General features: G+C 43.1%; 3 protein-coding genes and 1 pseudogene across 5 annotated transcripts; 1 reads left to right on the top strand and 3 right to left on the bottom strand.

The window, feature by feature from the left end:
• Positions 1–1679: 1679 nt before the first annotated feature.
• Positions 1680–45707, bottom strand: LOC147902609 (pyruvate kinase 1, cytosolic-like). 2 transcript variants are annotated; one of them, XR_015540889.1, is made up of 17 exons: positions 45216–45501; positions 44964–45060; positions 42154–42251; positions 22980–23135; positions 22669–22746; positions 22320–22451; positions 22044–22124; positions 19816–19887; positions 15487–15576; positions 15173–15317; positions 14925–15013; positions 14066–14161; positions 13771–13838; positions 7866–7965; positions 2424–2483; positions 1939–2240; positions 1680–1874 (listed from the first exon to the last, which is right to left on the bottom strand). XR_015540889.1 is itself a non-coding variant. In XM_087373648.1 (17 exons), exons 2-17 carry the CDS (start codon positions 45282–45284, stop codon positions 2088–2090), a joined length of 1584 nt encoding a protein of 527 aa, XP_087229774.1. In that variant the 5' UTR covers positions 45285–45407; positions 45543–45707; the 3' UTR covers positions 1680–2087. The 2 variants fall into 2 exon arrangements, 1 of the variants encoding a protein (XP_087229774.1); XM_087373648.1 differs by adding an exon at positions 45543–45707 and having other exon boundaries at positions 1680–2240; positions 45216–45407.
• Positions 45708–82150: 36443 nt separating this feature from the next.
• Positions 82151–187188, bottom strand: CPSF160 (cleavage and polyadenylation specificity factor 160). Of its 2 annotated transcripts, none has more exons than XM_087373650.1 (27): positions 186785–187188; positions 176272–176418; positions 175976–176129; positions 174417–174552; positions 169240–169385; positions 169005–169100; positions 168868–168920; positions 168607–168738; positions 167809–167860; positions 167053–167181; positions 166750–166887; positions 166420–166548; positions 162731–162808; positions 150037–150180; positions 148700–148794; positions 132158–132360; positions 104218–104984; positions 103515–103595; positions 103315–103377; positions 103081–103158; positions 102575–102793; positions 102345–102476; positions 102078–102251; positions 101732–101917; positions 82798–83159; positions 82368–82705; positions 82151–82335 (listed from the first exon to the last, which is right to left on the bottom strand). In XM_087373650.1, the coding sequence occupies exons 1-26, from the start codon at positions 187162–187164 to the stop codon at positions 82591–82593; spliced, it is 4389 nt and encodes a 1462-aa protein (XP_087229776.1). In that variant the 5' UTR covers positions 187165–187188; the 3' UTR covers positions 82151–82335; positions 82368–82590. The 2 variants fall into 2 exon arrangements, with proteins under 2 accessions (XP_087229776.1, XP_087229775.1); XM_087373649.1 differs by having other exon boundaries at positions 166420–166551.
• Positions 120246–121645, top strand: LOC147902611 (uncharacterized; annotated as a pseudogene).
• Positions 187189–286058: 98870 nt separating the features above from the next.
• LOC147902612 (tropinone reductase homolog At2g29330-like) lies at positions 286059–287463 on the bottom strand. Its single transcript, XM_087373659.1, has 5 exons — positions 287337–287463; positions 287015–287222; positions 286684–286906; positions 286484–286590; positions 286059–286378 (listed from the first exon to the last, which is right to left on the bottom strand). The coding sequence occupies exons 1-5, from the start codon at positions 287426–287428 to the stop codon at positions 286205–286207; spliced, it is 804 nt and encodes a 267-aa protein (XP_087229785.1). The 5' UTR covers positions 287429–287463; the 3' UTR covers positions 286059–286204.
• Positions 287464–288358: the final 895 nt, after the last annotated feature.

Consider the following 288358-nt stretch of genomic DNA (forward strand, 5'->3'; position numbering starts at 1 on the left):
AAGCTCAACAAAAGTTTGGCTAGTGGACAATCAACATCTACATTGCAATTGCTTCAAAAATGTTGTTCAAAACTCCTATCAATTCACACAAGGAAATTCTAACAAATATTTATGGGTTCATATTTATCAATACCCTTTATCAAAAAGAACAATGATCAAAACTTAATAAGTGACCACATAATTCACCATAGACATCCTTAATCCATACCTTCTAAAAGAGCAAACACAAAGATTTTCCTTTGTCTAAGAGAGAAGTCAGAGAAATCACCTTGTAGCTAGAAGGATGGACCATGTCATATAAACCACTCGTTTGGGTAAAGGTTAGATTCAAAACCACCTATTAATTAAAGGGAGGCCACGTGTCTTAAAGAATAGCTTAGGAGAAGGATGCATGCCTTTTGGACCTCCAAAGTCTTTTCTTGATTGTGCTATAATTTTTAAATGGTAAATAAAACCACTAGGTAACAAAAATGTAAAAAACTTGGCTATAGTTTGCATTTGAGATTAGTGTTCTCATTGTATGACATGATAGCTTGTAGATTACATCTTTGAAAAAGGTTAATAAAGACTGATGATCCTTGGACGTAGAAAATAAAAAATGTAATAGCCTTTATTATGAAATTATTGAGACTTATGAAAAGTTAAACTTCAAGCATAGTAAAACGGTTGAGTGTGTTTGACTATGCCATTTATTTGCTGATCTTCATCTCTCATTGGAGGGTCCTTCTCCCATTCTCACTAATAGTCAGAGTGCTGTAGCAGTGGCTAAGAATCCAGTCTATTTGACTGCGCCATGGTTGAGTGTGTTTGACTACACCATTTATTTGTTGATCTTCATCTCTGATTGGAGGGTCCTTCTCCCATTCACTGATAGTCAGAGTGTTGTAGCAGTGGCCAAGAATCCAGTTTCATGCTCGCACGAAGCACACCGAGGTTCACTATCACTATGTCAGAGAGAGGTTGCATGCAAGGGAGATCAATATGATCTATGTGTCAACACATGACAATGTTGCAGACATCTTCACCAAAGCACTTTCACGTGATAAGTTTGAGGCATTTCGCAATGCCCTGAACTTATCTCCTTTTGGTGATTGATCATTTCCTTGTACATCATCACATTGGCACTCCAAGGGGGTGTTAGAATTATTGCCATATTCTAGCAATGACCAATGTAATGTCGATAAGTGGATTAGGGGCACTTTTCCCTCATTAGAGGTTTTTTCCCCTAACTATAATTAGTGGTTAGGATAAAGTTTTGTCTTTTAGACAAAACCTCATCTTTGTATGTTGTTTCTATCTTATTCTATCACACATTTTGCATTGCTCTCACTCTGTTCAGCTCTCTTTCTTCCTTCAAAGGTACCTTCATAGGAAATGGGGACTTCAGTGTACTCAAATTCCATAATTGGCATAAGACACTATAGGGAGCTCATGCAAATTAAATTTCCTTACTATAGGTTTTATACATACATCTCTCTCTCTCTCTCTCTCTCTCTCTCTCTCTCTCGTGTGTGTGTGAGAGAGAGAGAGAGAGAACCGAAACCATGGTTTTGATCTATGAAAAGAAAGAGAAAAATAGATGAAAGCTTAGTAATTAAATATCAACACATCAAAAATATCTACAAGAAACATTAGGAACAACAAATCGCAAACAAACACCGCAGGATGAGATATGTTCATACTAAAAAAGACAGCTTTAGATTGTTACAAATTAAGATACATATCAATCAAGATTCCCCTTATGCTTTGAGAAGAAATGTATCTGTAGGCAGCCTATGCTGGTGCATCACAATTACAAAGATGGAGAAGTCTACTAATATTGCTTGGCATGAGGGACATCTGTTTCCATGTGCTAATTCTCACAATATTAGGGTCTCACAATATTAGGACGCTTCTCTCCAGGCAATTAAATGCTTTGTTTCCTATCAATATTAGGACGCTTCTCTCGAGGCAATAAAACTGCCTTATGACATTGCCGAACGTAAATATTTAAGTAAAAGTGATACAGCACGCCCTTAGGGACCTTGGGGAAAAACTGTATTTTCTACTACAGGGAAAGATATGCAAAAATCAGAGTCTTTAGAATGCTACTCTTCCAGCTCAATGATTTTCACCACAGAAGAGTCCCCCACTTTTTGGCAGACTACAATACGATCATGAGGTTTGATGATTCCAGCAGCTTTTCCGTGATCCATTGCCACTTTCAAGACAGATTCATTAGTGGCATTTGTTGTCTCTGCCTGTAAAGATCCCATGTAACATACAAAATCAGAATGCTTTTGTGGTTGAAGGAATGCACAAGAATACAATGACAATACCACAATTCAGGGCTACAAGTGCACAAAACCCTACTCAAAATTATCATTTGCCAGCCTAACCTAGCAGTAAAGATCATGATCTTGGAGACATAATTCCGCACTTACCGGATGCCGTGGATCAGCCAACATTGGAAATATCCCTCTGATAACCAGACATTGCCTCGCCTGCAAGACAACAAAAATACAATGAGAACACTTCCAGTTATTTCAATGGCCACCACAATAAAAACATCAAAACCATTCAATGTTGAAACAATAACCTCAGCATACATTTTTTCATACTCAGAGATTGTTATCTTCCCTGTAAAAAACCTTTTGACTTTTGTATTTTTACAAAACACCTAAGAATCTCCACAAATGCCAAACTCACTCGATTAGCAATACTGACAAAGCAAGTCTCAAATTGGAGTCGCTTTGAAATGATTATTCTCATCATCATTAATCGACCCACACTAGAAAATGAATAAAATTGCAGGGGCCTTGCTACAAACCCACATTACTGCGCACATTAAGAAAGTGTCTTCTGTAACAGGCCCCTAGACTATGCTGTCGGTGATAGGTATTAGGAAATTTTAGTCCTTTTACACAGGTGTGATGCTCGATGCACATCCATACAAGTGGCCATAGAGCACCTCTGCCTCAGTTGGTAGAAAATGTGGGGTCTGACTCCCATAGTTTCACCCTTAAGAAAGAAGTTTCAAATAAGCCATAATCTAAAGGACAGTTTTACCAACTGAAGGCTCCAAATGCCTCTACCATGAAAAATGCGCAAAGAGAAACATACCCTTGGTCTTCATCTTTCATGTTGCTTGCTGTTAAAACAAACCAGTTATCTCCCAATGGTACCCCCATCAGCACGCCTATGCAAATCTCAGCCAATGCTCCTGTTAGTACAGGTCATCACTCATACACCACTTGTGAATGACCACTCCCATCCTCTTCCCTCTCAGTGAGCACAGCCTCGTACTCAGCATCATCTAAGCAACATGAGCTGTCCTTCACTCTCACAAAGGACATTTGAATCATTCAACCACTGCTCTACTCAATATCAGATGTGAACGATGTCACTTCCTGGTTTACATATCTGATCTCAAGGCTGCACGGGATTACAATTAAGGTTACCTCCTTTGCTTTCTGATTAACTGCCTCTTCTTTTTGGATTGATCCTCCAATTTCTTTGATGTGCCTTTTTCTTCTTGCAATCTTTCACAAAATGTCTGGAAATGAAAATTTGATCAAGCACATACAGTTCCTTTAACCCCCCCCAAAAATAACAGTGAAAAAAAAAGAGAGAGGTCAAACAGGATCTCAATGAAAATCATGGAGTTGACATATCCAATGCAATTCAATGCATCAGCCACCACAATTGTGCCATCCATAGTTGGATATCTTTGCATACATAATTTCACGTCGAAGACTAGTCAGCGCTTTCGTCAAGTGATCTTAATGTTAGATTAAGTCTACTACACATCAGAATATCATCGAGAAATATGATGATAATTTTCCCGGATATGGACAAAAGACATCGTTCATCATCTGTTAGAAAGTAGCAAGCGCATTAGTGAGTCCGATGGTTTTCGGTGCGCGCACCTAAAGATAAGGTGGAATTCAAAGCATTGAGGATGTTTTGGAACACTTTGAATCAGTAGGTGCACCCCTTCTTCTGCACCTAGCATTTTTTTAAACCTACCTTCACAAATGGGCTGATTTTGCTTCCGGTGGTGCCGGTCTTTGTGCAGATTCATCAATAGACAATGAACCAGCCAGATCGAGAAACCACCAAAATAATATATTTCCGTTCAAAGCTATGGACACAATACAAAAGAGATAGATCCAGAGTCCCACCAATGGTGTGGTCCTCTGATCTTACCACAAGGGACTCCTATCTGCTGGCTATCTCTAGACTCGTGCTCGCATGCTCCACCTCGAGCGTCTCTAGACTTTTTGTCTAGAGTGGTTCTCTCTACCTTATTGCCTGTAGATCAGCTTAGGTAGGCAGCCCTTCAAGCTTAGTCTGCAGCTCTTCCTGCTCTCATGGTCCTCCAGGAATAGGCTCCTAGAATGGGTCTTCTGCTGCTCCTTGCTGCTTGTGTTTTGCAGCTTCAGAGAATGATTTGTGATGGCTGAATGGCCCCCTTTTATAGGCCAAGGGCCTGCTCCAAAAAACCGACCAGTCAGCATCATTCTGGCCGACCAGTCTGCTGCTGGTCCAGGCTTTAAGGGCTCTCAAACTGGGGCCTTTTGGCCCACACTTCTAGGGCTTTGGCTCTTTAATCAAGGCAAGGTCCCAGCCCTATATAAGGCATGCCACTGCCCACTAGCAGCCCCGCTTTGCTGCTCCACCTGGCCTCCATGTGGCCGACCACGTTGCTGATCTGCCCCGCCCTACTGTGCCATCTTCTCTTGCCAAATAGCCGGCCACGGAGGCGCCTCCAGCCTGCTTATGCCACCACGTGTGTGCCTCTTTTGCAGGCCCATGACCTGCCCTTTGCCGGCGCCTTTTGGCCTGCCATGATGCTGCTCTGTCAGCCTGCTGTATGCTGCTCACATGGCAGCTTGTTTGCTGCCCATGTGGCAGCCCCTTTGGTTGTCTTGACCTTGTGAGGTGCTGCCCATGTGGTGGCAGCCCCCTCTCTCCTTTTCTGTGGGGTACTGCCCTACACCCCGTGTTAGCAATGTATAGAAAATTCAGCAAGAAGGAATTGGTGAAGCCAGCACAAACACGGTTTGCTTACATGTTTATCATGTTAGCAAACTTGTTGGATAAGAGGGTATACAATGGATTGCGCTGCATGGTTGTCAGTGATGAGTATTGCAAGAAGAAGGTGTCACGCACTGTGAAAGCACAACAGGTGTCTTCTATTATATTGGGTGCTTCATTTTGGCAAGATGTGACACTCATTGTAGCTTTGTGCACCTATTTTGAAGATCCTTCGCCTGGCTAATAGGGAAGGGGCTACCATGGTACTTGTATATGAACTCACTGATCGGATGGTCGAGAAGATGGCAACTATTGATGGGATTGAATCCTCAAAGCTGGCTGATGTTAGAGCCTTGTGTGTTGACAGGTGGAATATGATGCATTCTCCATTGCATGTGGCAGCGTTTGTTCTCCATCCTATTTGGAGAGAGAAAAACCCAGATAGTGACAAGGAGGTGCACGATGGGTGGATGGATGCCATAGAGCGGTACACCGAGTATGATGTTGATAGCCAAAGCACCTTATGTGATGAGTTGGATATTTACAAATCCATGTCAGGCACATTTGCTCGTGCAATTGCAAAGGATGAAAAGAGAATGTACCAAGGGATGAAATGGTGGGAGACATTTGGGATTCACACACCAAATTTGCAGCGGTTAGCTCTTCGAGTGCTCTCGCAAGGCACATGTGCTTCTCCTTGTGAGAGGAATTGGATCACATTCTCTCTTATCCATACTAAAAGAAGAAATAGGCTGCTTCCAAAGAATACCGAGAAATTAGTATACATCCATACTAATTTGCGTCTCATTTCCAAAATCAAGGAAAGGGGATTTGAGAAGATAGAAGTAACCCTAGAAATGATCAACAAGGAGAAGGATGATGATAGGCTACTAGCGAGGCAAGCAGATACAGAGGGAGAAGACATTGCAGCCCCTATTGTTACACTTACAGGAACGATGGATGTTGTTGCAGCTTCAAGCAGCTCTAGTCTTTTGGAGTTCCATGGCGAGGCAGATGAGGATGATAGTGATGAGGAGGAGGAGGAGGATGAGGAGGGTGCAAGCATTGATGCAAATGATGATGAGGATGAGGATGGGGATGAGCAAGAGGATGAGGATGAAGATGCAGCTTGAGGCTCGAGCCTCATTGGTTGTGAATTGTCATGCATGCTTTATTTTCGGGCTGTGGCACACTAGCAGCCTTTTCTTTATGATGTTTTGCCTTTCATGTTTTGGTGTAGTTACTAGTACCTACTTCCTTTGATCATGATGTTTTGGTGCAGTATTAATTATTGATCTATGATCTATGATTCCATCATTTGATGGTGGACACTATGTATGATCATGATGTATCAAAATCTAGAATCCAGATGACTACGGTCTCTGGAGGCTGGAGTCTTTCATAAATGATGAATCACGATTCACGACTCATGACTCATGAGTGATGACTTTAAAATTAATACAAGTTTCAAGTTTCAGTTTAATACCTCTATGTCAATTTAATAAGTACAATAATCAATGATCAATCTATTATTTTCTGAGATTTTTTGGGTAAAACTAGGGTCGTGAATGTTTCAACCCCAAGGGCTGAACCATACTCCAATCATACTTCCGTACTCGTATGACGTATGCGTATGGTAAGCCTATCTATGTCGTGGCTTCCCTACTCCATCCCTTCTTTAAGAGCCCTGAGATATTTGCACCTTCAGGAACCGACAAGTACATTGTCTGCATGTACTCAAAGCAAGACCGGTTAGTTTTGGACACGGAGTTGCCAAACTACATGAATAATTTCGGTCCCTCTTTTCGTTGTGTCAGCTCTAGGAGACTGGAGGCATGTATGTAACCGACATCCTGGTGGAAGGCATGGATATTCTACTCCTTGCCTCAAGCAATGGCATTGAGAGTGCTCTCACAGGTAATTATCGTTGTAACTTTGTTGAATGATGACTGATTTTAAATTATAGTCTCTATCCTCTAGAAGATTCATTATTCGCATGGATGTAAAATGTTATGCTACATGCATAACAGGATTGCTCGGCTAGAGGTACAAACAGAACCTAATATCTTTAATCAAAGAAGTTACACATTATCTTTTCAAGATAGCTACCTTGGCAAGATTGATGACCCAAGGTCAGTTGGAGAGACTTAAAAACAAAGGGGTTTGAGGACTAAGAGGCATCTCTCTTTTCTTTGATGTCCCTATTTATAGAGTTCCTTTCTTGGGATGTACCAGCACCCTAGACCCAAAAGAGTGAGGGCCTTCCTTGAAAGGAGCATCCAGATATCTAGATGGCTGACCTAAATTATTAAAAAGGCATAAAATAATATTTTAAAGACCCATCTCTACCATACGAGCTTATGTGCCTCCATCAATTAAGAGAAACAGTTATGTATGCCCAACTGGAGCAACCTTTCTTAGAGATAAACTAAAGAACTTTGATTGCTACATGTGCATCTAAATGGATCTCCTTGTTTTATTACATAATCAGAGTTTATATAGGGTTACAGTTGTCAAGTGATTTATTTTACCAAGCCAGGGCTGTTGAATAATTGCAGTTTCACTTCAGTTGACATCTGCATCAAAAATAGCAGATTTTCAACCCTCTAACACACACGTACATGCACCAAGCGTGCATGCACGTTCACACAAGCCACACACCCCCACACATAGCACACAAGATCAGCAGCACAAGATTCCAATCAGGATATTTATACGCCAAACTTCCCAAACTAGGACAATTTTGCTTTTTTTTTTTTAAGTAAAACTAGGATAATAAGATTCGATGTCTTGATAAATTGAAAATTACAGTAACTTAAAAAATGTCAGATGTTGTTATGACTTACTTGAAAAGCACCAGTAAAACTCCAACGAAGTTGATTTGTAGTTAGCCTTGGGATGACAACAGATAACACTGGCATTGTTGGCCTATATTTTGCTATCAGCCTGGTTCAAAAAAATCATTGCAAACAAAAGTCCGTGGGATCAACATACTGTAGCAAAAACCTCAGAACAAAGTAGTAAGAACTACAACTTGGTAGACTAAAAAACAAGTGATACAAAGGGAAAAAAGAACAGGGCGAAAATGGAACAGTCCAAGCCTCTTTTCTCTGCAGTTGCCACATAAATTGTCCAATCATCTGAAAACTCTGGTTTCAGAACTAGCCTTCACACTTCACTTACCATTGTTACAACAAAAATTCTTGCCTCGTCTAGAATTGTAGTACCAATCAACGATGGTGGCAAAGGACATAGACCTCAAATCTTTGTTGAGTTTTTTATAAAGCGAGAATCTGACATCAAAAATGTCATTTTCGTTCATTATTGAATGGTGAGTTTCAAGAGTCCAAAAATTAAACATAGCTCACTACTGAAACATACACCAGCTGTGGGGTAGCTAAACCCAAATCAGGGTGATAACCAAGACCCATCTCTAAACCTCCTAACCTGCAGAATCACCAAGCATCAGTGAGGACCCTTTAGAGAGCTGGCGAACTCTCCAACCAGGCCGTGTCCTCAATCGCAACCGTTCTGGCTCATACCACAAGAGTCCACCAACCTAGATGTTCAGCTAGATTAGGCACAGGCCTTTCTTTAGGCCCCAATATCTCAAGGAAACAATCCACCCAAATGGCACCAGGAAACCCAGCAATAAAAACCATGGAAATACTTTCCCATCGATTTATGAGTGCAATGAGCCCCCTTATTGCAATTTTGTCATAGTGACTTGGAATTGCTGACATTCTCAAATATAACTTTTGATATCAGTCTGCATCTTTGGCCATTAAAAATCCAGCTTTAACCAAAGTCAAGGATGTCTTACATAAGGAATCATGACACTTAAAAATGACAGCTTAACCATCTGATGAACAGCTCGCACACAGAGTTTGCCTGTTTGGAATAAAAGACCATTCGGAATAGAATACTGATCTAGGATTTCTTTCCTCTTTGGCTTGAACCACCTAATGGCATGCCCCACCCTATAGACCTCAAGCCTCAACAGTTGATTCCATTAAACAAAATCAAATATTCATTTAAGAGAGAAAGACAAAGTATTGCATGTACGTCATCTGCAACTAATGTAAAGCCAAAAAATCATGTCTCACAACCTACAAGAAAACTCTACATCCTTCATTCGTTTTTCTACTAATCCCTCACGCCTCCTGTCAGCTAGGTAAATGTAGTATGAAGCTTATTCTCGCACACTTCTTGATTCTCAATATTATTGAGTAATACGTTCAACAGCACTGAAATAATGGTGGACAAAAAAGTTGGCATTTCAATGCTGGACAAATAAACTGACAAGTGTTACATCACCATATACCTAGATGAATCCAGGAACATTCCCAAACTCAACCTCTAAAAACACAACATAGTACACTTTCAATATCACGAGAGTCACTCATAAGATTGAAAACCATAAACTCCATCACACATAGCAGGGACTAGCTACTATGACATCCCCACTTACGTCATCAGCACCCAACAGTGGGTGTAGACCATAGTATAAAAGTATGCTCTCACACATACAAATCCACACACCCACACATACTTGAGCATCCATTTATACAAAGTCTTCGTACTGAGTTTCTATCGGCACTCCGGAGGTGAAGGGCAAGCTCAGCCATGATGAAGGCTAGCACTAAAGGAGAAGGCTAATCAAAAAGTAGTCCAAATCTCTTCATTCAAGCTACAACTGCTTGTGAAGTCTAAACGATTTCATTTTAGTCTCTCCCAAACGAGCATCTAAATATAAATCTAGCTAGTAGGGCAACGCACCATTTAAGATAGAAAGAATTATCGCAATACCAGCATTCATATATATAGAGCAAGCGATAGTACACAGGGGGGTTGGGGGGGGGAGAAGAAGAACTTAGTAAGCAACGCTATGCTTATATTCTCATCAGTACCAAAGCATAGTGCCATCTGGGTTTTGAAAGATTCCAGAAACTCTTCGGTAAACCCATTGCTTACTAAGCTTTGAAATCGCAACCAAACAACAAAAACTTTGAAAGTGAAAAGGAAGAAACAAGCAGAAAACTAGAAGAAATGCAGAGAGAGAGAGAGAGAGAGAGAGAGAGAGAGAGAGAGAATTTTATATATATATATATACCTTTGTAAGACTAGAATAAGTCCAATCATACAAATTTAGAATTTTTGTTGTTCTAAAGATCAAAAATCTACAAAGAAAATAAAGGAGAAAATGAAAGAGAAGAAAAAACAGATAAAAAAAAACTTTTATGAAAAACAAAAGGAAGACATACTTAGCAAGCAAAGCAACACTTATGTCGTCATCAGTGCCCAAGCATAAGCAGCTATACTCTAATACCATGCTCTACAATCACCACTGACAACATACAGCGCTGCCATTTACATCACAATTATCTGCGAGTGTCCAACTAAAGAAAGATAGGCACCACCATTCAAACCTTCTATCTCATATTATACTATATTTAGATCCAACATGAACCCCCCATGTCCTAACCCTGAAATTTTTTAACTTGTAGAAGAAGCTGAAAGAAACAATGAGTAATTAGCTAACACAAGAAACAACTATTGAAATCAAAAAACGATTAAATAAAAAAAGGCAACTATGCACACAATAAACATGGCATAAAGAAAATCATTTCAATGAGAAAATCTTAAAAATTTTGGAAACCATGCAAAAGGGTTAGCTGATTCAAAATAGAGCCAGCTTTGTCACCATCCATCATGCTGAATCTTTGATCGATTGCCACTGCCCTCAGCCATCAACAATCAATCTAGAAAAGTGTACTCTAAGATGTATCTTGCCTAGATTGTTGCACTAAACATCTGAACTCCATGAAGAAAAACAGGGTATCATTCTACCAGCTCCTCTTGCCCTCCCTTGCGGTGCAAATTGTTGAAGAGACACTATAACAAGCACTCCTTGAGTGCACAAGGATGCCTTGCTTAACATAGCAATGCATTATCTGGATCTAAAATAGTAGGTCATGATAAAGCACTCTTTCTAGAATTCACTATGTGACATTTCGAAACAAATCTAAACGTGGAATCAAAAGCTTGTTGAAAATTAAACATGAATTTGGGGTCTTAGGACCTATTCCCACTACGAGTAAGGTTATGTTAGTGATCTTAACATAACTGATTCAGTTAAATTAAAGTTAACCTTAACAAGGGAATTGCATTCCCATTGGTAACCCATTATGTTATGCACTAAGTGGTCCTAACAAAAACATTCAGGGTATTTTTCATACAAAATGGTTTATCTTATCAATCCAAAGTCCGTCCTTTAAATTTAAGGTCACAATGGATTCTTCTTTTCAAGGCCTTTCAAACGAATCTTGCTTAAAGTCGCATTCCCACTGCTCACCCGTAAGTTAGCCATTAAATTTTTACATTCCAACTTCTTTCTCTTCATAAAAGTCCTTAAAGTACCTATTTTGAAGGGTCAAATTTACAAGGATTTTTTAGGGGCCGTTAGGAGATTTAACTTAACTAGAGACTCTAAATGCCGATGGGAATGCACAATTATGTGAACATGCTGTTAAGAGCCTTAACTAGTGCTCCCTAACTAGTCGTGGGAATAGGCCCTTATGCTTTCAATTTTAGCATACCAGAGCCTCAAAAAATCATGGATATAGCATTTATGCATCCTTCTTATCTATACACTTCCACCTTCAAAGTAGAAGCTTAGTTATTTGATCACATGCCAGAGTTGACACCAAAAATAGTGGAGAGGACAAGGAGGCATGGTATGAGCTCGCATTAACCTGCAGTCTCTTTAAGGATATTGCTCATGATAGAGACTGACCATTATTGCTCTCCCACAAGTTACACCCCCGCACAGCAGACAGGACAGCTTAAAATAGCAGTGACAAATCGCAACTCCTATAACAAACAGACTAAGGTCCGACTGTCTGCTTATATTCAAAAGTAGGTATTAGAAACAAGAGATCACCCTCCCTCTTTCAATCTACAGTAATACGAGACAGCCACAATGCTTGTACGGGGTTGCTTGCAGGAACGCACTTGCAACAAATTGCTTCCTCAAACATAATCATTCCACTCTAGATTTGCAGGAACGCACTCGCAGCAAATCGATTCCACAACAATCGTTCTGTTGCCCGCGGGGGGGGGGGGGGGGGGGGGGGGGTCATTCCGCTTGCTTGCTTCTTACTGGAGTGGTCACTCAAAAGCGGGACAAGATTCCATCCATTTTAGAAACAATTGCCCCATCTACCCAGAGAAACGTCAAATCAATGATAAAGGCAAATGAAACAATTGCCCCATCTACCCAGAGAAACGTCAAATCAATGATAAAGCACTCTTTCTAGAATTCACTATGTGACATTTCGAAACAAATCTAAACGTGGAATCAAAAGCTTGTTGAAAATTAAACATGAATTTGGGGTCTTAAGGACCTATTCCCACTACGAGTAAGGTTATGTTAGTGATCTTAACATAACTGATTCAGTTAAATTAAAGTTAACCTTAACAAGGGAATTGCATTCCCATTGGTAACCCATTATGTTATGCACTAAGTGGTCCTAACAAAAACATTCAGGGTATTTTTCATACAAAATGGTTTATCTTATCAATCCAAAGTCCGTCCTTTAAATTTAAGGTCACAATGGATTCTTCTTTTCAAGGCCTTTCAAACGAATCTTGCTTAAAGTCGCATTCCCACTGCTCACCCGTAAGTTAGCCATTAAATTTTTACATTCCAACTTCTTTCTCTTCATAAAAGTCCTTAAAGTACCTATTTTGAAGGGTCAAATTTACAAGGATTTTTTAGGGGCCGTTAGGAGATTTAACTTAACTAGAGACTCTAAATGCCGATGGGAATGCACAATTATGTGAACATGCTGTTAAGAGCCTTAACTAGTGCTCCCTAACTAGTCGTGGGAATAGGCCCTTATGCTTTCAATTTTAGCATACCAGAGCCTCAAAAAATCATGGATATAGCATTTATGCATCCTTCTTATCTATACACTTCCACCTTCAAAGTAGAAGCTTAGTTATTTGATCACATGCCAGAGTTGACACCAAAAATAGTGGAGAGGACAAGGAGGCATGGTATGAGCTCGCATTAACCTGCAGTCTCTTTAAGGATATTGCTCATGATAGAGACTGACCATTATTGCTCTCCCACAAGTTACACCCCCGCACAGCAGACAGGACAGCTTAAAATAGCAGTGACAAATCACAACTCCTATAACAAACAGACTAAGGTCCGACTGTCTGCTTATATTCAAAAGTAGGTATTAGAAACAAGAGATCACCCTCCCTCTTTCAATCTACAGTAATACGAGACAGCCACAATGCTTGTACGGGGTTGCTTGCAGGAACGCACTTGCAACAAATTGCTTCCTCAAACATAATCATTCCACTCTAGATTTGCAGGAACGCACTCGCAGCAAATCGATTCCACAACAATCGTTCTGTTGCCCGCGGGGGGGGGGGGGGGGGGGGGTCATTCCGCTTGCTTGCTTCTTACTGGAGTGGTCACTCAAAAGCGGGACAAGATTCCATCCATTTTAGAAACAATTGCCCCATCTACCCAGAGAAACGTCAAATCAATGATAAAGGCAAATGAAAAGATACTAAGCAGTAAGATCCCCTATGTGGATTTGACTATACAGCAACGAAGAAAAATACCTGGAGGATGGGACCCAGATGCGTAAAAATATCAGCATCGATAAATGAAACGTTTTCTAAGACTAGGCAATATCATGTTGGCACAGGCATGGGCAGGCATGACCATACCGTGCAGCTCGTCCAGAAGATGTGAACACTACAATTACTGAGGCTTTTACTTTGATAGCTGCTCGAACCTATACAAGGACACACAGAATCAAAATTATATCAAGACCCCACAATGGATCAATACAAATTAACACGTTTTTTATTCCCTTCTAAAAAAATGAAAACAGCAAAGCACTGATTCCTTGTTTTCTTTCTCTTTGATTATGTCACCTTTTACTAAGGATAAAATCAGATGCTCTCGTCAGCACACCTGTGCTGAGACAATCTACAAACATTACTCACAAACAGTACTTACTGCAGAAGATGCTATTGATTCGAGATGTGACATCGGCTCACCCACATATTTGACTGTCTTCTTAAAATATACTGATTGATTGTAAACCTTCTCTGCCTGCGAAAACCCACATTAAGCATTATCAATGCAAGCAGGAAAATCTACAACATACGCTGTTGCATTGACCTTTAACTATTTCAGAAGAGTAAAAAGTATATGAAGGATAAAGCCAATATTGCATGTACTTCACTAGAGAAAAACCAGAAGACAATCGGAATGGCCTAAAGAATTGTGCAATGGCATACACTACAATGTACAGAAGATAAAGTTTGGAAACACATGCAGCACAATATCTCTGCCCAGCCCTTCCATTCCAGCATACATATCACTGTGAACCCCGACATAAAGGTGTCAAATTCCACAGGAGGTACCAAAATATGCTCTCTAAACCCAGCATGCCAAAGAGACTCCAATAGTAAAGCACATGTATGGCCACCCAGAAGATTATTTATTCATTGTTTCACATATTTAAAGTATAAGAGGCCCGTGAAAGTATAACAAACAGTCTTCAGAAGTATGGCACATATATGGCCAGCCAAACAATTATTTATTCATTGTTTCACATAAAAGGCCAATGAAAGTACAATTATGCAACATTTTGTCAGGGTATTACACCGTTGTTCAATCAACGATTCAGAAATCAACAACCTCCCCAATTATGACAGCATGGTCCTTCGTTAGTAACCATGCTCCATGATAACAAATATCACCCAAGCACTTTGGATTCACAAACAAGCCAAGCTATGAATGCAAGATTTTCAGTATGATTTAAAATTGCACGCTTATTCCTTAAAAGCTGAGCCCATCCAGCCCTTGTTACCTCTGCACAGATTTTCCCAACAGTAGAGATGGTTTCCACAGGGTAGAGACCACGAAGTGTCTCTGCTCCTAAAAGGATAGCATCGGTACCTGAAAGCACCAAGTACAACCATTACAAAAGACGACATGAAAAAATGGAGTTCATCAAAGCATAACCATGAAAGGAAGCACACTGAAGATGTCCAGTTAGTAAACAAGGGGTGCATGCCCTGCATGGTGATAATCATAGGGGACAGATAAAGTTATCACCATCAAGCACAGCATTTGCCACATCTGTTGCTTCTGCACGGGTGGGACGGGGGGTGTCAGTCATGCTGTCAACCACTCGAGTGATGACGGCAGGTTTGCCAGCCATGTTACACTTGTGCACAGCTGCCTTTTGGAACAAAAAGACCTACAGCAGAGGACGCAAACTTGGTAATTTGTAAAGCACAAAGGCTCTATTGCCACTGGAACAACCAAGTGAATTAAAGATGAACCAGAAACCAAAAAAAAAATCAAATTTGTATACATTTTCATATACCCATAACATTGAAATTTTTGAAAGATAAAGAGTCAATCACCTTTTCAGGAGGAAGATCAATGCCCAAATTTCCACGGGACAGGATGATGCCATCTGCTTCTTGTAAGATCTCATCAAAGTGCTTGAGGCCCTGTGATAATCAGAAAAGAAGTAAAACCTCAGCTCAATCATGCTGATTCTTTCTTCGAAACTGAAAAATCCTTGCATATACTATGTACAGCACTTTCCTCCTAAGATGAAAAGATTCACATATATCCTAATTCCATGGAAACATTCTCAACTTTTTCATGTCTCCCCCTGCTCCCCCAAAATAACCCTGCTTTCTGGGAAAGAAATACCACAAGGTGAACATGCCAATTTTTCCTCACACCTCATCCAATTCTTTAGAATTATGGTATCAACTGTCAATTCAAGATTTCAATGTGGCCTCTCACAGTACATCATCTCCCCCAAGTGGACTGGTGTGTGATGTCCTACAAATCCTCAATCCATTCCACAAATTCTGCCCTTATTACACAAATATATCAGTGATCACATGTAGTATCAAAGTAAGAAGGCAGAACTGCCACCAAGATTATATTGCAGTTCTTCATTCAGGAAGCAGTCCAAGGATTGCCTCTCTTTTCAGACTAGTCATTCCATGGTATCCCATCCCTTGTGAATGGGTAGGATGGTGTTGGTAGTCCAAGAGGTCAAAAAGCCTTTGCAAACCGCCTCATTAAACGGCCTGGCAAAGATTGGAGCTGTCATGAAAAGAGAAATTACTAATCCGTGATTAGTGGACATTAAAACATTAATATATATTATACACCAATAGTGTAACATGTATTTGTATTTATGATGGACACCGACCGATTTGTTACGGTGGTGGATCATCTGAGTAGATAGGACTAGTCGAGCTGGAGCCGCTGCTTCAGACAGCATCAAATTTGGACATGTGACACTTATTCTATTAATAAAAATGTGCACACGTGTGTCTAGGTCCTAGGGGCAATAGGAAGGGAAGGGTGCATTAAGGTGCATTGAATGGTAGATGCATGGGTCATAGGATAAGCGTAGGTGTAAATGGGAAGATTGAACTTGAGTGATCTCAAGGGATATTAATGAAAGGGTATCACCCTTTCATTGTGACTCTCACGTAGCATTCTCTCTTCACCTTGTATTCATCCGCCATCTGTCACACACCTTGCATGTAGGTCGAAATAGAAACAAGTACTCTCACGAGAGCGCTCTTCCCAATTGGAGGGCCAATTGGCATTCAATTCTGCATGCATTGCACACATTTGCATTCTCGAGAAGTCTGTTTCTTCACATTTGGTATCAGAGAAGCGACGATCCACTACCGAGACGGAAAGAGAAGGAGAAGAAGTGAGCACGAGGGATGACAACAACAAACGCAGTGTGCACAGAGGAGAGCCGCTTGAGAAGGCGGTGTACAGAAGAAAGGTCGCATGTGTGGAGAGGCGGGCGGAAGGAAGGGCGCGGGACACACCCGCACGGAGGTCTGCAGATTCACATGAGACATAGCACTAGACGAAGATGTGAACGGAGTCCTGCAAATCTCCACACATACCAGCCTTGGGCCGACCCTTGTGCGAAACCCGTGATCTGCTGAATCTCCTTTCACGAAAGCAAGGGGTTGCAATAAAACTTTACATGCTTCTTGCAGACCTTGAAATTTCGGTCCATGAATCCTGAAATTTGGAACCCTGAGGCAAGGGGTTTCTCTGATTTGTTTGGTCTTTGGACAAGGAACGGGGTGACTCCCCCCTGTGCAAATAGACCCTTAAACCGTGAGGAAAAGAGACCCCCCCCCCCCCCCAATTCTCCCCAACGGAAAGTCGGATCGGAACAAGAGGGGGTGGTCCACCCACCAAGTACCCCCGCTATAACAGTATCTAGAGCTCCAATCCACTCAAAACAAGTAGCCCAAACGGTGTGTACCAGTTTACAGCATAAAAGCAAGGAAGAAAGACTAAAAAAGAAGGAAGAAGAGGTCGTTTAAAGTGGTTTTTTGACACAAGTGAAGCGGGAGTCGGATAAGTACCACCAGCTCTACAACACTTGACTTTTGCTGTAAAATAAACCCCTTTTTTGAAATTACAGCAAGTCATTTTCTCTCTTGTATTACTAAAAGGAAAGAATGGAAGGGAAAGGGATATTTAATAATGAACTTGTCCTTTTTCCTCCACTACCAGAAGGAGATAGGGAGAGAACACCATCACCTCCTCTTGAAGAGGATAATGTAGATGAGAGTTACACACATATTGAGTATGATAACCCATGTATAGAATTACCTTCATCTCTCCTTCAAAAATCTCTTGATAGGGAGTTTTCCTTTAGAAATGAAGGGAGAAACGAGTCCATCCAAAAGCAACGCGCTGAGTTTACGCCTTAACTCAAAATCCCATACACAAGGATTATAATCCAAGGGTGAGAGGGAGAGAGGAGTCTCCCATTGATAAGATGGTTTCTCAGCTTGGCCATATGATAGAACAGTCCATTATGACCAAATTTGGGACTAATAGATGGGAGTCCGTTTCAAGTTTGCCCTTTTGACGAGGACATTTTGTCTTGCTTTGGCATCTCTAAACTTGACGATGAGCAGCTTCTCATGTGCCCTCTGCTCGTCCTATCCTATACGTAATTGGTGAGCGAATTCACAACACTAAGAACTCCCAATCAAGATCCTCGAGGCATCAATAATCTCTGTAGAAGTTAAGTTTTACCAAATGTTGGCGAGGTGCTAGCCACGTCTTTCATGAGCGGAATTGTTTCAAAAATGTATTTTCAATAATATTTCTCTTATTATGGATCATTTTGGAAAATGGATATAATGCGAGGCTATCAATTAAGTGTCACATGGAGAGACATTGAGAGGGTATGGATAGAGGTTGGCACAAAGAAATCAAAATATGAATATATTGCCAAGCCATATGGTTGGTATTGTGGGTGATTCCATGTTAACAGTGAACACTATGTTGCTAGTGAGACTGGTGTTATTGCAACTCAACGCATTTGATGACTGTGTATTTTGATGTTTGTAAATCAAGCATGCTTGTGCTGGGATCGATTGGCATAAATATTCATCAATTGATTATTACTAACACAACTAGCAACTTGAGTACAAATGATGAGTTGGATACTACATGGTTGATAAAGCCAATGGGCCAATATTGTAAAAATTGTGGACAAGGGATACCTCTAGATGTAGTATTATTCGCTCCTTTGGCTTTTCAATAAAAGATTATAAATCCTCTAGATGGGAAGCATGAGCCACAATCTAGAGGGGCCAAATTGGACCCGATGTCACGTCGCATCACCTCTCTCTTCTGAGTTTTTTTCCCTTTCTTTTGCTCATGATTTCTTGTTCTTAATTTTTAAGATAGGGTCTAAATTTTTGTTTTGGTTTCAGGATGGACAAGGCATCAAGGCTATACTTCTTGAATCCCTCCAACTGTGGACAAGGGCTACTTCTAGATGTACTATTATTGGCTCTTTTGGCTATTCAATAAAAGATTATAAATACTCTAGATGGGAAGCTAGAGCCACCATCTAGAGCATCACCTCTCTCTTTTGTAAATAAATCGTAGCGGAGCACACACACACACACACACACACACCCCTTTATTGCCGACTGCAAATATCATAAGGGTCTCACGGTATACACGTGGTACTAATGGCATTTATGCAAACTTCTTCCCTATCACAAAGACCAATTTGGTTTATGGATGCCAAACGGAACTGCAAGTCCTCCAAAGGGTCCCTATTGCATCAATGGTCTCCCAGTGTACCAAGTTTTTTCGCTAAGATTCATAATTTAATGCAATGCATTTATATGAAGAGAAATGGTGGTCTTAACAGGCTTTAGAAGCTTTCTCACGGGTTGTTTAAAAATATTTTCATCTACAAGTTCCATTTTCTCAAATTTTATGCATGCAGAACAAAGAAATAGCTTGGATTTTGCGAATAGCTAAACTCGTCAGAAAACCAGAACAGACATGCATATTTTGCGTGTAATCCATAGGGGTACGTCTCCCTCTCATATAGAAGGCTTTGCTGTTTGCTGTAGCTAGTGGTCCACCCCAAGCTTAAACCCATGGCCCGAAATCGAGTTGCACACGTGATGGGCTCAACTGTCAAAATAGCACAAAGCCATGATACCATGCATTGGCTGCAGTTTTAGGGTGATATTTTTGCTCGCTGAGTCAATTCCTTGCATCGTACAGACTCAAGCCGTAGCCTCTGCCTTGTGCTTCCTCGACATGTTGTTTTAGCTAGCTCCCAATCATATGTTCTTTTTTTGCGTTCATCATCATTAACAACACGTCCATTTTTCCTTTCAAAATTAAATAAACCAACAGCATACCTCGACATTCTCAATTTTTGCAAAGATTTGTGTCTGATGCAAATCCCCAAACTTTGAGAGGTGAGCCCGAGCCTAAAAGCCCATACACAGAAGCATATATCAGAATTTCTGAATCCATCCTCAAAATTAGCTTTGACATAGAACTATAAAACATAATTTCCTCAGAATTTATGAATCCATAAAACTATTGACATCAAGCTAATAACAAAGCTTTGAGAATCCAACACATCATCTACACTTAGAATCCAACAGATAATCTAAACGTAGTACCACTATCTATTTTGGAGGAAAGGCCAATCCATATGAAAAATGAACACAAGCTTCCATCTAGCCAAATGTGAAGTACATGTTAAGAGAGAAAGCATGAATAAAAAGCATTGCAAGCTTTATATAGTAAAAATGAATCATTTAAAGACATTACCAATGAGAACCATTAAAATCTTTCAAGACATAAGAAACACCACAAGGTCAATTACTAAAACTAGATTTGTGCATGCCTTCATCCTTAACTCATTTGCTGAGACAGAGAAAGTACTAAGCTGCAAAAATACATCTCTCTCCACAATACATGCCACCGGCAACTACAGGATAAATTAAAGGACTTGTTATTTAACTCGATGGCTGGTGGCAAATTGAGGAACTGCATGCCATACATGTAGCACTGACACAATGTGCCCAATCAGAATGCCTTAACACATATGCATGGATGAATATGAACATTGAATTGGCTGGCCTAGAGTTTTAGTCGTGCTGAGTGCATGCCTACATCACACATGGCAAAGTCACCTAAGCTAGACCAACGATATGGTGACACAATCAGAATGCCTTAACACACATGCATGGATGAATATGAACATTGAATTGGCTGGCCTAGAGTTTGACTCGTGCTGAGTGCATGCCTACATTACACATGGCAAAGTCAACTAAGCTAGACCAACGATATGGTGCCATGTCGCACCTCCATCCATGGTGGGCGCACCTTGTGGCCCTTTGAAATCACTAACGACATAAAGTGATATTGGTCTAGCCTAGAAATCTGAGGCCAAGGTGAATAAAATCAACTAAATCCATAACTCATCACTCAGTTTTCCAACATGGATGAGGAAAGGACCCGCAAAATGTTCCTTATACAAGGTTGGGCAGGCTGTCACATACTGCATCACTCACTTTTCCAATATGGATGAGGAAAGGACCTGACAAATGCCCCTTAAAGGGTTGGAGAGGCAGTTTAGCAAAAGGTCAATTACTAAAACTAGATTTGCACATGCCTTCATCCTTAACTCATTTGCTGAGACAGAGAAAGTACTAAGCTGCAAAACTACATGTCTCTCCACAATACAAGCCACCGGCAACTAGAGGATAAATTAAAGGACTTGTTATTTAACTCGATGGCTGGTGGCGAATTGAGGAACTGCGTGCCATACATGTAGCACTGACACAATGTGCCCAATCAGAATGCCTTAACACACATGCATGGATGAATATGAACATAAAATTGACTGGCCTAGAGTTTGAGTCATGCTGAGTGCATACCTACATCACACATGGCAAAGTCACATAAGCTAGACCAACGATATGGTGCCATGTGGGATCCACCACATCCATCCATGGTGGGCACACCTGTGGCCCTTTAAAATCATCTAACGACATAAAGTCATATTGATCTAGCCTAGAAATCTGAGGTCAAGGTGAATAAAATGAACTAAATCCATAACTCATCACTCAGTTTTCCAACATGGATGAGGAAAGGACCTGCAAAATGTTCCTTATACAAGGTTGGGCAGGCTGTCGCATACTGCGTCACTCAATTTTCCAATATGGATGAGGAGAGGACCTGACAAATGCCCCTTAAAGGGTTGAAGAGGCAGTCTCCCCCCCCCCCCCCCCTTTTTAAGTGGATCCAGGAGCAGGCTGACCTGCCCTCCTAGCCCTCACATTTGCTAGCCACATGACCAAGTCCGCTAATAGATGGGCCTATAAAGTCTGTCCAATGCTAGCAATCTTAAGCACTTCTAAGCTGCCCAAAAAAAAAAAAAAAACACTAGATACACTTCAAACAAACTCTCAACTATTATATTGCTTTTCGAAAGTTTTTCATATTGCAAATAATCAGACCTACCGGAAAAGTACAAGAGAATGAGTACACATGGAATAGCAATTGACTACCCAGTAACACTTTCATGTCACCAAAATTTGAGTAGTTTCAAATCAATGTCAATATAACTCACCGCTCTGACGTCTTCTGCATGCCGTGTATAAGACAGAGAAACAAAATCAATGCTGTTTCGTACTCCCCAAGTTGCAATAACCTTATCACAACAAATTTTAAAGTAAAATAAAAATAAGAAGAGTTCCCGAAATGTTAGTAAGGAATACACTATTTACCTAATTTACATTAATGAAAATCATCTAGGTTCAAGTTTAGATAACTGAAAAGCATATCATAGGAAATTAATGAAAATTGAAAATTTCAGATGAGATAGAAGCAAAAACTTGGGGATTACCTCTTTATCTGTTTCAGTCAAAGTAGGAAGCTCGATACGAACTTGTGAGGCATGTGCAGTAAAAAGGGAACCTGCAAGGGTAGCGCTGTTTTTCACATAGCAAACAACATCCTTGTCTTTGGTTTCCACCACCTGTCCACATGACCTCCCATGGAATACTGTTAGGTGAAATAGGAACCATGCTTACAAAATTAGAAATTCAACTACTGCTTTGGCATTGAAAAGCATTAGAAGCATAGTCCCCATTCCATGAAGACTGTGCTGAAAATTGGAACCTGTCATTAAAATCATGATAATTCTTCACAATGCCATAACAGAGGTGTGTGTTGTCAAAGGAGAGATATACAACCTCCAGCCAGACTGAAGTTGTCTCACTCCCAGTGAAAAGATACTGCCCTACAAATATGGTATCTCCAGGTTTTACAGCCTGCAAACAGAATGACCAAACGAAGTAAGACTCAGCCAAGGACTCTATAAGAGGAAGCTACAAAACCAAGCAGGAATGAGTGACAATGGCCAAGAATTATTGAAGGAAAATAAATGACTCTACCATCAAAAAATTTTATAACATGAAAAGTGATAATAAAGAGTACGAATCAGAAAACCATGAAAGAAAGAATATGCAGACTCATAGATTTCCATCTATGCTGATAATGCTACCTTAGCAATGTCTGCATAGTTGATAGGCAGGATTTCAGATGATGCTTCTTTTGTTGTGTCTGGAGTTATAGTAACCATTGCATCAGCTTCAAGAGCGATGGGCTTCTCACTTTTATTAAATACTTGAAGCTCTGGTCCAACTGTGTCTAGCATGACCTGTACCAAGGATAATATTTCACATCAAGAAATAATATACTGCGTTACAACGAGGCACCAACAAACTAAGCACTGATATGTTATTCTCAACTATACCACAGTAGACATCTACACCTCTCTCTCTCTCTCTCTCTCTCTCTCTCTCTCTCTCTCTCTCTCTTTGCACTTCATGGCCACACGATACAATCGGACTCTTGGGACCATGTCCTTCTCGAGATACACTGCCTTCACACACGGGAGGTGGAACAGGGCCGTCTTATTCACATTCTGAGCCAGGACATATCCCAGCTCCGAAGGAGATGGCAGCCATGGTATATGAGCGTCTACGTAGTGTTGCGAGGTGGTCCTGGGCATCTCTGAAGCGAATGATGTGAGGCTGATCTCGTTTGTGGTCTCGCCCAATGCGCCAAGCCCCCTCTACCCTGTTATCCTGAACCCCAAGAGGGGAGGTCACGAAGTTCGATTGAGTCACATCATTCGCTTTAGAGACGCCCAAGACCGCCTCACAACACTACGTAGACGCTCAGCCTTAGGTGCACACCTAGAGATCCAGTTAGATGAGGATCTTACACCCTCCAGGTGGAGGAGAGGCGTATTCTTCTACAGCAGCGGGATGTTACCTGGAATGAGGGGAAGTGGGCTGCGGGCAGTAGTTCGAGAGGGGCGACTCTTGACAGGTCCCTGACGAGCATCTGGGGGCCCCCCAGCATAGGGGGGCGGGGTCTATAAGACAAAAAGTACCAAGACCCTGCCTTAAGGTGTTTGGAACTGCAATGGCACTTTATGGTCAGATCCAGGAAATTTCTCAGAATCCTACACAGGTCGACAGATAGCTTTTTATAGAGAGACACATCAGAGTCCAGAGCGACCTCTGCCTACAGTTAGTGGATATATATACATGGGAGACAGCATATCTAGATGAGACTCAAGAGACAGGAGGAGTTCGAGGATTGGGAGGAGCAGCAGTACTATACCAATCATCATCCATTGGGAGGATCACCCTTGAGAGACGAGATGCACATGCTAGGTTGGTATCAATTCGGATCCGACGACCGCCACATGAGAATCTCTTCATTGCAGTCTGCTACTCCCCCTCCAAGACTTCGCACTTTGCCAGAGACCTGCGTGAGGAGGCTGAGACATCACCATATGCAGCACTCTACTCGGATAGATTTTTCGAGCCGCGGGGAAGTTCTCCAAGTCGTGGACTTCAACTCGAGGACCACACACACCAGGTATCTCTTCTGGATTTTCATGACGAGTCTTTTTTTTTTACCAGATGTTGATATAGACGAGGCTGGGATGTCTTGAGTATCCACGGACAGATGGGCACCAGTCACATCTTATGGGCATGCACTATTAGACATGGGTAGGATACCAGCCCTCCTCAAGTGGGTTCACATGTTTCCCACATGGAGGGGGCTCCAATGTAGTTGACTATCTCATGGGATCTCTTGCATTCATTTCACATGTCACTGACTTTTCCGTCTCACCACCACCCGCAGGAGCAGACCAAAACTATCTGTTCTTTAGTATATCCACACCGTTATCCAGCTCACACTTCGACACCACCTACATGCATCGCCTACAATGACATACACTTCAATCACAAACTAAAACCCGCCTACTCCGCACGCCTCTAAGACATGCTTAGAGACATTGACCACCTGCTGCTACTACAGGATCGAGCCACCCTGATCACGCTCTCTCCACGAGGCTGCTCTACACACTTTTCCATACACCATCCGATCCACACGCCCTCCATGTCTCGGCTCGGTACCCTGCAATAGCTGGTACGATGATGAGTGTAAAGCTTTACGCCGACAACTCCGACTCGAAACCAAGCATCACCTTCCAAGCAAGGTTAAGATGATACGCGTGTTCCGCCGTCTGGTTCGCCGGAAGCAGCAGTCCCATCTCCTCTCACAGACACCCAAATCTGGCATTCTTATGCGTGCGCACTCTATGATGTCCCTAACCAGCCTACACCTGACCTCACACACACCATGCCCCACTTCATGCACACTATTCACGGTGGTAGGTGGGGTGAAGCTTCATAGCGGCCAAGCAAAAGATCATGAGGGCCTCTACACTGAATCCATTGCTTATGGGATAAATGCCCTATCCTCGATCTTAGCGAAGCTCTTCAATGAAGCAGTTTTCACAGGCTTTCCACACATGCGGACCCTTAACACCATCACTCCCATACATAAGGCACGAGATACCATGAACCCACAAAACTACATGAACATTATGATTGGACATGTCATGTCCAAGATCTACGCCTTAGTACTCGACACAAAGGTTAGCCTAATTGCAAAGCATCGAGGATTCAGAGCAGGGGGCAGGTAGATCACGGGACTATGAAGCATATCATTACTCTCAGGGCTGTTATCGAAGAAGCCAAGGCACAAAGACAGAGGGTCCATTGCTGCTTTGTGGATTTCCACAAGGCTTTTGACACAGTGCCAAGAGCCCGACTTGGGTACGATCACGAGATCACTTGGGTACTTATGGCCCTTTATGAGAGGGTATCAGGCTAGGTTCGGACGGGTGAAAGATGGACAATGGAGATTATGAGCATTAAACACAGTTGTCCACTTTCACCAACCTTGTGCCATGGTTGGCTCTCGACTCCTCCATGAGGTTGGCAGCAGAGGGAGACGAGCAATGCTCGTATGCACGGACTCAGATGGTTTGTGAGACTAATAGGATACCTCCTTCTCAGTACAATTTAGATGTCCCTCCGGTACTCCCACCCACCATCCCGATCGGGCCACACACCAACCACGTCATTCGAGAGGATCTCCTGCAGCTACACACCTTTAGGACCTGGTTGGAGCCGAGGGAGCTTCCAGTGAAGCTGAGTTTCTACAGAGATTACTGTCTTCATATTTCGGAGGAGGGATTCATCACACCACCGAGGTATAGCGAGCTTTATATGCCTCACTCACTACGGATCTCCATCGGACAGTTTTGAGTATCATCACACCGCCTCCGCATAGAGAGCGGCAGAGCAGAGGGGATCCCTAGGGAGCATCGCATATGCATATCGTGCGATTGTCAGGAGGTTTAGTCGGAGGAGCATTTTATTTTCAAGTGCCCAGTGTACTACGAGATCCGAGGTCGCTACCACTGTCTCTTCAGAGACAGCTCCGGACTCCTTTCCGAATTTCTCGCCTACCCAGATTAGAGATGCCTCACGGCCTTCAGTCACGAGGGGGTCCGACACAGAGAGTACTTACTCAGGCGAAGGGGCTTGGCTACACCATCAGACACCTCTCAGAGCAGGATCACAGAGTTCTTCCCATCGAGTGACATTGATCGTCCAGTCTCTAGCCGCAAACGTGACAGAGACCCCCACCTGACGATCGCAGCACGACACACGAGACATCGAGGGGACAGATCACTCTAGGGGACCTCCCGTCATTGTTTAGACCCGAGATACGTCCCACGGGAGTCACAATGGCTCTAGTCTTACGTCGAGCCTCCTCCAAGAGACTGAGACGCACAGGACCCCTTGATGGATGCCAGCGTCCCATCACCAACTATGCACCAGCTAGGGCGACATGACATACGGTGGATTCCGTTCCACTCCAGTCTTTTTTCTTTTCATTGTCATACCCAGATGTATTTGATTATGTATGATCAGACATAGGATTCAGCACGGATGATGATGCTCGTTTTAGTAGCTCCACCCTTACTCTAATTTGTATCAGGTTTTCTTTCAGTCTCATAGACCCATCGGTCTTCCGAAGACTCTAATAAAATTTCTTTCTTTCTTTCTTTCTTTTCTTTTTGACTGACCTATTTCTCAATAAAACATCTTTTTAATTCATCTCATGGTCGCGCAACAGTTTCTAATATTGCATGTAAACGAATTTTAACCTCTCTCTCTCTCTCTCTCTCTCTCTAGATCTAACAAGGGTTACATATTAACCTGGGCATAATAGTAATTATGCCAAGATGGTTAACCCTCGAAGGCTAAGGGTTGTTTATCTACCCCCTTAAGAGCTAGGCTGCATGTATCCAAAACAAGTACTTGATCTAGGGATACGCAACTAGTCTATTTGGTGGTTGGAAAGTAATAAGCAAGTGGCTTGGGACACTCTCTCACTAACTATGCTCATCCAAACTACTGAGTGTAGAAGCGTGGAATGCTCACTAGAGGGGGAAGGGGGGGGGGGGGGGGGAGAGAGAGAGAGAGAGAGAGAGAGAGAGAGAGGGAGGGAGGGAGGGAGGGATTATTAACGTCTTCACAAGGCCAAAGGGTCTAGGAGACTGAAGGAAAACCAAATACGATAAAATGGGCCACTAAAGTAGGCATCCACAACCAAGGCTGATGGATGAAATGAGAATATCAATCGAGGGATATACTATACTTTTGAGTACACAAGGTAGTTTTGGTATGCATATCATACCGAATTTTCCTAACGATACAATACGGCACGTTCGTATTGTACAGAGGTGCATGGGGAAAACCCTTCGGCTAGAGGGGGTGTGGGTGCATAAATTAGATGCAGTTCAAATGTGTCCTCCTTCCCTTAAATGTATACTTTATGAAACGAACCCTTTGCCGCTTTAAATTTGTTTATGTACACTTGCCACCTCCTATCTCAAGGCTGATTGCTGCCCCTTCCTACAACCAACACAGCCTCCTTGGATTCCCGTGGTTCACACACCTCCATAGAATGTAGAGTATAGACTCATTGCTCTAGTGAGTTCTATCATCTCGATCTAGTAATTGGTTTCAACTTTGAGCTTTTAGTTTCAAGTTGAATCTATGTGTATTTATATACCTAGATGAATCCAGGAAGATTCCCAAACTCATCCTCTAAAAACACAACATAGTGCAATTTCAATCTCACGATAGTCACTCATAAGATTGAAAACCATAAACTCCATCACGCATAGCAAGGACTAGCTACTATGACATCCCCACTAACGTCATCAGCGCCCAACAGTGGGGGTAGACCATAGTATAAAAATATGCTCTCACACATACAAATCCACACCCACACATGTATTATTTAGTCCCATGTATGATGTATGTACACCAATAGTCAACTATGATAAAATATGCTTGATTGTTAATTGTGATCTCTCTCTCTCTCTATGATCGTTGAACTCTGATGGATGCAAGGGTCCTCTTGGTCACACCTCTGCAGTCACAAGAATTGGTCTTTGTTGTGAAGAACCAAATTCCTCGAGAATGTGAATGTGTGCAATGCATGCAAAATTTGAATGCCAATTGGCCCTCCAATAAGGGAGGGCCAATTGGCCCTCCAATGGGGGAGGAGTGCCCTCGTGAGAGTACTCGTTTCTCTTTTTCGACCTACATGCAAAGTGGGAGAGAAATGGCGGATGAATGCAAGGTGAATAGAGAGAATGCTATGAGAGAATCACAATGAAAGGGTGATACCCTTTCATTAATGTCCCCTGAGATCACTCAAGTTCCATCTTTCCATTTACACCTACCTTATCCTATGACCCATGCATCTACCATTCAATGCACCTTTCCCTTCCTATTGCCCCTAGGACCTAGACACGTGTGTGCATATCTTTATTAGTAAAATAAGTATCACATGTCCAAATTTGATGCCGTCTGAAGCAACGGCTCCAGCTCGACTAGTCCTATTTACTCAGATGATCCACCGCCATAATAAATCGGTCAGTGTCCATCATAAATACAAATACATATTACACCATTGGCGTATAACATATAATAATGTTTTAATGTCTACTAATCACGAATTAGTGATTTCTCTTGTCATGCCATCAATGTCACTAGGTCTCGAGGAGGAAAGTCGATACGCGAGAAAAGTCAACACACGTCACTAATAAAGATCGGCCAAGAAAGCTCTAATTGGTCCAAACTTGCTCTTGAATAGACGATTATGCCATCCATGGAATTAGACAGAGAGAGACTATACTAGAGACGAGAGAGAGAGAGAGAGAGAGAGAGTTTCTTAAAGTCTTCGGAAGACCGATGGATCTATGAGACTGTGAAAATCCTAGTACAAACGAGCTGTGAGGGTGGAGCTACTAAACAAGCATCCACACCAATGCAAAATGCAAAAAATGCAAAATGGTGGTACTAAGTACTAAGTACAACATAGTCATGTCAGTGGTCAACTACATATCAATCTCATCATCATCATCATCATCATCAAGGTGGATAAGGCAATGGAGGCATGAACGCGGCGATAGAGTGATGTTTGGCCGCTCACGGGTGTGGCCCTGTGACGTCTCCTGGTCATAACTCTGTGGCTAACAAGGGCTACAGTAACCCCTGTCGGTCGGGGGCTCCGACTCTGAAGAGGGAGGGGATATCCCCAAGTGTAATATGCACATTAACCCTCTATCTTAGCTATCAAGTCGTTGGCTCTGGGTCACGATCATGTCAAGGTCTCGTCTTGTGGGGGTACATGTGACCTAGTAGGAAGAACTCTGTAATGGAGCCCTGAGAGGGATCTGCCAAGGAAGAAGTTTGCTCCTGTCTCCGTGATAGAAGTAGCCCCTCGCACTGCCTGACTGCCTCCTGAATGAAAGCCGCCAAGTATCTCTAGTGCGGATAGGAGAGGAATCGAGACAAAACCCCAAAGCTATCTTTCTTTCTTTCATGAGAGAAAGAGACAAAGAGAGAGAGAGAGAGAGAAAAAGAAAGAAAGAAATTTTATTAGAGTCTTCGGAAGACCAATGGGTCTATGAGACTGAAAGAAAACCCGATACAAATCACAGTAAGGATGGAGCTACTGAAACGAGCATCATCACCCATGCTGAATCCTAAATCTGATCACACATAATCAAATCAAATACATCTGGATGTAACAATGAAAAGAAAATGACTAGAGCAAAGCAGAATCCTCCGTATGTCATGTCGCCCTAGCTGGTGCATAGCCGGTGATGGGACGCTGGTACCCGTCAACGAGTGCTGTACGCCTCAGTCTCTTGGACGAGGCTCAACGCAAGACTATAGCCACCGTGACTCCCGTGGGAGGTATCCCAGGTCTAAACAATGACGAGAGGTCTCCCAGAGTGATCTGTGTGTCCCCTCGATGTCTCGTGTGTCGTGTTGGGATCGTCGGGTCGGGATCTCTATCACGTCTGCGGCTAGAGACTGGACGATCAATGTCACTCGATGGGAAGAACTCTGTGATCCTGCTCTAAGAGGTGTCTGATGATGTGACCAAGCCCCGTCGCCTAAATAAGTACTCTCTGTGTCGGACCCCCTCGTGAATGAAGGCCGCAAGGCATCTCTCATCTAGGTCAAGGAATCTGAAAAGGAGCCCGGAGCTGTCTCTGAAGAGGCAATGGTAGCGACCTCAGATCTCGTAGTACACTGGACACCTGAAAATAAAATGCTGCTCCGACTCGACCTCCTGACAGTCGCACAATATGCATAAGCGATGCTCCCTAGGAATCCCCTCTGCTCTGCCACTCTCTATGTGGAGGCGGTGTGATGATACCCGAAATTGTCCGATGGAGATCCGTAGTGAGTGAGGCATATGAAACTCAGTGTACCCCGATAGTGTGATGAATCCCTCCTCCGAAATACGAAGACAGTAATCTCTATAGAAACTCAGCTTCATTGGAAGCTCACTCGGCTCCAACCAGGTCCTAAAGGTGTGTAGCTGCAGGAGATCCTCACGAATGACCAAGTTGGTATGTAGCCCGATCGGGATGGTGGGTGGGAGTACCGGAGGGACATCTAAACTATACTGAAAAGGAGGTATCCTATCGATATGGAACCCTAGTGTCACAAACCATCTGTGAGTCTGTGCATACCAGCATCGCTCGTCTCCCTCTGCTGCCAACCTCATGGAGGAATCGAGAGCCAACCATGGCAACCTCTGTCTCCCTGATGTGCAGTCCCCATATGATCTAACCCGGTGTAGATATATAATGGTCTGAAAGGCTGCATCTAGCTGGAGTGGAGAAGCGCCAAACTCAGCCTGAATGATGTGATGTGGTACAGACGGTTTCCCCCCGATCATCCGTGAGAGCATGAGGATCTGCAGGCGTTCCACCCGTGTCCACTCTATCTCTGACATGTCAAGCCCCCAACAAGGACTGCCATACATATCGGCTGGTCGGACCAAGGAGTCGAAGAGAAGAGCCTTGGTCCGAGGGTCCTAGAAGTAGGAGTGGAAGCATTGTCTCTCTAGCCGAGCCAGTGCGATGTATCCCCTGCTCAGTCTAGCCTGCATCGCTGGTCTCATCGTGAAGATCGGGCCGAAGAAGATGACCCCCAAGTAAGTGTATGAGGATACGATCTCAACTGGTGACCCACCGAAAGTAAAAGTAAACTGCTTCCGTTGCATGTTTGCTCGAGAGGTGTTAAAGATCATGACCTTGGTCTTGCCAAGGTTGACCTCCAAATCATGGGATAAACAAAAAGCTTGCAATGCATCCAGGTGTCGCTGGAGCCCCTCGGGTGTGGACGACAAGAGTGCCACGTCATCTGCATAAAGAAGAATCCTGATGATGATCCTAGCAAGTGAGCAACCGGTCCCTCCGAACGTCCCCATGAAAGTCTCAAGCTCATTGATGTAGAGGCCAAACAGGGTCCGTGATAAGGGACAACCCTGTTTGACTCCTATGGTACGCAACATCTCATCTATCCAACCTGCACATGTCCGAACTCGGCCTGAGACTCTCTCATACAGTGCCATGACTGCCCAGATGATCTCCTGATCAAATCCCAGTGTCTGTAGGCGTGCGGTGAGACGAGCTCGAGTTACTGTGTCAAAGGCTTTGCGAAAATCCACAAAGCAGCAATATACCTCTCCTTCTTTGATCTGGCCTCCTCAATGACACTCATGAGTGTGAGTATGTGATCCATAGTCCCATGGTCTCGCCTGAAACCGGCCTGACCCTCTGCTCTGAGCCCTCTCATCTCTGCGAACAGGCTGATCGACCCATGCAATACAGCTACATAGATCTTGGACATCACATGTCCAATCATGATAGTCCTGTAGTTACTCGGGTCCATGGGATCCCCTGCCTTGTGGATGGGGGTGATGGTGTTGAGTATCCAGATGCGGGGAAAGCCAAGGCAAACAGCGTCATTGAATAGCTTTGCTAGAATCGGGGCTAATGTGTCGATCCCATATGCGATAAACTCAGTGCATAGCCCCTTGTGATCCTTAGCTCGGCCATTGTGCAGTTTCAATGTCGCATCCTTGGCTCCCCCTCTGGTGAACGTCGTGCAAGTGGTGGGACGACGTGTGTATGAGATCTGGAGTGGGCTGGTGTGGGACATCATAAAGATGGTGTGCATACGTGTGCCAGACTCTCGTGTCGATGAGGGGTGATTGAGACCTACGCTCAAGGAATCTCCGCCAAAAATCCTGAGTAGTTGCTGTACAAGATGTGCAGCAGCTCCTCCTCATTTCAACGAAGAAATGCCTGCTTCTTCCGACGTATGAGACGTCAATACTTGCATACCGTGTCTGGTGTGTTCGGGAGGTGACATTCGCTTTCAAGTCGACCTACGCTCAAGGAATCTCCGCCAAAAATCCTGAGTAGTTGCTGTACAAGATGTGCAGCAGCTCCTCCTCATTTCAACGAAGAAATGCCTGCTTCTTCCGACGTATGAGACGTCAATACTTGCATACCGTGTCTGGTGTGTTCGGGAGGTGACATTCGCTTTCAAGTCGGAGTTGTCGGTGATAAGCCTTGCACTCCGCATCGTACCAATTGTGGCAGGGTACAGAACCAAGAGGTGGTGGTCTAGTGGACCGTTTGGTGTGGGGAAAGATTTAGAGGGCTGCCTCGTGGAGTGTGCGACTAATCAGCACAGCACGGTCCTCTATGAGTGGTATGTGATCGATGTAGGTTAGGAGTCTATTTAGGTGTGTAGAGTAGGCCGGTGAGAGGCTGTGATCAAAGTGTATGTCGTGGTAGGTGTCATGCTTCCTATGTGGTGTGTGGTGTGGCTAAGCGTGGGGTGGCGATAGTGAAGAATAGGTATGTGTGATAAGCTCCTGGAGGGAGAGGTGCTACGGTGAAGTCGGTGATACATGAAGTGAAGGTAGGGGATCCCATGATGTAATCTACTACACTAGTGCCCCCCCCCCCCCCCCGGTGTAGAGAGAGAGAGAGAGAGAGAGAGAGAGAGAGAGAGAGAGATCTGTTGTCTTTCTTATTGAAGACAGGATATCTAAGTCTCCACTGAAGGGCTATTCTAAAGCTATGAGACTATCCATGGTTGAGGCTATGCTATAGAGGCTATGGGAGAACTATCTCCATGGGAGAAGGGCTCCTATAGAGGCTACGGGGTCTGTTGTTGAAGATACTAATGCAACTGTTACTGCTGAAGCTACATGCGCTCCTTGGACTACTACCAGGCTATCTAGAGCTGTTGCATCAACTGTAGCTGCTGCTGGAGGTGCCTCTATTGATGCTACTGCTAGAGGCGGAAGTGGAGCCACAATGGGAGATATTGCTGCATGAGGGGAGGGGATGCTTTTATAGGCCAAAAGAGTTGATGTCAGCCCACTGAAATTATTACAGAATGACACAATCTGTGTCAATCGACTTGCGACTGAGGCTCCCTGCTATCTGCTAGACGTACCATGTAACCATGCCGACCTGTTAGGTTGACATGGCTGCTGTTATATGCTCATGAACCTGTCAGCAGATGGCTTGCACTGTGAGCGTCGATTTTTATCTGTGTGCTCCATATGCTCTGTGCCCGGGATGCAAGCAGAGGTGGAGGAGGGAAGAGAGAGATTGACACACACACAAAACCAAACCACAAAAGCTCCATTCGATTCACTCAAAAAAACATGTACACGCTGTGTCTCCACATACATCCCCGCCGCCCCCCCCCCCCCCCCCAACAACAAGAGCTCTCTCTCTCTCTCTCTAGAGAAATCCCCTCTATCAACACCCAAACCTCTCGACACTTCCCTCTTTATACTCGTTTACACTTGACCCTTACTTTAGAAACTCAAGCACTCTATTCCCCCCCACAGGATCACGTCTCACACAAAGAAAATCGGGTAAATCTCTCTCCCTGACTCCAATTTCTGTGATTTCAGAGTTATCCCCGAGCTCTCGGGATCCCCCATCTTGCTCTGGACTCCATAGCGAAGTGGGGTTACATGGCTTAACATTGTCTCCCAAGCATGTGCTCATTCTTGGCATGGCTCGACATTGTCTCCAAAGCATGTTCTCATTCTTGGCAGCCAGGAGGGGGAAATGTCATATGTAAAAATTAGTTTCTGCAAATGTGTTACAATCCCTAATTAATCTCTCTTTCTTTCCACCGATTCACAGGTAAGGCAAATTCACAGGCGCTAGCATCGTATTTTGCCTCCCAGCCTATCTCATGGATGGCATGCATACAAAGATACGTAACTTTATTTCCTTCATGCCTATCCACAAGCCCTCAGTTCCCTAGATGGTTCCCTCTGCCACATGTCATCATTCTAGACCTTTAGCTTGGTACACCATTTACCCCTCTCTTGGGGCACAATTAAAACATTTGCCCCTTGGCATTTTTACACATTTAGGTGCACCTAGGCCTGAGCACTCAGAACCACCTAGTCGATGCCAATACACCCTCACCTAGGACCATACACCCTCACCTAGGACCTTGGCAGTTACTTCCCTTGACCATTTTATTTACGCACATAAAATATTACAAAAGTCGGTCATCTGATCTTTCCGAGGTCATGCTATCTCGGCTAGAGCATAACATTCCTTCCCTCTTCAAGCATCAGCGTCCTCGATGATGAAATCTAGGAATACTCTCCGTAACTGGTATACGGATTCCCAGGTAGCTTCTGATAGAGGTAGACCATGCCATGCAACCAACACCGTGGGTATCTTCCGATTGCGCACTTGCATTGTTTCTCGGTCCAAGATTCTTGTTGGTTTGTGTCTTGCATTATCCTCTATCTCCTGAAACAAAACAACACCTTCGATTAGTGAGCCACTTGTATGCAAAAATTTCTTTAAACGAGAAACATGAAACACTGGGTGCACCTTACACCCCGGTGGTAATTCTAATTTATAGGTTACCTTGCCTATTCTTTTTAGAATTAACCATGGCCCATAATATCGAGGTGATAACTTAGCACACTCTCCTGCAGTCAAAGACTTAGAGTGCGAAGGAACTCTGAGAAAAACTTTTTCTCCTTCCTTAAATTCTCTAGTGGATCGGTTTTCATCCGCATACGCCTTAGCTCTATCCATAGCTTGGCGGATGTTAGCTCTCGCAAGTGCTAGCATCTCCCGCATCTGAACCACAAAGTTCACGGCACTAGGCACTTTCTGAGGTATTCCAACTATAGTTGGATTCGCTGGTCTATAACCATAGTTCAGTTCAAATGGACTAAACTCTGTAGAGAAATGTCTTCTATCATTGTAGGTAAACTCCAACAATGGCAACCACTTGTCCCATGTATGTTGCCTCAATGACACATATGCTCTAAGCATATCCTCTAAAATTTGGTTGATTCTTTCTCTCTGACCATGATCCCCACTACTCATTCCCAACTCAGTCCTTAGTGTCTCAAATGCCGCAGTCTAAAAATGACCGGTAATTTGAAATCTCTGTCTGACACTATGGATTTGGGTAATCCATGCAGACGAAATATATGTCTAATAAACAAATCCGTCACTTGCAGGGCACTAACAGACTCTCTAGTTGGAATGAAGTGAGCCATCTTGGTAAGACGATCAATCACCACAAGGATAGAATCATATCCACCTTGTGTCGTAGGCAGCCCTACAATAAAGTCCATGGGATGCGTCAATTTTACGAGCAAAAACCTATGAGCAGGTTTATCCGAGCGTGTTTTTCAAGAGATTTTAAAAAATGTTTTTCTTTAGGAAACATGGTTTTTATACTTTTATTTTCACTAGAACTAGATCCCTTTATCATAAAAATATACAGACTAGTCACTCATTCATTTTTACACAACATAATTTTCTTATTTAGAGACATCCCTTTGTACCCCTGTTATTACCTTAAAAAAGTGTTGATTCCTTTAAGAAACATTCCTCATAATCACTCTCAATGTAATAATACTATGCATATATAATTACTTATTAACACATTTATATCATATGGCAATATCTTTTTAGTGTTTTTATAGCATATTTATGGACATGTTTCTAAAGAAGTTTAAATTACTATAAATAAGTATTAACTTGGGCTTATATATCACTCTCATAAAATACATGTAATATTTAATACTATATATGAAAGATTTTCCAAAATATAACTCCATAGATGTGCTCAAATGGGGTGTTCCGATCAATTTGAGTGGTTGAATGACTATATTTGGACATTGGATATGAAAGTTATGTCACTTTTAAAAGTGCTGTCCAAGGTAGTTTCGCCAGCGAAACTACCTTGGGAGACTTGCTTCAAAGGGGTTTTGTTGGCGAAACTACCTGGATGGCTTGCTTCAATGAGTTTTCTTTGAAGAAACTCTTTCATGAAGATAGGTTGAGAGAGGGTTTTCAATGTCACCCCCTATTAAGTAAAAGTTGTGAGAAGGATCATAAGGGAATTTTCATAGAGAAGTCTACTCTACATGTGGGTTTCTTCAAAAGCCATCCCATTATGCTCTCACCATTCCTACAGATTCACCTAAAGATTTTTGTATAAAATAGACATTGCTATAATACTTTGCATATTTCTAAGTGAAACTATGTTTTCTTCTGATCGATTTTTGCCATATTTATGCATAGTTGGAAGCTTTTTTTTTCCTTCGCTCGGACGCTCGGAAGATTTCGCTCAGAGAATGCTCGTCCCCAAGTCCATGGAAATGCTCTCCCACTTACTTGGTGGTATCTCCAAGGGCTGTAAAAGTCCGGGTAGCTTCACCCGCTCTGCCTTACTTACCTGACACGAAAAACAACGTGTCACATATTCATGAATATGCTTTTTCATCTTTGACCAAAAGAAATCTCGCTTCACGAGATCATATGTCTTCTCGACTCCTGGATGTCCTGCACATGGGCTATCATGGCATTGTCGAATGACTCTCTGCCTGAGATCATTCTGATTAGGTACTACTACCTTGCCATTTCTTTTCAGCATACCATCTCTTATGGCATATCTTGCATAAGTTTGGCCTTTTTAGATGCTAGGTCATCCTTTTCCCCGGGTTTTAACACATGAGCCTTAGGCCATAGGCTCTGGACGAACTCGTCCACCTTTTGAGTTTCTCTAATCTCAGCCATTAGAGCACTCTCTAACAACGTGAAACTCATGTTATGCATAATGCGGGACAATGCATCAGCAACTTTATTATCCTTCCCTCTTCGGTACCGAATCGTCAAATTAAACTCCTGCATGAGTTCTACCCACCTAGCTTGGCGGCCTCTCAAGTCAGGTTGTTTACGAAAATGTTTCAGAGTATCATGATCAACATCCACATAAAACTCTGATCCATACAAATAATGTCGCCATGTTTTCAAAGCATGGACAACAGCATACAACTCTAATTCATGAGTTGGCCAATTTCTTTGAGAGGGAGAAAGCTTCTTTCTTTCAAAGGCTACTGGCCTTTCCTCTTGGAGGAGAACTGCTCCTACCGCAATGCCACTTGCATCGGTTTCCAAGAACAATGGTTTCTGGGGATCAACTATTTTTAACGCCGGTCCTGTGACCACAGCTTGTTTTATGGTGTTAAAACTTTCCTGTTGATTCTGTCCCCATATAAAAGGTACTTTATCTGAGGTCAGATCAGTCAATGGCGATACTATTTCAGAATATCCTTTGATATGCCTTCGATAAAATTGGACAAATCCCAAGAATGATCGCAAAGCGGTCAAACTCTGAGGGATTAGCCAAGTCAGTATCGCAGCCACTTTCTTTGGATCCATTTCTACCCCCTCTGGAGTAATTATGAATCCTAAATATTTAAGTCTAACCATCCACAGTATAGTTTTCTTCTTATTTACATAAAGACTGGCTTTCCTCAAAGTACTGAACACTCTTAAGTGTTCGCGATGCTCAGTAATACTTTTACTGAATACCAGAATATCGTCAATAAAATGTACTACAAACTTTCCGATATACGGACGTAGTAAATCGTTCATAAGCATGACGAATGTAGCTAGAGCATTGCTAAGTCCAAAGGGCATTATCAAAAACTCATAATGACCAAACTTGCTTCTAAAAGCGGTTTTATGCACATCCTCGGCTCTAATACGGATCTAATGGTAGCCACACTTAAGATCTATCTTACTGAAAATTACAGCCCCATGGAATGCATCTAGCAAAGCATCGATCCGAGCATCGGATACATGTGCTTAATAGTGATATTATTCAATGCTCTATAATCTATACAGAGACGAAAAGTATCATCTTTCTTCCTCTTTAATATCACTGGGGAAGCAAAAGGTGAAAAACTGGGTTGAATCTGCCCCAGCTTGAGGTATTCTTCCAGTTGTCTTCGCACCTCAACTTCTTCTGTAAAGCTTAATCTATAGGGAGGTCTATTTATAGGTTCTGTCCCGCGATAAGCTCAATTTAATGCTGAACATACCCATAAGGTAACTCATCCCTAAAACAATCAGAGAACTTCTTCGATATCTCTTTAGCCAACTCGGCCATTTCCCCATCTTGGGTAACCTCAATGCTAGCCGATGCATCATCAATCGACTCTACCGATGCTATACACAGACACAGAAACTCTTTCGGAGTCTTCCGAATTTCCATGGCTGAAATCAATGGTTCTCGAGGTAAATCCTTTTCACCTCGCAAAACATATTCTACCCTGTTCATCTTGAACTAGTAAATATGCTTTTTCCAATCAATGGCTGGATTTTTCCAAAAATGCCAAGCCATGCCTAGGGCTATATCTGCGTGAGCAAGCCTGGTCAACTCAAAGTCCAACTTCTCAACATAGTCTTGTATTCGAAGTTCCAACTGGGTAACCCTTTGGTCCCATACTTCAATTGAACTTCTGTCCGCCATCCTGACCGTATAAGCATAGTCAGACGGACTAGTTTTCAACTTGAGCCTCTTAATAAACTTCGAGTTAATTACCTTGTGCGTTGACGCTGAGTCAAACAACACAATCACATCATGATTGGCTACTTGCCCTTTCATTTCAATTAACTCGGGCTCATCGAAAACCGTATACCCCGTTGCTGCGGACTTTGAAAGGATGTTATCAGGTGCACCGCTTACTAACTTAGTAACAGACACACTTAACAACACAGGTACTAACCTCTGAGAAGGTCCCGCCAATTACATCTGCATATGTTCCGCATTGGGACTCTCTTGCATTTCCACGTCGCATTCAGATATTATCATATTGGCCGTGCGACGGTCTTTGTTTAGTGGACAATCTTTCCACTGATGTCGCTGAAGGCAACCGAAGCACAATCCTTCTTTTCTAGCTTTTTCTTTTTGCTCAGGGGTCAACAAGGACTTTGACCAATCCCGGGCTGCCATTGGAGTTACTTTTCTTTTCACTCCAACGGTGGTACTTGTCTTTGCTTGTCCCTCAACCGGCTTCACCTACTTGGTTTGGCCACTTGGCTACGAGACACTTGTCTTTAAAGTCCATTTCCTCTGAAATCCCCCTTTTCTCGGGTACTCATGCTGAGTCCCTGCCTGCACAAATCCACTAGATCTGCCTCTGGCATCCTCATAGTTCAGGGCTACTGCAATAGATTCATCTAATGTAGTCACATATTTAGCCCGAACTCCCATTTTAATCTTGTCGTTCAATCCATAGATATAGTCTTTTCACTGAACCGACATAGGGAGAGGGTCTGTTATTTTCATAACACATTCCCTGAACTTGTTAGTGTACTCTGCCACCGACAAATTCCTCTGGCGAAGGTTTCTGTAAGCATCCCAAGCTCGGGACTCTTCGTCAGGTGGAAGAAAGTGTTTCTTAAATTCAGCCTTAAACCCTTCCCAGGTGGTAGGAGCAACCTGATCTTTCTGTTGTTTGATCCACCACCTATCCGCTGCCTCAATAAACAGGTGAGTGGTCTCGCGGATTTTCTTTAGATCAGATCTGATTTCACAAATGGCGAAGGCTTCTTCCCACTTGTGTAACCAAACCTCGATCACATCAGAACTGCGCTCGGTCATCCGACCACCGTACTTCTCCGGTCTATAGTTGGCAATATTAGGTACCTTGACCTTTGCACGTTCTGATGAGTGTACACTGGGCTCTGGCTCTACTGGAGCTTTGTCCTTTTCATTTCTAGATGGTCTAGCCGACAAGGCTTGCACCATTTCTCTAATTTCATTTTGACCAATGTTCACTTGAAGCTGCTGGTTCATGATCTGCTGTAAAGCATCTTCTAATACATAAATCCTACCCACCAGAGTAGGTGTTGTGTGATGGGACACTTCTTGTGTATACTACGCTTTAGATTCACCAGGATTTACCCTGGAATCCTATCCCTCTGTCTCCATTCTTTCAAAAGGGAAAATGGTTTTTTTTTCCCACTTCAGATTCCCCTTTGCTGTACAGGAATAATAAACTGCAAATTGAAAATTTGTATATAAGGGAAAAGAACTGCTCCCTGGAAGCTCCACGTAATTCGAGTTCGGACGCCCTTCTTTCAGCCTAGTCTCTGTTTCGAAATCAGTCTCAGCCCACGGGCTAGTTACGTGACCACTAGTGTTGAATCTAGCTCGCCCACGTTCACGACTAAGGTATAAAGACCTGAGCTCTAAAGCTTTTTCCCCCAAGCTAGTAAAATATATTACATCAGCGCCGGTCGTATGCCTAGCTTTGGAATTGAAATTGCAGTGAACTCAAGTGTAACTGCCATTTCCAATAACATAATCAATATGTTTGTGAGCGAGTCTTCCTCCCCTTCACCAAATTCTCATAACCAGACTGAGAGCGTCGAAGCTTGTGCGTCTCGTAACTATGACGTCGATGTAGCCCACGTAACTGAAAGGCTTGTAATAAATCTAGACCTACTTCCCTCTTCAAGTAGCCCTGACGCGAGAAGCCAGGTCCTCACGTCAAGAAGTCCCACGTCTGCGCTCTAAAAAGTTTTGGAGATCACATCGTCGTGACCCACCACAGGACAACGGCAGTTGGTGCAGCTATAGATGCGTGGCCCATCCATGGCGAGATGGAAGAAGAGGCGTCGATAACAAAATATCCGTCCCTTGTTGTTTCTCGTTGCAAGGTCCTTTTCGGGCGCAATATTATCAGGATTTCAATTCTTTCTGTGAGTCCATTCCCATTCTGAGTCCTCTCCGGAACTATCTGGCGTGCTTCGCGTTCGCACCCACAGTCTGTCAAACTGAGATTTGTGGCTTCTATACGACAAATCTTTCTCTTGTCGTGATCCCCTCGTTCAGCCTGCACGCTCTGATACCAAATGTTACAATCCCTGATTAATCTCTCTTTCTTTCCACCGATTCACGGGCAAGGCAAATTCACAGGCGCTGGCGTCGTATTTTGCCTCCCAGCCTATCTCATGGATGGCATGCATACAAAGATACGTAACTTTATTTCCTTCATGCCTATCCACAAGCCCTCAGTTCCCTAGATGGTTCCCTCTGCCACATGTCATCATTCTAGACCTTTAGCTTGGTACACCATTTACCCCTCTCTTGGGGCACAAATTAAAACATTTGCCCCTTGGCATTTTTACACATTTAGGTGCACCTAGGCCTGAGCACTCAGAACCACCTAGTCGATGCCAATACACCCTCACCTAGGACCTTGGCAGTTTCTTCCCTTGACCATTTTATTTACGCACATAAAATATTACAAAAGTCGGTCATCTAAGGGAAAATGCCCACCGATCTTTCCGTGGTCATGCTATCTCGGCTAGAGCATAACAAAATGCTTCTCAAGAAAAGCCACATAAGGATTTAGCTAAGTTGCAAAGTTAGAAGAAGGGTTGAAGTCAACTCTGAACGCAAATAATACAACTAACAAAAACATTGTCCATATGCCAGAAAATGGAAGCAAATTATTTCCAGAACATGTGAATTTCTAAACATACTCAGTGTAAGAGAGAGAGACAAACTTGAAATAGAATGGGCACTTACAGCACACAGCTTTTTGGTATTCTTCACAGCCTTCTTCAAATTCTCTAAGGTGGCTTGGTGATACTCTTCTGATCCCCAGGAGAAATCAAAACGAGCCACTACACAAAAAATCGAACCAAAGTTATTATGATAGCTCAAACCCCACCCCCCTCCTCTCTCTCTATCTCTCTCCCTCCCTCTCTCCCTGTATCTCCTCAACAAGGAAAGCTACACAAACCCTATATGTCAGGCTGAGCAACAAGCAGCAAAAATGTGAAATTCCGCATACAGCGAATGACCAGAAGGGTAGAAGGGGCACATCAAGATAGAAGAAGGAAAAATGTCAGGGAAAATGAGAGGGCCTTTGTGACAGCTTACCTCCAGCAGCACTAGAGGACCATTGACAATGGGCATGGATCATAGAAAGGGGGAAGAAGTAAATAATTCCATTGACGGGACACGACAGACTGTGACAGACACTGTGGATCTTGATGCTGATCTTTTTTAGCCTCAACTGAGTGGGTCTCTTTCCAGCCTAGAGGATGCTACAGAGTGCTAAGTGGGGTGGAATGAAGATAGGCCATGGAAGATGTCCTCAAGAGCCGATCACTGGTGCATGCATCCTCAAATACCACCAGAGACTTTTTTTTGGCAAAGAAAGGAGCTTCTATTAATGCTTGAGAAAAAAGCCCATACAAAATCAGCTGCCAGAATAGGGCTTATGATGGTAAATACAAGAAGGAAAATCTGGCTGTTCCAGTCCAGCCTGCCGGAAATCCAGCAAACTGCATCCGGAACAGGGGCGAACAGCCACATATGCCTGCAGGCCAAGCCTTGCAGAAACGCTTGTACCTCGTGAGCCTGGGTCTCTGCGCTCCCAGCAGGCGCATAGAGTGAAGATGATGTCCTGCCAAATAGCTACCAGTGTGGCTGCCAGTGGAACATATTGCCCTCCCATCATCTGACTGCAACGAGCGACCCAGATGTTCCAGTCAGTGATGCTGGCCACTGTCTCCCACACTGTCCTCCAGTAGCAACACCACCACCGGAGACTTCAGTTCCAAGATGAAAGAATGCATTGCCATGTGCATGGACAGGCTAGATACTCAGCTAGAAATGCAGCATGCCATGAAAAAGGAGAACAATGCCTTGAAACAGACGATGGATGAGCAGGCCTCATGCGGAGCTAGAGATTCAATATCTCTGTCATGGAGTTACAGAAGCCCCCGACTCCTTTGCTTTGGAGCTCTGAAAAGTAAGAATATAGCCCTGAGAAAGAGCTTGAAAGAACTTAAAACCAGACATGGGCTCGAATGAAGGAATCTTGGAAAATAAGACACATATAGCCCTCAGCCCAAAGAGGCAACTACCCATAGTACATGGCTACACTACACATTGGACAGAGACCCACAGACCGTGGAATTTTGGGGATCAGGAGGAGTGGCATTTATTTCCCACTTACGTCTCCAAGCACATGACATCATGGGTACAAATAAGCATGCCTGCTGTACGTGGATCTAACTCAGGAGAACTTCGATTGTGAACATGTATATTGCAGCATGTTACTTTCCCCCCTAGGCATCCGATTATGCCAATGTGTAGCAGAAGAAATGACAGTTCCGTGTCTGCCACACAAAAACTCTTAAGCACATTGTATAGCAGTAATTACAAAGACTTTTAGATGAAGTTTCTAGAAAGGAGATCAGCATGTCCCATCTAGTCTTTGCAAAGCTTATGCCGACACACTCTATGATGTTCTCGACCAACCCAAGCCCAAATTCAGAGGGTGCGCCCCACCAGCTCCACGCTCTACACGATGGCCTGCCTGAAGGAAGCCATTAAGAAGCTGCAAAATGGTAAGGCCAAGAATCAAGAAGGCCACGGTTGGGGGATACTTGCTCCAATTCAAGCCAAGCTCGTCAATGAAGCCTTCAGCAAAGACTTTCCCACTTCTCGGGACCTGGACCACGAACATCATTATACCCATTCTCAACGCAAGAGATCCCATGGACGTAGGCAACTAACAGAACATTATGCTTGGCCACTTGATGGCCAAGATAATATGGTTCAGCTCATGAGATACATATCACTGAGTCTGCTTAGTGCACTGGCATTCGAGCGATTGGTTAGGCAGGTTTCACACACTCAACTACTGCATTGTGAATTTTCGAAAGGCCTTCTAATCGATACCATGGGCTCCTCTCCGAGCCTTAGGTATTGCACACCATGTTATTCAGGTTGGTCATGGCTCTGTGTGAAAGAATCGCACACACTGCACAGGGACTATCAGAGGAGGTGAGCAGCACCATTTGTGTGAAACCTACCCTCTTTGGTCGTAGACACTCTTAGGGCCTGTTTCCCCGCCATGGGGTGCGGTGGCTGTGGCAGCAGATTCCGCCACCGGTGACCAATAGAGTCCACAGAGGCTCTGGTGGTCTGTTTTGGCCATCGGTGGCCATTCACCCAGCAGTCATTGTCAAACTGCTGGGTGCGTGCACCTGCATGGCGCGGAAACAGGCCCTTAGTAGCCGTGATTTGACTCTAGCACAGACTTACGACGTTTACTAATCACGAAATCACGATTATGCATCTTGCCGTAAGAATAGTTCCTTTACTCCAGTCCACTTAGGTAAGAGTAAGCGCCACGTATCCTTCCATAAATCCGAGCTAAGAGAAGAGAACAAAATGAGAAAACGAAAAGAGTACAACGTGTACTCCTTTCACAAAAGACTAGAGACCGCTGACATCTATTTGGCATCGGTTATAAAATAAAATATTTGCCATCGATTTTGGAAAATAATTATGGAGAAAGAAATTTGCAAAGCACCTACCCGACATTCCAGCCTTCAAACAGGCCTCGATTACTTCAACTGAGCGTGATTTGGGCCCAAGAGTTCCAATAATCTTCGTCATTGCAGGAAAAAACGACTGGAGAAACAGCGAAGACAGGTTTCCGTCAAATAAACATGAAAAGCAAAATGAGAAGCCAATTGAAACCCCATATTTCTGCTAAATATGAGCTCAACCTCTCAAGAGGGACAGCGAGACATTAGATAAAGATTAAGATCACCGTAGTTGCTTACAGGCTTGGATGGCTCCAGGATGGAAGCCAGCCGGATGGGCTCCTCTAATAACAGATGCGAGGCCTGCATTTTGACGTAACCGACGAGATCCTCTCAAAAGGGATGGAGAGAACCGGGGGGGCTGTCGCGAGCGCCCTTTCTCGATTGGATCGGATACCTCCTGCTCTCCGATCGGGCGCAGAGACGGCGATTCTGCAGGGACGAAAGCACGGAAAAGTGTGTGAACGAAGTGCTAACGGAAGAAAGGTACAAAATGCAAGCGTGGAAGGAGCAATTGGCGATATGTGAGCAGCGGGAAGGGGAGGAGGAAAAGAGAGAGAGAGAGACCTGGAGGGGGTGGGGGGAGGTGAGGAGCGATGGCGATGGCGATGGCGATGGCGAAGAGGGGGAGACCTAGAAAAGGCGAAGAAGCAGAGGAGGAGGGACCTAAAGTGCAATGCAATGGCTGGCTTGTGAATTGATGATTGAAGAAGAAGAAGAAGGACAAACAACGAGAAACCCGGGGTCCCTTCCTTCCAAGTCCGCTTGTTCCTAGGAACACCCCCCTCCCCCCCCTTTACACACCCTCAAAGGCTCCGGACCCGGGCATCACCGGTCGCGCTTAAACGGACTTCACCCCACGAAGCTGCCCAATAGCCCAACATACCTTTCCATGCCTTTGACAGTCCGTGACGATGATGAAAGAGGGCGGTCGTCTGCCTTTTCCCCTCATAAACATGGCGTGCCGATGCAATTTGACGGCTCGGATCGTGCTGCACGCAACCCCGCCCGCCGCTCGCTATTTTTACGAGAGGGAATGGTGGACCTCCCCTCCCTTTCCCTACGCCTTCCTTGTCTCTTGAGTCTCAAGAGAGAGAGAGAGTCTCGAGTTCAATACATGCCCCCTTCTCTTTCTTTTTTTGTCGTTCGTGCATGATGCGTGGTGAACACAACGAAAATTTGCATGCCCACACATGTCAATGATACTCGATGGGCATGGTTCTCAAGGTCAGATTGACTTGTAACCTACACTATCAACTCTGATTCGATCTTTACCATCCACTCAAAACTCTCTGTATCAAAAGAAGTCTGATTGGAAAAACCAACAGAAACTAACCGGAAAACTAATCCACCCCCGCCTCACAACTCAAGACGGTCGAGAAGGTCCATGCGTCATGCAATCAGGTCGAAATCCATGCAGATTTTGGCTTCTGAACTAACGGGTGTGGGGCGTCTCTATGAGTGAAAATACTTGTTCTTGGCATTCTATGATGATCCCTTGAAAAGCACTTTGCTAGGGGGAAAGATACAAAACTTTATGTATTCTTCTCATTGTATAACAAGAGCATACTTTGTAGATCCACCCACAATAACAGTAAAACCTCTATTATTGCATGCACAAGGTGTGTGCATCCATGTCCACAGGTGTATGTGTGTGTGGGGGAGAAGGAGGAGGAAGGGGAAGGGATGGCAAGTCGTAGTTGTAATCTCAACATCAAGTTAGTTTCCTACATGTGACTTGGCATCCCTCTCAAACTAATGCCTAGCCACATAAGCACCTTATAATAGCTTCCACATAACCTTCCCAAGGATAGCCCACCCATAGCTATTTTCAGAGGACCTATATTCATGTTTGTTAGGTGTGTGGGTTGTGATAAGCAATGTAATAGGTACTTAAAATAACATGCATTCCCATCAATCTTAATGCTTAAATAATGAGAGGAGTTTCCCTAATGGACCAACAAGATAGCTCTAAAGGTGTCAACTAGCCTTTACCAAGCATAATAAGCAATGGACGAATATATGAAGAAAATATCATTTAGAGATTTGATAGTTGCATAATAGAGTGTGCATGCTTTACAATTCAACTAAGTCTTCGATTTCAAAAAACCATAACTTTGATGTATTAGTAAATCCAAAAATGTTCAATATAACAAAATTTGAGATCCCATGCTAAGAGAGACACAGAGAGAGAGAGAGAGAGAGATGATATGATTGTAGTAACGTCCTCATGAGACCCTTTCGGATCTATGGGATAGTGATCACTATCAACAAAAAATAGTGATTGTTTACACCCATTGAAATAAAATAGCATAAATGTGCTATGCAGTGAGTACTTGTTGTGCTAGACCAAGTACTTTGTTGCGATATTCTAAAATTTCCTTTATGTAGTTGCTAACTCTTTGGCTAGCCACTCTAGTAGGGATTTCAGGGAGAGAGAGAGAGTTGGGTATATTCCAAAGACAATGCTATGCTTTAAAAAGCAAAAGTTCAAACGCCACTACTAAAATTTAAGTATTCCATTTTATCCGTCTATTAATGCAAATATTTTATATTTAGAAGATTCTTGACACTATTTGGATGCCCCAAATGTTGATAGATAAAATAATGAATTAACAAGATGTGAAGTGGATGAGAAGGAAGGAGATTCTTAGCTTTTATTGGTGTCTTTTAATGGCTTGATTTGAGGGAGAGGGAGAGGGAGAGGGGGAGAGAGAGAGAGAGAGAGAGAGAGAGAGAGAGAGAGAGAGAGAGGGAGGGAGGGAGGGAGGGAGGGAGAGAGAGAGAGAGAGAGAGAGAGAGTTGGGTATATTCCAAAGACAATGCTCTGCTTTAAAAAGCGAAAGTTCAAGCAGCACTGCTAAAAATTAAGTATTCCATTTTATCTGTCTATTAATGCAAATATTTTATATTTAGAAGATTCTTGACACTATTTGGATGCCCCAAATGTTGATAGATAAAATAAGAATTAACAAGATGTGAAGTGGATGAGAAGGGAGGAGATTCTTGGCTTTTATTAGTGTCTTTTAATGGCTTGCTTTTTTGCACAAAGACGTTTACTTTTTAATCATTACAAGTAAATGGACCCGTCTTCGACGGGCTTCCTCTCTCTCCCAAGCTAGGGGCGAGCCTCAAGGATTCAAGCGAAGCGCCCAAGATGCTATGAGGATGACCTCAATGTCAGGTGAGAGCGATCTAGGAGGAAAAGAGGATAGGGCGAGTCTGAATGCATTGATGAGACTGAGGTCACTCTAATGGCAAGAATCCTAAGGAACCTACCCAACCATCCTACCTCAACTCCCTCACCAAACGCTTTGGAGGTCGGTTCTCTGAGCTCGATGACAAAATGGCCAAGCGACTCTTCGTGGCGGAGTCAGCGCAGAGAGCAAGGGAAACGGTACAAAAGCCCTGGTGTGAGAACGGAAAACCACATGCAGTGGTTTGTAGTTTTGAGTTGCCAAACGTCAAGCCGGAGCTCACTAGACTTGCTTTTCATAGGCAAAATCCCCTCCCTACAGGAGCTCGAAGAACTCATCACCTTCGAGTTCAACATCCCGTCCTTGGGGTACTCGGTTCGCTTTCTAGGTAAGGGTTTCTACCTCCTCCGCATGGCTTCAAAACTTCTTCGCAATGAAGTGGTTGGTTGAGCGGTCAAGTTTGCAGGTGCACTGGTGCTGGTTATCCCATGGAGTCTTGAGTTTAGTATTGATGAGTTTCTATTTCATGAGTGCCCAATCTGGATTGATTTCCCCAACCTCCTGTCGATGCTTGGCGAATCGGTGCAAAGACTGGCGGCAACACTGGGAAGAGTGCTCTTGGTTCCACCTCCCACAAAATCGATGGCATATATGTGGAGAGCTTGGATTCTCTGGGATAAGAGCTAAGAGATAGCGGACTTTGTGCACATCGAGCTCTCCGGGGGAGTACCGTTTGCTCAATAAGTCCATTTCAGGGCATTCTTGGATGCATGCTACATCTGCAAAGAAACAACTCATTTTGCAAGGAACTGTCCCCATCGATCTAAGAATGTCAGACTGGCTAACAAAGCCAAAACAAAGGAGCCCCACACAGACAAAGTTGATGATCCGAAGATTCCTCCAAAGGCTTCGACTCAACAGCAAGAACCACCGGAGAAGGGAGTCACAACCACTCGAACTCATGTGCAGTCCGAGGAGATGGTAGGTCCTCAGGATGTGGATCAGTGGAAGGTGGTTGCACACAAAGGCAAAGCTAAAACCTCCCAGCTCGGCGAGCTCTCCCCCCAATCAAACCCTCCTAACCTAGCCCCCGAGCATAATGATAACCCAAGGTGCCAAGCTACGATGCATGCAAAGGATCAGGGTGGTAAGGCCTGTCCACCCCTTTAGGAGCTTTCAGCTTTAAGACAAACTAAGATCCAGGGCATCCCGGTGCAGACAGAAGAAGACATGCCTGATGTCTACCATAAGAAGCGAACGCTGGATGAGACGGAAGCCGAGCAGCCACAGAAGCGAGACAACCTCTCGACTCCTTGCTCCTTGTAAAAAAAATCAAAGATGCAGCAAGCGCCGCCGGCCAGGGCAAAGAGAACAGATTCCACTTCCTCCGTGATGCATACAAAGCTTTGGCAAACTAGCTCAGCCCGTTCGGGAAGAGGGAGCGATCGGGCGAGACCTATTTCCATTTTGTCTTGGAATGTACAAGGAGTTTGTAGTCCAGACAAAAAAGAAGGCTTGCATCTCGGCAATCAAGAAAGCCAGCCCGGACATTTGTCTCCTCCAGGAACTGAAGCGTGGCCCATAAGACCAATTCAGGTTCGCTCTTAAGAACCTCGGATTTGAACTCCTCATCAACTGTCCAAGAAGGGGTAAGGGTGGATGTGCAATAGCGATTAGCCTGAAGGTGGTGTCTAGAGAATTGTTCCGGCACGATGAAGGATGGTTTATAGCATCAAGGCTACAATTGGAGGATTTCAGCTTCAATATCCTATGTGTTTATGCTCCAAATGATGCAGGTGACAAAGCAAACTGCTAGACCGGGTTAAAAGAAAAGATCTAGGGTGAGAACTAGATTCTTGCGGCGGGGGACTGGAACTTTACCAAATCCTCTCCCATCGGGCTCCCATTTGAGTATTCAGATATTCGTTGATGACCTTCTGGCACTATGTAAAGAGAATGCGGTCTTAATGGCCACCTTGCATGAATGTCTGAGAACGTTCTGTGTAGCTTCTGGTTCAATCTGCAACTGGAACAAATCCTTCGCGATCCGCATGACTAGTAGTGAGCTGCCAGACGCCGGTCAAATGGATAACCAAGGGGGAGGTGATTCATTACTTAGGAGCCCCACTGGGCCTAGGAATCTTGCAACAACATCGCTTTGATTGGTTCAGAGAGAGACTCCTTACCAAGCTCAAAGCTTGTGCTTTGGTGGTAAAACACGTTCTTTTAGCGATGCTAATGTATGTGGCATCTATTTGTCTATTACGTAAATCACAATGGGTAGTAATTGAGAGAGCCTTGAGGTCGTTCTGGGGGGAGGAGGGGGGCACTAAGAAGATGCACTACATCCCCTGGAATGCACTCAAGCTTCCCAAGAGGAGAGGAGGGTTGGAATCCCGGATTCCTTCCTAAAGAATGTGGCCTTGATTAGCAAGTGGATCCTAAAGCTGTTCGTTGGAGGTCTGCTGGGTCGAAATATCACAGTGGTTCATTGAGACTGGGACCAACTACAAAGTGGGAGTCTGGAGGGGCTGACCTGGTACAAAAGCCTTTTTTTGGACTTCAAAATCTCAGTGAGGGCCCCTCACTTCTGCATGAGATGGTGGTTGCTTGGAAGGTGGTAGAGGCCAAATTCACTTGGAAACCTATGGGCGGACTCAGAGGAGATGCTAGGCTGGCCGAGAGCATGTGGTGGAGTAAGGCCTTTGGCATTAATGGAAAATCCCTAGCCTGGTTGGATAATCCCTATACCATAAGCATTTTAAAAAAAGGACTTCGCCATTGGAAACAAATCTGGATCCCAAGTCGGGGCCAATGGTGGTCTCTAGGGGACATAAGCTGTACTCTCGTTCACTATAAAGGGAGATGGCATTGCTACACCGAGTCTTAGGCCTCTGTTTGGACATCTGGCCGCCCAACTGGATTCTGGCGGACCATAGAAGAGTGCTTCACTAGTTCCTGGGTAAGACCCAGTTGAGAAAAGCTTTAGCGAGGCAAATGTATAGAGCCCTCCTGGAAGAGATGGATGCCAAGGTAGACCTCAACTCGAAATGGGGGCTCCGGCACTCCCAGTCTTGGTGGGACAAGCACTTGATGGAGATTTGGAAAGGTTGCTGAGTCGGAAATTTTCCTTCCTCCTGTGGAAGATCCTACTTCACTAGACTCTTGTGTGGGCAAAGCTCACGTGAAGATTTGCGGTGAATCCACACTACCCCCTTTGCAAAATTGCACTTGAATCCTTGCACCACTTATTTAGGAGCTACCCCGTATCACGTCAAGTTTGGAGTGAGCTTGAAAGGGTCGGAGAGATTACAGGGTGCTCTTCCTGTATGGTGGCTGCATGGCACTGGTAAGAGGGGCTACGTGCTATACGATCTGGATATGCTGCAACTAGCTGTCAAACCTAGATGGGGTCGGTGAGTCTCGATGATTCTCCGCCTAGTGACACCCTTCTTAATGGACTCTGTCCTAATCAAAGCTAATAATGATGTGGTGATACTGGTTTGTGTGGAAGACATCAAAGCAACTTTGGTTGGTTGATCGGCCACAGTCTAGTTTTGGTCTCCATTCTACTCTCTGAGCATGGGCCTTGGGCTCAGCCCCCTTGTAGGCCATAGTTTTGTTAAGGATCTTGTAGGGGATTGACCCTTCCCGGTTGCTTTATTTTCCTCTTAATATCAAAGCCGGCTTGTTCTTTAACCCCAAAAAAAAAAACACTTTCTAAAACAAAACCTCTAGTACCCTTAAATTAGATCCCCTTATATTTTGTTCCATAGTCCTTTATTATTTTTTAGTCTAGCAAAACGTGGCACTAAACTCATGAAATCATGTTCCCTTTGTCTATTCCATTACTCATTGCTATTCATACCCGTTTAAGATGAGCTATATGATTTATTCTTAGTTATTCTAAACTAAGGTTGATTGAATCAAAGGCATTGCTTGTAACACTTTCTAAAACAGAGCCTCTAGTACCCTTTAAATTAGATCCCCTTATATTTTGTTCCATAGTCCTTTATCATTTTTGAGTCTAGCAAAATGTAGCACTTAACTCATGAAATGCAGTATGTGTATGGCTCCTTATGCCCCACCACCTAGCCATGCTTCACCCTCAGCAACCCCAAAAGATCTTGGAGAGGATGCTCACAAGGGCCTTTATATTCAAGCCCATGCTAATGCTACATTTGTATAGAGAGCTCGAATGAGTCCTCTTGTCAGTGTCACCAAAGCTTCTATAGGCTTTGCATCAATGGGGAGCCCTTCCCTGTGAGAGGGGCCTCAGAAAGATCCAATGATCAGACTGTTGCCTTTGCCTACCTCTGCAAGGGGTAATCTTGACTAGAGCCCATTTGAAGGAGGAGCTTCTAGGGATCCGCACCTGGGGTGAGACCTCACATTATGGGCTTGTTCAAAAGGGCTCTGCTCTACATCTCCGGACAACGATGCCCACTCGATGCCCAAGGCTCCTAGTGCATGTGGCATCATCATTGTTTGTAATGCAACTTTGGCTCTAATATTCCTTGTGCCATCCTATTTTGCCCATAAGAAGTTACACTCCAAGACCCTGAGCTACCCCATGCACCCCCTTGTGAAATCTCCACTAGAGGCAATGTACTAGGTTGTGGTGACGACCTGGTTGGCCACTAAAGCTCTACTTGCTAGGGATATTTTTGTTAAGTCGCAAAATAGAAACTTTGCAATGAACACTCTCTAAAACCAGGGTGATCTATTGCTCTATTAAAATATCAATATCCACCTAGTAGCCAAAATACCAAAGGTAACCCCCTCAGTCTTGGACCTCCTACACATCCTCTATCCCTGCGAAGAAGCCAATAGATTTGGTCTAGTTCCATCCCAGTCTTGAAGCCTCGCAATGTATAGCCAAGCCCTAAGCATCTCAAGAATCACTCAATAAAGTAAAGATACTTCCTGCAAAGAGATCCCTCCAATCTGATGCTTAAAAAGAAACTAACTGGAGTTAGAAATTTGGCAACAATGACTAATGCACCGACAAATGTCAATGAAGAACTCTAAGTGCTAACAAAAAGCATGCCTAATCTAGGATCCTACAACACATCATTAAAAAACATTAACATAGCATTCTAAGGAATACATTTGAGCACAAGGAAAGGTGAGAGGCTATTGGTGACATGTGTGCAAAGATGCAAAGGGGAGGAGGAAAATTGAGAATGGAGGGATGAAGACTTGGAGAGGAGGCAGAAGGTGGAGGAAGAGGGAGTTGAGGAGGGTTGGTGAGAGTGAAGAGGGCGAGACCTAAAGGGGTATGGAGATGTCTAAGAAATAAAAGAGGCACCTATACTACAATGTAATAGCTTGGTGATGGCAGTGATGATGATGAAGAAGAGGAAGAAGGATAAACAATCAACTTAGATTCAATCTCCACCATCTGTTCAAGACTCTATATCAAGGAAAGTAAGCAAAAACTGACCACCACCATGCAGCTCACCTTGAGAGAGAAGAAGGTCCATGTGTCATGCATTCGGGTTGAAATATAGGAATATTTTGGCTTCCAACCTAATGGAGGTTGGTCATCAAGATCTTTGTGGATTTCTCCTTAGAATACCCTTCCTATGGTCCTCCCCTTACCCCTATAGAGGCTTAGGTCTCTCGAGTTCTCTCAAATTTAAATCTCCACCATCTGATTTTCCCTTCCTTACTAGAAACTTGCACATCCCAAATCACATTATCTTGCTCATGCATTTTTGTCTCGGTGTCTCAATGCTAGCGACTCTACAGTCACTGCAATTAAGGTGGTAAGTTGATTTATTATGACTTTATTCTTGTCTCTTGTAACTTTTGAGATGACTAGCCCTCCTCCCCTTTCCCTACTCCTTCATTCTTCCAACTAGCACCTCTCCTTCCATGCACCTACCATACCACACTGACAAACACCTTTATAGCCAATGGTAGCCCTCCCTAGTCATTGTGCCCACCACATGAATCTTCTAGCAAGTATGCACAAACGGGTACAAAGAGGACTGATATGGACAAGCAAGGGTTCTTGAGTCATTAGTGATGGCACATACACGATGGAGGTGGCCATCAAAACTTAACACATGAGTGAATGGAGATCATGCCCACCATTAGACTATTGCAAGGGTGCTTCAGTCATCAATAATGTGGATACAAATATGCTCTTTTGACAAGTGGAGTACTAATTAATGGAGGCAATAGATGGCTAGAATGGAGAGCATGCCCACCATTAAACTTGCAACAATGTCCCCTGAAGATCAACATGAAAGAGTTTTTGAGTCATGGGTAACGAGATTGCTAATTGACAAAGGCAATGCAGCAAGGGTATCAATCTCCATTCATAGTGGTTGGAACAATCTCCCCCTTCAAGTTTTCACGTGGCTGCACACACAAACTATCATTTTGCTCTTTACCCTCAAAACTGTCATGCATCTAGCCATGCATCAAACCACCCTTTTATAACTCATAGTAGAGCTATTGTTTGAAGAAACACTTCTCAATATGATTGACAATCTACAAACCTCCAATTGATAAAGCATCCTACCTCCCTGGCTAGGGCTCAAGAATGTTTTTGCCTCCAATATAACTTAGTCATGCTAAGGTCCTTAATGAATGGCTGAGTTATATCTTTTAGGTCTTTTGGCTGAACACAATCCCATCAACACAGTTTTTTTTAAATATTTCCTCTCATCTTGAGGGGGGAAAAACCATGGAAGTTGGCCCATACCTTTGCATCTAACTTTTTTAATTAACTAATCGATCTCTTCTTTGATCAATTCACTATTATGATTGCCGCTCTATGAATGAAAATAATTGTTATTGTTGTTCCATGATGATTCCTTGTTCTTGCAACAAGGGGGAGGAAGCAGGAGGGGCACAAGTTGGAGTTGTAATAGGGTTGTAATATCAACATCAAGATAGTTCCTACATGTGACTTGACATCATTTGTTTCCCACTAATGCCTAACCAAGTAAGCCCCTCATAATAGCTTCCACAAGAACAACCTATTTTCAGGGGACCTATATTCATGTTTGTTAGGTGTGGTGTTGTGAGAAGGAATATAATAGGCATTAAAGATAACACGCATTCCAAGCATGCTATAATCATGCAAGGAGTCAGCAAGGAGTTTCCCTAATGGACCAACAAAATAGCTCTAATGGTGTCAACTAGCCTTATGCGATGTATATATTAAGCATGGTAAGACATGGAGTAATATGTGCAAAGAAGATCATCTAGAGATTTGATAGCTGCATAAGAGAGAATACATGCTTTCCAAAATTTAATACTAATGGGCCTTAAATTTCAAAAAACCATAACTCTTCAAGAGATCCTCTTCTTTAATGTATTATAAAATCCCCCCAAAAAAATGAAAACAACAAAATTTGAGAATAGATTGTGCACTCATGCACACACACACACACACATATATATATATATATATATATATATAGAGAGAGAGAGAGAGAGAGAGAGAGAGAGAGAGAGAGAGAGAGAGAGAGAGAGAGAGAGAGGTGGCATGTTCACTTTACGTTTTATGTAATATTCCAAAGGCAATGCTTTGCTTTTAAGAAGTAAAAGTTCAAACCAATCACTAAAAATTATCTATTTTTATTTTATCCCTCTCTCATTAATTGAAGTATTTCAAATTTAGCAAAGCCTTAGTACTATTTTGATGGCCCAAATAAAATAATGAATTGACAAGATGTTCAATACAATGGACAAGAAGGGAGGAGACTCTTAGCTTTTATTGGTGTTTTTAAATGGCTTGCTTTTTGAGACTTTGCATTAAGACATTTACTTTTCAATCATTATGATTTGCTGCCTTGATCAATAGTTGGAAATACGCTACCACACAAGAGGTCCTGCATACACTAGGTAGTGTTGCATACAAAAACCTTGTCATGCCATCCTCAAAACTTGGCTTCCCCCTTTTAAGTCCCACATACTACCCTTGCATACAAGCGTTTGTTTATATAGCACTCCCTCTATGTGATTCCATGTGCATGACACTTGTTGTGCCAGTTGATAGCTTTCCATCTATTAAGGTGCTTCTAGATTAGATCTTGGCTATGCTAGAAAGTCAATATATTCAAAATATTTAATGTTCTTGGAGTCCATGTACCTAACACAAATTACTCCCATGCCATGTATGCATTTTTATAGTTAAATATTGAGTTTAGAAAAACATTGAGTACAATTTCTATTTGAAGTAGCTATTGTTGTTTTTTAGATATGAGCAAAAAAGTAAAACAAAAGTGGATTGACTATAGCTCCATATTCAACCATATGGTGTCAAAGTGACTTAAGTTGAGTCCCATAGAGACAAAGACCATATGGTGTTTAATAGACTTGGGTTGAGTCCCATAAAGATAATGCCTTCACTAGAAACCCTCCTTCTAATGCTATCTATTAGTTTAGTTGGCATTCCTAACTTTGTTAACTTTTAACAATGCATCTCCTTTACTCCTAGTAAATGAGGATGTTAATTGGTCTTCTCTCTTTTCAAAAAACATTCTCTTTACAATGGCCTCCCTACCACAACATAGTTGGTAGCACACCTAGAAATGCTTACAAATAGTAGTTTGACATTATGGATGGTGAGGTAGATTTGGGGCACCTCCTTAGGGCACATCTACTATCCACTACATCTTCAGCTGATATAGTTGTAGAGGACCAAGAGAAGATTGATTACTTATACTAGTGGAGTCAATTGAGGAAATGGAGAACTTGATTAGAGATAAGCAAGATTTTTTCTTTTTTGGTTATTCAATTGAATGGTTGCTTTTAGTAATGTGTGTGGTAACATTAAACTTGATGGCCATAACATGCAAAGAGAAGGGAGAGAGGGAGGGAGAGACTAAGATAGAATTTATTATATATATTACAAAATTTTGCACCATGGCATATTCTAAGTTGGCAAAACTAAATTCCCAAATAATATTGGAAAGGACTCAAATCAAACATTGCAAATGAAGTTTGAAGGTCATTCTTGAATTCTGTAATTTTTTCTTCATTTGTGCCTGCAAGCATCATCCACATTAAAGATGATGACATAAAGGGAACTCTTATTTGTGCTTGATTATTTTGTATCACACCATGACAAAATGAGTCCCCAACCTGGCCAAAAATCCAGTTTTGGAAGACCATGAAACTACTACATGTTAACACAGAGTAGTTTTCAAGTGAAAAGCCATAATGATTGGCTAGGCTAGGAAAACCATTTCAAGGACATCACGTTCAAATGTCCAAGTAGGATGACCCTGCAAAAACCAAGTGGAGCTCACAAATATTAGGTTTGAATGCTTGAAATTTATTGTGTGTTAACATGTATTAGACTTTAAATCTAGAAGCATGTTGGTCATAGATTCTAACTATTGAATGGTATAGATGAGTCCTAATGTGCAAGCAAGATGGCAATAGTTTCATCCAGTTCTACCTTTAAAATGTCCCTCTTGAACTAGCCCCTAACTAGTCTTATTGAAACACCATGAAACTACTGGGTGTTAACATGTACAAAGGGAGTGCTTGAGATGATCCCACACTATCTCTGGGGTTGTACAGTGGCACAGCGGTCAAGATTTTAGCCATAGTTCACAAAGGAGGAAGAGAGACTTCACATGGGGGATGATGGGTCTCGCTTACATAGGGGGGTCATGCTTTCTCCATTGACCCAGTCTCTCCCACATAGGGGAATAGAGGCCAAGAGGTTTCTTGGATTGAGATTGAGGATGCGGTTCCTCCTTCGTGAGCTCGACCAATTGTTTTCATGAAATCCCTCTCTCCAAACAATTGAACCTCTATTACATGTACATCAACAACATGGAAATATGCTACTTTTCATGACACTTCACAATCGATAGCATGCAAAAAGCTATGCAAGGTGGTACGCATGTTAAATCCATGTACAAGAAAATCTAGAGTCACAATTTTCTGAAGCAAAGACAAGGTAAGAAAGACAAGGCAAAGAGAGTTGTTGTGGTACATGCTATGGAATGCAAACCACTTAGTAAGCAAGGCCTTGTGTCTCAAAATTTTAGTGAAGAATGCAATAGTTTCTTTCATTAGCACTGCTGAGAGGTGACAACCCTGAATAGCAAGCGCAATGATGGTACACGTAAAGGACTATGATAGGAAGATCGCCAAACTAACAAGTCAAAAAAAAATGGCCCTAAAAAATGTGAGATCTCTTCATACATATTTATGGCCACACACTTCCTAAAGATTTTTTCAATTGCATTGTTAAAAATATGTCTAAGACTAAGCAAAAAGGAACCTTGCTTCACTACCTTGCGGAAAATTGGTGACCTTCCAAAGGGATTAAACATCAAGACAAGGCTCAATTCTATCCAGCAAAACCCAAATCGATAATTCTATATGCACCACAAACTATTTTGCAATGGTGGTGACCAAAAGATTTGACTATCAAGAGGCCATGATCTCCACATTTCATGATTGCCCACTAAAATAGAACTCGCACATATAAACATGACAAGTGCACATAATTGAAACATTGAGCTTTAAGAGAGAAGGATGACAACACAAACCACTTGACTCCAAATTGGCACCATATGATTTCTCCTTTGAGTTCTCATGTACACGGTCTCCATAGTTCTTCTCCAAATCTGCTGGAAGTGAACCAAAATGAACAGAAGTAAGAAAATGAAAATCAATTTAAAGTGAAGCAAGATGAAGCAAAATCGATTAAAAGTAGGAAACCTCTCCCAAAAGTGGTACTTTAAGTATCCATGGGATCTACAATGGCATCAGCTCCCATAGCTCTCTTGCTCAATTCCATAACTCCTAGATAAGAGAAAGGATAGTCCTCCCCATATTCTCCCTCTGCCCATTTCTCCTCATCTCTACATGTATTTAAAAGCAAACAAATGTTGAGATTTATAAAATTTATACTACTAGCTAGTCACTTTCACAAGGGTGAGAGAGAGAGAGAGAGGTGCAATGCTACCCAAAATAAAATTTGCAACTAAATGCTCTTTGTCGAGTTTCAATTTAAACATTTCTTTAACTTTTTCAAAGGTTGAGATTCATTAAAAAAACCTTTAATTTTATTATGTGACATTAAGATTAACCTATGATCCCAAGTTTGAGACCCAGCGGAATGGGGCTTGGGGCTCTAACTCATTATAGATGAGTCATGTTACTCGTTCTAAGAATTACCACAATTTATCAGGATGATTGATCGATGTACAACAAAGGTTGTTCTTTTGATCCACACTCACACTTTAATCTATCAGATGCCTTTCGTTGTCTCTGGTTTTGTTAAGTATTGTGTTCGCCCTGAAGGAAGTAATAAGGGTTTGTAATTTGCTCATCAACAAAAAGTTTTGTGAGATGCATGATTGAACAGTTACCCGAATAGGGGTGCTATGAGATAAAAAATTCAATTAGGCATTGGGGAGCGGATAGGAGGGTTGTTTGGGGGGGGGGAGTGGTATGTGGGAGGGGGTTCATGCATGTGACACATGGCCATGCATGGCATTGCATATGTAGTGCCATGTGTCACATGCATGGCCCCTCTCTCTGAAGCAGATATTTGCATGTGATATATATTGTGGCCAACCATGTGTGTAGAGTATCTAGAGAGTTCCTAGAGGAGTAAATTCATGTTGGGATTGTAGGAGTTGGCCATCATCAGTTGACTTGGAGGAGTATGATCACTGAGACACCACGCAATGGCTTGGAGGACATTAAATTTTGTTGTGTGGAGGCTTTCATTCATGGAGAAGAGGGTGTTGGGGTAAAGGGCAGTGTGCCCACCCACTTGTACAGTGCCCATGTATACTCATATATATATGATAGAGGAATAAGCTGGAGTAGCTTTTGCTCCACCACTTTTGGTGTCTCCTTATTCCTTTGTGTGTTCTTTGTTTTTAGTCTGGAAATCTGACAGTATTTCAGACAGTAAAAGTGAGCAGAATGCCATTTTCGACAGCAAGTATTTGCAAATCCATAAGGAGTTAGGCTCGGTGCCCAACAGAGGAGTCGGAGAACTTTGGAAGGGCTACGTTTTCTCTGTTGATAGCTCGGTCATCCGAGTTTACAGTACAGAGTTATTTACTATCCAAAATAGGGACAGTTCGTGATCAGTGTGCAGATAGCCATTTTGCAGACTGTATATCTTTTCACCTGTGCAGAATCTGCTGCTGTGTTCAACTAGAGAGTTGTAGATCCTTCAAAAACTACAACTTTGCTGTTGGACACAAGTTGATCCAACTTTTGGATCAAAAGATATTACTGTTTAAAGATAGTGACAGCACAAGTACAATGCCATTTTTCTTTTTGTAGATGTCACAAGGGTACAACGGATGCATGATATTGTCGCTTACTTGGATGCACAAATGATATAGTGGTACATGCCATTTGGATGCCATTTTGGTTGTCAATTGACACATTTTGGATGCATCATTTCTCACATGCTGTGAGAGGTCTCAAGGTTGAGCAGAAAATACAGCCTTGGTAACATTTGTGAGGTGTCTTGATGCTGAGTTCAGTGACATTGATAGTCACTTTGCACTGATTTGGTTGGGCATTGTACTTGCCATTTTGCTGGTGTTGCAGTTGACATACGGGGTGATCTGCTGGATGTATTTTGACCATTTTTTGGGGCTGTTTTTTGCTGGAGCAGATGAGTGTTGTAAAGGGCAGCAAACATACAAGGAAGCTGCTGTTGCTGTTTTTATGACAAAACAATCATTTTCAGGACTAAATATCTCTTTTCTGGTGCGGAATTGCACTTTGTGCTGAACTGGAAAGTTGTAGTTCACAGAACATACTACAACTTTGCTTTTGGAAGCAAGTTGATCCGGTATAAGCTGCAGGAGTTACAGCCTCTGCAAAATCACAAAAAGTTGCAGTCTACTGTCTATTTGTAACCAATGTGCAGGAAGCTATTTTTCAGGTGAGAATATCTGAGAATCCACAAGGATTTGGCTCTTGAGGTCAACTGACAAGTTGTAGATCTTTCTACCAGCTACAACTTTGCTGTTTATAGCATTGGCATCCGGTCTTTCAGTGAAAAGATATCGCTGTTCAAATACAGGGATAGCGTGTTATTTTGCCCAAAGTGGCTGTGAGGTATTGTTGTAGGGATTTCTCTTGCACAACAGTGAATTGGGAACTCACAGTAAATTATATAAAGTGATTGGGATCTCACTTCAGTCCAAGGGCATTATTGGCATTTTGGCAAGTCACTTTGGCACATTTGGCAAGTGGTGAATGCTTGATTTTGTTGCCAAACAATTGCGTGCTTGAGGTGATGCATTGGTGATGCAGTAAATGCCATTTCGATGCATAATGGATTTGCATTGGTGGATGCTGCACTGATGTTTATGGATAGTTGAGCTGGGCTCCTATTGCCATTGGTTGAGCAGGCATTGCTCATTTGGTTCAGTGCATTTCTTACTTGGATTGCCAGGCATTAGTAGGCTGCATATATTCTTGTTTATGCCTCTTTATGGCTGAGTGCTTTTGAGCATTGGATCAGCCAATTTATTTGGAGACCTGATTGGTCTGGACAACACTTATTTTTTGGTCATTTGGGTTGCCTATTGCACTATACTGCTCTTTGGTTGTGACCTATTGTGCCACAGATATGGCATCTACAGCTGGTAGTGCCCTCTTTGATATTGAGAGGTTGGATGGATCAAACTTTCAGTATTGGAAAGAGCAGATTTATGATGTGTTAGTGCAGAAGAGGCAACATAAGCCCATTCCATGCAAAGGTGTCAAGCCTAATAGCATTAAACAAAGTGATTGGGATGACATGGATGAGCAAGCATGCTCTATCATTCAATCATCACTCTCAAAGTCAGTCTACTTGCAGGTACAGGATGGTGTACAGGGTGTAGACTACCATGCATATGAGTTTTATACTCGTATATGCCGGATGTATGACCATGATAGTGTTATGTTACAGCATGATGGGCTGAAATACAGCCTTGATATGCACTCCAAAGGTCGATCAATTGGTAGAAACAGGTCATGTTCAAGGGGGAATTCCAGGAGTAAGTCTAGCTCTCGGACTTGTGTTAAATGTTTCTATTGTGGAAAGTATGGCCACATGAGAAAGTATTGCTGGAAATGGCTGAGAAAATACAACAAGAAGAGCAAGGTTAAGAATGACAGGAAGAAGGAGAAGAAGCATGTTGAGCTTCAAGGCATGGATGCCAGGGTTTCCACTGATAGTAGCAGTGATGAAGGCATTCTTTTGTCTATGTCTGACACCTCCTTCTTGGCCACTGATGTACCCATTCTTGGTGATTGGATGTTAGATCCATGTGGTTCATGTCATATGACCCCTCATAGGTCATGGTTCAATGCATATCAGGAATGCATTGTGGAGAGTGGTTTGATGGGCATTGATCATTCTATGGATGTCTATGGTTATGGGGATATCCACCTTGTTATGCCTAGTGGCTCTATTCTTGTTCTACAGAGGGTTAGACATATACCAAGACTTGCTACGAGCAAGATCAGTACTGGACAGTTGGTTGAGGCAGGTTATCATGTCTCTTTGGGTGATCATGCATGGAAGATTGCTAGAGGCAATCTGGTTATGGCTAGGGGATCACGGGTTGGATTCTCTTATGCATTGCATGTATCAGGTGTCCAGGATAAGATGCTTATGATTAGTAAGCAGCCATCAGCTAGTTTATGGTATGCCAGACTTGGACATATGTCTACTGCAGGAATGGAAGCCCTTACAACATTGAGATACATTCCTGTTATGGATGTCTCTCAAATTTTATGTCATGATTGTGATGATGGTCAGCAGTCAGGATCCTCTTTTGTAAGGAAGACAGTCAGTGAGAGGTATGTTGAGCCATTGCAGTTGGTTCATAGTGCAGTTTATGGGCCTATGCCTACCGTTTCATTGGGTGGCGCCTCTTACTTTGTGACATTTATTGATGCTGCTACAAAGTACATATGGGTATATCCGATTCGGTAGAAGCATGATGTATATGATACATTTCAGCGCTTCTTGGGTAATGCTGAAAATCAGTCAGGAAAGAAGCTATTGAGCTTGATGGCTGATGGTGATGCAGAGTTTACCTCTTCTAGATTTCAGCATCTATGTGATACACTTGGTATCAGGAGGGTGTTGACCACTCCTCCTCTTTCTGCTCATGATGCCTTGGTAGAAGGCATAAATTGGATTCTATTGGACAGGATTGGTAGCATGCTACGATATGCAGGTCTTACCGAATGCTATTGGGTTGAGGCATGTAAGACAGCTGCATACTTGCTTAACAGGTCACCCAGGAGATCTCTGAATGGTAGAGTGCCATTTGACTTCTTGACAGGCAAGGCACCATGTTATGAGCATTTACGTGTGTTTGGCTGTGAGGCTTATGCTCATGGTTCCCAATCGAGGAGGTGTATCTTCCTTGGATACAGTGAGTCCAATAGGGACTACAGGTTATGGGATTCTTCAACTAGAGAGTTGATACGCAGCCATAATGTCTATTTCAGAGAGGATGCTATGTTTGGACAGCCCAGGACTGTGGATAGTAGGAGAGTGGTATTCCAGGAGGGTGTAAGTGCACTGATACCTCCGAATTCTATGCAGGGATAGCCCATATCCCTTGGAGTGGGAGGTTTTTCCCACGGTGAGCAGGTTATAAAGTTGGGACAGCCACGATTACTTCCTGATTTTGGTCAGAGACGGTCAGATGTCTCTAGTATTCCACAGGTTTATACTCCTATGGAGATTGTTGATGCATCTTCTATGGACAGTTATAGTTTACTCCCAGGATGCGGAGTGTCTCTTGCAGATGAGGATGAGGCTATGCATGGTGAGGAGGATACCTTGGCTAATGATGCCCGGTATGATCCATTAGCTGGTTATGCCAGGACAGATGTGGTTTCTACAGTTATTGACTCGGGTCATATTGCGCATGGGCAGGAATCATTGATATGTTTACTTCGTAAGTGCCTCCATGGCCAGAAGCAATCCCCTCGAGCTTGGCTTCATAGGTTTGATACCGTTATGAGAGCTCAGGATGTGATGCGCAGTGAGACAGGTTATGGTCTCAGTATTCAGGAGGTCGCTATCCTTCTGAGGTTACTTGCCATATGGTTCCTTATGGACAGGGATGCTTTGCAGTGGGAGCTGCATGGTCTTGATGACGTTTGTCAGATACTTGGTTGTTTTAGTATGGAGAGGGGGAAGTTATTGAGTACTCCATTGCTTGTATTGGCTCCATACTTGAAACACAGTAGGTTTGACGATCACAGATCAGTTGAGCAGCAAGTTATGGTTGATATGGCAGCCATAGTACTTCATGCATCCATGACTGTGTTGAGACTTGGTTCTCACATGTTTGCCATTGGGGCTACACTTCCAGTTCTTGCTTCCGTTGCAGTGGGAGTTGGTAGCATGATTATGGTAGATTTTGGCAGTAGGGAAGCGGTTGTGGACATCAGGTCCTTATGCTTCCAGGAGCAGCATGCAGGTGATGCAGGTTGGGTAGACCAGTAGAGGTCTATTGTAGGGCATGTGCTTATGGTCACAGGTGGTACAGAGACATTTTCTTTACACAGTGACAGTTCAGGTGCTATGGACTTAGCACAGGAGCACGTGGTGGTGAGAGTTCACTCTCCAAGTGAGATCTGGCATGAGATCTTGGTTGACAGGCATCTACAGCTTGTCATTTTCTATCCTGCAAACCTGATGTCTGCTAGCAGCTTATCCTCTATGCACTTTGCACATTGCAAAGTGCCGATGGGCATAGGATGATGATGTGGTCATCTTGTTTTTCAGCCTATGGCTGATTGTATTATATGTGTACTATACTCCCTTAAAGGCACACTGCCTTTAAGTGGGAGGTTGTTGGGGTAAAGGGCAGTGTGCCCACCCACTTGTACAGTGCGCATGTATACCCATATATATATGATAGAGGAATAAGCTGGAGTAGCTTTTGCTCCACCACTTTTGGTGTCTCCTTATTCCTTTGTGTGTGCTCTCCTCTCCCACAGAGGGTGCATGGCATGAAGGCTAAGAGAAGAGCAAGACTTCATGGATAATTGTATGCGATGGTTGAAGACCAAGAAGATGCGAAGGGAGAAGTTCCGATACCAATTGACATAGATGTATGTGGAACGCGGGAGCTGGGAGGGTGTGTAGTATGTAATAAGCTTGCTTATGAGCTGACGAACAATTTTTTCGTGTTTTAGGATCAAGAAGAAGTGGGACAAGCCTCCAAAGACTGGTTCAAAGAAAAGCCAGGGTCCCAAGGTTCTAGAGCTGAGTGTAACAGTAGTAGGGGGCACGGATATAGATGTCAAGCATTTGCTTCCAAAGATGAAAATTTTTCTAGAAGAAGCATGCATGTTGGGCTTTTGTGGTGTGGAAAGGGGAGGTGCTCTCTATCATTTGCACTTTTAGATGGTGGTAAGGATTAACACGCATAGTATACAAAGTGTGAACATATTGATTAAGAGATGTATCAGGTGGGATGCAGATCGGCCACTAGGTGCTGTGATAATGTGCCGATCACTAAAGTAGAAGAACCTTCATACCTATCAAGGTATGATCAGGTATTGCATGAAGGATCTTGGGTAGCCACATTTCAAGAGCGTGTGCAAAGGTGTCTCCGGTGATGGTATGCAAGCCAGAATCGAGTTATACCTCAAGTATGGGGCAGACGAAATGAAGAACTGCATTTGTCTCACGAGTGTGAATGTATTCGATCGTGTGTTCATGTTTTGGAAGTTTAAGGTGCACTGTAGATACGTTGCGACACTGAGTAAGTGCCTTCTCAAAATGTTGCAAAGTGGGAGCTATTACCACTCAGCCTCATGGGTTATTCCCTATCAAGGGAAGGGAATGGATTGAAGTAGAGCCGAATGCCACAATGGAAGGCTATGGTCTCCCCATACGCGATCACATCTCGTGATGTTAGTAATATTTTCTTCTACAGTGATGCAAGAGTGAGCCGGCCAAGTGTGTTGATACACATATCAAGGGTGTGATTGATGGCAAATCGAGGTATTTCAATGTCGGGTTGAAGAAGAACTCGAATCAGACCCTTGATGAGGATTTGCTACTCTACAGCAAAGGGAGAGCAAAAGTCTTATAAGCTCCCTAGACAAAATTGCGAAGAGTTTTGGATCAACCTAGGAATTCTGTTTTGATAAAGAAAACATTCCTCCAAAGGTAGGTAATGAAGCTGGCAATCTATAACTATGGAAAGCTCCCCACATACTCCCAAGCATCATGCAAGGAAGGAACCTGTGAGTACAATGGACAAAAGCTTATCAATAAGTTCTACCGTTCCAAGGCCACCACCATTCTTGCCTCTCGTTAATGCTTCGTGCAAGGGAATCCATATTTTGTGAGCTAGTTGGTCCAAACGAATGGCTTATCCAAAGCTTTGTCTAGTAGCGAATAACTACCTTTTTGAGCCTTTATGGCTTATAGATAGAGACTCTCTTAGATAATGTTAAGTGAAATGCAAGTCTTTTTGTTTGTAAGAATTTCCAAAATTTCTTCTTGTATTGAAGCTAAATTCAAAGTTGAAGTTGGTAAACATTTAGATTATAAAATTACAATCGCAATGCAAAAAATTGCATATGAAATTGATGAATGGATATGGAGAACACGATTTATTGACCTAATAGGGGCCCCCAGTGATAATTTTTGGCCCTATTAATTAATTAGTTTGGGCATGGTAGAGCGGGATGGCCAATTAATCTAAGCTATGAAAAGAGGTGAAATTAACCTAAGCACAAATTAATCAAATTCTTGGAATTCCATAAGCATCGAAATCTAGAACGTTCCTACCACCTTGAGCGAGTATATGAAGGGGAGGGAGGGGGAGTGAGTATATGAAGGGGAGGGAAGGGGAGGGAGAGTTGAGGAAAGGGGGTAGAGACCAAGAATTGAGGGAGAAAGGGGCAAGGAAGGGATGTCTGAGTGAGGCAGAGGAGAGAAGGGAGAGTCTGCAAAGGGTGGCGGAGGTGGGGAGGAGGATTATGTAACCAAAGGTCTAGCAACAAAAACATCAACCAAGGCCAAAAATTGACTATCATTTTTGTTGCACCATGTGGGCACAGGAGCACCACGGTGCTATGCCACTTACTCTATATAAGGAGCATAAACAATCATTTTCCATCCCCATGAGTCTATAGGGCAAGTACCATAACTCTACCAAAATCTATCCTGAAGTCTCCAAACCCTCTCCTAAACTTCCAAAACACTCTAAAACAACTTTCAATCCTTCCAAAACAGGTACATTGTGCCTATGACTACTTCACATGCAAGCATGACAAGGTGGAGAGATGCAGGCTCACTTATCCAACACTAGAATGTCTTAGAGCACTACATGATCCAACAGTAAAGCCACACATCATCGGGATGGGCATCAAACCCATTATTAAATACTTACCATGCAAAGTGGATCTACAAAGAGTGTGCCAATTGTATCTCACTTCCAGTCTTATAGGACAGTCATCCGAGATCTATATGGAGCTGATTGGATGGAGATCAAGGTGACCTTGAATGTAGTTACCAAGGCCCTAGGTTTTTTGGCCATATATTGTTCTGATGCCTTTACAATGATAGCTCCAAGTTCACGGCTTGTTCACTGATGTCCTACTGATGATGCAAAGCTCAAAATGCAAAGAAATACAAAAATTAGCCAAATCTTAAAAAAACAATAGCATTTTACAGCAATTTGTATTCCATTTCCTCCCTTATCTCTTAATAAAATCCACACTTCATCTACATCTATGTGATTACAATCAATTTATAATGGAAAAAGTTAAGAGCATTATCCTCCCTTGTCTCTCAATAAAATCCACACTTCATCTACATCTATGTGATTACAATCAATTTATAATGGAAAAAGGTAAGAGCATTATCATCTATAATATATTAACTACACTAAGTGGTTATGACCACTCGAAGAATGTCTACCCTTTAATTTCATTTGATGAACATGAACCATTGGATGCAAATGAGTTACATGGTTGGATCATGAGGTGTGTCCATCCTTTGAGTGAAGACGACCATTGTGTCCTCCAAAGAGACATCGTGGTGTTTGTAGACGAATGTATCACCTTCTCAAATTTGAATGGTTGGATAGCTATTCTTCACAACATCTTTCATATCGTTTTTTGTCTGAAAGATATGCACATGCGACCTTGCTTTTCTATGTTGTTGTGAGCACCTCTCTCCATCTTTCGCTTATATTTCTCTCTACATTGATAGTCCTTGTTGAGGCATCTTTCACATCTTTTCACCTGTACCATTTGCTCTCTATGCAAAGCTCCTCGTGTGGCTACCTTGCATCATTGTGCTTGCTTGGTTATAAAACCCTCACATGCATGAGTTCTAGCTCGATGTCCATCCTTAACAACAAGATCACCCTCATGTGATTTCCAAATGTTGGTGCATGCAGCATAGCTTTTCTTGCACTCAATTGATTTTGTTGCCCTTAAATATTCTCAACCAAGGGCTCATTGCAAACATTGCCAAGCTCTAGCTTGTAGTTGGGAACCTATATTTTGACTCTTATACCATGGTTTTCGAGGCAAAACCATGATCGCCATAGCATTGCAAGTTGGACTTCCCAATGATATCCAATGAGAGGCAAGAGACACCGAGGGCCTTCTATGCATTTAGGACTTAGGACCCTATCATCTGCAGTTTGCATCCTCGGGCATATCGAGAGGACCCATTGGAAAGCTCTAGATATGGAAAATAAATGACAATTTCTCTTGCCAAAAGTAGAATCCTTCTTACTCAAGTAATCCTTAGCAAGAGAAAGAAACCATCGTGCACATACATTTCATGCAAACAAATTTGCAAACAAACTCTAAAGCAACTGTTGCATACATGAAGAGAATTCCACCTCCTACATTCTAGGTTTTCTGATTGCTCTAATGGTGGAACAAATGGCTGATATGAAAAGCTCATCATCAAAATCATTGCACGTGGGCTAGCTGCCAAAATATCAGAAGTGGCATTAAGGGATTCTAGAGACTAGAATCCATTCTCAATATACACGAGGAGATGCCTTTAACATAGCAATTGCTAAGACCATCCGCTCGATAAGTAGCAACAAGGCAATTACAATTTTCTAAGTAATATTGAATACTTTAATTTTCAATCATACCAGGAATGAAATTCAAGTTGTCGTCATCATAGCCCATTTTTTGAAGCATGATAAATTTGATGGAATTGGATGGATCTTTGCTATTGCAATTGAGTAGATAAATCCAAATATAACCTAAGGACATGTGTTTCTTTTTGAGTGGATGATACCTAGGTGGGCATTTGCACGTTATATATAATCTTTGGGTATGTACAGAGCCTAAATGACGCTAGACTATGCACTATTGTGTCATAATATACCAAGCAATAGACCAAGAGGAATTTCCATTCCAACTGTATTTTCACAAATTTCCATTCAAGTCCAATGCCACTCCTCTGTGTAACTATAGTTCAAAGTCAAAGGAAGTTGTTTGAGGATTCATTGCATGGCCAAATTCTATTATAGTCTCACAAAGCCCTGATTGATGAGTCCAAGCTATCATCACATTGTGAGAGCATACAAAAGACTTTATTGATGGAATAGGTACCAACAAGTAAATTTGGTTGGTCGGCTCTGTCCTTTTGACTTTTAGGCAAAACATCAATGAGAATCTAGTAATGTAATATGGCAAGGAATCTAACTTCTAGGTTGAACCCATATCCCATTTCGACATAATTATATGCCAGTGACAACACCTCTATTACGAGAATGGGAGACTTGTGACTAGATTGATCATCTTATGTCATCGATTCTAATCCTCATCTTTAAGCTTTCCCTCATTAATCAAAGGTAGTGCTATATAAAATTATCAATGAACAATTCTGTGACAAGTACAGAAGAGAGCAATGATGTGTGGTATGTTGACTCAGGTGCATCAAACCACATGACAGGTCATGCAGAGTGGATGCAGGATGCAAGGAAAATGAAAAGACCAGGATTTGTGGAGACTGGTTATGATACTGCACATCATATTGTGCAGATTGGTAAAATTCCTTTGTCTATGCAGGATGGGAAAAAGAAATACCTGTTTGATGTATTTCATGTCCCAAATATCACCAAGAACCTAGTTTCTATTGGTGAAATGGTTGAGCAAGGCTTGTAAGTCAAATTTAATCCTCACAGATGCTTTGTTGAGGATATGAAAAATAAAGGTCACTTGATAGCAAAAGGGAAGAAGAAGGGTAGGATGTTTACGTTGGATGCGAACATGCCTGAATTGATGCAAAATGTTTGCACATGGGACTGGTGTAGTTGTAAATATTGATATCTGGCATAAACGCATTGGTCATGTTAATGTATAATGACTTAAATTAATGCAGGCCGAAAATATTGTTGCAGGATTGCCTAAGTTTAAGGTTGCAGAAATGCATAAGGTATGTGATGCCTGTCAATTTGGAAAATAGGCAAGGAAACCATTTCCTAGACATGTTCAAGAGAGTAAGAGGCCATTGGAATTAATCCACTCTGATGTGTGGACTACTAAAGTTGCATCTATTAGAGGCTGTCATTATTTTGTCACTTTTATTGATGACTACAGTAGAAAAGTTTGGGTGTATTTTATGAAAAAGAAAAGTGAAGTGTTTGGGCATTTCAAAGCTTTTAAAGCTATGGTTGAGAAAGAAACAAGCTTGCAAATAAAATGCCTAAGGACATATGGAGGGGGAGAGTACCTCTCAAATGAGTTTGCAAGGTTCCTACAGGAGCATGGCATAAAGCAGCAATATTCATGTAGTCATACCCCACAGTAAAATGGACTTGCAGAAAGGAAAACAGGCATATTGGAGAGGTATCTTGTGCCATGCTCAACAAAAAAGACCTACCAAATTATTATTAGGATGAAGCAGCTGCTACAGCAATCTACATAATGAATAGGACTCCCACTGCAGCAATACATGGCATGATGCCAGAGGAGAGGTATACTGGTAGGAAACCAGATATTTCTCATTTGAAAGTTTTTGGTTGCATTGCCTATGTTCATGTGCCAGATGAGTTGAGATCCAAGTTGGATCCAAAAGCTGAGAAGTGCATCTTTATTGGTTATTCTCTGCAACAAAAAGGGTATAGATGCTATAACCCTTCTACTTGTAAGTTTACAGTGAGCAGAGATGTTGTTTTTGATGAGATGAGCAACTGGTGTAAACCAGTAAATGTGATTGATGATGTAGATGCACAAAATGGTAATATTGCACAGAATTCAGAGCAGTAATCACAAAATATTAGTGGACCTGCAGTGTCCTCTAGCAGTGGTTCACATACTTTGCCATGAACAACTAGATTGAGATCAGGAGAATCTCCTCAAAGCAATGCAAATTGTGGTATGCAAGTATCACAAAAGGGAAAAGAGAGAGTAGATCAGCCCATGGTTGATATGAATGTACGTCACTCTTATGTGGATGGTGAATCCAGTGGCTCAGAACAGAGCCTTGATGATGAGTTGGGTATTCCTTCTGTTGTTACACCTAGAGTAAGGAAGACAAGGGATATTTTGAGAGCACCTAGTAGTAAGCCTATTTTGCATAGGTCTACTAGAGTTAAGTATCCTATGGATAGGCTGAAATATGATGGATTTACAGCCATTCACTATGCCTATATGGTCAAAGTGATACAAGAACCAGAACCCACTTCTTTTGAGCAAGCCATGGGAAAAGAAAAATGGGAGAAAGCCATGGATGAAGAAATGGATGCCTTGGAAGAAAATGCTACATGGGAATTGGTGCCTTTGGCTAAAGACAAGAATGCACTTAGTTGCAAGTGGGTTTATAAGGTGAAGCACAATGCAGATGGTTCTATGAGTAGATACAAGGCAAGATTAGTTGTCAAGGGGTATGCACAGACATATGGCATTGATTATGAAGAAACATTCAGTCCGATTGCAAGGATGGCAACTACAAGAGCAGTCATTGCTATGGCTGCATCAAAGGGATGGTCTTTACATCAGATGAATGTAAATAATGCCTTCTTGCATGGTGATTTGCAAGAAGAGGTCTATATGGAGCAGCCACCAGGTTATGTGCATGTTGTTCATCTTGAGTTTGTTTGCAGGTTGAAGCAAGCCTTGTATGGCTTGAAGCAAGCACCTAGAGCATGGTCTGACAAGATAGGATAGTATTTTGTCACTATTGGCTTTCAGATTTCCAAAGCAAATTTCTCACTTTATGTGAGAAAAATAGAGAAGGGCATTATGTTGCTTGTCATTTATGTTGATGATTTGATCATCACAGGTGATAGTGATGAAGATATCCTTCATGTGAAAATGCTATTGAAGCAGAAGTTTGAGATGAAGGATTTGGGAGAGCTGCGTTACTTCTTGGGCATTGAGGTGATTAGATCCACAAGTGGGATATGGCTCTTGCAGAGGCAGTATGGATTGGACATGCTGTCCAAATATGGGATGATAGGCTGTAAGCCTATTTCTGTTCCTTTAGAGTAGAATGTGAAGTTGAGCGTAGATGCAGGTGAGCTTGTAGAAGACCCTACTATGTACAGATGCATAGTAGGAGGTCTGATTTATATGACTATTACCATGACAAATTTGAGCTATGCTATTGGGTTGGTTAGTTTATGCAAGCTCCAAGGAAACTTCATTTGGATGCAACTAGATGCATACTGAGGTATGTGAAGTCCACATTGCAGTATGGACTATTTTATGAGACTGGGGTTCAGATACAGTTGCATGGATACACTAATGCTGATTGGGATGGTAGCATTTTTGATAGATGATTTGCTAGTGGATATTTTTTCTTTTTTGGGAGTGCTGCAGTCACTTGGAACAGCAAGAAATAGGCTATAGTCACCTTGTCGAGCACAGAGGCTGAGTACAGGGGTGCAGCAATGGCTGCATGTGGGGCAGCTTGGTTGCATAAGCTACTTTATGATATGCATCAGTCTACAGATGGGCCAGTTGTCATTTATTATGACAACGTGAGCAGTATACACTTGGCAAATAACCTAGTCTATCATGCTAGAACAAAGCACATTGAGGTGCATTATCACTATGTGCGGGAGAAGGTTCTAGTTGGTTTTATTGATCTAGTTTATGTCAACACGGAGGATCAAGTAGCTGACATATTCATGAAGGCATTGGGCATAGAGAAGCTGCACAAGCTTAGAGACTTGCTTGTTGTGCAGGAATTGGGATTGAGCTCGAGAGGGAGTGTTGAGATATTGAGCTCCACTCGTGATATGCCAAGGTGACCGTTGTGCATTTACGTCACTGACTTGTAGCTGTAGATGCCGTTGGTACACTGCCCATGAATAATAGCTGGATGATAGCTATCTTTATGTACTCTAGTTAGTGGCTCAGTTAGTATGCCACCTAGGTTAGCTGAGTTTGCTTTGAGACCCACATATAGGGTTCATCTATTCCTTTTGTACTAAGAGAGAGAGTTCTTTTGGGGTTTCACAACTAAGAAGAGGGAAACTATTTTCAGTCTCCACCTTTGTGTGTATTCCCCCATTGTGTATATGAGAAAGCTACAAGTGAGACTCCTTACTTCTCTCCCACTCTCTTCACAAATAAAACATTGACACTTTGTGTGTGTTTTCTTATCTTTAACTAGAATAGCCACAATTTGTGAAGTATGATTGATTCTAGACCAAAAACAAGTGCGGGAGGTAGATCTAGGATATTGAGCAGCATCAACTAATCAATGTGTTATTAGGTAGCACATGGCATGTGACCATGCTTCCATGTGGCCCACAGTGGGACCATCCACATGGCACATAGTAGGCTGGGCAAGTGGGCCAAAGTTATCAAGTCCCCACCAAGTCGTGTGTGTGTGTGTGTGTGTGTGTGTGTGTGAAATTTCAATACTAACACAATCTATCCCAATCCATTTAGAACATGTCAGTAAAAGACAAGCAGGAGAAAACTTGAAAGACTCTCTTTAAGAAGGTACATGATTTCCACAGTATATGGCAAGACCAGACATATAAGTATGGTTAATGTACAACCAGATTGCGCAACTTAGCCAAGCTAAGTAATATTAGATTTGACCATCATTGTACAAAGCAGATGATATCAAAGGAGCTCCACTCACTTGTATCCGTCCACACAAAAGTCATGTTAAAACAAGAACCCTTACGATGTGGGACTACAGGCTTCAAATAAAATCTCATAATGTCAGAACATGTATATGAAGTTTTTGTGTACTATTGAAGACATGCTACTCATAGCCATACTCATCCATGGACCATGACATAAAAGTGTCTAAAAACATATAGTAGCACTCGGTACACACCTTTAGCAATAGGTCATGCCCAACCCTAATGACCACCGCCATGCCCAACCCACTGGGAATCAAAAAACATCTCCTGCCCACCTTCAAATAATCAAGTCTAATGTATATTCTCTCTCCTCCAAAGCAAAATAAAAAACTTTATTAAAAGAACCTCTCTCTCTTTCTCTCTAAATCCCTTTAACAATTCCTAGAAAGTAAAACTTAGACATACATATGTATGTATGCTATGTATATGCATGCGCATGTGCACACACACACACACACATGCATGCACATGCTATTAACTAGAAAAGAATTCGAGGCATGATGCTAGATGCGAGGCATGGCGATGCTCGAGGGCCATAGAGGAAAAGGGAACATGAGGGAAGAAGCATTAACATAGGTGGGGAAAAAGGATTAAGAGGGGTGGGAATGAAGAGAGGGACTATGCCACAAGGGGGAAGGGAGAGGGGGAAGAGGAGCATGTACATGATGGGAGGTCGAATGTAGAGATGGAGGCATCAAGGGAAGAGAGCCATGCTTTATTTGAAAGGAAGGATGGGGGGGGGAATCAAAGTACTAGCTAGGTGGTGTTACAAGAATGAGCGTGTCCCATCAAGAAATAGCCCCCTCCTTTTATAGCCAAGAGAGGGGGTCTCTTCCAATAAATGCATCCTCCCACATGCATGGTGTGTGTGGAAGAGTCTCCCATGTGGGCTAGGTGGGTACGCACTCTCAATTGTGTGCGACAACCCTTTGCCTCATTTTTCCACATAAATCAAACCCCATATCCCAAGTCTAAGATACTCCCTTGGTCTCCTTCCAATTTTATAATTCGTTCAAACATCTAGGAGGACAAGTGGAGGGTTGGCACAAGAAGTCTTGCCACCTCATCCTACTTTCCCCATTATTTAACTTGCATTCTTTGACTATCTACACCCCCCCACATGGGCCTATCCTACATGGAGGGAATAATCCAATATAATATCCATCTCCACCTATTTTATATTACTTCTCCCATGGTCCTTGGGCCATGCCTCGCTAAATGCAGGCATGGGGCCACCTAGGTGGAGGGTGGCACATGGAGGAACCATGCCACCTTACCATTTTATAATATAACTACCATGGATTATGTACAACACACCTTATGGGTCCTCTTACGTGGAAGGATGCACATGGTCATGCCCTGCCACCTCAACCCTGGGCCCTATGCACACCATATTTTATTATACTATTGCCACACATACAAGCACACACATATATTTCTGCCTTTTACCTTGGTCAAATTTATCCATAACAGTTCCCCCCCCCCCCAGGCAGGGAATGCACAGCATTTCCATGCCTGGAACCATCACAAACAAACAAGGGCTTGAGATAACGCTTGTTGATCACCTTCTTGCCATATGGCTCATGTAGCTCCTGTACTTGTACAGACCCATTGCTGCGTTCCTTGATGACTTTGTATGGACCGGTCCATAGTGGAAGGATCTTTTTATCGATCTGGTGGTCCAATCTATTATCAAAGCATAGCACAACATCCCCCTCAGCAAAGTGTCTTTCCCAGCCCTTGCGAATCTTAGCATCCATGCAAGCCTTTTGTCGGTCCTTTTGGATATTTGTTTGATGGAGTGCAAGGCATCGGGTTTCATCTAGCTTCTCAAGTTGTACCAACCTGGCCTCTACATGTTTATCTTCTATCATCCTCTGTTCTCGTGCCAACCGGAATCTCTATCTCTAGTGGTAAAATTACCTCAATACCATACACCAATTCAAAAGGAGTATAACTTGTAGGTGTTTTATGGGTGATGTTGTAAGCCCACACAGCTTTGGTGACCTTCTGATCCCATCTGGCTCCTGTTCCCTATGGCCATTTTCCCCATGGTTTTACAAAGGAGGTCATTGGTCCGCTCCGTTTGTCCCATGCATGCTGGATGATAGATGCTAGAAGTGCAGTGATCAATACCCATGCGATCCGTGAGCAACTCCACTGCTTCATTTAAGCTAGCAACTCTTACCAAAGTGGTCCATGCACTTAGTATACTTAGATGTGCCTAGACATGCACTAAGTCGTGGAAGTTATTCATTACCTTCTATATTGTCTAATTTTGCACCTTCTAGCACTCAAGATCTAGTATTAACCTTGCACTATGTAGAGAATATGCACCATTTTTAAGAATGCAATATCCTCAACTTAGTTGCATTGAAGAAGGGTTGGTTTTATCCTATCATGCGAAGTAAAGATTGTTCATAGTGCCACTTTATCATGTAATTTTTTTCAATAGGACTTATCATCAAAAGCTCTTAGTGACTGTGATCAACATGACTGATCAGCTTTATTATAACGACATCATCCAATCCTTTCCAAAGTGTTGTGCTTGCAATCATAGCCTTCACATCTTTTTGCTTTATTTTTCTTATAGTTCAATGGAAGGGCCCTTTCCTAAGGCAAGTAATCTTGTGGCTAAGGTGTCTCTATAATAACATCTTTATTCTCTAGGATGGATAATTCTATGGTATCGAAATGCATACAAAATCTTAAGGCAATAGGACTTTTTAGCGTGTATATAAATGCCAAGAACCCTCTATATGTCCTTATGATTGATCTTGCATTATCCATGACTTTCTTATACAAAGTTATAATTGACTCCTTATATCAATCTTCCAACATAAGATCTAATCTATGCACATTTTATAGATGCTTGTACATTGGTTTCAAAATAGCATCAGTGCGTACTTCTTTGCATCATTGATGATGATGTCACAACTTTTTTTAGTCCCAACTTCTCAATTTTGTTCCCTACCAATCTGCTATTTATCTGCTAGATTTGATCTCATCACTTGTATCAAAGGGCTTGTAAAGGCTTCGCCTTTGATCTTACCACTAGTATCATAGGACTTGTATAAGGCTTCTCCTTTGCAAGACACAATCATGAAACGATGATGGCCGACATTCATCCATCTATAGGATATAACCTTACAATGGGCTGAAGCCAAATCATCAATAATAAATTCTCTCTCGCTTGTTCGTATTCTTATCATCTATCATTATGGTGTGCATGGCACAATAACAAGGCATCTCACCCGATCTTCTAATTGATTGTAATGTTTTATGCCATTAAGGGTTGCAAACAAGAGTCAAACATGATCCAAAATAATATATTGTGTTTTGCTACATCGTCTGCAATTGCATCTGCTACATTAGATTGGCATTTTGGAGTTCAAAAACTTCATTAGAAGGGTTGATACTTCCCCCCTATGCTTCCCTATGATAAGAGTCTACAATTAATGTTTTTTATGAATGCTCTACCACATTAGGTTGATCCTATGTGACCAAAATAGGGATGGTAAAAAAGTTTTTGTTGCAATATATCTGCAATTGCTCCATGACCTCTTGATTGGGGACCCGACAAGCTCATAGGAGTTGGAGTGCACACAGCCACACCTGTCCATGGATACAAAGATTACTGAGATTGAAGCATTGATAAACAAGAAGCAAGCCAAGAAGTACCTCCTGAGTAGTCTAGGCTCCAAGGCCTTTATACCATGCTACCGCTTCTCCTTGGATTTGATATGGCTCTAGAATAAGACGGTTGATGTCTTTGTGATAGCCACAAGATGGCTCGTTCAAGTTAACAAGGGGAAAAAATTGGCTTACGTGCACGTAGTACTCAAACGACTCTGCCACAAAGTGAAGAGGAGACCTTGACCTTGGTGGAGATATTGGCGTCGACATACTTCAGCTGACTCATGAAGGTGTTGTCTAAGTCTCTCTAGAACTCAATTCCAAGACAATAGTGCATAAGTCCAAGATCTTTCATGTCAAACTTTGCAAGATAACTTTTGTTTCAATTTCTTGATGAAGCTATACTTGGTTTCGGTCACAATCGGATCTACGTACAAAAGTGCAATAGTAATGTCTTTCCCTTGAACTTTGTAGTGGAGACAAAGTTCATGTATCCCAGATCAACAAAATACATGTCGATTCTATTGCACCAACTTCTGGGTGCCTGCTTTAAGTTGTAGAGACTTTTCTTGAGATGGAAAACCTAATTCTCCATGTAATAGAGGGTTTATGTTGTATCAATGTTGGTTTCTTCCCAATCAAATGCGTTTTTGCACTATAGACTCTTCATTGAAGCATTCCTCCCTAGCCTCTTAGCATTCCACCTTAGTCTTTTGGCATTGCCCACATTATTTTTTGAACTCCTACTATTAGTGAATTTAGAGGGTCTAGTCTAAGGAACTCTATCTCCACTATTTCTAGGAGAATTCTTATCATTTTAATAAATTTGACCTTCTCAAATGGTATTTTCTATTCACTTCCACGTCCTATTTGAACATTGAAGTATACCATAACCTTCAATTATTGTTTTTTCAGGATCATTATCCCATGAAATGTTGGTCATGACAAGTATGCCCAATGCATGTATCGAATACTTGATGTCACTCTAAATACGACACTTTGATGGCTTGAATGAGTTCATTCCTAGAGGAGATTCTTGGCTGGAGCTATGGTAGAGGATGTATCATAAACGTTTTTGGTATAGCGTATTTGATTGCTTTTGTTCCTAGATTTACTTTGATAGTGGTGCTCCTATTTGCTGGGCATGATCTGTTGCCCTGACATGCCCTGGATTACCTGAAGAATAGCTGGATGTCCATGGATCTGGCAACACAATTCAAGACAATATCTCACATTTTGATGTGGATCTAAGAAAAGTATCAAAGTATCTCAAAACATTTACAAGGTTTAGATAACCTTGGGGGGTCCCCCAATATATGAAGGCCCATCGAAGGTAATGGACGATGAAGTAGAGAAACTTACTCACATTAAGGTGAAGAAGATCAAGAATACAAGAACTGTCTAGCTTGCTTCTACCAAGAAATGAAAGGGATCTCCATCAAATGAAAGAAATGAAAGAAATATCCCTCAAAATTATTTCTACATAGCATACCAATTAGAAAAGGTGCCCATTCTAGTTCCTACCAAACAAAACCCAAGGCATGGTAGTGTGTTGTATGCAGAGGCAGCCAATCTGTTTGATGTCAAATTTAATTATGGAATTCAAGACATCAATTGGGTCTCTCAAAATTTGGTTGACCTCCTCAAACCCGTACGTATTATACCTTGATTATCCTCACATGGGTATAAGCAACTTTCACGAACATGCATGGCTTTTCTCTACACAATACACGTCCTGCAATCCAAGACGATAGCAACAACTACATTGTATGGCAATGAGAGAATTCCTCTTGAATGATGGTGGAAGTAAATAAAGAAATTAGAGGAGGGTCTTCTCGTTTGCCTTATATGAAGGCCAACGGCAATGTCTACACCATTTACAAAAATGTAGAGAAATGTTACATGGGCATGGCCCTTGATAAGAATGAATGCCCAACAATAGGCTCCTCTAAAAGATCGTAGCACAATTGCAAACTAGTAACTACAAAGAAACTCGACGACAACTGAATATACAAAATAGATTTAGTGACAAGCCAATCTACAATCTTTGAACCAAATGGAAAAGACTCTTTCAATAGTCCAAGCAAAATAGAAATAGAAAAAAAGAAAAATCAACTGCAGATTTGACAAAAGCCTTTCTTAGAGGTTGATAATTTCCAAGCTCCAAATCTGAAAAAAGCACCCAAGACTATAAACATCAAGAAGGCAACAAAGGAGCAAAATCGAAAGACTATGATACATACTGGAATGAATGAAAAGAGTGCTCAACAAGGTATAAGAATGCTCACGAAGGAAAGGAGAGAGAAGAAGATAACGATACAAAACATAAGAGCCAAACCAAAAGATGAGATTTATCCAATGAATCACTACAATGCAATCCACATAGACCGCATAGATATCACCTATTTTATAGGCTCCATCATCCACATCTAAATCCTATCCAAGGTCCACATCCACCAATCGCGTTGATGAATGTATAAATCTCAATAAATTGGATTGCCCAATTTAAACCTAAGTATGTAGGCAAGTGTATAAACCTCCATATAGATCAATCATTGAACTGAAGAGTCATAGGCGAATGAATTTGATTACACCAAATATCTTTACTTTTCACATTTTCACTACTGCAAAATAAGATGGCCATAAACTATAAACTCCTCATTGCAAGTTCAATTTCTCTCAAAATCTATCCAAAGAGACTTGTCAATAGGACATTTAGGGCTATTAACATGGATGTCCTAGACAAATCCATCCAACAACTATTTTCATGAGAAAGTGTGTATATGCTAACAAACTAGTCCTTGAAAATTGATCGCATATTAGATTAGCATACCTTGCCCATAATTACCAAGTTAACGAACTCCACTCGCAAAAATCCATTTATGGGTCTTTACAGAAAGAAAACATGGATAATCATTTTTATTCTTCAATAGTATTGCCAAAAAGGATCATCAATTTTTTTTTAAACCCAAAAAAAAAAAGATTTATAACATTCCCAAAAGTAAATCTAGTTTCCATAAATGTAAAATGACATGCTTTAAGAAAATGGTATATTCCATAAATAGGGTCATTCATAACATAAAATTATAAGAATATGGGTCCTTAAAAGGAATCCCATAATGCTGACATACACAAAAAGCAAAGCTCACTTTCTAAACTAGGTGACTTGTTTATAAGAGACTTCATAAATCATCGTTTATAAGAGACTTCATAAATCATCATTTATATATATATGTCAAAAAAGGAGAGTCAAATGTACCTAATTTCTTTCATCCCTAAACCAAGAGAGGCCCTTTTAAATTCTACACTATGAATAATAGAATAGCAAAATGCATCCCTAAACCAAGAGAGGCCCCCTATAGTCTAATTTGTAAACTGCACCTACAAAGGCACGACTTAAATGAGACTTAAAAGTATATCAATTTTCCTTATTCGAAGTTTCAATTAAGGAACATCAAAAACTAGTCTCTTATCATGGCAAGTAACATCAATTATAAGTGTACCTACGTGCATGTAGTGACACCAACTCTAAGTACATATGCACACATTGCATGTCAAGTTACATCAATTATAAGCGTGAGCGCATGCATGCAGTGCATGCTTGTGTTCTTGCAGCATGCACACATACATAGATACATAGTTGGGTTTCGCCAATAAAGATTGGTCATGGAGGAAATCATGATTTATATATATCTAGATGAATCAGAGAAAATGCTCAAACTCATCGTCTAAAAATACAAAATAGTGCAGTTTCAATTTCATGAGTCATTCATAAGGTTGAAAAACTCCATCACGCATAGCAGGGACTAGCTACTATGACATCCCCACTGATGTCATCAGCACCCAACAGTGCATTAAGCCATAGTATAAACATATGCTCTCACACATACAAATCCACACCCCCACACATACTTGAGCATCCATTTATACAAAGTCTTCGTACTGAGTTCCTATCAACACTACGGAGGTGAAGAGCAGACTCAGCCATGATGAAGGCTAGCACTAAAGGAGAAGGCTAATCAAATAGTAGTCCAAAATCTCTTCATTCAAGCTACAACTACTTGTGAAGACTCAACAATTTCATTTGCTCTCCCAAATGAGCATCTAAATCTAGCTGATAGAAAGAATTATAGCAATACCAGCAGCCCGCAACATCTTTGAAAAATGGCCAAGAGAGAACACGAAATCCTGCAAGGCTTCTTAACGATGACACTATCAATATGACCACACATTTTTCTAATGAGAAAGATCAAGAGAATACACCCAAGATTGCAATTCAGAATCTTCAACATGTGGCTCTCACTTAGATGAGGAGCCATCCCCCCTCTCTTTTTCCCTCAAGCCCTTCTCTCTCTCTCTCTCTCTCTCTCTCTCTCTCTTAGCAAGGGTCTTAGTGAACCGTTTGCTTCAGCCCTCAGTGGCTTGTATGAGGTACTTCTTGGATTCGCACTTTCTTGGATTAGCACTTTCTTGGATTCGCACTTTGTCTTATAGGCCCGCGAGGCCTCTTGTAGACGTTAATATATCTTTCTTTCTTTTTCTCTCTCACAAGAAAGAGCAAAATAGTGCCGTAGACATTTCATGACCCACAACCTTTAGGAGAAGCCCAACCTTCAATACAAAACCCTGCAGTCATAAAGCAACTGCTTTGGGTAAGATCACTAGGATCAGAAATGCTATGATTTCAGCTTACAAAAAACTCGTGCCCACAGTGAGGTCGCTGAGATTTGAAAGAATCTGGGACCGGGTGGTTCCAATCTGATGGGCTATGTCAAGTTGTTCTTTCAGTGGTAACATTTCATAGCTGCAAAAATCAAAAAGGAAATTATTAACCTCAAAATGAACACAAGATCTAAGAAGATTAACAGAAGTAAATGATTTTAGCAGCATACTTACTGAAATAGAAGTTCACAATCAACAATATTATCTGGACCAGGTCGATGAGTTTGTCCACTGGATTTGAATTGTCGGAATGATTTAGGGTTTAAACCTGCTACGTGTGCAACAGAATCAACCAATTTCCTCTTAAGAGACTGCAACCGGCGAAACGTCACCTCATCCAAAGGAGCAACACAACCAATGCTCCCATCAAGCGTCCCGAAAAGGAGAGCAAATCTATTTGTGCGAGTTGAACTAGCAGTTGGTAACATCGCTAGCCGAAGAAACTTTGTAACATGCGCACCAATATGAAATTCTGCTCTAGGTAGCAACTTTTGTCCTTTCCAGCTCTCTACACTCTTGGGAGAGTATGAGAATATCTGAAAGAGAAATATACACAGGTTCAATCTCTAACTATTCCATTCCCAAAAAATTATGTGGAATCTGATCAATCTGACAGTAAGCATAACCCCCCAAAAAATAAAATACAGAGGGTTCTTAAGCTCCGACAAAAAAGGGGGGAAAAAAATAAAGAAAAAATAAAATACGTGTGGGTCCCAAGTCCCAAGGAAGCGGTGGATTGAGAAGCTGTCCCATGTACTTCGAAAAACAGAAGATGATGCCACAATCCCACATTCTCACAAGGTCTCACTCAAAACCAGCCACCTAGGGTCATGTGCTTCGAAAACAGAAGATGATGCCACAAAACTCCAAAACTAGCCACCTAGGAGTCAAATCTACACCGACTACATAAAGTATGAGATCTCCAACCGAATTTAAGAACAAAGTCTTCCAACCTACTGGGATGATCCAGACAGTGATCCCACTGAAGAGGAAGTAATGCTAGGCTGCCTTTGCTGGCAGCACTAGCACTGCAGCCCACAGGTACAGCAGCAACCAAGCATTGCAGAAATCAGAATATGACAAAGCAGATCAAAAAAGAAGAGTGACTTTGTGGTCAATGTTCGCCTTTTGTCCGACCTGATCAATGATCATTCCAACCTATATAAGGGGGCTTTCCTCCTATTTTAGAGGATCAGATGGACCAGGCTTTCTCCCACTCCAAGGTTTCGTCATGTCGATAACCTTTTTACTTGCAACGTCAGTTTGGTGGATCTTCGTGTTTTTGTTACTCCATGCATTATTCTTCACATCTCTCTCTCTCTCTCTCTCTCTCTCTCTCTCACTCAGACACACACACACATAGATAGATAGATAGAGAGAGAGAGAGAGAGAACATCTACAAAAGACCGAAGGGTCTACGAGAGTGGCGGAAAAAAAAAACTAATAAAATGAAAGCTTACGGGTGGGGCCACTAAATACTCACCCAAGCCCAAGGCTGATGTCTGAATCCTGATAAGAGAAAATAAATGCATTGCACTATCACTGCAAGAGAAGGAACCTGAGGTGACGATAGAGAGGGGAGATCCTTGGCCAACAGCCACCTTGTCAACTATACATCAATCTGAGTGACGGGACCTGTGTATGTTGGCCGTGGGACCAACTCCACAAGCTGCTGCTGACAGACAGAATAAAGAAGGCTGGCGTCATCAAGGAACAAAATGAATAATGGAATGCTGCAGCTGCTCAGCATGACTAGTCTATCCGAGTCTCTCCCTCCTCATTTGTACTCTCGAAGTGGTAGCTTGTAATCTGAGAAGTGCAACTGTCACTCTAGTCGTCTGTCACGCCACATCAAATAGTTGAAAGCAGATGTCCGCAGTCCTCATGTGAGAGTCCGGTCAATTCTGCCCAGTCATGCTCTCCAGGTCTCTCTTTGTCTCATACCTTGCTGCTCTTGCCTCTGGTCACCAAAGAAAAAAATCCGTGATCGTCCTATGATTAGGCTCTAACATTCCCCCATGTGCTCTCCTCTGCGCTCGCAAGAGATGATCTGTGTTGTTGGGACTCGAGAAGGAAGTTGGCCGCGCATCGTTGATCAAGGTGTGCCAAGAAAGGGCCGAAACAACTCCTGAAGAGGGAATGGCACCGTCCACGGATCTCATAGTGCACAAGGCATCTGAATGCAAATTGCTTCTCTATCTTGGTCTCCTACATATTACATAAAGTGCAGATCCGTCTCTTAAGTGGCATGCCCTTTGCCCGTCCTGTCTAAACCTGTAGCACGTGAAAAGATACTTGAACTTCCCAATCGATCCTCAGTGTATGCGGTAGATGGATCTATGTGTAGCCCGGTGGTTTGGTAAAAACCCCCCTCTGAGATCAATAAGCAGTAGTCTCTATAGAAGCTGAGTTATACCGAAAGCTCCTGAGATGCAAGTCAAGTCCTATATGTGTGGAGATGTTGGTGGTAGCCTGCCCATATAAATTCCCAAGGTCCAAGCCTATCACTCCTCAGATCCCAAGCCGGCTCTAGTGCAATACATAAAGATCAAGGCCAGCCATGGCAATCTGCATCATCCGGATGTCAAGGTGCTAAAGTCGCTGATCATTACATCAAGCTGTAAAAGGGGTAGCTCCAAACTTAGCTAGTACAATATGATGTGGGATGATGGCTTGCTACTAATCATCCAAGCACGAGCCAAAACTTCTAGACATTCTATGTGGGACCAGTTTCTATCTAATAGATCTATACCAAAAGGGATTGCTATACATCCCAGCTAGCGGGACAAGTGAGTCAAAAAGAACAAACTTGGTTATTATTGGGGATAAAGGGCAGTGTGCCCACCCACTTGTATAGGGCCCATGTATACTCATATATATACCAGAGAGGAATAAGCTGGAGTAGCTTTTGCTCCACCATATACGGTGTCTCTTATCCCTTCCTGAGTGCTCCCTCTTCCCCCACAACTGGTATCAAAGCCAAGGAGATCTTGGTGAGAGCATGGTGAGAGCTTGGTGAGTGTGGCCAGCAAGGTCAAAGAGGAGCAGCCCGATGGGAGCTTCAGGAAGAACCGAGAGAACCGGCACGCGCTTGGCTTGCCGAGTCACCATTTGCTCATTGCTATGCTTGTGGTCGACGTTCATGGTGTTGAAGTCATTGAAGGCGTTTGGACACGCCTTGGAGCTGGTCACCGTTGAGTTGGACATTGCTCGCCGGCACTGTGTTAACGGAGTGGTGCTCTGGGATGTGCAACTTGCTGTGTATGGCATCGGTTGACTGAGTCTTTGCCGAAGTAGAAGTTTAGTCGTAGGGATTGTAGGTCATTGCGGAGCCTCTTTGCCTTGCCGTGTCGATGGAGGAGCCAAGAGCTGCTGCGTATATGTTGGAGGAGCAAGAGTTCATCTTGCATGTAGCTTTGGTTAAGAGTCTGATTGCTGGAGGCACTTGTAGGTGGTGAGATTTCATTGTTGGAGCGGTGTGTTATGGCGTGTGGGAAACTGTCTGTGCATATGAAGTGCCTATGGACCATTGCTATAATCCGATGGACTCTGTGAAGCTGTGTGTCTTCGTTCAGTCCATGAAAGAGCCGCTTGCAATGTTGAGGTCGGTTGGCTATTGCATTGCAGAGAGATGGTCGCTCAAGTGTGCTGTTGTCATAGACGATGCCTTGATTGGAGCTATTGTGTAGAGGCATTGTAGGGTCGCTGTTGGCGAAGGCAGGAGGCCTTAGATGGTTGTAGATTCCTTAAGGGCTGCCGGGGTGGGAAAAGTTCTCAGAGTTTATTTCTTTCAAGACATGTCTCCCTCTCAAGAGCAAGTGACTGCATTTTTGACAGCAAGAATTTGCAAATCCATAAGGATTTAGGCTCGGTGCCTAACAGAGGAGTCGAAGAACTTTGGAAGGGCTACGTTTTGTCTATTGACAGCTCGGTCATCCAAGTTTACAGTACAGAGTTATTTACTGTCCAAAATAGGGACAGTTCGATGATCGGTGTGCAGATAGCCATTTTGCAGACTGTATCTCTTTTCACCTGTGCAGAATTTGCCTCTATGTTCAACTAGAGAGTTGTAGATCCTTCAAAACACTACAACTTTGCTGTTGGACGCAAGTTGATCCAACTTTTGGATCAAAAGATATTGATGTTTAAAAACAGTGACAGCACAAGTACAGTGCCATTTTTCTTTTGCATTCCCTTGCATTCTTATGCTGTACAATCGCTCCCGAGCCATTCTCTCCCTCGTCACAGGGCTGGGCCCTCTCTTATCTAGTACACTGGTACGTGCATAACTTCTTGCACGTGTCACGAGGGTACAGCGGATGCATGATATTGCCGCTTATTTGGATGCCTATGCTCAGAAGTTGGATGCACAAATGCTATAGTGGTACATGCCATTTAGATACCATTTTGGTTGTCAATTGACACATTTTGGATGCATCATTCCTCACATGTTGTGAGAGGTCTCAAGGTTGAGCAGAAAATACAGCTTTGGTAGCATTTGTGAGGTGGAATACCTCTTTCTTGTTTGGCACATTCTGTTTGTCACCTCTCAATTGTGCTTTATACCCTGGTTTGATAGTTGTCTTGATGCTGAGTTCAGTGACATTGATAGTCACTTTGCATTGATTTGTTGGGCTGATTTACATCTTTTGGACAACTTTGGTCCTTCAGTTTTATACTGACTTTTCATAGAGGAGACTGCAGCAGTCATTCTGATTGAATGATCATTTGGTTCACCATCTAGTTTTGGTGTTCTATGCATGTCAGCCGTGATTGGGATTTACTTGACTATGGATTTTGATGCATTATGGATTTGCATTGATGGATGCCACACTAATGTTTATGGATAGTTGAGTTGGGCTCCTATTGCCATTGGTTAAGCAGGCATTGCTCATTTGGTTCAGTGCATTGCTTACTTGGATTGCCAGACATTGGTAGGTTACTGGGCTGCAGATATTCTTATTTATGCCTCTTTATGGCTGAGTGCTTTTGAGCCTAGGATTAGCCAGTTTATTTGGAGACTTGATTGGTCTAGACAGCACCATTTTTTTTTTGGTCATTTGGGTTGCCTATTGCACTGTACTGCTCTTTGGTTGTGAGCTATTGTGCCACAGATATGGCATCTACAGCTGGCAGTGCCCTCTTTGATATTGAGAGGTTGGATGGATCGAACTTCTAGTATTGGAAAGAGCAGATTTATCATGTGTTAGTGGAGAAGACGCAACACAAACCCATTAAATGCAAAGGTGTTAAGCCTAATAGCATTGAACAGAGTGATTGGGATGCCATGGATGAGCAAGCACGCTCTATCATTCAGTTATCCCTCTCGAAGTCAGTCTACTTGCGGGTATAGGATGGTGTACAAGGTGTAGACTGCCATGCACATGAGTTCTATACTCGTATATGCCGGATGTATGATCATAATAGTGTTATGTTATAGCATGGTGGGCTGAACTTACAAGTTGTTGATGGGCTGAAATACAGCCATGATATGCACTTCAGAGGCAAATCAACTGGTAGAAATAGGTCATGTTCAAGGGGGAATTCCAAGAGCAAGTCTAGCTCTCGAACTTGTGTTAAATGTCTCTACTGTGGAAAGTATGGCCACGTGAAAAAGTATTGCTGAAACTGGCTGAGAAAATGCAAGAAGAAGAGCAAGGTTAAGAATGACAGGAAGGAGAAGAAGCAGGTTGAGCTTCAGGGCGCAGATGCCAGGGTTTCCACTGACAGTAGCAGTGATGAAGGCACCTTTGACACCTCCTTCTTGGCCACTATCGTACCCATTCTCGATGATTGGATGTTAGATCCATGTGCTTCATGTCATATAACCCCTCATAGGTCATGGTTCAGTGCATATCAGGAATGCATTGTGGGGAGCAATTTAATGGGCAGTGATCATTCTATGGATATCTATGGTTATGGGGATATCCACTTTGTTATGCCTAGTGGCTTTATTCTTGTTCTGCAGAGAGTTAGACATATACAAGGACTTGCTATGAGTAGGATCAATACTGGACAGTTGGTCAGGTTATCGTGTCTCTCTGGGTGATCATGCATGGAAGATTGCTAGAGGCAATCTAGTTATGGCTAGGGGATCACGGGTTGGATTATCCTATGCATTGCATGTATCAGGTGTTCAAGATCAGATGCTTATGATTAGAGGGCAGCCATCAATTAGTTTATGGCATGCTAGACTTGGACATATGTCTGTTGTAGGTATGGAAGCCCTTACAACGTTGTGGTCCTGCACTTTTCTGAGCTCATGGGATCCCTTGCTTTGTGGATTGGGATAGTGTAGGCTTGTTGGGGATATCCTATGGGTTGCATGCATGAGTGTGCCAAATGGTCAGGTCCATGAGGGGGAATGCAAGCTTCCGCTCGATAAACTTCTGCAAAAATTCATTGGAGTTATTGCTAAACAATATATTTAGAAATTCTTCCTCATTCTAGCGGACCTATTCCCTCTTCTTCCGATGGACCAAACAGTGATATTCTCATTTGGTCTTGGCCTCAGACGGAAGATGATGCTTAGTCTCTAATCTAAGCTGACGGCACAAGGCCTTACATTCATTATCGTGCTAGCTATTCCAAGGTACCAATCCTATGGGTGGCAGGCAAGGTTGGATCTATTGGTATACGGAAAGGACTAGAGTGTCGTATCATGAAGGGGGTTGACGAGTGTGGCTCTATCCTCTAGTAGGGGAATATCATCAATGTTAGCAAGCACAGTAGAGAGCTGGGCAGCAGAGACGAGGGCTAGTCTGTGACCTAAAGTGGATCTCCTGATTAGGTGGTGTATGTGGGATAAGATGTTCTCAGTGATGGGTGTGACAAATAAGCTAAAACCAGATAAGGTATGGTCAGCTCCGGATGGGAGTGGGGGTGTAGAGAAGTCTATGATGGGAGCGGCAAAGGCAAGGGACCCCATGAGGTTGTCAACTACACTAGACCCTCCTCCATGTGGGAAGCATGTGACCCCATTGGAGGAGGGCCATTGCTCCAGATCATTGTAGCTGATGAGATCATGATTCTTGCCCAAGGTCTATGAAAGTATGCCCATATGATGTGACAGAGGATCATCAATCTATGCAAACTTGAGATATACTTCCCTCATCTAGATCAGCATCGAACAATAGAATCGAATCGTGTTGAAAATAAAAGCTACTTGTAGCATATGGATATGCCTCTCCCTCCTCTCAAAGCTCCTTGGCAAAGTGTGAGATCTCTCGTGGGAAGTAGCAAACCGCGATGAAAATATCCTATGATGATGTGCTCCTGATTTGGATCCAAATGAATCTGAAATGTGGGTCGCGCCGCTCCACCCTGATTAGTAAGAGATGATCGGTGTAAAAGTACAATGCCGACCAATCCTTGTACTCCTCCCATCTCTTTGGTCACATCCTGAAAGGATGACTCCCACGAGTACCCACAAACTGATGGTAGTGCGCACTATGGACTCTAATGCATCTCTAAGTAGAAGACCATGTCTCATCTCGTATATGACTGCTAGCTCTAACCATAAGGTTCCATCACAATTTCAAAAGGTGTAGGTCAAGAACTTCGCCTTGTGAGTCTCATAGACCTCGCCTTCCTAGGCAAGGGTGTCCACAAGTCCTCGTCTAGGGGCAGTGAGGAGGTCCCTCACGTAGCACTGCCCTCTTTCTCTCCCTATGGGTACCACCTCGCTGTTATATGAGGAATCATCTCTCCTCTACCCGCAGAGGTAGCAAGATTCTCATCCGCATGAACCTATGGATGGTTTTGGCTATCTTCGCACTTGCACAATGCCGCCAATCTAGCCTGGGTATCTCTGAAGCATATCACTAGAGGCACGACTTCCTCATGGCTCAAACAGAGGCCATTGATCTCCAAAAGGAGGTAGATGACCTCAGACAGTAGGTAGAGAGCCCCAAGCATAGTTACCAGGAGAACGGGAACGTTTCGAGAACGGGGGGGTTGGAACGGGAACATTTTGGGAAGGGGGAACGGGGGAACACGAACGGGAACGCCACGTCATATGACATGTCATCAAATCGCATGGAAAGATACCAAAATATGCTAAGAATAACCAGATGTAGCAGCTTTAAGCTTTCCATTTGATCTTTGGACTTTTAAAGACACAAAATCCTTAGAAAATTGAAATTTAGATCAATGTGCATTGTGCAATGTTCAATGTGCAATGTGCATAAACTTTAAAGTTTAAAGCTTTAAGTCAAAAAATTGCAGATCTTAGAAGCTCGAGCATATAATATGCAAGAAAAGGAGGCCTCAATACCAAATAGTAAATACAAAAAAGGACTCGAGACTCTCGAGTCAAGTACATAGGAAAAGAGAGTCAAGCTTGCCGCCTAATGGTCTACAAGAATAGAGGACTCTCCCTCATCCTGTTGAGCCTCATCATCATCCTCGACCTGGGGGTCATCATCCTCATGCTCATCCTCAGGCTCAACCTCAAGGGCATCCTCTGCATCACTATCGGAGTCCTCATGTGGTCCAAGATACGGTTCAAGAGTGCAATCTACCCTGACTTGTTAGGCAAATGCAAGATCATTTGACTTCTGAACCCCAAGCATGTTCCTCTTTTTTGTTGCAATGTTCCCAAAATTACTACTCAACAGACAAAGAGCTACCCCTGGCTGAGTGTACGAATGGCCATACCCTGCAACAATGGAGTATCTGCCCCATAGTCCTCCCACCAATGAACGAAGGAAATCTTGAAGTTGTCTGCATGTGCATCCTCTAATCCAAATAACCCTTTTCCTTGCCTATAAAATGACAGCTCCTCCCGCACCTTCCTCCTATCATCTGCACTTGGGACAAGTCGTCTCAATATCTCCTCCCATCCTTGCACCACCTCCTTAACTGTAGTCTGTTTCTTGCCCCTTCCCTTGAAATTCTAGATCCAAAACAAAGGCTGCATCCTCTAAAGGTGAATGATATTTCGCCCACCAAGAGGTTGCAAGTGCCCTAATCTCCTCCTTCCTCCAAGCATATAAGTCATCAATGCCCTAAATAGTCCCAATCATCCTATCCAACCCTTCATACACCTTCCCAATGCAAGAACTATCCCCATCAATAAGCCTCAACATCAAAATAATAGGCTTTGAAACCCGAAGCAAGAGGCAAACATCATCCCCAAATTTGGCATCCAAGACAATGGTCTCACTCGAAACAACAAGCTGTCTCAATTTAGGTTTCAGCTTAAAAAGATGCCTCAACATGATGAAATTATATGCAAAGCGTGTCTCATAACACTTCAAGAGATTCTTGTTTGGGGATATCTTGCGAAAAACAGCCAAGATGTAGTGGTGGCCAACGATGAAAGAGACAACATGATTACCCATATCAACGACAGGATCCACCCAATCCAACTTACCAATATCCTTCAAAAGATTATTCAGCCCATGTGCCATGCAGGGAGTGAAGGTAAGATGAGGGTACTTCGCTTCAAGAATTATCTCCGCTGCTTTGTTGGCGTTGTCATCATTCGAAACAAACTGGATGACATGTTGTGCCCCTACATACTCAATGGCCTCCATCCAAATGCTAGCCAACCTCTTGGCTAACTTTCCCGCCTCTAAATTATCAATAGCTTTAATGAAAAAGCTAGCCCCTTTGGAGTATCAAATGATGCCCTAAATAGAGCGGCTCCTAGTGTCACTCCATCCATCTCCCATCAATAGGACATTGCATCTCAGCCATGTGTCTTTGATGGGAGCCAAAGCATGCTCTATGGCCGTCTTCTCTATCGCCAAGATCATGGTGCGCAGCGCCTCACATGAGGGGGAAGTGTAAGATGGACCAAATGCTGCAATCTCCTTCACCATATCAATGAAGTAAGGATTGTGGGCCTTCATTGTGGGCACTCCATAAAAGAATCGGCCCACTAAATCTACCTGTGCCCTCGTCCCAGGATGCCATGGGGCCACAAGACTAGCCTGCACGACTCTCGGAGCCCCTGAATTCATAGCCCCTATAGGTGTGGATGAAGCTCTACTCCCGAAGGAGAAGGAGAAATGAAAGAAGCAGGAGTTGCTACACCTGGGGCTGGTGGTGGCACTGGTAGTCAACATTGAGGACCAAGAATGGCAGGTTGCTTGTTTGCCTCCATGTCCAATTTCTCTGCAAGTGCCACAAAACGTGCATGCTCATGATTGTGAACAGCAAGGCAACAATTAATGCCATGATCTCGAACTTTGCATAGATGAGCTCGCACTCGGTGTGCCCCTCCACTTTTTACTTTGTTACAAAAGAAGCAAGGCCACTTGCATGCTCTTGCTCCATTCGAATTGGCGTTGACACAGGATCCACCTCCTTCCACCACTCGGATTTCTGGCCCATGTCAATGCCTCTTGGAGGAGCCATTGAGTGGGTTGAGAGAAGCGGGAGGAAGTGTGAAGAGAGGGGGGAGAGGGGGGGGGGGGGGGAGGGGCGGTTGGTGAGACTTGGAGAGGGCTGAGAACCGAGTATTGAGGAGTGATAGAAGGAGGCTGAAAGGAGTGGAAGGAGAAGGGGCTAAGTGTCTGAGTGGCTGAGTGAAGGGGGTGGAGAAGGGAGTGGGAGGGACGGGGGCTGAGTGGAGAAGGGAGTCGAAGGAGAGGAGGCTGAGTGGAAGGAGAGGGGGCTGAGTGGCTGAGTGAAGGGGGTGGAGAAGGGAGTGGAAGGGGAGGGGGCTGAGTGGAGAAGGTTCAAGGGAGTAGAAGGAGAGGGGGCTGAGTGGAAGGAGAGGGAGTAGAAGGGAGGGGGCTGAGTGGAAGGGGGTGGAGAGTGGAAAAACCCACTCACGATCCCGTCCGCGTTCCTGGTAGGCCCTCCACCTGGGAATGGTGTTCCAATGTTCCAGGAAGACAGAACGCCGTTCCTTGGTAACTATGGCCCCAAGAGGCAGCCCTACAGAGTAAAGGAGCGGATCGTCTTGATGTAGATGGCGATTGAGGAGACCTCAAGGTTCTCAACATCATGGTGCACGGGACCGTTACCAGGGAACAAGAACGCTTCGAAATTTCGAGTGCCAAAATGGAATGTTTTGGGATGGAGGCACATGAACTAGAACACCACATCATTAGTTCAGACGAAAATATACCAATTTTGCAAAGAAAACCACTTTTCGCAGCTCTAATTTCCATTTCAGCTTTAGACTTTTAAAGACACTCTTAGAATACTCAGAACTGAAATGTACATGTTTGCATTGTGTATAAAGCATAGAAATGTAGAATACTATAGATCCGAGAGCATATAATACACAAAGTACAAAAAGAGGAGGCCATGCCTCAGGCTTGAAGGCCTCAATTCAAAATAGGACTCGAGACTCTCGAGTAGAGTACATGGTGTATAGAAAAAAAGAGAGTCATCCCTAATGGTCTAAAGGTGGAATAGCAATGGAGGCCTCTCCTCACCCTGCTGAGCCTCATCATCATGATCTTGGTCCTGGCCCCTAGCTCAGGAGCATCCTCTCTTGCATCACCGTCATAGTCCTTATCTGGTTTAAATCCAAGATATCATTCAGGAGTGCACTCTGCCTTGAACTTGTTAAGCAAACGCAAGTTTGCATTAACAAATACAAGATCATTTGCCTTTTGAACCCCAAGCCTGTTCTTCTTTTTGGAGGCAATGTTTCCGAAATTGCTCCACAACTACTCAATGGGCAAAGAGCTAGCTCCCTGTCTGAGTATACAAATGGCCAGATGCTGCAACAATGGAGCATCTGCCCCATAGTCCTCCCACCAATGAACGTAGGAAATCTTGAACCTACCATTCTGTGCATCTTCCAAACCAAATAACCCTTTTTCTTGCCTAAAATATGACAGATCCTCCCGCACTTTTCTCCTATTATCTGCACTTGAGACAAGTGTTGAGATATCAAGCTCTATCCCCGACATATCTCCTGGATGACTATCATTTATGTCACCGCCTATGTTAGTTGTACTTGTGGTGTAGTTAGACTACCACGTATGTTTTGGTTTGGGTTCACATATGAACCACGTTTTCTAGGTTTTGACATATAGGGTATTTCCCTCTTCTATTGTATCGTTGTTGTGTGCAAAAGTGAAGAAAGGCTTCACCCTCCAACCTTGTGTCCTCTCTCTTTTGTGTGTTGTGAAGAAAGCTGAACTTGAGTCTCCTATCTCTCTCCCTCTTTCTTTACATGGTATCAGAGCCTTGTTCGTGGTAAGGAGCTCAAGAAAGAAAGCCAAGTTTGTGGTGTCCTGGTAAGAGGACCAGTGTTGCTTTCCTACTTCGAGTTTGGGAGCAAATCTTTGCAGGTAGCACAGCCAGAAGTGCAGGAGTGCACTGCTTCAGATTGAGAGGCCCTTCGAGGTGTGGCGAGAGCGCAGTATATGCTGCGGGCGAGGGCGACGCCCTCGGTGACTTTATTTTTTTGATTTGAGGCCGTTTCGGGGCCCGTTTTGAAGGCGGAAGTCCTTCGCAGGCACTCAGAAAAAGGCCCTGTTTTTGCTGTGCGACCACTGTGCGCGGCCAGTCGGTGGAAAGGTGCCACAGAAATTGCATCGTATGCCTGTGTGCAGAGACATTGGGAGTTGCAGATTCATGCCTGTTGTCTGTTGATGCAAAATCGTCACTAGGAGGTGACTGTGTGGTGAAATACCACTTTCGTCAGTGTTGCAGATCTGCCCCTGTGAGGCTCTTTGCAGAAGTTTTGCTATTTGCCCTTCTGAGGCATTTGCTGTGTTTACAGGTTGCTGTTGCAATTCGTGATTTGTAAAATGTCTGAGAATCTGTCTACCATTGTCAGTGAGAAGCTTGACAAGAACAACTTCCAAGCATGGAAGTTCAGGATGACAAACTTCTTTATGGGAAAGGGAGTTTGGGATTACATCAGTGGTGAAACTGCAGAACCAGTTTTGGGTGCTGCTCCCACTCCTGCTGAATTGAAGGCCTTTAAAGAATGGCATGAAAAAGCCAGAAAATGCCTGTATTGGCTGTCCGTTAGCATTTCAGATTCTATGATTGTGCATATACAGGATCTAGAGACGCCTAAGGAGGCATGGGATACATTGGTGAAGCTGTATAGCACAAATACCAAAGCACGAAAGATGCAGCTAAAGCAGGAGTTGCACAATGTGCAAAGGAAAAATATGAATATAAATGAGTATTCCTTGAAGGTAAAAGGCCTTGCAGATTCTCTTGCCTCCATTGGAGCACCTGTTGATGATGAGGACTTAGTGTCCGTGACCTTGAATGGTCTTGGGAAAGATTATGCACAGTTTCGGACATCCATTGGAGTCCGTGAAACATTTCCTGATTTTCAGGAACTTATTGCTCTCTTGCTGAGTGAAGAGCAAAGGAATGGTGGTTCAGCCACCTCAACTTCTCAAGAGACTGCTTTCTACTCGAATACAGGTAGAGGCAGAGGTAGAGGAAGAGGCCGTTTTGGTGGCCGTGCAGGAAATCAGAACCAACAGCAACAACAGGAAAACCAGTCCTATGGAGGAGGACGTGGTAGTTCTAGAGGCAGGGGGAGCCAAAGAGGCCGTGGTTCATGGCAAAGGAACCAGCAAGTAAATAGTAGCACAGAATGCTATTATTGTGGAAAGCCTGGACACAAGGAGAATACATGCTATAAAAAACAGAATGACATCAAAAGTGGGAAGTTGCAGCAAAGCAACTATGCATCATCAAGTGGGCATGGTGACGACAGAAATGAGCACCTTTTTGTGATGCAGCATATGGTTAACTCCATGTCAGGAGATGCTGCAGCTTGCAATGATGTTTGGTATGTTGATTCAGGTGCCTCTAACCACATGACCAGTCATGGTGAGTGGTTTCATGATGTTAGAAATTTGGATAAGCCAGGTTATGTTGAAACAGGGGATGATACTGCGCACCCAATTACGCAGGTTGGTAAAGTGCCATTGGCTATGCAGGATGGCAAAACAAAGTACTTGGCAGATGTACTTCATGTTCCAAAAATCACTAAGAACCTGGTTTCAGTTGGCCAGATGGTTGAGCAAGGTCTGCAGGTTAGATTTAATCCTGATGGATGCTTTGTTGAGGACTTGAAAAATAAGTGCCGCTTGGTTGCAAAAGGCAACAAAAATGGTAGAATGTTCACCTTGGATGTTGATATGCCTGAGGTGAAAGCTGCTATGTTTGCGCATGGGAGAGGTGTCATTGCAGATATTGAGATATGGCACAAGCGCATTGGGCACGTGAATATACAAAGGCTGAAATCTATGCAAACGAAAAACATTGTTGCAGGTTTGCCTAAATTCAGAGTTGAGGGAATGCAAAAGGTATGTGAAGCATGCCAAATGGGTAAGCAGGCCAGACATGCATTTCCTAAAAATGCTAAGGTGAGCAGAAGACCTTTGGAAGTGATCCATTCAGATGTTTGGACAACCAAAGCTGCTTCTATTGGTGGATGCCATTATTATGTGACGTTTATTGATGACTACACAAGGAAGGTGTGGATTTATTTTATGAAGCACAAAAGTGAAGTGTTCAGCCATTTCAAGGCTTTTAAGGCCATGGTTGAAAAAGAGAAAGGTGTGCATATTAAAGTGCTAAGATCTGATGGAGGGGGAGAGTACTTTTCAGAAGAATTTTGTGAATATCTGAAAGAACAGGGAATTCAAAGGAAGTACTCATGCAGGTCTACCCCTCAGCAGAATGGGGTTGCAGAAAGGAAGAACAGGCATATTGCAGAAGTAGGACGGGCGATCCTAAATGAGAAAAACATGCCTGATTATTTTTGGGCTGAAGCAGTAGCAACTGCTGTTTATATTATGAACAGAACCCCCACTGCAGCTGTCCATGGCATGACGCCTGAAGAAATGTATACAGGCCAAAAACCAGATATTTCTCACTTGAAGGTATTTGGTTGCATAGCTTATGTTCATGTTCCTGATGAGAAGAGAACAAAGCTGGATCCAAAGGCAGAAAAATGCATCTTTATTGGATATGCTCAGCACCAGAAAGGGTATCGCTGTTATAACCCTTCCACCCGCAAAATGCAAGTGAGCAGAGATGTTGTTTTTGATGAAATGAGCAGCTGGTATGCACCAACTGTTATGGTAGGAGATGCAGATGCAGGAAATGGGAATGCTGCAATAAATGCAGAGCAGCAATCTCAAGCCTTGAGTGGACCCAGAGAGTCCTCTACTAGTGGATCTAATGCATGGACAGGGAGATTGAGATCTAGTGAATCGTCACATGGTAGTCCTGATAGTGTTGTGCAGGTATCACATAAGGGAAAAGAAAAAGTGGACCATGCTCCAGTATTTGATGTGTCTGCTGGTAGCTCTCATGTTGATGGAGAGTCAAGCGGCTCTGAAATGAGCCTTGATGAGGAACTTGGGATTCCTTCTGTTGTTACACCTGGTGCAAGGAAAAGCAGGCATGATTTAAAGACGCCTGCAACTGATCCAGTTGTACGGAGGTCCACTCGTATTAAGTATCCAGTTGACAGGCTGAGATATGATGGGTATACAGCACATCACTATGCTTATATGGTCAAGGTTCTAGAGGAGCCAGAGCCCACATGTTTTGAGGATGCAGCAGGGCATAAAAATTGGGAAGCAGCTATGGATGAAGAGATGGCTGCCTTGGATGCAAACCACACTTGGGATTTGATGCCTTTGCCTCATGATAAGAAGGCTATTGGCTGCAAGTGGGTTTACAAAGTAAAGCACAATGCTGATGGGTCTGTTAGCAGGTACAAGGCAAGATTGGTTGCCAAAGGTTTTGCACAGACATATGGAATTGACTATGAGGAAACTTTCAGCCCAGTTGCAAGGATGGCAACCGTGAGAGCAGTAATTGCTATGGCTGCTGCAAAGGGATGGTCTTTGTATCAGATGGATGTGAAAAATGCCTTCTTGCATGGTGATTTGCAGGAAGAGGTTTATATGATGCAGCCAGAAGGTTATGAGGATAAGTCACACCCCGATTTTGTATGCAGGTTGCGCAAAGCCTTGTATGGCTTAAAACAGGCGCCGAGGGCATGGTCAGACAAGATAGGGCAATATCTTGTCACTATTGGATTTCAGATTTCCAATTCAGATTTTTCACTTTATGTGAAAAGGACAAACAGAGGGATTGTGCTTATAGTCATCTATGTTGATGACTTGATTATTACAGGTGATAGTGATGCAGACATTAATGAAGTGAAGCTGTTGTTGAAGCAGAAATTTGAGATGAAGGATTTGGGAGAGCTGCGTTACTTCTTGGGCATTGAGGTTATTAGATCCCCGAGTGGGATATGGCTGTTGCAAAGGCAATACGGTTTGGACATGCTGTCCAAATATGGGATGACAGGCTGTAAGCCTATCTCTGTTCCATTGGAGCAGAATGTGAAGCTCAATGCAGAGTCAGGTGAGCTTCTTGAAGATATTACTATGTACAGGCGCATAGTAGGTAGCTTGATTTACATGACTATAACCAGACCAGATTTGAGCTATGCTGTGGGGCTGGTGAGTCAGTTTATGCAGGCACCGAGGAAGCCACATTTGGATGCGGCTAGGCGCATACTGCGGTATGTGAAGTCCACATTGCATTATGGACTGTTTTATGAAGCTGGGTGTGCATTACAGGTACATGGATACACAGATGCTGACTGGGCTGGTAGTGTCTCAGACAGGAGATCTACTAGTGGTTTTATGTTTTCCCTTGGGAGTGGTGCCATCAGTTGGAGCAGCAAGAAGCAGCCAACAGTTGCCTTGTCGAGCACAGAGACAGAGTACAGGGGTGCAGCAATGGCTGCATGTGAGGTAGCTTGGTTACGGAAGCTACTTGCAGATATGGGACAGTCAGTTCATGCAACAGTTGTCATTCATTGTGACAACATTAGCAGCATCATGCTTGCTAATAACCCAGTTTATCATGCTAGAACGAAGCACATTGAGGTGCATTATCACTTTGTGAGAGAGAAGGTTCTAGCTGGTGAGATTGATCTTGTCTATGTCAGCACTGAGGAGCAGGTGGCTGATATTTTTACGAAGGCATTGGGTACCGAGAAGCTTCGCAGATTTAGGAGCTTGCTTGGTGTACGTGAGATGGATTTGAGCTTGAGGGGGAGTGTTGAGATATCAAGCTCTATCCCCGACATATCTCCTGGATGACTATCATTTATGTCACCGCCTATGTTAGTTGTACTTGTGGTGTAGTTAGACTACCACGTATGTTTTGGTTTGGGTTCACATATGAACCACGTTTTCTAGGTTTTGACATATAGGGTATTTCCCTCTTCTATTGTATCGTTGTTGTGTGCAAAAGTGAAGAAAGGCTTCACCCTCCAACCTTGTGTCCTCTCTCTTTTGTGTGTTGTGAAGAAAGCTGAACTTGAGTCTCCTATCTCTCTCCCTCTTTCTTTACAACAAGTCGTCTTAATACTGAAGTGGGAGTCCCTGTATGTGCGTGTGAAGCTATAGTCCCAAAGGAGCTAGAAATAGAAGCAGAAGGAGAAGCTACTGCATGCACTCAACCGTGAGGATCAAGAACCTTTTGCCATGCTGCCTCAGCGTCCAACCTATCTGCAAGTGCCTAAAAACGTGCAGTATCTGAAGCTGGAATATTTGCAGGTCAACAATTAATTTACTTTCAATAAATGATTCTGCACTCGGTTTCAGCATTACAATAGGGACAATGCCACTTGTGTGCTCCTCTTTTTGACTGGTTATAGAGGGGTCCAGGTCTCAACTCCTTCCAAGTTCCACCACTCAGATTTGTGGTCCTGGTCGAGCCCACAAGGAGGAGCCATTGAGAGAATGGGGAGCTGAGAGAACGGGGAGAGAGTGGCCTGAGAGAAGAGGGAGAGAGTGGAGAGAAGGGGGGCTGATAGAGTGGGCTGAAGCCTAGACCTTGAGTGGGCTGATAAGACTCAAAACAAGGGGGAGAGTGGAGAGAGGAGGGTTAAGGGAGTGGACAGACGGGGGCTGAGAGTGTAGAAGGGAGTGTAGAGAAGGGGGCCGAGGGAGTAGAAGGGAGTGGAGAAGGGGAGGCTAAATCAAGGGAGTAGGAGGACCCTAGGCTGAAGCAATGCCTAAGCAATGGAAGGAGGCTGAAGCAAGGGAGAAGATGGAGGGACTCGGGCGGCTGGAGTAGATGGAGGGAGGCTGGAGTAGCAAAGGCCTTGCAATGGAGCAGTGCGGGAGCGGTGCGGGCAGCAGACGCAAGAAAGAATGGCAATGTGCATCCCTTTGGCCTTTTTTGCCAGGCCCAGACCCAAAAAGCCGGGTTTAGGGCTGGAACACCATCGAAAACGCATTCCGGGAACACCGGAACAGCGTTCCCTGGTAACACATCCCCAAGGGACATTCCGGACGCATTCCGGACAATCCCTAGGTCTCTTATTTCTGGAACAGCATTCCAGGCATTCCGGCATCAGGCGGAACGCCATTCCCCTTGTAACTATGAGTAGCCTGCCTACTTCTGCACCTGTCCCGGGCCTGTACAGGGTCTTTCCCTTGTCCATTCTCCACGCCAAACTACCATGTGGCAAGCGTGCCAGTTCCGCCTCCATGCTGGCGCTGATCCAGCCCATTTGCCATGGAATGATGCAAAGACAAGGATCGTGACACGATCATGGTATAGCGACATGTGGGCCTAGGGAGTGTGGGCTAGGATTGCTAATGTCAAAGAAGAGTTGTAGGCACAACAGATGCTTAGAATTAAGCATTAGAGCTCAATGTAGCCTAGGAAGTCAAAGCAATGCTCTCAAGGACCTCTGGGATCCAAGACTGTTCGTCAACATATAAGCGCAGATGGAATATGTCTTTGTATTATGGTGACTTCCTTAAAATTGCTTTGAGCTGAAACCTCATGATCCCATGATGTTTCACTGAACAGAGTCCCCTTGCACTCAATGACAAATACATATCCTTGAGTCGTTCTCTGCATCTTATGATTGCTTCAATCATTGTCTTTAAGCTCAAAAATACAGGTTATCAGTCTCTGTGTGTGCCAATTTAATTTTGTAAAAAAGGTATTTCCAAATTTTGCGTATATAATGTGAAAATGAAAGAGCTCCAAAATGCTAGTCTTTTCTTCAGGCTTCAACATCATGTGACATGTCAAGCATGGCTACAGAATCGACAAGAAGGCATACTCAGTTGCATAAATTTGAAGGCACTTGGGAGGAAAACTCTACCTGCATATTTTTGCGACTATCTGAAACAAGGAGACTCAGAGTACTCCCATCAATCAAAAACTCTGTGGCACAGCAGTCCAAAGCCCCAAAATCCTTTGCCAGCAGGGCTAACTGAGCACCATCCTCTTTCCAGCATAGAAAGTAAATACTCTTATGAATGTCACCAAAAAGTATAAAATTCTTCACCTGTATATTCCAGCGGAGGAAAATGTTTTTGCCCATTGTCAAAAGAGAGGGGTGGTAACGTAGGACTTGTCTTCCATATCTTTAACATTCACTTCATAATTCAAGAAAATGTGTAAAGCAGGCAACAATAAAATGAAAGAGGTTGCTGTCAGTAACGTACAATGTTTAAGCTTACAACATATAGAGGTGCATCAAAGAAAGCTGTCCCAACCAGCTCTGAGCCATTCCAGCTATGAAGAATGATTTTTGGACCTATAGCTACAAGTAAATGACCCTGAAGAGAAGCAATAGCTGAAATTGCTCCTTTCAATTCTTTTGAGTAAATTTCTGCTGCCTGCCAAAATACCACGTTGCTTAGTACCTGACACATATCACAGACCTGCAATATTTTCGCATCTTATCATGTGTAGACAAGTTCTTTGATTACCCATGACTTAGAATCGTTTGGATCCTGCCCAACTGTCACAAGAATGATGCGACCCCTGGCAGGCACATCTTCCCCTTGTACATAAGCTGTCCCTATAGCAAGCAATGTTTGTGTCTGCTCCGTCAATGTGTTCTGAGACAAGAACACCCATAAGGAAATTAGAAAGAGAAAGCACTAAGAGAAAAGAATGAAAATAGAAAGTTTTTGTCCAAGTGCTTATCTGTACTCACCTTAACATTAATAATCCGAACTGTCAACGCATGCTCCGTAATTTGCATAGGTATTACCTCTTTTGTCTCCCATACTACACCTGCTTTAGCTGGCTCAACTATACGCACTTCAAATTCCTCTAGTGTAACTAATTTCTGCCCATCCTCACACTCTAGCTCAGAAATATAAGCAGACCCTTGATCTGCAGATTCTACAATTTGGGCAGCAGGTATCTCAACCTGTCAGACATTAATAAATGCCTCAGTAGAAAATTTCAATATTAGCTAGCATGTCAGACTGTGATAGGCACAGAGCCTACCATGTTGTTGTTTTTTTTTAATGTTCGAAAATATAGTATGATGGGAATACCACCTTCCACAAACAGACATGTACATTTGTGCCTCCTTTTGTAACTTCAAAATTCTAAGCATTCATATAAAAGAAATATTCTTCAAACTAGAACACTGAAATGTTTCTCATTAAATGGTATACTACGAGCATCTTTACTTTTGAGTGAAAAGCTTACTGTCGAGGAAACAATGAGAGCATATAAATTTGCATCAGCATGGTATGTTATCTGGTGAGGAGTTCCTTTCATTGGAATCTGCAACGTTTACACAGCTTTTCTGAGAAAACTAAAAGGCATTCATTCTACTAACAGAAATAACAAATCCATAAGCTGGAGAAATTGTGCAGAGCGCCTTCAATCACACAGAAAACATATATAAAGCAAATCGGTTTTGCATTGTTGAAATCATGCCTTTTGAACTGCCCAGTCATTGTCATAATTTAAAGATGGCAACTGACAGATTTTGAGCAAGCCCTGCAGCCATCAATATGCTTGTGAGCAGGATGCCTAAAAATATAACCACGACTGTCGTTCAATACAAACAAGGCTTGAAAAATAAAACATATCCATTTTCAAAACCTCAAGGCTGGTCATCAACAAATTAAAGTAACCTGGGATGTAACATAAATAAGACCATGGTTGCAGTTGATATTGTGGAGGGGAGTGAATGCAACTACCGATCCATCACAAAGCTGCAAAATATCCACAATGAAGTTTAAAACTTTTGTATGTCAACCAAAAGAACTCTTAAGTTGCATGTCTACTTTTCCCCCAAAGAACTCTTGCAATTAATTAAGATGAACACAGGTTTTACACACCAGCATAAATATACAACCTACCCTCTGAATCCAAGGAGAACTCTTGTCTAACCCTTTGCTCTTTACACCTAATAATTTGTCACACCTCTCAGCCCCGTGCACATGCATGACATTATATCCACGAAAAACATTCATAACCCTTCCCAGTACTTTATGGACTATTCTTCACTGCATGCAATTTTCCACTTGAAATCACAGTTCACAGTGTACTCCACGGGTTTTCACATTCCTTATTCTTCATCATGTAGGTAGCTTTACATACGCCAGCCCTGGCAGTTCTGCTTCTATAGCATTTCACGAGAGTAAATTAAACCCATTACTTCAGGCTTCTCATTCCGCTACCCTTCAATGCCAGATATATATTTGCACCAGTCGATCACGTGCTAGACAATAGAGCTACATTCTAACAAAGTTGTAATAAGCACTGTTGACCGTCCGATGCCCCTCAACAGACTGTAAGCAAACCTACTACTAGGTTTAGAGACTCTGATCATACCTGCGGGTGTACTTGCAATCGTTCTCTGAAATTCATCAGCCATATAGGCCTTGAACCTGTAACAAAAGCACCTCGGAGCCCACCAACATTTCTGAAGGGAACAATACTGGGCCTGAGCATTGCAATTTCTTCTTCTCCTGTGGCCCTATCTAATGGTAATCGAACAAAACGCAGATTCTTCAGTCTGGATATAGCACCAGTTTCAAGCACGTCCACATCCTCACTGACAGAACTGTTATCAGAGCCTTCATATAAGTATGCATGATAGCAAAGAACTGTTCCATCACTCAATATTGCCAGCAGAAATGGTCGACCAAACTTATCACCCCCCTTTTCAAGGCATACTTCTATAACATGCATAGAAACATTTGAATCCTGCTTTGCCTCCTCTGAATTGTGCAATTCTGTCCCTTCCTTTGTTGCTCCATCACTTGTAGGAACTCTTGGCGGAACTCTACAGTCGTATAAAATCTTGTTTCCATGGGTAAAGTCGTTTACAGAAAATACACACATTATATTTGGAAGCTCATATAGTTCCATCCTCCCACTTTCTTTGGATACTACACAGTAAATATCACCCTGGTCTGTATCAGAGCCTTCACTGATCTCTACAGGATCAACAGATGGTGCCAACCATGCATCCGTGCTCGTCCTTCGAAGCCACGGGGAGGGTCCTCTGTCCTGGTATAAGGAACAGGCGGTGATTGGATCTCCTAAGCTCTGAAACATGGGTGGAGCAGAAACAGAGATGCTGCAGGTTGCAGAATCTGCATGTAGCAAAGATATGTAAATTTAACCAAGCATAATATATACAAGCATATCACAAGAGAGACATCAAATAACAAGAAAATCCCCAGCTTTATTGAGTTATTAGCTTACCCTTAAAAAAGCATACCAGAAGTAACCCGAATATTTCAAACCCGATATTAGTTCTATGCCCTATGTATAACTACTGAAAAGCACAATAAAGTTAAAAAATAGTAGATTTATCAATCCTTTGCACTGATGCACAAGAGCAGCTACATTGGATACTTGAATCTATATAGATTGTCTAATATAATAAAGATACTTGAATCTATATAGATTGTCTAATCAGTCTCGACTGTTGTGCCTGTTGAAACTTGAATGCTCTCAGTGACAAACACTTTGATCACATTGATACCTTTAGTGCCTAAAAGTCTACTTTGCTCCAGCTACTATGGAAATACCTGCTCCAAATTCACTGGTCACATCTTCATATGTAATACCAGAACATGCATGGACATCTCCCTTTCATATGCCCCCAAAAAAACATTAGCGTCAAGCTATCATCTTTTTAACCTAAATCTCCTAGTTCACACATAGCAAATCAGACTCAAATAAATCATGACATCTCCTGACAAATAATACCACATCAAAGCACGGCGATAAAGCTCATCTTACATCTCAGATTGGGAGATCAGTAGTTCTAATGACAATCAGAGACTGAAATATATTTGTCCACACAAGATATAATAATGGATAGATAAGGCAGCTCCACATGCAAGGAGTGACTGCCAACCAACAACAGGCAGAGAGGGACAAAGCACAAGATCCCCCTGTTTTGGTCCAATACATAGGATGAGGTAACGGTCAACCTGACCAAGGTATTGCAGGCAAGACAACCTTAGCAAAATTGTAGACATAACCATTACATGCGACTATTTGAATTGATGATGGAAATTTTGTACTTTGGCTACAATACAACAGTTGTGATCATGTTCCTGAGGGGCATACACCATAAAGACCATTCAATAGCGTATAATATGTAATACAGTGGTTCAATTGGGATGCTATGTCAGCATTGATAACTCATGCATATTATTTCTCTGGGTTAGCTACATGTTTAAAGAAGTTTAATCCAGAAGCAATTTTCCTGCACATTAATTATCAGCCCTACCTCCCCTCAGATTTTGATGCCTTTCTCACAAAGCTCCAACCTTTTGATGTTTGTCCAACCCCCTCCCAAAAAAATAATAATAATTTTCCCCAATCACCCCTCCGATCCTTGGGACTACATCCAAGTTCCCCAAAACTAACGCTCACCCTTCCGATCCTTGGGATACATCCAAGTTCACATTGATCCTTCTCCAACGTGGGAAGGGTGTTACATTGGAGCAGTGTGTAGCTTGCTCAATTTCATGCTGAAAGATCTTGTTATGTAGATATTAGGGCTGAGGCAGCACTTTCATTAGCATGAGAGCAGCAGTAAAGGGAACAAGGACATATCTAGATGATGATCTCACACTGTTACAGCGAGAACACCACAAAGAAGGGATGGTTCGCGTATGGCAGCAAGACAAGAACGGAAACCGGCTGTTTACAGAGATGGTAAAGTCACCATAAGGGAGAGGGCAGAAAGGGAGGAAAGGCAAGATAGGGATGCAGGCAGCACATGACGGTGTCGGACGGATAGGATTGTGTCACAAAGCAGAATAAAGATAACTGTATGGAATGTAATGGCACTCTTTGGTCGGATCCAGCAGGCTTTTTCAGAGACATCCATTGATAGAGAGAGCATTTTTTAACAAAGACACACAAGAGTCCAAAGAGAGGGTTGCCTACAGTAACAGGATATACATCAGAATCAGCTTATACAAGGCATTGAGGAGAGATACTGGAGCCCGAGGTTCTGGGGGTGTAGCTGTCCTCTTCAAATCACATCTACGGCCGCTCATATCTGTGATGCATAGAGAGGAACATGCATGACGCATGTGGATCAGACTACAGCCACGGGATACAAGGGCAATCTTTATTGCGGTATGATACTTTCCTCCAGATACATCATCATGTGCCCATGATGTCATTACAGAGGGGCACAGCCCATATGAGTCGATATATGATGACATCACGGAGTTCTCTAGGCAAGGGCCATTAGGTGAGTTCAATGCAAGAATGGGAAACAAAGTCTAGACAAGTTAACTTGCTTGACTTCGAAGACGACCCGCTTAGAGTGCCAGAGATTGACCCAACAGCACTTGGCATAGTGAGACATTCTGAGGGTGCACAAGTCACGGGATAAGGCCGACACCTACTGGAAATGGGAGCAGTGCACGACTTGATCATATATAATGACCTTCTTAGATGGCCGTCATCTGCAAGACCCACTTGCTTTCCACATGGAGGGAGGGCGAGCACAATGGACTATCTGATGGGCTCCCTAGCCTTTGTGATAAAAATACATGACTTCATGGTCCCTCCCCCCCCCCCCACTTGGCACGGACCACTTCTACGTGGCATTTAGCATATCAGCCACCACGTCAATTGCACGACGAGCGAGCCGGTCCCTACCTGTATTCAAATACATTCTAGATGTAGTGAATATGAGCCACTTGTCACGCAAGCTTCCAACCCTCCTGGAAGAGGACGCAGACCTTTCACATGCATCAAATACTTTGGTATCGCCGATCGGTGATCCACGATGCCGCCACCAAGTCCTTCTCCACAACTCGCTCTACAGCCCACTCCCCATTTGGGAAGACACCCAAGAATTCATGGTTTAATGATGAGTGCCAAGAGATGAGATCTCATCTCATGCGCGAGCAAACCTTGGGACATTTTAACGAGGTCGAAGGCACAGCTGATCTACCAACACTTGACACAATGTAAGAGGTGAGCTTTCCTATCACACAAGGTGGATGAGGTGATTCAATCTTTTCGAAGAGGTGACTCCACATTTGCTTTGGGGCTCCTATCTAAAGGGAAATCACCTATCCCCATCACAAATCCTGATGTGTGGCACACCTATGCAACATCCATCTATGATGCACCGTCTCAGACACCATCGGATATGTCTGCCCTTCCCAAACCCACCACTTGCAAACTATTTACAACACAAAATGTGTGAGCTGCTCTACATTGGCTTCACAACATGACGGCTCAAGACCACGAGGGGCTATGAACTGAGCACTTTGCACATGGACAGGAGGTCCTGGCCCCAATCCTAGCAGAGATGTTCAATAATGCTCTCACAGTTTCCCCCCTGCTTGGAGTACCACCACCATTGTGCCGATACACAAAGCAGAAGACCCCATGGATATTGGGTACTACTGCACTCTCATGATTGGTCATACACTGGCCAGGATATATGGGTCATACTAGAGAGAGATCAGCTCCTACACAAAGGCACATGGACCAAGGGCATAGGGGCAGGCTGGTTTTTGGAGACAGCATTCCACCCTTGATCACATCTTCACCTTGCGGGCAATCATCAAGGAGGCGAGGTTGAGATCCAAGAAAGTTTACGCTTGATTTGTAGACTTTCGAAAGGCCTTCAGTATAGTCCCACCATTTCGCATGATCACGCGACTTCAGGAGATGCACATCCCAGGAGACATTATATGGGGTGTGATGAGCCTATATGAGTAAGACATGAAATGGGGAGTGATGAGTGTATGTGTCAGTCAGAGGGAGAGTACGCGCTCCTGAAGGCCTATCAGATTGGATCGAGAGCACGATAGGGCTAAAGCAAGGATGCCTTCTCTCACAAACATTGTTTGGGCTATACACTGATGAGATCACGACCTTCATTGCCGTACGGGAGGTAAGGGGTTGTTGCTGGCCAACCTGATGATACAGATATTGCAATACGTAGATTACATTGTTCTCCTATCCTCCTCAGCTGCAGGCCTACAGAGACACTTAGACGCTCTAGAGGTGTTCTATCGAGAGAGACCTGACAGTCAACCTTAGCAAGACCAAGGTTATGACTTTCAACACCTCACGAGCAGTTCTTTACCGACACCGCTTTACTTGCCGAGGGAAGCCACTGGAGATTGTGCAGTTGTACACTTATCGAGGGGCAGTATTTGTAGGTCCAGTCTTCACCATGACTCCTACAGCGAGGGCGCAACTTACAGGGGGTAGGGAGCTCTGGCTCAACTAGAGAGACTATGCTTTCAAGCACATGTCCAGGACCCCCTGACGAAGGGGTGGCTATTCGACACATTAGTGAGACCGACAGGCATGTACGCAGCACCCTTCTAGGGGGCGACTTGTCAATGACTGAGTGGTGGTGCTTCAAGACATTGCAAGTGACTATGGGGTCCAAGATGATTCAGGGCAAGCCCTCCGTTCCCCACCAGATCATACAGGCAAAGTTCGGCAGGACACCGCTCCAGGTTGATGCCATCTTCTAGACGACCACTTATCTCCACGAAATCTAGGCATTACCTACAGGGAGACTACTGAGATTGGCACTAGAGTCGTCTATAGGACTAGCTTAGAGGAGAGTTAGCATGGCTTGGTATGCACGCATATCTAAATGGTTTCGCAACCTAGATATTCAAATGGATCGTCTTCCCCCCCCCCCCCCCCTTTTCAATACAACTTAGATACCCCTGATCATCCAATCCCACAAGAGGAGATCAATCGTATTGCACGGCTAGACCTGCTCTAGTTTCATACATCACGGACTTAGGGGGGGGACCAAGAGTTTCCCACCAAGATCCGATCCTATCGTGATCACTTCCTAAGATTATCGATAGATGGAGTGATCATCAAACCCCAATACTTGGAGGACCGACGAGTCTTTCATGCTCTAAGGATTGCCATTGGACAAAAATGGTTCTCGTCCCACCAGCTGTAGGGAGAATGATAGGTATACCCAAAGAGCAACGGATATGTAAGCAATGCACCTTAGAGGAGATGGAGACAAAGGAGCACTTTCTGTGTACTTGCCCTATATATTATGAGATCCGAGATCGATACCACTGCCTATTTCAGGAGACACACGGGTTTGGGCCTCTCTCCCGGCTGATTCAATACCAAGACCAGGTTTGTGTTGGCCTCTATTTGATAAAGATGAGACGACAAAGAGAGACTCTATAACAGCGCATCAGAGAGCAGGAGGAGACACTAACACACGAGACGAAGCTAGATCAAGCCCAGCAACATTTATAGACTTTTAGACATTCGAGTCTATCCCTGGACATAGTGGAGTTGAGGAGGAGGAGATAGAGCATATGAGGGCTGAGTGGGTCAGTGGAATGAGACGACAAGGAGGAGAGACATTGCTAGAGATGCAGAGGTGGACCAGAGCACGTATAATGGAGGTTCAATCCATCACAACTGTTTTTGGAGGCGACCGCCTGATCAAAGGAGTCACCATCAATATGGCTCGTCGGATACAAAAGTCGACCACACCCCCCACCAGCGAGAGAGACGACCCGGCAAACACAGATATGAGACATTTTCGCAGCTCGTAGGAGAGCTACCCTTGCAACGGGCTATGTAATTGGACCCTGAGTTTGGAGTACTAGTTTTGTTCTTTAGTTTGGTAGTCAGCATAAGGGCATTAGCGTGCCCTTTGCTTCGGCCCACAATGCATGAGTTATCTTTGATTTTGTACTTTGTCTCATAGGCCGGTGAGGCCTCCAGACAGACAATAATACCTCTCTCTCTCTCTCTCTCTCTCTCTCTCTCTCTCTGCAGAACGGTTGGCAAGACAAGGCAAAACACTTCCTCCTCAGGAGCACACTAATAGGGAAGCGAGACTCATGGGACATGCGAGACTCATGGGACATACACGCGTTTGCAAGTAATGTTCTGGAACTATAGAGGTTTCCCTTGGAATAAGGGAGTTAGCATTAATGCTTTCATACAGGGAGCAGACATAGTTTTTTTGGGAGAAACATGGGAAAGCGAGATATACCAAATCCCAGAAATACCAGGATATGTTGTACACACAGTGTACCAAAAACAAATCGGAAAGAAAGGGCAAGGAGGAGTAGCATGCATGGTCCAAGAACACTTAGCAGGAAAAAATCAGCATGTACATAGCTGATAAATACAAGAGGTTTATGTGGTTGAAACTGGAATTTGGTGAATGCCCCCTCTTCCTTGCAGGATGCTATATACCTCACCATGAATCCCCTTTCTATGCCCGGAATGGAATAGATTCAAGTGAGGCATTTGAATCACTATGCATAGACATTGCAGAACTGAAAGAACTAGGCAAGGTAATAATCATGGGAGACATCAATGCTAGAATTGGACAGCTGCAATTTCAACCTATCATGCATGATGAACTGGACAAAGAAGATGCAATTGAGATAGATGACTTATGGCACAAGACTTAAGAAGATGATACCATCAATGCACAAGTAAGAAAACTCAGATGTATGATGAACGGACTGCACATGCCAGTTCTGAATGGTCTTTCCACGGTCTGACAGGATGACATGTTTCTCCGCTAGCGGGGGACACAATGTCCTAGACTATGCCCTGGCACATGTCAATGCTCTGCATGTCATAGAAACTTTCAAGATAGGAGAGAAATATCCAGAGTCAGACCATCTCCCAATATGGATGACTCTTGGTATCCACACTGAAACAGAAGTGCAGAAATTTGCAGTCAATTCAAGAGGCTTCCAAATAGACCAAGACTAAGCAGAAAGAATATGCCATCACACTGGATGCAAAGCTGAATGCATTGGCAATCACACCTACATGCGAAGCCCTCAGAGAGCGGTCCTTGATAACGCAACACAGGTTTTTGGAGCAATCCCTCAAGACAGGAAAAAAATGCATAAAGGGCTGCCATGTAAGAAATGGTATGATGACGAATGCAAGAGACTCCGCAATGGGATGAAACATATTTCTGATGCAAACCTCCACAGGCACAAGAAGAAGCAATACAATGCCTTCACGAGAAAGAAAAAAAGAAATTACATTCTGGAAAGGGAAAAATCTGATTTGCTCACCTTCATCAAGAATCCCAGAAAGGGGTGGAAACAGGTTAAGAGACAGAAGAAAAAGATGGGAAATATATCAGATAAAGAAATGCTTGAGTATGTTATCAGACTTTATAACCATGCCAATGCAACAGACATGGGAAATGAAGAACTGTCATATGCTTCAGTCAACCCTTTCACTTTTGAGGACATTGAAGCAAGGCTGAAGAAGATGGCAAATGGAAAGGCCCCTGACCACATGCACATGAGTGCTGAACTCTTAAAATGGACACAAGATAGGACACGACACTTGCTATCACACATACTGACAAATGCTCTACATCATGGCTTTCCTCTTGACTGGCAAGAGAATTGGGTTCATCCACTATTCAAAGGGGAAGCAAAAATCAGCACTTGGGCAGAAGAGGCCAAGAAGAGGGCCATTGGACAAGCAGGCTTCCCTAAAGAGCATAGGGCTGCAGATCATCTGGTCACATTAAGAGTACTCATGGATGAAAGCAGAGTCAAAGGAAAAACTCTTCTATGCTGTTTTGTAGATTTTAAGAAAGCATTTGATACAGTCCCAAGAGGTGGCCTATGGAAAAGAATGCAGGACCTCGGAGTTCCCTTCGCACTAAGAGTAGGCATCTCCCGAATCTACGAGAAAGTATCATGCAAACTAAAACAAGAGCATGGATTGTCAGCTGCATTTCAAAGTAATATGGGGGTAAAACAAGGTTGTCCTCTCTCACCTACACTGTTTGGAATCTGCATTGACAAGTTAGAAGAACTCATAAATGAATTCACAGCACAAGAAGGGGTGAAAGGACCCACACTCGGGATATGGGCAATATTGTTGCTTCTATATGCAGATGATGTGGTTCTTTTTGCTTATGACTCAATTCCATGCATCAACTACTACAGACACGTCAGGTCTTTTGCAATAAAAGTGGGCTGCAAGTTAATGTCACCAAAACCAAAATGATGACAGTATGCACCACTCAACTTGAACACCTTCCTGTTATCAGCTTTGCGGGGCAGCCCATTGAATATGTCAACACCTTTAAATATTTACGCATCGACATGCCAACCGACCACACATGGTAGCAATGTGCACAAAGAAGGTTGGATACAAGTTGGGAAAAATACTATCAATTCGAAAATGATCGCAGGCACACTGACTCCTAGAACTGGGAGATCCGGAATATGTTGTTTGATGCATATGTGGTCCAAACAGTGCTCTACGGAGTAGAATTTTGGGAAGGCAGCATCTCTCCATCTACATGGAATGAGATTGAAAAAATGCAGAAAGCATTCCTACGACGACATCTAGGAGTCAAGGCTACTACCCTGTACTCTATGCTCCTTTTGGAAACAAGCAGGAGGCCAATCGAGTTTCATGCATTGATCAAAGTGATGCAATATCTAGTGGACGTGCAACAAATGCCAACAGACAGATTATCACACAAAGCATGGACAGCAAGTATGAAACTTCAAAAAAACCATAAAAGCAAGATCATATGTATAGGATGGGGGACAGACATAAGGAAATGGGTCAGCAAATGGAAAGTGGAACCATACTTAGCTATGCCACCTGAAAAGATCATTCTACAGGTATTCCAATTGTCCTTACTATGCACCCTACATGCTCAATGGCTGACAGCAGCAAGGAAGACCAAGTTAGAATACTACCAAGATCAAATAAATCAATAGATGAAAGGCACCGAGAGAAGAGCATCCCCTTCTTTTGCTAAACGGTCAGAAATGCCAGGAGATTCCAGCTCAGGTTGGAGGCCCTCTAGACCTCCTCATTCGGATACTTTTCAGATTTCTACAGAGATGCAGAAAAACTTTTGGAGGAGACTTTGGAAATCCCTCAGGAATAGGAAAATCACGTTATTCATCTGGCTTACTATTCATGGAGGGATTGCAGTGAACTTGTGGAGATCCAGGTTCGGGGCTGACCCTACATGTCGTCGATGCCACTCAGCGGTTGAGTCAGTGCAGCACTGCCTTTGGGAGTGCACTCAAGCGAGGACGATTTGGAAGGGTGTTGTTAGGATACTTTGCATTTTTCATAGAGCACCCTTCTTCCTGACCTGGGGATCAATTGCTTGGTTGTCACTTACTAGTCCACAGGCTTTCTTCGAGGGACATGACACGGACACACCTTTCTTTGTTCGAGGACACCTTGTGGAGTCATGCTCCCTCCGTGATGTTCCGTTTACTCCATTCAGAGCTCCCCACGCTTCTGTAGACACATTTTGGGAGATTCTGGCTAGTATTACAGCATGGCATATTTGGAGAGCCAGATGTACAGAGGCTTTGGAGGACTCCCATGTTCACCCTTCTCAGACTATGGCCAGTATCTGGGCAAATACTATACACACCTTAATGGGCCTTTGGGCAAACATACAGGGAACCTCCAAGACTGCTACTGCTAGGAGGGTTGCTTTTCTCAGGGTCTAGAAGGTTCTCCTTTCTTCTCTGACTCTCCTTCGGGGATTAGGTGGCGTTTTCAGCCGCCACCTGGGATTTTTGTTTGCTCATTCTGAGCTGGTTTTTCTCATGCTTGACATGATGTACTCCCGCACTTGAGCTTGCTCTGCGGTTTTTATTCAGACTTAATGAAGCACTTTTCTTGCAAAAAATAAATCCTCTATGCTGCTCATCATTCATGAAATCAGATGCCTCTGCTCAGCCATATATCAACACTCCCATCCCTCTTCTCTATCGCAGGAATATTGCCAGATTCCGCACACGGTCACATACCTTGGCCATAGAGAAAGGAGCTTGGCTGAATTTGCCACGACATGCCAGAGTTTGCAGATTTTGTGATTCACGGAAAATCGAGACAGAGGCACATGTAGCCCTACAGTGCCCCAGATATGCACATAGCAGGGATGATTACCAGCAGATACTAGTAGACACCACACAGCTCTCATCAGTTCTCTCCACTGCCTCTCTCGTAGCATTGGGGCCTTTTGACACGTCTTTTTTCGTACCGTCAAGAACTTGAAAACTCTTGACCCCTCCACATCGGAGGAGATTTTTCGTACAGAGGATTAGGTCCCATGAGTCATTTTTGGCCCCCCGAGGAAGATAATAAATTCTACTTCTCTCTCTCTCTCTCTCTCTCTCTCTCTCTCCCTCCCCCGCCATGCTACTCCCCGCTATGCTACCTGCTCTCTCCCCACCATGCTGCTCCCCCACACCTTGCTCCCCTTGCTACTCCCCGCCATGCTCCCCTCCACACTAGCTAGCTGCTCACCCCCCCCGGCCACCTTTGCTCTCCGCCTCCACCCGCCTTGCTCGCTGCTCCTTGCTCACCCCCGTGCCACCCTTGCTGCGTACCTCCACCCCTGCTTCTGTCACACGAGCCTCGCTTGCCTCTCCAAGCGTCTCCAAGCGGTAACGGGCATCGCCGGAAACCTCCAGCCATCGTGGGAGCTTCTCAACCCCACTTCCCTGTGTGACACCTATTGCCGGGGTAACAGGGGCACATGTCTAAAACAATTGAAGAAGAAAAACGGTGGGGCAGCAAGACTTTGAATGTGCTGGTCAGAGGTCTACCTGTAGGTGATAGCCCCATGTCAGATGCCAAAACCCTCTTTGACAAGATGGGAATCAACCTTACTTGTGAATCAGCTTGGAGAGTGGGTAAAGCAGATGCACCAATGAGGCCCTTGGTTGTAAAGTTACGGACAGCCACAGATAGATCCACCCTCATGAGTACACGGGCAACACTGAAGGGGACCAAGATCTATCTAGATGAAGACCTCACACTACTACAACAGGAACATAGAAGGGAAGGAATGGTGCGGGTGATGGATGCAAGACGAGGAAAAAAGGGCAGTTTACAAAGATGGCAAGGTAATCATTCGAGAGAGGGCAGAAAGAGAAGTACGAGATGCAGGAGAAGGGGACAGCACATGACGGTGTCTGAACAATGGGACGAGTATGCAAAACAAGTGAAGATGGCAGTATGGAATTGTAATGGCACCCTTTGGTCCGACCCAAGAGGGTTCTTGGAGACATACAGTAACAGAGATATGGTCTTCTACACCGAGACACACGAGAGCCCAAAGAGAGCTGCCCACCGTGACAGGATACACATGGGATTCTGCCCATAGGAGGGAACTGAGGAGGGATAGTGGGGTACGAGGTTATGGGGGTGTGGCTGTCCTCTTCAAATCAGCTGTTAGGCCAGTTCTTTCCGTGGTTAGGAAAGAGGAACATGCACGGCACATGTGGATTAGAGTTCAGATACCAGAGGCACGGCCGATCTTCATTGCGGTGTGCTACTTTCCTCCGGATACATCATCCCATGCACATGAGGTTGCCACAGAACGGAACAACCCGTATGAGAGTATACATGATGATATCACACAATTCTCTAGACAGGGTGACACCCTCCTCCTTAGTGACTTCAATGCATGCACAGGGGACAACCAAGTGGGACTACTTGACTTTGCATCCGATTCCCTCATAGTTCTAGAGTTAGATGCAGCTGAGCTCAGGATAGTGAGACCGCAGCAGATGCTCCACACGTGACAGGGTATGGGCGGCACCTACTTGTGATGGCAGCAGTATATTATCTCATCATATACAACGGCCTCTTGAGATGGCCATCATCCAGTGGACTCACTTATTTCCCACATGGAGGGGGGACAAGCACAATGGACTACTTGATGGGCTCCCTTGTCTTCGCATCTCCAATTCCGACTTTATAGTACCCCCTCCCCCACTCAGTGCTGATCACTCATACCTGACATTCTGGATTTCCACTGCCAGGCCTTCCTTTCGAGAGGGAGACCTAACTATCAACTGGGGACTCCTATTAGAGGGGAAACGGCCCATTCTCATCACGGACCTGAGATTTGGCATAGATATGCATGCTCTTTATACGATATCCCAGATCAGATGCCACCAAATATGTCCTCTATGCCTAGATCCACTACTTGTCACTTGTTCACTGCGCAGAAAGTAAGGAATGCCCTCCTTCGTTTGCACAGCCGGAGAGCACCAGACCATGAGGGGCTACGTACACAGCACTTTGCACATGGACAGGAGGTCTTGGCCGTGGTTCTAGCGCAGCTATTCAACTATGCAGTATGTCACAGATTCCCACCTACTTGGAGCACTACCACCATTGTACTGACACATAAGGCAAGGGACCCCATGGATACTGGGAACTACCGCACTCTCATGATTGGCCACACTCTGGCTAAGATTTATGGATTGATATCGGAGAGGGCGATCAACAGTTATACAAAGGACCATGGACAATGGGCTCTTGGGCGGGCAGGCAGGCTTCCGGACACAGCATTCCACATTGGATTATATTTTTACCTAAGAGCCATCATCGAGCAGGCAAAGTCGAGATGCCAAAAGGTCTACACTTGTTTCGTGGACTTTCTGAAAGCTTTTAACACTGTCCCTCGCTCTCGCCTGATCAGGCGACTACAGGAGCTACATCTCCAAGAGGTCATGATCTAGGGAGTGATGAGTCTATACAAATCCGTCAGAGGGCGAGTCCGCGCTCTTGGGTGCTATCAGATTGGGTTGAGAGCACCATAGAGTTGAAGCAGGGCTGCCCCCTCTCACCAACTCTCTTCAAACTTTACATTGATAAGATCACATCCTTTGTTGATCGCCTAGGAGGAGATGGCTCCCTACTTGGCTGATTTTATGGTACAGATACTACTTTATGTAGATGACATAGTCCTCATTTCGTCCTCAGCAGAGGGTTTGCAAAAACACTTGGAGGCCTTGGAGATGTTCTACAGAGAGAGGGACCTGAATATCAACCTTGGGAAAACCAAGGTTATGATCTTCAACACATCCCAAGCAGTGCTGCATCAACATTGACGTCACCATAGTTTCACTTGACGTGGGGAGCCAGTGGAGATAGTTCAGTCCTATACATACCTAGGGGCAGCATTCACAGGACCAGGCTTCACAATGACCCATGCCGCCAGAGCACGACTCACACAAGGAAGGAAGCCCTGACCCAATTATAGAGACGGACTTTCCAAGCGCATTTCCAGGATCCACCGACAAAGGGCTGGCAGATGACACTCTCGTGAGACCGATTGCCATGTATGTAGCACCTTTTTGGGGGAGTGACCTTTCAGCTACTGACTGCTACTGACTGGAAAGGATTTGAAAGGCTACAAATGATCATGGCGTCTGGGATGATTCGGAGTAAGCCTTCAGTCCCCCATCAGATCATGCAGGCAGAGTTCGCCATGACACCTCTCCAGGTGGACGCCCTCTTCCAAACAATGACGTTTCTCCACAGAGTTTGGGCCCTACCTCAGTGGAGATTACCGTGACTAGCACTGGAGTCATCCCGACGCCTGGCAGAGAGAGGCTTTGATACAGCGTGGTTTACGTGGGTGTCCAGTTGGTTTGATAGCCACAGTATCCAGATGGATAGGCTCCCCCCCTTTCAATGCATGAATGCACCATCGGAGCTCCTTCCACATGATGAGATTAACCGTATCATACGGTTAGACCTTCTCCAGCTTCACACATCTCAGGCTTGGGGGGGGATTAGGAGTTCCCCACCAAGACCCAGTTCTATCATGACCACTTTCTGAGGATATCGGAGCATGGTCTCCTCATCAAGCCCCAGTACCTCAAGGATAGGAGAGTCTCAAACGCCTTGCGGATTGCTATCAGGCACATACGAGTCTCATCCCACCAGCTGCGGATTGAGGCTGGGAGAGCAGACGGCATACCTAGAGAGCAGCGGATCTGCAGACTATGCACGATGGGGAAGGTCGAGACAGAGGAGCATTTTCTATGTGTTTGTCCAGCCTACTATGAGATCCGAGGGCGATACCACTGTCTCTTTCAAGAGGAGCTCAACTTCGTACCACTCACTCAACTGATACATTTCCCCGACCAGGTTTGCATTGGGCTCTACCTGATTGAGATGCAGACACACAGAGATTCCCTTGTGTGGCAAGCCAGAGATCAGCTACAGTCGATGCCTCAAGACACCGTACGTATACGAGCCACACAAAATGAGATCGTGGGGAGGAGCTCGAGTAGAGGAGAGCACCATGGATCAGCAGTGAGGGCCGTCACCACAATGCATAGTTACCAGTGAACGCCGTTCCCCCATCCGGAACGTGTGGAACCCCGTTCCAGAGAAGAGGGAACCTTGTAACCCCCCGGAACCTGTCTGGAACATTCCAACCAGAGTGTTACCAGGGAACCCCGTGCCAGGGTACCCGAAATCCATTCCAGACCTAAACCCAACGTTCCAAGTTTAGGGTTTCCTCCTCAACCCTGTTTCGCGAACGGTGGCGACCTGTTTTCCACCATTTCGACCTGCAGCCCTCCACCTGCTCTCTCCCTCCTTCAGCAGCCCCAACTCCTCTATCCAGCAGCTCTCCAACTACTCCCTCCCTTCCTCCTTCCATCCAGCTACTCCATCCCTCCATCCTTCTACTCCCTCTCTCCATCCTTCCATCTACTCCCTCCCTCCATCCATCTACTCTTGCTTCAGCCCCCTCCCTTCCCTCAAGCCTCAAGTCTCAATCCCTCACCCTTCCCTCAAGGCTCATTCCCCTTCTCTCCCATTCAGCCTACTCTCTCAGCCCCCTTCTCTCCACCTTTAGCCATCAGCCCACTCTATCAGTCCCCTTCTCTCAATGGCTCCTCTCCATGGCATCAACCAAGACAACAAATCTCCGTGGTGGAAGGAAGTGGAGCCTGGAAGCCTCTACAACAAGTCAAAAGGAGGAGCACGCAAGTGGAGATGCAAATTTTGCCAAGATGAAAAATGTGGAGGCTCCAACCGTGTGCGACATCACTTATTGCGAGTAAAGAGGAGAAACATTAACTGCTGCCCTAGGAATATTTCAGATTCAGAGATGGCACGTTTTGAGGCACTTGCAGACAGATTGGATGCTGAGGCAGCACGGCAGAAGGTTCTTGATCCTCGAGGTCCAGCACCTTCTCCTGCTACTTCCATTTCTAGCTTCTTCTTTGCGAGTACAGCTTCACAGGCAAATGCTCCCACTTCATCAGCCCCCAAACCCGAGAGTTGTGCAGGCTAGCCTTGTGGCATCATGGCATCCTGGGAGGAGTGCATAGGTAGATGCTGCAGTGGCAAATTCTTTTATGGAGCAGATTTACCCACAGCAAAGGCCCGCAATCCTTACTTCATTGATATAATAAAGGAGATTGCAGCCTTTGGACCATCTTACACTCCTCCCTCATGTGAGGCCCTGCGCACCACAATTTTGGCAACAAAGAAGACTGCTATAGAGCAAGCTTTGACTCCCATCAAAGACATATGGGTGAAACGTGGTCACATTGATGGGAGATGGATGGAGTGATACTAGGAGCCACTCTATTCAGGGTATCATTGCATACTCCAGGGGTGCTAGCTTTTTCATTAAAGCTATTGATAGTTCAGAGGAGGGAAAGTCAGCCGAGAGGTTGGCTAGCATTTGGATGGAGTTCATTGAGTATGTGGGGGCAGATAAGGTTATTCAGTTTGTTTCTGAAGGCGAGAACTCCAACGGAGGATTTTGGAAGAGAAGTGCCCTCACCTTACCTTCACTCCTTGCATGGCACATGGGCTGAATAATCTCTTGAAGGATAATGGTAAGTCAGATTGGGTGGATCCTACCATTGATATAGGTGATCATGTTGTATATTTCATCACTCGCCATCACTACATTTTGGCTATTTTTCGTAAGATATCCCCAAAAAAGAATGTCTTTAAGTATTCCGACACATGCTTTGCTTATAATTTCATCATGTTGAAGCGGCTTTTTAAGCTGAAATCTCAATTGAGACAGCTTGTTGTTTCCATTGAGTGGGATGCATGGCGTGAACGGAACTCTGCAGGGGCTCAAAGACTTAAGTCCATTTTCTTGGATGACCTCTTTTGGGATGATGTTCGCCTTTTGCTTCAAGTTACAAAGCCAATTCTTTTGATGTTGAGGCTTGTTGATGGAGATGGTCCTTCTATTGGGAAGGTGTATGAAGAGATGGATACCATGATTGAGACCATTCAAAGTATAGATCCTTTGTATGCTTCGAGAAAGGAGGAGTTGAGGACCTTGGCAACCTCTCAGTGGACAGAATATCATTCACCTTTGGAGGCTGCAGCCTTTGTTTTGGAACCGGAACTTCAAGGTAAGGGGCAAGAAACAGATAAAGAGGTGGTGCAAGGATGGGAGAAGATATGGAGACGACTTGTCTCAAGTCAAGATGACAGGAGAAAAGTGCAGGAGGAGCTGTCATATTATAGGCAAGGAAAAGGGTTGTTTGGTTTTGGAGGATGCACAGAATGACAGGTTCAAGATTTCCTCCGTATATTGGTGGGAGGACTATGAAGCAGATGCTCCATTGTTGCAGGGTTTGGCCACTCATATACTCAGCAAAGGAGCTAGCTCTTCACCCGTTGAGCGGTTGTGGAGCAATTTTGGAAACATTGCATCGAAAAAGAGGAACAGGCTTGGGGTTCAGAAGGAAATGATCTTGTATTTGTTAATGCGAACTTGTGTTTGCTTAACAAGTTCAGGGCAGAGTGCACTCTTGAACCATATCTTGGATTTAAACCTCATGAGGACTCCGACAGTGACGCAGCAGAGGAGGCTCCTGAGCATGAGGATGATGAGGCCCAAGACCAAGATCAGGATGATGAGGCCCAGCAGGGTGAGGGAGAGGGAGAGGCCTCCATTGCTATGCCACCCTCAGACCATTAGGGCTGACTCTTTTTTTTTTTCTATACACCATGTACTTGACTCAAGAATCTGGAGTCCTATTTTGTATTGAGGCCTTCACAGGCCCGAGGCATGACCTCCGTTTCTTGTACTTTGCACATTCTATTATATGCTCTCGGATCTATAATATTCTACAGTCTTCTATGCTTTATTCACATTATTGTAAATGTGTACATTTCAGTTTTGAGTATTCTAAGAGTTCTTTGAATGTCTAAAGCTGAAATGGAAAGTTTAGAGCTGCTATTGTGGGATGGGAATAGGATAGAAATATGTATGGGACCACTTGGGACCACCTTTTCCCATTCCCCATCCTATTTATTCACATGTGCTAAGCCCCTTAGTGAGCCCTTTGCTTCAGCCCACAGTGGCTTGTAGGGGTTACATATATCTTGTATCTTGTCTCATAGACCCACGAGGTCTCATGAAGACATTAATGACGATGTTTGCCTTGGCTTCCCCCGCACTTGGACACTCAACACCATCACCCCCATCCACAAGGCAGGGGATCCCATGGACCCGAGTAACTACAGGACTATCATGATTGGACATGTGATCTCCAAGATCTATGCAGCTGTATTGGATGCGTTGCTCAGTCTGTTTGCAAAGATGAGAGGGCTCATAGCAAAGGGTCAGGCCGGTGTAAGGCGAGACCATGGGACTATGGATCACATACTCACACTCAGGAGTGTCATTGAGGAGGCCAGATCACGGAAGGAGAGGATATATTGCTGCTTTGTGGATTTCCGCAAAGCCTTTGACACAGTAACTCGAGCTCGTCTCATCACACGCCTACAGACACTAGGATTTGATCAGGAGATCATCTGGGCAGTCATGGCACTTTATGAGAGAGTCTCAAGCCGAGTTTGGACAGGCGCAGGTTGGACAGATGAGATCTTGAGTACCATAGGGGTCAAACAGGATTGTCCCTTATCACGGACCCTGTTTGGCCTCTACATCGATGAGCTTGAGACTTTCATGGGGGCTTCCGAAGGACCGGTTGCTCACTTGCCGCGATCATCATCAGAATTCTTCTTTATGCAGATGACATGGCACTCTTGTCATCCACACCCGAGGGGCTCTAGCGACACCTGGATGCACTGCAAGCTTTTTGTTTATCCCATGAATTGGAGGTCAACCTTGGCAAGACCAAGGTCATGATCTTTAACACCTCTCGATCAAACATGCAACGGAAGCAATTCACTTTCGGCGGGTCACCAGTTGAGATCGTATCCTAATACACTTACTTGGAGGTCATCTTCTCCGGCCCGATCTTCACGATGAGACCAGCGATGCAAGCCAGACTGAGTAGGGGATACGCCTCACTGGCTCGCGTAGAGACACAATGCTTCAACTCCCACTTCCAGAACCCTCAGACAAAGGCTCTTCTCTTCGACTCCTTGGTCCGATTAGCCGGTATTTATGGCAGCCCTTGTTGGGGACCTGACATGTCAGAGATAGAGTGGGCATGGGTGGAGCACCTGCAGATCCTCATGCTCTCACGGATGATCCGGGGGAAACCATATGTACCACATCACATCATTCAGGCCGAGTTTGGTGCTTCTCCACTCCAGCTAGATGCAGCCTTTCAAACCATCACATATCTACACCGGGTTAGATCATATGGGGACTGCATATCACGGAGACAAAGGTTGCCATGGTTGGCTCTCGATTCCTCCATGAGATTGGCAGCAGAGGGAGACGAGCGATGCTGGTATGCATGGACTCACAGATGGTTTGTGAGACTAGGGTTTCACATCGATAGGATACCTCCTTTTCAGTACAGTTTAGATTCCCCGCCGGTACTCCCACCCACCATCCCAATCGGGCCACACACCAAACCAGGTCATTCGAGAGGATCTCCTGCAACTACACACCTTTAGGACCTGGTTGGAGCCGAGGGAGCTTCCAGTGAAGCTGAGTTTCTACTGAGATTATTGTCTTCGTATTTCAGAGGAGGGATTCATTACACCACCCGGTACACTGAGCTTCATATGCCTCACTCACTATGGATCTCCATTGGACAGTTTCGAGTATCATCACACCGCCTCCGCATAGAAAGCGGCAGAGCAGAGGGGATCCCTAGGGAGCATTGCATATGCATATTGTGCAACTGTCAGGAGGTTGAGTGGGAGGAGCATTTTATTTTCAGGTGCCCAGTGTACTACGAGATCCGAGGTCGCTACCATTGTCTCTTCAGAGATAGGCTCCGAGCTCCTTTCCAGATTTCCTCGCCTACCCAGATCAAAGATGCCTCATGGCCTTCATTCACGAGGGGGTCCGACACAAAGAGTACTTACTCAGGCAACGGGGCTTGGCCACATCATCAGACACCTCTCAGAGCAGGGTCACAGGGTTCTTCCCATTGAGTGACATTGATCGTCCAATCTCTAGCCGCAGACGTGACAGAGACTCGGACCCGACGACCACAGCACGACACACGAGACATTGAGGAGACACACAAATCACTCTGGGGGACCTCCTGTCATCGGGACACGTCCCACGAGAGTCACGGTGGCTCTGGTCTTGCGTCGAGCCTCATGACATACGGAGGATTCCACTCCGCTCCAGTCTTTTTTTCTTTTCATTGTCACACTCATATGTATTTGATTATGTACGATCAGACTTAGGATTCAGCACGGGTAGCTCCACCCTTACTATGATTTGTATCAGGTTTTCTTTTAGTCTGATAGACCCATCAGTCTTCCGAAGACTAATAAAATCTCTCTCTCTCTCTCTCTCTCTCTCTCTCTGCCTAACAGTTGGGGAAACTGCGATGGCGGATGCCCAAGCATTGATCACTAAGATGGGGTTCAATATTACTAAGATGGGGTTCAATATTACCTTCGAGGGAGCTTGGAGAGCGGGAAAGGATGATGCACCAATGAGACCTATGATAGTGAGATTCCAAACACTAGTAGACAGAGAGGCTACGGACTGAGCACTTTGAACACGGGATGGAAGTCCTGGCTCCATCCCTAGGGCCACTATTCAACCATGTTGTTTGTCACGGATTTCCTGCCGCTTGGAGCACCACCACCATTGTCATGATAAAAAGGTCGAGAGAACCCATGGATACCAGGAATTACTACACGCTCGTGATTGGCCACACACTGGCCAAGATCTACGGATCAATGCCGAGAGAGAGATCAGTAACTTCACAAAGACACACCGGTAGCGGGTCTTAGGGTCAGCCGGGCTCAGGAGATAGCACTCTACTTTGGATCACATCTTCACTCTACAAGCCATCATTGAGGAGGCGAGATCAAGGTTCCAAAAAGTCTACACTTGTTTCGTCGACTTTCAAAAGGCCTTCGACACTGTCCCATGGGCTCGCATGATCACGAGGCTTTAAGAGAGGCAAAACCCTACAGTCATGATATGGGGGGTGATGAGTTTATATGGGCATGATGAGTTTATATGAGACAATCAAAGACAGAGTATGCGCTCCACGAGGTCTATCAGATTGGGTTGAAAGTACGATTGGAGTGAAGCAAAAATGCCCCCTCTCACCGACACTGTTGGACTATATCGATGAGATCACTACCTTCATTGATAGTTTAGGTGGTGAGGGATCATCGCTCACTAACCTAATGGTACAAATACTACTATACGCTGATGACATAGTCCTCATATCCTCCTCTACTGCAAGTCTCCAGAAGCCATAGTTACCAAGGAACGGGAATGTTTCGGGAACGGGGGGGTCGGAACGGGAACGTTTCGGGAAGGGGGAACGTTGGAACAGGAACGGGAACACCACATCATATGACACATCATCAAATCACATGGAAAGATACCAAAGTATGCTAAGCAAAACCAAATGTAGCAGCTTTAAGATTTCCATTTGATCTTTATACTTTTAAAGACGCAAAATCCTTAGAAATCTGAACTATAAATCAATGTAAATTGCAATGTGCAATGTGCATAAACTTTAAAGTTTAAAGCTTTAAGTCATAGAATTGCAGATCATAGAGGCTCGAGCATATAATATGCAAAATACAACAAAATAAGGCCATGCCTCAAGCCTGAACAGAAGGCCTCAATACCAAATAGTAAATACAAAAAAGGACTCCAGACTCTCGAGTCAAGTACATGGTATATAGAAAAATAGAGAGTCAAGCTTGCCACCTAATGGTCTACCGGAACAGAGGACTCTCCCTCATTCTGCTGAGCCTGATCTTCAGCCTCGACCTGGGGGTCATCATCCTCATGCTCCTCCTCAAGCTCAGCCTCAGGAGCACCCTCTGCATCACTGTCGGAGTCCTCATGTGGTCGAAATCCAAGATACACTTCAGGAGTGCAATCTGCCCTGAACTTGTTAAGCAAACGCAAGTTTGCATTGCCAAATAAAATATCATTTGCCTTCTAAACCCCGAGCCTGTTCCTCTTTTTTGTTGCAATGTTCCCAAAATTACTCCACAACCACTAAACGGGTGAAAAGCTAGCCCCCTGGCTGAGTGTACGAATGGCCATACCCTGCAACAATGGAGTATCTGCCCCATAGTCCTCCCAACAACAAACGGACGAAATCTTGAACATGTCTACCTGTGCATCCTCCAATCCAAATAACCCTTTTCCTTGCCTATAAAATGACAGCTCCTCCCACACCTTCCTCCTATCATCTGCACTTGGGACAAGTCATCTCAATATCTGCTCCCATCCTTGCACCACCTCCTTATCTGTTTCTTGCCCCTTCCCTTGAAATTCTGGATCCAAAACAAAGGCTGCAGCCTCTAAAGGTGAATGATATTCCGTCCATCGAGAGGTTGCAAGTGCCCTAATCTCCTCCTATGCTGCAATCTCCTTCACCATATCAATGAAGTAAGGATTGCGGGCCTTCACTGTGGGCACATCTGCTCCATAAAAGAATCGGTCCATTGCTGCATCTACCTGTGCCCTCCTCCCAGGATGCCATGAGGCCACAAGGCTAGCCTGCACGACTCTCGGAGCCCCTGAACTCGCAGCCTTTAAAGGTGTGGATGAAGCTCTACTCCCACAGAAGGAGGCAGAAATGGAAGTAGCAGGAGTTGCTGCACCTGGGGCTGGTGTTGGCACTGGTGGTTGACCTCGAGGATCAAGAATGGCAGGTTGCTTGTTTGCCTCCATGTCCAACTTTTCTACAAGTGCCACAAAACGTGCATGCTCATGATTGGGAACAGCAGGGCAACAATTAATGCCTTTATTTGGAACTTTGCATAGATGAGCTCGCACTCGGTATGCCCCTCCACTTTTACCTTTTTTACAAAAGCGGCAAAGCCACTTGCATACTCCTCCTCCTTTCGAATTGGCGTACTTGGCGACAGGATCCACCTCCTTCCACCCCTCGGATTTTTTGTCCGTGTCAATGCCTCTTGCAACAGTCATTGAGTGGGCTCCAGAGAAGAGGTAGGGAGTGTGGAGAGGGGGGGAATGGGGGGGCTGTTGGTGGAGACTTGGAGAGGGCTGAGCACCAAGTAGTGAGCAATGAGAGAAGGGGGCCGAAGGGAGTGGAAGGAGTAGAAGGGAGTGGAAGGAGAGCGGGCTGAGTGGCTGAGTGGAAGGGGCGGGGGCTGAGTGGAGAAGGGAGTAGAGGGAGAGGATACTAAGTGAAAGGAGAGGGGGCTGAGTGGAAGGATAGGGGGCTGAGTGGCTAAGTGGAAAGGGGTGGAGAAGGGAGTCGAAGGGGAGGGGGCTGAGAGGAGAAGGTTCAAGGGAGTAGAAGGAGAGGGGCTGAGTTGAAGGGAATGGAAGGAGAGGGGGCTGAGTGGAAGGGAGTGGAAGGAGAGGGGGCTGAGTGGAAGGGAGTGGGAGGCGAGGGGGCTGAGTGGAAGGATTGGGAGTAGAAGGGAGTGGGAGGGAGGTTGGAGAGTGCGAAAACCCCCCATCGGCGGCTATATATGTTCCTGCGCAACCCTAAACTGGGAATGCCAAACCCTAGACGTTCTGGCCGTTCCTTGGCCGCGTTCCCTAGCGTTCCCAAAACTGGGAACGTTCCCTGGCATTCTCAGGTGTTCTCAGTAGGCGCTCCACCTAGGAACGGCGTTCCCACATTTCAGGAAGATGGAACGCCGTTTCCTAGTAACTATGCTAGAAGCATCTAGAGGCCCTAGAGGTGTTTTGCAGGGAGAGGGACCTGATAATCAACTTTGGCAAGACGAAGGTTATGATTTTCAACACCTCACTAACAATGCTGCATCGACATAGTTTCACCTACCGAGGTGAGCCCGTAGAGATTATGCAGTCCTACATATACCTTGGAGCAGTTTTCTCAGTATCAGTTTTCAAGATGGTCCACGCAGCCAGAGCACAGCTCACACGTGGCCAGGGAGCTCTAGCTCGACCAGAGTGACAGTGCTTCCAGACACATTTCTAGGCCCCCATACAAAGGGATGGCTCTTTTATATACACGTGAGACCGACAGCCATGTATGCAGAACCCTTTTAGGGAGGTGACCTCTCAGCGATAGACTCGAAGAGATTTGAGAGATTGCAGGTGGTTATGGGTTACCGAATGATCTGGAGTAATCCATCAGCCCCCCATCAAATTATACAAGCAAAGTTCGCCATGACACCTCTCAAGACTGATGCTATCTTTCAAACAGTGACATGTATTCATAGGGTTTGGGCTCTACCTAGCTGGTTATCGCGGAGATTGGCACTATGGTCGTCGCGATGACTTGCAGACAAAAAGGTCAATAAAGCTTGGTATGCATGAGTTTCCAAATGGTTTGATAGCCATGGTGTCCAGATGGATCGACTCCCGCCCTTTCGATACGATTTGGATGCCCCATCCTCCCTGATCCCACGAGATGAGATCAACCATATCATACGGTTAGATCTATTACAACTTTACACAGCACAGACTTTTGGTTGGGAAGGGGGGGGAGGGCAGGGGTTCCCCACCAAGAGGAGAGACTGATCATCAAACTCTCATACCTGGAGAACAAACGCATCTCACATGCACTAAGGATTGCCATTGGACAGATAAGAGTCTCGTCCCATCAGTTGGGGATAGAGGCAAGTAGAGTTGCCGGCATACCGAGAGAGCAACAGATATGCACACTTTGCACACTGGGAGAGGTGGAGACAAAGGAGTACTCTCTATGCATGTGTCCAGCAATTATGAGATTCGAGGGCGGTACCATTGCCTATACCAGGTGAGGCTTGGATTTGGACCTCTCTCATGCCTGATCCATTTCCAGGACCAAGTCTGTGTCGGTCTTTATTTGATGGAGATGCGAAGACAGAGAGAGACTCTTCTAAGACAGATTCAGTCTGTGTCGACAATATTACCTGAGCCAAAGAAAGATGCAGCCAAGCAACATGTCATAGATTTATATGCCTTTGAGTCAGCCCCGGGACACAGCGAAGTGGAGGAGGAGACAAATGATATGTAGGAGAAGAGTGGACTAGTGGGAGGAGAAGGCATGGAGCAACAGAGTAGGGAGTGCTAGACCACGCATCATGGAGGTCCAGGTTATCACAGCCTTTCTTCGAGGTGAGTGCTAGAGTCCAGGGATCACTCTTTGACATGGGGCACCGAATACAGAAATCTCAAAGACTAACCCCCCACCCCCCCCCCCCCACCCCCAGGCTCAAAGTGAGACTACCCGACAAACACAGCTGCAAGATATCCTCAGATCTCATAGGAGAGCCACCATGGCACCTGGATATGCTTTCTGAGTCTCTGATTTCCCAATGTGTACTAGTTCTGAGTTATGTTTTTCTTTGAGATTTCTTAGTACTCTACAGGGGTCTTAGCGAACCCCTTGCTTCAGCCCACAGCGGCTCGTATGGGTCACTTTGAGATTGTACTTTGTCTCACAGGCCCGCGAGGCTTTCCGAAGATATTGATACATCATTCTTTCTCTCTCTCTCTCTCTCTCTCTCTCTCTCTCTCTCCATGCATGGATCAACGCGAAGAGACACAAAGGCTGGCAAAAGCGCGCATGATAGAGGTCCAGCCCGTCGCTGCTCTACTCGGAGGAGACTGTCTGAGCCAAGGTGTCACTCTTGACATGGCCCACCGAATACAAAGATGGCGGCGACAATGCCTTACGCCACAGCCAGATCGGCAGACGCAGATACAAGGCATTTTTGTGTCCCGTCAGAGAGCCACCATGGTGCCCAGATATGTATTTGGAGCACTAGCCTTGCATGGCTGAGTTTTGAGTTTTGAGATTATTTTGTTAGCTTAGCACTCAGCAGGGGCCTTAGTGAGCCCTTTGATGCAGCCCACAGTGGCTCGCATGAGAAATTTTCTTGATTGTACTTTGTCTCATAGGCCCGCGAGGCCTTCCGAAGATGTTAATACAACTCTCTCTCTCTCTCTCTCTCTCTCTCTCTCTCTTCACGTGCTAGTAAGAGCCCAATCATATAATGTAAAGACTCATAGCCTATTGGACCACGAGACTGAGGAAGGGATGGACCTTGGACCAATTCTAGGCATACATAATTTAATTATTGAAACACGTAAAAATGATGCATGAGGATGCCTCCTGATAATGAGTATGAGGTGAACTCAACTTGGATGATTTGGATGAAAAATAATAGCACACATAAGAGAGAAGAAGCCGATGTTGCTTGCAAGCACCCAACTACAGAGGGTCTACCTGGATTAAAATATCCATGGGCAGGTGCCCTTCTATGTTTCTAGCTAGTTGTTATGCTAATATCCTCGAGGAAGATGGCGGATGTGATGACTACAAAAGCTACAGGTGCAGATGCACATATGCTACTAACACATTAACATTGGCATAATAATGAGATGCAAAGTATCATTCTAAACACCGCCGCAGCGCAGTCTCGGGCGTGACCACCTATCATCGTGCAGCCTTTTGCCGTAGCCTTTGCTCATGCAAATCATAGGTTGGCTTGGAGAGACCACCGTGCTAGTTTTTGGCATAAGAATAAGACGTAATCTATCATTTTGAGCATCGGCTTAGCGCAGTCTGTGGCCTAACAACCTGTCATCACCCAGAATTCAAGGTTGTCTTGGAGAGACCACCGCACTGGTTCTTGGAGTTATAGCTCTGTTACGTATTTTTACGTAATACAGGAGGAGTTCTATGACAACCAGTGCGCTAGCAAGTAGAAGGAGATCTTTGACAGCCACCGCCCTAGTTCTTGGAGTTATATATTTGTGTACCAAGGAAAATGTATTTCCTTGTGCAACTAAGCAAAATGCAATTGACGATATGGCCCTTGAGGGATCCCCTTTAGGGGAGATGAAGGAGATGCCAAGCAGCAGGCAGATAGGCACATTTGCAGATTGGCCATGAACAACCCCGAGGAAATTAGCAAAACTTGGCTTCTTTTTGGTATGGTTGGTTGTGCAAGTAGTTGTAGAAAATTTCTAGAAAACATATTTTTTCCCAGCGATATAGATCCCAATTTTGAGATTTAAATTAGGTTGTAATGCAGAAGAGCTACAACTTTTTGTTAAGCATAGCGAACCCCCCAACCTTGCAGTAGCCTTCTCCCCTTCTTTTCATCTGCAAGTTAGAGGATCTATTCCACCCCATCTCTTGAGACTTCCGTGCATCTGTACGGAACTATATGACACCGTTCACCAACTGTGCGGAAAGATCGCACACTGCAAATTGCACTTGTGGTTTGTGCCCATTCCAGGAGGGATTTCCAAAGTGTCTTGATCTGTGTGCAATAGTTTTGGGCTGCATGGAGCCACCTAGGTGTGCATGAAGCCTACAAATACAGCTGCTTGCTGCTTCCTTGCATGTGCTCACTTGTTCCCCTCCTTGGGTTGCCATTAGAGAACTTGCTTTGCAGAGGATTACTCCGAGACTGCTAAATGCACCTTGTGGTGCATGCCAATTCCAGGAGGGGTTTGCAAGGTGCCTTGATCTGTGTGTAATAATTTTGGGCTGCATGGAGCCACCTAGGTCTGCATGAAGCTTGCCCCTTCCTTCCATGTGCTCCCTTGTTCTCCTCCTAGGTCACCTTTAGAGCACTTGCTGCGCACAAGATTACTCCAAGGGGATTGCTTTGATGCCACTTGAATGAGTTAGGGAGAGGAGAGAATACTACTGCTGGATAATTGTCAGAATGAATTGCATACTGAAAACCTCCAGCTAGCAGTTTATCCTAGAATGACACTGGCATGCCATGTGTCCGGTGCTAAATTTATAATGTAATCATAAGCTACAGGACTCTGGGACCTTGACCACTCGGTCTTATTGATGCAAGTAAGCTAGTGCTAAAGACAATCATAATGGATTATAGGTTACAAGGCCAAGTAATAGCATGATTAATATTGAACTGGGTTACAGTAACATCAACACACAGGGTAACCTGATAATAGAAACCATGGACGCATATGTTGCACCTATGAATTCTAGCTCACACACTCATTATGCAGTAAATCATCACCAGATAATGTATATTCATCTTATAATTGTAACACTCTCTTCGTATTCTTGAGTACAGCTTTTTGGTAGAAGATTCGATAGTAGAATATCTTCAATTGTCTCGCCAACCTCATACATGAGCTGTCACTTACCCCCTGTAACAAGCTGGACTGACCCATCTGTCATCTTCAATAAAACATAAGGATCTACAATCGAAGCATAAGCCACACAAACACTCTCTGATTTTGGCGTCACATCTGCTTTCAAACAAGGCGCTTCAATCCGAAGTTCTTGAGTCATGTATGCCCCATCAAGAAGACGTACACCTCGTGAATAAACCTGCACAACACGTCGCCTGCATATGCATGATGAGAACAAATGGGGCATAAGATATCGGCACACAAGCGATGAAACTTATTATTTGTTGTAAAAAAAGCGTAGCTACCAAAAGTGTAAAATATGTCAAAATTAACCACAACCAAGGGAAAAAACAACAAAGCCCATATTTTTCTTAGAACATAAGGAGCGCACAAGAGTGTTGAGTGAAAGCTGAAGAGACATCCACAACTAAACCATGAACAACACTTGTTATTAAGAAAGTGTGACTTGATTATGAAACTCTAGCCTCATATTAAAGCGTGATGGCATCACATGATAAGCTAGATGAGTGTGAAATTGTCAAGGAAAAAAAGATAGAGAGAGTTTCTATCACTTTGATGAATCGAGCACTTGATCAATCGATCACAAAGTCCAGCTCAAAGTACTTCAATGTCCAATCAGAAAAGCACGTATGGTGGTTGAGCTCATTTGAGGTATGTAAACTATCGGCTTCCAAATTAGTCTTTGCTCAAGATGTTGTAAATTTTATATAACATGTCTTGCAAACCTATGGTTTGAAATGAGAGGTGAAGACTGACGACCATGCAATACTTTATTAGGTATTTCATCAAACAGGTATACCATCAATTATAAAGAATCAAGTCCAAGGACGTCATCTGCATGTTCCAGGGAAGGGTGTTTTGCAAATTGAATGGCATATGTTAGGTGATCTGAAGACGCTGAAGTGTATGTTCAATATAAGCAAAAGGGGGTAACTCAAAGTCTCCTTGCTTGTACTGCAACGAACCAGTACATGTCTTAGATTCTAAATGGTGGAAAAGAGCACCTAACAGACATAAAGTAGATAAAAATTTCAAAGCACTTCTTGAGATCCCATTATGCAATGTTCACATTTGTACATTGCATGCATTATGTAGGATCATTGAGAAACTAGTTTTCCTATATATTGGATTTGCACGAAAACTTTGCCTCGAGAGCAAAGATCCATCAAGCTTCACATTGTCATTCAAAATAACCACTCTATAATCCTTTAAGTACCCACCCTAATTCAATAAAGCCTACGTCATCATTTCCTTCAAGTTCCATCAACGAAATGGCTAGAGTATCCCAAAGACGTGTGCTCAATAAAGTATCATGAGAGCATATGTCCATCCTAAATGAGGACATAGTAAACTAAAGGAGTACAAACACAAATATTATTTTACTACCTCAATATTTTTGCATAGACATACCCAAGAGAGCTTTTTTTATAGAAGCATGTGTGAAGATATCAACCACATTTGGTTCAAAATCAAACAACCACATGTAGTATGAAGAAACTATCAATCGTGATCCTTAGTAAGCCCCTCTAAAGGTGGCACTCTTATCATCTCATAAACTCCACATAAACTTCTCGACCTCTTGGGAAAGTACAAGAGGAGACCAATGTCAAGATGAAACGAAATTGAATCGTCTGTCCAAACTCCACATGCACGATGAAAACTCTTTAGGACCCAAAGCATCCATGCCATCTAATGTGGTTTGTCGAAAAAAAGTCCTAGTGTCTAACGTGTTGAATTACTTTCTAAAATCAAGAAAACAATTGTACACCTTTTGGGACGATGCTTGCTTTCCCCTTTGACTATCCACGTAACAATGTGATCTTCTTAGTAGCTATTGCAATGGAAACTTGCATATAATTTAGCCCACAAACTTGTAGATATATATTATCTAGGGGTCGTTCCTCTTCTGGGTATGATATCGGCACGGGTCTCCTTATTATGGTACAGATTTTGTGAAAATAGATGCTTATGTGGAAGAGTTTTGTGTCTCTCGTACTCTCAAACATTTCTAATATGTTCATTATGGCACTCTGTATCACAGATCAATCAATCTACACTCTCCTAGGGTTGTTTGTGAAGTCTACATGGACATCGTTATTCAAGGTAAGCTACAAATATTTTTAAAAGGTTCTCGTCTATATTGAATGCTGTGTACAAAGTCGATAACCTAAGGTTGTGAAAACATTTCCCAAGTCTCAATCCCCAAAAGAAAAAAAAGCACGTAAAGTTCTTACTCTCAATCTCTTGTGAGGTCTCCAAGCGTCTATTACGAGAGGGCTGAAATGTCAAATGTGTCACTAAAACGCATATTAGACTTAGTAGCACCACTAGGATCAAAAGGAAATTCAGCACCCTTCGTGGCTCCAGTGTCTGGAGCTTCTTCTGGCTCACGTGCTCGCTCCATCTCATCATGAGAGGCATCCAGGGAGTCTGTAGCATCTACCAATTCCCCATCGTCATATAGCTCAATGATCATGCTGAGTTTGGGTGCCCCAGTGTTGCGTATCTTGCAAACATCTCAATGCTCAAGGGTCCAATTCTGACTTTCATCCCCAGCATTTGTCTTACCTCCTGGCTTGGCATCTAAAAATCTGTCGGGCTTGGCATATGGCATCTTGTTGCCCAATACAATAGGAAATCTGGGAAATGTGCTGCTATAGACTTCTTATAATGCCAATCAGCCCATTTAGGCGTCTTTTCAGAATCATACGCAGTCCTATGAGTGCTGCCCATTGCATTCTTATCTCTGCTAGCATACTTAGGCTCAAAGACCTCTGCAAGTTGGGTAGCTCGCTCAATGGTCTGAGGGTTATGTGCCCTCACATCTGCAGCCAAAGGAGAGTGCAGTCCTTGTAAAAAACGCAGAAATTTTCCCTTTTCAGATATGTCCAGCACAAACAAGAGAGCCTCCAAAAACACTGCCGATACTCCTGGACCGTTCCAATCTCTGATAAGGCATAGAACTCAGCTAAGTACTGCTCTAATATGAGCGAGGAAACGAAGGTAGTGACCATGAGTTCTTTGAATCCCTTCCATGTGGTTGGATTTTAAGGTGAATTGCTCATATAACGCCACCATGTGTGAGCATAATCCTGCATATGCATGCTAGCGAAAATGATGCGATCCTCATCAAACTTGGGGTAGAAGCGGAAGTAATCTTCCAGCTTCATGAGCCACTCCTCCAGCTCATTAGGTGTGCGAGTGTTCCCTTTGAACTTATGCACTGTGAGCTTGTCTTTTACATCCTTGGCTAGATAGTTCTTGTTACTGTAACCACCAGATGAGTGGGCATCATCACGCTTAAGATTCACATACCAAGGAAAGGACATCTCATCACATATATCCTCGGGCAGGGCTCGGTATGACTGCAAGGAATCTGAAAGCATCTCATCAAGAGTGGCTTGCTGCCCGCCACTTACCCCTTGCTACATAGTAGCACCATCCATTTGCTGCGCGGGCTGCGTGTGGCTGTATGTGCTCACTTGCGGAGCAATAGGGGCATGTATCCCAAACTATGTATGTATGCCAAACACATCCCCCTGATATGATGGCAGGCCAAAAGGCTGAGAAGAGGATTGACCTCTCTCCCAAGCGAATGGGCTGCCCTACAAACTAAAACTGGTTCCCAGCATACTGACTAGTGAAGGCAAAGGAGCAGCAAAAGGGTGTAACCCAATCAAAATAGATTGCTCCATCTACAAAGGTGCAGAGAGCTGTAAACTGTAAGATCGCCTCAGGCCGATAACAGGGTCAGTGTTGTAGAGAATGCGACCTCAATGCCTCAATAATCCCCATACGGGGGAGCAAGCTGCTCAAACTAAGACTAACTAAAGGGCTGAAATCCCCCTAAGCATTGGGCATCTACCCTAAAACTGCCACATGGTGCGAAGAATGCATCCTCGCTGTCCGACTGGTCCCCATGCTGGGGCATAGGATGCACCAAGCTGCTAGCCAATCCGCTAAGAGATCTGCTCACCAATCTGCTACCCCAACTGAAGAAATGTATCATGGATCTTGGAGGATAATGCTTCCAAAAACAATGCATGCGCATCCCGAGACGCAAGAGAGAGAGAGAGAGAGAGAGAGAGAGAGAGGGTGAGTAGTAGGGACATCTATACCGCCAATGGAGCGACCACTATGGAAGGCAAATGCTCATGCTGAGCAACCTCATCACTGTGGTCTCCTCGATCTCTGAACCCGCTGGGCTATGTTCAAAGTGACCCCTCGTCTCGGGCAATCTCCAACGAGGAAAGCTATGTGGAAGGCAAATGCTCATGCTGAGCAACCTCATCACTGTGGTCTCCTCGATCTCTGAACCTGCTGGGCTATGTTCAAAGTGACCCCTCGTCTCGGGCAGTCTCCCCTGAGGAAAGTTGTGATAGGTCCAACCTCAATAGAGTATGCTCTAGTTGCTTTCCGTGCTGCAGGTGGTCTTTGCGCCCTCCCTCAGTGATCCTGGCTGCTCACATACCAGCTAGCTCCTCCTCCACCCTGCTATGTCCTAGAGCTGACTCAAATGCATAAACTTATGTGACAAGTCGTCGTGCCCTATCAGCCTCTATATCCTGTGGTCTGATCGCATCCTGTTGCTCTCTAATCTATCGTACAAGAGTCTCCCTGTGTTGACGCATCTCAAGTAGATGGAGGCCGATGCAAACCTAGTCATGGAAGTGGATCAATCGTGAGAGTGGACTGAATCCTGGTAGAGGCAATGGTATCGTCCCTTGATCTCATAATAAGCTGGGCAGACACAGAGAAAATGCTCCTCTGTCTCAACCACTCCCAATGTGCATGGCATATAGATCCGCTGCTCTCTCTGCATATGCATGTTGCTCTCCCCGTCTCAATCCTCAACTAATGGAAGAAACACGAGAGGCTGAGGAAGAAGGAGGTGAAGGTGGTGGTGGTGGTGGTGGTGGTGGTGGTGGTGGTGGTGGTGATGATGATGATGATGATGATGATGATGATGATAAGGGTATAAGGGAAAGGGTTTAAGTGAGCCAAAACAAGCAAAATTTGGAACGTTATTCTCGAGTGAGGGATGTGTGACCGCCCTCACGTGCTTTCTCTGCCCTCTGCCTTCTAATGCTCGTGCATTCAACATCATCACTCTCATGCTATCCCTCCATTGCCACCATGTCACCAATTATCCCCCCAGGCCCACCCCACCGTCCACCTCATCCTCCCTAGTGCTTGCCACGTTGCAATTCCCTTGCTCCACTTCATCCTCCCCTCCAAGGTAGGTGTCATGTGCCAGTCCAAGGCGCCCCACCCCTCTGCCCCATGTGGCAAGCCAAGGCTTGGTGGGTGACATGGCCCGCCATCGGTGGCCTCAGAGAGCAGGGTCCACGACTATCCTCAATGCATGCGAGACTCCTCTAGCCTCGAGGTACTGGAGTCTGATGATGAATGCCTCCTCCGATACTCTCAGGAAGTGATCACGATAGAACTGGGACTTGGGGGGGAGCTCCTGAACCTCCTCGCCCAAGTCCGAGATGTCTCAAGCTAGAGGAGATCTAACCGTATGATACAGTTCATCTCATCTCACAGGATTGACTCACGGAGTGCGTCCATGCTGTACTAAAAGGGAGGGAGCCTGTCCATCTGAATACCGTGCCTGGCAAACCATATGGATATGCGTGCATACCATGTGTCTGCTCCACTCTCTGCTAGTCATCTGGATGACTCCAAGACCAGTCTTGGTAGTCTCCATCGAGGTAAGTCTCAAACACTATGGATGAATGTCACTGTCTAAAGAATGGCATCAACCTACAGAGGGGTCATGGCAAAATATGTATGTACTATCTCATGTGGAACTAAGGGCTTACTCTGAATCATCCTAAATTCCATAATCACATGTAGCCACTCGAAATTCCTCCACTCTACCCACCTTGGGCACGAACTCTACCTCTAAATCAACGTCTCTGAATCTGCATCTCCTGTAGTTTTCTGATCATACGGGATTGTGGGGCAGTGTCAAAGGCCTTTCGGAAGTCTACAAAGCATGTGTAGACTTTCTGGTAACTAGACCTCGCCTCCTCAATGATAGCCCTCACAGTGAAGATGTGATCTAGAGTAGAGTGCTGCCTCCGAAATCATGTCCTAGTGCCCACTATCCCTTCCTCTGTAATACCGATCCATAAATCTTGGTCAGAGGATTACCAATCATGAGGGTACGGTAATTCCAAGTCTGCATAGGGTCCCCGGCTTTGTGTATTGGCACAATAGCGGTGGTGCTCCAAGCAGGTGGGAAGCCGTGACAAACAGCCTGGTTGAACATCTATGCTAGGACCAGAGCTAAGACCTCCTGCCCATGTGCAAAGTGCTCAGTCCATAGGCCCTCATGATCCTGTGCTTTCCGATTGTGTAGCCGACAGAGTGCAGCCCATACATTCTGTGGGGTAAACAAGTCACAGGTGGTGGGCCTAAGCATAGACGACATGTCCGGTGGTGTCTGCATCTGAAAATCGTAGAGGGAACATGCATACCTATGCCATCCACCTGGGTCAATGATGGATTTAGGTGGCTTCCCCTCCGATAAAAACCCCACCCACTGGTCAGGTCTCGTCCTGGAAAAGATCTAACAATCTCATCCATCATGTGTGTGAGAAAGGCCGGCCTCTTGCGACGTGTCAATTGTCGAAAGATCCTCTGTGCCAGATGACGTCAGATGACCCAAGGCCTGCTTCCATGTGAGGTCGGCTTGCCTTTCCGCACTCGTTATTAGACCAAGGGGTATTGAGGCATCTTCCCATCTTGGACTCGTGTGGATCGGGTCGTGGGAAAGGATCTGGTGGCAACGTTCTGTACCACTGAGACAAGGATGTCCGAGGCACAAGCAAGGTCTGTATCATCACCAAGTAGGTAGAAGTGCCTTGGCTAGGTGACTCTCGTACACTGGGTCGAGGGAATGTCAAAGTGGATCTGGACACATGCAAGCACGAGAGGGGCTATGCCTCTGGCTGGCATAGTAGCATAGATATGGAAGACTAGGTATGAGTGATCAGCTCCGAGTGGGAGGGTTACGACAAAGTCGTGTATCCACGAGACAAAGGCTAGTAGGCCTAGTAGATAGTCCAATGCACTTGACCCACCGCCATGTGGGAAACAAGTGAGTCCTCCAGATGATGGCCATCTCTGAAGGCCATTATAGATAATCAAGTCATGGACTGCCCCTAGCTCAAGTAGATGTCGCCTATATCATGTCACCTACAGGACACCTACAAAGTCTCTCAGTATCCCCAGCTCAACTGCATCTAGCTCCAGGACTAGGTGGGGATCTCTATCATATATGAAGTCAAGCAGGGCCACCTATAAATTTCTTGTCCGTGCATAAAAGTCCCCCAATAGAAAGATGTCTCCCTGTCTGGGAAACTCCATGATGTCATCATGGATCGTCTCATATGGGTCGTGTCCATCTGTAGTAACCTCTCAGGCATAGGATGAAGTGTCTGAAGGAAAGTAGCACACCTCAATACAAATAGGTCAAGGATCCACATCCACATGTGTCGTGCATGCTTCTCTCTCTGTACCACAGATATGAGTGGCTTCATGTGTGATTTGGAAAGAAAAACTACCCCCGTAGAGCCTCATACTCCACTATCTCTCCTAAACAACCTCCTATGAACTGACTCCCATGTGTATCCTATTACTATGGGCAGCCCTCTCTCCGGGCTCTTGTGCATCTCGGTGTAAAACATAATATCTCTATCATTGTATGTCTCTAAGAAACCTCCCGGATCATACCATAATGTGCCATTACAATTCCACACTGCTATTTTCAATCCAATGTGTGCACTCATCCCATGAGCTCGACACCGTCATTATTCTCCCTCTTTCTCCTCTTCCTTATCCTCCTTGTCTCCTCTCTCTCGATGACCTCCTTACCATCCCTATATGCAGCCCATTTCCCTGCTTCTCTTGCTGCCATTACTCATACCATACCTTCCCTTCGGTGCTCCTCTGTCCATAGTCCCATGGTCTCGCCTGAGACCGGCCTAACCCTCTCCTCTGAGCCCTCTCATCTCTGCGAAGAGGCTAACTGACGCATCCAATACAGCTGCATAGATCTTCGACATCACATGTCCAATCATGATAGTCCTGTAGTTACTCGGGTCCATGGGATCAACTGCCTTGTGGATGGGGGTGATGGTGTTGAGTGTCCAAGTGCGGGAGAAGCCAAGGCAAACAACGTCTTTGAATAGCTTTGCTAGGATCGGGGCTAATGTGTTGATCCCATATGCGATAAACTCAGTGCATAGCCCCTTGTGATCCTTAGCTCGGCCATTGTGCAGTTTCAATGTCACGTCCTTGACTCCCCCTCTGGTGAACAACGTGCAAGTGGTGGAGCGATGTGTGTGTGAGATCTGGAGTGGGCTGGTGTGGGACATCATAAAGATGGTGTGCATACGTGTGCCAGACTCTCAAGTCGGTGAGGGGTGATGGATACCTACGCTCAAGGAATCTCTGCCAAAAATCCTTAGAGTTGTTGCTATACAAGATGTTCAGCAACTGCTCCTCATTTCAACGAAGAAATGCTTGCTTCTTCCGACGTACGAGACATCGGTACTCGCGTACCGTGTCCGGTGTGTTCGAGAGGTGACATTTGGTTGGAATTGTCGGCGATAAGCCTTGCACTCCGCATCGTACCAATTGTTGCAGGATACAGAACCAAGAGGTGGTGGTCTAGTCAACCGTGTGGTCTAGTCAACCGTGTGGTGTGGGTAAAGATTTGGAGGGCAGCCTCGTGGAGTGTGCGACTAATCAGGGCAGCACGGTCCTCTATGAGTGGTATATGATCGATGTAGGTTAGGAGTCTATTTAGGCGTCCAAAGTAGGCAGGTGAGAGGTTGTGATCAAAGTGTATGTCATGGTAGGTGTCGTGCTTCCTATGTGGTGTGTGTGGTGTGGCTAAGCGTGGGGTGGCGATAGAGAAGAATATGTATGTGTGATCAGCTCCTGGAGGGAGTGGTGCTACTGTGAAGTCAGTGATACATGAAGTGAAGGTAGGGGATCCCATGATGTAATCTACTACACTAGTGCCCCCCCCCCGTGTGGGAAGCAAGTAAAACCACCTGAGGAGGGCCATAGGTCAAGCCCGTTGTAGATGATGAGATCATGCATCCTGCCCAAATCAAGGAGCGCGTGTCCATATGGTGTAACAGGCCTGTGTCGGTCCAATGAGATCCTAGTCATACCTGCTCCGGTCTAGGTCCATGCCTGGTAGCATGATAGAGTCGTCTCGAAAGTCCAGGAGTGGTGCCTTGCGCGTGCTCGTCTTGGCGTTGAAGTCCCCAACAAGGAGAACTTCCCCTAGGGTTGAAAGGTCTAGGATATCCTGATGTAAGGGTGCATATGGCGATGTCTCACCCTCCTCTCATGCCACTCTGGCGAAGTGGGATGTGTCTAGCGGGAAGTAGCATATTGCTATGAAAAGGTCACGAGTGGCTGTGCGTCGGATCCAGATCCACATGAATCGGGAGTGTGCGTCCTTCCTCTCAATGGAGATGGCTCCAGTGAGGGAAGACCTATACAATACTGCGACCCCGCCTGATCCTAAAACTCCTCCTGTATCCCTCGTCTCATCCCTAAAGGCTAACTCCCATGTGTAGCCACTGATTATCGGTAGTGGACGCTCTAGGCTCTAGTGTGTCTCCGTGTAAAATACTATGTCTCATCCTATATAAGACTCCGAGAAGTTCCCTGAATCTGACCATAAGGTACCATTACAGTTCCAAATGGTGCAGGCTAGGGTCTCGAAAACTTGAGTCTCATAGGCCGTGTCCCCTTAGGGGGTACGGGTGGGAGCCCGACGGGTGCCAGTCAACAACCTACCATCTCGTACCACGGCCCATTTTCCCTCCTTGCGGGCAACATCCCGCTACTGCAAAAGAACTCATCGCTCCTCAATCTGTAGTGGTGTCAAATCCTCGTCCATGGACAGGGTGGGATGCTCTCGTAGAGTGGCTCGACGTCGGAGTGTTGCTAGTCGAGCATGTGAATCTCTGAAGCGAATGACTAAGAGCTGCTCTCGATTGGGGTCTCTCCCAACACACCATGCTCCCTGTATGCCATGGTTGGGGACCCCCATGGTGGTGGTCACAAAGATAATCGCCTCCTCCATTGGCGTCGTAGTGGTGCTAGTGCTGTCTCGTGTGATCCCTCGTATCCGGATGTTGAGGGCCTTCGAAGCCCTCTGCTGTTGCTCATGTATGGCGGCTGAAACGGTTGCCTTTGCGGGCTCTCATTTCGCCACGTCCACCCACCTAGTCGTCTCTACTATAGCCGACTGTATCGTGGCTATTCCTCCATCTCTGTGATGGGGGTCCCTCCAGACGCTACTCTCAGGGTCCCAAGCTCCTGTCGAAGCTGTGTCATGTCGTGTCTGAGCCCCTAGATAAGGGTGCCCCGCTCATGTATAATGCGGGCCTACTCCTGGGTGTATCGGGCCTGCTCCTGGGTGTAATGTGTCAGCTCTACCTGACGGGCCCGGATGCTATGTATCTCAGCCAATAGGGAGTCCCAAGCGTCTGGTGGGGGCCTAAGATATCCTGATCCAGGTGGGAATTGGATCTCAAGAGGGGTTGGAATGAAGGTGGGCTGCTCAAGTTGTACTCAGGGTGGGGATAGCGTGATCTGGGTGGGGGAGTGGTATGTAGGAGTAGCAAGGCCAGACGAGGTGATGAAGGGTGGCTGACTGAGAGGTAGAGGTGATACGAGGGAAAAGTATTGTGGAGCCGTGGCCGATGGGGCTAGTGGTGAGGCTACTGGAGAGGAGACCTGTGATGATGATGCAGGACAGGGGGAGGAGAGAGGTGGCGTACATGATGAGGCGGATGATGGTGGTGAAATATTGATGGTAACCATAAAGGTCGAGGATGTGGTGAGCGGCATGGGCTTCGTGGGCCCCTTTCTTCTGGGCTGTGGTGCAATCCACTGTCAAACCGCTCTGATTGCTGCGTTTGTTGAAGTCCTCCAGACTGAGTTGCTTTTGTGTTTTCCTCTTGTCACCGTTCCCCTTCCCCATCTCCTCGCGTATGTAAATTTGGACCGAAGGGTCTCCCGCCTAGTCCCCTATCCTCATCCCCCTTTGCCATTCATTATGGGGGAGGTAACAGTGGGCAAAGAAGGGATTGCAAGAGGGTGGAGCTGCAAGCGGAGGGGGCAAAACATGAGCACCGAGAGGGCAGGGCAGAGGAGCAGCGAGGGACAGCAAGGGAGCAGGGCGGACGAGGGAGGCGAGGTAGTAGAGCGGGAGGGGCAGAGAGGGAGGGCAGCGCGGTAGGGCGGCGCAAGAGGGGTTGTAGGAGGGCGGAGCAGGACAGAGGGGCAGGGCGGAGGGGAGAGGGTGCAGGGCGGAGGGGCAGGGCAGAGAGGCAAGGGGCAGGGCGGAGAGGTGGAGGGGCAGGGCATAGCGAAGAGGCTACGGGAGAGGCCTATGGGAAGGAGCGGAGAGGCTACGAGAAGGGGCGGAGAGGCTAGCGGGAGGGAGGAGCGGAGAGGCTAGCAGGAGAGAGGGGAGCGGAGAGGCTACGGGAGGGGGCGGAGAGGCTACGAGAGGGGGTGGAGAGGCCTACGGGAGGGAGCGGAGGAGAGGCTACGGGAGAGCTGAGCGGTTGAGCTACGAGGAGGCTGAGCGGCTGAGCGGAAGGAGAGGCTGCAAAATCTAGGAAGGAGATGATGCGGAAGGGGGGGGGGAGAGAGAGAGAGAGAGAGAGAGAGAGAGAGAGAGAGAGAGAGAGAGAAAGTTTATTAAAGTCTTCGCAAGACCAATGGGTCTATGAGACTGTGAAAAACCTCGTACAAACGAGCTGTAGTGGTGGAGCTACTAAACGAGCATCCACACCAATGCAAATTGCAGAATGGTGGTACTAAATCCTAAGTACAACATAATCATGTCGGTGGTCGACTATATATCAATCTCATATGTCGAGGCCTCGTCTCGTGGACCTGAAATGCAGCATCTAGCTATAGTGGCGATGACCCAAACTCAACTTGAATGATCTGGTGAGGAGCGGATGGCTTACCGCGAATCATCTGTGATAACATAAGAGCATGTAGCCGCTCCACCCGTGCCCACTCTGTATCCAATAAGTCTAGCCCCCAACATGGGCTGCTGTATATCCCCGCTGGACGGACCAAGGAGTCAAAGAGCAACCCCTTGGTCCGTGGATCCTGAAAGTGCGAGCGGAAGCACTACCTCTCTAGTCTGGCCAATGAAGCATATTCTCTACCCAAGTGTGCCTGCATCGCAAGTCTCATAGAGAAGATGGATCCGGAAAAAACAACCCCAAGATAAGTATATGATGAAACTATCTCAACAGATGACCCATCAAATCTGAACTACTCCTGGCGCATGACGGCTCAAGATGTATTGAAGATCATAACCTTGGTTTTACCCAGGTTGGCCTTCAAATCATGAGACTCATAAAAGGACTGGAGTGTGTCAAGGTGTCTCTGAAGCCCCTCTGCTGAGAAAGACAAGAGAGCCATGTCATCTGCGTAAAGCAATGTCCGGATCTCTGAAGCCCCTCTGCTGAGAAAGACAAGAGACCCATGTCATCTGCGTAAAGCAATGTCCGGATCAGCGTACTCGTAAGAGAGCAACCTAACCCCCCTGTCTCTACATCACTGTCTCAAGCTCGTCAATGTAGAGGCCAGACAAGGTAGGCGACAATGGACACCCTGTTTGACCCCAATAGTGCTCATGATCTCGTCTATCCACCCAGATCTTGCCCGGACTCTGCCTAAAACTCTCTTGTACAGTAGTGCCATGACAGCCCAAATGATCTCTTGGTCATAACCCAAATCCTATAGGCACCGTATGAGGCGGGCTCTCGGAACCGTGTCAAATGCCTTGCGGAAATCCACAAAGCAACAATAAATCCTCTGCTTCCGTGCCCTCATCTCCTCGATGATACATCTGAGCGTGAGAAAGTAATCCATGGTTCCATGATCCCAGGCATGTCCTGCTACTCTAAGTCCTCGACACTCCGCTAATCTGCTAACCTCGGAATCAAGTACTGATGCATAAATCTTGGACATGACATGTCCAATCATAATGGTCTTGTAGTTCTCCAAACTCATGGGATCCCTTGCCTTGTGGATGGGTGAGATAGTGTTAATGGTCTAGGTGCGTGGAAACCCCAAACAAACAACTTCATTAAAGAGCTTTGCTAAGATCAGGGCTAGGAGGTTAATCCCATATGCAATGAACTCAGTGCATAGTTCCTCCTGATCCTTCGCTCGGCCATTATAATGTTTCATTACGGCATCCTTTAACCCCCCTCCTAGTGAAGAGGGTGCAGGATGTGGGGCGTGGCATATGTGAGAGGTTAGGGACTGGCTGATTTGGGATGTCATAAAGTGTGCGTGCATAGTCATACCAGATTTGAGTGTCAATGAGTGGTGAGGGGGACCGTTCCTCTAGAAATCTCCGCCAAAAGTCCTTAGAGTTGTTACTAAACCAAATGTTCAGTAGCTCCTTCTTGTTCCAGCGAACTAAGTCTAGTTTCTTTTTACGTACCAGTCGACGATACTTGCGTAGCTGGTTCGCTCGGAAAACTGTTAGCTGACGGCGTAAAGCCTCGTGTAATGAGCGGGTGACTAGGGCAGCACGGTCCTCTAATAGGGGTATTAAGTTAATATAAGCGAGAAGTATGTACAGAGGGCCAGAGTAAGTAGGTGAGTGATTGTCATCAAAGCGTATATCATGATAGGTGGAGTAAGAACTCAGTGGGGTCCAAGATACTGTGCGACGGGGAGTGGAAATGCTAAAGAAAAGATAGGTATGATCAGCCCCTCGAGGGAGAGGTGCTACGGTAAAATCAGTGATGTGAGATGTGAAGGCAGGGGATCCCATGATGTAATCAACAACGCTGGAGCCTCCCCCATGTGGAAAGCACGTGAAACCACCTAAGGCGGGCCATCTGTCAAGACCATTATAAATAATGAGATCATGCATCCTGCCGAGGTCTAATAGGGCCTACCCATAAGATGTGATCGGACCTCGTTTGTCAACCGAAACTCGTAGCACACCTGCATCCTCAAGGTCAATGTCTGGTAGTAGAGTGGAATCATCCCTGAAGTCAAGGAGTGGTACCTAATGGGCGCAAACTCTGACATTGAAGTCCCCAACTAGAAGGACTTCTCCACGGCTAGAAAAGTCAATAATGGACTGATAAAGAGCAGCAATTGAAGATGTCTCATCCTCACCTCGAGTGTGTCTAGCAAAGTGGGAGGTCTCAGGGGGGAAGTAGCAAAATGCAACAAACAGATCCCGACTGTCCATGTGCTGAATCCGGATCCAAAGAAACCTGAAATGTGCATCTCTCTAATCTACTGAAATGGTCCCTAAAAGTGTGGATCTGTAAAGGACTGCTACTCCACCTGACCCTCGAACTCCCCCTGTATCCCGCGTCTCATCTCTGTATGCAAACTCCCATGTATACCCGCTGACTACTCGTAGTGGGCGCTCTGAACTCTAATGTGTCTCCGTGTAAAAGACAATGTCGTGACCTATATAGGATTCTGAGAAGTTCCCTGGTTTTGTACTCTTATGTTGAGAGCCTTGCTGGCTCTCTCCTGCTGCTCCATGAGGATAGCCGAAACAGTTACCCTCATGAGCTCCCGTTTGGCCACGTCAACCCATCTGGATGTCTCATCAATAACAAATTGCATGCTCGTAATATGTGCCTCGGCAACCGGGGTACTCCCTGGGACTGTGTGTATGGCTGTGACCTCCTACCGAAGCTACGATATATCCTGTCTGAGTCCCTGAATGAGACCAGCTAGCTCCCGAATGGCGCGAGCCTGTTCCTATCTGATGCGGCTCTACTTTTGGTTGAAGCGGACCTACTCCTGTGCGAAGCGTGTCAGCTCCATCTCACGCTTATGGATACTATGTACCTCCATGAGCAAGGTCTCCCAGGCCTTTGGTGTGTCAGCCCGCTGCTGCAAATGGTTCACAACTTGAGGCCCATGATATAATTCAATTCAGGGAGGGATGGTTGGCATACATTAAATATGATGGGATAACTTTGCTGTCATCCTTCTTCTAGAATCGTGTCAGCTTGCCTCTCCTCTGTGGTTTCCAAGAGGGAGCTTGTCACCTCGCGAGCGCCATCGTCACTCCAATCATCTGTCTCCCCAAGTCGAAGAGTAAGGAGGAGATATTTATGATCCTCATATGTGGATCAACGCGAGGGAAATTCTAGCGTGTAGTGCTCTCTAGATCCCAACTTTGTTGTGTCCCATGTGACCTTCTAACTCTTCTAGCTCGACGAAGTCTATAGGCATCCTCTTGGCTAGACTCCCACGGGTCCTACTAGTCTCGCCTCAACACTCAAAGGAGTCGATCTCTACATCGTTTGACCATGAGTGAGAAGGTTCCTGCGTGCCACTGATCAGGATGAGCAAGAAATCTGAGTGTCATCAAAATCCGCTCCTGAATAGACATAGGTGACATTCACGTATTAGGGCATCTGAATGCAAAGTCCTCTGACTCAAACTCCTGCATGTCACATAAAGGGAAGAGTTCGTCTCTCACATGGGAGGCATTTGCTAGTCCGGTCTCACATGTAGCCGGTGAGAGAGAACACTCAAAACTGCCCAATAGCGATTGCCAATGCATATGGGAGATAGATCGAAGTACAACCAGGGTGGAGCAAATCATGAACCCTGCCCATTACTAGGAGAACACATGAGGTTATTAAAAACACAACATGTAGAGGTATCGTACTTTCCACATGGCATGCACTAAAAGACTGAATTAAAAACCATGCGGTTCATATGTGTGGGTTCTTGAGGGGTTAGACCTCAGCTTATTGTAAATTTGATCATGAGACCTGAGGATACTAGATTAACTCAGCAATGAAGCATTATCTCCATGGCAGACTCATAGCTGCATACTATAAAAGTTATTTTGTCCTCCATAGATGGACAGAGATGGAGCAATCCAACTTTTCTCTCCCAGTCTGCATCTTTTTCAAAAAATAGTAGAACACAGGTATGTGACACAAAGAATAGTATAACACAATTCAAGAAGGATCTAGACCACAAACGCACACTCCAAAAAAAGAAAAACAGAGTGGCCAACAGGTAATGAAGTAACCACAAAATGTGAGGAAAAAGACATTGGCAACTTCCTTTTGACTGTTTATGATCAAGAGTTCTGCAATAGACAAAATCTGGATCTTATTATTTATGTATCTTAAATTAATCACAAGCAAGAAACTGTGCAACGAGTCGAGAGTTTCTATTCATCTATTCTCTCTCAATATAAATTAAACAAAATAACAGCAGCTTTACAAGGACCAAAGAAGACCTGAAGTCCCAATGCAGTCATAACTGGTCACCAAATCTTCAGAAACGTATCTTCAGGCATTCACATATTCAAGGCGTAGCTAGTATGATTTAAAGGTCATGAGTCAGAACCAAACTAGTAATGATCAGTCCTTCAAACCCCAGTCTAAAAGTCTTGGACGTTCTCTAAATTACCAAAGCGTTACCGCCAGTTGAAGAAGGATGTGCTACCTGCTAAACAAGTTCCCCGCCACAATCGTGGCTCCCTCCGTGTAATAATCAACAGTTTCTGTTACCTCTCCAAGGGTCTCCCCTGTCTCCAGAACCTGTAAATGAAATCGCAAAGCTTTCAATTTGCATATATAAATATTTCATTTTATATGCAACCGACAGTACCGTTCCTTCAAACAAAACTTGAGACCACAAGATGATGGTGTGTACCAACACCACAGAAAATTTTGCGATATATGCAAATGCCGACTCGTCAACCACAACAAGAGACTTCAGATCTTGAAGCGTATACCTAGATGAATCCAAGAACATTCCCAAACTCATCCTCTAAAAACACAACATAGTGCAGTTTCAATCTCATGATAGTCACTCACGGAGGTGAAGGGCAGACTCAGCCATGACGAAGGCTATCACTAAAGGAGAAGGCTAATCAAAAAGTAGTCCAAAATCTCTTCATTCGAGGTACAACTGCTTGTGAAGTCTAAATGATTTCATTTTAGTCTCTCCCAAACGAGCATCTAGATCTAGCTGATAGGGCAATGCACCATTTTGAAGCACAGCACTGAAACATGTACAAAGCCATCACAATATTGAATAATCCCTAACCATCATTAGTGCCAAAAACGGCAATGTGGCGAGCAGGCTTTAATAAGTAAACTGAATGAATGTAATGGTATTATGTTACCACAACTAAGCAGGAGTAAGGCAACATACAGCAAATGATAACAGAAAAGCTGAATCGCTTTACAGCTACCTGAAGTAATGCCTCATCAATTGTTGCTCCGGGAACAAAAATTAATCAAGCAGAAAATGAAGCAGCATGAGATGATCGCACGCAGGTGCACATGCAGCGAGGCATGTGCAGCAAGACATGTGCGTGTGTGCGAGCATGTGCCTGTCGAAAAGATTTGCAAATTCTGAAAGAGAAAAGCATTCATTTCAAAATTCATAAAGACAAGTACACAACATCAAAAAGCTTTTTTGATAAAATAGAGGAATTCTACCCCCAATAAGAAGAGGGAAAAGAAGAGCACAAGGCAGTTGTATGGTGGGCAGAAAACCTACAGTAGAGACAGCCATGAAAAATGCCCTGCAACAAAATTTGGGAACTAAAACATTTTAAAAGGGCAAAGGGAAATCAGCTCCAGGAGCTGAAGACAAAACATTCAGGAAACAATCATGCAGAGAGAAGAGACATAAGGCACCCAAACAAGAGAAGAGAAGAAAAGCTACTTAACAAAGAACTAACCCAGTCATTCAAGAATTAAATCAGGACCAAGATGAAACAAATGAACGTCTAACATATATTACCCTCTCCAACAAACTGGGCAACTTACCATCGTCCTAGTTTCTAGACTGATGATGAGATATGCATGAAACTCCTCATCCACATTAAGGGCAGACCCTGCTGTATCTGGTATCTGACTGCGAGAGCCTTTGTAATACACTGTCCAAATTCCCTTGCACCCTGGAAGTTCAACCTGTATAAGTTGTCACAAAGTTGCAAAATGTGCATTAATTTACACTGTTACACCTTCTGCAAAACCTGCTCTAACAACACACCTATCTAGGCAGGAGAGGAACCAGATCATAAAAATCAAACAGCTTGGAGCTTTATCACTTATCTTAGATTGAGCTCTCCACAACATGCTACAAAGCACCTTCTACAGGGGTCACATTGTCTAATTCACAAAACGATGGCTTCATTTAGAGACCTAAGTCTCTTTCAGATCCAGCTGTCGCATCTAGTAAGGATTGCATTGGGTCGCTTTATCATATAGATTGAGGATCAAGACAGATTCTGAGATTAGTCCTCCCAGTCAGAGGATATACCTGATATGTGACTGCCAGAGGAAAGAACTAAGGATCATTGGACCTTCAAATCCTGCCCCTCTCTAAGAGATTATAGAGGACTGCATTTCAGCCACATGTTGCAGATATCCAGTTAGGGATGCTTGGTTTTGAAGATAAAGTAACACAGGGACACTGAAAATGAGGAGGGGAAAGGAGACCAGGAGGGTGTCGCATAGGACAAAACCACCGAGTAAATTCTAGGAACGAGCAGCCCAAACACACCAATACATGAAAACATACTACCTTATCGATGTCTACATATGGCACCTCAGCAATCATATATATGGGCAAGATCAAGCTGTCTGATCATAGAAGTCTCAATCAATGCCCCTAACAGAAGGGTAAATACAAAGGTCCATAGGCTTTGTTGGGTGCGGGGAGAAATGAAACCAAGCTGGCATGCCAGGCGGCAAACAACAAGCTGAGGGAATGAAGTGTACTTGCAAATGGATAATGAAGAAGTACGAGAGTGGCCAATATATGGCCCTAAAGTCAACTAGTCAACTAAGGATTAAAATATCCTAATTGAACTAGGTGTACTAGGACTAAATGTCCTAACTGGCCTACAAGGCCATAAGTGCTAACAAATCCCCCTTGCTGAAGTATCCTTGAAACATCTCGGGTATACCTGGAAACTAGTTACCATATTATGGTTGCACATGTTGGCCCAAGGTTGCTATGTAGCAAGGAGATCAACATCACATAATAAATGGTGCCAAGCGTAAAGCATGCCAAAAAGCCTCTAGCTTTGGTCATGGTAGAGCCTTCGTGAAGAGAGCTACTAAGTTATCCTTCGTGGGAACGTAGGGCAACTATATATCTCCAGCAGCTGGCAGTTGATCTCGGACATAATGATAGTGTATCTCAATGTGTTTCGTACGTGCATGAAACATTGGATTATGTGCAACAGCCAAAGCATTCTGGCTGTCATTGTTCTGGCTGACATGAAGATCTGAAAGTAACTTACGTCGCCAAAAACACTCTACTATAGCTGTGAAGGATACCCTGTACTCAGCTTCACAACTCGAATAGCAATTGTAGGCTGCTTCTTGCCGAACCAAGATATGCATGAAGAGCCAAGCATGAAACAGTAGCCATTGTGGGACACACGTGTGTCATACCAACCTGCCCAATCACCATCCATGAATGCATGCAAGTCTAGTGAAGACTGATCACCATAGAACAAAACAACCCCAAATTATGTGTGGCCTTCAAGTTGCAGAAGACCCGCTTCACTATCTGCCAATGCTGTATGCTCGGCTTGTGCATGTACCTACTTAACTGGGAAATGGGATACTGCAGATCAAGCCTAGCATGGCATGAGTAAATACGGCAGCCCACAGCCTACTAGTAAAGAGTAGCATCAAATGGGGCACTCCCATCCTCAAAGGAGAAACAGAAGCCAGGTTCCAATGAGTAGAAACACACTTATAATACTCGAATTGGAAGTGCTGCAAAAGCTGTCCAATATATTTGGATTGACTCATCATTATGCCACCCTCAACATTAACAAACTAGATGCCAAATAGTAGTATAACCTGCCCATATCTGACATTGCAAAGATCTCTGCAAATCAGCTTTGAAAGCTGTCCAATATATTTGGATTGACTCATCATTATGCCACCCTCAACATTAACAAACTGGATGCCAAATAGTAGTATAATCTGCCCATATCTGACATTGCAAAGATCTCTGCAAATCAGCTTTGAAATCTGCAATTTTCTGTGCATCGCGCCCGGTGATAAGCATGTCATCCACATAGAGAATTTAAATCAGAAAATCTGATTCACTCTTTTGGACATAAAGAGTGGCCTCTGTATAGCTGTTCTGAAATCCAAGGCATAGCAAAAAAAAATGTATCTTGGCATAATGCCCATTGTACCTGCTTCAAACCATAGAGCTCCTTTTTCACGGTGTGTTTGGCTAGTGGGATAAAGCACACCGTGTAATCACTGATCATCTTAGTGCAGGTGGATATGCAAATGTTTCTGCAGCTTGAAGGTGTGGAAGCTGCAGCACAGAATAGCAAGAAAAACCTGCCAGAATAGAAGTGTTAGCTTGGTAGAGGCCCGCTGCCTACTTGACATCCATCTGTTGCAATTATAACCCCATATTGCATGCAATAGAATCAATAAGGCAGGTTGTCTTCATCCTTGTGATTGGTGAAAAAGTTTGCTGAGCATATCCTTTTGCCATGAATGTTGTCTTATACTTATCTACAGTCCCGTCAGCTTTGTGAGTAACTCTTGCAACCAATGACATTCTTTTTCTTGGGTGGTTCCAACAACTCCCAAGCTTCATTTTTCAAAATGCCATCATATTCTTCTTCCATGGCATCAACCCATTCCTTGGATTCTATTCTCTTAGAAGCTGACAAGCTCTTTGACTTATGTCACATAACAACAAAACATGTTTGCAGTCTTTTAGGCTCATGGCCTTGACAAAAAGCTCTCTGCTTCATCCACCAAGTCCTTTCCTCATCTTGGCATGTGTCTCGATGCTGTGGCTTCTTGGTGATGTTGACAATGAGATGCATTATCTAGCTGAGAATTTGCAAAACAAACACAGGTCCACTATAATCCAACAATCTCAGTTGTGGGGGTAATCTTTGTAGGGGATCATCATGTTATAGTCTAAGATTGAAGGGGGTTTACTATACAGTCTTATGTGGCAACAATCTGCATGGCTTTGACGTGGTAGTCCAATGGAGTTGATGAGATTTTTTGAGTTTCGTGACCTCTGCTCACAAAGCATTGAAGCTCGTTTATTTCACCGACAACCTAATGCGGTGTTTTTATGAAGAAAGCTACATGAGAGTCATCTTGGGTGTCTTTTTTTTCGAAGAGTCATCTTGGGTGTTAAGCTCTAGGTCTTTCGACAACAAGTCAGTCGACCTCTCTTGGCTGACAATCTCTCAATAGTCTTTATTGTCACACGTTTTCTGTTGTGGATTGAGAGAGGGAGTGAATGCTTTTGATAGTTTGAATAGTTTATCAAATAGCCAACCGTGGTATCAGAGAGGTCAAGAGGCCTAAGAGATGTGTGAAATTTTTATAAGCCACCTCAGTGTGGGAGGTCTATCAAGGTGCTATTGAGAGCAATAGATATTTGTGAGTCTTCCCCCACAAAATTTAACGAGAAGAAGTTCCCTTCGTGGCAATTGTCTGTGTGTCTTTTGTTTATGGAGACGGGTTTATAGGGAGTTGTATCCAGGTCAGAGAAGAAGCCCAACAACAACTAAGGTTTGGAAAAGATTCAAGTATGGGAGTTGAAGAACGAAAAAGCTATAGGAATGCTAGGGAGAGCTTTGGGTGCTAACTACTTTCATCAAGTGGGCGTATCCAAGACGGTGGCTCAAAATTGGGTCATGATAGAAACAATGTTCGGAGCAAGATGAAGAACTCCAAGATTGTGTTGAAGAAGGAGCTTTCGGTTTGCATATGGGAGAAGAAGACAGCCTGGGTTCACATCTCAACCTCACATGAAATCAATCATGAAGCAATTGCATGATGTCTTGTACATGGTGTTTGGGTGTCTTCTACAACAATTGTTTGCTATATTGTGTTCCGGATCCCCTCCTTAGCTTAAGAAGGGGACGGTGGGGTGATCTTCACAAGGGATCATCATGTTATAGTATAAGGTTGAAGGGGGGTGGCCATGCAGTCTTACATGCCAACAGCCCACATGCTTTCAACGTGGCAGTCCTGAAGAAGTTTCATGAGTTTCGTGATCTATGGGCACAGAGTGGTGAAGCCCATGTATTTCACCAACAGTCTGATGCAATGGTTTCTGGTGAAGAAAGCTTACAGAGTCTTCTTGGGTGTTAAGCTCTAGGTCTTTAGACAGAAGGTCGGTCGGCCTCTCTTGGCTGACAGTCTCTCAGTAGTCAAGTCGTGTGTCTTTGATCTTATGTAATAGGCAGCAAGCCCGGTAGGGATGTTTCTTTTCTTTAATATCAGAAATTCGTCGTGTCATAAACATTCTTTACTGTCATATGTGAGTGAATCTTTTTTTATAGTTCGAATAGTTTATCAAATAGCCGGCATCACTTGGAATATAGCTGTCACCACAATGTAAATATCCTAAGTCAAAGTACAATTGACCATTTATCTAATCATGATTAAAGAGTTTTCATATGTGTTAATTATGGTCAAAGAGTTCTTTTAATGGTCAAAGAATTGACTACGGTCAAAGATACTTGACTCTCATCAAGTAAGTCTGACTTCGGTCGAGGAGACTTGGTTAATTACCAAGAGGGTTAACTACGGTTAACCAGAGAACCACAGAGTTAACTACGGTCAGAGAGTGTTGACTTCGGTCAACGAGACTTGGCATGCACCAAGAGGGTTAACTACGATTAACCAAGATGTGCCAACTTTGGTTGGAGAGTTGTGCCAACTTCGGTTGGAGAGACTTAACTATAATTAAGGTGCCTCGACCCTTGGTCAAAGCCCCTTAATTATGATCAAGAGCATTGACTTCGGTCAACCAAAGAATAATTATATTTTTTTATATTTGTTATGTGTGCACATGTGTTCGTGGGGACGCCCACCGTGACTAGAATTAGTCCACAGTGTGTTATTTGCATGCAAAGCGCTAACAATTAATGGGTACCATGGTGGTGCGCTTTAATTAATTGTTGCAGGTACTCGGAAGAGTGATTTTCCTAAGCGTAATGGAGCCTAACAAGAGTCTAGGAGGCGGTTCGCATGACCAAGTCCTTCGAAGACTCCATAGTTGCCCTTAGTGGCATGTAATTAGGAAAGTAATGTAGAAATTGACAAGTGGCTTGTTGCCAAGAAGGGGAGCCTGAGAGCTCATGTAATAATTATTCACGTTTGGATTTTTGCATGAGCAGCTCTACGTTGAACTGTGTATTCACTTTCTCTCAAGAAATAAAATACCTTCGGGGGGTCCAGCCCGACATGTTGTCCTGGGCCCTTGGTATCAGAGCAAGGCATGAATTGCCTTCTATGGCAATCATGATCAGAGAGAAGACAATTCTTGTGTGACGATGGAAAAATGAGCGAGGTCTTTGCTCATAGCTTGACTGACCATATGCTTGTAGGTTGACGAGAACTAGGAAGAGCTGAAAGGCTCCATTGATTTGGGCCTCAGGTTTCTGTGTAAAGAAATAGCGATAATGGCGATGCATTTGCAGAGGTATTTGTGTAGCGTTAGTAGAGATAACAAACACCTTCACACAGGTGCACATGGTGATAGTGCGACGGATTCGATGGGATTCGTAACGGACGTGAAGCTAATTGGGCCCGGTGCTAGGGATGATCATCACTGACGATTGAAGGGCATTCTACGCTGCTTTTATCTATGCGCCTCATCGGTGTTTCTGTCCGGTTATGCTTCATTAGTCGTAAAGGCTTGATTTGGCGTCACGAGAAGGCAGCTCAGGCCATGAGGCAAAGGGATTGTGGGCTCAAGCACGTAGAGCAAGTAAAGTCTGACCGTCCCGACTCAATGAGCGTTTGTGAGACGTCGCCAGACGAGGAAGGCTGACAGACAGACCTTCACGCAAAGACGCAGAAGGTTCCCACGACGAACGACGCCAACCAGCACCTTAGGCTGACGTGTCATTTGCTGGCATGGCGCACACGTGGTAGAGGTCTTGGCAGGTCAACAGACACGTGGCACACAGGCGACGTGGCGCTGACACATGTGAACTGACGTGCCAATGTACAGCTCAGGTGCTGACATGGTAGTACATGTGGCAGCCAGATCGGATGCTGATGTGGCACTGACACATGGCAGACAGGTGGCTGATGTGGCAGACTTGAGGTTAAGCTAACCTAACCTTGGTTAGTGGACTGGTAAGAGGTCCAGTTAGTTGACCCAACCAGATTAGTCTGGTCACTGTAACCAGACTGTGACCAGTCTAGTAAGTCTAGTTGCAGACTAACCAAACCAGAACCAATCAGTCTGGTTAGAGTAACCAGTAGTTACCCATCTGGTTACTCCCCCCCCCCCCAAAAAAAAAAAAACAATTGCAGAGACTGTTTCTGCTAGCAGTTTTCACCTATCTGAGAGAGTGTTTATTGTCAGAAAAAGCAAAAATCAGAGATTTTCACAAGTAAAGGAATGCATGCCTTTGTGCTCAGGAAAAGTGAATCAGATGCATACTCAGTGCTTTTTGCTAGCCAGAAAAGGGGCAATATAGTTGTTGATGCCTTGGCAACTTTGTGGGTATATGCCTTGAGTTGACAGCCCAGTACTGGCACAGATTGTGAATGCAAGACAGCTCTTGTTGAGGTAATTTTTCTCTTTGAAAAGCAAAGGCAGTGTGCATCAGTTGCATACACAGTGTGTGTGAGAAACTTGCAGATCTCAGACGAGTTGTAAGAAAATGGCTATCCAATGGGATTCACAAGATAGGGATGCACATCCAAGACAGAGAAGTGTGCAGCAAAATCAGCAAGAATTTGAGCAGATGGTACGCACTCGTATGCAAGAGATGGAAAATCTCACAAGGGATCCAAGAGCTCAACATTTGTTTGAAGTAGAAAATATGCCTAATGCAGCTTATGATGTGCCAATGCTAGAGGCACACTCTCGTGTACAGCCAGCGAAAGAGAGATCTCATAGGGGACGGTCTCATAGCAGGAAGAGATCGAGGTATCATCACCGATCTCCCAGTCCTTCACCGTCTACCTCGAGCTCGACTTCTGTATCTTCTTCTTTATCAGATAAACCATCCAGGAAAAGAAGGAAACACAAGGAGTCTAGGAAGAGTAAGTCTTCCAGAGAGACCAAGGAATTCAAAGAGGGAGGTAAATCTGTCAAGTTTATGACCTATAATGGACAATATGGTCATGCAGACAAAGCATTGCAGTTCATCAGGCACTTTGATGCTGCATTCAGTACAGAAAAGTTTTCAAAATCCTCCAAGTTAAGAATGGTCAGTTTGCACTTGACAGCAACAGCTAGTGCATGGTGGAGTGCACAGACCACAGATGGGTCAGCCCCAAAGAGGTGGAAGGACTTCAAGAAAGCCTTCTACCAACAATTTATGCCTAAACAGTTTAGAGATCATGTTCTTCAAGATTGGGACAGTTTGCATATGGATGCAGGAGATACAGTCGGGATGTGTACAACCAAAAGTTTTGGGATGCTTATTTGCAGGTTGCACCTTTCAAAAAGATCTCCAAAGGAACCCAAATGAGAAAGTACAGAGCAGGTCTCAGTCCAAGAATTCAAGCAGTAGTGAATGCTTTGGGAGCAAAGAACATTCAAGACCTTATGCATTCAGCTTCAGTAGCTAGTCTTGTGCCGTTACAAGATCCATCCACAGTACTATTCTTGCATGCAGGACGTGCTGAAAGAAAGAAAACTGATTTTTCAAAATCACAAAAGAAAGAGTATCCCAAGGTTGAAAAGAAAGGGTTTCAGCCTCAAAAGCCGAGGGGTACTCAATTTTCAAAGTCATATAAAGGCAAATCCCCATTCACTCCTGAACAGATAGCTGAATTCCGCAGAGATGGGAAATGCTTTAAGTGTGGGAAGGAGGGGCATATGGCTGCCCAGTGCCCTGAGAAGCCTTCGGGTTCTAAGGAGCAAAAAAAGCCACAAGTACCACCGAGGCCAATGGTGGGAGCAGTCCCAGAAGTTTTGGAGAGTACCTCACACCCAAAGGAAAAAGAGCTTTTGCTATCATGGGGAAAGATAAGAGATCAGCAAGCATTAATCGTATTTGATCCAAGGTCTACAGACAATTTCATATCTGAAGATTTAGCCCTGAGATTAGGGATAAAAACTGAAGAGCTAAGCAAAGCTCTTGATGCTGATCAAATGTTCCAAGGGAATCCACTGCAAGTTACTCCTTTGATTGGAAAGCTTCGTGTCCATGTGCAGAGCTATGTAGATCAGGAGGACTTCTTAATCTCTCCTCTCAAGCAGCATGATGTTGTACTTAGTACACCGTGGTTCCATCAAAAGGAAGTAACGATAGAATACCCTAAGAGGGTGCTGAGTTTTATCCATAGGGGGGAAAACCAGCGTTTAGTTGCCAAGAATAAAGGGGAGACTATCCCCATTGTATCTGATGTTATATGTGGTAAAGCAATAAAGTCTGCAATTTCCGCGTACATGGTTGTTGTAAAAGAAAAAGAGAATGATACGCATGCTGAAATGAATGCTGCACACAAAGATAAAATTCAGTTTCTTGTAAACTTTAAAGATTGCTTTTCCGATGCTTTGCCAAGGGAGTTACCCCCAGAGAGACCAGAGGATCATCACATAGAGTTAATGCCTGGTAGTGAGCCACCAAATAGACCACCTTATAGAGTCAATGCGATTCAGAGAGAGGAAATTATGGCTCAGGTGCAAGACTTGCTGTCCAAAGGGTTGATTCAGCCCAACTCGTCTCCTTTTTAATCACCAATACTTCTAGTACAGAAGAAAGATGGTTCTTTTCGGATGTGCATTGAATAAGATGACCATCAAAAATAGATTTCCGATACCATGCATAGATGATGTGCTCGACCAACTCAGAGGAGCAACAGTTTTCAGCATGATAGACTTAAAGAGTGGATATCATGAAGTCAGGATACAACCGCAAGATGTGCATAAGACAGCTTTTCGCACTACATTCGGGTTGTATGAATACTTAGTGATGCCTTTTGGGTTGACAAATGCTCCGGCCACATTCAATAGAATGATGGATCGCATCTTCCGAAAGTACAAACATTTCACGGGTACTTTCTTTGATGATATCCTAGTCTTTTCAAAGACAGAAAAAGAGCACAGAGAACATCTTGCTTTGGTATTTCAAGAACTTCGAAATCATCAGCTCTTTGCCAATAGCAAGAAAAGTGAATTCTTTTTGGAAGAGATCCATTATCTGGGGCATATAATATCCAAGAATGGGATACAGATGGATCCTGTAAAGATCCGAGCCATTCAAGAATGGCCTGAGCTGAAAACTGTGCATGAAGTCAGTAGTTTTTTTGCTCCTACTATAGGAGATTCATCAGGCATTTTGCTGATATCGCAGCTCCATTACATGACCTTACTAAGAAAAATGCAGCCTTTACATGAGGAATATCACAGAAGAAAGCATTCAATACACTCAAGGAGAAGTTGACTACAGAGCATATTCTTGTAGTCCCGGATCTTTATCAATCTTTTGATGTTAATTGCGATGCTTGTGGAGAGTGTGTTGGGGCTGCATTGCATCAGAATGGTCATGTGGTGGCCTATGAGAGCAAGAGACTCCGGGATGCAGAGAGATATCTGGGAATCTATGAGAAAGAGTTATTGGCTGTAATCCATGCCATCCATACATGGAAGCATTATCTTTTGGGTGCAGATTTTACAATTAAAACAGATCACCAAAGTCTGAGATACTTTTTGACTCAGACAAAGCTTTCCGAGAAGCATATGAAATGGGCAAACATGCTGTCAATGTACCATTTTCAGATTGTCCATAATCCAAGAGTTCGGAACAGAGTGGCAGATGCCTTGTCCCGAAGACCCCAGGTCAACAATGTGACTATTGCTTATCATCAAGACCTGGAAGGCATGAGGGAGCAATATGCTAATGATGCAGATTTTGGCGAGATTTTACAGCAAATGCAAGAGGGGCAGTCCACCAGTCACTATTCCATGAAAGATGGGTATCTAATGAAAGATGACTGCCTATGCATCACCCAGGAGATGAGGAAAAAGATTTTGGAGGAATGCCATGCACCTCCCTATGCTAGACATAGAGGAATTACAGCAACAACTCTAGCACTGGAGAGGAATTTCTTTTGACCAGGAATGCGAAAAGATATACATCAGTTTGTTACTAAATGCCTTACGTGTCAGAAAGTGAAGTATGATAGACGAAAGGCACTTGGCCTACTTATGCCTCTTCCCGTGCCTCACGCACCGTGGGAAAGTATTACAATGGACTTCATTTTTTATTTGCCAAGATCAAAGTCAAGGAATGATGGGATTTGGACCATCATTGATAGATTCAGCAAGCAAGCTCATTTCATTCCGGTTCGCAAAACCATAAAGGCAGATCATATGGCTAAGCTTTTCATGGCACAGATCTTTAAGCACCATGGTATGCCTAAGTCCATTGTTAGTGATCGAGATCCCAGAATGACCAGTCTATTCTGGAGAGCTTTATTTGATAATATGGGAACGAATTTGAATTTTTCTTCTTCTTTCCATCCCCAAACACATGGTCAAAGTGAAGCAACAAATTCTACAGCATTGGATATGCTGAAATGCTACGTGGGTGACCAAGGTTCAGACTGGGAAAAGTACCTACCATTGGTAGAGTTTGCTTATAATAATACTATACACATCTCTACAAGGAAAGCCCCCTTTGAGGTCATTTATGGAAAGGTGATTCTACCACCTATCCTGAGGACCAAGGATGAAATATTTGCAGCTAATCAGTTTGTGAGAGACCTCCAGACAGCTTACAACCAAGTCCGGACAGCAATTGAACGGTCTCAAGACAAGCATAAAAGAGCTGCAGATAAGCATAGGAGACAATTAAATCTCAAGGAAGGGGATTGGGTACTTTTAAAGTTCGAGAAAGCTAGGCTCCGCAAGTTTAAAAGCAAGCAGAAAGTATATGCAAAGTTATCTTCCAAGTATTATGGCCCTTTCAAGGTTACTGAAAGAATAAATGAAGTTGCATACAGGTTGGCATTGCCAGAGCATTGGAGGATTCACAATGCATTCCATGTGAGTCTTCTAAAGAAATTCCAGAGGCCAGAGCCTACAAAGCCAGTATCAGGAGGATCCACCAGAAGTGGATGAGCTGGAGGAGGTCCTTCAACCAGAGTAGATTGTGTACCATACTGTACGCAAAGGCCCTCAAGGCAAGGAGTTTTACAGGTATCTTGTAAAATTCAAGAATTATACGGCATTGGGTGCCAAGTGGATGAATGAAGACATGTTGTCCGATCATCCACAGCCTTTGGATGTTTACAAGGAAGCTTTTCAGTTGAGGTCAACTGAATAGAAGCCAAAGGAATGTCACCACAATGTAAATATCCTAAGTCAAAGTATAATTGACCATTTATCTGATCATGATTAAAGAGTTTTCATATGTGTTAATTATGATCAAAGAATTGACTACGGTCAAAGATACTTGACTCTAGTCAAGTAAGCCTGACTTCAGCCAGGGAGACTTGGTTTATTACTAAGAGGGGTTAACCAGAGAACCACAGAGTTGACTACGGTCACAGAATGTTGACTTCGATCAACGAGACTTGGCATGCGCCAAGAGGGTTAACTACGATTAACCAAGATGTGCCAACTTTGGTTGGAGAGTTGTGCCAACTTCGGTTGGAGAGTTGTGCCAACTTCGGTTGGAGAGACTTAACTATAATTAAGGTGCCTCGACCCTTGGTAAAAGCCCCTTAATTATGATCAAGAGCGTGACTTCGATCAACCAAAGAATAAATATATTTTTTTATATTTGTTATGTGTGCACATGTGTTCAGTGGGGACGCCCACCGTGACTAGAATTAGTCCACAGTGTGTTATTTGCATGCAAAGCGCTAACAATTAATGGGTACCATGTTGGTGCGCTTTAATTAATTGTTGCAGGTACTAGGAAGAGTGATTTTCCTGAGCGCAATGGAGCCTAACAAGAGTCTAGGAGGCGGTTCGCGTGACCAAGTGCTTCGAAGACTCCAGAGTTGCCCTTAGTGGCATGTAGTTAGGAAAGTAATGTAAAAATTGACATGTGGCTTGTTGCTAGAAGGGGAGCCTGAGAGCTCATGTAATAATTATTCACGTTTGGATTTTTGTATGAGCAGCTCTACACTGAACTGTGTATTCACTTTCTCTCGAGAAATAAAATACCTTCAGGGGGGTCCAGCCCGACATGTTGTCTTGGGCCCTAGCTGTCTGTGGAGAGAGGGAGAGAGAGAGAGCGCTTATGAGAGTTTTTGCAGTAGTTTATAAGCGATAGGTTTCAATAGCATAAAATTTGATTTGTACAAGATGAAAAGATAAGAGTTCATATTAAAAAACGTCAGCATATTCATATAAATGCTCAGCTTCAAATAAAGGCTGCTCATCTACTCATGAACAAAGGTGCACAATGAAGCTCTAGCTTATACTGTTAACCCTAAACATTGCACATAAGAAATCAAATCTATAACATGGCTGCTCAAAAAGGTACGCAAATGTTGCTTAATGCTTAACACATACCTCTGTTATAAGATCTGGACGTACAGATTGATGCAATATGGAGAGGCACCCATTCTTTCCATGCCCAGAGCAGCCAACCTGATTAACCCCAACACAAAAGTACTATGAGAAAATGTCGTACAGTACATAATTTTGTGCTTTACTGAACAATTCCTCTGTTCTAGTGTTAGAAAACAGAGATTAAGGATGGATTTCCACAAGCATGACAAGCTAGATGAAAGCTAAAGGTGCTTACAAGTGATGCGACTAGTCACAATGGGTAAAAAATGCTATGTTCATGTGTATTCTAATTTGGGAGTGCCCACCTAAAGAGTAGAAGATATACAGCGAGCACACTGCATTTCCACAACTCTCTCTCATTACAAATCATCTGATCTTATTTTTGAAACATTGAATCATCAATAAGGTTTGGAGTTTCAGATACTAAAACAGGCAGAAGATTCAAGATGCAAAAACCTTCCACCACAAACTCTCCCACGAGCAAGAAAGATGATAAACTAAAACAGGCAGAATTCAAAATGCTGACACTTGAGCCATGCATGCAAATGACGTTGAAACTTGATGAATTACAATTACACAGAAAACCCAAATGACAAACATCACCTTCTTACTTTCCATGGAGGCAAGTAAAAAGGTTCAAGAGACAAACCTCGCAGCACTATTCCTGTCCACTTGAAAGTTGAAACTTTACACATACAGAAGACAAACATCAGCTTCTTCATTTTCATGGAAACATATCACAACATATATTAGGACCAACTCATGTAAAACTGGTATAGGTCCTCTTGAAACCAGCCTTAAAAACGTAAAGGGTGGTAGGATCCACTTAACTACAGCATACACAGTAAATTGACAAATAATTAGGCACCACAGATTAAATCCCAAGGGAGCTAGAGCACTCCTACTCAGATACAAAGACACCGATTGGCCCCAAACGTTGGCGCCCCCTACGGTATTTATTTAACATTCATTTGAAGCCAAGCGGATGATTACAAAGGTCTCTGGGAAGCTGCACCACAAGCAAACCAACGCCCGCGGACTCCCCGTCCAGCCCACCTTGTAATTCCCTGCTCAACTCCAAATTATGAAATGGCATCCAATTACTAGACAACCCTATGTCCTCAGCCAAGCAAGGCATGCAACGAGACTCCAAAAGCATCCACTGTCTGTGCCACCCCTGCAATTGCACAACCAATGCCCAACCAGCCAGACGAGGCTGCATAACTGCAAGACAGCTCGCACACAGCTAGATTCTAGTGCAATCAAACCAAATCGCTATCCCAAAACAGGTCGATATCAACTAAGAGCCTTCCTGGCCACAAACCACTGCATAAATCCACCTTCCCCGTGAGGAATCAATTCCAAACGCAATAATCAGCCAGCAACAAGTCCGGGAACACCAAAAGTAGGCAAAGAGAAGCCTTCCTTTGCCAAGAATCCTCTGAAAACAGGTCACCGGGGCTGGAAAACCCTAAATCCAGCGAGAAACAGTAGATCCAGCCTAGAAACAGCTTAGGAGAGGTCTTCCAAGCCTGGAGAACAGCAAAACCAGCAACAACAGCCCAAAAAGCAAGCAGAAGCTCCTATTCAGCCAAAAACAATTCGCAGCACCTGGTAGCAGCTCTTGAACAGCCCGAAAACAAATCGCAACTCCTGGAACAGCCCCTAATCAACTGCGAATTTCCCAGACAGGCCCCTGCGCAAATTGCGATTTCCTCTGCAGCTCCCTGGCAGCCTCCTAGCAGATTGCGAATTCTCCAAGAAGCTCTTGGTACCTCCTGGCAGTTGGCGATTTCTCCTAGCAAACCGTGGATCCTCCTAGCAGATGGTGATTTTGATCTGGCAGCTCCAACAGGTCACGACTAATGATCTGGCTCCTTCTCGGGCTGTTTCTGGCCTTCTGGATCCAAAAGAAGGCCCCTGTGCTAAAAATAGCAAAATATTTAATTGCACCACTCTTTTGGTCCCCTGTTGCACACTTTGGCCCTAGGAATTAATTGCCTAGTAACTGGGCGCACATTCACAATTCCCAAGGGGCCACTGGGGAATTTTAATTCCCCAAGTCCCGCACACATGGCCGGACCCTCGCGCCCAAGAGGCTCAAGGCAATCACGCGCAAATTACGAGAGTCGCAAATCAAAAGTCCCATAATTTCACGTCCTCATGACACCTCTAGTAGTGATGACGTCTGTGATCATATAGGGGTCAAAAAGCATGATAAACATTGTAATCACATATATATGAAGATTTGAAACCACATAAATCACAATTCATGAAGAGATCTATCATCTCAATAAAGGAAGAGCTAGGGGTGTATAGTCAATGTCACATAGCTTTAAAATTTATCGATATCAGCTTGCTTGAAGTTGCAAAGGGTGAAAAAATCATCTACCTTCTCTTGCCCCTACTCCCCCTCCCCGAAGTGAATTTCTTTGGCAATCGAACACGAGTATTTGACATAATGTGGCAATTTCAAGAGCTTCCAAGCAATTTTATGACAACTACGTTTACTTAATTGTCTTTCCATCCACCGATATGGTGCCCTTCCCTCTTAGCATCAATTTTTTTCTTGAGAAGTGCAATGACCTGGGGCCCAAAACATAGGTGCATACAAAAAGCACTTAAATTGTCTGAAATCATGACCTGACCTACCCCAGGTGCGCAGCAGAAACTAACAACTCCCGGCGCCTTGATCTTGAAAGACTTCTTTCATGTGCTACAGTGCCGGTGCCATGAACAAACACTTGAGCACAACACACACAGAAATAAACGCTTGATTCAATTACACTAGGATACACCAAATCATATCCTTGATTTACACAAGTTTTCAAGGACCTTCACTTAGCTTCAACCTCGCGAGTCGCTGGACTGTATACTAGCACCCAGGCTGCAAGCATGAAGGGTTGGTGAGGTTCCTGCATGCCTCCTCACAGGGCTCCAGTAGGATCCAGTTTGTGCTCTCTCAAAATGACCTTCGACTTGCCTTCACAATTGCTACACGTACTGTGACTACTAATCACGCTGCTCCTGCCTTGTGTGTTTCTGGACATGGACTTGCCGCTGTGTTACGCACCTAAGTCCAGCATTACAGCTACTTTGTCCAGCAGCAACCACACGAGCTCTTTCCTGAATCACTCTATATATCTCAGCCTCACAACTCAGCCAACATTAACAATGAAGCCAATCTTATCCATTGAGCTACCTCTCCTGCCCACCATCAATGCCATGGCAGTGGTGTCAGTTCTTGACCAGTGCCTGGACTCAGTCAGCCTGTTAAATCAACCCTTAAATCAATGCTCTAACTCATCTCTGGGTTGTTAACAGGTTTCCCTATCATCCACATCCCACCCAGGACTCCAAGCAATAATGGATCCTAGTCCAAGTTTCCTATCGGATCCTAGACCCTCCAAATCCCTAACCCGGGCTTCACTAAGATGAACTGTTCAATCACTTGCCTCCTTGTCCTCCCTCATATGGGGCTCACATTTGGGGCAGAGATCTCCAACATTAAACATACGAAGTATATCCAATGGTTCTGCTTACAAGCATAAACAGGCAAAACTGCATGTCATGGCGTACAATGAAACCAGACCTAGTAGACAACCAAGAAGGCAAAAATGCTGACAAAATAGAGCCATTCAAGAGACATAGACAAAAACATGCACAAAAAGACCCAGAAGAAAGATCACCAATTCATAGTTGCTTTGTTTCGCAGCACCGGAAGCGTTCACGTCTGCATTCATTCTCAAGCCATGTGCGAAATCCCTTAGAGGACCAATGTTGACAAACGAGTCTCGCACCAAAAAGTTGAAATTCTTCTGCTGAAGATATAAAAAATGTCCAAACAGAACGCCAATTTGTTAGGAACTGTGATGACCGTACTGTTGGAAGCACGCAGGAAAAAATGAAATAAAACTAGAACATTGATATGACAACAGGGACAGCATTCCTAGCTTGACAGAATATCTACTTGCTTTCCATAATGTATGAACTTCACTTGCATCATGAATTAAAACTACCAGCGAATCTGTATTTGCTGAAGAAGAGTGGTACAGTGATAACTCTTCCATACTGACTCCATCTTGCGAATCGTCCAGCGATGCACGGCGCATTCGCTTAGCTGCAGGAATCGCACTGTCTCCCTCAACATCCCCATACTGGGCAGCCCAAAAAATAGAACAGTGTAAATCTTTTATTGGTGTAAGATGTATCCACAATGGTGATATTACAAGTTCACTAGGGTATGCTTGAAAGCACATCTATCAAAATCAAAAACAAGATAAACAAAGTGAAACAGAGTAATAGAAGACCAGGGAGCAGACCTCTTCCCTTCCAGCCTTTGTGTTCATGGTGGTGGTCCCAGCACCCATACCGCATGTATACTGAACAAACAAGCTGTCCCCGAGACGACTACCCAAGAAGAAGAACATGTCTCCAATCATGGTCATGCACTTCAGAAAACACAACAATCAGTCGACCGTTTCACATGTAATGCATATATCTAGGTGAATCCAGGAACATGCCCAAACTCATCCTTAAAAACACAAAGTTTCAATCTCATGATAGTCACTCATAATTTTGAAAACCATAAACTCCATCATGCATAGCAGGGACTAGCTACTATGACATCTCCACTGACGTCATCAGCGTCTAATAGTGGGTGTAGACCATAGTATAAACATATGCTCTCACACATACAAATCCACACACTTACACATACTTGAGCATCCATTTACACAAAGGTCTTCGTACTGAGTTTCTGTCGGCACTTCAAGGGTGAAGGGCAGACTCAGCTGTGACAAAGGCTAGCACTAAAGGAGAAGGCTAATCAAAACTATAACTTCATTGTGAAAACTATACAATTTCATTTTAGTCTCTCCCAGATGGGCATCTAAGCAAAAAATGCTTAGACAATCTAGCTGATAGGGCAACACATCATTTAAGATAGAATAATCTCTACTAGCAGTACTTTGTAATGAATTATCTCTACTAGCAGTTCATTGAACACTGTTAAGATCCCAGATTCAGACAGTCTTTACGGTAACATCCACATACAGGTCAATTATATGTATACTTACCGAAGTTAACACGGAAGCTCTTGACCTCATTAGTTCCAGCCTTTGTACTGTCCTGTGAAAGTAGGACTGCAACTCTGAGAGATCTAGGAGGGAAAAAGAAAATGAAATTACAGTAACATGTGCCCAATAGCATTAAGAATACACCATGTTGAATGAATGTTGATGAAGAACTAACTTCCACTCTCAAATTTAGAACCATAAGCTTGTACAAATCGTATGTAACCTTGCTTTTGTGAAAAATGTAAAGGGCATTGCAATTAAACCCTTCCATAGCCCAAACTGCATCCCTAGTCTTCTCATTCTCACTCTTGAACAAGCTCAGGTAGTTTTAGACTTTTTCATTTACATGCAGGAAAAAAAAAAGAGTTCAAAGGAAAAGACCAGACCCAACCTTGCCAAATGACAACTATGAAGCAAACCCGTCTAGATTTTCTCAATTTCCACAAATGCAGTAGTGAATATTATTCATTCATGCATCCACATGCTCAATCCAATAACTCCAAGCAAGTTCCTCACAAGCTAATTACTTGACAAACACACCACTACAAACAGATGAAATTGTCATAAATCAGCTCCGCACAACTTGGACATGAAAATGAGGTGATATTCGCATGCTTTCAGATATAGGAAAGGATTCATCAATTTAAATACATTCTTCAGGAATGAAGAAGACATGATATTTGCCATCAATGATCAAGATTATCAGTTTCTGAATGGCATGGAAAGATTGCAGATCTTCCCATCAGGATCTTGCTGAATGTATAAAGTAATCACTGAATATGTGAGAAAAAAACATACCTGCCATCAAATATTAGCGAGAGAAGAAGCAGATTTCCAGTTTTAGTGGAAAATAATGCAACATCATGTGATATCCATGTTGCCCGTGCTGAATCCAGTTCTACAGTGATCTTGGACTTGGGTAGTTCCCCACTGGAAATTTACACAACAGAATTCTTGATTGCTGATAGCAAGCATTTTTAAACTCCACAATGTCAAACTATCTTATAGCCTAGGAGAAACCTAGACCTTTTATCACCCCAAAACGAACAAAAAGCATACCTGCCTTCAGGTGCTGTGGCAAATTCATTCAAACCAAGCGTACAAGAAGCAGACTGCAGAAGGACGGTAACTTTTTGTTAGAACTTGAAACCATACACATGATACAAGACTTCAAAATATAACGCACAAAATCTCACCTGACTATGATAATGGATGCTATTTGCAGCAACAACAATAACTCCGCCAATAGGAGATGGAACTGCAAGCACCATGTATGCATCATACGGAAGGCTCTGCAACAATATGTTCTTATTCAGGATATTGCAAATAGGCAAGTTGGCCAGTAGCCTAAGAGCTTTGAAGATAAGAGAGAAATAAATCACAAGCTGAAAACTTATTAAAGCAGAAATAAATCTCAAGTTGACAACTTACAGAAGCAGACCAAATCAGAGGATGCTGCTTCAAGGTCGTGTTAATGCTTAGAGCAGTGATCATACAAGTGTGCCTCTTTACTGATGCGCGCCCTGCCCAGGTGGGCTCATTCTCATGCAGAACAAGCAAAACTGGTTCAATATAGCCTGTAAACAACGCATCACAAGTTGACAACAAGCTGCTTCTAGCGTGCACACGCTGTCAACACGTGTTTCAAACATGGAAGGTAGACTAAATCTTTCTCTCCTGTCTAATGTTTATATACATTTTCACATTCCCTGTTTCTATATACATATACATACATATACATGTACATATGTATGTATGTATGTATGTATGTATGTACATGTATATGTATATGTATATGTATATGTACATGTATATGTATATGTACATGTATATGTATATACGCATATGTATCTATACCGTATATACCTTCAGCATCACCAATCAAACTTTATTATCAAATTACAACTAAGTCGTCCTTGTAACACGGAACTTTCAGCTAACCTACAGCCATCTGTCATACAGCTTTCCTGAGAAAGCATGATTGCCAGAGGGAAAGACCAATCAATGCCTTCCAATTCTCCTAAATTCTGTGACCTTTCAGAAACCAATAACAGCATGAAGGAAATGCTCAAATTATTGCCTGCCTTATGAATGCAAGAGGTGGTAGGCAGCCGGTTGAGAAACATATTTGTATTTAACATGCAACATTGCTGTGTGAAGCCATCTGCTGAAACACTGGGTTCAGTCTCTCGATTTAAGCAGATTTAATGCATCGTCTTCCTTTCTGTCTCTTCCAATTTAAGTATAATCAAGCTCCACTTGCATACCAATCTCGGATGCATAATCAATGCAAGCTTTCAGGAAGTCTGACCTTTCAAATAGAGCAACAGAAAAAGACAGACTTGAATTATAATGCTGTACTATAGATCAAGGAGCACTAAATAAAGCCCCTTCACAGCCAAACTTCCCACCATGACACCCTATCGTCATTGCAAATAGTGCATCAATATTTCTTTGGATGGTGAGTATGAATTGGAGCACGAAAGGGCAAACATTATGCACTGTCTTGCAAACTTATAGACAACCAGGCAGCTATCAAGAATGCTCTGGATGGTTGAGTGTGAATTGGAACGCGAAAGGGCAACCATTACAGACCTCCTTGCAAAATTAAAAAAAATTAATAGCACCTTGAACCCTCCACAACTTGAAAGACTAGACTTCTTATATAGTCCATGTCCTTTTAAGCCTCCACACAATATCAACTTTGCATAACCCCTGCTTAAGATGACAGTCGACCTTGGCCTTGGAGGTGGAATCTTAACATATTGAACCACCTCCTTAAAAATTAAAGCAGTTGCTAATGTCTGGCTGGACACTGTGTACACTCTTTGCTCAATTTTGGGAGCAGGGGCAAAAAGGTTCCAAGAGAACTCCCAAGCGTCGTGCCGTTTCCATAAGGCCTCACCTGAAGGCACCTTCTATATTCTCACAGATCAAGGAATCGGCAGGTTGTATAGTGCACCATATTGACTGTTAGCACCTGCTCATTGGCTACCTTGGGCAATGAGCTGAAACCGTGAGAGGTAGGCCTCAAACAGCGGGTCTCTTCCTTCTGTTGGCACCCTTGTGGGGAGAGTTGTACGAATCTTTGGTAGCATACTATAACATGTTCCCTTTCTTTCTGTGTGCATGTGTGTTGCGGGGGGGGAGAGGGAAGGGGGGGGGGGGGTTCGCTTGCGGGAAAACAAAACAAAAGCAAGCTAGTTGTGACTATCCTTTCAAGCATCCAGACTTTCTACCAAACCAAGACCTTACTTCTGCAAGCACTCCAACTGCATCCTTCTTGAAAATACACAAGTATAAGCTAGAGTCAACCACAGGCAGAGAGGATGAATGTGAGCATGTGGTGACATCCTCAAGATAGATGGTCTCCCTCTCCAGAGCATCTAAAGGCTATCCTGATTGTTGCTGAAGCTGTGCGCTTTGACTGATAGCCAAGGTGTCACCACAATGTAAATATCCTAAGTCAAAGTATAGTTGACCATTTATTTGATCATAATTAAAGAGTCTTAAATGTGTTAATTATGGTCAAAGAGTTATTTTAATGGTCAAAGGATTGACTACGGTCAAAGATACTTGACTCTAGTCAAGTAAACCTGACTGCAGTCAGAGAGTGTTGACTTCGGTCAACAAGACTTGGCATGCGCCAAGAGGGTTAACCCCGGTTAACCAAGATGTGCCAACTTCGGTTGGAGAGACTTGGCTATAATTAAGGCGCCTTGACCCTTGGTCAAAGCTCTTTAATTATAATCAAGAGTGTTGACTCCGGTCAACCAGAGAATATATATATATATTTATTTGTATATATATTTGTTTAGATGTGCACATGTGTTCAGTGGGGACGCCCACCGTGACTAGAATTAGTCCACGGTGTGTTATTTGCATGGGGAGCAATATGCTCATGATTCTGATTTTGGTGAAATTTTACAGCAAATGCAAGAGGGGCAATCCACCAGTCACTATTCCCTGAAAGATGGGTATTTAATGAAAGATGATTGCCTATGCATCACCCAGGAGATGAGGAAAAAGATTTTGGGGGAATGCCATGCACCTCCCTATGCTGGACATAGAGGAATTACAGCAACAACTCTAGCACTAGAGAGGTATTTCTTTTGGCCAGGAATGCGGAAAGATATACATCAGTTTGTTACTGAATGCCTTACGTGTCAGAAAATGAAGTATGATAGTCGGAAGGCACCTGGCCTACTTATGCATCTTCCCATGCCTCAGGCACCATGGGAAAGTATTACAATGGACTTTATTTTTAATTTGCCGAGATCAAAGTCAGGGAATGATGGGATTTGGACTATCATTGATAGATTCAGCAAGCAAGCTCATTTCATTCCGGTTCGCAAAACCATAAAGGCAGATCATATGGCTAAGCTTTTCATGGCACAAATTTTTAAACATCATGGTATGCCTATGTCCATTGTTAGTGATCGAGATCCCAGAATGACCAGTCTATTCTGGAGAGCTTTATTTGATAACATGGGGACGAATCTGAATTTTTCTTCTTCTTTCCATCCCCAGACAGATGGTCAAAGTGAAGTAGCAAATTCTACAATTTTGGATATGCTGAAATGCTACGTGGGTGACCAAAGTTCAGACTGGGAAAAGTACCTACCGCTAGTAGAGTTTGCTTACAATAATACAGTACATAGCTCTACAGGGAAAGCCCCTTTTGAGGTCATATATGGGAAGGTGATTTTGCCACCTATATTGAGGACCAAAGATGAAATATTTGCATGATCAGTTTGTGAGAGACCTCCATACAGCTTATAGCCAAGTCCGGACAGCAATTGAAAGGTCTCAAGAGAAACATAAAAGAGCTGCAGATAAGCATAGGAGACAGTTAGATCTCAAGGAAGGGGATTCGGTACTTTTGAGGTTTGAAAAAGCTGAGCTCCGCAAGTTTAAAGGCAAACAGAAAGTGTATGCAAAGTTATCTCCCAGATACTATGGCCCTTTCAGGGTTACAGAAACAATAAATGAAGTTGCATACAGATTAGCATTGCCAGAGCATTGGAGGATTCACAATGCATTCCATGTGAGTCTTCTAAAGAAATTTCAGGGACCAGAGCCTATAGAACCAGTATCAGAAGATCCACCAGAAGTGGATGAGCTAGAGGAAGTCCTTCAGCCAGAGCAAATTGTGTACCATGCTGTACGTAAAGGCCCTCAGGGTAAGGAGTTTTACAGGTATCTTGTAAAATTCAAGAATTATACAGCATTAGATGCCAAGTGGATGGACGAAGACATGTTATCCGATCATCCACAGCTTTTGGATGTTTACAAGGAAGCTTTTCAGTTGAGGTCAACTGAATAGAAGCCGAGGGGATGTCACCACAATGTAAATATCCTAAGTCAAAGTATAGTTAACCATTTATTTGATCATAATTAAAGAGTCTTAAATGTGTTAATTATGGTCAAAGAGTTATTTTAATGGTCAAAGGATTGACTACGGTCAAAGATACTTGACTCTAGTCAAGTAAACCTGACTGCGGTCAGAGAGTGTTGACTTCGGTCAACAAGACTTGGCATGCGCCAAGAGAGTTAACCCCGGTTAACCAAGATGTGCCAACTTCGGTTGGAGAGACTTGGCTATAATTAAGGCGCCTTGACCCTTGGTCAAAGCTCTTTCATTATAATCAAGAGTGTTGACTCCGGTCAACCAGAGAATATATATATATTTATTTGTATATATATTTGTTTAGATGTGCACATGTGTTCAGTGGGGACGCCCACCGTGACTAGAATTAGTCCACACTGTGTTATTTGCATGCAAAGCGCTAACAATTAATGGGTACCATGGTGGTGCGCTTTAATTAATTGTTGCAGGTAGGAAGGATTATTTTTCCTAAGCGTAATGGGAGCCTAACAAGCATCTAGGAGGCGGTTCGTGTGACCGAGAGCTTTGAAGACTCCAGAATAGCCCTTAGTGGCATGTAATAGGACTTAGTTTAGATTCTAGACAAGTGGCATGTTGCCAATTTGAATTGAGCTTGAAGCTCTCGTAATAAAGTGGATTATTCACGTTTTGTAACGTGGAGAGGTTTTCCAGACAGCTCTACGCTGAACTTCTGAAACAGATTTTCTCTCATGAATAAAGACCTTCGGGGGGGGTCCAGCCCAACGTTTTGTCATGGGCCCTAGTGCATCTTCAGAGAGAGGGAGTGAGGGAGAGCTTAGGAAAGCATAATTTCTCTCGTTTATGAGTGGTAATGGCTGTCTCTCACCAACGAGTCGGTTCCACAAGGGATCCACAAAGGAATTTCCCAAGCCAAACTTAGTCTAACCAATGGTTGGATTCTAGATGCAACAACGAGTCATGCTTTGCAAGGTAGAGTGTACTGAAAACAATGTGCCACAAGGCAAGGTTGCAATTGGAAGCCCTCCACAAAACTATAGATATAACTGTTTATAACCATTTCATAACGCTTTCGCATTATGAAATCACCAACATGCACAAATTTCCAATACTACTATTCTAATCATTGAAAAGAATCGTGAAACTAGATGGTTAAGTTGAATTCCTTTTAAGAGCACCTATACATATAGGATGAATATGAAAACATATTGAGCATTCTCTTTAAAAGTCTTAAACTTGCCATGCAGGAAAGTAAAATCCTTTATGTGTATCACATCCAACTCTCGCATGCTCACAACATAGGATGACTTCACATGTGCACACAATGTGCCACTAGGTCCGATACCCTCTTCATCCTCTCCAAAACCATAACCTTCCTGCAAAAATCAGCCAAAAATCTATTAACAAACTGGCACTTAGAGGTTCCAAAGGCAAACGCAATAACTTACTCAAAATTGGTGCAGGCATTATCACTTGCTTTATTGAAGTACACGAAGGCGAAGCTCCAATTTTCCGCACTACGGTAGCAAAACCTTGAAAACCAACTTAACCTACGACACCATCATCATCGCCAGAGGTAATGTAGAAGAAAGAGACGCAATAGGGCCGTTATAGGGGGGGGGGGAATACAACCTAGGGAAGAAATGTATGCAATTTGCAAGTGCTAAGCATGCTAGCACTTGGGACTGGTGAGCATCGCAATGAATGGATATAGCAAAACAGGGCAAGTCCTCACATTATTTCAAAATCTTTATTTTATATATAGTAGAAGTCAGTTCCATCCATCCTGAGGGCGATTAACATTGTTTTAGGGTTTTCTCTGCTTTGTACAAACTTGAGTCTGTCAATATGCTCAAGGCTGACATACAAATATGAGAGTCTTTAGCATAGACCAAACCATAAGCATTTTGTTGAATCTGCCAAATGAGACATGGATGTGTATATATACCTAGATGAATCCAGGAACATTTTGTTGAATCTGCCAAATGAGACATGGATGTGTAGGTGATTCATGATCTTGTTGTATTGAGCTATGGTCAATAGCAGCCTCCAGGTTGCTTCAGCTCTTAGTCTCATGGCAGCAGCAGCAATTGTTAGTGCCAAGTTGGAATGTGTACACACACTTGCCAACGTCCATTGTCTTTTCCGGCTCACAATTGAAAAGGAGCATGTTTTGAGAGTTGACGCAGTTGACTCTACATTAACTACCCAAGAGGTAGACGGTTGCTTCCAGGTGTTTACGTCCATGAAAAGACAGAAAACCAAAGAAGAAGATCACATCAGGTGTGTATCTCCCTTTAATTGTAAGTTCTCTAAGGCCATGCCATTGCCTTTCCCTAAGCAATGGCCAACGCTACAGTATATGACTATCAAAAATCAAGGGGCCCGCATGCACATCTCAACTTGGCACAAGTGGCTGCTGTTGCTGTCCTAAATAATCTAAGAGCTAGGGCAGCACTGAGCATCGAGGCTCTTGTTAAGAATGGCAAGTCATGCTTCAAATCCCCTAAATATACAAGAAGATCAACAATCACCTACGCTACCATGGATTCTAAAACCTTTCTCCTTTTTAGTTGCCTGGTTCATTACAATGTCCACCGTTGGAAACCCAAACCAGATACTCGCATCCAAATTGTCATGCCTTAGCATAACAACAAATACAGGTTTTCCAAAAGCAAAGAGAAACCCCAATCATAATTAATGGATGGACCTAAACTATCAATATCAATTTCCAGACTATATACTTGCAAGCTCATACACACTAGTAAGAATGAAAATCATCGAAATATTAAGAATTACCTGAGCAGCTTTTAACATAATCATCTGACAATCATAAACAAGTGCCCCAGCACATCTTCCTTGAGGATCTTCTCGCAATAAAGGACCCTTTGGAAACTTCTCCCGACCTCTCTTTAGATATTGCCAATCAGGGCCCTCAAAATAATGCATGGAGCTAAGAAACGCATTAAAACAGTGTAAGCCTTTTTAAAACCCATTGGATGAGGTTTGCATCTGGCAATTTATCCCTCTATTTTGAATATTTCCTTCAGAACTAGATGTCGATGCAACTGATCTAGAAGTCATGTAGTACTTACCTTGTGCGCAGACTGTGCATTGAATCATCAAACTCTAGAACACTTATTTTTGCTTCACGGAAGGACAGGATGATGGCATCTCTGCGCTTGCGCCCATCGTCCCTCCCATGAGATAAGACCGCCATGCTCTCAATATTTCCATGCAGTCTATACAAAAACAACATGAGCAATTCAACAAAAAAAACAAAACAAAGATGGTTGCATCAAATACAATAGATGTACTACTAGATATAAATCCTATCAGCTTCTAGGTAAAGTGCTATGCTCTTTAGCTTTCCATGCAGTCTCCATGATTTAAAGGATGCAAATCAGCATGACTACAATCAAACCAATTGAAAGCGCTTTCAATTTGTTGCAGCTACACGAGACTCCCTGTTTTTAATATAACAATCATGATACCTAGTTAACCTTGATATCCATGCTAGACCTCCCGCGCCGCATACCAAAGGAAGAATCTTGAACCAATTTGAAACACACAGGTAAAAAGAAGAATCACTCTCAACAAGGACACTCAGATCTGAAATTATAGACAGCAGTAGAACAGCCAAAATAACTCAAGATATATTGCTCAAAACACAAGTCCAAATCTAGCAGATGCCCAAGATGGAATTCGTGAGCACATTAGAATGAATGTGAGAGACACACACTCTCTTTTAGACTTGTACAATGAAAAATAGATGTGCACATTCTTTTGCGCACATATACGTTTATTAAACCGTAAGTACAAGAATATTGTCTTTCATCTAAGCATAAATAAAAGAATTCAAGCATATGTCAAACCATTTCACATGTGTATAAGCATCATGACATACATGCAAGAATTCAAATTCAGTTTACTGTTCTTTATTACAGCAAGGATGGAGGACAAAGATTCTACTATTGCCTCTTCTGCCCCTTCTCTTCCTTCCTCCTCCTCCTCCAGATTCCTCTCATTCACAATCCTGAACTTCGGAGAGTCAGGGAAGCTAGACGAACTACCTGATCTGGAAGATGAAAATCCAGAGCCATCTTGTGGCCCGGAAGTTGTGGAAGCTAACAACGGGGGTGGAGGCAAAACCGGAAGACTTGTTGGACAACAAGGGGAAGATTCTCATTCCAGTGGACGGTGAAGAGCTTGAGAATTGGGAAGAGAGAGATGCCCACTCCCTAGCATTAATCATTGAGACCACGGCGGACTCTGTTCTTCCGCACATCCAGATAGCCGAGACGTTTGTAGAGACGTGGGCTATCTTGAAGGATTTGTATGAAACGAACAATACATCTCGAATTCTGATGCTCCAACACCAACTGTACAATCTCGACATAAATGACTATTGCAAGAAGAGGCCGGGAAAATTTGTTTATGCAATCAGACGAGAAGGCTCTCGTGGCAAGGACAAGCTTGGCAAGGGTAAGTTCAAAGACTCCAAGAACAAAAGCAAGACCGAGGATGCACAGAAAAAGAGGTAGATGAAGTGCTTCTACTGTGAGAAGCTTGGTCATTCTGCTAAAGTGTGCTGCAAGAAGAAGGCGGACCTCAAGAAGAAGGAGTCTAAGTCCAAGGAGGAGCCAAAGACCGAATCGGCAAATGTCACGACCGGCGCTCTCTTCATCGTCACTGAGTACTGCTCCACTTATGCAGTCAGTGAAGGAGAGGAAGGTTGATATGTGGACAGTGGAGCTTCAAAGCACATGTCCAACAAGGAGTAGTTCAAAACCATGGAAGGTACGCATCCCGATTCCAAGGTCACTGTTGGGGATAACCGATCATGCCCTGTGAAGGGTATCAGTAGTATTCCGTTCATTACGACTGCAGGAAACGAGGAGTTAATTTCCGGTGTACTGTATGTACCAAATTTGTGCAAGAGCCTATTGTCTGTTAGTCAGATGGACAAGCACAATATGTCAGTATTATTGGACAACAGCAAGGTCACTATCACATCCAAGGCAAATGGACACGTGGTGGCTCAAGGTGTCAAGGAACATGGGCTATATCGGCTCAACGCTCTATTGGTGCACAAAGACCATGGAAGATCCAGATTATGGCATGAGCGGTTCAGTCATGTCAACTATGGCACTCTCTCCAAGATGCAGAAGACAAAGATGGTGGATGGACTTCCACCGATTGCAAGCAATTATCGTGTCTGCAGGGCTTGCGTGGAAGGCAAGCAACACAGGGACAAGTTCCCACAGGAGGCCTCATCACGGGCCACGAAGCCGCTCGAGTTGGTTCACGCCGACATCTGCCGCCCAATGTCGACAAATTTATTCGCAAGTTCGAGGTATTCTCTCTTACTTGTTGATGATTTCAGTCACATGACATAGGTATTCTGCCTAGCCAATAAATCTCAAGCTTTCGAGAAATTCAAAGACTAGAAGGCCGAGGTAGAGAAGGAGAAAGGGGAGGTAATCAAAGCCTTCCGCACCGACAGAGGGAAAGAGTTCACTTCTACAGAGTTCAATGGATTCTGCAAGAAGCACGGGATTAAGAGACAGCTCGCACATCTCAACAGAATGGAGTCGCTGAGAGGAAGCACAGGACCTCACAAAGATAGGGTTGACCATGTTGCAAGGGAGGAATCTCTCGAAAGCCTTCAGGGGAGAAGCCGTGAACACTGCCGTTCACATCCTCAACAAAACCAAGACCAAGGTTGTTGATGGCAAGACTCCATACGAAGCTTATTATGGTAAGAAGCCCATCATATCTCATCTAAGGGCTTTTGGTTCTAAAGCATTTGTGCATGTATACAAAGATAAGCAAACAAAGTTGGATCCCCATAGCCAGAGTTACATATTTGTGGGATACAGCCAAGAGTCCAAGGCCTGGCTATGCCACATATACCTCCTACCATTCACAAATGCAGACTTGACGTCCATCTGAAAAATAGACCAACTGTGATAAGCAGCCAAGGCAATGACTGTTCGAATAGTCACCATTCTAGCTGTGGGGGTGAAGGTCTCGTCGAAGTCAAGTCCTTCTGACTGTGCATAGCCTTTCACCACCAATCTTGCTTTGTACTTGTCCAAGCTCCCATCTGACTTGAACTTAAGTTTGTACACCCATTTGGTCTCGATGACCTTCCGCTTGGCTAGTTTGGGCACTAAATCCCAGGTGTCATTTTTCAAAATGGCATCCATCTTTGCCTTCATGGCTTCCTAGGGAGCTTCTTCTCAGATGGAGGTGCTTTTGATGGAGTTGACTTGGGAGCTGGCTCTGGAATGGCATGCTCCTCCTCCTCCTCCTTGGGGTCTTCAGTCGGCTCCACCTCTCGAATGGTGACTTTGGGTGGCGGTAACGCTGGAAGTTCTAGAACCTCTTCTACAGGCTATGGCTCGGTCTCTTCAAAGATCACATCCCTGTTGATAAGGATCTTCTTCTTGTCCGGGTCAAATAGGTGGTACCAGGATTTCAGATTCTAGGATCCCCATCAAAAGTCTGCAAACTGAAGGCGGCCTTATACAGGCTGAAACAAGCCCCCAGAGCTTGGTACCAGCGGATAGATGTTTTCTTTCAAAAGATCGGGCTTCAGCGGAGTCCATCAGAGGCAAATCTCTATCTCAACACAGAGGGGGATTTGCGGCTGGTATTGATTCTATATGTGGATGACCTCATCATTACTAGGGATCGTATGAAGAAGATTGCTCAGGTCAAGAGACTTCTCATGGAGGAGATCGATAACTGACTTAGACATACTTCACTACTTTCTTGGGATTGAGGTGAAGCAGGGAAAGAGCAGTATCTTTATTTCACAGGAGAAGTATTGCAAGGAACTCCTCAAACGCTTTGAGATGGAAAAGCAACAGTGACTCCCATGGAAACTGGTCTGAAGCTAAGTGTGCGTGATCCATCTCAGCCGGTTGATTCATCACTATATCAACGCTTGGTGGGGAGTTTTCTTTACCTCACCAATACTCAACCAGACATTTCCTTCGCAGATGGATTGCTCTCTCAGTTCTCCGCCACACCCAAGAAGGCTCATTGGGACACAGGTATGAGGGTGCTAAGGTACTTGAAGGGTACCTACACCTACGGCATCACTTATACCAGAGGCATTTAGTTGGGAGGTTTCTGTGCTAGTGATTGGGCGGGTGACATTGATACTCGGAGATCGACCTCTAGATATTGTTTCTTACTCTCATTAGGAGCTGTGTCATGGCTGAGTAAGAAACAACCTACTGTCGCCCTTTCATCTACAGATACGGAGTACAGGGCTGCCTATACAGCAGCATGTAAAGCATTGTGGCTCAAGTGGATCTTGGAGGACATGAGTGTGGCCCAAGAAGATGCGACTGCAGTTATGTGCGACAACCAGAGTTGCATAGTGATCGCCAACAACCCCGTCTTTCACGCATGGACGAAGCACATCGAGGTCCATTACCACTTTGTTCAAGAACTCATAGATGAAAAACCATAGAGTTGATATACTGCCCGACCAACGACAACATCTCACATGTCTTCACGAAGGCGCTTCCCAAGGAGCAAATGGAACACGTCATTCGACGCATGGGGATCGGCCCACAGTTATGTCATTGAGGGGAGGTGTTAGAAGGTCATTGCCCCACCTGTGAGCCCCCGATTTGAGGGGACAAGGGGGCAGAAGACCATAGGGGGTAGGGGAAGGAAAAAGGCAGCACACCTACTTGGCAAGGAGCCCGCGCAGCAACATGTTGATGGCACGGCATCCAATGCGCCTCTTGGACCAGCATACGGGCGGTGTTGGGGACTGCAACAGCAGCCCATGACCCTTATATAGGCTTGGCCCAAGCCGGCAAGATCAGCCAGCAAAGACCGACCCAGCCTGTGGGCTGGCAGGTCGGTGCATTGGGCAAGGAGCCTACTCCCCAGTCGGCCAGTTTGAGGGGGTAGCCCCTCCTATAAAAAGCCCCCATTCCCCCCTCATTCCTCATCACCTGCACAGACAGCCCTGCACACAGGCAAGTGCGCAGAGGGAGAGGAAGAGTCTCAGCCATTGACAGCATCTCGGGCTGTTTGTACACGCTCATCCTTGAGCTTTTGTTTGCCCACTTTTGTGGAGGAATATATCTGAGTTTCTGTCCTCTTTCTCTTTCAATTTTACTGAGTGTTGTATGAGCTAGATAGGGAGTGAGGTGTGAGTGATTCTATCCTTTATTTCCAACACGGCCCCAAACCTGGATCTCCACAGATTCACTGCACGTGAAATAGAAAGCCAAACTAGAATGCTTGGCCAGCTGCTAACTATGTGGGCTATTGTAAGCAGCTACTAATAGGTCACTTGATCGAACGGCTTCAAATATGCCACATGGCTTTGTAGGATTTTAGAGTTTCATAAAACGCTCTAGTGCTGGCCAAGTAAAGAAAAGAGTGATTTTTCTATTCCTAAGAGATTTCTAGAGCCTCATCCAACAGTTTTTTTGCACATCTGCAGAAATCTGAAACTATCCCAATGATGAGCTGTGGAGGGCCTCCAACCTCTATTAGCCCTGGTACGAGCCTTGTAGGTCAGGTCAACTCTATGAGTTGACTTCTTTGATCAACCATATGGTTGACTTGGGGGCCATATAGGCCACCCACCCTTTGTATTTTCCTCTTATCCATTTGAGCAATACTACGTTTTCTTTGATCAACCATATGGTTGACTTGGGGGCCATATAGGCCACCCACCCTTTGTATTTTCCTCTTATCCATTTGAGCAATACTACGTTTTGCTCCAGCTTGTTGTTTGCTTCCCACACTCCACTCCCGTTCCATTGCATCCTGCACCCAAAACCTCTACTGTTGCGCTGGAATCTCCTGGCATTTCTAACTGTGTAACGAAAGAAGGGGATGCTCTTCCCTCAATGCCCTTCTATGGTGACATTATTCACTTTATGCCTTCTAGATAAAGCATCCGCAACTCTATTCCGAGCTCCTTGAGTATAGACAATCTGAAAATGAAACATGGACAGAAAATTTGCCCAATACATCTGCTTTTCGGAGATCTTAATCTGAGTCAATAAATACTTGAGGCTCTGGTGGCCGGTCTTGACTGTAAAATCAGCTCTAGGAAGATAATGCTTCCAAATATTTAAAGCATGAATAACTACTAGCGTCTCTTTCTCATAAACATCCAAATACATCTCGGCATCACGTAGCCTCCTACTTTCATAAGCTATAACCCGACCTTCTTGATGGAGGGCAGCTCCCACACACTCTCCACATGCATAGCAGTCCACCTGTTTCTGTAAATCTGGAACAACGAGAATAGGCTCGCTCTTTAACTTTTCTTTGAGAGCATTAAAAGCTGTCCTTTGTCTTTCTCCCCATCTGAAACAGGCTTCCCCCCTTTCAGTCCAGCATGGACGCACCACCTCAGTCAATTCCACAAGATGAGATTAATGGTATCATATGGTTAGATCTCCTCCAGCTCCATACATCTCAGACTTGGAGGGGGGACCAGGAGCTCCCGACCAAGATCTAGTTCTATCACACCACATCCTGAGAGTATTGGAGGAGGGAGTCATAATCAGACCCCAGTACCTCTAGGACAGAGGAGTCTCACATGTATTGAGGATCGCCATCAAACAGATGCGGGTTTCGTCCCATCAACTGAGGATTGAGGTTGGGAGAACTGCAAGCATACCCAGAGAGCAGCGGATCTGTATGTTGTGCACATTTGGGGTGGTTCAGACAGAGGAGCATTTTCTTTGTGTCTGCCCAGCCTACTATAAGATCCGGGGACGATACCACTGCCTCTACCTATAGGGAAGCGGCTTCGGTCCACCCTCACAACTAATCCAGTTCCATGATCAGGTCTGCATTGCGCTCTATCTTATGGAGATACGCCGACACAAGAAGACACTACTATGACAAATCAAAGAGTAGCAAGAGGCGACCAAGCCACAGGATACAGAGGCTGACCGAGCACAGCAATGCATCACAGACTCTATGCATTTGAGTCAACTCCAGGGCACAGCGGGATAGAGGAGGAGTCACTTGAGGATCAGCACAGAGGGCCAACCTGATGCCGCCAAGAGAGGAACGCAAAAACCACTCGTGACACAGAAAGCAGCTAGAGCACACTCTATTGAGGTCCATCCTATCACAGCTTTCCTCAATGGAGACCGCCAGAGACGACGGGTCACTCGGGACATAGCTTAGTGGGTTCAAAGATCGAGGAGACTGCTCCCCTCGCCACAGCGTGAGACAGCCCGACAGACGTAGATCTGAGATATTTTCACAACTCACCGGAGACACGGTGCTAGGCTTCGGTTTCTTAGTCCTAGCTCTCAGTTTACTTTGATTTTGCTTGATCTTTTGAGCTCATTAGATCAATATAGATAAGTACTCAACAACGGCCTTAGCGTGCCCTTTGCTCCAGCCCACTGCGGCTTGTATGAGTTTCCCTTTTGTGTACTTTGTCCCATAGGCCCATGAGGCCCCCCACGTATGCTAATCTCTCTCTCTCTCTCTCTCTCTCTCTATATATATATATATATATATATATATATATATATATCTATCTATATATATATATATATATCTATATCTATCTATCTATCTATCTATCTATATCCGTCCCTCGTATCTCTTGTGCCAGCAAAGAGGAGCGAGGAGCGCCGCCAACAAAGGGGGGGGCACCGCCAGTCAACATAGCGCCGCCAGCCAATGGCTCACCAACAAAGCCGCCAGCCGCCAACAGGTCTTCAATGTTATGAATGCATAGCTGGCCAGGAAGGCACAATACTCAATGGCAGTTCCAATTCGGAGATGATTTATGTTTACAGATTTGAAGCTCACACATAGATTAGCATCTCACATTGAGTTATAGCTTAGTTCATGCGACACAGTTCAGTTCTCTAAGGCATTTTCTCCCCGGAAGTAGAAAAATATCAGGCTCAAGACATGGAGATTTTCTGTAGACCATGCCATTTCTGATAGCAATGTTATACACCGTCAATGTTATCCTACATGGCCAACCTTTCTATACATCGTCAATGTTATCCACAGTCCAGCAGGGCCATCATCCCATGATCATCCATTATCACCACAGGTCGTTCACCTAAAATTCCATGGGGAAACTTTGATTCACTCAGAGCCTCCCCAATTGACCACAGGACCATTATGTTGAAATAAGGCAGTGCCTGCCTCTGAGCCCCATCTGAGGACATTAGGTCTGCCTGGGGAGATCTTGTAATGGTGTTGTTATGCCCTGTCGTTGGAGCAGGCACCTGGGGAGGGAGAGGATCCCTTTTGGATTGTTTACCAGCAGTGTTAGGCCTTGTTTAGATGCAGTGGTAGCAGCAGGAGGCTGCAGTACAGCAGTCCCCACTCTCTGAAAAATGACCCTGGGGTAGGCCATTTTATAGGCTGCAGGCTAGTCAGCCAGCAGGTTGGCTGACTGACCCATCCCACAGACTCGCAGTCAGCCAGTCCAGGGGTTCTTCCAGCCTCTCCCCACCCCAGCCACTCCACGTGACTCCAGCACACTCTTCCCCCACTTCCACATTCGTTACTGCCTACAGTAGCCTACTTAGACCCCTCCCTGATGTGCATGGAGCAGGAGTTCTGATGCAGCAGTGGTTCCTTCACCTTCTTGGAACCCTACAGTGAATGTTTGTTCTCAGGTTCACTGTTTTGTTGCTGCAATACATTCAGATATCTTTAGATGAATCCAAGAATGTATTCGTTGTTCAGTTTACTGTGTGTTCTCTGAATCGTTTGCAGAAATTGAACTCGCACATGTTGTGTTGACCTTTCTATCCTGGGAAAGTCTGTCTCTCTGTTTTTCTACATGGCATCAGAGCCCAAGGTGTTCACATAGCACTCAGTTCATACAGTTTCTAAGAGCCAGCTCTGTGTGGAGTGTATGATATTTCTGTGGCAAGTATGGCATCATCGCTTGCAGGTCTGAACTACACAGAAGCAAGCAAGCTTGACAGAACAAACTATCCATTGTGGAAGTTCAAGGTAAAGACTCAGCTCATAGCCACGAAACTATGGAAGGCTGTGATCAGCGAGCGGAGAGCACGGGGTAGTGACACCTGTAATAAGCATGCTGCCACATGGGTAGCACATAGGCTGCCATGTGGGCAGCATATAGACGTCCTTAGGTTTACGCCTATAGGGTAGCTCTGTCTGGAAGAGAGAGCCATGGGGTCCGCCATTCTATGGACCACACTTGGGCCCTGACTTAGGGCAGGTATGCAGCCTATTGGAGGCAGTCTGCAGACTGGGTCAGCCAGCCAGCAGACTGCCTGGAAGAGATAGCCATGGTGTCAGCCATTCTTCGGACCACTATGGGCCCTGAATTAGGGCAGGTATGTAGCCTATTGAAGGCAGTCTGCGGACTGGGTCAGCCAGCCAGCAGACTGGAATCTGGATCAGACTACCCCTGATTGGGTGAGCAAAACAGACGCCCAGTTGGGCAGTTCCAGGGGCATACCAGCTCCTATATAAAGCCCCCATTGTGGGGGGCATAGGTATTCAGCAGTAACCTTGCAGGCTGCAGTCTAGCTTCTCTAGACTGCTCATCAGAGGCACAAGAGCAGGCGGATCAAGGCAGCAACAAGTGCAGTGGATTCGTCTCTGTCCAGGCTTCAAAAGCACCCAGGGCACAGAACAAGGCACAGATGGAGTTATAATCAAAGGATCTGCAGTCATCATTCTGAGGTCAGGCAATGTAGTTGAAAAACAGCATGCCTGTCCTTCAGAACACTAGAATTTTTATTATCTTGGTATACTCCATATGTTTATCACACAAGAGTATGCATCAGCGTCTGTGCACACCATTAGGAAAGGGTGGAGGAGATAAGAAACTACTCTATTTGAGAATTTGGTCCTTGTTTGGATTGTGCAGTTATAATCTTTAAGATAGCAGCACCATTCACTCGTGCCTTCTTTGAACAAGCATCATGCATTGACTTTGGGATCCCAAGAAAGTGCATATATCTAGATGAATCAAGGAGCATGCCGAAACTCATCCTCTAAAAATACAACACAGTGTGCGGTTTCAATCTCATGATAGTCCCATAAACTTCATCACGCATAGCAGGGACTAGCTACTATGACATCCCCACTGACATCATCAGCGCCCAGCAGTGAGTGTAGACCATAGTATAAACATAAGCTCTCACACATCCACACACCCGCACATACTGAATCTACCGCATGTTGAAACTATCAATTCTCTCCTTTAAACTCTGAACCTATTGCAAAATGATGGTTGAATGGTTTGCTTAGCAAGGGTGAATGTAATAGCATGTATGGACAATAACTCGTTTCAAAAATGGAAGGGTTTGGGCGTTGGGTTTCCAGTGTTCAAGTTATGCACAAAATGTCAAGGATCCATAATACCAATCTTAGAGGCACCAACCTTTTCAGTACTTGCCCTTGGGGATCCTTGCGAGGGGATCTTAAATTTTGTACTCTCTCAAGGGAGGTATGCTTGTCTTCGCTTGGGCAAAATGTGGTTTGGATTTGACCAAAGCAATGTGGGTCGACACTCTATTACAAACGTCATAATTTAACTTGTTTGCAGCAATAAAGCATTCAATTTGATGAATAAACTGTAACCTGTGATGGCAGACCAGCTCCAGCCACGCAGAGGAGACACCTGTCATAACGCCACCACGTCGAGCGGCAGAAGGAGGGGCAGAGCTTCCACTGGAAGAAGGAGCTCTGACGCTTTTCTCGTCTCCTTCTTCGACGCGCACCTCGTACACTTCCAAGACGTTGGCTTTGCTGACAATAAGGTTGGGAAGCGAAAGAATGAAAGCGGTTTTACTGCCATTTTGGAGGGTTCCCAAGAGGACCCCATCGTCACCAGCGTCCAAGCTGCTGAGGGGGGCAGGAGCAGAGGAGGAATCGGAGCCGGGGCAATGGGTAAGGAAAGCTGCGCAGCAATTCTCGACGCCAGTGGGAGGGTGGGAGAGCTTGTAAGCTGCGTAGCTCATGGTAGGTTCTTGTTGAAGTTTCAGCTCTCCCTCCCGGGCAGCTGGGTTTAAGGTTTTATTTGTAATGCTTTCAAAGGCCAAATTCGATATGATGGTTTGCACTCAAGTTGAGTAGGGAACATATTGAATTTGAATTAAAGTGACTCCCATGAATTTTATTCGAGGGGAGCAAGATGCCCCATTAACTAAGCATATTGGCATTGATTCATTCGAATTAACCGAACCTTCTCGAGAGCATGATCATGAACCTTCCGGAGAGCACGATCAGGAGTATATAGTTGCTCGTGATGCTGTCTCAGGTTTTCTTTCATTCCCTCCACGCTCACATCGTCTTAGGTTCTCTCTCTCTCTCTCTCTCTCTCTCTCTCTCTCTCTCTCTCTCTTTCTAATGCTTGCTCACGATCCCCTCTGCATTTTGCATTCTGCATTGGTGTGGATGCTCGTTTAGTAGCTCCACTACCACAGCTCATTGTATCAGGTTTTTCATAGTCTCATAGACCCATCGGTCTTTCGAAGACTTTAATAAACTCTCTCTCTCTCTCTCTCTCTCTCTCTCTCTCTCTCTCTCTCTCGGGGTGGGAAGAATCAATGCATTTGAGAAGCTGCGATTTCAGAACGTTCCATGTCCAAAAAGTTTGTGGCTGCCCCGTGAGCGAGTATATAGAGAGCAAGGAGAGGGATGTGGCTAAGTAAAGAAAGAGAGAGGGGGAGGAGAGCTTGAGAGAAGGGGGGAGAGACTGGGGGAAGGAGGAGAGCAACAAGAGCCGATGAGGCGGAGGGGAGAGGTAAGGCGACAAGGTAGATTAATAATAGGCTAATCATTGAATTGGCGAGTGAACAAATTAATTGAATTTCAACGAGTCAGTGAATAGGAGTGAGTTATAGCACATTGAATTCTTGTTACAACTTTTGTGTGTGTGTACGCACGTAAGTGTTCACGAAAAGACTGGGCTTAGTGTCAAGTGAACGAAAGAATGTCGATTTTGACCTGAAGAACAAAATTGGAGGTCACAGAAACTTGCACTATTTTGCAAATATAGTTATAAATTGTGTGAAAACCTCTAAATTTATGAAAAAGTATCTTCACGTTTATGAGCTTTGAGGTTTTTTGAAATTTTCCAAAAAATATTTCCTTTCAACACTCTTAGCATTAGATGTGTGTGTTTGTGTGTGTATGTGTGTATGGGTGTGTGGCTCTTTTTTTTTTTTTGTATGTGTTTGTTTGTGCGTTTTGGTTTGACAACTAGGTTAGTTTTATAAAAATGTGGGTGGTAATGTTGTATCATCCTTAGTGTTATTAAGTTATTTAGATAGTACATGCTTGTGTTAGACTTAGACTAGTAGTATTTCACATTAGTAGAAAGAATGATCGTTCATTCATTGTCATCTTAGGTAGTATTTAAGATTAATTTTATTTATTTATTTCATTTTGTCACTTTAGTAGGTTAGCATAGAAGGCATTTGATAAGCAAGGTTTAAAGTATGTTAAAAACGTTTGATAGTACAATCACATGATTCTAAAGCTTATACAAAGGTAGAATTCTTTTGCTAATAGTAAAATAGAAGCCTCATTATGGCTTAATGAATCGTGAAAGCTATGTTGATTCACCTTCTAAACAACTAGATTTTGAGCAATCCAACTTCTTGGTACCATTATTATTCAAGTTTACTGATCGAGCAATGTCAAGTCCAAGCTCTTTTCCTTCAAAACCAAATGAGTATGAATTGGAGGAGACGAAGGGATGCAAGGAGCAAGGAGACTCCAAAGATGCAAGCGAGAAATGAAATGCCGGTAGCTCAAATAGATTGAGTGCGGATGAGATCTGCCTCACGTGTATATATGCCCATCGGCTGGAGTAAATCAAGAACATACAAAGGCCGGGTCAAGACCTACCCATTGAGCCTAACAGCTAATTGACTAACTAACTTAAGATCTCTTTAGATATGTGTTTGATTATCCCCCAAACCCTCCCTCAAACTAGTGTCTGAGGAGTGTGGAGAAATCCAATGCCAGTGCGAAGGAACTTAAAACGGTCCTTGGCAAAAGGTTTGATAGAGAGATCTGCAAGCATGTCTGCAATTCGACAGTAGAGTGTAATGTGATCTCTTTGTTTTGAATGAGGTCTCGTACAAAGTGGTACTAGATGTCGACGTGCTTGCTACATTTGTAATGATAGCCATTCTTGCTAAGGCAAATGCATCCATTGTTGTCGTCGTTGAACAAGATGGATGTGTCGAACTAAATGCCGATTTCTTTGGCGAGTTGTGTGAGCCAAACATGCTCCTTAGCAACATGGCAAACGGAGATATACTCCGCTTCAGTGGAAGATAAAGCAACAGATCGTTGTTTGGTGCATGACTGAGATTGGTCCTCCTGCTAAAAGATAGACAAACCCACTGGTGGACCTTCAATCATCGATGTCACCGGCCCAGTGACAAACCCACTTGTGGACCTTTAATCGTTGAATCAGTGAATCCTTGAAGGTGAGGTGCTTGTGTAGAATAGGAAATGCCGATAGTGAAGGTACCTTTGAGGTATCAAAGGACATGTTTGGCAACATGCCAATGTGAGGGATCGGGGTTGACCATGAATCGTGCAAGCTTGGTGACGGTAGTGGCTATGTTAGGTCGTGTGCAAACCATGGCATACTATGTCAGGTCATGTGCAGACCATGGCATACATCAGGGATCCAATCAGTTGGTGATACGGAGTGGTAGTCATCGCTTGTTGCTCTATGGTATTGGAGGGGGACATGCTTGTTGTGAGGTGAACATTCAGATCAAGGGGTGTGCGGACAAGATGGCAATCCTGCATGTGGAATCTTTCGAGGAGCATTTGGACATATCGATGTTGGTGAAGCCATATTTTGCCACATTCATGCGATCATGTGTGACTTGGTGGATGTCGAGGCAGTAGTGTAAGGGTCCAGAATCGGTCATGGAGAATGATCGCTGCTGCAGTGTTGAAGGTATATTTCTTCATCAAGGTCGTTGTGGAGGAAGGCAATCTAAACGTCCATTTGGTGAATGTGAAGATGTCTATGGCCCATGCGAGAAGGAAATGAATGGATGCAATGTGAATGACAGGTGCAAAGGTATTGGTAAAGTCAATACCCTCCATCTGAGTGAATCCTCGAGCAATTAGGCGGGCTTTGAATCTGGATATTTTATCGTTGGGGAGGAATTTGATTTTGAATACCCATTTAGAGCTTATGGCGCGTCGTCCAGGTGGTAGAGGTACCATTTCCCAAGTATGATTTCGTTGAATAGACAGGAGCTCATCCCCCATGGCAGATTCCCATTCGGGCTAGACGGGCGATGCTTGGGCTTCTTGAAGGGATGGGATCAGTGGGCCAAGGAAGATGGATTCATTGAAGAGCAGTGGTGGTTGGCAAGGACGAGTGGAACGTTGTATGGGGGGAGGAGAATAGGTTGGGGTGGGCAAAGGAGGCGATGAATTGTCAGGTGAAGGGATGAAAGGAAGAGGAGCATTGTTTGGTGGATCATGTTGGAGAGGTGGGTTGCTGGATTCGTCGACATGAAAGGTGGAAGTGTGACTAGTGGCAACGGGTGGTGCAACCATGGGTGATTTCCCAAGGCGACAGGTTAGTGATGCAGATGGTGCATGGCTCAGTGGAGATGGTGCGTGGCTCAGTGGAGATGTGGGCAAGGGTGGGATGGAATGTGTTGGGGAAATGTCTTGAGAGGTGAGTGGGACGATAGGGCCAATGAGGTAGGGGAATGATTGGTAGAGAAGAGGATGGGGATTGTGTGGCTGGTGAGTGCACGTGTTGTTTGTGGTATAGCCAACAAAGAGGCCAGGAGCTCCACGTGGATCTAGTTTGTCATGCTATTTAGCAAGTACGTGGGTGAAGATTGGGTAGCTGAAGACACATAAATGGTGGACACGTGGCTTCTTGTTCTGCCAAAGAGCATACGGTGTGGTGTTGACAATTGATTTGGTGGGGACCCTATTGTGCAAGTAGAATGCAATGGTGGAAGCCTTCTACAGTGGTGAAGCATGCAATGAGTCATCTCCATGATGACCCGATTGCGGCCTTCTGCTAGTGAATTTTGCTTGGGTGTGTAAGGGATTGTGAATCTGCGGTGACACGATAGAGGTTGTTAAACCATTGATTTATGTATTCGCCTCTATTGTCAGAGCACAGGTGCTTGAGTGTTTTGCCAGTTTGATTCTCGGCGAGCGCCTTGAATTCTTTGAATTTTGGTTGAACAGCTCCTTGTGATCCTTGCCGTAGATGCAACATTTGCAGAGAGTGGCATCAGCGCCCTTTTGATAAGGGAAATCCTTGATCATTTGATGTTGAGCCACGAGCTCCAATTTGACGGTGTTAACATGGCCGAAGCGTCTGTTCCAGAGGGAGTCATGGTGAGCATGTGTAACAACAACAAGAGCATGGTCTCTGGAAGGACAGGATGTTGTGGCGGTCAGGCGGTATAGTCCTCTGGAATGTGTTCCATAGGGATAGACGGTACCATGATGGAGAAGGTTGCATTGGCCTTAGCGGAATTGGATGTCAAATCCTCGTTGATCAAGAACAGAGACAGACATGAGATTATTGGCGAGGTTGGGGACGTGAAGAACATTCTGGAGAACGCCATGTTTACCATTTGGAAGGGAGAGATAGATAGAGCCAATGCCAATTGCACTGATGGAGCCATTGTCTCTGACGACCACTACTTGTTGAGGGTGGCCATTCATGATGAAAAGGCTTCTTCAAGGGGGGGGTTTTGGAGAAGAGGTATCTTTGAAAAAGGTGGCGGTCCTCCTAATAGTGCATGTTCTATAGGAGAGTTTAGACTCTTGCTCTGTGCCTCCTCCTAGAGGAGTCAAATGGTGATGCTACAGACATTGATTTCGTCCCCCCATCCTTCTATGGTCATGATAAGAGGGTCAAAGGAGGGAGGCATACTTCCCAAGATGGTGAAGGCGAGCTGATTGTTGGGCATTGGTGTCGCGGCAGCGTCGAGTTGTCAAGCTAGACTTTTGATTTTTTCGATGTGTGGTGTGATTACTTTGCCTTCTTTGAGCTTGAGATTGCCAATACTGCGTTGGAGTGTGAGAGTGCTGCCAACTTTGCTTTCCTCATAGGTTGTGTGCAGCAACTCCTAGACTTCATTGTTGGCAGTGTCACAATCTTGGACTTGACTTGTTGGGACATCTCCCAAGGTCAAGAAAAGAATGAGCTTTGCTTGTCATTCACGTGTGTTCCATGCAGCAACGGCTACAGATCGATCAATTGGAGGCACAATGGCTTGTATCGAGGAAGTATTTACAGGAGGAGCAGTTGTTCCTTCAGCAAGAGGGGTGATGGTCGGAGTGGAGGATTGGCTACCAAGCTCTGTGGGAGGAGGAACATTGAGCCATGGACCTATTTCGTCGCCATTGACGATGGTCCATAGGTTCTTTTCTTCCAAAATCATGTGGATTTTCCACTTCCATAGTTCGTAGTTCGGACCTTCGAGGCACTCGATCACACAAGAATTGAGCAGGGTGATAGGATCGAAAGCCATAGTGTCTTTAATGAGTTGCTGAGAGAGAAGATGTAGGTAGGTAGAGAGTAGAGGTAGGTAGCCAACTAAGAGTACGCAGGATGCGGATTATCAAGAGCTAAGGTTGTGTGGGCCCATAACCTTTAGAGGAGACGAAGGGATGCAAGAAGCAAGGAGACTCCAAAGATGCAAGCAAGAAATGCAAACGCTGGTAGCTTAGAAAGAATGAGTGCAAATGAGATTTGCCTCACATGTATATATGCCAATCGGCTAGAGTAAATCAAGAACATACAAAGGCTAGGTCAAGACTGAGCCTAATAGCAGCTAATTGACTAACTTGAGATCTCCTTAGATAAGTGTTTGATTATCCCCCATGAATAGCTCATCTTAAAAGGGTACAAATAGCAATGAGTAATGCAATAGACAAAGGGAACGTGAACACAATTTAAGACAATGAAATTTATTTTCCATCAATGGAAAGTGGTGACATTGATGGTGAATAAAATGCATGAAAAGTGGGACCTAGGTTTGTTGAGAAGTGAGTAGTCTAATTAATATGTTAAAAAAAGTAGTAGATAAATGCTATAAAATCCAAAATCAATTCATCACAAACAAGGGAGACTGGGCCACATAGTGTATATGTAGGACTTTTTGTGTGGTAGCATAGTTCCAACTATCCATCAAGGTGGCAAACCATAATGATTAAAAAGTAAAAGTCTTAGTGCAAAAAAGCAAGCCATTAAAAGACACCAATAAAAGCTAAGAATCTCCTCCCTTCTCATCCACCACTTCACATCTTGTTAATTCATTATTTTATCTATCAACATTTGGGCCATCCAAATAGTGTCAAGAATCTTCTAAATATTAATATTTTCATTTATGGATAGATAAAATGGAATACTTAATTTTTAGCTGTGCCATTTGAACTTCCGCTTTTTAAAGCAAAGCATTGTCTTTGGAATATACCCAACTCTCTCTCTCTCTCTCTCTCTCTCTCTCTCTCTCTCTCTCTCTCTCTCTATGTGTATTCCCCTCTCTATCCACCCCACCCCCCCTCCCCCTTTCCATCTCTCTCTCTCTCTCTCTCTCTCTCTCTCTCTCTCTCTCTCTCTATGTGTATTCCCCTCTCTATCCACTCCACCCCCCCTCCCCCTTTCCATCTCTCTCTCTCTCTCTCTCTCTCTCTCTCTCTCTCTCTTTGTATCCCCTCTCTATCCACTCCACCCCCCCTCCCCCTTTCCATTCTCTATCTCTATCTTTTCTCTCCTCGATCCCCTCTCTCTCAAATCCCCCCCTCTCACCATATTTTCCTCTCTCTACTTATCCCCCCCCCCCCCCTCTCTCTCTCTCTCTCTCTCTCTCTCTCTCTCTCTCTCTCTATCTATCTATTTATCCTCTCTCCCTAACACACTCTCTCTCTTTTCTCAAACTACCCCTTTTTTCCTCTCCCCCTTCTCTCTTTTTAAACTCTATATTTCCTACCCCCTCTCTCTCCACTCCCCTAACAACACTCTCCAACCGGGCCCCATTTACTCTAACTACTCCCCCTACCCCCTAATACTCTAACTACATTGCCTAACCCCTAACTATATCTAACAACACTCCCTAGCCCAATTGACGATGACCTCCCATCCCCGACTATCTTCATCGACTTTCCCCCTCCCTTAAATGTCAACTACACGCTTGATTTCCAACCCGCGCTCCCCTGACTTTTTCTCTCCCCCAACGTCCGACTAGACTTTCATCCCCTCTCTACTATCCCAACTGTCTATTAAATCCCCCCGCGCTCCCTTTCTGGAATGCCCCACGAGCTTTGCCCAAATCTGCATCCCACCTCCTTTGGTAACCACTCGAGTGTCGATTGTTTGCAACCGTCCTGCCTACCTCCTTTGCCAACTAATGCATCTGAAGCTCTCTTTGCTTGAGCATACAATGGCTCTACACTACTCTATGCCGGCAGCTATATTGGCCTAGGCCCACCATGTCTCTCCACTGCTCTACCTACTGTCGCTCTCCATAGCTCCCTCCGCTTTTCCCTATGTGGCCATCACACTCCACTATCTACTGTTCTCCTATATCATGGATTCACACGTGAATTTTGTGTCTCGCCTATGTGGATTTTATCTTGTATTCCTTTAAATTTCTCTTTTACCATCATTACACCCCCCCAACCTTTCTTTAATGTTATTTATTTATTTCTCTTCTCTCTGTTACCCCTTTCCCCCTTCCTAATACCTTATTCTATTATCCATTTTCTTCTTTGGTCCCACCTTATTACTTTTAATGTTATATCATTGTTTCACTCTCTTATTTTTTAATTTTACTACATGCAATCTTTCTCTCGAGATTATCTAACCGATGATTCTCAACTTCCTATATTTCTATATTTTCCTCCATTCTCTACCTTGTAAAATCCCTCCCTCTTTTGTATTTACAACTCCCTTAATGGTCTAGTTTTACTAAATTTTTGCTTAGATTTTTAACTTGCATTTGTAATCCTTTGCCCTCCCCACTATCCATGGTCTTAAGGGTCTAATTTGTACCCTATATTCTTTTATATCCCTTGGTAAGTTTATTTATTGTGATTAATTTTTATAGTAAAGCTTAAAATTTTTCTCTCTCTTCTACACCTTCTCTTTTTGTATAAATTATTATGTCTATAAATTTTCATTTCCTTCATACCAAATTCTTACCCCCCCCCCTTTTTTTTGTTTTATATTTTCCTTGTTAATCCCCTCCATAATGACTCAAAGTTATTTCCCTCTATCCTACACTTCCCCTAAACTCATGGTTTGATATCTAACACCCCCCCCTCAATGTCCACCCGCAAGTTAACTTACTTTTTCGGCCCAATGCCAAGTCGATGAAGATGCCTCTCCAGCAAGTCTCTTCGAAGAGCCTTCATGAAGATGTCCATAGCATTCTCTGTAGTCGGATAGTGCACCAAGTTGACCTCTCCATCCATGATGAGCTCGCATACAAAGTGATATTGAATCTCAATGTGTTTTGTGCGAGCATGGAACACTGGGTTCTTTGCAATCACCATGCAACTCTGATTGTCACATGATAACTGCGTAGGCTTGTTCTGCACTACACCCATTTCCCCCAAAATCCTCCTCAACCACACTGCCTTGCAAGAAGCAAAGCATGCAGATTTGTACTCGGCCTCGGTAGAAGAAAGAGCAACTGTGGGTTGCTTCTTGCTGACCCATGACACAACTCCTGATCCAAGTAAGAAACAGTACCCTGTCACTGATCTCCTATTGTCCACGTCTCCTGCCCAATCTGAGTCACAGAATCCGGTCAAGATGTTGCCCTTGGTATAGGTGGTGCCATAATCAAGTGTGCCTTTGATGTATTTCAGCACCCGCATCCCTACCCTCCAATGGTTCTCTCGGGGCTTATTGGAAAACCTGCTTAGTACACCAGTTGCAAAACTGATGTCCGACCGTGTGTTGCACAGGTAAATCAAGCTGCCCACAAGCCTTCTGTACTTCACTTCATCCACCAGTGGTGATGAATCCTCGTTTGAGAGCTTTGCGTCAACCTCCATAGGGGTATCAACTGTCTTGCACTCAGCCATGCCAAATGCCTTCAGTATCTCTCCAGCATACTTTAGCTGTGAAATGAAGATCTGTTTCGGCTCCTGCCAAACTTCAATCCCCAAATAGAAATGCATTAGTCCGAGGTCTGTCATTTCAAACTCTCTTCCTAGCAAATGCTTCGTCTGTGAGATCTTCTCTTCATGGTTCCCTATTATGACAAGGTCATCCACATAAAGGACCACGATCATACACCTACCTCCTTCTCTGAAGATATACAAATTTGCATTAGATGGGCTCCTCCTGAACCTATTTTGCAGAAATTAGGCATCAATTCACTGGTACCACGCTCGTGGGGCCTGTTTCAGCCCATAAAGTGTCTTCTTCAGTTTGCACACTTTACCTTCTGAACTGGGGATCTCAAAACCTGGTGGTTGTTCCATGTGTACCTCCTCCTTTAGATCTCCCTTTAGAAAGGCGGATTTCACATCCCTCTGAAACACGGGCCAACTTCCCTTGGCAGCTAAAGCCAAAACACTGCGAATTGTGGGTAGTTGAGCTATGGGAGCAAAAGTATCTTGATAATCAAAACCATGTACCTGTGCAAATCCTTTTGCCATGAGCCAAGCCTTGTACTTATCCAACGTGCCGTCGGACTTGTACTTGGTCTTGTACACCCACTTGGTTCCGATTACCTTGCATTTTGGTGGTCGATCCACAAGGTCCCAAGTGTTGTTCTTCATTATGGAGCCATACTCCGACTACATAGCCTCCATCCATCTATCATCACCCTGTGCCTCTTCAAGACACTTGGGTTCATCAGCACGGATCACTTCTATCATCAAAGCATAGTTGACCACGTGTTCCTGCACCCTTCTTTGCTCCTCTAATCTCTTGGAGCGGCGGTGTTCAGATGGTTCCTCCTCAATGGTTGGAGGTTCTCTGCCATCCAAAAGCTACTTTACCCACTTTGGGAATAGCAATTTCCATTGTGGTTCTATAGGCTCTTCTTCATCTTCTTTGTCTTGAATCCTCCCAAGCACCATTGGGGGAGTTCCATCTGCTACTGGTGGTGGTACTAGATGGATATCTTGCTTCTGGTTGTTTGGGAAGGAAGCATCCTCCTCTAAATGATGTGGTTGTTTTGAGAAGACCACATTGCGACTTACAATTACCTTCTTGGTAACAGGGTTATAGAGACGGTAACCCTTTGCCTCTTCACTATAGCCCAAGAAAATACACTTCTGGCTCTTCGATTCCCATTTGGTCCTGGTAGCATCAGGGACATGCACAAAATAGTCACATCCAAAAACTCTGAAATGTGCAGCTAAAGGTTTCTTACCAGAGAAGGCTTGCAGTGAAGTCATCCCATTCACAGCCTTCGTGTAGCTACGATTCAAGATGTAAACTATAGTGTTACATGCTTCAGCCCAGAAAAACTTTGGCAAATCTTTCTCTTTCATCATACTCCGGCCCATTTCACAGATGACATGCATCTTGCATTCTGCTACTCCATTTTGCTGTGATGTATGTGGCAGGGGTTCTGCCTCTTGATTCTATGACTTTTGCAGTAACTTTCGAATTCAGTTGATGTGAACTCTCCACCTCTGTTTGATCTCAACTTCTTCACCTTCCTCCCTATTTCTTTCTCAACCATTACATGCCATTCCTTAAACCTACTAAAAGCCTCGTCTTTAGTCTTCAGGAAGTATATCCATATCCTTCTACTGTAGTTGTAGGCAGCGTCATGAAGTAGTAGGAACCACCCAAAGCTTCCATCTCCATCTTTCCACAGAGGTCCGTGTGAATGAGCTCTAGAGGAGCCTTTGCCCTGCTAGCCTCTTTAGGAAAGGGATGCCGATGCTGCTTGCCCATCATGCAAGCTTTACATACATCGGGCAGATCTAAAATTTCTGGTAGGTCTCCAATCATTCCACTTTTATGCATCTCCTTCAAAGAACTAAGGTTTAGATGACCAAACCTCTCATGCCACAGCTTAGTGTTCTTCACATCCGCTCGAGCACTGAAAGCTGAGAGTTCGTAAATGTTGTTGCGCCGTGTACCTTTACCAATGACCTTCCCTTGAAGATCCAGAATCTGTGCACCATTCTTATCGAATTAAACTTTGAGGTCCCGATCTATGATCGTGGAAACGAACAACAAGTTCCTCTTGATATCTGGCACATAAAGAACATCGGACAACTATTTTACAACTCCATCTGACTTGAGAGCAATTGTACCTTTTCCTTTTGCTGGACATTTTGCATCATTGCCGACTGCTACCAGTATGTCATTCCCTATCGGCTGTAGAGAGGTATACCAATCCTTCTGACTGGTCATGTGGCATGATGCACCACTGTCAATGGATCCACGGTTCATCTGCAGGTACATGAACTGCCTTCGTGCAAATCTCCTCAATTGCGATGAATAGCTCTACTGGTACTGCCTACACGCTGTTGCTGGTGGACTCTTTCTTTACTCTGTTCTTCTCATCTGCAATCTTCTTTTGGCACTCATTCTGCTTGTGCCCTGCCTTGTTGCAATAGAAGCACTTGATCTTCTTCTTTCTCTTTTTTATCATAAGAAGATGGGTTACTAGATTCCTTACCCTTACCTTTCTTTGATCCGGTCCAGAAAGCCAAATCTTCTCCAATCATCTTTTGACACATCTCCTCCTCTAGAAGCATCGCGCTGAAATCCTCAAAGTTGAGGGGCAGATTTTTGTTCTGCATGTCGTAAGAAGACCGTCGTACTTTGGTGGGAGAATCCGTACGCACCTTCGTGCTAGATTCTCACTGGTGATGGTGATGCCAATCGCAGTCATCTGATCGCATAGATTCTTCACCCTGGTGATGAACTTCTCTGCCGCTTCAGACTCAGACAACTTCTCGTTCACGAGTTGAGTCTCCAGATTTTGAATCCACATCTGATTTGTGGTCTCGTACTGATTTTTCAAGACCGTCCATGCCTCCTTTGCTGTGGTGACATGTTGAATTAATGCCATGATGGAATCACTAACACTGCAGACAATAGAACACAACGCATCTGCATTTCTTCTTGTCCGCATGAGAATCTCATCTGCAGTTGGTACTATCTGTTGTCCTACATTGGCTAGATCCGATCTCGCAACCGGCCTCACGTCCACCCAAGTAGGAGTGTCCCAAAGCTCATATGCGCTTAGGATGGTCTTCATCTTGAACTTCCAGAGTGGATAGTTAGAGCCGTCCAACTTTTCGCTTTTGCCAAACGGTGGGATTCACAGTCTTGCAGGTTGGGCCATCTCTCACAATCTGCTCGCAAACAAAAAACATACTACCAAATCTTCTCGCTAGAGTCCAGGCTCTGATACCATGTAAGAAAATAATACGTCGTCTGTGCTCAATAGATAACAGGATCTCGTACGCGAGAGAGAAAACAAGATAGTATGGAAAATCAAAAATTTGATTACTGTAGAATTGATACAATAGATGGCGCTGCCTCCCAACCGTACACTCCTGTGAAAGAAGCTTCGATGGCATGCTGGAAATAGTAGAAGAGGGAGGCTAGATGCTAAGGAATCAGGGTTGTTGTAGCCAGTGATGAAATGGGCTTCATGGGCTTGCTCTTATATAGCCACCAGTTGTAGTCGGTTAGGCTCAATTGGGTGATCGACCCAGTCTGCCCAAAACGGTCGACTGGGGGTCGGTCTCAAAATAGGCCACTGACCATACGATAGAACCGGTGTGCAAAATAGAGCAGCTGACCTACGATCGCCGTTCGGCCCAGAGCCATCCAGGATCATATGAGGCTACAAACGGGCTCCGCAACCCGAGACTGGGCTGCCCCAGGAAATGCTCCATCTACCCTCAGTGCGGTCAATCAAGGGATGCCTTCTCGCACTTGCATGTAGCCTAGTTGGTGGTGTGCCAACTCTATCTGAAGCCGTCCAGCCATCAGGCCACACATGGCCCCCATCTGGTGTCCAAACCAGGACCTATCGGATAACCGAGCTACTCAAATGCCTTCTCCTCATATGTGGGGCTTACCAGTAGAGTTAGCTGGTTCCTGCATAGCTACACGAGAGTGGAGCATTGATATCTAACATTTATAACACCTATCTTCCCAACTAAGGTATAAGTTGGTTCTTACCATGCATTTCTTGTTGGATGGTGGGAGGTATTCAGACTCCCCTCCAATAAAAGTGATGCTTGCTATGACTTGTCAAAGCTCAATCTTTTTGTGCAATTATGCATTCTATGAACTTTAGCAAAATGCTTACCTCTTGTCGACCTTTTTTGTATAAACATGAGTAGGCAATCACGTACATGTTAAAACTTTTCATTAAACACAATAGTTTTCTCTTTGAATCCATGGTCTATCTCCACATGGTTTTCATTTCACTATGGAAAGGGGTTTTGTAAAATCTTCCACACACATGCTCTTTCCCCTACAACTTTGGATGGTTGCACATAGTACACTTAAATCATTAAGTCCTCTTTTGGCTTCTTGACTCCTTTCCCTAATTATTGTTTTTCTAACCTTGTTTCCTCTCTTTTAAGAAACATTCATGGGACATCTCGCTCTAGTTGAAATCTCTCAACAACCTACATCCCAAATGGTACTTACTTGTTTTCAACAATCTAAGTTCTTCGCATGATTAGAACTCATGATCTCGAAGCGCTTGCTAAAAGTATCCCTCTACTTATCAAAACACTTTCTTTCAATGACTAGATCAAACTCCTAAAGTTCTCTCGTAATGAAAGTCATGGTGCCCTTGCTAGACTTTAGAGAGGTGCCTCAATCTTGCTGCCATTGACCTTAATGATACTAATCCTATAAAAGAGTATCATTCTATCATCCTTGGTATTGCCAACAACATCCTTGGTTCTCAATGGTGCTTTTCCTCTCCCTAAGCTATGGGGGCAACATCAACTAGTAGAGCAATGTAGAGGCATTGTATGCTCGCAAAGAGAGCTATAGACATGTTAGTGGGCAGAGAAGGTATGGAGGAAGGTTGGAGGCAATCGACACTGGAGTCATTGACAGAGGAGGTAGGATGCAGCTCTGGATAGAGTAGGAAGCAGAGTTGGTGGGGTGGTAGAGGTGGGGTTTTAATAGACAGTTGGGATAGTGGGATGCGACAGAAATCTAGTTGGACATTAGGAGAGAGGGAAAGTCGGGGGAGCAGGGAGTTGGAAGTTAGGGGAGTGGGTGGTTCGCCCACCGTGCCTCTACACCACTCTCCCTACTGTCACCTTTTGTATACGGCTCCCTCCGCTTCCATGTGTGGCCATCACTCTCCCCCACCACTCTACCTTTCTCCTAGATCATGGATTCATAAGTGAAGTCTACGTATCGCCTACGTAGATTTTCTCTTGCATTCCTTTATGTTTCTCTTTTACCATCATTACACCCCCCCAACTTTCTTTAATGTTATTTATTTATTTCTCTTCTCTTCATTACCCCTTCCTAATACCTTATTCTATTATCCATTTTTGTCTTCCCTCCCATTTTATTACTTTTAATGTTATATCATTGTTTCACTCTCTTATTTTTTAATACTATTACATGCAATCTTTCTTTCTAGATTATCTCACTGATGGTTCTTAACTTCCTATATTTATATATTTTCCTCCATTCTCTACCTTGTAAAATTCCTACCTCTTTTATATTTACAACTCCTTTAATGGTTTAGTTTTACTAAATTCTCACTTAAATTTTCGACTTGCAATTCTAATCCTTTAGCCTCCCCACCATCCATGGTCTCAAGGGTCTAATTTGTAACCTATATTCTTTTATGTCCCTTGGTAAGTTTATTTATTTTACTTGTAAAGCTTAATCTTAATTTTTTTCTCTTCCACCCGTTCTCTTTTTGTAGAAATTATTCTTTCTAGAAATTTCAATTTCCTTCATACCAAATTCTTACCCCCCCCCTTTTTTCTGTTGTTTTTCTTCCACCCCTTCTCTTTTTGTATAAATTCTTATTTCTAGAAATTTTCATTTCCTTCATACCAAATTCTTAAACCCCCCCCTTTTTCTATTGTATCTTTTCCTTATTTATCTCCTCCATAATGATTCCAAGTTATAATTTCCCTTTATCCTACACTTTTCCCCTAAACTCATGGTCACTCCAATCACCGTGATAACAAGGGAGGGGTGTTTATGACAATTGTCTTCTAAACAAAGTATAAGCTGGTCATTACCATGTTTTTCTTATTGGATGGTGGTAGGTATGCAAACTTCTGTCTTCAATAAAAGTGAACTTTTTTGTAAAACGTTAGTAGGCAATCACCATGTTAAAACTTTTCATTAAAACATCAGTTTTCTCCTTTTAATCCATGGTCTGTCTTTATCGTATTTTCATTTCACTATGGGAAGGGGTTTTGTAAAGTCACAACACACACACATACTATCCTCTTTTTTCCTTTTGACCATACTAATTACCTTTTTTTCCTTGAAAACCGTTTCCCAACTTATCCCCTCTTTCTAGCTCATTATATTCCCCCTGATTCTTTCTTAATTTTTAAAGTTTTCTCTTAATTTTCAGTTTTTTTTTCTTTTCATTGCCTAGCTTAGTTACACTCCCTCTAATTACACACACACACACACACACACACACACACACACTTCCTACCCTTTCTTCCTTTTGTTTAAACCTTTGTTCCTTTTTCTTCCCACCTTATTTCCCCTCCCCCCCTTCCCACCCCTATTCAATTCCTCTCCCTGATTTTTCCTTCTTTTCTCCCACTCTCCACTCAAATTCCTCCTTTAATCTATTTTTCCCTTTTATCCTCAAACCCCCTTATTTTTCTTTTTTATTCTTTTTTATTCTCTCTAATTTACTTCTTTATCTTCTTAAAATCTTTTTATGAATTTCTCTTCTCTATTTCCTATTTTAAATTCCTTTTTAATTTCCACCATTAATATTCACTTATTACTTTTGCTTTCTTATTTTTTATAAAATCTCTACTTAGTTATTAACTTATCCTCCTTATCTCCTACTTTAATTTTTTATTTTTACTCCTAATTATTCCCTTTTATTTTCCTTTTTACTAGTTTATACCCTTTTTAATATATTCCCATTTTTTCCTAATACTTTTTTATTCCCCCCCCAAACACAGTGTGCATTTTCCCTTTTTTTACCCCCTATCCGACTACCTTATCCCCCTTTTTTCAATTTTATTTTTTCCTTTTTAATATTTCTTTAATTTTTTCCTTTTCAACATCTGTTTATTTTTTCTTATTTCTTATTTTTCCTTTTTTTCTACTAGGTTATCTTTCTCTCTCTCTCTCTCTCTAGACTTTTCACTATCTTTTAATCTAGTTCTACCAAACTTAACCCGCACCCCCCCCACTACTCTCCCCCTGTAACCCCCTTCCCACACTTAACCTATACCCTTTTTACTATCCCCTCCCCCAATCATGCAGTTAGTCCTACACGTAACCCCCTGTGTGATGACTTTCTTGGGCTCCTCAACGCTCGATCTCCATGCCTCATTATGATTTAACCATGTCACACCCTGCCTTCCCTGATTGCAACCATCCTTGCTACAAATTATAGTGTTAATCAGCCACCCCTCGCGTTTATTATCTGACTACCTTGACTAGCGACCTTCTTAATTCATGGCGCATGCACTTCCATTCATTTCATATCCTGACTATGTGCACTACCAATCTATTTAAACTCCCTCTATTAGAACCTACTCCCTCACACTTCCAAAAATCTTCTAGTTGTTTTCTCAAAATCCCCTCAGTTTCTCCTAACCCCATCCTACTACTTTCCGCTCTTGTGCTCTGTGACTCTTTCCCTCGCTAGTCTCCCATTGCTATTCGTGCCCCTATCTGCACCACAGTAGCTACGCATACCTTTACTATGCTACCACATAGTCTATGATTGTGGCCCCACACCTCCCCCATTCTGGTGTCTTTGTGCGCATCCACCTACCTGGACTTCACCACCTTCTCTCCCCTCAGAGCTCCTCATGGATTCACAGGTTCCTTTTACTTTCAGTTATTTATTTCATTATGGTTATTAAACCAATCCCCCCTTCCCTCTCTCCCCTCTCTCTTAGTTCTATAATCCCTCTCCCCTTCCTTTTCTTTTGCACTCCTCTTGTATCCTTGCATTATTTACCCTTTTTATTTTCATGTTTGAGCTTCAATCTAATCTCCCACTTAGGCTGTTTCACTTTCTTCCTTTCATCTCTTCATTACTTTCTAACCAATTTCATTTAAACTTATCCCCCCCTTTTTTAATATTTTCATGGTATATGTCCCTTTATAATGTTTAAATTTCTTTCTATATATAAATACTTTAACCCTAATTTTCCCTCTTTATTTCTCTCTTTACTTTTTCCTTTATTTCTCCCTTTAATCCTCACTTTATTCCTTACTTTATTATCTTCTTAACTCATCATTTAACCTTTTATCTCATTATTTAAACTTTGAATTCTCATGTCTATTGATATTTTATTTGTTACCCCCTCCTTCTCTTTATTATAAAAATCCCCCTTCCTTTTTATCTCCCTCCTATCTATTTATTTAATTTCCTCTCATTATCACCCTTTATGATTCCCCTTATCGTCCCTTTAACTATTCCCTTAAAAAATTTCCCTTTACAATTTCCCACAAATAAAATTTCCCAGCTCCCATATTCTCACTACTTTGATCAATTTTTCTTGTACATTTTCTCTCCCCTCCTTATTTACCTCAAGTTTAATTCACCCTTCCAATGCTCACTACAATTGACTCACCCCACTCCACAAGCTATAATTCCCACCTTTTTTACACCTTTAAATTCCACATCGAGCTGTCTAAGTCTGTGCTTAAACCACTATTTTATTGTGACCCTGATAACAAGGGAGGGGTGTTAATGACACTTGTCTTCCCAATTAAAGTTAAGCTGGTTCTTACCATGTTTTCTTATTGGATGGTGGTAGGTATGTAGACTCCCCTCTTCAATAAAAGTGATGCTTTTGCTAGGACTTGTTCAAGCTCTACTTTTACGTAATTTATGCAAAATTATTTTTACAAAATTGCCCACCGCTTGGTAACTTTTAGGGGTTCACCTACTTATTCAAACGTTTTCTTTAATGCAATAAGTTTTACTTTCTTTCCATTCTCCAGCTTTAATCTCTAGTCATTTCACCATGCAAAGGGGTAATGTCAAGTCTTCCACACACACACACCACATGCATGCATGTGCTTTTTATGACAATGTTGGATTGGAACTCATTGTTAAACCTTAACATTGACTTATTGCTATTAAAAGTCCGATAATCCTTGACATGCGAGGAGGTCAAAAGCCTTAAGATAGGTTTTAAGGCTCATGTTACATAATGGAAGCCTGAGCATCATGATTGATGATACTTGAATATGGATTCATAATGTATTAATGGGAGTATTTGAATGATAATAAAATTATTTGTCTACAATAGGGGATTAGCTTAAGAGTGCTAATGAGAGTATATGATGTTCATGTTAAAAATACATGAATTTAATACTTGCAAATTAAAAGGGACTTTGCATGGAAGTGCTCACCTGGATACATAACAATGCGTGAAGACAAATCAACTAGGTTAGCTTGAGCACAAAAATGGTATATAAGCCTCCCTTACATGCCATGGTGACTTAGACTATAGCTGGGATACTGTGCGATTCTTGTACTTTTGGCTTTCTTTGCCCATAGCCACAATTGATAGTCTTCTGATACTATAGATAAATGCTAGTAGTCTTATCTGTCCTTAAGCACAATCAATCAACAAGCATTTGTTGGACTATTACATAGATTCACGTGCGTCTAGTGAGCTTATCCAATCATAAGCCTGCAGGTCAATTACAAAGCATCAGCAACTTAGTAGTGGACTGCTAGCATATCAACGCCATGAACTACTGGAGTTTGAGTACACACACTTTGTGAGTTTGAGAACACACAGATTGGCCACCAAAATCTTCAATAGACAAAGATACTACATAAGTCTCCAAAATAGGAGTATGCTTCTACACCATAGAATCAAAAAAAGTGCATGATCACAAGTGTGGATGCCTCGTATCCATCTTTTTATGTTATAGGGAATAATCAGGATACAATACTATAGTTTTGATGGATGATTTGTAGCCAATTACTTGTTTTCCAGAAATATGATGATCTCATGATCTTATAGTCTCATGATCAACCATCAATTATAATTGCTATTTGGCCTCTAGTGAAGCTTTATAAGGGCTAGTTGGTGATTAAATCTGATGCCTTGGCAACAAGTATGCTTACTATAATCAGATTTTGGACCCTTGGTTGGGGCACTCAAGACAGTAAGTGGTAACTACTCTCTCAAGTAGCATGAATTTTTACACTATTGATAGAGTAGAATACTCAATGCTTTACACCACTTTAGGCATGATAATAGTGAGTAAAATGGCAATGTAGTTCCTAGACACATACCTTTTTTTTTTGTGTATTTAGATGAACGACATTTTCTTGTTCCACAAATGGACAATAATTAGGGATTTGCTTAGGATCCCAACTGTGAGGTAGGGCCTTGCCTTGTTGTGTCATATTCCAAGGTATGATGATTTTTTCATATACCCTACATTAGGCATACTATTGTCATGCTCCTATAGACATAAATCAATACTACTGGATTTATATTGCTATATGATAGTGATGTTGAGATATCAAGCTCTACCCCCGATATATCTCCTGGATGACTATCATTTATGTCACCGCCTATGTTAGTTGTACTCGTGGTGTAGTTAGACTACCACGTATGTTTTTGGTTTGGGTTCACATATGAACCACGTATTCTAGGTTTTGACATATAGGGTATTTCCCTATTCTATTGTATTGTTGTTGTGTGCAAAAGTGAAGAAAGACTTCACCCTCCAACCTTGTGTCCTCTCTCTTTTGTGTGTTGTGAAGAAAGCTGCACTTGAGTCTCCTATCTCTCTCCCTAATTCTTTACATGGTATCAGAGCCTTGTTCGTGGTAAGGAGCTCAAGAAAGCAAGCCAAGTTTGTGGTGTCCTGGTAAGAGGACCAGTGTTGCTTTCCTATTTCGAGTTTGGGAGCAAATCTCTGCAGGTAGCACAGCCAGAAGTGCAGGAGTGCACTGTTTCAGATTGAGAAGCCCTTCGCGGTGTGGCGAGAGCGCAGTATATGCTGCGGGTTAGGGCAAAGCCCTTGGTGACTTTATTTTTTTGATTTGAGGCCGTTTCGGGGCCCGTTTTGAAGGTGGAAGTTCTTCGCAGGCACTCAGAAAAAGGCCCTGTTTTTCGCTGTGCGACCACTGTGCGGCTAGTCGGTGGAAAGGTGCCACAGAAATTGCATCGTATGCCTGTGTGCAGAGATATTGGGAGTTGCAGATTCATGCCTGCTGCCTGTTGATGCAAAATCGTCACTAGGAAGTGACTGTGTGGTGAAATACCACTTTCGTCAGTGTTGCGGATCTGCCCCTGTGAGGCTGTTTGCAGAAGTTTTGCTATTTGCCCTTGTGAGGCATTTGCTGTGTTTACAGGTTGCTGTTGCAATTCGTGATTTGTAAAATGTCTGAGAATTTGTCTACCATTGTCAGTGAGAAGCTTGACAAGAACAACTTCCAAGCATGGAAGTTCAGGATGACAAACTTCCTTATGGGAAAGGGAGTTTGGGAGTACATCAGTGGTGAAACTGCAGAACCAGTGTTGGGTGCTGCTCCCACTCCTGCTGAATTGAAGGCCTTTAAAGAATGGCATGAAAAAGCCAGAAAATGCTTGTATTGGCTGTCTGTTAGCATTTCAGATTCTATGATTGTGCATATACAGGGTGTAGAGACACCTAAGGAGGCATGGGATACATTGGTGAAGCTGTATAGCACAAATACCAAAGCACGAAAGATGCAGCTAAAGCAGGAGTTGCACAATGTGCAAAGGAAAAATATGAATATAAATGAGTATTCTTTGAAGGTGAAAGGCCTTGCAGATTCTCTTGCCTCCATTGGAGCACCTGTTGATGATGAGGACTTAGTGTCCGTGACCTTGAATGGTCTTGGGAAAGATTATGCACAGTTTCGGACATCCATTGGAGTCCGTGAAACATTTCCTGATTTTCAGGAACTTATTGCTCTCTTGCTGAGTGAAGAGCAAAGGAATGGTGGTTCAGCCACCTCAACTTCTCAAGAGACTGCTTTCTACTCGAATACAGGTAGAGGCAGGGGTAGAGGAAGAGGCCGTTTTGGTGGCCGTGTAGGAAATCAGAACCAACAGCAACAACAGGAAAACCAGTCCTATGGAGGAGGACGTGGTAGTTCTAGAGGCAGGGGGAGCCAAAGAGGCCGTGGTTCATGGCAAAGGAACCAGCAAGTAAATAGCAGCACAGAATGCTATTATTGTGGAAAGCTTGGACACAAGGAGAATACATGCTATAAAAAACAGAATGACATCAAAAGTGGGAAGTTGCAGCAAAGCAACTATGCATCATCAAGTGGGCATGGTGACGACAGAAATGAGCACCTTTTTGTGATGCAGCATATGGTTAACTCCATGTCAGGAGATGCTGCAGCTTGCAATGATGTTTGGTATGTTGATTCACGTGCCTCTAACCACATGACCAGTCATGGTGAGTGGTTTCATGATGTTAGAAATTTGGATAAGCCAGGTGATGTTGAAACAGGTGATGATACTGCGCACCCAATTACGCAGGTTGGTAAAGTGCCATTGGCTATGCAGGATGGCAAAACGAAGTACTTGGTAGATGTACTTCATGTTCCAAAAATCACTAAGAACCTGGTTTCAGTTGGCCAGATGGTTGAGCAAGGTCTGCAGGTTAGATTTAATCCTGATGGATGCTTCGTTGAGGACTTGAAAAATAAGTGCCGCTTGGTTGCAAAAGGCAACAAAAATAGCAGAATGTTCACCTTGGATGTTAATATGCCTGAGGTGAAAGCCGCTATGTTTGCGCATGGGAGAGGTGTCATTGCAGATATTGAGATATGGCACAAGCGCATTGGGCACGTGAATATACAAAGGCTGAAATCTATGCAAACGAAAAACATTGTTGCAGGTTTGCCTAAATTCAGAGTTGAGGGAATGCAAAAGGTATGTGAAGCATGCCAAATGGGTAAGCAGGCCAGACATGCATTTCCCAAAAATGCTAAGGTGAGCAGAAGACCTTTGGAAGTGATCCATTCAGATGTTTGGACAACCAAAGCTGCTTCTATTGGTGGATGCCATTATTATGTGACGTTTATTGATGACTACACTAGGAAGGTGTGGATTTATTTTATGAAGCACAAAAGTGAAGTGTTCAGCCATTTCAAGACTTTTAAGGCCATGGTTGAAAAAGAGAAAGGTGTGCATATTAACGTGCTAAGATCTGATGGAGGGGGAGAGTACTTTTCAGAAGAATTTTGTGAATATCTGAAAGAACAGGGAATTCAAAGGAAGTACTCATGCAGGTCTACCCCTCAGCAGAATGGGGTTGCAAAAAGGAAGAACATGCATATTGCAGAAGTAGGACGGGCGATCCTAAATGAGAAAAACATGCCTGATTATTTTTGGGCTGAAGCAGTAGCAACTGCTGTTTATATTATAAACAGAACCCCCACTGCAGCTGTCCATGGCATGACACCTGAAGAAATGTATACAGGCCAAAAACCAGATATTTCTCACTTGAAGGTATTTGGTTTCATAGCTTATGTTCATGTTCCTGATGAGAAGAGAACAAAGCTGGATCCAAAGGCAGAAAAATGCATCTTTATTGGATATGCTCTGCACTAGAAAGGGTATCGCTGTTATAACCCTTCCACCCGCAAAATGCAAGTGAGCAGAGATGTTGTTTTTGATGAAATGAGCAGCTGGTATGCACCAACTGTTATGGTAGGAGATGCAGATGCAGGAAATGGGAATGCTGCAATAAATCCAGAGTAGCAATCTCAAGCCTTGAGTGGACCCAGAGAGTCCTCTACTAGTGGATCTAATGCATGGACAGGGAGATTGAGATCTAGTGAATCGTCACATGGCAGTCCTGATAGTGTTGTGCAGGTATCACATAAGGGAAAAGAAAAAGTGGACCATGCTCCAGTGTTTGATGTGTCTGCTGGTAGCTCTCATGTTGATGGAGAGTCAAGTGGCTCTGAAATGAGCCTTGATGAGGAACTTGGGATTCCTTCTATTGTTACACCTGGTGCAAGGAAAAGCAGGCATGATTTAAAGACTCCTGCAACTGATCCAGTTGTACAGAGGTCCACTCGTATTAAGTATCCAGTTGACAGGCTGAGATATGATGGGTATACAGCACATCACTATGCTTATATGGTCAAGGTTCTAGAGGAGCCAGAGCCCACATGTTTTGAGGATGCAGCAGGGCATAAAAATTGGGAAGCAGCTATGGATGAAGAGATGGCTGCCTTGGATGCAAACCACACTTGGGATTTGATGCCTTTGCCTCATGATAAGAAGGCTATTGGCTGCAAGTGGGTTTACAAAGTAAAGCACAATGCTGATGGGTCTGTTAGCAGGTACAAGGCAAGATTGGTTGCCAAAGGTTTTGCACAGACATATGGAATTGACTATGAGGAAACTTTCAGCCCAGTTGCAAGGATGGCAACCGTGAGAGCAGTAATTGCTATGGCTGCTACAAAGGGATGGTCTTTGCATCAGATGGATGTGAAAAATGCCTTCTTGCATGGTGATTTGCAGGAAGAGGTTTATATGATGCAGCCAGAAGGTTATGAGGATAATTCACACCCCGATTTTGTATGCAGGAGGTTGCGCAAAGCCTTGTATGGCTTAAAACAGGCGCCGAGGGCATGGTCAGACAAGATAGGGCAATATCTTGTCACTATTGGATTTCAGATTTCCAATTCAGATTTTTCACTTTATGTGAAAAGGACAAACAGAGGGATTGTGCTTATAGTCATTTATGTTGATGACTTGATTATTACAGGTGATAGTGATGCAGACATTAATGAAGTGAAGCTGCTGTTGAAGCAGAAATTTGAGATGAAGGATTTGGGAGAGCTGCGTTACTTCTTGGGCATTGAGGTTATTAGATCCCCGAGTGGGATATGGCTATTGCAAAGGCAATACGGTTTGGACATGCTGTCCAAATATGGGATGACAGGCTGTAAGCCTATCTCTGTTCCATTGGAGCAGAATGTGAAGCTCAATGCAGAGACAGGTGAGCTTCTTGAAGATATTACTATGTACAAGCGCATAGTAGGTAGCTTGATTTACATGACTATAACCAGACCAGATTTGAGCTATGCTGTGGGGCTGGTGAGTCAGTTTATGCAGGCACCGAGGAAGCCACATTTGGATGCGGCTAGGCGCATACTGCGGTATGTGAAGTCCACATTGCATTATGGACTGTTTTATGAAGCTGGGTGTGCATTACAGGTACATGGATACACAGATGCTGACTGGGCTGGTAGTGTCTCAGACAGGAGATCTACTAGTGGTTTTATGTTTTCCCTTGGGAGTGGTGCCATCAGTTGGAGCAGCAAGAAGCAGCCAACAGTTGCCTTGTCGAGCACAGAGGCTGAGTACAGGGGTGCAGCAATGGCTGCATGTGAGGTAGCTTGGTTATGGAAGCTACTTGCAGATATGGGACAGTCAGTTCATGCAGCAGTTGTCATTCATTGTGACAACATTAGCAGCATCATGCTTGCTTATAACCCAGTTTATCATGCTAGAACGAAGCACATTGAGGTGCACTATCACTTTGTGAGAGAGAAGGTTCTAGCTGGTGAGATTGATCTTGTCTATGTCAGCACTGAGGAGCAGGTGGCTGATATTTTTACGAAGGCATTGGGTACCGAGAAGCTTCGCAGATTTAGGAGCTTGCTTGGTGTACGTGAGATGGATTTGAGCTTGAGGGGGAGTGTTGAGATATCAAGCTCTACCCCCAATATATCTCCTGGATGACTATCATTTATGTCACCACCTATGTTAGTTGTACTCGTGGTGTAGTTAGACTACCACGTATGTTTTTGGTTTGGGTTCACATATGAACCACGTATTCTAGGTTTTGACATATAGGGTATTTCCCTATTCTATTGTATTGTTGTTGTGTGCAAAAGTGAAGAAAGACTTCACCCTCCAACCTTGTGTCCTCTCTCTTTTGTGTGTTGTGAAGAAAGCTGCACTTGAGTCTCCTATCTCTCTCCCTAATTCTTTACAAGTGAATGGTAGTATATATGGCTGGTGGAAAGATCCTTGGTCTTTATAAGAATCTTGATTATAGCTTCAATGGAGACAAAACATTCTCCATATCAATCAAGACTAAAATTTATTGTGACCCCCTGCCTGGGGTAATTTGTAGTAATGCCACTATTACACTTTTCTCCACAAAATTGCACTCTCTTATTTCATTTGATACTTTATATCAGGAAGAGAGAAATGTCCTTACACAAGACTCTCCTGCACTTGACACTTGGCTCTTAATATCAAGGATATTTTGGTTAATCCCCTTATCCCAAGAAGAATACTAGAAGGGACATTTGCACACCAGGTAGACCATAAGTTGTATTCGCTCACCTCCATCTAACAACCCCAAAATTTGAATTGTTGTGTCATGTTGCCCATGTAACCTCGGCCCATCCTCACACTATGAGAGAGAGATATGCTCGCTCTCTATGAGGGACACACTCAAATTTGGCCAGGTAGCCCCTCCAAAGCTTTCTCACCTTGGTTGCTTCATCGGTGCTGCTATTGATTTTGGTTTGCTGTAGCAATAGCCTCTAAGTGTAGGTGGGGAAAAATATGATGGAGGAATATGACAAGCTCAAATCAGGTGGTGGCCTATGCTGCCTGCGCCGCCTTTTCTTCTTCACCTCTCAGGCATACCATGAGATGTCTCAACTGAGCTTTCACTTTGAGCTTTCACTCAGAGATGGAACATGAGCAATGGTATGTTGATGCTATCAATGGCATTCCAATAAAAATATTTGGATGCCACGTGCGAGGTTGTCTTGGGCAACGGTTGATGATCATCGCAAGATAGCAAGTCATCTTGCTCCAAATTCAGCAAAGAGGAGCTCCGTTTGGCCGAGCTAAACCCCATCACCTTCGAACAACGACATCAGTCCAACCTGGTGGTGGGATTGACAATGGCCCAAGAACAATCCATGGATGTCAGTTGCTCCGCTCCTTGTGCAAACCAATCCCAACCACCTTTCAGGCAGTCTGGCACAACTTTATTCTTGCTCAAATGGCATTCATACGATGGAAACAATGACAAGGCAGACCACAAAATAGAAGATGACAACCAAAAGTACCAACTTTTGGATGTGAAGATGACCAAATTTTGGTTCTATTGTCAAAGTAGTATACTCCATAGCGTCTGCATTTTTTATTTTGCAGCGTTGCAAGCCATTAGTTGCTTCCCTAAAATAAAAGATTTCTTCTCCCATCAAATAGGCATGATAGTGCATGCATGAAATTTGGCCAGAAAGCTATGTTAGTGCAATCGAAAAATGTGATGATGGCATTAGTTTTTTCATCACACTTGGTTATATTGCCTTGGTGCAAGGCAATGCAATCAAGCATAGTCTGTTGCTTCTGTACTATAGTTTTTGGGCTTCCCTCAAGTCTTAGGGGGGTCACTCATCATATGTAACCTTATCATGTGAGTTCAAAAGATGGGTTTTTATTAAATCAATTACTTACAGATTTATCTATACATAAGGAAGTAATTTAATACCCAAAGGTTAATATATAGAAGGGTGTTTTATATTAAAAATTGTCTAGAAGCTTGCAACATGTGACATGGATATTTGTGTAGAGTGGCTTATGTCATGGGACATTTTGAAATGCTACTAATGGCATTTTCCTTTTGAAATGAGTAAGTGCTTCTCTTGCATTTTCTTGAATCCTAGAGAATTCTAAAAACCTTTTCTCTCTTTATTGCTCTTTTTGGCCTTTGCATTAGGATGAGATTAGGATATTATGCTTTCTTGAATTCTAGAGAATTCTAAAAACCTTTTCTCTCTTTATTGCTCTTTTTGGCCTTTGCATTAGGATGAGATTATGATGCTATGATTTTCTCTCTTTATTGCTCTTTTTTGGCCTTTTCATTAGGATGAGATTAGGATGCTATGCTTTCTTGCATACATTGATCTCTAATCTTGATGAACACCATTAATTTTGAATTTATTTTTTGAAGGTTTTTTATCCCATTACTCTCTTTTTTTTTCTTTCTATCCACAGAGGGATTGCATTGAATCAATGGTAGAGGAGTATTTTTGAAGTTGATGCATCTTATACTTGATTTTCTTTGGTTCTACTCAGTCTATTTAGCACTGCCTTTGTAAAGATCCTTTAGGCTCTCAAACAATTGATCTATTATTTAAAAAAGGATAGATAGTGGAGAGCCACTTCTATAATTAAATCCATCGGATAAAACTTTGAGAGTAAAGAAGTATGGTGTTTATTTTTAGATAGCCCTATTCAAAAGGATTCTCCCACTTGGAAAATATAGTATCCATATAGCAACAAGGGATCAAAGCAAAAGGAAAATTTTTCATTGAGTGAAAATCCCATTATGCTTGAGGGTTTCTCACACACTTGTGCCTACAGTTGCAGATTAGCAAGTACCATGAGCATCACAATGACAGTTTGAACTAGAATATGGTAAACATGATTAATTCAAAGTAAATGAAAGAATAAAACTATTTCTAGGTTAGGAGAACATAAGCCCTTGTGTCTGCTACATTGAGAGCTAAAGAAGGCTCTAATGTATGGTATCTTCAAAGATTAAAGAGGACCCTTTCTAGCTTCTTAGACCATATCTTTTCTCGAGGTATTATATATGCTACACAATGCCTAGAAATGGCATCTTGTTGTTTGCGCCATATGCTACACTCATGCTACACAATGCCTAGAAATGGCATCTTGTTGTTTGCGGCATCTAGTGGTGGATTAGTTATCAAAAGGACAATGCTAAAATCTCTCCGAGTTGTCATGGATGTGGTTGTACATAGGTGTTAGCATGGCGTTGGAGCAAAGGTCCTAAATGCACTTATATTATAGTCATACATGTAGTGATGAAGCAATAAGCTATGTGCATATGCAATAAGCTATGTGCATATATAATTTATATTATTGTCACATATTAGATGCTGATTTTGTGATGAAGGGATGTAGAATACTAGAAGATGTGGCTACTCGATTGTTTTCTTTGTTGCAATCTATTATGAGTTGCATTCTTCTTGGCAACTTATTTTCCATTACTTTCAGCCTATATCTTCTTGACATAGGTGGAGTGTATCAGAGTGTGGTATGACATTAGGGCTGTTTTTTTGGTGATTAATATCTTTCCAAGAGCGTCTCATGGTACAACTTATAGAACATATAGATGACTAGAATTCATAACATGGCATGAAGAGAAATCTTGTTTCCGGATTGCAAAGTTCTAGAAATCTATTTAATGGGCCTAATTGTAGTTTTGCACTGTTTTGCATAGTGTATCTCGCACATAATGAGTACCATTTTGTGAGCGTTTTGATGAGAATTTGTAACTCTTGTAATCTAGATGATATGAGAGTGATTCGAGCACCTATATTTTTCATTTTCTAAGTAAAAAATTCACATGCATAAAACCAATTCACATTAAATTTCATAAATTGGCATTAAGGTATTGGCACTTCTGCTTAACAGAAGCTGACATAAGCTATTCTGATTAACATAATGTATAGTAATAATGAAACCTAGCATAATTTAACAAGAAGTAGCTAACCCAATGTACAAAAGATTGAGGGGGGCACAAGGAAACCCGTTGAGCCACCTCCCTTTCACCATAGCTAGGAATCTTGGCTCAACCTTGGTGGACGGCAAGGCAATCACATGGCTAGGCAAGTTGAAGCAATGGATGAGCAGAGGTCGATGTAGGGGGGAGAGCAAATGCTCTTTAAGAGGGCTACTACTGCCATGAGGCAAGGGGAGGCACAAGGTATTGCTACCAAGACTGGGAGAGAGTGGGACAAAGAAGGCCAAGGGGCATCCACCATGGTTATATGCCTGTGAAAGGGAAAATTAATTTTCACAAATATTTGGTGTGCATGGAAACTATGGAAAATATGCATTGGTCCACATGTACTTTTGGCCATCAATCAATTATTGCCTTGTCAAGATTTTTAATTCTTGACATTGATTCCACCCATTACAAGATATGGATCTTATGGGGTGGAATCTACATTTGCTAAATGCCTATATCTCCATCCTCTTCCCTCTATCATCTCTACACCAATGACAATGCGACTCGTTTTCATAACCTATTTGCCATTATCGGTCACAAATTTTCATTTCTTTGGCTAGGCCCTAGCACCCATTACTCTACAAGAGACCTTTTGTCTCACCCTACCCTACTCCTCCCCCTCCTCCTCTTTTGTAGTGTGCCTCATCCCTAACCTGGCATAGAGCAATGATACAAAATTTGATCTGCTCTTGGCTAGAGAGGTAGCCATTGTTGCAAGGCTCAATGTCACCTCATATTGGAGTTGTGGTGCCTCCATGATGAGCATCACAACTCTGTCTACTAGCTTGAATCATTAGTCATGCCTTCTAATAGAACACCATTGTAACACATAAAATTAAGCATACTAATCAAAACATCCTAAATGACATGCCAAAATCCCTTGTAAAATTCAACAATGAAGCCATCTTGTTTTAGAACATTCTCACAAGTCCTCTCCCATTCACTATCAACCATAGGGGAAGAATTGTCAATGATACAATTGCAAAATCAATCCAACCATGATGTCTAGGTTGTGCAATATTGTGAGAATATTCTTGAAATATGGAATAAAATGATATATGAATAACACGGTTGCAACCTCTCTACAAGCTGTGAAGGTGCAATCTTATCTTGATCTTACCAAATCTTACTAAATATTACTAAATCTTGCTGCCAAAATTTAATGGCCTTTTAATGGGCTGCCGCTTTTGAAATACCCTCCTAATCCTGTTCCATCTTCCTCGCCATCTCCTTCTCCCCCATCCTCCACGATCCCCTCTTGCTAAAGCAAGACTCTCTTGACCTCTTCCTCTTTGAATGCTGATGTGGATCTATTAAAGGCTACCCCTTCCTTGAGCATTCAATGCTCTACATCTCATTCCTCCTCATTCCATTTTGAAACCCCCCAAGACGAGCCAGGTGAGGCATTGCTGCATGTTTTTCCAATAAAGGTTTTTCATCATTGGCCTATTCTAATTACTTCTGATAACTCTGACTTTGATGCTTGTATCATCTGCACTAGGCATACCATAGACGGAAAGGAGACAACAGGATAGAACGTGAGATAAGGGTTGATCAACCAGAACTTGAAGACGATGAGGGAGGAGAAGATGACACCAATGTACAAGATGCTCTACCTTCGCAGTCGGCCATTCATCCACTTTTCCATAGTCTAGCATGAACATGAACAAGCAATCAAAAGAAGCAAGCAAACCAGCAAGCCATTCATCTAGGTACTCGCTCTCTACAATCCTCTCACTCGGTGCTTTCATCAGGACTTTGCAGATTATGGGCCATTCTCTGGAACCCTTAATTCCTCCTCACTTTGGCAACTTCACTACCCTGCATGCTTTGGATCTCTCTTTCAACCTCCTCAGTGGAGCTATCCCCTCCTGTGCCAAGTTATTGTCAATGTTTGAAGGTGTGAAGATGTTTGGATGTTGGCTGTGTGAAGTTTTGCGTGAGTTCATGCTTGTTTTCTGGCATCGCTATAGGCAATAGCAACAACAATATGTTACAATAGGCACGTGCTTGTAATAGGGATATCTGATCCAAATGTTTGCGAGGAAATACAGAGCTCACACAAGTTACTCTCAGTCCCCTTGTCGCGTACACACATTGCTTGCCTGGCTTTTCATAGGAAGTTCTAAGTTATTACAAAGTTTACTAAGAAGAACTCTAGGTTGTTGAGATGCTAGCATGGCAACCTTTCTCTGGGTCATTCTTGCTTTGCGCTTGTTGCATAACATCAAAATATGGTAGCGTTGAAGAGTTGTAGGATAATGTGGTTACTACCATCCCTTTACGGTTTATTGGATACTTGATATCAGACGACTCTGCTCATGATGTAATTTTTGTGGGCACCCTTCCCTTTACAAGGTTTTGTTCTTCATGCTTCCAGCTTGGCTTCGGTTGTTGTCTCTTCGCTTTCCTGACTCCTGACTCCTTGTCTGGTTGAGCTGCTCTCGGGGCCTGAGGATAATTTCCATCATGTTCAATTTGTGGTTTGCTTAAGGTGCTAAGAAGCCACTGAGCTGGAAGTGGGGATTGTCTAGCTCATGGGACCCTCTCCTCTCGAATGCCAAACCCATGAATGCCAAACTCTAAATCCCATTCAAGCCCTCCCTTTAGCCTGCCCTCATTTACCATGCCCTCCCTGTCAAACATCAGAGAATTTGAAATGTCTGACAAAGCAATATGTAACTGTTAAAAGAAGAACGTAAGAATAAAACCAACGATAATTTTGCTAGTATCTAGCCCATTAAAAGTCAGCAAAGGTTGATGATTTGTGACCCATGATACAAATGAGTGACAGAGAGCGAAAAGGGGCATACATGAACAAGGAAGATCTATCGCATTTCGTAACAACCATTGACTCTCTGGAATATTTGAAGACAATACCATCATTGTAGTAAAATAACACTCAATTGTATCATCATTAAAAAATGCAATGCAAGGAGACTTGTAATATTTTAAGCTCATGAAATGGATACCAAAAATTACGAACAATTGAAAATAAAGTAGATCGTATTTGATGGTCAAACCTTCTTGAGCTTCACCTTTGGATCTTGTCCAACTTCAGCTTCAGTGACACTAGGATGATCTTTGCATAGCCTAGCACAACTTTTACTTCTTTCTCCTGTGTGCTAGGCTGTGACCACCATTTGTACGCTTGAAATCCCTATGTACTGAAAGTGAATCACTGCAAGCATTAGGAGGCAAGCATGCTCTGGGAACTTATTTTTCCAAGGCTTTTGTCTATCTTAGCATTCTACAAGGGCTCAATGTCGACAAAATGCAAAAAGAGATCGATGAGCGAATCCAACAAGTGCTATTCTAGTTCAATATGGGTACCAAGTAGATCTCTACAGTCCAGCAATGCATGGTAGGACAATTCCATCCATGCTTGGAAAAGGTTTGCAAAGAAGCATAGTTGGTATTTGTACATCGTGTGGTCTTTTCATCTAATAAGCTTGTTCATAAGGCATTGCATCTCGAAAAGGCAATTTTGGGAATGACTCAACTGGAGTTTATAGCTTGCCTTCTACTGAGAGGATTTCTATTAATTGTCCCTTGGATTTGTGCAAGTCACCAAGGAGACTCTCTGTTCACTTTGTGTCTGGTTAGCAATCCAAAGTCAAAACTATAATTGAAATAAAGGTATGATAGCTTTTCTTTCTTTGCTCAATAACCCATCCGTTGGCAAATTTTTGATAAGTTGATAAGTTTTTTTTTTTTTGGGGGTTTTCTTCTTCAGATATGTTCGATGTAGTGTCATCTTTTCATATAATATGTCAATGTTGTAACTTTTTTAGTCTTGATATTACATGACTATTAGATATTGACGTAGTGTCGTATTTGGCCTTTCAGCATAATACATCGATCATCTGATTTGTCATGTAATATTTGAGTCAGTTACTTTGTCCATGTATTTGCATGGTGTTATCTTTCTGCATTGGATCGTATTACTCGATTATATGTGCAGTTAGGTAAGTAAGTCTGCATTTCGACATTTGGTTGTAATATTTGACCTTTGATGTCATTACAAGGACTCCTTCTCATTGTTTTGAAACTAGCTCGACACTTGGTCATATCATTCCACTGTATGTGTCGTCTGTTAACCTTAGAAGAGTAATAGGATTCAACACTTTGTCATTTATTTGACTTTTTGTGTTGTTCCTTAGATATATAATTTATAAAATAAGTAGGCTTCAACACTAGGTTGTTTATTTTCAGTGTTATCGTAGCTTATTTCAAGATAGTCAAATGTTTAAACTTCGATACATGGTCATTTATTTGGCTTTCAGTGTCATTGTAGGTTGTTAGTGTTGTATGATAGTTTTGGTTTTAACACTTGGTCATTTATTCAACTTTTGGTGTTATTGTACTTAACATTATTAAATGTAATTGTCCAAGCTTTGACACTTAGTCATTTGATTCGATGTTTGTGTCATTGTAGCTTGCGTATGAAATGGTTGTTTGTGTTGTTTAGTTCTTCCTTCTTTCTAGAGGATTTCATCTCCCTTGATTCATTACTTGCCTTGCTTCCATTTCACTCTTTGCTATTCCTCTTTTACTTGTACCCGCATCATTGTCCTCTTTGGAAACATTTTGTGTAGAATGTAGGGGACCATTGCATAAATGCTAGTGAGAAAAACAATGATGAGGTTCTTCACTCATCGGATAGCATCAATCATCACTCTAAGCTATAAGAACAGATGTCCATTATTAGAAAGCATTTTGCATGATAGAGCCACCTCCAAATGCATGGAATGAATGCTCAATGTCTCCCCGATTCATGCTCATACATCCGAGGTAGGGGGAGCATATGAGTGGGAGAGAAAGAAGGTGTAAGAGCATGGGGGAAAGACGAGAGAGGAGGGAGGAGGAGGATGACGACGAGGACAAGGACGAGGAGGGAAAGAGGGAGGACGAGGAGGACAAGGAGAGAGGGAGAAAGGGAGAGGATGGGTTGCAAGGTTGGAGGAGAGGGGAGGAGGAGTTGCAAGGTTAGGACATGCTTTTGGACTTGGAGTGCAAGGAAGCATGGACACTTGAGACAATTTCTTGGAATACCAAAGTAGAGCTCAACACAATGCCCCAAAGAGTGTGGGCTTCATTCCATTATGGGGTATTTATACAAGTTGGAGAGCTTCTCTCTCTGCATGTAGGAATTGTAACACATTATCTCTCTACATGTAGAACTTGCAAGTAGAAGTCATATGTAGAACTTGCATGTACAACTCACATGTACAACACACATGTAGGAGTTGCATGTAGGAGTTGTATGTAGAAGTTGTATGTAGAACTTGCATGTAGAACTCACATGTACAATTCATATGTAGAACTTGCATATAGAACTCGCATGTACAAGTCATATGTAGAACTTGCATGTGGAACTCGCATGTACAAGTCGTATGTAGAACTTGCATGTACAACTCACATGTACAACTCGCATGTAGAACTTACATGTAGAACTCGCATGTACAATTCACATGTAGGAGTCGTATGTAGAACTTACATGTAGAACATGCAAGTTGGATTTCTAAGAGGGATTATTTCTAGCCTTATGCAAGTACAAGCAGAGCTTTGCCACTTTCCTACACATATTCTATTCTACCTAGCATAATGACAATCGGTGAAACCCAATCAGTGTGCTCTATATCGTAGATGAATCCAGCATCTAGGAGTTTTTCCAACTCGTCATAAACCATTTTAGGATTTGTGCGATAAGGTCCACATACCTTAGGGTGAGCACCTTCCCTTATAGGTATTGTGTGTACTGCCACTTCTAGTAAAATTCCTTTCATCTCTTTGTATGACCATGCGAGGCAGTCACAGTATTTCATTAAGAGTGCTTTGAGTTTGGTTTCATCTTCTTGTTGAAGCTGTTTCCCAATGAAAACCAGTTTTTCTTCCTCCCCTTCAAGGGCGAGGTTTATTGTGCATTTTTTTTTCGGTCCCTCATAGATTGGAGTTTCTCCAATGCTATCAGTTTCTTGAACTTCAGATTCTCTTAGTGGTCTTGGCATTGCTATTGGTGCACTAACACTTGTGTAATTCTTGAAGTATTCCAGATGGCACTTCTTGAAGATGCCTCTGATGGTGTTGAACTAGCCTGACATGTGCCATGTGTACTGGGTGACATCATTTCATTGGCCAATTTGTTAGGCTCTTTTTGAATTTCTTTTTCTGAAGTCTCTTGATTGAGCTTCATCCCTACATGTGGCTTATATTTCTGAAACTTCTTACGTTGGGAACTGTAGGGTAACTTTTCCACTGGTAAGGTGTTTCCAAGCAAGGGTTCATTTGCTATGAATACTCCTTCCAGTCCCTCAAAGGACCATTCAAGAGGCTGTGGTTCTGATTTTGAGGGAACCTACTTTGCAAGGTACAATTTGACGATCCTTGTTTGGACTCGTTCGAATTCATTGAAGTGCTCGGCGGCCTTGGCTTTTCTGTGATTTCCTCCTTCAGCTTTCTTGCAGGATCTTCTATTGTTATTTAACTGTGGAGGTTCAACTTTTGGGAGCTCACCATTAGGGCATGCAGAATGGCTAAGTCATTATCAGAGATTTGATCTTCAATTTCAGCATTCTCAGCCTCTGTTTCAAGGTCCTAAGGAAAATCTGAGTCATCATTGGTATGGGTACATTCTTCAGGTTCATTATCCCACTTGAGGTAAACCATAAAGAATGGCATCTCTAGATCAATTGGTTCTTCATGTGGGAGTGGAGGATCTACCTATAGTGCCTTAGCATCTATCAGTGAGAAGATGGGGTCTAATGAATGGTAGTTGTCGATGGTTGCCAATGTTTGTATCTAATTACTGACATTGCTTTGTGAGTCACCCGCGATGACATGCTGTTGTAGGGGTGCTAATTTTCTTGAGATGGTCATGGAAGATGTGTCATCCAATGCTCTAGGCACAATTAGTTTTATAGCTCCTATTCCTACATTCACCCTAACTGCAGTGTTCTGGATTGTCAGTCTATCAGTTCCCTAGTCATGGAGGACTGATGCTTCCCGTAACCAAGGACATCCTAGTAAGATTTGATAGGATTTTTTGGGGAGATCCAAGCTTGTGAATTGAAGGGAAAAGTAGAGTCCTGCAATCTTTGTAGACATGCCATTCACTACTCCCAAGGGTTTAGCCTAGGAATCATCTGAGAGTGCTCTCAACGGAAGCAAGAATGGAAGAAGGAGAGAGAGAGAGACAGAGAGCCACACAAGTTTTGGTGGGTGCAGAACCACCCTAATCTTCTTTTTCATTCATTTATATATGTGTTTGAGTATTGTACATAATCGGGGTTAAGGCACAGTGACCTTTAACCCCCACAACCTCCCACTTAAAGGACAATGTGCCTTTAAGGGAGAATAACAAGTGAGCATACTATCCAATGCCCATCAATACACGACAATACTCAAACCGCTGACTAGGTAGACTCTTCGTCAGCATATCTGCAGGGTTATCATCTGTATGAACCTTGACAAGCTCTATGCGCTTGTCCTCAAGTACCTCCCTGATGAAATGGTACCTGACCTCAATGTGTTTGGTCTTTGCATGAAAGACCGGATTCCGTGCTAGCTGAATAGCACTCATGGAATCACTATGCAATGTCGGTACACCTGTATGAATCCCCAAATCTCCCACTAGCCGATCAAGCCATATAGCCTCCTTGCAACCCTCTGTGGCTGCAACATACTCAGCCTCTGTGGTAGACAAAGCAACGCACTTCTGTGCGCGAGACATCCACGACACTGCACCACCTGCAAAGGTGAACACATAACCAGAAGTGGATCTCCTACTATCCACATGCCCTGCATAGTCTGAATCTGTGTACCCAAGTACACGCATGTCTCCTTTACCAAAGCAAATGCACATCTCCTTAGTACCCTTCATGTACCTCATGATGCACTTAACTGCCTCCCAATGCCTCTTTCCTGGATTAGCCATATATCGGCTAACAACTCCCACTGCAAATGCAATGTCTGGTCTAGTAGCTATCATAGCATACATAAGACTCCCAACTACTGATGCATAAGGAACCTTGGCCATCATGGCCCTTTCCTCATCTGATTTGGGACTATCTGTATGACTCAGTTTCACATATGGAGGCAATGGAGTACTCACTGCCTTCCCCCCCTCCATATTGAAACGCTGTAATACTTTTGTAACATACTCTTTTTGTGAAAGCCAAAGGAGTTTCCTACTCCGATCACGCGTGATGCGCATACCAAGAATATGACCTGCAAGTCCCAAATCCTTCATATCAAAGGCCTCATGCAACTTGGCCTTTAATGCATCTAGCTCATAAGTATTCTTGCTAGCCAATAGCATATCATCCACATATAGTGCCAGGATTATCAGGCTACTATCCTTAGCCCTTTTAGTGTAGAGGCAGTGATCAATTTCACTCCTTCTAAAACCCTGGGACCGAATGAAAGCATCAAACTTCTGATACCATTCTCTAGGCGCTTGCTTAAGACCATAGAGACTCTTCTTCAGTTTGCAAACTAAATGCTCTTTGCCCTTTTCTTCAAAGCCTTCCGGCTGCACCATGTAAATTTCCTCATGCAAATCCCCATGCAAGAAAGCTGTCTTGACATCCATTTGCATAAGCTCCATATCCTCTGATGCCACTAGTCCAAGCATGCATCTAAGTGTGGTCATCTTCACAACCGGAGAGAATATCTCATCAAAGTCCACACCCTTCTCTTGCTTGAACCCTTTAGCAACCAAATGGGCCTTGTACCTAGGCACATCATCACCTGTGACCTTCATTTTGTAGACCCATTTACATGGCAATGCTTTCTTTCCATGTGGCAAAGAAACCAAGTCCCAAGTCTTATTCTTCATAAGTGAACTCATCTCTGATTGCATAGCATACTCCCACTTGCGTTGATCCTCACGCATCATAGCCTCTCTATAGCAAGAAGGCTCCCTGCAATCAGTAAGCATCACATAGTCTACCCCTGGAACAAACCTATCAGGCGGTCTAGACACTCTAGATGATCTTCTCAAGGGCATTTCAGCTTGCTGTCCCACTTGCATATCAGCCACATTTGGCTCATCATTTCCACCAATAGATGATCCATCATTTACCCTTGATTGTATACCTGTGGGAGTACTTGGTTGTACCATTTCTTGCACATTTGGTGCATGGACAGCTTGCTGTCTATCAACATATGCAGGTGGATTCACATCCTGGAAAGTGATTCTCCTCATTTCCACATCCCTCATGGGTGCCTTATGCATCTTCTTCTCATTGAAGACCACATCATGGCTACGTATGATCTTCTTTGCTTCTGGATCCCAGAGACGATAGCCCATCTCTCCACTTTCACCATAACCTAGAAAGATGCATTTCCTAGACTTAGGATCTAGCTTCTTTCGAAGCTCTTTTGGCACATGTGCATATGCCTCACACCCAAATATACGCAAATGAGAGTAAGAGGGCTTCTTGCCACTCCATGCCTCTTCAGGAATACCACCATCCAAACTCTTACTAGGTGATCTATTGATCACATGCACTGCAGTCTTCATTGCCTCAGCCCAAAGACCACCAGAAAGACTTGCATTGGAAAGCATGCATTGCAACCTTTCTTGAATGGTACGATTCATCTTTTCTGCAACTGGATTTTGCTCTGGAGTACGAGGGGATGTGAGCTCCCTCTTAATCCCACGTGTATCACAGAAATGCTGAAAGTCATGAGAGAGATACTCTCCACCATTGTCAGTCCGTAGGCATTTAAGCGTTCTAGCTGACTGATTCTCAACCAAGGCCAGCCATTTCTGAAATACCTGGAACACATCACTCTTCCGAGCTATAGCATAAGCGAATGAGCGCACACTGCTCAAACTGCAACCAGAGTGATCTGCATAAGGTATGCTCAAGAAATCATAGTCCCACGGTAATGAGCGCTACTGAAAATAGAACCTGAGATGCTTCAAAACATGGGTGCCATTGCATAATCGGACTCAGCAAGAAAATCTGCTAATATCTCTCTTCAGCCAGAACTCCAAAATCCCAACCGATGAGTGAGAAATGGGAGTCAACACTTATCCACTGCCATGTGGCATAAATCTAAGGTTTCAAAACCTTAGTATGAAAAATGCATAACAGAGAGACGAAATCGAATACACAGAGATTTATAACTCTGAAAACGATGAGTGAGAAATGGGAGTCAACACTTATCCACTGCCATGTGGCATAAATCTAAGGTTTCAAAACCTTAGTATGAAAAATGCATAACAGAGAGACGAAATCGAATACACAGAGATTTATAACTCTGAAAATCCTCTACCGAATCGTGCAAGAACTGACAGGTAGGGGTTTTTGGGCGTCCGGAACGCAATGGGACAAACGGTTTTGGAAACCGTGGTCTCAATCACTGGGTCCAACACACGGACTAAAAAACGTTTTTGGAAACAGAGCTATCTGTAAACTCCACCGGAGTGCAAATGATGAGCAACATAGAAGTTTTAGGACCTCCTGAGTCCACTGGAACTGACAGATCTACAAATGGTTGCTCCAAACTTGAGTTCCAACACCCGGGCAAAAAACGCAGAAACTGACACAGTGAGTCAGAAATCCAATGAAATGATCCCGGATTCAAGAATAAAGGTGTTTCCAGGCTCCTGAAGTAATGTGGACACCAAAAGCAAGCAATAGTTGCCTCTACAAGTCAATACGGAGTCTCTGTCATCGAACGGAACAGGGAAAAGCTCAAAAAACGACTCTCTTTGAAAGCTCTTAACAGGCTCTCAAAACCACTTCGCAAAGCCAAAGTGACTTTTCCAAAGGTTCCTCCAAGGTCTCTGCACACTTGGATGCAAGTAAAGTTACCCACAAAGCTTCCCACAGAGCTTCTCCTTCCTCCCACAGAGCTGCTGAGCTTCCAAGCATTCACGCACGCTCAGCTAGATCACCCGAGCTCTGATACCAGTTGAGAGTGCTCTCAACGGAAGCAAGAATGGAAGAAGGAGAGAGAGAGAGACAGAGAGCCACACAAGTTTTGGTGGGTGCAGAACCACCCTAATCTTCTTTTTCATTCATTTATATATGTGTTTGAGTATTGTACATAACCGGGGTTAAGGCACAGTGACCTTTAACCCCCACATCATCGGCAAGGCGTATGTTGAAATTAGCCTTTTGCATTGGTGGGAGACCCCATTCTTCATAGAGCTCCTTTGATAAGACATTTACACCTGCTCCACCATCCACTATGGCTTGGACTTCATTATATGCCTTGTGGATCAAATGCATAGTAATGTTGCATATGTCATCTCTCTCACCCATCTACACAGGGATATCTTCGATGCCGTTCATAGGTGGAGGGGGATTGGCGAGTTCAATCGATCCTTTGAAACTCTCCCAAAGATTGGGACAATTCCGTAGGAGGATTCCGATGGGAATTTGACACAGGGCAACTCAGGATGCTAGAGAGTGCAGCTCCTTCAAGTTGATGTGGTGGTACATTATGTTGTGGAGTCTGTTGTTGGAACAAAGGCTCGAATACAGTATCAATACTCAGTATCAATACTCTATGGGGCCAAGTCATGGATTGGGTCTTGAGCTTGTTTCTCAGCCTCAAATTGAGCTTGTCCGTTTTGTACCCAGTGGTGAAGTGCCTGAAAACGAGCCTTCCACCTCTACATTTGGGTATGGAGCTTCTTTTATTTGAGGCTCCAGAGTTGATGTGGATGAGCTCGGTTGTTCATTGCTTGACAGAGGTGGAGGCACTTGTGCTTTCTTTTTCAAAAGTCGCTTTGGTTGGATTGGAATGTTAGGGTCCTTGCTGGCCTCTTTCTGTTGGCATGTAATTACATTTACAGGTTGTGATATTACACTTACCGGGACCCAGACTTGGATGGTCCACCCTAATGATCCTGATTGGGATGTCTGGCTTAACCTTTGTTTGTTTTGGGCCTTTATTTTTCATGGGACAATCCATACAGGCATGTCCTATTCCACAATCTCTACAAAGGGGTTGGAAAGTAGCTGGACTACCACGATGAGGGCACTCAGCGATCTGATGATTTTCTCCACAACCGTAGCACTTGATTGGTGTGCGATATGTGTTAGGACGTACTTGATTTGCACAAACTAGTATTAGACCCTCTACACCTTCTACATAGTACACTAGGTACTCTACTTAATACTCAAATGGTGAGTCTACTTTCTCAGCTTGTAATTGATGTATTGGTACTACCTGAGGAGTTGGATTTGGTACTCTTGGATATGGTCATGGATTTGGATTACTGAGTAGTTGTGGGACATGTCCAAATAGGAACAGGATTTAGCCTTGGAGGTAGGGGTGCTTGTGTAAGTGTCGATTTCCTGTATACTGGCATGGGTGCCACTTGGTATTATTGAGGTCGAGGCGGGTTGTTGCGCATGTTGAAGATGCAACTATTCTCATCATGGCCGCCGATGATGCAGATATGGCACCACAACCTTGGTGGTGGATTTGCTTGTGCAGTGATCCTAGCTCTTAGGATCGAGCACTCATTTGCTATATGATTGGCCATGTAGTGTGGACACTAGACATTTTCTCATCGTGGATATGTTTGAGTTGGCGGCTGAGACAAGTGAAGTTTTTGTTCCATGGCCTGCATCATGTCTTCTTTTAGCTTCATGGTCATGGCCCCTAGGCGATCTTCATTTGATGTTTCAACAGTGGACTTGGATTTGCCTTTTTTCGAGTGCTTATCTTGTGTACTAGATCTACCATCATCATTGCTAGTGTTTGAGTCGATCGTGCCATCCTTGATGTTAATGGCTGTCGCATGAGTAGCACTGAACGTTTTGAACATAGCTACTAATCTTTTTCATATCTGTTCAGATTTTCTTTCTTAGTCCTGCAATGAACCATGCTGTGCATTACTTTGCATTTAGGCGTGGGTCACATTTGGCGATTAATCTTTTCATCTTACCCAGGTACGTGCGTACATCTTCTCGGTGGCCTTGTTCGATCTTGCTTAGTTGGAGAGCAGGATCATCTTGTAGCCTCTCCATTTGAAAGCATTGTTTGAATTCTATTTGAAGTAGGTCCCATGTGGCATGCTCTTCCACTAGAAGGTCTAGGTACCATTCAGACACTTCATTAGTTAAGGCCATGGGAAACCAAGCCACCTTAGTTTCATGGGATTGATCTCCACCTGCTCAGCATGTGGCATCAAAATGCTAGAGGAATCGGGATGGATCTCCCCTACCATTATATTTGGGAAGTTCCAGTTTTCCCAAGGGGCGTCTACCAAGTGATTGTTATTATTTCTTTGATTAAAAAAATTATCAGCCTCTGCATCGAGGTCAATATCCCCATCATTGTCGTGACGGCGTCCAGCCATGTTGGGGCATGGAGGAGTTAAAGGGAGTGATTGAATTTCAGGGGGGGAGTCAAGGTAGAGGATTCGTAGGGACGGTGGTTGTAGTGGAGTTGTATGCAGATTTGGCAAGTGTTGGAGTCAGAGGCATTGGCGGGAACGTAGCTACATGCAGATTGGATGAGAGTTGCAAAGGGTGTCTTTGCCACAAGTGCGAGTGCAGATGTAGTTTTGTTGGGAGGGTTAGAGTTGTGTTAGTTTGTGTAGGGACCATCGTGTTAATAATGTGCCTAAGATTGTCCTACATGTGTAGGGAAATGTCCGGTGTAGACGAATCGTCAATCGGAGGTTACAGGATGAAGATATGAGCGAATTTGTGCAAAACGAGGCCCACACAGGGATGCAAATGAGCGAGTGCTAGGGATGCCAAAATGGTGTGCAATGGGCTGGAAAAATACCCCGTAGCATGGTGTTTCTATGTGTGAAATTTGGGTTCAAACGAGATTTAGTTTGGGTCCCAAACGAATGAGTTATAAGGGGTTAAAGTAGGGGTAAATTTTGCTTTGTTGGAGGGGGTCCTAAGGGTGGTGTGAATGGACTTTAAGTCCAACTGAGGGGTGGAACCAAGTTAATCTAGTTAGGTTAACTAACCCATATCCTCTAGTTAAGTACTAACTGAAGGTTAGTTAACTTAACCTAACTGTAACTAACTAACCCAGGGTAAACCTAACCTAAGTAGACTAAACTAACCTAACATAGTTAGACTAAACTAACCTAAACTAGTTAGACTAAACTAAGGTTAGGTTTAGGTTAGGGTTTTTTTTTTTTAACTGTGGGGGGGCTTCTCCGGCGGCGGCATGGCGGGGGGGAGGGTTTCAAACAGATAGGAGGGGAGGGGAGGGCAGAGGTTAGGGGGAGGGGTGGGGGTTTCTTCGTGGCAACAGGGAGGGGAGAGTAGAGGGCACGGGGAGGGTGGGGGGAGCGGCAGGGAGGGTGGAGGGAGCGGGGGGAAGGGTGGAGGGAGCAAGGGCGGGGCTTGGCGCGATAGGTGGTGGTGTGGGGTGGGGCTTGGCAAGGCGTGACAGGGCGCGGTAGGGAGGTGTGGCTAGGTGGCATTGGGCGGAGGTGGAGGGGGTGCTGGGTGGGCGCCACCATTGGCAGCTCCGTCGCAAGTGAGCGCTGCAAGCATCGCCGTGGGTCGCCCTATGCAGCAAGTGCCTTAAGGCCTTTGCATAGTTAGTAGGTTAGATGTTTTTGGTTTAGGTTAGTTGAGCAGCCGGTGAGGGGGGTGGGTAGAGAGAGAGAGAGAGAGAGAGAGAGAGAGAGAGAAAGAGGGTGGGGGGAAAGAGAGAGAGAGAGAGAGAGAGAGAGAGAGAGAGAGAGAGAGAGAGAGAGAGAGAGAGAGAGTGTGTGTGTGTGAGTAGAGGGGGGAAGAGAGAGAGAGAGAGAGAGAGAGAGAGAGAGAGAGAGAGAGAGAGAGAGAGAGGGGGGGTGGGAGGAAAAGAGAGAGTGAGAGAGAGAGACACACACACACACAGAGAAAGAGAGAGAGAGAGAGAGAGAGAGAGAGAGAGAGAGAGAGAGAGAGAGGAGGGGGGAGGGAAAGAGAGAGAAAGAAAGAGAGGGGGAGGGAAAGAGAGAGAAAGAAAGAGGGAAGGGGAGGGAAAGAGAGGGAGAGAGAGAAAGAGAGGGAGAGAGAGAGAGGGGGGGTGAGGGGAAGAGAGAGAGAGGGAGAGAGAAAGAGAGAGAGAGAGAGAGAGAGAGAGAGAGAGAGAGAGAAGAGGGAGGGGGAGGGAAAGAGAGAGAGAGAGAGAGAGAGAGAGAGAGAGAGAGAGAAGAGAGGGAGGGGGAGGGAGGGAAGGAGAGAGAGAGGGAGAGAGAAAGAGAGAGAGAGAGAGAGAGAGAGAGAGAGAGAGAGAGAGAGAGAGAGAGAGAGAAAGAAGAGGGAGGGGAGGAAAAAAGAGAGAATGAGAGAGAGAGAGGGGAGAGGGGGGAGGGCATGGTGGAGATGGAGGGGGGAAGGGGGAAGGGGGTGGTGGAGATGGAGGGGGGAAAGGGGGAGGGGGTGGTGGTGGAGATGGAGGGGGGAAGGGGGGAGGGGGTGGTGGAGATGGAGGGGGGAGGGGGGAGGGCATGGTGGAGATGGAGGGGCAGAGGAAAAAAAGAGAGAAGAAGAAAAAAAGCTTGACTGACATAAAAAAATTGGCAAAAATCCAAAGGGAGGAAGAGGTGGTCACCTAAACACTCTCCAAGTCTTTCTCGATGTAACAAGATTGTTGAGGACCAATGGACGGTGGGTGGGGATGGCTAGGATATCACTGCAAGATGGACTCAAAGTCACTTACCATGTTAGGATGGTAGTAGGGTGGTGGTCGATGGAGAGGGAGGAGTGTCTTGCGTAGGGCTCAGAATGAAGAAGAGCATGGAGGCAAAATGTGAAAGATGAAGAATGAGGGGGTGTAGTGGGTTTTTATAGGAAATGAGTTTAGGTTTAGGGTTTAGGTTTAGGATTAAACCCTAAACTCTTCCTGATTCGTAACTTTTTATGGATAGCTCGGTTTGCTCTTCTGCAAAAAGGTGAAATGATTAAAATTGCAAGCTCTACACATTTGTGCACACTACCTATCTTGATTGTTTATCAAGTGGCTTCTTTTTAAGAAATAAAGAAATTTTCTTAAGGTAGTAACCCAAGGTTGATGCTTGGGGTTGATATGTTTGGCTAGAAATGGGAAAAAAATTTACTCTCCTTGCCCTTGAGTGTTATGTTCATGAAAGTTTGAAGTAGTTTGTTTTTTACACATACTTGCATATGTTTACTTGTTACTTGAGATGCTATTCTCCCCAGTAGCGGCACCAAATGTTGGCTCTTTCCTATGGCTTTCATAAGAAGAGCAGGGTATTCTCAGTATGTAGGGTTTCAAGGCTTTTTGTCACCTATAGATATATTGGGGTTGTCATTTGTAGTATACGTGTAGCTTAGGACCTTGAGTCATGTTGAACCTCCTCTCCTCTGACACCATATCTTCATTGATTCCTCTGACACCATATCCATCCACCTAAAGAAATATTTCGGCACTGCGATCCCCACCCCAGTTCAAGTTCAAGTTCAAGTTCAAATTCTAATTGCCAGCATCTTGACTTTGTCTATCTATCATCAAAGAACAAGAAGAACTAGATTTGCAGCAGGTAGTCTTTCCATGTGGAGCAAGTAACTACTAACTCAAAATTTTGAATCCTACTATTTTATCAATTGTTTAAGGAAAAAAGAGAATGAGTAAAATAGTGGACATGAGATGCGACACAGGTTCTGTTAGGACCCGATCCTCCCTGCAAATGTCAAGGGTGGTGATTTATTATTGATTTTGTGATGTCCATATTTTGGAAGTTGGAGTCCAACAAATACGTGAATAAGGCAATACAATAACTGATCCCTATTGGTAGTTTTTACAATATTGTCACATGGACTACAACCATATGAATAAAGGTATAGTCATCCTTCAATCTTGCATCCATCTTAGATTTCCTTGCTCTCTCATATCGATAACATGCATTAAATTAGAGGGATGTTGTAAGAATTCAGATTGAAAACAAGAAATTGTGAATGGACTAGTAATTGAAAATATTCATATTATAATGTATAATTATTATAACCACACATAGTGTGGGCAGGGAGGCAGCATGCTTCCTTCCACAAAAAGATATAATTCGAGGGAATGGGACCTTCCTTGGGTGCCGAGATAATGTTGAGAATATTAGTGCCAAGGGTAAATCTCACGAATGGATAAGAAATTGGCATATTACCTGAATGTCAATAGTCGTAATCATGGTCGAACACCGAGAGACAATATCAGGAAAAGTTGCCAATGTGACCCTGAGAGGATCTATGTGTGTCCTTGAGCAGGATGATTCCAACATTCTCAAATCGTTCAATAGACTCTCGACAGCACAAAAAGACAACTATCATTAGAGGAAGTCCGAAGTAGACAACATAACATTCTCACTCTCCACTTAGCCAACGTTACATTCTCACTTCACTTAGCTAGGGTTACATGTCTCTCCAACCTCGAGGGGAAAATAAGAGTTTGATCACTATTGTAAATTGAGCTTTTAGGCTTGTGAGAGTAGAGCATAAGGTCATCATGAGGCTCTCCAAAGCTTCACATGCCACAATAAGCCCTACAAATCAAGTAGATCATCTCTTCAAATTGAATGGTTTGAAACGTTTATATAGTCTTTTTATTGTGAAAAGCACCTATATGCTTTTAGTGCTTTACTCAAAAGCTTAGCTTTTACATCAAACTAAATCAAGGGCATAAGATGAAGGGCTTAAATTCATGACAAGTGGCTAAAGGGGGTGTGAGAAAACCTAAACATCTCCCTAGGCTGCCTATCGTAACAAGAAGAACTCTCTCTCACATCTCTTTCTCTAGTATGTCTCTCTCTCTCGCATCTGGCTAGATGACACTAGACCAAAACACATGCAGTTCTCCACTAAGACTAACAACAACAACAAGAAGATGACATCATCTCAAGACTAACAAGACTACAGCATCTCTCCACATCTCAACAAGGTACCAAACATGCCTACCTTGTGAATTTTTGTGTTTAGCTTGCCTCTCCCCTTGCGAACAAATGTATCACTGTCTTGCCTTGCGAACCAACCAAGATGCCCTACTAGCAAGATGACCTATTGGTAGCATTTGATTCCACCCTTCTTCTTCTCAGGTCGATGTCTATGTCTTTGGTAGTCTCACAGATGTTGTTGCCTCAAATCAAGATGATGGTTGAGGCAATAGGATGAGATGCGCAATCCTATTGAGAAGGCCATAGGATGAGATGTGATGCGATGAGGGATAATAAGAACAAAGTTCTCACTGCCTGTGGGAACAAAAGAGATGTGCCCTAGTGTGAGGAAGAGATGTGCATTGAGGAAGAAGGTCATCAAACCGTCGATGCTTTTGGCAATGCCTACTTTTACTTTTGGACAAGAATAGGTTGCTGACAAGAATAGAAGAATAGAATGATCTATTCTTCTTGCCTTTCCTTGCCTATGTGGTAGAAATGGCAGCCATGGCTGCCATTTCATGTCACTGAGTGATAGGAAACAAGATGAATTTTATTCATGTGGCCTACCAAGAGAGAGAGAAAAAGAAGAGAGAGAAGAAGGAGAAGAGAGAGAGAGAGAGGTGAATCTTGCCCAATGTGAGAGATGGAGAGAAATGGAAGAGGAGAGAGAGGGAATGTTCAATGAATGCACATCCAAATTTTAACAAAAATGTGGAAGAGGAGAGAGAGGGAATGAATGCAATTCCAAAACAACAAACCCAAATTTGAAAGAGATGCTCTAAAGTCAACACACCAACCAATTAAAGAATTTGAAAGAAAAAATGCTAGAAATTATTGGTTTTGAAAGTTGTTGAACCTTCACTAAGGCTACCTAATGATAGGCCAAAACCCCAAACTTTGATTCATGACACTCTATGAAATGGCCGCTGTGATTGCCATTCCCATCTCTTTCCATCCCCACCAAGTCCCATGAATCCCTATTACCCATCCACCTCATCCCCTCATAGTACTACCTCCTACCCCCATCCCACCCACTACATACACACAAAAATATATATTAATGCTAATGCTAACATTAACATATATATATAACATATAGCCTAATGCTATTATAGCTTAATCTTTCATGTGTTGTGCTTATTGAAATAACCTATCATATTCTAAAACATTCATATGCATTGCATCTGAGATTCACACCAATATTTGCCAAAAACAACTCACACGTGAGCTTTCTTTTCAGGCTATAAAATGCTAAAATGTTTAAGAATTTTTAAAAGTGCAATGATAAATCTCTCATGTAAATTTGAAAACTTTAAGTTTCAATGTACACGTCGCATACTTTTCTCCTCTTCCTATCCTCTTTAAAAGCTATTTCACCAATTTCCTTTCTCTTCACTTTTCATCTCTCTCATCTTATGAGCAAAGAGGAAGACAAGGATTAGACATCAGTAATTAGACATATTGCTAAAAAAAATCAGCTCATATTTATTAAATACTTTTCACAAAATACTATAATCGCCATCCATGCAAAATATCATATCTATTAATACAAGGGTTTAGGGCCATAGTACACATGATTCTTGCATCAAGCTTATTCCTATTTGACATATTCCTATTTAATTTTCACTTTGACCAATATGTACTATACTTTTCATGCTATGATTAAGCTTCCATTTTTCTTTACTCCAATTGCATGGTTGCTATACGGACTCGAATAAACTATTAATTTAATAAAGTTTTAGATAACAATTGTCTCAAAAAGACTTTTAAAAGAAACTTGATAAAAAATTAAAGAATTTGAAAATGTAGTATCATGATGGCTATTGAACCAACATGGGAAAAATAACTCTTAACTTTGTAAGTTATGATAAAAATAAACCAAATGGTTGCATGGTTGCTATATGGACTCGTACAAATTTTAACCTATGTTTCAACCTTCAATACATATTATAACGATCACTATTGAACCAACATGATAAAAATAATTCTATAGCTTACACGCTATTTTAAAAATAAATCAATAGTTGTGTGCTTTCTAGTTAAACAAAAATAAAACATATAGCATAATGCTAAACTTGCTAAATCTTTGATGTCTTGTGCTTATTGACATAACCTATTATATCTTGTGTGATTATTTGTGGGTGCGTGTCACCAAAATCCCCTGATATTGCATTCTTAGGAAAAATTATTATCATGCTTAGTGAGTCTAATAGTTTAGCAATATAAGTTTGGGGGGAGATTTGGCAAAATGAGTTTAACGAAATTCTAATTTATTGTTTTTGTAGGATAAAAAAGAAAATGGATGTAGAATTCTTTATAGGCATGGAGGTTATTTTTTGTTACAAAAGAGAAGTTGCTTTTGCAACTGTCCAATTCTAGCAAGGAAAATTCCATATGTCATTTTAAAACACTTGGAAATGACAAGTTATCCGTCATTGTATCAAAGGTTCTAAGCATGCATGTTGAATTGAAGCACAAATGTGGAGATATGGAAACTCTTGGTGATGTTTTTCCTTTTGGTACATCCACCACAACCTATATCACATGGGACGAAGATGAGACATATCCAAAATACATCATAAGAAACACATTATTTATGTCTTCAAATTTTGTAGATGGAGACAATTTGCAAATGCAGTTTTTGTGGAAAGAGGTTATAGCAATAGGAGAAGTAGTGAAATTTGAACAAGTGGATCACTTTTCGTTTGCAAAAATGAAGATCACTAAAGTTACCGATGGTGGTGTTATTGATAATGGAACATCATCAGATGGGGTGGGAAAGGTTATGAGATGGAGTATAAAATTTTTGACAGCAAGTGAAAGACACGTGACTTTCAACGAGAAAGCAAACTATATTACAAAACAAGAGAACACTCACAAGGTCCAGTACAGAAGTGTTTCTTATCGGGAATGGATGGCTTCTTTGAAAGCGAGGAAGCACAAGGGATCAAAAGTGATATTCTATCAAGATTGGATGGTTGCTTTGACATCGTGGAAGAAAAAGGGACTAAGAGTGACATCCTACTGGGAGTGGATGGCTTCTTTGGCTTGTAAAGATCGATGTGATATCATGAGGGTTGGTCCTTTTAAGATTGTCTATGTGCTATTCTATGCTGAAGATTCTTCTCGTGTAGTATTTCACACTACACCAGTCACACCCTACCCTGCCCATGTGTGCTTTTTGGATGTATCTTCACCCGATTTTCAGTTCAAGCTTTCTCTTACTATTGTTCGTCCATAGATAAGCCTCTCTTTTCCATCTTCCAAGCATGGCTGACATTCCCGTGTTTTGTGGATGGGTGGAAGAAAATCCAAATGAGTATCTTGTGGCCTTCAAGCGCCGTTGTGTTTCTCTCAACTTTCTTATTGAAGACAGATGGCTATTGGTTCTTCCCACATTTCTAGAGGGTTTGGCTCAAGTGTGGTATGAGAAGCAAGCCGAAGACATTCGCCAAAGCTGGCCAAGGTTGACAGCAGCGATGATTGAGTATTTCGGCAAAGAAGAGGAGCCGGAGAATGTGTACCTGCAGGTGGCAAACTTGAAGCAGTCAGAAGGTGAGATGGCACGTCGATATGTGGATCCATCATGGAAAAAAAATGGACTAAGAGTGACATCCTATCAGAAGTGAATGAACAATGAGGAAGCACAAGGGATTGGGAGTGATATCCTATCAGGAGTGGATGGCTTCTTTGACAACAAGGAGGAAAAAGTTGTTAGGAGCAGTATTTCCGAAACAAAATTTTAAAAAAATGCAACCAGCAATGGATCACACGGTATTTGACTTTGATTTGGAAGTCAAAGATGAAACATGCAATAGACATAAAGTCACAAAGAACCAAAGACATCCCAACACAACTTTACAACATTTGAATGTATAGGAGAAACGCAAAAGAATGTATAGGTTCTTGAAGAGGAAGCAAATCCAAGGAGTCCCGCCCAAGCCCAAACAAGAGAGTGAGAATGATGGATACAAAGAACATGAGAAATGATTTGGGGTTTAAATGTTGGAAATGAAGATGCATGGCACATTTGTTGACTTGCACGATATGAAGACGTATAAGGAAAATGTGTGGCAATGGAGAGGGAGTGAACAAAATGAATACATCCTTGGAAAATTGTCTTGCTTCCTTATGAATGACAAGGAAAGGCCGTCAGTATTCAAGATGAATCCCGTGCTTCATGGAAGAAAAATATGCAATAAAGCATTCCAAATTTTGATAGGCTTATCACATGAAACATATTGGGATTTAGTTGGCAAAGTGAAGGAAGGAGTCAACTTTAGTATTCATGTAAATTAAGGGACTTCCAAAATAAAAAACACAACTTTACATATGCGAGGCGCTGTTGTGTGATTTTTTGGAAGAGGACGCTTTGCCCCAACCACACTTATCTTGCAAACTTCCTAATGGTGAGAAGAGGTCACCGAGAAGCACCTTCCCATGGGCTTAAGAAAGAAATAAGTATTTCAATGCATTGAAGAGAAACTAAAGGAAATAGAAAATTTTGTGGTTTCTTCTCACACTTTGTATGCACAATGGGGTGAAAGAACTTTGCAAATGTGAATATTCCAAAGAGACAAAAGATGTCAAAATGTAATGATTGTGATGATTTGAAGTGGGACATTGAGAGTGAACCTAGTCCCAAGGAAAATTAATTGTATAAAAGGAAGTGCCAATATCACCATAGACTTGTTTGATATGCAAGATGTAAATATGCACTTTGGAAGGACCAGGCTATTTCACATCCTGATTGGAATAACTTTATTAAGCCATTTTTAAAAATGGGTAGTGATGCTTTGAAAGGGCATAGCTATCCACATTACTTTTTTTTTTTCTTGAAAGATGAAAAGCCAATAATGCAATGGCAACAATATTCTTTCGATACAAAATGGGAGCTAGAAGAACCTTACTCTATTTTAGCTTCAATCCCAAGTAAGGAAATGTCTCCAAAATGGGATGGCATATAGGAATCCGATGAGAAAGCTCAAAGTGAAACTGATGAATTACAAGCTTTTATAACATACAAATAGGAAATAATGTCAAGATATCCATCTTGGCAAAAGCACACTTCTATTGTAATTCAAAGAACAAAACTCATAAGCTATGTAGAAGAAATACGATGAGGTACTATTAATGAATTACAACGTCCTTTCTTTTGGCCAAATGTCACTAACAGAGAGTACCCTACACTAGACGTTGGAACTGGGAACTAAGTTTGAATATCTACTCCCACGTCCATTTTGTGGACCATCCAATTTGAAAGGAGAGTTCAAAATAGAAATACACATAGAAGTCAATGATTTTGTCGTAGGTCGGCTAGTAGAGGGTGTGATAGACCTCTAAGTAGCATCTGACTATGGTGCCTGGTTACTTTGTTGTGAGCGGAGTGATGCATCTTGGTGTCGAGTCATATCATGCAAGAAGGTTGCAAAACATTTGGGGAAATTTTGATTGAATTGATCTCACCGTATTCAGAATTTTTGGAGTTTTTTTCTTACTTTGGACTTTTTTTCCAAGTCAATCACCTCAACCCATATTCATCCCCATACACTCAAAAAGGGGCAATATTGGAGCACTACATACATAAACTTTGCACAAAAATAGCACAAAAAAACAAACAAAATGGGAAGGTTGTTGAAAAGTATGTTGGGGTATACAAAAATTCTATGTAGACATAGTATTGTTCATATTCGGCTTCACAGATGAATTCATTTTGCCATTTTTGCTATCGTTTTGGCAACAGACTTGAGCTCTTTTTTAAAGTTCATTTTTTAAATAATTTAATTAATGTTTTCTTACTTCTTAATAATTCTCTCATTTTATCTCTTAAATTAATTAATGTATTTATTAAAAAATGATTTACTAAGTAAACTCTAAATAAACATCAAGATAAAGCAAGCATGACAATACAAGAGTTGTTCATACCATTATAAAGGTGGTGTAAAGATACACCATTAGTTTAAATGGATCCGCATCAAATCATTCCCATGCTTCCAAAGAGTCTTGAAACTCTAATATGAGCACACCTACTATCAGGAATGGTGATGCATTTTTCCACGTCATACCCATTCTTTCTTTGCATACTTCGAATCCTTGATTTCCAATAGCAAATAATGCAACTCACTTTCACTTCATTTCTATCATACAAAGCTACATCCAAGCCCACTTTGTAAAGTCCTGCATTCAAGAAAACATTTAGAAAATATAAAACTTTAAAAGGTTATTTCTTCTAAATTGTATTTTCTTGTTGTAGTTCTTTTGTTAATAGTCACATGTGTGTGGAACACAATAAAAAAGAAAGTTTTATTCATATATTAATTATCAATCAATCATAATGTTAAAATATATTATACATAACACTCTAAGATATTGTTGTTTAGGTGTATATACCCTAAACACTAAACCCTAAAATTTGATATTAAATTGGGGAAAAAATTGATTGAATTTTTTATTGTTGAAAAAACCTAATATTTATTGTATAAAATGGGGCAAAAAAATATTTCGCAATAAACGTATTTAAAAACCCTTGATTTTTGTTTAAAAGTTGAATTTGCAATCAATATATGAAACCATATTTCTTTAAAAAAACACACACTTTTCTCGCTTTTTTTACAAAAGTTTTACTTTTAAAATAAATAATCTCTATTCAGGAGAAAAAGAAGAGGGAAATTTTCTCAAAATTTAAAAACTAAACCTATATCAGCAACCTCCCTCTTCCCTCATTCTCATAGCTCACTCCTACAATCTGCTCCTCCTCTTCCCTCCTCTCCTCCTCCTTTCTTTTTCTCTTTCCCCTTTTCTTCCTCTCCACTTCCTCTTCCTTCCTGCCTCATCTCTTCTTCCTCTTTCCCACCCATCTCCTTTCCTTCGTTCCTCTCTCCCACTCCCCTAGTGCCTCAAAGTGGAAACAACCACTTTTGTGTTGGTGGCAATTGCCGTACGCCACTTTGTGGGGCTATTGCCACAAAAGTGGCCCAAAGCCACTTTTTTTTTGTTTTGGGCCACTTTTATGGCATTTGGGCAATAGCCCAAAGATGGCACATGCCATCTTTGCCCCATTTTTTTATACTAATAAAAAGGTGTCGTATGCCACTTTGTGGCCCAACACAACAAAAAAAGTGGCTTTTGATAAAAGATGGCACATGCCATCTTTTGGCTATTGCCACAAAAGTTGCCAAAAGCCACTTTTTTGTTGCTTTGGGACACTTCCCAAAGCAACAAAAAAGTAGCCATCTTTTGCCAAAAGCCACTTTTTTGTTGCTTTGGGACACTTCCCAAAGCAACAAAAAAGTGGCCAAAAGTCAATTTTTTGTTGCTTTAGGCCACAAAGTGGCATACACCACTTTTAGAATTGGGAGAGGAAGAGAAAGGGAAATGAGGAAGAGAGGAGGGAAAAGGAGGAGTAGGTTGTGGGAGTGACTTGTGAGAATGAGGGAACATGGGGGTTGCTTATATAGGTTTAGTCGTGTTTTAGGGGTTTTTTTTTTGTGAAAAGTTTTCACTCCTCTTTCCCCCTCTCTTCCTCCTCTTCCTCCTTCAAAAAAGTAAAATTTTTTAGAAACTTGCGAGAAATTTTTTTTTTTTAGAAAGATGTTTTCAAATATCGTTTGCAAAATCAACTGTGTAATAAAAATTGAGGGTTTTTAAATACGTTTGTTAGAAAATAGACTTTGTTTTCATTTTATACAAACAATATAAGGGTTTTTCAACAAAAAAACCATTTCACATTTTGTTTTCTCAATTTAATATCAAATTTGAGGGTTTAGGGCTTAAGGTATATACCTCTAAACAATACTATCTTAGAGTGTTATGTTTAATATATTTTAACATAATGATTTATTGATTATTAATATACGAATAAAACTTTCTTTTTTATTGTGTTCCATGCACACACTTGAGGTCTAATGGATTGGGTGGATACTATTAGAAAATAAACTATATGAAAAAAATACATCTCAATAGAAATAAACTTTTAAATATTTATATTCACTAAAAGTTTTCTTAAATCCACGACTTTACTCTACAAGAGGGCTTGGATGTACCATTGTATGATAGAGACAAAGTGGAAATGAGTAGTATTATTCATTGTTGATGTGGTTACTTCCCAAAAGTATTAACAAGAGGTAGCGATAATAAGCTTTTTAATTGCCATAAGAGTTAACAATGTGTGTTGTTAACATTTCAGGAAATGGAATGAGAACCAACTTCACAATAGTTTCTTTATCATGCATGACAAATAGTAGGAGAGTGTATATGTACACCACTCTTTCAAACCCCCAAAAACGTCCCCAAATCAGCAAGTATCTACTAGCAAGATGCTCCCATAGCATGTGATTTTCAGCCAAGAGCCCACCAGGAAGTATCTACCAAGTATATGCTAGTAGGATGCTCCATAGCATGCGATTTCCAACCAAGAGCCAACTAGGAAGAGGGAGACCCAAAAACGTCCCCAGATCAGTAGGTATCTGCTAGCAGGATGCTCCCATAGCATGCAATTTCTCCGTAATGTGAAATTATTCAATTTCTCTTGCCACTTTATTGCATTTGGGTGTGGATTAAAATCGCAAAATTGAGAAAATTACATTACTCTCTTTTTTGCTTCTAGAAAATTTAAAGTCAAGCATAGACAACTTGGAAATTACAAATATTTTGTTTCAAATTATTGCACAAAGGCATGACCCTACTGGTTTCCACAACTCGTATTTTCAATTTCAAAAATTGAGAACCCTAAACCACCATATTTTGTGCTTAACTTCATGAAGTTATAGGGTCTAAATATTGATTATTCACGTCCAAAACATAAGAAAAAGTCCAAAATTAAAGAACACATACATATATATATACATATACATACACACACACACACACACACACACACATATATATATATGTATGTATGTATGTATATACATAGATATATACATATATATGTGTATATATATGTATGTATATACATATGTATATGTATATATACATACATATATATATATGTATATATATCATATATATATATATGTATGTATATATACATATGTATATGTATATATACATATATATATATATATGTATATCATATATATATATATGTATATATATACATATGTATATGTATATATACATACATATATATATATATATATATATATACATACATATATATATGTATGTATATATACACACACACATATACATGCATACATACTTACATGCATGCATGCATACATACTTACATGCATGCATGCATACATACATACATACATATATATTATAATAACTAAATTCTTAAAAAAAATTCTGTGTATGTGTGCAAACGTGTGTTTGTTTTATACATGTGTGAAAATGTGTGTGTATGTGTGTGTGTGTGCATGCGTGTGTGCATGTATGCGTGCGTTCACATGTGTGTGTGCATGTGGATGTGCATGTGCATGTATGTATTTATGTGTACACACACACGTGTGTATATACACATATATATTTATGTATATACATATATATATACCTCTGTGTGTGTGTGTGTGCACGTGCGTGTTGTTATGGATAAATTTGACCAAGGTGAAAGGCAGAAATATATGTGTGTGCTTGTATGTGTGGCAATAGTATAATAAAATATGGTGTGCATAGGGCCCAGGGTTGAGGTGGCAGGGCATGACCATGTGCCACCCTTCCACATAAGAGGACCCATAAGGTGTGTTGTACATAATCCATGGTAGTTATATTATAAAATGGCAAGGTGGCATGATTCCTCCATGTGCCACCCCTCCACCTAGGCGGCCCCATGCCTACATTTAGTGAGACATGGCCCAAGGACCATGCAAGAAGTAATATAAAATAGGTGGATATGGATATTATATTGGATTATTCCCTCCATGTAGGATAGGCCCATGTGGGGGGGTGTAGATAGTCAAAGAATGCAAGTTAAATAATGGGGAAAGTAGGATGAGGTGGCAAGACTTCTTGTGCCAACCCTCCACTTGTCCTCCTAGATGTTTGAACGAATTATAAAATTGGAAGGAGACCAAGGGAGTATCTTAGACTTGGGATATGGGGTTTGATTTATGTGGAAAAATGAGACAAAAGGTTGTTGCACACAATTGAGAGTGCGTACCCACCTAGCCCACATGGGAGACTCTTCCACACACACCATGCATATGGGAGGATGCATTTATTGGGAGAGACCCCCTCTCTTGGCTCTAAAAGGAGGGGGATGTTCCTTGATGGGACACGCTCATTCTTGTAATGCCACCTAGCTAGTACTTTGATGAACCCCCCCCCAATCCTTCCTTTCAAATAAAGCATGACTCTCTTCCCTTGATGTCTCCATCTCTACATTCCACCTCCCATCATGTACACGCTCCTGTTCCCCCTCTCCCTTCCCCCTTATGGCATAGTCCCTCTCTTCATTCCCACCCCTCTTAATCCTTTTTCCCTGCCTATGTTAATGCTTCTTCCCTCATGTTCCCTTTTCCTCAATGGCCCTCGAGTGTCACCATGCCTTGCATCTAGCATCATGCCTCGAATTCTTTTCTAGTTAATAGAATTGGTGTGGCTACTGGGATCGAAGTCTCCATGGCTAGTGGCATAAAATTCGTCACTCCTACAACTGGGTGTAGTTTTGTAGCATCTTCCATGTGCGTTTCTCTACTTTTGCACCTCCAATCTGCATCCATGCCATCTTACGTGTAGCACCGAATGCAAAACTTCTCTGCTTCTATGCCTCCAATCTATGTATCTTCGGCTCGTGGTTCTCCATCTCTGCGGCTACAAAACCTCTCTAGTTCTGCACCTCCAACCTACATGCAGTTCTTGTGCATCTTTTGGATTCCAATGCATGCATCCGCACTATCTTACGGGTGCACCATGCATCTTCTGCTCATCGTGCCCGCAAAACTGTTCCTGCACACCTACAACAGATTGCACGTGTCTTTTGGTCGACCACACCTGCAAAACTATCTCCTTCTCTTTCTCTTTCTCTTCTCTTCTCCTTTTATTAAGGAGTGGGAATTGAACCCAAGACCTCCCCATTCACAAAAGGAAGACTTACCAATGGGCCAACAAATAAGAAGTGATGAAAGTGTGATGATATTGCTTATATGTTGAAATCTCATGAACTGTAACTCTCTAACCGTAGGGAGTTTCCTCTTGCTGTAAAAAGCAAGAGTACTTCACTTCATGTACTCTATTCACATCTCATACTAGATCGTAGATTTTGAACTTTTTCAAGTTCGCTCCTTGGATGCACGCCACACGAGGAGGGTGGATATTTATGTCACTTCTCGATGGGTTCAAGGATTTGATGCTTGGTCCTCTGCTCATTACGGCTACCCATTGGCGAGATCTCTTTCTTGATCTTCATGTCGATCTTCAACAACTAATTGTACAAGGCATTGCTCGAGGAGACGACGAGTGCGATGATATACTGTGGAAGGTTTAAGGTGAAGAATTAGTGATATACTAGAAGGGCTTTGATTCAAATTCTACTCACTGTGCAGTGATCGAGCTACTTGCTGCATCGAAGGTAATTAAAAGGGTGACATTCTTCCAAGGGTGGGATGATCCATAAGCTTGGGGGGAGATTTAGCACATCTGCTTATTAATTCATGTGGATAAGCTCGTCTTGAATCATTTCTTCTCGACTTCACTACAAAGGTTTTTAGGGCTCGGCTATAGCCAGTAATGTTTCGACAAAGGAATCCCTTTGTACCTAATCAAACCTTTGTGCCACATTTTGAGCTTCAAGTTGTAATTCTTTTTTGTCCAAAGATTAACTATCAATAAAGGATTGCAAGTTTATTTGGTGTTGAACGTCTTGCTAAAGTATTGAATTCTCCCCACCCTCTCCTTCTACCTATCTTGGACTACCGAGAAACCTAGGATGTCTAGATTTTAGTCTTGGTGTAATGACATCTTGGATTCTTCAATTTGACAGAGCATACTGACCTTCGACCAAGGCTGTTGGTGTGGATGTGAAGCTCACTTCATCAGGCGGTGAGGTGTATTGTTATAGCAATATCTGCACCTGCAAGTACTTGCAACCAAAGTGAGTACTCAACATGCATTTTTGGGCTACAAAAGGCGCAAGGACATTACATCAAGCAACTTGAGGTGTAAGGAGATTCTCAACTCGTGTGTGAACAAGTTAGTGGAAGGTGGAAGGTGCAGAGCGAAGGCTTGATTCCATGACATCAACAAGCATTGGAACTTTGCCAACAATTTGACGAGATAAAAATTTAGCAAATCCCTTGAGCTCAAAATTTAGTTGCTGATTTCTTGACATGTGAAGCTTGTACTTCAATCATGCATGAAACGAGTGGATGGCACCGCCCCAACAAAGCCACAAGCCACAAATGAGGGTGATCATTTGTAAAGAATGCAAAGGTTGTGGTCATCATGAAACTCAATGTTGTGCATATTTGATGCGAGTTTACCGACTTCGAAATCATCAGAAAGGTTCTTAAGGACATTGCTCAAAAGAAGGATGCCAAACTACACACCCTTTAAAGAAATAGCATGGCAACTACAAGAACTAGAAGAAGCTGAAGGTGATGTGCAAGCTCTCCAACTATTGACATTTGTCATGGCATTCTTGTTTGCCTTGATGAACAACCTCATGCAGCGCCGTATCTCTAACCCTCGCTTGTAAAGATGGATGCAATATCATGAGGGTTGGTCCTTTTAAAATTATTTATGAGCTATTCTATGCTGAAGATTCTTCCCGTATTGTATTTCACACACCCTACCCTACCTATGTATGCTTTGTGGATGTATCTTCACCTGATTTTCAATTCAAGCTACCTCTTTCCATTGTTTTCCAATAGATAAGCCTCATTTCGACTCTCTCTTTTCCATTTTCCAAGCATGGCTGACATTCCCATGTTCTGTGGATGGGTTGAAGAAAATCCAATAGAGTATCTTGTGGCCTTCAAGCACCATTGTGTTTCTCTCAACTTTCTTACTGAAGATATATGGCTGTTGGTTCTTCCCACATTTCTAGAGGGTTTGGCTCAAGTGTGGTATGAGAAGCACGTTCACCAAAGCTAGTCGAGGTTGACAGTACTATGATCGAGTATTTTGGCAAAGAAGAGGAACCGGAGAAAGTGTACCTGTAGCAAACCTAAAGCAATCAGAAGGTGAGACAGCGTATTGATATGTAGATTGAGCGACCATGCTCCTAGATCGTTTAATTGCCACACAAGAGGACAATGCTGGATTTTGAGTTGGAATGACTCAGCATGTGCTGAGCTACCTTGTAGTAGGAGCAAGTGATGAATTCCGCCTCAAGCTTAAATGGGAGAATCCAAAGACCGTGGTGCTAGCACAAGAGATTGCTCAAAAGTTTGATAAAGTTTAGTCTGCTGATCCCGCTTCAAAGAAGATGGTTGTTCTTTCGCAACCCCCTCAATTATTGCAACAACAACCTAGGGGGTCCAACTCAGGGGCATACCTCCACCCCCCATCGGGGATGTATACACCACCTCCACCTCAAATGTATGGTCCTCCCTTAGATGCTTACCCTCAATAAGGTGTATATCCTCACCCTCTGCCTAGAAGATTTCCCCAACCTCGCCCACAAGCCCCCCTCCTTCCTACTCCCTCGGCCCCTCCTACTAAAGAACCCGAAGTCAATGACCTAGCCAAGGCCCTGAATGATCTTCAGCTTCAGATGGTGGGCATCAAAAATCAAGCCAATCGCCCTCCAAGAGAACGTGCCAATGTTGTGTGCTACGAGTGCCACAAAAGGGTGATTATTGCACCGAATGTCCCAATATTCCAAGGGCGAATCTTCCAAGTGAATCGGACACCAAGGATTCTAGCATAGAGGTCATTAACCTCGAGAAGAGAAGTCGTACCACCTCGGATCCCTCTCTAAACCGTGGACCGGGCTGCCCCAAGAAGAAGATGTCCTTCTTAGAGCCCTCAGATGTAAGGAAGAAGTTTACATGATGGGCGTGTCTCCAACCCCGCCACCTGCGAAAAAGGTAACAGCTAGTCCTCAATAGCTTGAATCTATGCTTTCCCCTGACCTCACTCCAAGTGAGAAAGATGAGTTCCTAGAAATATTCAAAGATTTCCCTGACCTCTTTGCAACTAGCTACCACCACCTTCACCATGTGACTATCATAGAACACAAGATAGAGTTGAAGCCAAGCTGAAGCCTGATGTTAAGCCAGTGGCTTAGAAGTATCGGAGATTAGGGCCCCTACAGACCGACATTTTGCACTCAAAGTTGCAGAAGCTTGTAGAAGCTGGGTTTATTGTTCCGATTCACAATACTGAATGGGTTTCACTAGTGGTAGTCACCCCAAAGAAAAGCAACAAGTGGCAAATCTGCATCGACTATAAGAAACTCAATGTGGCCACCAAGAGGGACCATCATCCTCTTCCCTTTCAAGACCTCATTCTTGAGAAGGTAAGTGGTCATGAGATGTATACTTTCTGTGATGGTTACTCCAGGTTTTATCAAATCAGAATTGCTGAGGAGGATGTGCTTAAAACCACATTTGCCACACCCTGAGGGACATTTGCATTCAAAGTAATGCCATTTGGCCTCACCAATGCTCCTGCTACCTTTCAAAGATTTATGCAGATGGTGTTTGCTCCTTATTTGGGGGTCTTCTTGGAGGTGGTTTTAGATTATTTTTGTATATTCTTGGCACGTAAGGAGCACGTCATGAAGGTTAGGTTGGCCTTCCAAAGGATCAATGATGCAAATGGCAATCTCAACCCTAATAAATGCACCATTGGAGCCACTCAAGGGAGGATATTGGGACATATTGTCTCATCCAAGGGCGTCAAGCCTGACCCTGAGAAGGTAGAAGCTCTCCTCAAGCTCTCCCCACCAACAACAAAATGTTAGGTATGCTCATTTATCAATCTAGTAGGATACTATTGCCTCTTCATTGATCAATATGCTGCTTTGACATGACCCATGACTATGCTATTAAAAGATGGAGTTGATTTCTCTTGGGATGAGGATTGTGATCATGGGTTTGTATAAATCAAGAGTGCTCTGGCTTCAGAACCCATTCTATGCAATCGTGATTGGTCAAAGATTTTCTATATCAATCTTGGGTTTGGTGAACACACTCTGGCGAGTATTCTTCTCCAGCAAGGGGAGGATCGGTTCATGTATCCCGTTCGATTTGCTTCTCAACAATTGCTCAAAACTGAATGATGCTACCCTGAAGCTGACAAGCATGCCTTGTCTTTGGTGTTCTGCATTGAGAAATTTAAGCATTATGTGGCTAGAAAGTCCTTTATTATAATCTCTAGCAATGGTCTTGCAAAGTAGGTTCTTCAATCACCAAATCCCATGGGCCGGTTGGCCAAATGGTTGGCAGTTCTTCTTTCAAAATTGTAAAGGAGGGTTGTTCCAACTTGAAGAATGCTTTGATTGATTTAGAGAAGTGCCTCGATGTATCTTATAGTGGCCATAGAAGTTGGGGATCCATGGTATGGTGGTATCTATAGACTTTTGACCGCTTTCTCCTTTCCTCCAGAAAGTACTAGCTATGAGAGAAAGAAGATCCGCAGAGATAGTAGGCGCTACACTCTCTTCAATGGAGAGTTGTACCATCAAGGCATGGATGGGCTACTAAGATGAGCCATTGATGCAGATGAAGTACCTAAGGTTTTGAAGCATTATCATGATGGATTTTGTGAAGGCCACTATGTCGGTGACTATATAGCTAAGAAGATTTTACATGCTGGGTACTATTGGTCGACCTTATTCAAGGATGTCACTATGTATTGCAAAACTTGTGAACCATGCCAATTCTTTGGTAGGAACAATTTGTGTTCTGGGAAACATCACCCAGTGATGTCCATCCATCCATTTCAAAAGTGGGGAATAGATTTTGTTGGGCCCTTGCCCATGAGTGCCTGCAAAAAGAAATATCTTGTGGTAGCCACTCAGTATGTCACTAAGTGGGCTGAAGCTATTGCCCTCCCCACTGCAAATGGTAAGGCAGTTTCAAACAGTTTCATATTTGAATGTATCTGCACAAGGTTTGGGACACCCATGGAAAATAGTATCTGACCATGGGAGTCCATTACTTTCTCTCCTGGTTTGGACCTTTTTTTGGAGCATATCTTCTCCACTCAACTTCACTTAGTGAGCTCAAAAATTGGGTTTTTTAGAGCACTAAATGTGTCACTTATATACAAATATGGCCTTACTAAGCTAAAAAGTCAAGTGGTGACCTCTAATTAAAAAAAAAAAGGCTCAGTGAAGCTATAATTCCCAAACTCGTGCATGGTGCCCCCATCCAATAACTATAATAATAATAATAGTAGTCTCCTGACTCTAGTTCAATTTTAACACTATGAGGTGAAAATATGACACCATATGAGAAGAGTTTGTTGAATTCAACATATAAGTGGTGTATAGATACACCATTTTTTTGAAAAAAAAGAGTTTGTTGAATTCAATATATAACTGGTGTATAGATACACCCTTTTTTTGAAAAACAAACCATACAATAAATTATCTTATTGGTGGTGTATAGATACACCGTTTGTATGGAAAAAAGCATACATAACATTATCTTATGCATCTGAATCTCTTTCAGAGTCATCAGATTCATGTAATGTATTTGCACTTGATGGGTCAAGTCTGGCCAAATGATGTTTAATATGGACACCACTTGGATCAAGGATTGTGATACATTTTTCAACATTATATCCATGCTTCTTTTTAAAACTTCGTGTCCTCGATTTCCAACAATGAATAATGCTACTGACTTCCACCTCTATTAATCCCTTATTATTTGGAACCCATTCACGTTTCTTTTGCAAGCATCCCTCATAGAGTTGTTTTATTGTATATCTTCTCGGGAGATTTTTCAATGGCTTTGGTTCATACCATAAAGCTGTAAATGTTATAGGAATTCCCTTGTCATCCCTTTCTATCTTAGCAACCTTTGCAACCCAAATTGGGCCACCTTTGGATCAAATGCCCAAACTGCAACAAATAGACCCTCTTCAATCTCATTAGATGGTATAAACTCTGGTAAGGGTTTGTCTCCCTTCCTGCCACAATATTTTTGAGGTAAAAGGCATTCCTCTGCTTCCTCCATATCTGCTAACATATTTATATCCAAAGGAAAACTTGGTGACCTAGCTTGTTCCGGCCAAAAGGATTCACAGGATTCAATGCTCATTAAGTTTTCTTGTCTTTCTAAAGATTGGATAAGTGCTTCAGTTGATTTAATTGTCTCCAAATTCTTAGTTGATTGCTCAGGATATTTCTTCATCATACTTTGAAGATGTTTAATGAAGGCTTTCAAGCCTTTTATTTCATCTATGTCAAGTGATTTGTTTTTTGCAAGAACAAATCTTCGCAATGTGTTAGGTAAACATCTGTGAGCATCTCTGACCTTTCTTATTGCTTTCATGACTGATGTAACAACCTAGTTACTATCATGGTCATGCAAACTATCAATCCATACATCACAAAAGATTTGGTATCCATGTCCTAATACTCCACACAAGTGTGTTTTTAGTCCACGTTTGCCCTCCAATGCCGGTGGGATACGTCTATATCGTGGCAAAGTGGTTATATTCTGGTCCATGCCATCAATGGTGATGCACATAGAATTATCGACATGTGAAATAGCTTCCTCTCTCCAAGAAGCATACAACTTTCGAGCATCCTACACATGACGTAAATGGATTGATCGCCATTTAATATATCTTCCTCGCTACTGCTCACATTTACTATGTTCAATGGCATTTTTTAATTCATCACATGTCTTACATTTTGACATCCTTTGCTTTGATGGTGTCTTGACATGGCAAAAATCTCTACGCCAAATTTTGTACAAGGTTGATCGTGAAATCATGCTCTCGTCTCTGTCTTGTAAAGTTTTATTGATAGTTTCTAGGACGACCTTCTTTGTCATTCCCAAACGAAGATGTTGTTGGCATTCGACACGTCCATCTAGCATTGTTTGTTGAAGATGAGGCTGCAGTAATGCATGGTCTTTGAGAACTTGCTTTAATGTTGCGGTTGCATTTATAGTGCTTGCATGGCATTTAAGCTTGTAGGTATTTCCATGAATTGTATGAACCACTTTTTCTTTCACCTCTGCCCAGATGGTCCAGTATGTGCCATGTGATAGTCCAGTTAACCATTGATATCCTCGATTGCAAATGGGTCTCCCATTAACCATGGGTTTCAATCTAGGTTTACAGTGTCTTGTGCTCAAATCTTGATTAGTGCCTTGATGAAGAAAGCATGAAAACTCTTGAAGAACATAGTTATGTCTATTAGGTGCTATCTTAATCCAAATACCAAGGCGTATGGCTGCACAATCATCTTTCCCAACTTTTCTAATGCAAAGTCTCTTGCAACAAACTCACATAAGCATCTTTCCATATTCTCCTTGGATAGCATTACATGTCTCTTTGGTTCTAGATTGATGCCATGATTCTTCGCCTCTTCACACTCACATACTTTCGTTTTGTAAATAGTGTCTTGCGTTTTCTAGTTGTAAGACCATCAAACCTCGAATCCATTTCCCTTGAATCTTCATCTTTATAATCAAATGCTGTGTGGGCTTGAGAATTATTTGATACCTTATAATATCCCTTATAATATCTTGGAAATGGCAATCTGGTAGACATGTTCATTGATGTCAATTTGTTGCCAATGCCTCTTGAATTTTGTGGTTGAACTGTTTCTCCTTTGTAACTCAAGATTCTCCCATCTATATTATCTGGCATGCTAGCAATAATATTACGAACAACATGACAAGTCTCAGATTCTCTGCCCCTTTTGCCTTGTGTTCGAGTGGTAACATCATGATCATTGTCACTAATATCATCAATTCCTGTTATTGCATCACTTATCCCATCGATATTTGCATGTATTTTTCTTTGTGGTCCCATCTTATTATTCTCAACACAAGACAAGTCTTCTATATCAGTAAGCATGTTTGAGTCACTTGCAACACAAGACAAGTCTTCTATACCAGTGAGCCTGTTCGAGTCACTTGCAACACAGGATAAGTCTTCTATACCAGTGAGCCTGTTCGAGTCACTTGCAACACATGACAAGTCTTCTATACCAGTGAGCCTGTTCGAGTCACTTGCAACACAAGACAAGTCTTCTATACCAGTGAGTGTATTTGAGTCACTTGCAACACAAGAAACCTTTTCTACATCAACATCTGTTACTATAATGTCCTCAATACTTGTGAGCATGCCACTATGATACTCTTGATTATTGCTATAGCTTCTTATCAATTTGGATCCCATTTGTGTTATAGTCTTTTTCTTCTAATAATATTCTGTTGTGTCTTCCATGACATTGAAGGAAACTATCTTGGGCAAACTTGATTTCAAGAAAGCTAACCCCCATTTATAAGTACTATGAACTTGTAGTTGAGACGTAGTATTATGGACATCTAAATGTGAAGTACTATCCATTGCATTTTGAATGACACCTGCACTAGTCAACTTCATTATCTCCACTATACAGAGAAAACTCTAAGCATAGCCCTTAAAGTTGCCAATTGATAAAACTTCTCCGGAGCAAGATAACATCTCTACTTTTTCCCCCTCAAAATAAGTTTTCTTGATATCTTGAAAGTATGTCTTTGGAACAATTTTGTCTTGGTCCCAGAGTGTTCTGTGTGCTTGCATATCAAATATGTCACATTGTAAGATATCTCCCAATGTTTCAAAGTCTCCATGTGGATATTTTAAATGTACTTCAGGATTTACAACGTTGGTGATTATCACTACACATCCTCTCTCACCACAACATTGGAAATGACACACATTCATAGGATCAAGACTATGAATTCGTCCAAAAGCCACCACTTCATTCTTCTTATATAACACCACATCCATGCCCTCTGTTAGGGTGAATACTTATTTTATGTACAAAAATAGATTAGCAACTCAAAATGAACATAATAAATAATCATTGAGCTTATTATTACTTAATAACTTCTATATCAAAACTAGCAGAGAAGGCATTAAACCTAAACCCTACATCCTAAACTTTAAATAATTAATACCAAAACATCTTAACCACCGTAAATCCTAAACTTTAAACATTTAATTCCTAAACTTTAAACCCTAAATCCTAAACTCCTAAACAATAAATCCTAAACCCTAAATCTTAAATCCTAAACCCTAAACCCTAAACCCTAACCCTAAAATACAACCAAAATTTAATGAATTTTTTAAATTTCAGGTTGGGTGATATATCCAACTTATTGCACAAATCAAGAATTTTTCTTATTTGTGCAACAATTTGATATATAGTTGGGGAATATATTCAACCTATTGCACAACTCAAGAATTTTCTTGACTTGTGCAAGGTTGGCTATACCCCCAACCTGTTGCTCAAGCAACAGGTTGGGGGGTATATCCAACTTGTTGCTCGAGCAACAGGTTGGGGTCACCCCAACCGAGGCTTGTTGTTGGATATATCCCCCAACCTGTTGCTTGAGCAATAGGTTGGGGTCGAGCAACAAGTTGGGGGGTATATCCAACCTGTTGCACAAGTCAAGAAAATTCTTGACTTGTGCAACAGGTTGGATATACCCCCCAACCTGTTGCTGGAGCAACAAGTTGGGGTCACCCCAACCGAGGCCTATTGTTGGATATATCCCCCAACCTATTGCTTGAGGTCAAGAAAATTCTCGATTTGTGCAACAGGTTGGATATATCCCCCAACCTGTTGCTCGAGCAATAGGTTGGTGGGTATATCCAACCTGTTGCACAAATCAAGAAAATTCCTTGATTTTTACAATAGGTTGAGTGCACCATTAACCTATTCCACTTGCAACAGTTTGGGGGATATATCAAACCTATTGCATAAATTGAAAAAAATCATTAAATTTTGATTGTATTTTAGGGTTAGGGTTTAGGGTTTAGTATTTAGGGTTAAGGATTTAAGGCTTAGGATTTCAGATTTAGTGTTTAGGGTTTCGGGTTTATGATTATGTTTTTAGGTTCTAGGGTTTAGGATTTAGGATTTAGGGTTTAAAATCTAGGGTTTAGGGTTTAGGATTTAGCATTTAGGGTTTATGATTATTGTTTTAGGGTTTAGGATTTAGGATTTAGTTTTTAGGTTTTAGGGTTTAGTATATAAGATCATGAGCTTAGAGTCTAGAATCTAGGGTTTAGAATTGAAAATTAGGTTTTAGAATTTAAGTTATAGGGGTTAGGTTTTAAGGTTTAGGGTTTAGGGATTATAACTATTATATAAGTTTAAGAGCTTAGATTGTATAACCTAAGATTTAGGGAACTTTAGGATTTAAGATTTAGGGTGTAAGATTTAAGGTATATAGACTATATAAAATATGCATTCCAAAGTATTTAGTTTAGATATATAGACTATATGTTATATGCTTTCCAAAGTGTTTTGTTTATAGGTATGATCCTTTGCAAAGGCTTTACTTTAAGGAAGTATAAGTCTACAAGTATCCTACTGATTAGGGACAAGCACACAGGCTAAAAGCACACCGATTCATATTTTCTTACATGATTCATGCTGCATGGTGTATCAGAAGGTACGATCCTTTGCAAAGGCTTTACTTTAAGTAATTATAAGTCTATCTAGTCAAAGTATCCTACTGATTAGGGACAAGTATATAGGCTAAAAGCACACCGATTCATATTTTCTTACATTCATGCTGCATGGTGTATCAGAAGAAATGAAAAAGTATGTGAAGAAATATTCAAAAGAAATATGTATTCCATATCATGGATACCATGGATATCTGGTGGTTGCTAAAGTAAAAAAATGATATGGATGCAATGATACTGTAGTTTTGTGCAAAGCCTTAAACAAAGTTTAAGGCTTTTGCAAAGTATTACACATAGTAGCAAAGATAAGTAAGTATGCTAAACCTCTTCTAGATTCTATGGTTTTGAATACCTACCTTACAAATACATTATCTAATTTTTCATTCTTTGACTAATTAACAAGTATTATACACATGGAAGAAAAGCATACATGCTAAAAGTAAGTGTGTAAATTTTAATATTTTCTTATTTTTTAAATTAATTCAATTCTTTGATTGACTACTTTTTAAAATTGAAAGGTTATTAGTATATAATCTACATAATTTTAAATGTTATTAATGTATAATATTAATAATTTATATATTTATTTAAATTTATATAATAATTAATTTATATTTATATTAGTTTTTAAGTTAATAATGTATAGAATAGCAATATATTCACTAATTCTTCATTGTTTTAAGAATAAGTATTATATAAAGCACATATGCTAGAAGACCTCCCTTTCAAGTTATATTTTTTTAATTAATGTATTTACATATTTATTTATATAATAATTATATAATATTTATATTAATTTATGGATTAATAATATATATTTTTAGCAAAATTATATTTTAACATTAGTTAATAAAAATTTATTATATTATGGAGTAAAAATATTATTAATGGATTTCTTATATTAATAAAGTGTCGTGAGAATAGTTTTTTGGGAAGATTTATGATTAAATTTTGTTTTAAAGTTGTTGCGTACGCAATAGGTAGGGAGGTTTGAGTGGTTTTGAGGTTGAGAGAGAAATTTGTAATAAAGTGTCGTGAGAAGAGTTTTTTGGAGAGATTTATGGTTAAATATTGTTTTGAAGTTGTTGGGTACGCAATAGGTAGGGAGGTTTGAGTGGTTTTGAGGTTGAGAGAGAAATTTGTAATAGATTGTTTTTTTTTTGAGGAGTTTTTTGGAGAGATTTATGATTAAATTTTGTTTGGAAGTTGTTGCGTACACAATAGGTAGGCAGGTTTGAGTGGTTTTGAGGTTGAAAGAGAAATTTGTACTAGATTGGTTTTTTTTGTTGAGGAGTTTTTTGGAGAGATTTATGATTAAATTTTGTTTTGAAGTTGTTGCGTACGTAATAGGTAGGGTTTGAGTGGTTTTGAGGTTGAGAGAGAAATTTGTAATAGATTGTTTTTTTTTTGTTGAGGAGTTTTTGGAGAGATTTATGATTAAATTTTGTTTTGAAGTTGTTGCATACGCAATAGGTAGGGAGGTTTGAGTGGTTTTGAGGTTGAGAGAGAAATTTGTAATAGATTTTTTTTTTTGGAAAAATTGTTGCGTGCCCAATAGGCTAGGAGAGAAATTTCTGAAAATAGGTTGTGAGAGTTTGAGGTAAAGAGGAAAATTTGTGGAAAAAAAGATTTAATGCAAAAATGGTTTTTTGAAGTTGTTGCGTACACACAAGTTTTTGAGAAAAGAATCGGATTTGAAAAAAAATTCAAATTTACAAAAACTTGATTCTTAGAAGTTCTTACGTACGCAATAGGTTAGAAATGAAGTCACCTCTTGCAATATTTTGAAAATTTTTGAGAATCTTGCAACAGGTTGATGAGAGGAGAGAAGCGTGGAGTGTAAAAGAATAATCTTTGACTGAAAGAGAGAATGAAGAATGTTCTACTTATAGTGAACCTAAAAGAACTAAAAAAACCTTAAAAACTAAAAAAAGCTTACTTGACCTAAAAGCCACCCATTTCCTATAAAACTCTACGTCTCCTCATTCTCTCTCACAACTTTCTTGGAGCTCCACCATCTCTCCACCCAGGTACTCCCTCTCGTTCCTCCCCTCCTGCTTCCCATCCCCTCTCCTCCCGCTTCCTCTCTCCCCTCCCTTCCCCTCTCCTCCCTCCCGTCCCTTGCCCTTCCCTCCCCCTCCCTTGCCCTCTCCTCCCTCTTCTTCTCCTGCTTCATCTCTCTCCCTCCCTTCCCCTCTCCTCCTGCTTCTCCCCTCCCTCCTCCTGCCCCTCCCTTCCCTTCCCTGCCGTCCCTCCCTTCCCTTCCCGCCGTCCCTCCCTTCCCCTCCCCCTCCCCCTCCTTGCCAGCCCCTCCCTTCCCCGCCTCCCCCTCCGCCTCCCCTCCTCGTCGCAGGCGGGAGGGAGGGACGGAGGGGGGGCCGACACGAGGGGGAGGGGAGGGGGCTGACGGGAGGGCGGGGAAGGGCGAGGGGTGGCAGGGAGGGCACAGGGAAGGGGGAGGGGGAGGGGAGGTGAGGAAGGGGGAGGGGAGGCGCGGGGAAGGGGGAGGGGGAGGGGAGGCGGGCAAGGGGGAGGGGAGGCGAGAGGGCACGGGGAGAGGAGGGAGGGGGGGTTAAACCCCCCCCACTTGTTGCGCACGCAACAGGTGGGGTGGGGGGGTTTAATAATACCCCCCACCCCACTTGTTGTGAGGTGGGGAAGGGGGAGGGGAGGCGGGAGGGTGGATTTTGAGAGGAGGGAGGGGGAGGGTTAAACCTCCCCTATTGCGCATGCAACAGGTGGGGTGGGGGTAATAATACCCCCTACCCCACCTGTTGCGCACGCAATAGGTGGGGGTAAACCCCCCTCCCTCCTCTCCTCCCGCCCTCCCCCTCCCTGCCCTCCCTTCCCCACCTCCCCTCTCCCTTCCCCGACCGTTAACCCCCCCTCCCTCCTCTCCTCCTATCCTCCCCTCGCCCCCTCCCCCTTCCCCGCCTCCCCTCCCGTCGGCCCCCTCCCTTCCTCCCTCCGCTCCCTTCCCCTCTCCTCTTGCTTCCCCCCCTCTTCTCCCTCTTTTTCAAGGCGGGGAGCGGTGAGGAGGACGGGAGGGGAGGGAGGAGGGAGAGGAGAGGGCAGTCGGGAGGGAGGAGGCAGGCGAGGAGGCGAGAGGGAGGAGGAGAGGAGGTAGGTGGGGAGGCGGGAGGGAGGAGGGAGAGGAGGCAGGTAAGGAGGCGAGAGGGCGGGGAGGATGCAGATGGGAGGGGGAGGCGGGAGGGAGGGGAGGGGGTCGACGGGAGGGCACAGACGGGAGGAGGAGGCAAAGAAAGAGGAAGGAAGAGGCAGACGGGAGGAGGAGGCAAAGAAAGAGGAAGGAAGAGGCGGGATGGGGGAGGCGGGAGGAGAGGAGGGGGTTAACCCCCAACCTATTGCGCACGCAATAGGTTGGGGGTTAATTTCTCCCCTACCCTAAGCCCCCAAAGGGCTTTAAATTTTTATTTTATTTTTAAAGACAAAAAAATTAATTTAATTTTATTTAAAGAAGGAAAAAAAGATGAAAAAATTTAAATAACTTCATTTATTTTAGAAAAATAAAAAAATTTAAAATAAATAAAACTTTAAAAAAATTTAAAAAATTAAATTAAATTTTAGATATAAGAATGAATTAATTAATTAAAATAAAATAAAATAAAATAATTAAAAATAAATAAAACTTAAAATAATATTTAATTAGAAATTTATTTTATATTTTGAGTTTGAAAATCATTGTAATTTTCATTTTTTATTTTTAATTGTTTTTGAAAAAACTATGGCTTCCAATTTTGGTTCCAAGGTGTCTTTCAAATACCTTGAACATGCTTGCTATTTTATGGAGCGCAAATCAAAGTATTTTTTTAGTGATCACTGGAGAGAATGTGTCAAGCGTGAAATATTCTCGAGAGGCAATAAGAAATGGTGGCATGGTCTCAAACATCAACATTAAGAAAACAATTTGATACAAGTTGTGTGCAAAGGAAAGAATGACGAGGTGGTTTACAAGTTACGAGTTACGCACAAGCACTTCTTGAAGCCCTTACCAGATTCAATTGAGGGATCCCAAGAATTACTTAGTGCCTTAGAGGCATTGAAGAAAATGTGGGATGCATTTCCAAGTGGTGGTGTTGTACCTTCAGCAGCAGTAAGTACGCCATCTATAACATGTAACCCTCAAGTTGTACCGTAATATCTGTGGCCATAACTACGGTAACTCCGACAAGAGTAACTACAATATCTACGGCAGTAACTACAGTATCTCCAACTGTACCTACATCATCGACTGCTGCAACTACATGAATAAGAAGAAGTGATCGTGGAGCAGATTCAAGTTCTACAGCTATTCCCAGAAAGAGAGCAAAAATAACTCCTACCCCACGTGCAGATCGTTCAAGTGCAGGTGATTTAAAACCAGGTGAAAAATTAGATAGCGATGAATAGGAGGATCGGCAAGAAGAAGATACAAGTCTCAAAGACTTTTCTATAAGTGTGGCAGACTTACATCCTCCAGAGGATGAGGGGTACATTTGGGGATTTTCACAATTCAGCGTGGCCACAATGCTTATTGATCGAGCTTCGTTGTTCACAAATCAAAGAAAGCTAGATAAGACATTGGCATGCAAATTGTATGAAGATACAAGGAAAACAAGAACTCCAGTTGCCACTAATATCACTCTTCATCCTATGACGTTTAAGATACTTCAAGAAGATGATCCTACATTGCCTGATGTCACATTTCAAAAGCGCGTGGACTTTCTTTAAGCTTCCTGACTACAAACCATAAATTGTATGATGCAAAAGCATTATAGCAGGAATGACTCACATGCCACAAGCTCAATAGCCACTGGGTTACGCACATTGCATCCCAACCCTGAAATCAAAATAAACCATAACCCGAGGATGGGTAATCAAATGGATCCGAGAGTATGTTGTCTCTGTGCCAACATGGACCTAGGTAGAACAGAATGTGTGTGTAGAGTAGCGGCAAAGCTCCGCTTGTACTTGCATAAGGCTAGAAATAATCCCTCTTAGAAATCCAACTTGCATGTTCTACATGCAAGTTCTACATACGATTCCTACACGCAAGTTCTACATGCAAATCCTACATGCGAGTTCTACATGCAACTCCTACATGCAACTCCTATATGCCAGTTCTACATGCAACTCCTACATGTGAGTTCTACATGCAACTCCTACATGCAAGTTCTACATGCAACTCCTACATGCGAGTTCTACATGCAAGTTCTACATGCAATTCCTACATGCAACTCCTACATGCGAGTTCTACATGCAACTCCTACATGTGAGTTCAACATGTAACTCCTACCTGCAACTCCTACATGCGAGTCCTACATGCAACTCCTAGATGCAAGTTGCAAGTTCTACATGTAGAGAGAGAATGTCTTACAATTCCTACATGCAAAGAGAGAAGCTCTCCAACTTGTATAAATACTCCTTAATGGAATGAAGCCCACACTCTTTGGGGCATTGTGTTGAGTTTTACTTTGGTATTCCAAGCAATTGTCTCAAGTGTCCATGCTTCCTTACACTCCATGTCCAAAAGCATGTCCTAACCTTGCAACTCCTCCTCCCCTCTCCTCCAACCTTGCAACCCATGCTCCTCCCTCCTCCTCCTCCTCCTCCTCCCTCCTCCTTGTCCCCCCTCATCATCCCTTCTCCCTCCTTCTCCCTTCTCCTCCTCCCTCCTCCTCCTCCTACTCCCTCTCCTCCTTCTCCCTCCTCCTCCCTCCTCCTCCTCCTCCCTCCTCATCCTCCTCCTCCTCCCTCTCCTCCTTCTCCCTCCTCCCCCACCTCCCTCCTCTCTCTTCTTTCCCCCACGCTCTTACACCTTCTTCCTCTCCCACTCCTATGCTCCCCCTAAACCCTTAATTCCTCAACCCTTAACCTGCATGATCTATGAGGGAGACGAGTTCTCCACCATGTACTCTACCCTAATCCTTGGAACCTCTTCTAAACTCTCGAACCTCTCTCTAAACCTTGGAACCTCCTAACCTCTTCCAAACACTGGAACCTCTTTCTAAACTCTGGAACCTCCCTCTAACCCTTAAACTCCTCGTAAACCCTGCAACCCCCAATGAAGGCGAAAGCCTTCATTACTTCAACCATGATGATACACGTTCCCTTTATACATGCATGCACTATGTTTGCTTACCACACTTAATCCTACGTCTCTCACTGAAACACGACTCGAGGTTGTAATACTACAAACGACAACCTGCATACTGAGAATACCATGTTCTTCCCATGGAAGCCGTGGGAAAGAGCCAACAATATTTCCAGATCTCCTAGACATATCAATGAAATGTTGGTCAGAGGAATCTTGATGTGGACCATGCATGACTACCCTAGATATGGAGAGTGCGCAGGTATGTGCTTGTGTCTTTACATGTATAATATGTGATACTTTTATGACTCTCTTTCTAGTGCATGTCTTATACTAATAGATTCAAGGATTCCTGTAGGACTTCAATAAGTGGGTACCATGCTTGTCCTATTTGTGGGAATGGTTTGAGTGCGCTTGCACGATACTACAAATATATTCAGAGGAAAATGATTTATGAAGGTCATGCTCGATACCTTCTGCTAGACCATCTCAATTGTGGAGGCCAGCTTGATCCACCACCACCATATTTGAAAGAAAGTGTCTAGATCTAGGCTTGGAGGACAAATGGAGAGGAGCCTCCTCGTGGTATGAAGAGGCTATCCATCTTTCACGAGCTTCCTTATTGGGGTGAGTTACAAATCAATCATCTCTTGGATCCCTTGCATATCTTCAAGAATGTAGGGGCTACTATTTGGGCACACTTGGTTTGTGTCAAAGACTCAAGACTATGAGAAGACTTGCATAATATGAATAGGTTGCCTCATTTGTGGCCCCAAGTTCATGTTCATAAAGTTGTCCTTTCAAAAGCAGCATGGATCCTGTCCAAGAGAGAGGAGGTAGCATAGGCAAAAATTGCCTCTTTTCAAACACTGACAGGGTACATGCATTGCTTCAAAGGAGAATTTTCAAAGGACAATAAGCTTAGTGGGCTCAAGTCCCATGATTAGCACAAGGTCTTACAGGTATTCTAAGTTGTAGCATTAGTATACTGATAATCATGATGCATTAGTGTAATTATTATTATGTTATATTATTGACATAACTTCTTTGTTGCTTGGATAGTTCATAGTCCCAATTATAGTAAAAGGGTGCTTACAAGAAGACGTTAGAAATGCTATATTCAAGATCAGTGCTATTGTGAGGTATGCTTACTATCAACTCACATTGATTGCATTTTCTTCAATTTAAGTTGAATAATCTATAGACTAATTATGAAATATATCTTACATGGGCACATGAAATAGGTGGATATCTCAAAAAGAGATCTCCATATCGAGCATCAAGAAGGCTGGGGTAGACTCCATCAAAGCCATATGCTTTCTTGATAAGCGCTTTCCCTCAAGCATTATGACAACTTAAGTGCACTTGATTGTGCACATAGTTGATGAGGTGGCCATTGCAGGTATCGTTCATAATCGGTGGATTTTTTTTCTCGAATGGTTTATGAAAACTTTGAAGGGATTTGTAAGGCATAGAGTAAAACCATAAGAAAGCATGGCAGAGGGATGGCTTGTGCGAGAGTCTTTTGTATTTATCATGGAGTTTCTTGCATCCATGGATCCCGATATGTCACAAGCTTGGCATAACAAGGACGATGATCGCATCATTGGTGAGGTTCCCTAAGGAAAAGGGATTGAAAGAAAGATGACCGAAGAGCAAATGGAGAAATTCAATAAGTTTTTTATCCTCAATAGCAAGGAGATGAAGAAGTGGATTGAGAGATATGAAATGGCCAAAATAGAAAGAATAAATGCAAGGATGAGATTCAGAGTCATGCACCGGCAAGCACAACCATATCCACAAGATCTCGCCCTTCTCCCCAAAGACATGTCACTTGATTGGCTACAACTAGCTCTATGTAAAGCTAAACACAATGGAGAGACAATAAAGAAGCGCGAGTGAGAGTTTTCATTTGGATGTATGATGCATGTAAGTTTCTTACCTCTTGACATAAATAAGTTCTTTGTGGCAATATATGCTATAAAATATATGCATTCTCATTCTCATAATGATACTCTTTTGCTGTACAAAAAGTACAGTGAATTATGGTCATATGGACGACATTTTCACATGGAACGCATCGATTCAAAGAGAGTCATGTATGATTGTGGAGTCATGGCTAACTTCACACAAGATATCCAAGCAAGTTCTTTGGATTCCAATCTTCTCTCCTCGCAATTGGATTATTGTGGGACCATACACAAAATCTATGAAATTGATTTTAGACGATTTAGTATTTTCATTCTTGGTGTAAAATGGTTTAGAAATATTTACAACGGTCCCCATGCGACAGTGAGGAAATAAAGTAGTGGTTTCTTTGCAATAGACTCCACCAAACTTTGGACCGATGAAAGTGATACTTTTGTTCTTCTTAAGCATTGTGAGCAGGTGCGCAGGTGCGTACTAATGATTTAATTAATCAAATGCTTTTATTTTTTAAGATCAATTGGTACATGTTTGTATCTACTTAAGCATAAACTCATATAATTGATGGCATTTGACACCCATCTTCAATATAGGTGGTTTTTCATCCAGATCGTTGTGATCCAAGATGGTGGTATGTGATCCAAGTTGCACCACGAAGTAAATAGATTTTTTAAGATAAATATGTGGATATGGAGATCCCTCTACCAATGCCAAATCCAATTGATCCAGATGGATCTAGCGAAGAAGATGAAGATCAGAATATGAGCCAAGAAGATGATGCACATAATGACATCGTATGAGAGGAAGATGGAGATCACAATATTGACGAAGAAGATGACAATCAAGAATCACCTGACTTTATTGAAGAAGGGGAATTACAAGATAAATTCTTAGGTAAATGTGTGATGCCCAAGTAGGATGATGATATAGGAGATCAGCTGGGTATAGAGTTGGAGATAGACTTGTTTGGCGTGCATCAGGACTTGGCTCAAGATGAAGATGTTGATGTAAATTCTTTTGATTGATTTCTTTCATCTCAAATTTGGACATGAATGTATGAGCTTCAAATTTTATGTACATGCTCTTGTATTTTTATTCTTTCAAAGGATCAAACATGTATGGAAATAATTTTTATTTGTCATTGGGAAACACTCTATGTTAAATATTGGTATAGGGAAAACACTCTCTATTAAACGTTGCTATAGGAAAACTTCACAGAGTCAGTATATACCAACCTTTATACTGTTGTCATTGGTCGGTATACCGACCTTATGAGTCGGTATATACCGACCATTAACACTTCTGTCATTGATCGGTATGTATCGACCTTATTAATCCCACCATACATACCGATGATTAGCACACCGTGCATGCTAAACATCGGCACTTAATCATTGAAACAAGGCCCGTGTGTAGTAGTGAATGTAAATCAACCTAAGGCTAGTTTGAAATCTCCAAGAATTTATTGAATGTGTTTATGTGTATATGTGATTGTGAACATATTGGATGTGTTTTTGTGTATGAGTGATCATCAAGTTGACCTAAGGTCCATTTGCAAAACTTGGCCATTTTTTTCAACACCCTCAAGCTAACATACGGTTGATTTGCAAAGGTGTATTCTAGAATCTATTGTGTATTTGTATGATGTCTTATAATGTGTGTGTGTTTGTATAATGTCTTATAATGTAAGTGTTTGTGTGTGTGTGTGTGTGCATGCATGGGTTGTATAGCACACAATGTGCTTATAATGTGTGTGTGTTTGTATAATGTCTTATAATGTAAGTGTTTGTGTGTGTGTGTGTGTGCGTGCATGGGTTGTATAGCACACAATGTGCTATATAGCATACCTGGTGTGCCACTATGTATACTCAAATTATGTGCTATATAGCTGATCTGATGGTTTGAATAGAAGAAACAATGACTTGTATAGCATGCAAAGCTCCAGATCTTTGTCTATGTGGTGCATAGCATATTCTATGGGCTGTATAGCACACACAATGTGCTATATAGTATACCTAGTGTGCCACGACTATGTATACTCAAACTATGTGCTATATAGCTAATTTTATGGTTTGAATAGAAGAAACAGTGAGCTATATGTGACACTGTGTGTGTGATCACCAACATCCATGAAGGACAAATCGGCCTAAGGTTAGGTCAATGTGTGTGTGTGTGTGTGTGTGTGTGATCACCAATATCCATGAAGTACAAATCAACCTAAGGTCATGTCGATTTGTGTGTGTGTGTGAGAGAGAGAGAGAGAGAGAGAGAGAGAGAGAGAGAGAGAGATCATCAAATCAACCTAAGGTTGATTTGCAAAGCTTGGCCATTGTGTTCACACCTTCAAATCAACCCAAGGTCGATATGGAGTGTGTATGTTTGAGTCTTACAATATGTTTTTGTGTGCATATCTACGTGATTATGAATATAAGTGTATGTGAGTGGTCATCAAATCGATTGAAGGTCAATTTGCAAATCCTAGCCACCATTGTGTTCGACACCTTATGCAATCTTCTCAAATTGGCCCAAGGTCAATTTTTAGTGTGGGTGGGTGTGTCTTAGAATGTGTTTGGGTGGGTGTGTGAGTCCAAAATCAACCTAAGGTCTCCCTAAGGTCAATTTACATTCTTTTACAATGTTGGTATGTGTGTTCTTATATCAACCCAAGGTCGTGAAATAATATAAAGAGGGGAGAGGAGAAGAGTGGAGATGAAGAGAGAGGCCATAGTTAGAGAGCACACCACAAACACTACAAGGCACATGCCATTTTTCGATAAAAATACCGACCTTTTTTACACTAAAAAGTTTTTTTTTAATGGGTGCAAAGGACGGTATTTATGTTGCTATTAGCATCAGAAGAGAATGGTCACTATATAAGTGTTGTTACATAGCGACACTGGTAAACGTCGTTATATAGCGACACTGGTAAACATCGCTATATAGCAATGATTAATAGAAGCTTTAAAAAACATTAGTGGGACTAAACAGGGCCACAATAAGCCCTGTTTTTTGCTACTAATGTTTTTTTTTTAGTAATTACAAAAGAATGTTGTTTGTTACACAATTTTCCTTGTGAAAGGGGTGATACAAAATCGCTGAAATGAGCTGAGTGACAAAAGCATATACATGCCAAAGATAGACAACATTGTTTGTTACAAAATTACCCTTTCAAAAAGGGTGATACAAAATCGCTCAAACGAGCCATCATACAGAAGCATATACATGCCAAAGTATATATAAACTACTACTAATACTACTACTACTACTACTGCTCATTCGAATCATCGTCCTTGTCCCCATCCTTGTCATTGTCACATTGGCCTAATCCCTGGCCCTCGTGAAATATGCTTGATCCTTGGCCCTCATAAGTTACACCTAATCCTTGGCCCTTGTTGAAGCCATGTAAGCCTAATCCCTCGTCATCACGGCTCACCTCCACTGATGGGATGTTCGAGCTTGCACTCTGAGAGTGAAACCATATTGATTGGAAATTAGATTGGAACTTAAGGAATAAAACAATTTAAAAAGTGAGATTACAACAAGTAGGACTAGACTTATACTGTGTGAGCAGCCACGTCAGCCCAATCGACCGTCACTCCCATGGCCTCCATCTCAATAAACCATGGCTTTGTTCCTATGTGGAATGAGCATCTCGCCTCTCTGTCTATGGGAAGGTGACCATCGCAGCTTGCTGTGGGCCCAATTTACGAAAGTTAGATAAAGTGCATGCAATACGTAATAAAACAAATAGAGCAATAAATTAAATGAGAAGAATTAAACTTACCATGGTTGCATCAAACACCAACTATCTGCCTGCACCAAAGTGCAAAGTACCTACAAAGTCTAGCTATCTCCTCGCAATCCTCCTCTGACCCTCGAAATTTTTGAGATGGTCCATGTACTCCTTCTTGAAAAACTTCTAGTCTGCTTTGTCTACCCAACTGGGTTTAACCTTCCCCTTTTCGATGAAAGTATGCAAGGTTGACCTATGATGCTTCAAGACTAAACCCATGCGCTCTTGCATGTAATTCTCATTGAATCCCCAATTTGGGAGGTTAGGATATTGTCTATTTAATTTATCGATGATTGCTTGCTTCTTTTGGTCATCCTGATACCGCCCATCAGTAGCTATGCCGCTCTTGAAGTGGTGACTCACCAATTGCCTCATGGTGGCCATCACTGTTGAGCCCTTTTTATTTTCTATTATCTCTCCAGCCACCATGATTTCATAGGACAGGTCTGCGGGTGAGTAAGGAGGACTCATGGGAGTGGAAGAGCTAGAGCGAGGGGTGTTATTACGAGCGCTTACGAAGCAAGGAGTAGCAGAGCGAGTGGGAGAGGGTAAGGGACCTGACTCCTACTGGGTCTCATGACCAAGTGGAGACCTGTAGGGATGTGAGTGTGCTAAATCGTCTACATCTCCCGAGTCAACACAACATAACTGACCCTTTCTACTCTTCCTTCCCTTACAATGGGTATGCTCAGGTGATGACCCCTCAGTCAAAGGGGCCAGAGGGGATGGCTATTGATTAGGTCCATCCGTCAATGTAGGAGAGGGAAGAGCAGAGGTCCTTTGGGATAGCAGAGAGAAGAATCATGCTACCTCTACATCAATCATCTGTGCGACAAACTCATTGGGACTCCCGACAAAGCCATGGGCTACTAGTAAAGGAGTTCCCCGAGTGGTAATTATAGTGCTAGGTCCTCTAGGAGTCAGGCCAGGGGTAGTTGCAGGGGTTGTCGCCTGAGTGGAATCAAATTCATCTGGAGAGTAGAGATCATGATGTCTCTCCTACGAGGGTTTTCGTACTCATCAGATGTGCAATGTGATCCCATGTCTAATTTGGGGGGATTGGACAAATGTAGACACAAACATGAAAACAAAAAACAAAAAACAAGAGCGGGTAAAAAGCAGAAAGACAATTAATTAGTTAAAATCGTTATGAAATTCAAACTCGAGAAATTATGAAAAGGCAATTAATCACTTGTGAAAAATTATGAAATGACATCAATGCATAAAGCATATGCTGGTGCTTATGCATGAGCATATGAGCATATGCTCATGGATAAGCATAAGCATCAGCACAGGAAAATGAATATACTTATGAAAAGCAGAGAAAAAGAGAGGAAAAACAAGAGGGAAAAAGAAGAGAAGGAAGAGGGGAAAAGAGATTGAAAGAGGAGAAAAACAAGAGTGTAGTGTATGTGGCGGGGGTTTCTGCCTCTTAATCTCATGACTTTTGCAGTAACTTTTGAATTCACTTGATGTGAACTCAATGCCTTTGTCTGATCTCAACTTCTTCACCTTCCTCCCCGTTTCTTTCTTGACCATTACATGCCATTATTTGAACTTACTAAAAGCCTCATCTTTAGTCTTCAGGAAGTATATCCATATCCTTCTACTATAGTTGTCGATCAGCGTCATGAAGTAGTAGGAACCACCCAAAGCTTCCATCTCCATCTTTTTGCAGAGGTCTATGTGAACGAGCTCTAGAGGAGCCTTTGCCCTACTGGCCTCTTTAGGAAAGGGCTACCGATGCTGCTTGCCCATCATGCAAGCTTCACATACATCGGGCAGATCTGTAATTTCGGGTAGGTCTGCAATCATTCCACTATTATGCATCTCCTTTAAAGAACTAAGGTATAGATGACCAAACCTCTCATGCCATAGCTTAGTGCTGCTGCTCACATCGACTCGAGCACTGAAAGTTGAGAGTTCGTAGATGTTGCACCGTGTACCTTTACCAATGACCTTCCCTTGAAGATCCAAAATCTGTGTGCCATTCTTATCGAAGTGAACTTTGAGGTCCCAATCCGTGATCATAGAAACGGACAAGAAGTTCCTCTTGATATCTGGCACATAAAGAACATCGGATAAGTGTTTTACAACTCCATCTGGCTTGAGAGCAATCGTACCTTTTCCTTTTGTTGGACATTTTGCATCATTGCCGACTGCTACCAGGATGTCATTCCCTACCAGATGTAGAGAGGTATACCAATCCTTCCAACTGGTCATGTGGCGCGATGCACCATTGTCAATAATCCAAGGTTCATCCATAGGTACATGAACTGCCTCCGTGCAAATCTCCTCAATCGCTACGAATATCTCTACTGGTATTGCCTGTGCATTGTTGTTGGACTCTTTCTTTATTCCATTCTTCTCATCTGCAATCTTCTTCTGGCACTCATTCTGCTTGTGTCCTGCCTTGTTGCAATAGAAGCACTTGATCTTCTTCTTTCTCTTTTTATCATTAGAAGAAGATGGGTTACCAGAGTCCTTACCCTTACCTTTCTTTGATCCACCCGAGAAAGTCGAATCTTCTCCAGTACTCATCTTTTGATGCATCTCCTCCAGAAGCATTGCGTTGAAATCCTCAAAGTTGAGGGGTAGATTTTTGTTCTGTGTATTCAGCGCCATAACAAGACCGTCGTACTTTGGTGGGAGAATCCGTACATGCACCTTCGTGCTAGATTCTCGTTGGTGATGGTGATGCCAATGGCAATCATCTGATTGCATATATTCTTCACCTTGGTGATGAACTTCTCTACCGTTTCAGACTCAGACAGTTTCTCGTTCGCATTGAATCTCCAAATTCTGAATCCGCGTCTGATTTGTGGTCTCGTACTGATTTTTCAAGATCGTCCATGCCTCCTCCACTATGGTGAAATGTTGAATTAACGCCATGATAGAATCACTTACACTATAGACAATTAAACACAGCGCATCTGCATTTCTTCTTGTCCACACGAGAATCTTGTCTGCAGTTGGTACTATCTGTTGTGCTGCATTGGCCGGATTTGGTCTCGGAGCCGGCTTCACATCCATCCCAGTAGCAGTATCCCAAAGCTCGTATGCACTTAGGATGGTCTTCATCTTGAACTTCTAGAGTGGATAGTTAGTGCCGTCCAACTTTTCGCTTTTGCTGAACGATGGGATTCGCAGTCTTGCGGGCTGGGCCATCTCTCACAATCTGCTTGCAAATAGAAACATGTACACACTACCAAATCTTCTTACTAGAGCCCAAGCTCTGATACCATGTAAGAAAATAATACGATGTCTGTGCTCAACACATAACACGATCTCGCATGCAAGAGAGAAAAGCAGATAGTATGGAGAATCAAAAATTTGATTACTGTAAAACTGATACAATAGATGGCGCTGCCTCCCAGCCGTGTGCTCCTATGTGAGAAGCTTTGATGGCATGCTGGAAATAGTAGAGGACGGAGGTTGGATGCTAAGGAATCAAAGTTGCTGTAGCTAGTGATAAATATGAGCTTCACAGGCTTGCTCTTATATAGCCACCAGTCATAGTTGGTTAGACCCAATTGGGAGACCGACCCAGCCCGCCCAAAATGGCCGACTGGGGGTTGGTCCCAAAATAGGCCACCGACCACATGATAGAACTGTGGTGCAAAATAGAGCAACTTACCTACGGTTTCTGTTCGGCCCAGAGCCATCCAGGATCATCTGGGGCTCCAAACGGGCCCCGAAACCCGAGAGTGGGATGCCTCGAGAAATGCTCTGTCTACCCTCAGTGCGGTCAGTCATGGGATGCCTTCCCACAATTGCATGTAGCCTAGTTGGTAGTGTGCCAACTCTATCTGAAGCCGTCCATCCATCAGGCCACACATGGCCCCCATCTGGTGTCCAAACTAGGACCTACCGGATAACCGAACTACTCAAATGCCTTCTCCTCATATGGGGGCCTTACAAGTAGAGTTAGCTAGTTCCCACGTCATTACATGAGAGTGGAGCATTGATATCTAACACAAAATCATTCTTATTTCTTGTTGATGCAAAATTGTCACTAGGAAGTGACTGTGTGGTCTAATACAACTTTCGTCAGTTTTGCAGATTTGCCCTTGTGAGAATATTTTTGCAGTGTTCTATAATGACGTCTGATTCTCTTTCACAGATAGTCATTGAAAAGCTTGACAAGAACAACTTCCAAGCATGGAAGTTTAGAATGACGAATTTCCTTAAGGGAAAAGGCTATTGGGAGTTCATTACTAGAGCTGAACAAGAACCAGTTATTCCTAATGTTCCCAATCAACACGAGTTGTAGGAATTTAAAGGCTGGCATGAGAGAGCCAGAAAAGTTATGTACTGGCTGTCTATCAGTATTTCAGATTCTATGATTGTGCATATTCAAGATGCAAGCACATCGAAGGAGGCGTGGAATACTTGTACAAAAATGTATAGCACAAATATGCAAGCCAGGAAAATGTAGCTCAAGCAGGAGTTGCATAATGTGCAGAGAGAAAATATGAGCATCAATGACTACCACATGAAGGTGAAGAAGATTGCAGATGCACTTGATTCTATTGGGTCACCAGTGGAAGATGATGATTTAGTTTGTGTGACCTTGAATGTTCTAGGAAAGGATTATGCAGAATTCCCTACATCCATTGCCGTCCGTGAGAATTTTCCTGATTTTGAGGAGTTGATTGCTCTTCTAATTTCTGAAGAGCAGAGAAATGGTGGTGCATCTTTTTCAGGAGGAACTTCAAAAGAAACTGTCTTCTACTCAAATGCTAGAAGAGGTAGAGGTAGAGGTAGAGCAGGCCAATCTGGAGGCCATGGCAAAAATCAGAATATGCATCCAATTCAAGAAAACTAGTCTTATGGAGGAGGACGTGGTAACTTTAGATGCAGGGGGAGCCAAAGAAGTCGTGGTGGATGGCAGAGAGGCCAAAATGCAAACAGCAATGTTGAATGCTACTACTATGGTAAAATGGGTCATATGGCTAAAGACTGCTATAAAAAGCAGAATGACATCATGACTAGAAAATTGCAGCAAGGCATTTATGCATCCTCTAGTACACAAGGTGATGACAGAAATGAGAATTTGTTTATGGTGCAGCACATGACCAATTCTGTGACAAGTGCATAAGAAAGCAATAATGTGTCACATGTTGACTCAAGTGTGTCAAACCACAGGACAAATCATGCAGAATGGATGCAGGATGCAAGGAAAATGGAAAGACTAGGATTTCTCAACAACACAAAGCAACTATAGATGCGCTTGGTAGACACGCAAAATAGCGAGCGCGTCTATAGGCGTTGCTTGAGTAGAGGAATTACGAGTGCGTCTAATAGTGTGTCTGACAACTCGTCTATTTGCGCATGTATTAACATGTCTATTTGCACATTTAAACTGAGAAAATACGGGCCCATCTAACATCGTGTTTATCAGTGTGTCTATTTGCGCATGTATTAACACGTCTATTTGCGCATCTAAATTGAGAAAATACTGGCCCGTCTAACATGGCGTTTATCAGCACGTGTATTAGCGCGTTTATTTACAGTTTACACTGGGAATTAGATGTGCATTTAGACGCGTATTTAGACGCAAACCAGAGAATATAGAAAGTGAGATTTTGGGGGCTAATAATATCTTCTATTATGCCACAATAATCATCCATGGCTCCATTGGCTCCCTCAAAGCTAGCAATGACACCACAATCTTGTGTGTTTCTCTTATCATCAATCCGTTGTGTTCGAAAATGCTTGCCCTCAAACCATATAGCATTGAACATAGTGCACTACACCAAGAAAAAGTCAATTAAATAAGCAATCTAAATTATTGAAAGCTCCTAACTTATGCATAACATTCTATATACTGACCTTGCTCATGCATCCCCTAGCATACTCCCATTCTTCCATTGTGATATGCATCCCCTCATCTTTCTCTGCTTTCTCCATTTCATCAAGTAGCCAATCCACATGAATATCCTTTGGAAGTGCTCTTAGATACTGAGGGTATGGCACACGAGATCTGTGGTGTGTACGAAAGAGGGCCCTTTCTTCTTGTCTTCTTGCCTTTGCATCCTCGTATCTTGTCACCCATCTTTTCATCACATCACTATTAAGCACGCAATAGAGGTTGATACTATTATGCAACTCCGTGTCTATTACTTTGTTGCGTCCTTTCCCTTGAGGCACAATAGAGGTCATCCTTAGGTCTTCATCATCTCTCCATAGTCGTGGGAGAGAGCTATCCACATCAACAAGAAACTCAAAAATATATACAAGTGACTCTTGTACCAACCAACCCTTGCCCATGCTACCTTCGAGTCTTGCATTTTGTCTCACGAAGCCCTTCAAGGTCTTCATGAAGCGCTCGAGGAAGAACAACCATCGTGCATGTATAGTACCGCATATAGCAATCTCATCCACCAAATGCACTATAAGATGTAGTTGGCTTGTGAGAATAGAACGTGGAAATGTCTCATCCACTAAACAAACCACCTCCACTGACATAACTCGAGCATTCTCAAGTGTGGTGGGATCTATTTCCTTTCAGCTCACATACCTAGAAATGAAAAAGTACAGCATATTAGCAATATGCATTCAAACTTGCATGGAGCATTGATACACATCATATTTTGTATCATGTAAAGTACCTCACAAGCTCGCCCATCTTGTAAATACAATCTTTCACATCCTTCGATGCACTACGTGAAATGCTAGTAGGTAGTATGAACTGAACCCATGAGGAGGTGGTTGATTAGTTGCTTATAATTATTCACTCACAAATTTGAAAGGAAAAAGATATTATGCACATAAAATACTTACTTGGAGCATCTTGTGCCAATCATGAGATTTCAAGCCATATAATTGCTCTACACCTCTTTTCTTGCTCTTTGTAAAGGCTCCCTTCAAACACCTCATGCATCCAGTGGGAGTACGAATTGTAGTAATAGCATGCTTCACCCTCGCCATCTCTAGCTTTGATAACATCCACAATGCACGAGGTAAAAAAACACGCCCATTTGGTCTCTCTTGTGGCCAAGCTTCACGCATCCTCCCTGTGGTACGTAGATCCTCTCTTATGCCTGCGGAATCTCGTGTCCCATTCAAATGCTCCCAAATGGTAGATGCCACATTGAGGCCACATTCTTGAAGATATGCATGGGATCAAGCAGGTGATTGATCTTGAGGTGGGACCAATATGGTAAACGATAAAAGATGGAGTATCTAAACAAAAGTTGGTGTTAGCGGGCAATCTTTATTTCTAGCCAATATAGCACACAATAGTTGCAAACCCTTACCGGCTCATGCCAAGTGGTGGAGGAGTCGTGGAACCATCCCAAATTCTCATCCAATCTCCCATGATGAGTGATTGTGGGAGGACTTCATTCCAAGGGGCAACATATCTAGGATGATCAAGTGGGAGAAATCGATGGTGATTCTCATAGATGACCTTATTCAATGCATATGCCCATGAGGCAACTAGCGGAGGACCACAAACAGGACATGCATGGTAACCCGATGTAGTGAGACCTGAACAATAGACACAATTAAGAGTTGAAGGTGGGTTTAGGGTGCCACATCCTTTGCCTATTCATAATTAGAAGTGCAATGCTTACCTGAACACTCGCCATAGCCTGGGAAGTCATGCATCGTCCACATCAAGACTACTTTGCAGTTGAAGTCTCACGATGAGGGAGGCCTGCTCACATCATGCACCTCGATACCTCTCCAAAGTATCTCTAGCTCATCAATCAAAGGCTCCAAATAAACATCAAGATTTTTGACTTTATGTTTCCCTGGAATTAGAAGGGACAGCATAACATGTCCTTTCTTAGTAGCCATAGAGGGTGGAAGATTATAATTCACCAATATCACTGGCCATACACTGTAAGAGGTGCTTTTGAGACCAAATGGGTTCACACCGTCCATACCCAAGCTCCTAGATTCTTCCTTGAAGCTTGGCCATATGTCTTCAATATGCTTCCACGCAGGAGAGTCCGTGGGAGTTCTCCACTTGCCATCGGTTGATCGATGGGAGGAATGCCATGACATGAGCTCTGCAATAGATTTGCACTTGAACATATGTTGGATGCGAGGGATTATGGGAAAATGTCACAGAACCTTACAAGGCACGTCCAAAGTTTTGAGATCTGCTCTCTCTCTACTCTATATCTTGCCTCTCCACAAGTAGGACACTCTCTTGCATCCTTATGTAGTCCACGAAACAAAACGCAATTGTTGACACATGCATGGATGCGCTTGTAATCTAATCCTCTAAGAGAGGTCACATGTTGCCTTGCCATATCTCATGAGGTCGGTAATTTATTCTCCCTTGGAAGCATTTTACACAATGGCTTGCACGTGAAGATCATAAATGAGGAAAAGCATTCGAGTAATTGACCCACTAGCATAATTCACCATGTTTGCAAAATAGACTTTAAAGCTTACTTGAGTAATGCATTCAAACTTGCATTGCTCCATCCATAGATGGTTTTAAAGTTTAGTAACTCAAGGGAGGCACGTAGAATAGAGAATGTGCACCCCTCAAACAGTGGAGTCGATGCTGTAGTAAAAAAAATAATCCTGCTCCATGCTATCATCCCTCCCTTGATGGACATATAAATCCCGCACCATATCATCAAACACCTCCTCCTCCATGGCTTCATGAGGTAATGGCGGAGGGCTACTATCACCATCACTCCATGCATCCGTAACGATCCCTCCTGAAGATCCCACCTCATATCACCGACGCTTCGCCTCCTCATGGCGAGCATAGGGCAACATATGCGGGTGTGGCACTGCATCTTGTATCAAATTAAAACGGGATCATAACTCAAACATATGAACACCCATAGGTATCTCAATCAATCTTAACTTACAAACCCTTACCATGTTTACGGTTGCATCCCATTCTCCATACTTTGAGATGTCATTGAGTGTAATCCTGCGTGCACGATACATGTTTCCTCGACATCGATCACACATACATTTGATTTTTTGCTCCAACCACATTTCACGATGGTGGATACGGAGGGATTCATCCTCACTGGAGCTACTTGTTGAAGATGAAGACATCCTACAAACAAACAACCCAAAAAAATTTGCTTTTCTTCAAATATTTAATTTTAAACTCCATGGCGCGTCTAAAACCATGTCCGTATGTTCTGTGGTGCCCGTCTGAAAGCGCATCTAAAACCGTGTCTATCTGTTCTATGGTGCATGTCTAAAAGCGTGTCTAAAATCGCATCTACTCTGTGTATTTAGATGCGTGTATAGGCGCGCCTATAGTCGCGGCTTTTAAACCTGCTTTTAGTGCACTCACTTCCCTTTTCTTCACATTACTTATACTTCGCATGGCTTGCTTGCTTCATTATTAGCAGATCCACAGTTTCGATGCTTAAGAGGAAGGCACCCACACTTACTTCCAAGCTTACACTTAAGAGGAAAGCACCCACACTTACTTCCAAGCTTAAAGGAGAGGAGGGCGAACAAGGAGGAGAAGCAACTTTGAAAAAGGAGAAGAACCTTATATACCTCTATCCAAGGTAAGTCTTTTTGCAGTTGATCTTTTTTGGAAGTTTGCTCTCTTTGGATTTGTACTCTCGTATCCAAAAAACGCATGATATGTTTGTGTGTCGGGCGCATCCTTTTCTACTTTTTAGAAAAGTTCATCTATCGGAGCGCATCTATAGGCGCATCTCAGAGCGCATCTAAAACCGCATCTACAGGTGCATCTAGATGCGCATCTAGCCTGTTTGCAAACACAGACAGCCACATCTATAGATGCACTGTTATATGCGCAAATAGACGCACTAATCAGACGCATCTATAGACGTGCTCTGACAGTAATCCTCTCTTCCCTTCCCCTTTCTTCTCAGCTCATCAGTAATAGTTTTTTTTCTTTTTTCCAATTCATCATGTGGCCAGGAAGCGCGAGCTCACCTGATCCCCGGGATTCTATTTTTAGGGACTTATATAACCTTTTAGGGTACCCTCCTAGTCCTGCGGAGTTATACGGGTATATGACGGGTACTCTAAACACCCCCTAGGAGTCGGCACTCTCGGGGGGGTCACTCATCATATGTAACCCTATCACGTGAGTTCAACAAAAGGATATTTTTTATTTCTAAAATTTACAGAAATAAATATACATAAGGGACTATTTAAAATAGTTTTGGAAAAAATTTACAGATTTGTATAGAAAAGGGGTACATTTTATTAATGAAAAATTTACACAGATAAGGGATTTTAGAAATATGCCTTGAACGCATGTGGTATAGAGGGTTTATACATAGTGACCCCCTTGAGTCGGCACTATAGACTCCAAACCACCCCACACCAGCTGAGATCATTCCAGCGGAGTCAGCACAGCTCAGCCAGCTACACAACGTAGGTCCATCTCCCATGCCGTCTTATGCCCCTTCCCCCATGCCGTCTTATGCCCCTTCCCCCATGCCGTCTTATGCCCCTTCCCCCATGCCGTCAGGAGGTCCTTCTGTCTCGCAAAGCCACCGGCGTACTCCTGTGCAGTCGAGACTCGGTTCTCTAGCTACGAGTGGTCAGCATGGTCCCATGCAGTCTCCAGCTACGAGTGGCTAGCATACTAGCTCGACACGACACGGTAGCAGGCGTAGTAGCAAGGAGAGCGGTGGGGGATGCATGGCACAGTGCTTTGGGAGGGGTGGCGGTGGGGACGATGATGATTCAGATGATTTAGACGTGCCTCCGGGTGATGGTACGATATTCTATGACATCAGTCAGCAGACAGGAGGCATCTTGATGGATGCGCGGGGGAAGGACATCATGGCCTTCATGCGCTCTGTAATTGCTAACAATTATAGAGATTGCTTTATCCACTTCAAAGACCAGCCAAAGAGGTTGGCTGATGAGACCCTCGCTGTTGTTTGCTCTAGGTATCCTAACCCCCCCAATCGCCAATTCACAGATAAATGGGCCAAGTCAAATATTGTTATGATACTTGGCAATAAAAGATCTTCGCTTAAGAGGCAGGCACTAGCAAAGCTTGCCAAGCTCGAGGGAGTTCAACCACCAAGGGGCCCGCCCCACACCGCTCACAAGCATGAGTGCAAGAAAGCAATGAAGTCAGCGAGGAGGACCCCAGTCTGCAGCACGTGGAGGCATGAAGGATCCAGATGGAGCAATATGGAAGCGTGCATTTTGGAGCAGGGGGTGTTGAATCATGGGAGGCCGAATTTGTAAGTATCGATCTCAAATTACATTGCGTCCGTTGTTTATAGGCCCGTGCACAAGACGATGAGGAAGAAGATGAGGAAGGAGGCGTAGAAGGGAGCGCAGAAGGGAGCGTGGAAGGCAGTGAGGATTAATCAATAGAAGTAGTGCTAGCTACTCTTTTTTGTACTTAAAGCCACTAGCTTGGCTTCGTCTCTCTTGTAAATACACTCCTCTTATTTTTTGTACTTGAAGCCACATGACGTGGCTTAGCTTCCTTATTTTTTGTACTTGAAGCCACATGACATGGCTTAGCTTCGTGCTATATGTACATACAAGCACTTTTTAAGCTTTCAATTTTATTGCGTTTTGGAGTTGTAATGTTTTATTTGGAATTGTAATTAAAATGCGGTTGGCTGTAAGAATTGAATTACACAATGTGGAAATGGGATTCTTGTAACTATATAGCATACACAACATACACATCATTCTGTAAATTTTAAAAAAAATATTATAAAGCGCATGTATCAGTGCGTCTATAAACGTGTCTATATACGGGTCTGTCTGTTCGGCAAGCGTCTATTTTCGCATCTATAAATGCATTTATAAGACCGTTTAAAAATGCATCTTTGCACGCATTTAATGATGCGTCTGTCTATTTTTGAAATTTTTAAGCAGCGCATCTATTTAAGCGTCTAAATGCGCGTATATACGTGCGTGTGTCTGAAATATAGATGCACTATTAGACACGGGTCTCCAGACACGGAAATAGACATGCAAATAGACGCACCCGTAAGTTTTTTATTTAGTTCAGTAAACGCATTTGTGTGTGCGTCTATGGCTGCTTTGTCTTGTTGTGTTTGTGGAGATTGGTGATGATACTGATTGTGTAGGCCCAAAATATTATTGTAGGATTGCCTAAGTTCAAGGTTGCAGAAATGCATAAGGTATGTGAGGCCTGTCAATTTGGAAAATAGGCATGGAAACCATTTCCCAGACATGTTCAAGAGAGTAAGAGGCCATTGGAATTAATCCACTCTGATGTGTGGACTACTAAAGCTGCATCTATTGGAGGCTATCATTATTTTGTCACTTTTATTGATGACTATAGCAGAAAAGTTTGGGTGTATTTTATGAAAAATAAAAGTGAAGTGTTTGGGCATTTCAAAGCTTTTAAGGCTATGGTTGAGAAAGGAACAGGCCTGCAAATAAAATGCCTAAGGTCAGATGGAGGGGGAGAGTACCTCTCAAATGAGTTTGCAAGGTTCCTACAGGAGCATGGCATAAAGCAGCAATATTCATGTAGTCATACGCCACATCAAAATGGACTTGCAGAAAGGAAAAACATGCATATTGGAGAGGTATCTCGTGCCATGCTCAACGAAAAAGATCTACCAGATTATTATTAGGCTACAGCAGTTGTTACAGCAGTCTACATAATGAACAGGACTCCCACTACAGCAATACATGGCATGACACCAGAGGAGAGGTATACTGGTAGGAAACCAGATATTTCTCATTTGAAAGTTTTTGGTTGCATTGCCTATGTTCATGTGCCAGATGAGTTGAGATCCGAAAGCTGAGAATTGCATCTTTATTGGTTATTCTCTGCAACAGAAAGGGTATAGATTCTATAACCCTTCTACTCGTAAGTTTACAGTGAGCAGAGATGTTGCTTTTGATGAGATGAGCAGTTGGTATAAACTAGTAAATGTGATTGATGATGTAGATGTACAAAATGGTAATGCTGCACAGAATTCACAGCAGCAATCACAAAATATTAGTGGACCTGTAGTGTCCTCTTGCAGCGGTTCACATACTTCACCATGGATAGGCAAATTGAGATCAGGAGGATCTCCTTAAAGCAATGCAGATAGTGCTATGCAAGAATGATGAAAAGGAAAAGAGGAGGAAAAGAGAAAGTAGATCAACCCATGGTTGATGTGAATGCAGGTCACTCTTATGTGGATGTTGAATCCAGTGGCTCAGAACAGAGCCTTGATGATGAGTTGGGTATTCCTTCTATTGTTACACTTGGAGTAAGGAAGATAAGGGATGTTTTGAGAGCACCTAGTAGTGAGCCTATTTTGCACAGGTCTACCAGAGTTAAGTATCCTGTGGATAGGCTGAAATATGATGGATTTACAGCCATTCAATATGCCTATATGGTCAAAGTGATACATGAACCAGAACCCACTTCTTTTGAGCAAGCCATGGGAAAAGAAAAATGGGAGAAATCCATGGATGAAGAAATGGATGCCTTGGAAGCAAATGCTACATGGGAATTGGTGCCTTTGCCTAAAGACAAGAATGCAATTGGTTGCAAGTGGGTTTATAAGGTGAAGCACAATGTAGATGGTTCTGTGAATAGATACAAGGCAAGATTAGTTGTCAAGGGATATGCACAGACATATGGCATTGATTTTGAAGAAACATTCAATCTGGTTGCAAAGATGGCAACCGTAAGAGCAATCATTGCTATGGATGCATCAAAGGGATGGTCTTTACATCAGATGGATGTAGAGAATGCCTTCTTGCATGGTGATTTGCAAGAAGAGGTCTGTATGGAGCAGCCACCAGGATATGTGCATGCTGTTCATCCTATCCTGAGTTTGTTTGCAGGTTGAAGAAAGCCTTATATGGCTTGAATAAGATCCTTGATTTTTTGCATAGAATTTGGTGATTCTCATTAGAGGAGAATTGGGGTCTCCAAAGGGCCCCAAATTAGTGTTTCCTAATTTCAAGGGGTTAGTGAAGGATTTGAGGTATACCAATGGGAATGCTCCTTTTTGTGGGGCAATGCCATGTTGAGGTGGCATGTCCATAATAAATGCCCAAGGAAATAGGTGGTTTTAATTGGAAAAACTATGCCAAAAAGTTAATATGCGACTGGTGCACCTGTGGGGAATGGAACCCACAACCTCTTGTACATCATTAAAGAGCCTTGACCACTAGGCCACCAAGCCAGTGGTGACACTCTCCTTGCCACGTGAAATATAAAATAGCCCCACTTCTTCATTTGGTGGATCCTCGAGCATAAATGCAAGGCAAAACCATGTATACTCTTCTAAAACCACCTTGTCCTCCTTTACGACCCCTACACATAGGATTGTATTAGGGAGACTAATCTTTTGCTAATCCATTCCTTACGAGGCCCTTTCAAGACCCCAAATCTCCCCTAATGCACATCACCAGCGCATCTGGAGCGGGTCAAAACTTCCAAATCGACCCTGGACACACCGAAAACTGATGCCCAAAGGCCCGAAAAAGGCCAAAAATGCACAGAATGGGAAATTTGCACAAAAATGCAATTTGTCCTTGCATAATGATTGCCTTAGTGGCATATTAATGAGATGCACTCTATCAAAACTTGCTGTTCTAAACACCATAGAGCTTGACACATGTCACACATGAGTAGTTTTTCCCTCCTTTGTGTAGTCTCTATGCTGCATCTCTCTGCATCAGACTGTCCACATTCTAACATGTCATCTATCCACAACTTATCACTTGTCATCTACATGCAACTCACCACCTATCATTTACATGCAAATATCCCATGCTAATTTAGGTTTGTGACCACCTGGCCAACATTGTCTTGGTGTGAACAATGTGCTCGTTCTTGGAGGTGGCTTTAGCTACTCCTAATTAAACTTAAAAAATTTTATTTATGTTAATTGAGTGGGTCATGTGAGACCTACATTGGACTCCCACAATCATTCATATGTTTTGCATTGATTTTAAAACAAGTGGTTAAAAGTTAATCCTAAACAAAGAAAAATGTATTTCCTTGTGCAACCATCACGCTGGTTCTATTTTAGTGCAAGTCATAATTAATCCTAAACCAAGAAAAATGTATTTTCTTGCAACCACCGCACTGGTTCTAAATTTAAACATTTTTCTTCATCTAGTCTCTATGCTACATCTTTGTACATCAAACTATTCCTAGTCTATCCTATCATCTACCCTCATCTCATGACCTATCATCTATTCTGCACTGATCCAGATTTGCGACTACTTCACTAACGTTGACTTAGTGTGACCACAACATTGGTTCTTGGAGTTATTTTAGTGGTGGGACACCAACACAGATCTCATATAAATTTCACATATGTTTCTCATATACTTAGTTTTTTTATTCATATATTTCACACTGAGGGGTCCCTTTCATGTTGATGTGGACCTTCAAGAGTCTGGTCTAGGGGTAGGGGCCATAGACATGCCATGTATGTCTAGTGGCATGCCACTTATGTATTTCCTTGTGCAATTACCACTGTGCTAGTTTTTGAAATCAAGTAAAGTGTAGTTCCTAAACTAGGATCGAGATAGCAATGCATTTGAGATTCTCTCTTTTGTTGGAATGTGCTTTTCACCATAGGTTTGAATGAATATATAGATTTAGCCGTAGCCTTAAGTTCAAAATTATCCTCATGTGGAGTATTTTCCCTCTCCACTAAATATACCATCTTTTTGCTTATTCCATAATGTTTCTTGCACTTTGTGACAATGTACACAAAGGTTATTTAATAGCAAAAAACCAAATTTAGTACTGCAAGCATGGCAATCCATGGTAATAGCCATTATGAGAGTAGGATCGATGCTTCTAGACATCTATTTTTCCTATGCCTCATTGCATCAAGCCTCCTCTTGCAATTCTTATTATCATCAATTATTGTGTTTGTAGTTCTATGCCTAATTCTAGCCACACAATAATCTCTATGCACATTATTTGAAAGCCAGAAGAGACATCATGGGATAGGCTAAGTGGGGCATATTATGAGATAGAATTGACTTCACAATAGGATAATTCTGAATTTCCAACTACAGCCACCTCTGTAGATTCATTCAAACTAAAGGAGGTCAAAAGCACTCTCCAAAAGCAATAATCTCCCAATTACATTGCTAGCTTGATCATGAACTTGTCTCTTTCTTTTGTCATTCACAAATATGGTTTGGAAGATTTCTTATAGGGTTTGGTGGATAAGTTAATCCTAAACCAAGGAAAATGAATTTCCTTCACACCAAAACTAGCCAAGAAATTAAACTAAACTAATTTAACTTTGGAAAGAAAGGAATTTCAACCACCGGGCTGGTTATCAATTATTTCGGTTGCAAAATATATCTCTATTTTTTATTTCTAAAATTAAACAATAACAAAACTTAGTTTAGGACAATCACATTAACTAATGAATTATATATTGTCGTTGTTAAAACCACTAGGCTAGTTTTGGATGATCACAATCCAAGCTAGGCTGTGTATGACCCAAAATAGCCTAGAAACTAAACTATTAAACTACTACAACTACTAGTAAACTAAACTAATTTGACTACTTGGAAACATAGTAATTTTAACTACCAAGCTGGTCAGCAATTTTTTGATCAATTGCCAAATGCTAACATTCAATAGGTGGAACATGGAGAATTTTAATAATGATGGAGCACAGAGCCCAGAAATGAAAACTAATTTTTCTAGTCTCGTAAACTAAACTAACTTAACTACTTGGAAACACAGCACCATCGGAATGCTCATCAATTGCCACCATATGTGATGGCATTCAATAGATGGGACATGTAGACTTATAATAACGATGGAGAAGAGAGCCCAGAAATTAAACTAAAGTAGTTTATTCACTTATAAATTAGACTATTTAACTACTTGGAAAACAACACCACCAGGTTAGTCATCAATTGCCACCATGCTAGCATTCAATAGGCAAGAAATGGAGACTTATAATAATGATGGAGCAGATAGAAAAATGATAGTGTGGTAAGGATTAATCGGTAGGCATCGGAGCTCAATCAAGATTAAGTGTGGTGACTTAATGTCACTGGTTTTTAGCCACCAGGCTTATAGCCAAGTAAATAGCCATTGGGCTTTTAATTGTTGGCATGATGAGATGATCATCAAATCAACACAAAGTTTGCAACTCTCTTCAAAGGGGATTCAGGGTTTTGAGGTTTTTCCTTTTCAAAATGAAGTGCCATGTTGGAAAAAGTTTCTTATGATGCCTCTTCTGAAATGATCAGGCAACTAATTGTTTACTGGCAATTTGATCAAAATAGCTTAACTAGAAGGATGACAAGCTCATCGCATGGGAGGGGGGGGATATTGGGCTATTTAAGTCCCATATAGCCTCGTCGACTTCACATTGCTCCACCACCATCGCCCACCCTCATCTCCACCACCTTTGCTACTTCATGCTGGTCTACCCTCATCTCTACCACCCTCGTCCACTTCACACAGTTGCACCTTCATCTCCCACCCTCATCTCCTACTCCATCATCTTCCACCCTCATTCCACCACCTTTTTTGACTTCACACTACTCTACCGTCATCTTTACCACCCTTGTGGACTTTACATAGCTCCACCCTCCTCCTACTGGCCCTTCTCTCCACCTTCAAGCTATGCCCCACCTTTAGTTGATTTCGTTCTTATCCCTAGCTATCGCCAAAGTAGTGGCAGTTCTCTCTCCCATGATTGTAGAGTGTCTCAAATTCTAATGGACCTTAATTGGATTGGAAATTTGGTTGATTTTGACCACACGAGAACTACGTTTGAGTCCTACAGCCTCATATGATGTTTATTTATGGATTCTATATGGGCCACACAGCTAAGTTATCCAGGCCACGAAAATGATCTTTTAGGAGATTTTGCGACATTAGATGCAATAGAAATGAGATGAAGATCGTTTTTAAAAAATTTGAGTGGTATTAACTAGAAAAGAAATCAAGGCATGAGGCTAGACACTAGGCATGGTGATGCTCAAGGGCCATGGGGGAAAGGGAACATGAGGGGAGAAGTGTTGACATGGGTGGGGAAAAGAGATTAAGAGGTGCGGGAATGAAGTGGGAGACTATGGCACAAGGGGGAAGGGAGAGGGGAAAGAGGAGCATGTACATGATCGGAGGTGGAATGTGAAGATCGAGACATCAAGGGAAGAGAGTCATGCTTTATTTGAAAGGAAGGAGGGGGGAAATCAAAATACTAGCATTGTGGCTAGACAAGAATGAGCGTGTCACATCAAGGAATAGCCCCCTCCTTTTATAGCCAAGAGAGAGAGTCTCTCCCAATAAATGCATCCTCCCACATGCATGGTGTGTGTGGAGGAATCTCCCATGTGGGCTAGGTGGGTACGCACTCTCAATTGTGTGAGACAACCCTTTGCCTCATTTTTTCACATAAATCAAACCCCATATCCCATGTCTAAGACACTCCCTTTGTCCCTTCTCAATTTTATAATGTGTTCAAACATTTAGGAGGACAAGTGGAGGGTTGGCACAAGGAATCTTGCCACCTCATCGTACTGTCCCCATTATTTAACTTGCATTGTTGGACTATCGACACCCCCCCCACATGGGCCTATCCTACATGGAGTGAAAGACGTAGACTTAAAGATACAACGGCAACTCAAAGATCTGAAGAAAGTTATAACTTTGATTTCAAAACAACGATCAAAGTTGCTATTGGCAGCAAAAAAAAGTAAAAATAAAATTGTAAAGTATTAAGAGGATTTGATAAATATGTATAAGCACTTAGTAGATTATCAAAACAATAGAATCAATGATCTTGAAAGTATAGTTCAAGATATATAAATTAACTCTCTAGGACAATAAATTCAAACAATGGAATATATATAGAAGTGTTTGAAATTTATTATTATGAAAAAATGTAAATTTAATAAAAATTATAATTAATTTGTTCTTTAATCATTAAAATAAATTTTTAGAAGAAACAATTATGATCACATGATCGTAAATTTTTCCAACGTGGCTTGCCACGGGTTTTACACTAGTGTTTTTGTTTTAACCAAACGTTTCAAAACGTTGAATATAAATAGTGCTTGCTGAGACTGTATGAGTTAATCGCAAAAGTTGCAAAAGCGATGTCGTAAAACCATCAGGAAAAGGCAGGGCGAATTGCGGTTCCACCGTCAACCACCAGCATGGAACCCATGACGAAGGATGAACAAGGCATGCACAAGAACGCCACAGCTGCAGCCACCTCTTGGGGCTCTCCTGTTCGCCCCAATGGAATGTCTTTCACAAACTTCTCCGACTGCCCGGCTATCACCTGCATGATCATCATCTCCGCACTCAGCACATCAGCAACCTGATAATCAAAAGAAACGAGAAAACGGAGAAAGAAAGCCTTCGAAACTAATGGTGAGTGCATCACCTCGGCCGCGAGCTCCGTTGCTATGACTCCCGGAGCCACGGCGTTCACCAAGATGCCATCCTTGACCCACTCCACTGCCAGCGCCCTGGTCAACTGATTCATCCCGGCTGCAAAATCATGCACTGGCATTTAGTTCATTCAACTATTCGTCGAGTACCGGGATCCCAGTGCAAGAGGGAGAGGAGAACTGCGAAGGGTACCTTTTGCGACTTGATATACTGTCAAAGGGATTGCAGCGGTAGTGAAACTGACGACGGAGCTGATGAACACCATTCGTCCTCTCCCGGAAGCCTTTAGCAAAGGATGGCTGAGCTGCGATAAGTGGAAAGCGGATTCCAAGTTTGTTGCCATGACGAAATCATAATCTTCTTTCGGGACATCTGTGGTTGGCTTTGGGTTGGTAGTTCCGCCCACGTTGTGAACCTGCGGTCAGTATTGAACAGCATAAACTTACAAGAACATTGCATGTTTGAGAGCTCCCAAATTAAACAGAGCTTGCGCGTGAGGATCAAGCGCTTAGAGGTAGCCTACCAGAATATCCAACTTCCCGTCGAAATGCCTAGAAACTTCTTGTACCAGTTGGATGCGTGACTCGGCTGAAGTTGCATCGCAAATTGAACCCTCTACAGCAAATCCAGCGTCTTTCCATTCCTTTAGGCGTTCTTCCATATGAGCTGCTGTGCGGGCACAGGTATACACTGATGCTCCCAGACCGGCCAGCTCCTCCACTATGGCCTTCCTGCGGGATGGCAATGCAACGGATGAGCTGAGCTGCAACACAGCAAGGTTCTTTTCCTAACGCACCGTATAACCGCAAACAAGAAGTCAGAAAAGAAAGTGCGTGTGTGGTTACCCAATGCCTCGAGTACCACCAGTAACCAGTGCTGTGCGCCCTTGCAAGCTCCAACGAGCTGACAGAGAAGATGAGAAAGGATGGCTAACCATGATGAACAGGTCTCTACTGTATTGAATGCATGATGCAGCTAAATACCGGTCATTTAATGTGAGAGAACCACGAAAAAGTATGAAGAGTCGGAATCAAATAAAGAGTTTCTTCTTCTGATGTCACGCATGACCATGTAAATAAGAGCCGTTCGGATGTCAAATGTTCCACTAGCATGAAACTCATGGAATCGTGGATGTAGAATCACTTTTTTTTTTCCTCGAAAAGCTGAGATTATAATAAATTGGAAGAAAAGAAAAAGATTACAACGTTGCCCGGAACCAGAGTCAACAACCCCAACATGCTGGGGGATTACCAAAAAGGGAAGTCCTATTCAAAAGGAAGGTGCAACTGTCTCTCATCTAAAGAGGATTTTGCTAGCACAGTCTACAGCAAGCTTAAGATCTGATTTTTGAGTAGTGACAAGGCTACGAGGATTTCTTCCTGTTTGACCCGGTTCTCCTCCATATGAGCCAGCTTGGGATCTTGTTCTTTGTATGTGTGGCATTTCATCTTCTGCTCCAAGGCCTGCATCTTCTTCCTCACGTCTTTGAAAGAGGACTTCTTCAACCTGCTTATAAATGTCATGGATTAGAGGATGCAGTATATCTTTATGAGTACCTTGCACAACAAGACAAAGCACCCATAGACGCGCACACAGGCGCGTTTACTGAACTAAATAAAAAACTTACGGGCGCATCTATTTGCGCGTCTATTTTCACGTCTGGAGACCTGCGTCTACCAGCGTGTCTATATAGCAGACACACACGTGTATAGATGCGCATTTAGATGCTTAAATAGACGCTCTTATAAATGCGTTTATAGACGCAAAAATAGACGCTTGTCGAACAGACAGACGCGTATACAGACGCGTTTATAGATGCACTGATAGACGCACTTTATAATATATTTTTTTTAAATTTACAGAATGC

This window comes from Dipteris shenzhenensis, chromosome 4 (assembly GCF_047967505.1).
Source record: "Dipteris shenzhenensis isolate YYH24624 ecotype China chromosome 4, Dip_SZ_1.0, whole genome shotgun sequence".
Taxonomy (NCBI): domain Eukaryota; kingdom Viridiplantae; phylum Streptophyta; class Polypodiopsida; order Gleicheniales; family Dipteridaceae; genus Dipteris; species Dipteris shenzhenensis.

What these genes read in the sequence shown, in the direction of transcription:
- LOC147902609 (XM_087373648.1), bottom strand. Translation starts at nt 45,284, where the DNA reads ATGCAGGCCTCGCATCTGTTATTAGAGGAGCCCATCCGGCTGGCTTCC. An exon ending in CAACTTCAGTCTGGCTGGAG is followed by an intron (nt 22,452 to 22,668) that starts GTTGTATATCTC and finishes TCATGTGGACAG; the next exon opens with GTGGTGGAAACCAAAGACAA. An exon ending in ATGCAGAAGACGTCAGAGCG is followed by an intron (nt 19,888 to 22,043) that starts GTGAGTTATATT and finishes ATGGGCTTTTAG; the next exon opens with GCTCGGGCTCACCTCTCAAA.
- LOC147902612 (XM_087373659.1), bottom strand. Translation starts at nt 287,428, where the DNA reads ATGGTTAGCCATCCTTTCTCATCTTCTCTGTCAGCTCGTTGGAGCTTG. An exon ending in GGTGGTACTCGAGGCATTGG is followed by an intron (nt 287,223 to 287,336) that starts GTAACCACACAC and finishes GCCATCCCGCAG; the next exon opens with GAAGGCCATAGTGGAGGAGC. An exon ending in CAACGGAGCTCGCGGCCGAG is followed by an intron (nt 286,379 to 286,483) that starts GTGATGCACTCA and finishes ATGATCATGCAG; the next exon opens with GTGATAGCCGGGCAGTCGGA.
- CPSF160 (XM_087373649.1), bottom strand. Translation starts at nt 187,164, where the DNA reads ATGAGCTACGCAGCTTACAAGCTCTCCCACCCTCCCACTGGCGTCGAG. An exon ending in TTATTTATGTTACATCCCAG is followed by an intron (nt 103,378 to 103,514) that starts GTTACTTTAATT and finishes TGATGGCTGCAG; the next exon opens with GGCTTGCTCAAAATCTGTCA. An exon ending in CTCTCATTGTTTCCTCGACA is followed by an intron (nt 102,794 to 103,080) that starts GTAAGCTTTTCA and finishes AATGTCTGACAG; the next exon opens with GTTGAGATACCTGCTGCCCA.